The sequence below is a fragment of the Cupressus sempervirens genome, chromosome 2 (genome assembly GCF_028749045.1).
Source record: "Cupressus sempervirens isolate cs-2001-9-10 chromosome 2, ASM2874904v1, whole genome shotgun sequence".
Lineage (NCBI taxonomy): Eukaryota > Viridiplantae > Streptophyta > Pinopsida > Cupressales > Cupressaceae > Cupressus > Cupressus sempervirens.
In genome coordinates this window covers 323,866,821-324,155,178 of record NC_143119.1, presented here as the reverse complement: position 1 = coordinate 324,155,178, position 288,358 = coordinate 323,866,821, and positions in this window count along the sequence as shown.

Sequence of the window (288,358 nt, the reverse complement as noted above, 5' to 3'; positions counted from 1 at the left end):
CTAGTTCTAAAAACCCAAAGGATAAGGAAGGTCATGAGATCCAATTGGTCAGTAATGAGGTCAAACAACCCAAGTTTAGGCCAATCCTAGAAGTCACCTATAAAAATGACCCTACTAGTGCACTCTCCATTAGTCCGCCCAAAGTTGTTATGGTACACGATGTGAGGAAATGTTAGAACTATAAGAGAGGTGTAGTTGGAGACCTTGAAATTTTTCAAGAATATGACAAACTATGTGATAACAAAATTTTGAAGGATGAATTTCAAATAATTGAGAAAAAGGGTTTAATCAATGCCCTAGTTTACCCCACAGGTTTAAAACTTAGTGGATCAGAATTGTTCTTAGCAAAATACACAATGGATGTTGGTGGCTGGAAGGAGGACCCATCAAAATAACAAAGAGGATAGTGCATAGAGTTATAGGCTTTCCAACCCTAGATCAGCTGAAGACTCTATGTACTGACTCAAAAGAAGTTATTGAAAGAAACACAGGGGCTAAATGGAACAAAAGGGGCATGACCATTGACACAATCATAGATCCCCTTCTAAATTTTGTAGTGAGAGTCATTTCTCACAAGTTTTATCAATCCAATAGACAAAATAGTGTACCATGTATTTCTGTGGATGTACCCTACAAGCTTGTCAAGAAAAGATCATACATATGATCTATCAGAATTGATGTTGTAGAAAATCATGGAGAATCTTGGAGAAATAAGAAGATCTAAAGGTGCCCAATGTAAGTTTGGTTCAATTCTTGTCTACATATTTTTCTATGTTTTGGAAGAATTCCCATCTTTTGGTAAAATTAACTAGAGATCAAACAAATCAGCCATTACTCAAATCAATGAGTATATTGAACAAATAGGATACAATTTTGACTCTCTTATGAAAATTTATTTTGAGGATTTTAAGAAATCCATGAAACAAAGATTGAGAATACCTATTTCCCTAGTGGAACAACATGTCAATGACATCTACTTTTTAGTTGATATTGATTACACCTACATCCAATCCATAGTTCCAAGAGTTAGATGGCTATGGCCATTAGGTTATGAAATAAACATTAATGAAGCTTCAACAATAATCACAACATTTCTTACAAAAGAAATTGATAAGGAGGCACCTCACTTTGGAACATATGATGTTGTGAATTCCAAGGTAGATTTGGAATTAAAAACAACCTCCACCTTAAAGAAGAAGGATAAACTAGTGAAGAAGATAAAGAAGAAATTTGGTGCAAAAATTGAAGGGGCAACATGTGCATAAATTGAAGATGAAGAAGAAGGTGAGAGTGAAGAAGAAGAACAAGGGCAAAACCCAATGGAATTAACTCAAGGCTTAGGTGAAGATAAGGAGGAAGGTGTAGACGAAGAAGAAGTTGAGGAAGCACCAACACAAGCCAAGTCTAAGAAAATAAAGGCTAAAATTCAACCTCTAGCCCAACCTAAAGAAAAGAAGGCTACAGAAACTACTCAAGCCAAGACAACACCAATAACAAGAGCTACCATAAGGACCTCTACTCAAAAGACCAAGGCGAAAGTGAAAGAGAAGAAAAAGGCTTTTGAGGAGATTGGTCTAGTGTAGAAGAAGCAAAGGAGAAAGTATGTAGCACAACTAGATTCTGATGATGAAGAAAGGACAAAATCAGAAAACATCAGCCAATTTAGAGTGGTAAGCAATGTTCCTAGGTCTAACATTGATAAAATATGTGATAATGTTAGGAAGAATGCATATTTTTTTGGTTCAAAAAATATTGATTTTAATAAATTGAGCAAAGAGGATCAGAATAAAGTAGAGGAGTTAGTGTATGCCATGATGGCAGAATTTAAGAATACACCTCTTGAGTTAGACAATACTATGCCTAGGAAGTTATATGAGATTATTGAATGTAAATGGCATTATTTTTTGAAAATGGAGAAGGAAATAAGAGAATCAACACTGGCACAAGTGATGCCTAATATGACTAGAGGTCAAATAACTAAGGCTAACAAGAAACATGGTGGCAAATTTGCACCAAAGTATAGAGCCTTTAACATCCTACAAAATAAAATTGAAGAAATTGTCTAGAAATCAATAAGATTATGGAAATCAATATATAAATTGACTAATGACAAGGATGAAAAAGGAGAAGAGAAGGATTTAGAAGCAAATAAGGCTAAGGCTAGTGAGAAGGAGAAGGAAAAGAAACAAAAAGAGGAAAAGGAAATAGAAAAGAAGTAGAAAGAAAAGGGAGAAGAAGAAAAGAAAGAAAAAAAGAAGCAAGATGAAGAGGAGAAAGAAAAAGGTGAGGAGGAGAAGAAAAAAAAAAAAGATCAAATGGTGATAGCTGAGCAAGAGCAACAACAAGACTAGAGTGTGCAAGACACATAATTGCCACCCCCTAACCCTCTTCATGTAACCATCACACTTGAAGACACTATTAATATAAAGGATGTTACTAAAAAATCATGTCAAAACATCAATCCACTAACTATAGAGGATCTCAAGAAGATCCTTCACCAATCAACTTTATAGGCACAATTATGCACAAATCCTATATTGGTGAGTGTAGATGAGCTACAGAAGGTAGTAGCAAAACCAATAAGAGAAAAGGTGAAACCACAAGAAGCACCTTCAACCTCTACAAATACCAGCACTAAACTCATAATTCTTCCACCACCATCAAAAATTACAATAGTTGATACCACAATGCAAAAGCCAAGTGGAGAGGCAGAGAAAGACATAGAGAAAATAGGATAGATTGCTACATCTAATCCTATAGTATAGATAATAGGTACATCCCCACTAATCATTTTCATTGATCAAGGTAAATATAAAGAATAAAAGGAGGACACATCAAAAGAAGAGGAGTAGGCCATAATACAAACACTGGTAGAGCTACCAAAAATAGGCACTTGTACAAAAAATCTTTAGAAGTTGAGCACTAATGCAATACCTTTGAAAATCTCTACACTAGGGTTGAGCTCAACCAAAGTGACTAGGGTACTTCAATATGGAGACCTTGATTTAGATGAAGACATTGTCATACCTACCTATGACTCCAAGACAATCAGCATTGAGCAGATCATAGAGATGCAAGATGCATTGAATAGGAGAAAAAGGTAGGAAATACTCAGGAAGGAGTATAAAAATAAGCAAGGATTTCATGAGATTAAGAACATCTTTATGGATGCCTTCAACTTGCAGTCACCAAATGAGACAAAGCCCATAATGGAACAATTATCAGATATTGTTAACTAGGTGACAAGTGAAGACTAGGAAACAAATGTGAAACTCATGGAATGGTCTAAAAGGAAGTTTCAAGGAAAAGTAAATGAGAAAATATCTAGTACCATAGCACTTCAACAAGTTGAATTGGCCAAGAACATTGAAAAGGTCAAAATTGTACTTGAGAATATCTTCTCATTGTACAACAAGCTATGTGATTTTTCCAATTTCACACAAGAGACAAGTCAAAGAATACTGAGCTTGGAGAGAAATCTAAAGATTTCTAGCATGCAGCTACCAAAAGATCTTGCTTAGAGTGAAAAGAATTTTTCCCAATCACTTCACACCCAAAAGGAGTTAGCTTCACTTACAAGTGAAGAGGCCAATATAAAGGCCAAATTAATGCAAATTCAATCTTCCATAACCCCACATTTGGAAGTACTCCATAAAGAGCAAGTCTATGCTAAAACTATTTTAAAGAAAGATCTTAATCTTTTTACATTAGATGGATTTGTACATCTTGCTGTAGAGACTACCATCTAGCATAAGTCAGTAGAAATTGCTTTGGAGAATTGGGATGCAGCTCTAAAAATGATTATGGAGGTAAATAGTACATTTTTGACAAAATATGGTATTACTCCTTAGCACCATTTGACATAAGTGTCAAAAAGGGGGAGAAATAAAATAAAGAGGGAGATATAACAAAGGGGGAGAATACTTGTATTTCATTCATTCTTTCAAAGAATAAAAGGGAAAGATTGTAGATAGACAAGAAGGGGAGCTAAGAGATGAGACATAAAGTGGGGGAGATACAATGTTTTTGGAATTATATGGAAGGAAACATAGGTACAAAGTATATAAATAGGGAAAAAGCAAAGAGTATTAGATACACCAGCACAAGAATTTTGGTTATAGGAATGAAATGGCATAATCAAATCAAGGGGAGTTATAAGAATTTTAAGGTAAATTGTTCCTTACAAAATTTTGAACAAGTTTTTTGAAACTTTGTATATATGCTAAACATATTGGATAATGTACTCCAAAGGTTAGATAAATAATGCTTAGTTAAGTGTTTTTGACACTCATGTCAAAGGGGGAGATTGTTGGTCTTGGATTGGTTTTGACAATTGAGTGTCAATACACTTAACCAATCTTCATATAGAATCCAAGTACACTACATATGTTGAGCTATAGTATATGTCAAACAAGAATTTCAATAGGTGCTAGGTGATCTTAATGTGCCGAGGAATCTTCAAGTGTCGAGTGAAGATCAATTACTGAGTGACTTTAGGTACTGAGTGAACCATATGAGTAGAGTGATATATAAGTGCCAAGTCATAGTTGATGCTAAGCAAGCTAGAGTGCTATAGGCACCAAGAAAAGTATAATGATACATGTTCTAAGCATCAGTAATCCAGTATGTATCGAGTAACATAGAATCAACATATGAGTTTGTGCCTTCACAAACTCAGATGTAAACCATTTTTTTGAGTCAACATAGAAGGATCTCAAAGGATAATAAGAATAAGAAAAAATATTTTCTATTTCCTATGCATTCAACATGTAGCTAATAAGAAAAATGGAGAAGACATGAAACCAATGAGAAAAGTGCAAGGAATGAGCAGGAATTAAAGATTCAATATGGATCATAGATCCATACCTAACTTTAAGTCTTCAAAATCTTTAAAAGAATGACAAGAACCCATTGTATGTGTGGATGAGAAAAATGTATGGGTAAACTATAGAAAAATTCAGTGGGAAGTGTGAAATATTTAGAGGAATAGAGTAGCAATTGCATATCTAGTTGATCAGAACAAAGCAAGGGACACGAACAGATATCAGATCTCAGAGGATCAAGATCAGAGTAAGTAGAACTAGTGCCTAAAATTAGTAATTTTAGATTGTAAGTAATCAAGTTTATGAATCTAATACTCTCTAGCAATTGTATTAGAAAAGGAAAATCCTATGTTGATAGGTTAGCTTAATAGCTAGGTTGTAGATCCTTTGAAGAGGTGATAAAATCCTTTAATAGGGTGACACTTCATGTAAAGTGTTTGTAAATCCTTTAACCAGGTCACTATTGGCATAGTGTAAAGTCTTTAACAGGGCAGGCCTTTCATAGGGTAGACCATCAGAAGTGGTCAAACATTATTGCTATAGTGATTTTGTGGGTATTATCCCCACCCTACTTTTATCTTCCCATTTTGGAGGGTTTCTGGGTTACCAAAATTTGATGCTATGTGTTGTTGATGCATGTGTTTACTTCATGTTTATTTAATATGTTCACATACATGTATTTTACTTTTAGTTAAAAGTTTTAATGGATAAAATGTATTACTTTTGATTCATCCCCCCTCTTAGAAGTATTCTTCCCATTTGATTATTCCAACACAACTATCTCTTGACCCATGTTCATCACCTTGTTTCATGGCTTCACAACTTATTTCCTTCATTAGTTGTTTGATCTTGTGAAATTGTGAATTGCTTCATTTTATGTTTATCACTACTTTGTAGCATACCTTCATTGTGTTACCTTAATGGTTGTGTCCCTGTAAGCAATGTGTAATTAGCTTTTTGCATTGTCACCATAGTTTAGACTTAACAATCTTCTAACCACGTGATGGTGTGAAGACATTTATGTATTACTTGTCACCCCTTCATAATCTATTTCCTTAGTGCCATCAAATGCTTGAGACCCTACGACTGATGTTATCTTCATTGCATGTGATACCTTTTGTACGATTGCAACTTAAACATGAACTATAGCCTAGATACTTGTGACTCTATTAGACTATCATTTAACCATAATCACACCATCATGACTTGAATTGTTAACATCAATGCTAACTCAACAATGATGTGATAAAGGTGTTTCACTACTTCATAGCTCTATCTCTAGTTAACCCATAACTCCTTGAAACTTTGTGACCCATAACCATTCACAACATCATGGCCTAAACTATCAACCCATCTCTTAACTCCATAAACATGCAATCAAAGAAATCACAACATCATGGCCCAAACTATGGTTTAGGCTCTTAACTATGTGATGAGGCAACCAAAGGTCTTTTCCACTTCAAAGTCTGAACTATGGTTATCTATTAACCCTTTGAGACTACACAATCGATAACCCATTCACACTATCACCACCTGAATTGTTAACATAGATGTCAACCATGTGAATGAGTGATAAAGGGAATCGCTACATCACAACCCAAACCATGGGTTAGGCTTAACCACCTTCAACCATGCGATGACTACCATTATAAACTATTGAAGTTAGAGATCATGGCATCAGACCATGAAAATGAAAGCTAGCCTTTTAACTTATGGAGCTAAGCTAAAGGTTTGAGCTAACTATGTCTAGCCTTTTGCAACTTGATTAACAATTACTCCATAACTACCCATGACCATGTGAAGAGAAAATAATTGCATCATTATAGCTTAGAACTGCTCATTTGATATAAGCCTTCTAAGGTTCAAGAATATAATAAAAGCCAATGACTTTTTTCATATTCCCATTGGCCTACATGGCCGAATGAATAGTCCAATGAATGTGAACATGGGTACTACCTTGAAAACTAGATCTTGGAAGAAGCAGAAAAAATGGTGAATATTTCTAGTGATTCAATTAGATGCTTGCCTAATAAGAATGAAATTAGTGGCCTTAAGCAATCCATTGGATTGGAGTCACCAAAATGGACCTTACATTCTAAAACCACAACTATTCCTCTTCTCTACAACTACAAAACTTCAAAACTTTTTTGTCTCTAGAAAGACAACTCGTGCTCATGCACTTTTTGCAAAATATGAAAAAAACTAAAAAAAACCTATCCTAGTCTCTATAGAAATTTACAAAGTAAATAAGTCAAACAAAGTCATTGATTGGCTTGTTGAAGTAAGTTCCCTTTTCTTTTACTTTGGAATGTTTGACATGGTCAAGAATCATCCTCTTATCATCACATAGTCCATTGCAATACCACACTCCACAAGGACCTAATATAAGAGGCACTCGCCCTTTTGATCACATATTTTACTATGATGGATTAAATCATCATTTATATCCTTGAATACAAAACTATAATCCTCAAATCCTTGAGCGAACCATATTTCCTCCAATTGCTCTATCTATTCTTGCTACTTAAAGAATTTAGCTAGTGTTGCCTCAAATAAGACCTCCTTATTTTCAGTTGTAAGGGTGGGGAGCTCATTGAAAAGATCATTTTCCATCTCATACTTTTCATGCACTAACAATATGTTATACCCCTATTTCTCCTTCATTCCTTGGATCAGATTTGGCATGACAATATCTTGTTCATGGATATCATAGACCCTTAGTTCAGCTTCATCCATCTGCTTGAATGGATCCAAATGGTCTTCCTCCCCATCAAAGAGAGTACAATTCATGTCTACAGGGTCAACCATCTAAGGCTCAATATGATTATTATTGAATGCCTCTTCCATGATGAAGGTCTTTGTGTCATTTCTAGTTCTGAAGAACATCTAAGACCAATTAGTAGCAATATACCCACCACTAATCCTAGCAGTGAAATCTTTGGATAAGAAAATGGCATAATGTGTAGGAATATCTATAATAGTTATATCATGCAACATAGTGTAAGAAAGACATGCATGTAAGGTTACTTCTAAATCTTTGAATACTTCTACTATTCTACAAGAATTGTCATCTAATTGAGTGACCCCCTATGTCATAGGCTCATACTTTATGCCTAGATGATCAGCAATCCTCTTAGGCATGACTGAGGTACTAGTACTAGAGTCTATCATACAATTATGAATGATTTTATCTCCTATTATTAAAGAGATATAAAAGGGAGGAGGCTTCATTTTCTTACTTTGATTATCTATCTTGTGGGGTTGTGGATGGATGGCTGAATTTGAAGATTCACCCTTTGTTGATCTAGGAGCAACCTTAGACTCTTCTTCCTTCTTGAAACTCTATCCTTTAGTCTGATTTTGAACTAGTGTAGCTACCTTATTTTCTATTCCTAGGTCCATGGCATGCATATCTACAACTTTATTTTTCTTCTAACCTCTACCACCAAAATCCTCCCTACCAAAAATGGCACAAGAAGCACCTCCTTGTGTTTGAGCTTGATATCCAACATTGGAGTAATTTATATCATACTATTGTCCTAATGTTGTTGGTTACTCTTGTATAGTCAAGGCTTGAGAAAATGTACCTTGATCATTGAATTTATAATCACAAGTATATCCTTGTTGCTCTTGAGCAAGGTTATTCTGATGAACAATTTCCCATGACTAGTTTTATGCTACATATGACACACCATTGAAACATTTATTTTGGGTCCATGTAGCCTGCCCTTTATGTGTTGGTTTATTGGATTGCATATTTTTATTACAAGGCTGGGAGGACCTAACAATTTTGGATTATTGTCCTTTAAGGGTTGTCACCTCATTACCAAGGGTCTAGATTAAAAATTATTGTTGACCAATAGCCTATTTAATAGTTTGTGTTTCTAATCTTTGATCTTGGAACTCATTATCCATACTAAAACTCTAGTCTTGCAACCTTGTGTATATCTTTTGCATCATGTTTTTCAACTCTCCCAACTCATTGGAGGAAGTAGAATCTATTGGAGCTATAATAGGCAGTTGGAATATAGACGTAGTAGGAATAAGGACCATTGTAGGCTTGTGATTGGGCATATAAGGAAATAAAATCATGGGGGGCCTTGGAGATAACCTTACCCATTGAATCAAGATATTCTCTACTTTTATGAAAATTTCATAGGCACCTAGCAAGGTGTCTCCTCCCAAAGTTTGCAAATTGATAGAAATATCACTATAAAAGGCTTTGAGGTAATGCAAGAAGGCATTACTAGGGGTAGGCTTCATTGTAATAGGTATTCTATCAAATGTCTTTTGTAATATATAGTTAAAGTCTACCATACATTCATGGGGTTCTCTCTTAATGGTAGTTAGCTGCTCTAAAAGTGATTAATGATCAATTTTATCTTCAAATTGTTTACAATGCCTTGCTTCTAACTCATCCTAGCTAGTGATCAAATTTTTTGGCAATCCCCTATACAATTGTAAAGCTTTTCCTTTTAGTGATGTATCTAGAAGTCTAATTTCAACATCACCCTCTATAATACCATGTATATTATAGATATTTGACACTTCCTAAATGTGTTCTAAGGGGGAAATAGAAGTTTCACTAGTAAAATTTGGTATACTCTTAAGAGTAGATACTAGGATATCATGTCTTTGGGATAGAATGAGGGGACTCCCACCATTGAGGTTGAAAAAGCATTCACTCTAGGTTGGGCCATGTGAAACAATGATCTATTCAAATAGACAGAAGGTACCCTAGGTTGTGATCTATCAATAGGAGTAGAGAGAGATCTTGCAAGTGTATGCCCTACTACTAAACTCCTAACTAGTGATAGAGAGAGCCTACTTCTTATTCTTCTAGGATTTAAATATGGAAGTTTAGTATACTAAAAATACCTCTCAAAGATGCCCTTGTTTGAGCTTTGGACATGAATCACATCAACTTTGGTCTGGAAACCAATATGTAGAAATCAAGTTGCTAAGTCCTTGAATGTGAGCCTCTTGAAGTGCTAGAATGCTAAGAGTAGTATTATCCTCTCAACATGAATTTGAATCTCTTTTCTTTGACACCAATGAAACAAAAATTATGGACACAAAAGTTTTCACCCTTGCCTAAAGTTTTTACCTAAATGCAACCTTGTGTAACATGGAAACAATCTCAAAAGTGTGGGACTTTGCAATTAAAGATTGAGTCTCCAAAGAAGGCCAACTTCCTTAGTATCACACATAAAATATTGTAACTCAGTAACTAAAAATGCTTGGCAAATACTTAACATGAAAATCTTAAGATGTCATCTATGATTATTATTACTTTAACATAGTCACAAACACATAAAAGAAATAGCATGAACACATCTGACACCAAGATTTAACATGGAAACCCAATTTGGGAAAAGCCACCAATTACAACTAGTCACTAATTTTCACTCTTCTGAAGTGAGCCTTGGTAGGAGCCAAACCTATTAAAGGTTACAAAACACATTGTTAGGTGTGACCATGTTAGAGGATTTAATCACCCTATTAGTAGTGCCCTTGTTAGTGGTCTTTAGACACTTCGATAGAAATGTCACCTTGTTAGAGGATTTAAAAATAGCTATTAAGCCAACTCTATTAAGGGATTTAGATAATTTCTACAATGGTTAGAGAATAACAATGACATGACCTAATTTCAGATGCAACTGAATTGCTGATTACATATCTCAATTCTTGTTTGTATTCTTGATCCTCCTCGACCAAATATGGCCTTTCTGCTCCTTTAGGATATTCTTCTCATCCTTTTGATTTGCTTCCTCTTAGCATCATCAAATCTTCAATTATCTTCCATGCATTCACTTACTCTCTAAGTCTCAACTTGACCTTACATTATATCTTTCTTATAGTCAAGTTGGCTAGAATACAACTTAGAATAATTAATATTCATCTTCTAAGTTAGCTAGAACCAACACACATATCAATTGAACTTAATATGTTAAAATGAAAAAATCCTTTGTTAGCTAAACCCTACTTAGTAGACACTAAGTTAGAAATTATTTTCCCTTGTTAACCAAGTGAGCTCAGTCAACACTGCATACTTGTAAAGTTCCTTTGGTATCTAAGTGAGCTTGATTCACACTGGTTTCATTTGACATTTTCTTCATTAACCAAGTGAGCTCAGTTAACACTTATGTTTTTCAAAATTTTCTTTCACACTCGAGTGAGCTCGGTTGACACTATATTTGAACTAGGCAAGCTTTGGAGCATTCAATAGACATATAAGATTGTCTTCAATGCCCAAGTGAGCATGGCATACACTAATTGATAATGATATGAAATTTTATGTAACATAAAAAACATTATATAATTAATCAATTGTTTCAACAATCTGCCTCTTTGACATTGATGGCAACACAACATGTCATAATACAATGAAATTTTGGAGCAAGAATAAAGTAAGGAACATATCCCTAGTTTCATTTTGATTCTTATCAATGAGAACTCCTTCTATTAGTGTGAACTCTTTTTACCTTTAATTTCTCCCTCTATCAGAAAGCTTCTACCTAATACAACTTCTTCTGATAGAAAAAATTTGCCTTTGGTATATGACTAAGTTCAATCTCTCTCTTTGACATCTCTTCTCTTTACAAAATTTCTATGAGATATGAGAAAAAACTTCTCCCTCTTTGACATCTCATGCCAAAGAAAAAGTTTAGGGATTATCAATGTACCTTAAGTAAAGATTCATTTCCAATATGCCCTTGTCAATATTGCATCAACTAATTGATCTTCAACATGCTTTGGTTGATGAATCATTAAACATAATTTAGTGAGCTTTAGATGGGGGAATTACCCCTAGCTTACCTCTTGGATACATAAATACATTCTTAGGTAATGTCTCAATGAATATATCTACAACTTGCTCCTTTGTATTTACATATTCCAACTTGACTTCTTTATCGTGAACCAATTCTCTCAAGAAATGGTATTTCATAGAAATGTGTTTTGTTTTGGTATGCATCACTAGATTCTTTGATATATTTATTGCACTAGTGTTATCACAATATATGACTACTAGGTCCTTGATCTTTGTCTTCATACCTTCCAATAGTTGTTTGAACCAAACAATGTTAGAACAATTGACTATTGCTACCACATACTTTGCTTCTACTATGGACTAAGAGATATAATTATATTTCTTCCTTGTCCAAGACACTAGTCTTTTACCAAGAAAGAATGCTCCACCATTGGTGCTTTTTTTGTCATCAATACCTCCTACCCAATCAGCATCAGTGAATACTTTTAAATCCAAATTGCCTCTTATTTGGTACCATGAACCATATTCTTTAGTACCTTTCAGATATCTCATGATTCTTTTGATTGCTATCATGTGATTTTCTTTGGGATTTGCTAAGAATCTTGCCACCATACCGACTGCTAATGCAATATCAGGCCTTGTATGCACCACATACTGTAATTCTCCAATCATTGATCTGTATGTGGCTTGATCCACCTCTTTTGAATCATCATTCTTAGAAAGTTTATGTTTAGTAGACATAGGGGTTCCAACTAATCTTGAGTCTTCCATTCTAAATTCCTTTAGTATCTCCTTAAATATATTTGGATTGAGTAATGTAGATGCCATCTTTCTTCTATTGAATCTGTAATCTAACAAAGAATTTTATCTCACTAAACATAGACATCTCAAATTAGTCATTTCTTCTAAAAATGCCTTGCAAAAGTATTGTCAACAAATATTTCTACCAACCTAATCTTTTTGTCTAGTCCTTCTCTGATATATAGACTACTATTATCATTAGTTCTTTGATAACTAATTTGTATCAAGTAGTTATGGAGTCTTTCATTCCAAGCTCGAGGAGCTTTCTTGAGACCATATAATACCTTGTGTAATTTGCAACCCATGTCCTTTTTGCTAGGATCTACAAAACCTTTAGGTTGTTTAATGTAGACTTCCTCATCAAGAATTCCATTTAAGAATGTAGATTTTACATCCACTTGATAAACTTTAAATCCTATGTGAGTTTCATATACTAGTAAAGTTCTAACACCTTCTAATCTTGTAGAAGGAGCAAAAGTTTCACCACAATCAATACCTTCTTCCTGAGAATAGCCTTTACATACTAACCTTTCTTTGTTTCTAGAAACTTTTCCATCTTCATTTTTTTTTATTTCTGAATACACACTTTGTGCCAATTACATTTTTATCATTGGGTCTAGGAACAAGAGTCCAAATTTTTTTTTTCAATATTTGTTCAATTTCTTTATTCATTTCTTCAATCCAACTTTTTATTATCCAATGCATGTTTAACATTTCTAGGTTCAAATTTAGCAAGTAAACATCTACCTTTTAATTTGTTTCTTGTCATTGTTCCATTTGATTTCTCTCCAATGATCCTATTAGGTGCATGTTGCCTTCTAACACATCTTGCTAACACAACTTTTTTGGATTTGGAATGAGTTTCATTGATTTCATCATGAACTTTAGTATCAAGCTCGAGCCCCACTATTTGTGACTCGGATCCATTAAACTCAGTTTGTACTAGCTCGGTAGCCTTTGACTATGACTCAAGTCCTTTAGACTGTGACTCAGGTTGCACTGTCTACAACTTGGTAGCTATTGGAGATTTTGGGGACTTGGGAGTTGAAGCCTTCTGTCTACTAGATAGATTTGGCAAGGTATCGGGTTCATAGTAAACAAATCTTATGTAATCCTCAAGTTGTTTGTTGCTTTCTTCTTCACTCTTTTCTACAAACTCTTCAATTGCCACATGTGCACTTACTATAATTTTATGAGTAGACAAATTCAAACACTAGTATGTTTTACTTCTATAGGAGTATCTGAGAATATTCCTTCATCACCTTTGAGATCAACTTTACCTTTCCTAGATTCTTTTCAGATATAACATTATTTGCCAAATATTTTCAGGTAACTTACATTAGGAGTTTTATTTGAGTCTTTTTAAAGCTATACTCTATTCAAGGTATGAACTACAATGTTGATTGCTTCCTTCCAGTATTTGATTGCAAGATTCTTTTCTATCATCAAGGTTCTTGCACAATCCATGATGGATCTATTCCTTCTTTTAGCTATACCATTCTCCTGACTGTACTAGGGGATGATACTTATCTTTTAATTCCTTTCTCAATGAAGAACTCATTTAATTCATTGGAGATGAATTCACCACCTCTATCTAATCTTAAACATTTCAACTTCTTTCCAATTTCTTTTTTGACTCTTTCCAGATACCATTTGAATTTTTTGAAAGGTTTCTAGTTTTTCTTTTAGATACATTACAGTCATCATTCTAAAATAGTGATTAACAAAAAGAATGAAATTTTTTTCTCCATTTTAACTTTGCATTTCAATAGCTCCACATAAGTCTATATGCAAAAGCTCTAAGACTTCTTCAAAATAATAGTTCTTGCTTTTGAAACTAGTCTTTCCCATCTTACCTATTTGAAAATTTTTGCATAGACCCATATTATGTTTTCTCCAGCTAGGAATACCTCCGACACTTTTTTTCTTGCTTATCTTAACCAAATTATCAAACTTTACATGAGATAATGTTTTGTGCCATAACTAGCTTTCTTCTACTTGAGCAATAAAACATGAACTTTCATTGAGATCTAGATAGAATAGGTTACCTTTTGTTTATCTATTAAATCTGCCAAATTTCCTTTTCCATCCAATAGTTTGGCCTTTCCATCCATAAATTCTACATTGAATCCAATGATATTCAATGGTGCCATACTCAGTAGATTATGCTTTATTCCTTCAACCCAATAATCATTATCATATATAAGTTCTTTGGTCAAACAAATACATCCTTTTCCTTTTATGCAACAAGGTTTATTGTTTGCAACTCCCACACTCCCACCATCATAATATTGCATGTTCTCAAAAAATTTTTTGTCTCTAGTCATATGATGTGAGCAACCACTTTCAATAATCCATGTATCATTTTTTATAACATGAGAGATAAGTACAATCTTTCCTCCTTCATCATCAAATTCATCTTTTACAACAATATATACCATTTCATATTCATTTCTATCAGAATATTTAGCCATAAAAAAAGATTTCTTACTATTGTCCTTGTATTCCTTGTAGTTTTTGATTTTCTTCTTACCTTTGTGCTTATTACTTTTCTTTTCATCCTTGTTTTCTTTGTTTGGGCATCTTGCAGCAATATGACTAACTTCTTCACAAGAAAAGTAGATTAGAGTAATTTTACCTTTGTATATTCCTCTTCCTTTGAAATATTTCCTTTTAATTAGGGCTTCAACAACTTCAAGATCACTTTCAAAACTTTCTTCTTCTTCTTCACTTCATGATTGATTGGCCTTTGATTTATTACTCTTTTTATTGAGCAAGAGTTTGGCTTCAAATACACAATGAATACCTTTGGAACTAGGAACATAGTTATCATAGCTATCCAACTCAAAAGCTATCAATCTTCCAACTAGAGCATCCAAAGTTATATTGGTATTTGGATCACATCTCTCTCTTGAATAGCAAACACTCTAATTTCATAGATAGGAAGAAGGGTTATGCATACCTTGCTTACAACTATTTTGTCATCAATGTCTCCTCTAGATGCTTTGATTGTGCTCATACTTGCTTTGATTCTTTCCACATATTTTGTAATGTTTTCATCTTCTCTCATTTTTATCTAATCCAATTGACCTCTAAGACTTTCTACTTTAGCTCTTCTTACATTGTCATCTCCTCCATAAATGTCTTTTATTTTGATCCACATTACATGAGCTGTAGTGCAGTCTTTTACTTCATCAAATTTAGCATAACTAAGAGTAGATGTAATATCAATCATCATGATCTTATGATTTTTCTTTTCAAAAATGTCTTCAATTGATAATTTTCCAATGGAAATATTGTATTTAGCATCAAGATACTTATAACCTAAAAAAAATTTAGTTGCTAGATGTGATCTCATAACTCCTTGCCATGCTGCAAAGTTGTCTCGGTTCAACCTAGGAATCTCTCTTATGTAAGACATCCTAATCTTTAACTTAGGTCCTTAAAACCTTCTCTACAAGCACCAAAAGCTCTAATAATAATTGTTGGAAATATAACAAAAGTAACTAAGAGGGAAGGGGTGAATCAATTACTAGAAAAATAAATCCCAAAACCCTTAGATGTCTGATTAGAATAAACTCTAAAAACTAAACTTTGTTGATGCTTAGCAAACACATAGAAAAATGTTGTAACTTGGTAAACATTGAAAATGCTCTGCAAATACTTAGTATGAAAATCTTAAGATGTTATCTATGATTACGATTACTTTAATTTAGTTGCAAACACATAAGATAAATAGCATGAACACATATGGAACCAAGATTTAATGTGGAAACCCAATTTGGGAAAAATTACCAATTGCAACTAGTTCTTGATTTTCACTCTTCTAAAGTGAGCCCTATTAGGAGCCAACCGGCCTATTCAAGGTTACAAAAAAAACTCTTAGGTGTGACCCTATTAGAGGATTTAATCACCCTATTAGGAGTGGCCTTGTTAGAGGTATTTAGACACTTCAATAGAAATACGACTTTGTTAGAGGATTTACAAATAGTTTTTAAGCCAACTCTATTAAGGGATTTAGATCACTCCTACAATGGTTAGAGAGTAACAATGAAATGACAAGATATCAGATGCAACTAAATTGATGATTACAGATCTCAATTCTAGCTTGTATACTTGATCCTTCTCAATTGAATATGTCCTTTTAGCTCCTTTAGGATATTATGATTATCCTCCTAATTTTCTTCTTCTTAGCATCATCAAATTCTCAATTATCTTCGATGCATTTCACATACTCTATAAGTCTCAACTTGACCTTATGTTATATCTTTCCTATAGCCAATTCAACTAGAATAAAACTTAGAATAATTAATAATCATCTTCTCAATTAGCTAGAACCAACACATAGCTCAATTAAACTTAATATGTCAAAAAAAAAAATCCTTTGTTATCCAACCCTGCTCAATACACACTAACCCAGAAATGCTTTTCCCTTTTTAACTGAGTGAGCTCGGTCAACACTACGTACTCAAAAAGTTCCTTTTCTAACTGTGTGATCTTAGTTAACACTAGTTCCATCTAACATTTCCTTCATTAACTGAGTGAGCTTGGTTAATACTCATCTTTTACATACTTTTCTTTGGCGCCCGAGTGAGTTTAGTTGACACTATCTTTTGAACTAAGTAAGCTCTGGAATGCTTGATAGACACAAAAATTATCTTCAATGCCCAAGTGACCTTAGTATACATTGACTGATAATGATATTACATTTTTTGTAACATCAAAGACAATACACATTTAATCAATTGTTTCAACACATATAATTGAAGAATGAAAGCAATACATCAATATAAGGAAAAAGATGTTGCACAATATATTAATGGAAGAAAGAGATAAAATTGAGAATTATAATAATTCATAGGAAAAAAGGGGGAATATAGTAAGAGAGAATATAATACTCTACTAATATAGTATCGAAGAAAAGACTGACCCTTGGAGGGTTTATCAAACTTTCTTTTATAGTTCAAGCATAATTGAGAAAACTTCTACTAGAAGCCAAAGCCAACTACTACTATTAAATTTGCAGAGAATAATCACCACTAAGCCAAGGAAGATTTGATTGAGTGTGTGCTCATATAAATAAAATGATGTATTCATACTTGTTCTGACCTTGAAGAGATGAATTGAGAATTGTCCTATCTGGGAGAGGTGAGATCAATGGCAGTAGAAGGTCTAGCTTATCTACTTTCTCAGATGATAGGGAAGGCTCATGGCTATAACATATTATTCCTAAAATCATCTCTCCTAAACAAGGGGGATTTGTTCCTAGTAGGGACACTATTGATGAGGTGGTTCTACTCAAGCTTTGTATCACTTTAGTGGAAATGCAACATAAACTTTTTTTTTATTTCTTATTCTTGCACTAGTCTTCTATGGGATTTAACATATCTAGCCTCATTTCTAGTGGAAATTTTTATTTCAATTGGGCCTCATCTTTGACTTGTTATAGATCTTAATTCATCAATGAAGTTTGATATGGCCTAACTCATTTGTAGTGACAAATTTTATTTTAGTTGACCCATGTCTCTGACTTATTATAGATCTTTATTCATCAATTAAGTAAGATATGACGTAGGGTTTTCTACGATACACCTAGGTTTCAAAGGTCATAATTGAATAGTTAGCTAAGAAAGATAATGTAGAGAGGCAATGAGATGTCCTTTGTATCAAATAGTCATGGGGATCATCAAAAATTAGTTGCAAATGATCAAGGAATTAGTTCTCCATTAAAGAGATACCTTTGAGAGTGTTTTTGATGCATAAGATCAGATATGTCATGAATTTAGTCATCAAACTTGCCACATAGCACAATAATAATAAATAATTTTTCTACCTTGTTTAGACATTCAACTATTTGTTGACTCATGTTCATCACCTTGGTTTGCAGCTTTATAACTTATTTCATTAATTAATTGTTTGACCTTGCAAAACTATGAATTGCTTCATTTTATGTTTATTGTTGCTTTGTAGCTTACCTTCACTATATTCCCTTAACTTTTGTGACCCTATGAGCAATATGTAATTATCTCTTTGTGTTCTCATCACATTTTAGACTTAACATTCTTCTAACCATGCGATGGTGTGAAGACAATTATGTCTTACTTATCACCCCTTCATAGTATATTTCTTGGCTGACATCAAATGTGTGTGAACTTGTGACTCATGTTATCTTCATTGAATGTGCTTCCTTTCACATAGTCATGACTTAAACATGAACCAAAGCCTAGATACCTATAACTTTGCGAAGACTTCCATTTAACCATAATCACACTATCATGACTTGAATTTATAACTTCGATGCTAATACAATGATGATGTAATAAACACATTTCACTACTTCATAGCTCTAACTCTAGTTAACCGCTGACTCCTTCCAACTATGATACCCATAACCATTTTTAGAATCATGGCCTAGATTTTCAACCCATCTCTTAACTTTGTTAACATGTGATCAAGATAATCACAACATCGCAACTCAAATTTGGTTTTAGCCTTTTAACTGTGTGATGAGGCAACCATAGGTTTTTGCCACTTTGTAGTGTAAACCATGGTTATCTATTAATCTTTTATAATTGTGCAATCCATAACCCATTTTTAGCATCACCACTTGAAATGTTAACCCAAATGTCAACCATGTGAATGAGTGATAAAGGGAATCATTGCATTGCAACCCTCACCATGGGTTAGGCTTAATTACCTGCAATCATGTGATGACTACCATCATGAACTAGTGGAGTTGGAGATTGTGAGATCACTCATGAAAATGAAAGTTATCCTTTTAAACTATGAAGTTATGTTGATGGTTTGAGTTGACTATTTCATGCCTTCATGACTTGATTGACAATTACTCATTAACTCCCTATGACTATGTGAAGCAGAAATGATCACATCATCATAGCTCAGAAATTATCATTTGATATAAACTTTCTAAGGCTCGAGAATAAAAGAAAATTCAAAGAATTTTATCATATTCCCATTGGCTTGCATGGTAGGATGAAAAGTTCAACAAATGTGAACATAGCTACCACCTTAAAAACTGGATTTTGGAAGGAGGCACAAAAATGCTAAACAATACTCTATAAAGATCTCTATACTACTTGCAAAAAAAAATTATGTAAATATTTTTCAAGGATTTTCAGCTTTATTCAACAGATCTAGAAGTTTTGTAGGAAGATCTTGGAAAGAAAAGAGAAGTTATCAGTTCTTGATTCATAAGTTTAAGTGTTGTATGCATTTTCTATTTTAAGAAATTGAATGTTGAAAAGAAAATCATAGTAGTGATTTCTTTTTCCTCTTAAAGGAGGTGGTGGCTCGACATGGTTTTTATTGATGGTGTAAACAAGTTGATGTTTACACCTATGTCAAATCAACAGATCAAGTTTCAGTATCAACACTTGAAGGTATTTTACTTCTCAAGATTTCCCCTTTCATGAAATTTAAGTGATAAGAATGGTTTCCTCAATTCAATATTTTCATCACTAAGGAAAGAGGTAGTTATAAATTTCATTTCAAGATGGACTAAGATTTTAAATCTAATGGTTGTTTACCAAGTTATAAAATTGTGATTGGAAACATTGCTATGTTGAAAAGGGAACTCTGTAGTTAGCTTATTATTTTCATAAGAAATGCAATAGGAAGTATACAAGGTCAAACTTATATTAAAGTTTATATGAAGATCAAATCAACACTCATGGAGCTATGTTTTTCTTTAAGACCTTGGGAGTCTTCATGGCCTATTATTTTCCTAGATAGTTTTATGCCTGATTCAATTGATTGGCCAACACATTTAAGGGTGGAAAAGGTCATGCATGTTGAAGATCTTCTCAAGAATTTTGAGAGTGATTTGAGTAACAATGAATTCTATAATGATTCCTTTGATAATAAAGTGAATGTGTTGAAGATAATAGTGAATGTGATGAATCCATAGATGATGATAATGTGTCTTGTGATTATGAAGTGATGGATTCTACATCTAGTGAATTGGATGATTTTAGATAGAAAGATAAAGGTGGATATAACACTAAAAATGAATCATATGATAGTATTTATGAGAGTGAGGAAATTTCTAACAGGAGTATGGATAACTATTCTTTTGATGCAAATGAGAATGATTACATTGATGTATCTAGTTTTGAGGTATTATACAAAAAAGAGGAAATATTTGTAACAAGGATTATAATTTTTTAGATTGTCTTACTAATGATACTACTGGTATAAGTTTTTCAAATCATCTGGATTATGATCATAGCCAAAGAGAATAGACTAGTGATGAAGTCTTGTTGAATGTTGATGAAATTTCACTATTGTCTTGTGATCTTAAAAGGTATGTAAATGTTTTTAAGAATGATATGGTTTTCCCTTGTTATTTTTCTTCTCAAGATGAATAAATTTCCCTAAGGTTTGATGCTGAAAGTGGTACAAAATCATAACATTCCTTTCCAAATTTTGGAGGCATATATGGTAGTAGTTCAACTGCCAATACACATGATGACTTGTCTTATGTGAAGAATACTATTAAGGAGAAATTTTATACTATTTCAGATTATTTTCATGATGATGATACTGAAATTGGCTTTGATTGTTCATATGACAAAGAGAAAAGGGCAAGAAGTTATGATTCTAGGTCTAAGGTTTCCTTATATGTTGATGAATCTTGTGACATTGAACTTATCAGATGATAAGTTTGATGAGTTCAAATTTCACTCTAACTAGTTGTTTGATGAAGACTATGATTATGATCAGCATATTATATGTGAGCACTTTCATGATAGTTTTTCAAACTTGGTAATTAATCCATTATTTGAGTGTGAAGATATATTAGCATATGACAAATCTGATTGGATGAGTAACAAGACTACAAGAGAGGTGAATCAAATTTTATGTATCCGTCACACCTAGTTACACAAGATGAGTTACAAGCTCTTGATACATGCAACTTTTTTAATAATGTAGACTATGAAACCTTTGTGTTTCCCATTGATAACATGAACCATTCATATGTTCATGAAGGTTATTAGTTTGATATTAGTTTCTATGAGCATTTTGATTAACCTTTTCATAGTGAGTATGATGTTGAAGTCAATTTTGATTGTTATGTGCATATGAGAGTGAAGACATCAATTTTTTTTTGCCAAGTGAGCTAATGGAGAATGTTGATTTTTTTGGTGAAATTGATGAGAATAAGTTTTCCATCTTTCCTCATGAAATTGAAAATGAAAAATAGGTATATGATAGATGTAAGAAGTTGTGTTGAAGTTTGGTGGCTCAAGGCCATCGTTTGTATTGCTTGGAGTAGTTTTTCTTATTTTCAATAAAGTTGTTCAAGAGAAAATTTTTGAGTGGTCACCTTCTTCTAGATATTTAAATCCTTTTCATTCCCACAAGAGACATGCATAACCTAATATAGCTACTAATGGGACTCAAAATTGAAGCCTTGATTTTGAGTATCATTCTAAATTTTGAGTCAAATTGAGCCCCTATAAGAGCTTTTTGTGCATGTGTACCCGACCATCGCTTTGAGGCTTTTGAAGTATTTCATGTTTTTAACACTTGTATTCATCATATGAATCTATCCTATGATGATTAATTGTCATTCCAAATCATTTTGTGAAATGTCATTTTGAGCATTTCTTAAATCTACATTTTTGCTATGTCAAAAAAATGATAGGAAGCCAAGTTTGTGATTGAATATCTTGCACCTGAATATGTTTCATGGCTTGCCATTTTGGGAGTGTTTAGTATGCATATGAGAGAACTTATTTTTTATATTTCAATTCATTTATATATGTTTTTACTAAGTTTTGAATCCCTCAAATTTGGTTTTTTACTATTGTCATGCTGATGCATATTGCTGAGAATTCTAGGAAGCCTTGTTTGACAAGTTATAAAAATGATCCAATTGAACTAATTGAGAAAATTACTTTTGAATTGTATTATAGGGCTCATATATATGATAAGTTCTAGATTTGAGCATATTATGAATCCATTTGACTAGTTTCCAAATGCGATTCGAAATGCAATTTATGAACTTATACAGGTGTCTAAAAATGTAGATTGATTGATAGCCCTATTTAGAATGTCATAACTTTGAATCCATGATAGATGAGACCAAATAAATTGTACCACTATTTTCTACTCTAAAAATAAATTACATGTGCCAATTTTCAAGTCTTGACAAATACATCTACACACTTTCCCAAGTCCATTCTGTTTGTGAAAATCACTTTTTTGCTAATGTTTCCAGTTCTGTAATTCTAAGTTCCTAACTTTGAACACTTTCAAAGTGTGCCTAGTTATTTTTCATGAGATAAAATCATGGATTTATACTCTCCTCATAACAATAAACTAATGTCCCAGTTTTCATGCCTCCAAGTGATCGTTTGTCCTATTTTCAAAGCCAAAAGTGAATGCACTTTTATGTTTATAATGCATTTACTTGTAGGATAGTTTAGAGAAGGAAACATAAACTTTTAATAACTTTTGACCTATTTGTCTTCTTGAGGCATAAATTTTTAGGATGATATTGTGAAAGACAAAGAATAGATATGTCAAACTTTAGAACCTAGTTGTTTGTTTTGGTCTATTTTTAAGCCAATTTAGCAACCTCTTGGCACTAAATTGAACAATGTTCAAAAGCAATGAAAATGAGTTTTAAAGTTGCTACTCAATGAATATTTTTGAAACTTAATTATGGGATAATGTCAATAGATACCATGGAAATTAAGATTCTCATAAGGGTTATGATTATTTTGATCATTATACTACGATGAAGTATGGACATTTATAAGGTGATGCCATTGGATGAAATAAAGAGGATATGTGATAGTAATCGACCAAATGGAAATTTTCAATGTTATTTCAGTATATTGCCAACACAACTCTATTAAATTTTCCTTATTTACATTAGGTAGCTACAATAGTTTGATATGCTTATGTTGGAATTTCATGCCTCTACACACTCCTTATGATAACAAAGACTTGTACATAATAGTCAAAGAAGTGTCTTATTGGATTTCTCTTATTGAACTTCCAATTCGACGGTTGTTACCCTTTTAACCACAAACTCCATGGATGTACTCAAGGAGAAAGTGCTCAAAGAATTTTAAGAACAAGGTCATTCTCTCTCCTATTGATTTTCATGCATTAATGGAGAGGGTTAAATCCTCAAGGAAAGATATTTTATCACAATTTAGCTTCAAAGAAGTTTTAGGTTAGAAGAAATAATGAGCAAAGTAAGAATCTTATCACAAAAGGGGAAAAATGGATTGTTTTGAGTGTTCTTCCCTTTATCCTTGTGTAAAATTTGATATTTTTGTTTTAAGAGGTCCATTAGTCAAAGGATCAAATGAATTGTCTCAATTTTATCCCACTTTCATCACTTTAGCAATTGCAGGGGAGTGTAGAATGTCTTAGTAGAAGATGCAAGTATAAATGCCTAGTAAATGGTGTTTTTAATGAAATATGGAGTATCTTGTCAAGTTAATACATAACACAAGAGATTTAATTGGTTGTTTTCATGTTTCTCCAACATAATGATCACTAATTTTTCTTACAGGTATTCAAAGTTTGGAGACAAAGTTTTCTGATCGCCCCATCATTATATTTAGTGCCTAGCCTAGTCTTTAAGTTGTTTATGTGATTGGAGGTTGATCCAAATTTGAAAAAGTTATCAATATTTTTTCAAAAGCTTGATATTTTGATGCAGAGGAGTATCCTCTTATGTTCAAGTAGATCATATTCATCTGGATTACGTGTGAAGGAGTGCATTTTTTGTCTTTGGTGTGGCATATTGAAGATCAAGATTATTATCAATCAATCCTTGATCCTGAGAGAATCTTGAAGTTCCATGAATTTTGATGACTTCATGAGGATGGCCTTGATCAATGTATTCATGGTTCCTCTATTCCATCATCTGGAAGTGTAGACATTGAAGCAACTGGGTAAAAGGTTATCTAATAGACTTTGTGAGATGCTTCTAATGACACAATTTACATGTTAGGCTTTCCAATCTAAGATTCAAAATTCATAGTTTGTTACTTTCCATGCTAGATTATGCCTTCCTTAGCATGCTAAATAACCTTGTATGCCATTTTGGATGGAGCTCTAGTGCTGAAATGTGAGGAGAGTAGGTCATTGGAATGAGACAACTATGGGAGCAATGTTTATTTATTTTCACATTGATATTTTGAACCTCCCACTTGTATTCCATCATCTAGCACCAAATGTTTGATCCCCAAAATGTTTTAAATCCTTTTTTCCCAAATCCACTCATTAGCATGAATATAAAAACATCATAATTTATAATTATTGAGCCCACAATAGATGATGGCCTTGACACGATACTCAAAGATTTTGCATAGCTTGAGGATACTCCTACCCCTAATTCTCTTTAAAATACCCTATTCAACACAAGATCCTCCTCAATCTTCATTTCTAGTTTTCCACATGGCTCCTAGTGCATCTATATGGTTTTTAGAGAGATACTAATCTTCCCATTCAATATGAAAAACTATGGAGGAAGTAGTAGGCAATCAATGAGGGCTAGTCGAGGGATAAAGCATGAGTGGGAAGAAGCATTTTTTTAATGTGACATTGTCAAGGGCATTGTCTCTTTTTTTGTTTATATGCCCAAACACTTACTACATAAATGTCTTGATCACTCAATGCTTATGGAAAAAGAAACAAGCTTGTGTGGGACCTAGCTAGTTAGCTGGTGATGATCCAAGACATAATTTTGAACCTAAATGTAGATATGGAAGATTGTGACATGGTAGCCTAGCAAAAAACCTAAAGTTTAAAAATGGTATGATATTCAAGGTAATAGAAACATCCTGGGTCAAAAATATGATTAAGAGATTATAGTTACAAAGTGGAGAAAGGATTTAGTGCAAAATTATGACATTTAGTAGGTAGTTAAGCCTTATCATAGAGAAGTGGAGAAAGTGATAATTTAATCACATCGTGACATCTTTGGTTAGAGTGAGCAGTTAAGCCTAACCATAGAGAAGTGGAGAAATGTTGAGTTAACTACCAAACATGACTTCACAACTATTAATGCATAGTCATGGTTAACTATAGAGATGAAGAGATAAAGGGTTTTCACATGATCATAGTAGTTAAGCTCATAGTTAGAGTTAAGTTGGAGATGTGGAGATGGTAGTTATCTCCACATCTTGATGATAATGTTAAGGTGAAGGCTAAGGTGGATATGTGGAGAAATGATGACATGTTGTAGGGATGCTAGCAATGTGATGAGGTGGTAGATCTAACCCATTCGATAACAACAAGTGGCATCTAGTCATTGGTCAACTGGAGGTTTCACTAAGGTAGAGTTGAAGGTAAATGCAAAGTTAAAAAGATTTAAAAATATTAAAAATTTCTTCAAAATTGAGCATACATTTTTGAGATGTTGAAAATTAAAAATTCTTAAAAAGATTATGATTATTTCAAAAAGGTTAAGACTATATAGTATTCTCAATATTTTTGACATTAAATTGCTCTATTCATGGTAGAGGGCTAGAATTTTTAAATGCACACCAAAGGCCTTTTTTTTTCCAAAGTATGAAGTATCAACAAAAAGGGGAGAAGATGAACTTTTTGATTTTTGTAGTCAAATTATCTACAGGTTCAACTAGACATAACTTATAGGCATATTTTTGAAAATAGGGGAATTCTGAGCAGAACTGGTGTTTTTCATGGTGGAGTTTTAGATTCAATTGGAAAGAAAACAAAGAAATTTATTGGCTCCAAATTTGAGGTAAATATTCCTAAGAGTATTATTTTGCCTCTAAAGTCATTTAGAATTTGTTTTGGCATGAGCTTTAGTGACATTTGTGTCTTCTTGAAAATTAGTTATATGATTCCATCATTTTGAAGATATTCTCAAGCATATTTTTCAAACCAAATGAGGAGATCTAATTTTCAATTGAAGGAAGAGAGAAGAGAGAGGTTCTACATTAGTAGATGGAAGTCCTTCAAGTAGACAAATGGTAGCATCATAGCAGATTTGGAATTGATTTCATTCTATCTGTTCCCTTTTATTCTCTTTCTCTAGTTGTTGTTGATGGTTGGCTATTTTCTAGACTATTGAGCAAAGATCTATTTATGCCTAGCATTTCTCACTTGTATGAATAGAAATGATAATTATAGAGATAATTCTATTCTATTTAGTTGTTTCATAAGTACTTTCATCCATCCTTTTTATATAATTTTTTCAAGGAAATAAATAAATTGCAACAATGAGTCTAACTTTAGTCAAATTCTTGTCTCATGTGTATGTTGTAATATTCTATGGTTTGTGAAGAAAGAGAATAAATCTAGTTGCAACCTATTTTAGGTTGTATATCTTGGTATATTTTTCTTGTGATTCAAGGAGTCATGTAAATGCTTTATTTATCATCATACAGTTTCAAATTTCATGAAGGGATTAGTCAAGTCTGAGATTTAGTCTTGATGCAGATGTCTAATTCACAAAGTGATAGGATAGATCTGGAGTCTTGAACAAGGTATTTTTTAGTGGCTAATATTTGTAAAGTAGCTAATTTTAGATTTTTTTGGCTAATAATTTACTATTTGATACAATATAAATTGCCATAGTTATATAAAATTTAGTTCTAGAATATTTAAAATCGCTTAATAATTTATTTTATTGAGAAATTTAAACTGAAATATTCACCACAATATTGTTACATGATTAGATTTGAGTCACCTAAATATAATATATTATTGGAGAAGTTAAATTGAACTAACCAATAATTATCATAATTATTAGTTACTTTATGGATATGTCACCAATATTTAGTTTTCACTATTGATTTAAAGTATATTTAACAATCCTCATAATATTCCACAAGATAAAAAAGGGTCAATTTTGATTTGTAACATTCTATGGTGATTAATGAACTTGCTATTATTATTGAGATTCCTCAATATTTGATACCAAAAAAATTATGAGCCAAAAATAATCACCAATATTAATAATATTTAAAATAAAAAATTGAGAGATTCACCAATATTTTATATCTTTTTTTGCAGGTGGCTTTCTTAAAGTTTACGCTAGTCTTGAATTATGAGATATATCACTAATATGCAAGGATTTATGTTTGTTGTTTGTGGAATTTCCCAATAGATAAGGCACTAATTAGCTACAGGATCTATATGTTTTGTTGCTCATATCTTGGTTATGCTAAATTCAATATATTAATCAATTATCCTTTTCCCTTTCAATTTAGGAGCTGAAAGGATTTTCCCTGACTTAGCAAGTTCATAGGTCATGTTCTTGGCTATTTCATGTCTATGTTATTTTCATAATCATAGAAGATTCAGTATTTTTCATCTACTAAATATAGATTCATATTTATGGTTTTAGCAACTAGTCACATAATGGAATCTATAGGTTTACCTACCTAGGTCTTGCAGAGCTTGAAGAATAAGGAGTATAACCTTGTAGTTGGTTCATATGTCTAAATAGGTATGTTGAACATGGAACTAACTACCCCTAGATGTATCTGTTCCTATCATTGGGTTATTGAAAAGTTGTTAATTTAGGAGCCAATACTACAAGTATAGAGTTTTCGGTCTAGTCCTTTCATTTATGTGTAATCCCAGAAAAATGCTTTTGGTTTTACTATAGAATCTTAATTTTACTTTTTAAAATTTCATAATTAAGACTCTTACTGATACTGAGCTCCTATCTTGTGCTAAATTCAAATCTAGTGAATTTATCAGCCATAGCTAACTCAATGAAGTTAGAAGACTTAATTTTATGAGGTAACAAGGTATGAAGGTAATTGGTGGCTATAGGAAAATTAGGTGTATCTTTAGGAGGGAGAATTCTCTGTAATGAAAAATTTTGGTCAATACACAAAGCATAATTTTTACTATATTATTTAAACAAGATGGTTGTGAGGATATCATCATCAATCTGAGGAACCATAAAGGCATTTCTTTCAATCATCATGAGTTAACTTAATGGCTTTATGTCAGGTTCATCATCTCCTGAATTAGGCCACACAACTTGATCATCTTCCAAGAGTGGTTTAGCAGGAGAATATAAGGCCAACTTCTTAATAGTGGATCCATTATATATGGTCATTTTTTCTTGATTGGAAAGAAATAAAAGCATCTTTTAGGGCCAACCAAGGTCATCCTAGGATAATTAGATAGCCTCCTAAAGTTTCTTTAGGTGATAAAATGACAAAATCCACTAGATACTGCCAAGAATCCAAAGTAACTATGACATCATCTATCATGCTATTGGGTTTAACTATAGAACTATAAGAAAACTAAAGTATGATAGGACTTTCTCTAATACTAATGATATTAAGGTGGAGAATTACCTCCCTAGTCATAATATTAATAGATGCACCTAAGTCTCTCAAAGACATTTTTACCTATAGTCCATTGAAATGTACTATGAAAATTGGACTTCTCGATCAAAATATTTTGAGACTATTGATTTACTCAACATAAGGTTAGATAATTGACCCATAACATGGAAAATTTGGGGGTCCTTACACTTTATACTAGGTTTTTTTATACAAGCTTATTTAATAGATTTAGTATATGCTGAAATTTCCATTAGGGCATCTGGAAATGATATTTTGGATATCATTTGTTTTAATTGAGTGAGAAATTTTTCAACAATAGGATTTTCAGGAGGAATTAATGATTAAGCAAGTCTTTGTGGAAATGGTGATGACTTAGCTACATGAGTTTGTGATGGAATAGGAAGGAATTATTCATTTGAGATGTCCTCATAAGTAACCTTAGTTATTACTAGTCTTTTAGGATTTGGAAGAGTGGTTTGAGTCCTAAACTATATATCATTGATCAAGAATAAGTTTATTTATGATTATCATTGAAAGAATATACTTTCTTATAAGAAGGCATGTTATTCAAATTTGGTGATAGCTAAGCAAGCAATTAATTTTTTTTGCATGGATAGATATTTTTTACAAGAAGAGGTGGCATTAAAGCTTGTTGATGAGGTTGTTGTTGTCATGCCCAAATTTACAAGGCAAAACACAACCAACAATTTTTTTTGAAAGGTGAACTAAAGGATAGCATGAAATGACCTATACTTCATTATGAAGGTTCTATCAAACTACAGGGTGACAAAAATATAAAAATTCATGTATACTTGAGAACATTATAAAGTTTCTCATTCAATCATTGAGTTTCGAAATGATTAATTTGGTTGGTGTGAAGGAATTTGTTTTCATTCAAAATTATGTACTTACAAGTTTGCATAGGAGGCCAATTTGTTTCCTAACATTAATTGAAAATCTAATTATGACATAGTAGCTAGGTGATGCTATCATATTAGATTTCACATCCTATCCTTGAAATGAGACATTATGTAAGTATATGAGAAGTACAATTTTTGCATCGATGTTGTTATAATGGTTCAATAGTTGTGATTGTGAAGATCTTTTATAATTTCCCTAGGTAAATAACTTTAACTCATTATTTTTTATGTCCAAAACTATTCTAGTTTATTATGACATGGTAGGATTACTTTAATGAGTTCTTACATTTTATCCTTCAATAACCTTGATCATATTGATGGCTTACTAGTTAAGTATTGCTAACTAGACTATTAGATTCATCATCAATTATTTTTTTGTTTACAATAAATTTTTTGTTCATTTATTTATTATTATTATTATTTTTATAGGCTCCTTTTATACTTAGAATTTAAATCAAATATACCTGACGTGGTGCAATACTAATCTAACATAGCTATTTTATGTACCAATTAATTTCATATTATGCATGTACAAAAGTACATACACACAAATGTATACATATAAAAAATCTATTAATGAGTTTGTTAAATAATAAATTTTCTAAAATTTCCTTTCATCAAACAATATATATAATCTAGGTGATCCTAAGCTTACACATATCTCATATCCTTTACCCATTATTCAATTAAAATCCTAGTCATTATATACCTTCTATCTCTTTAACACCCTGCCCCTCATAACATATCTACATCTAATTATTTAATAATTAAAATAAAGAAAGATAAATAAAATGAAATTAACACATATGTCTAACCCCAACACATTAATAATTTCTCATATAACAACTTAACATTAACTAAGCACTCCATTATTATGTGGAATGATTCCTACATCTACCTAATATCTTCCTACTCCCTATCTTTCCTCTTAACAAGATATTTTTCCTAAACCCCATGCCCACCTACTAACTACACCTCTTAACATACTTTACAACTATCCTATTTAACAACCATTCTTACTCCCTTAACTCTATCTTTTAACTTCCTAACTTTCCAAAGATTAAAATGAAATGATGAAATAAGAACATCATCATTTCCTACATAACCTTCTAAGCACTAGCCTACTCTACTTGTCACCCTAACACAAGTCTAAACCAAATCACATTAATAATTTTTCATATAATAATCTAACATTAAACTATGCACAATGATTCCTACTAGCCTAACCTACCCTTTTCCAACCTAAGACTATTCTATATACTTAATTTGTATTTACACACACACACACACACACACACACACACACACACACACACACATATGAAAGTACATAAACATCTATTAATAAATTTATCAAATAAAAAATTATTAAAATTAACACATTTCTGTACTAACTATCTAACCAACTTAATTATCCCCTAACTACAAAAATAATACTCTACTCTACTAAATTTTACTAACTACCCATCATCCAAAAAACTAAAAGAAATTTAACCCTAAGTACTATACTAACTACCTTATCTTTCTAACATCTTCCATTACCCTACTAACTTTTTAACCTTACCAAAATGTGGCCTTCCTAGGCTCATGTGACAAGCATGAGGGGCATCTTCATTTTACATTTAGCCCCCTTTTTGAGCACTTTCACCTAGGTACTTAGTGTAATGAACAAGTTTGAAAGACAAGACTTTTATCTTTATTCCCTTAAAACACCTTTTTAAAAAGCTTAGTAAACACCTTGTTTCACCTAGGTGGTTGGTCCTCTCACATGTGAGTTGGAAACAAGATTTGGGGAGACATCCAAGGTGGTCAGCCTTGGGTAGTCTCCCAAGGTTCTTTTTTCTCTCTCTTTTTTAAAACCATGTGTGATGTGAGGTGTTGGATTATATTTTATTTATAACAAAGGGAATGTTCTTCTTTAAAAAAAAAAAAATTAGTGGAATATGTGCTTTAGGTTAGGTTATTATATTTTTAGATGATTGGATGTATGCATTTAAGATTCCTATATATAGTCTCATAGGTTTTATTATGTATATACTTTTGTTGTGGAATGTGACATACAATCACATGTCTGACAGTTTCCTTACTACAAAGTTTTTATGTTCTACAACCTTATTTGGTGGATCCCTTTAGTTGATAGGACATGGTACTTATTTTGAGCTTATGATTGTTTTATTTTTTGTAATTAGGGAGAGGAATTTTTTTTCCTTCTCCCATACAACTTCTAGAGTGTTAAAATACACCTACGACATACTCTACCATATGAATTTTTTTAAATCTATGACATGTGAGGAGTTATTTTCTTCTATGACATCAAGATAGTCTATTTGGTGATAAATCAATGTGATTTCTTGTATCTATGTAGCCTAGAGATTCATTAGTTTAAAATACTCAAAATGTACACATTATCTATATTCCATTAATTAGCTATAAGTTTTCTAAAAGAAGAATACATTCACAAATGAGATTTTTTTTTAAAGCATGAGGAATCAATATCTATGCATACATATGAACTATTTAGGACTTAATCTTTCCATTGCAACAAAATGAATAACAAAGAACCATAAAATTAAATTACCCAAGTCTACATTCATTCATTACAATTACAACCCTTAGATAAAGATTCCATAAGGTTTAGTTATGGATTGAATACAAGAACCTAAGGAAGGACAAAGAGATAAATTACATAGCTTCAATAGGTAATCTTTTACATGAGTTGGTTCTTTCCTTCCTACACAACTATGATAGTGCTACCTTAATTCTCTTGCAAAACCAACTATGTAGAAACTTTTTTCAAATTCTACTTTATACTTTTGCAACAATATGCAATAGGAAGGCAATCCCCTTTTCACATTTCAACAGCTCAACAATGGAAACTTAACATCACAATACATTATGAGATGACATGGAGAAGATCTATCTCTTCATAAACACTTTGGTTCTTAAACATAGCCAAAGGGTGAAACCCTAATCTCTTCAAGGAATCCATCTTCACAAAACTTGCAACACAACACAAAAGTTGGAACCATGGAGGCTCACAACCAATCCTAGGCTTCTATGAAACCACCCACCAAGTAGGGGAAACAAGATTCAAACTAGGTTTCATTCCAATCTTACAAATGCATAAACATCACAATTACAACATTTGAACAATCCCACCCCAAGAGTATTTCACAATGGTTCACCAATTGAACCTTGAACATAGGGTGAAGGTGTGCTTTCAAAATAGAAACTTTCCATATCACACCATATCTGCAATAAAAAAATTTCATGCCCTTTCAAGGCTATCATAAATCAACAAAAAATTACATTCCCTTTGGGGGCTTTCAAAAATCAACAAACTCCATGCCCTTTTGGGGCTTTCACAAATACCCTCCAAACATACCACCATCAACTATAGCACCCTTGAAAACCCATACTCCATCAACTTCCTTACAACACCATCATTTCCCTTATCACCCCCAAAGCAAGATTTGAATGAATATGGCATACAATGGAGCACATCCTCCAAGGTTCTCAACTATATTTTATGCCTAACTAAGCCCTTCACCCTAGACTTCTCTTCCCTTCCCAAAGGGTGAGTGGATCCCTCACACCCATAACAACACTTGACATTCAAATCAAAACAAAGATATCAAGAAAGAAAATCAAGAAATTACATGAAACACAATGCACAATCACACCACCACAACACAATACAAAGATTCACAATAACAATACATGTTCCCATAACAATAGTCCATGCTTGCAGATTCATTACGCAATGCTAAAAGAAAAATGGTCATGGTTTAAACACCAACCTTGGTCCAAGCTAATGACAATTCTAGTTGATGAAGAGCTTCCTTAGCCTCCCTCCAAAGCCCTAATTGTCTCTAAACTTAGAGAGTGGGTGAACACCTCACTAGTTTGTCCAAGACTCTATAAAAAGACCTTCCACTAACTATTTTGGCAAAAACACCCAGCCACTCCCTCTTACAAACTTGCCTCCCCCTAAATTTTCTATTTTTGGCTTAGTGGAAACATGGGAAAGAGATCATGTGACAACTCCATTTTCGAATTCATGGAAGAAGGCATTGGTAAGGGGTTCCCCTAGGCTGTCTAGTTACTATCATGATCAAAATTAGGTCCCTAAAATGTTATACTATCATATGGGTAGCTTATTTTCACATAATAGACACTTTGTAACCATCTAATGACCCTTCAAAACCCTAGTCAAGTCTAAATTCTAATTTCCTTTTGATAATTACCCATCCTAACCCTTGTCAAGTGGATTTACTTAATCATTAACAAGGTAATTAGTTTTAGGGTAAAATGCCACCATGACCAAAACCCTAAATGATATGTCATTAACACACAAAATTCACAAGTGTCAAGTGACACATAAAAGAACATTTCACATCATCATGGCATGTCCCTAATGCATCTTTATGATAGAAAATTTCAAACACAAGCAAGCTCACATTTATGAAATAAAATACATCGCAATGAGGCTTTTGAATCTTCCAAAGATTTTCCTTGGCTAAACTATGTTCACATAGGTTTGGACCTTGTTCCCCCCAAAAAAAATTCATGGATCCACTTCTTGAACACTAAACTCGAGTATTAGTAGTCCAAAAAGGTCATATAAAATACATATCATAAATACATATAAATTCAATTGTTACGTAATACATATTAATATAATTCAATTAAATTTATTTTCCTAATTATTTCAAATAACTCCTTCAAAATGTTAAAATATCAAAATCTACATGTCACATTAAATCATAATCATCATAATCAAATTAACATGTTGCATCACATCATAATCTAATTCCTATCCTATCATGTGTAAAGTTGCATCCATGTTTGTTCAATCATCCCATTCACAATATTAGGTTCTAAAATATATCCTTTAACACTAACATTATAATTTAATATTTCAAGCATTTCTAAAAATTTAGTTTATATTAAAGAAATTGAAATAATTTAGAACGTGAAATGGAATCATTAATCATATCAATTAAGTCCTAATGTATAGATCATCAAAATGTAGATATTAAAATGACATAACCTTATAGTCTCAAAAGTGTATAATGTTGAATTAAAAGTATCATAATGCAAATATGTCATCTATACTGTGATGGTCCAACTAAGGCCTCACAATTGTAGGGCATTATAATGTTTATTAGGTCACCATTGAGATGATTTTTGCCAATTTTTTTGGGGTTATCCATTGATTGGATTGCAACTGCCAATTTGATTAGGCTACTACCAAGTTTTTTTATTGTGGAGGGCTTTCCAATTTGGTTATTTTCATTGGTCAAGTGGAGGCTATTGCAAAGATTGGTTATTCCACATAGGTTGAGATGATGAGGCCAAGAAGGATTCCAATGTTTTTGGTTTTGAAAAATTGGGATTTTTCCATTGAGTATTAAAATTCCCAAAAATTTTGAGAGGGTCTTATGGCATACCTTGTCTTTGAGCCCATTGTCTCCTTTGAGAAATGCATACTATATCTGCATTTTCATAAATTTCTTTGTACTCCATTAGGATCTATTGTGCTTGATTCTCTAAATAATCAATGATCTTACACTTACAATTCCTCTTTTTCTCTCAATAGTGAGAGTAGAACTCAACTAACATAGCATCAACTTCTTCATGTTTCCTTCTAGCTTGCATTATATCCAACTAGGTTGCAACATTATTAATAATTTATTTCTTGAAATCAAATAAAAAAATTGAATGATCCATTTTAGATACACCAGGTCCACCAGTCTTCCAATAATTAGAATAAATTCCTCTTCCTTTCTTTATATTAGCCCTTGAGTAATTCTTGTAGTATCTTTTGATACCCTCCCATGTGCTTTGTGTAATATCATCTCCAACCATGAGGTCAAGGGGTTCTCCATAAGTTTCCTCCACACCCCTTAAGAAAATATGTTGCAAGAGAATCCTAGGTGTAAGGGCAATCTTGCATCACTCGAAAAAACATTTTATTTTTAGTCTTTTCTATTTTAATAAGGACTAGTAGACAAGGTGGTTACTATTTATGGAAACTTGCTATTTTTAGTATTTTTTTCATATGAGCTTGGAATGTTCTCATTTTCTATAGGAAGGTTCATTTTAGAGATATAAGCCTGCCATAAAAATCTCATTGGTCCAAATTGAGTATCAAAGAATTTATTGTAGGTTTTTGGTGGATAATTTTGTAGAAAAAACTCCAGGCTCATTGTTGGAGACCTTAGAGTGCTAGATGAGGTTTGAAAACTTGATGAAATGGCACTAGCATAGTTCCAAGCCTATATCAAGAGTTGGCATTTTTAAAAAGTGGTTACAATAGCCAATTAGAGCAATAGTTCATGAGTTATGGCCTTCCAAAGTTGGGCTACCTAAAATTTCTAAAATAATTGTCAAAAAAGTATTTGGCCGAATCTATATGTTTTGTTAGAGTCTTTCAGCCCTAGGTGTTAAGTTTGAGCATCTAGAACCTTCTTGGGTGGAAAACTATTAAGAAAGGCCTGAACATTATCTAAGAAATCTTTGGGTGATATTTCGCAGCTTGTCTTGCAAATTATTGTATTGAAGGCACCCATATGGGTTAGCATATTGTACTTATGAATTTTGTGATTCCGCATTTGTGGCACAAATAAGAAGTACATATTGTGTTCTTGCATTTGTTGTTGTTTCTTTGTTTCTATTGTGAGTTTATGGTATTAATGGGAGCACTCTACATCAAGTGGTATCAAAGCTAGAGTTCTTGAATGTGTGTATAGATTATTGACTATAAGGTAGTTCACACCAAGATTGTGGTTTGGGCTAAGCATGTAGATAGATTGCTGACTATGAGGTAGTTTACACTAAGGTTTTATCAAAATTGCAAAAAATGCCTCCATGAAGAGAGTATGGTGGAAGAGTTGTAGGTGTTACAACTAGGGGTTCAAGAGCCCTCCAAAGATAGGTGCAAGCATTGGAAGAAAAAATGTACATAGGAATAAATATTCCTATAAGAGATGAAAGTGAGGATGAGGAAAAAGTAGAAGAAAATGTTGGAGAAAAGGTAGTTCTAAACCCAGAGGAAGTCAAGCTTTTTAGGGCTATCTCCATGATTGGAAAAAGACCTAAGTTTGAAGTTTCCACATTTTCTAGAAATCTTAATCTAGAGGAGTTGATTGGTTGGATCAATGAACTAAAGGAGTGCTTTGAATATGAAGATATTGAGGATCCTGATAGGGTCAAGTTTGTGAAGGAAAAACTAAAGGGACATGGAAAGATTTGGTGGCTGGAGGTTTAGTTGGAGTGAAATAGAAAGGGAAAGGACAAAATCACCAGATGGTAACTAAACTAAAGGGACAATTCATTCCTATGGATTATGAGCTTGATCTATTGAAGAAAATGCTAGGGTTGAAGAAAGTAGGAAATTTTTTTCAAGAGTATACCAAAGAGTTCTACCAAGCTATCATTAGAAACAACCATGCAGAAGCTAATAAGTAGAAAGTCACCCATTTAGGATGAGCTGAGTCTAGTTTGAATGAGCACTATTGAGGAGGCATACCAATTTGCCATAAGAGTTGAGGAGAAACTAAGTAAAAAGTTTGACAATAAGATCAGTGGAAGAGGTTGCAGTGGAAGATTTGGTGGATGATCTTATGGTGAGCATAATGATGATCAAAAGAACAAGGATGAGGCTATAAGTAGCAATCAGAACTAGAGGGGAAAAAATTCCAATCATTTCCATGATCATAACAATAGAGATTAGAGAGGAAGACATAGAACATAAGGATTTGGAAGAGGAGGCTTCCATGGGAATTTTTTTCACTATAGAGAAGAAGGGCATAGATAATTTGGATGTACCCAGTGCCAAGGAGGGACATATTGATGAAGATTCCAGATTTTCACATTCTAAAGATGCTAAAAGAGGAGAAGTCCTAGTTAATCAAAGTGTCCTGCTGAGTGGTGAGGATGAACTTGAGGAATGAAGGAGCTTGTTTTGCACAAGGTGCAGATGTGAGCATAAGTGTTGTGATGTGATCATTGATGGTGGAAGCACTGAAAATTTGGTGTCAGAAATTATGGCCACCAAGTTGAAGCTGAAGAGGCAAAAGCACCCCATCCATACTATATTGCTTTGATGCAAGATGATTATTACCATGAATGTTGATGCTATGGGTGAGCATTGTAGAAAATTGATATGATGTATTTATAAATGTGTTTGTCATTAATGACAACATAGTAATCAGTTTGTAAAAGATTAATAGAGCAATATATTATGATTTCTATATTGAGAACATTATATTAATTATATGATGATGCGTAGTTACCAACACATACTACATTATGTATTTGTTACAAGGGTAAGTGCGCAGAACCTAAATCAATAGTGTATAGAAAATATAGTTGATCTACAAATAACCATATGGAAATAGAGTATTAGGAAAGTAGTTCCTATTGCATGATTGTTGTAGTTCATTTCAATTGTAGTGCAATGAACTAGAGATAGTTTACTAGCTGTTGAGGACATTAGAGAGTGTGAAAGTATGGAAGTCACACGTCTGAAAGATTGTGTATAAATATGAGCTGACAACATTAATTAAATGTGTATTTCATTTAGTTAACATGTGGAAAGTTCACTCAAGGATTTATTATTAAGCATGGTATAAGGGGAAGATGTTTTCCTTGTTTTACATAATAGATGGGTAGAGAAGACTTGCAAATTACTAAGCAGCAAAATGATACAAAAGTAGAGTGATCTACCTATGCATGTAAGTGACCTTAAGGGTTAGCATCAATAAGTTCAAAGTTCCATAGCTGATCTAAAGGTGAAGGAGTCTAACATACTGGACAAAGGAAGAAGTGGAAGCTTGTTATACATCTATTGTTCTAAAAGGAATAGTACTAAGGCCAATTGGATAGTGGGTTCATTGATCTAATCTTGAAGCTATTTGGACAGTGGGTTCAACTACCTTCCACAAGTCCTAACAGGGTTGGCACAACTCCTAGCAGTGTTGAAATCTCCTAACAGGGACTCTTTGTACTAAATGTTGTAATAGACTCCTAATAGAGTCCATCCTCTAACAAGGAATATTCATATTAGTACATCATTTTGTGGGCATCATTCCTATCAAAGTTTTCCCCCTAATCAATAGTTTCCCTAGTCAACATATCTGGTGTTATTGTGTATGAGCATCTCTTCATGGTTGTTGTTTACTTTGGTTGAATGATCAAGATTGTTTAAGAGGATAAATTTTTTAAACTATTATATAAATAATTCACCCCAACCCCCCACTCTTAGTTATATTGGTGGACTATTGTTTCTAACAATAGATATCAGACCTTTAGGTCCTTGAAGAAAAAGTTTAACAACTTTGAGAGATCCATGGTAAACATGTTTAGAAAGGAAAGTTTGAGATTTGATGCCACAAATTATAATAGCTAGAAGGATAAAATGAAGACTAATCTTTTGTTCATGGGTCCAAGATGTGGGCTTGTAACCAAGGCATCTATAAACATTGCAGAAGAAGACAATCTTGAAAGCTAAAATTGTTAGCTCTACTTGTTAGTGAGTATAGCCAAGTAAAACAACTCAAAACATCTCATGAAATTTGGAAAACCTCAGAAGCTAATTATGAGGGTGATACACATGCAAAAAGAGTTAGATTGCAAAATATATATTTTGCATTCCAAGATGCTAAAATGAATGAAGATGAATTTGTAAGAAGCTATATTGGTAGAATATCTAAGATTGTTGGGGGAATCACATCTCTTGGTGGAAAGAAATCTGATGATGAAGTAATATGGAAGATCTTGAAAAGTTTAACACCATCTTTCAAGACATTAACATAGATGATTTGGGTGATGATACTCTATACTACTAATTTCACCAAAGAAACATTGCTCGATAGATTAGAAACTAAAGAATTCGATCTGAAACAATCTAGAGGATTAGAAAAAGTTGAGAAAACATTTAGTGCATTTAATATTAAACCTAGTCTAGCAAGGAATAGAAAAGCACAAGGAGACATTGCTAGTAGTAGCAAGTCTATTGAGGAAAAGATCCAGGAAGGAGTGGCTTTTCTTGTGGAAAGAGAAAAAGATGGTAAGAATATATTTAAATGTTGGAAATATAATGAATATGGTAATTATGCATCTAACTATCATAAAAGAGAAAGAAAGCATAAGGGAAGATTCAAATCTAGAAGACCTAGAAATTGTTTATATGCTAATGAAGAAGAAGAAGAATCTGATCAAAACAAAAGTGACGATTAATTAGGATTCATAGCTATAAAGGAGGATGATCTTTATAGAGAAATTAGAGAAGAAAGTTTGCTAATCTCACAAGTTGAAAGGAAAGATTAGATCATTGATAGTGGATGTTCACATCACATGGCTAGTGATATGAGCAACTTTGCCAAATTCAAAAGCCATGATGGAGGAATTTTTAGAGTAGGGTGCTGGAAATATTCAAGACTATGCTAAGTTACTAAGAGGGGAGGGGTGAATTAGTAACTTCTAAAAATTGTACCAATTCAATTCTTAATCCAATAAACCAATTAGTATTTAATTCATCACATCTGATCTAATTGCATGCATGAGAAACTAAAAATATAAAAGCATCCACAACACTTGAACACAAAGATTTGGTGACCCAAAAACCTTCCAAATAGAAAGTAAAATTGGGGTGGGGATGATACCCATAAACTTTAGTATTGAAACATAAAGTTGGCATGTTAAGGCTTACATTGATCACTTCTAATGATCTACCCTATTAGGATACTAGGTCCACCTTGTGAGACGATTTACAAACATACAATGAAGTATGCACTTGGTAAAGAGATTTAGAAAAGACTATTAGGTCTACCTTGTTAGAGGATTTTGATTGGTTCACCTATTAGGATGAAGTAGTAGATCTCTGGTATATAACTGTGTTTATTGATAATCTCTAATGTACTGATCACCTTGCTGTGATAGAGTTGTCATTGCTACTCCTTGTATTGATATGGCCTTTACAATTATTTATTGTTGCATTCACAATACATATGCTTTCACATTCACATTCTTGCTCTTACATTACACATTCATTACATGTCACATATTACTCATTGGATATGTTAGAATATAGCACATATATATACCAATCCAATTTACAAAATTACAAAGTCAGCCTTGACACAAGTTAACACAAATATTACAAAGTCAGCCCACATGAAGATAGTCAGGTTCTAAAGACTAACTCAGTGAGGTTTTGATACTTGGCATCCATTGTCATTGCTTGGCATCATCATGCTCTTAGTAGATGTAGAAGCTTGGTTAATATTGATCACTTTCAAGTAGTCTTGAACTTGGTCTACACTAGTGAATTAGTAGATATTTTGTAACTTGGAAAACACTGAATCAATTGGTTATCATGAATTACCCCTATTAATAGTGACTTTGCATCACCTGAACTATGAACTCTATAGATACTATGATGCTTAGTAAGCATAGGCTTCACATTACATAAACTATGAACTTGGTAACTACTGATAAACTTAGCATACACTAAACTACTTGGTTTGAACTGCTAAACTTCACACTAATTGAATCTACTCGATAGCCATTGGAATTAGTCCAAAGGACTTGGTAGCAACTGTAGAAGCTCAGTGGCTACTGAATTACATGGAAAATATTGTAAACTTCTTAAAGAGATTGGTAGCTAAACAGAATCTAAATAAGTGTGTGTCACTAATAACAAACTTGACTGATATTTCAATAATCTCCCCCATTGGCATTAGTGACAAAAACACTTATTAGCCCAAAATTGAATACCTTGTATTCATTACCATGTGATACTAGCTTGGTCTATTTTTGAGATTTTTTCAAAGTTGATCTTTGTAAGATATATATACAGAGTATATCTATACCATAGCATATATCTCCCCCATACTATGTGATCTACTATGTACATGTAACTTTTTCTTATATATACATATCTCTTCTCTCATCTTTATATCTCATCTCCCCCTTTTTGATAGTAATGCCAAAGATATATTATCATATTTAAAAGGAGACACCAAAATGAGATAAGAATTTAGAGTGTACCTTGAGAGTAATTGCCAAAGTTTTATCCCAATTATCTTGCAATACCTTACATGTATGAATGGAAATTTGTACTTCTATAGATAATTCAATCATGTGGTCAGTAATAGAGAAGTTGTTATCATGGATTAGTGTCTTTGAATATACAATGTGTTTCTACAAAGAATCCATGATAGGAAGGATCATATTTTGTATATCAACTAATGTTGAGTGGATCCTTGCTTCTTCTCTCAATAATTCTGCTTACAAGTCTACCAAAAATTTGATCTTCTTGAAATGTGTAGAACTTGAACTAGGATCAAGTTGCAACTACTGAGCACTTGCCTTAAGGTCAATATCAGTTTTGGACAATTTTTCCTTAAGTTCCTTGGTGTAATCGGTGACATCACATAGCTTTGCAAAACGTGATCACACATTGGAATAGGATGCCTCAAAATTGACCAAAATTGTTGATAATTCAACTTGATTAATAGTAATTTGCTGAGCAATGTGCTCTGACACTTTATTATTGAACTTAGTTTCAACCTTTTCAACCAATTTCTCTTGTCCTTTAGTGTCCTCATTAAACTTCTAGACTACCTCATCAAGCTAAAAAAAAATAGGTTGAGAAGAATCAACCTCAATTCCAATAGCCTTAGTCAAAATGTTCTTGGCATCATCCAATATTTTGTACTCTCTATCTCTTTCTTCTCTCAATCTTTGCTACTTGGCCTTTTTATAAAGAAGTTCACCAAATGTGTGCAGTTGATCTATAGAAAGATTGTAGATATCCCATTTGGGAATTTCCATTTCCTCATCTAAGTTTATATCTTCTTCTATCTCCTTTCCTTTCAAAATTTTTGTACTCAGTTGAGCCATAGGCTCAAATTTCTTTGCACCTATTGCTTTAGTACCCAAAATGGAAACAATAGTAGACATACTTGAGCTTATAGTAAAAATTGATATAGCACTGACTAGTGGAAAACTGACGAAAATTCTTGAAGAATCCAAAATTGATGATGACAAAACTGTAGTATCCAAAATTGAAGTAGACAACATTGGAGTGCTTACCATGGATAAGCTCAAAACTGAATAAGTTAAAATTGGAGAGGAGATGACTGAAGAACTTAACTCAGTAGATGAAGAATGAATACATAGCTTGATTGATGAAGTGGAACTCACTTCTATCAGTGATATGCAGAGCTATATTAGAGCAAAGAGTGATTGGACATTTGATGTATCTAATGTCATCACAACCAAACTTGTTGAAGTTGCCTCCATACTTGATGTAGTCAAAGGTTTGCTCAAGGAGTGAGGAAGTGAGGATAGCTACTATCTTTACTAGATCAGTCTCCTCATCATCTTGCTTTCCTTCATCAATAGCTTCTTCATCTTTATCTCCTTCATCTTCCTCCTTGTCAAAATGAGTTACTTCTTCAACATTTTCTTCCTCATCTTTCTCCTAATCCTATTCTTCATCAACATCCTTTACTTCAATTAGATATCCACTTGGTTTATGAAGATGATAAACATTTTTCCAAGTGTTTGTAGAATTCTTAACTACATGCTCTATATCCTTAATCAAAATCAAACAAGTATTAAATCTTAGAGTAATTTTCTCTTCATTTTTCTTTAAAGACTCTTTTACCTTAGCATCTATTATTCTCGATAGTAACTACCTTAGGGTTTGTGCATATATGTCTTTTATTGTTTTCATTACAAAATGCCATCTTGGCTTTATTTTCTCTAATAATTCATTAGAGATTTGAGAGGCAATCTGGTCTAGTGAGTACTTCCATTTACCCATTTGGTCAGCACTAGTTCTTCAACTTGTTTCTACTTTACCTCTATCCTTGTCTCATACTTCAAAGATTTGAAATTTGTAATTCTAGTTCCTTCTTCAATTTTCTTCAATTTCTCTTCGAAGGTGGGTGGAGGTCTGCTAAGAACAATGTCACTTCCTTTCTTTTGGGACCTCCTTGTGAAGACTATAGTGGATGCCTTTGTCACTTCCTTTCTTCATCCTTTTCCTACTCTTCATCTTCACCTTTACCCTCAGTTAACATGAGAGGTGCATTAGATTTTAGTTTAGCTATCCTCCTCTTTCCTTTGTTAACTGATTGAGGGAGCTTTATTTCTAGCTCTATTATTGTCTTAGCCTCTTCATAAGTACCAAAATAAGGGGCCTTGGGATACATAGGTCCATCAACAAGGGCTTCAATGATATCCTTTGTCTCATCAATGTTTATCTCATAACCAAGAGGCTTGACCCACACAATTCTAGGCTTGACTGCTTGGATGTACACCTTGTCAGAATCAACCATGAAACACACATCATCCTTGTATTCATCAACTAAATTCTTAGGTATCCTAAACCTATTGTTCATTTTTTCTTTAAACACATCGAAGTAGTTGTCCATGATGCTACCATAGTTTTCTCCCATTTTTGCAATGTATTCATTTATTTGGTACAAAATAGGTTCATCCTTTCTCTAGACTATTGTGCCTTTGGAAGGGAAAAACTTTTGCACATAAAAGAATAAATATGTCAACAAAGAACCGAAATTGAATGGGTTATTTTTGGAGGTTCTAATGCTTTCCATATTATTATTGAATTGCCTTAATAATAACTTGATGAGGTCATAGGATAAGTTATTCTTCACTACTTTATATGCCAAGTCTACAACTTCACAAGATACATTGTTAAGACAACTTGAAATATATATCTTATGGGCTATAACATGAATACCAAACTTGATTTTTGCATCTATAACACTGCTTATCTTCATGACTCTGCTATCCCACTCAGCTAGGGTTTTCTTTTCTAATTTAGCTTAACCTAGGGTTTTGGTGGTTTTGGCTTTGGCAAGCATGGGAAGGCCAGTGATTCGATGAATCATCTTTCTCATTATCACTATTGGCTACTCCAACCATAGTTATCCATTGTGCAACCAGCTAAGGATATACCTAATCCATTTTATTTGAAACTGTTGGGGCATATGGGGAATGTGAGATAAACCTTTTGTTTCAAAATTTTGATGCTCAAGTTTCAATGTTTCATCAACACACAACTAAGCTATGGCATCATCCATCTCAAGAGTACTAATTTCTTGAATTGTGCATTTAAAATGAGTTCAAATGTCATTAACAAGAAGTACCTTGGGAGGGATTTGAGATTGAGCTTTATTGGGGTCTAGGGTTTCTGCAATTGCAGGCATGAGCTTGAAGTCTAGTGGCTTCCATTCAACACCTCAAACCACCATGTCTATACCTTTCTTGACCTTGTTGCTATTGGATGCCATTTTTCTTGGTAGCTTGAGAGAACTTCAAAAACAATTACAAGAAATTTTCTCAAGTCACTTGATTACATAGAAAATAGATTCTTTGCAATAGCACTTTCTAAATTCATGGTAAAAAATGAATTCACTTCCATGCCTTTTGTCAAAAAATTTCCATTAATTCCTGGTACGGTGCTAGATGAGTTACCATAATGCTTGATAGACTATCATCCACTACTCTATATTGATCACTTGGTGAAGTCTCTGTGACTCAGCAAGCATAAGTGCCTTCTTTACTCTTTACCTTTCTTAGTAGAGGCTATGACCTAATCTCACTTAGTAGAGAAGGTAACTCGGTAATGACTAACACAGATCTTTCTCAGTGATCCCTTTGTATCTTACATATGAATTTGGATCTTTGTTGCCTTTCAACTGGAATTGATTCTGATGTCTTCTTTGATAGCCTAGTTTTAGTTCTTCCTTAGGAACTTAATTAGAAGTGGTAGAGTCACCCAATTCTTGAGTGACTTGACCATTGTTACTCAAACTAGTATCCTTAGTAGACTTAGGAATCCATTGTTGTCTCATTTGCTTTCAAATGTTATCAGCTTTTTCCTTCTTCTCATCTTTAATTTTACTAGTATTCATACAATTCTTGGTAAGATGACCAAGTTTTGTACAAATGAAACATCTTATGGTGGTATTTTTTTTCTCATATGATGTTTAACACAATTCATACCAATGTGTCCATATTCTCCATAGTAATGAAATCTACACCAAGTGTTGTAATCCCATCCAAATATTTTTTTCACAATTTACTCTTCAAGATTCAATGTTTTTGTTTTACATTATGATGCCCTATGTCCATGTTTCTTGCATTTATGATAGTTGCCTTCAAATTTTGGTTTCTCTTTGCATTCATTTTCCTTGTAACCATGCTAATTGCAATTATAGTATTTTCCATTGAATTTTTCTTTCCCATTACTCCAACATTTGTTTGATGTATGACCTATCTCACCATAGTGATTTCAAGTAGGTCTTCGATTTCTTTGAGAACCTTGTTTGGAGGATTCACCTTCTTCTTGGTATCCAATTCTTGCTTTTCCTTTTAGTATATCAAGATTTTTCTCATTCAGTTGATTCATGTCTACTTGAGATTTCATCATTCTTTCAATGATTTTCTTCTCAATGTTTAGGTCATTTCTCAATCTTTCACTGATTTTCTTTTTAGATCTTAGCTCATTTCTTGTTCCTTCATTGATTAGTATTTCAAAATTTAGATCATTCCTTAGTCTTTCATTGATCTATCTTTGACTCATGATTTTCTTATTTGCATTAGAGATTTGATCCATAATATTTGCATGCTAAAGGGATTGGTTCTAGATCTCATTGTTCCTTCCATCCATTTCTTCTTTTACCTTGTTTCTCTATTCCAAAACTTCACATAAGCTTACTGACTAAATTTCTTGTTTTCTTTTTAGCTTTATTACTTCTTCTTGCAAGGAACCATTCTTCTCTAGAATTTCTTTGATTGCATCATTTCCTTCATCTGAACTACTTGAAGGGTGAAAGTCTTCAATTCTTTATTCAATGTAGATATGATCATTCATTTGATTTGCAAGTTCTTTTCTTCTTTTTAGGGATTGGGAAAGTTTCTACTTAGCTTTCTTGAGTTGTGCAATGGCCATTTCCAGATCCAACTTTTCATTGTCAATAGCTTTGTCAAGTCTGAGTATCTCCATATCTTTGATCTTTGCTCAAGTTGTTAAACTTTCTCCTGAGAATCACAAAGCTTTGATACCAATTGTTAAAAATATTCAAGACTATGTTAAGTTATTGATAGGGGAGGGGTGAATCAGTAACTTATAAAACTTCTACCAATTCAATTCTTAATCCAATAAACCAATTTGTATTTAATTCATCACACCATATCTAATGCATGAGAAACTAAAAATATAAAAGTATCCACAACACTTGAACCCAAAGATTTGGTGACCTAGAAACCTTCCAAATAGAAAGTAAAATTGGGGTGGGGATGATACCCACAAACTTTAGTACTACAACATAATGTTGGCCTATTAAGGCTTACATTGATCACTTTTGATGATTTGCCCCATTAGGAGCAATTAGGACTACTAGGTCCACCTTGTGAGAGGATTTACAAACATACAATAAATTATGCACTCAGTAAAGAGATTTAGAAAAGACTGTTAGGTATATCTTGTTAGAGATTTTGACTAGTTCACCTATTAGGATGAAATAGTAGATCTTTGGTATGCAAATAAGTTTGCTGATAGAGAATCCTTGATGTACTGATCACCTTGTTGTGATAGATTTGTCATTGTTCCTCCCTGTACTCATATGGCCTTTACAATTTTTTATCTGTTGCATGCACAATACATATGCTTTCACATTCACATTCCTGCTCTTACATTACACATTCATTACATGTCACATATTATTCATTGGATATGATACAATACATCACATATATATACCAATCCAATTTACAAAATTACAAAGTCAGCCATGACACAAGGTAACACAAATATTACAAAGTTAGCCCACATGAAGATACTCGAGTTTTGAAGACTGACTCTATGAGGTTTTGATACACAGTATCCACTATCATTGCTTGGCATCATCATGCTCTTGGTAGACATAGAAGCTCGGTTTATACTAATCACTTTCAAGTACTCTTGAACTTGGTCTACACCGGTGACTTCATATATATTATGTACTTGGCAAACAGTTACTTACTTAGTTATCATGAAGTAACTTGGTTAACATAGACTTTGCATCACCTAAATTGTGAACTTAGTAGATACTGTGATGCTTGATAAGCATAGGCTTCACATCACATGAACTATGAACTCGATAACCATTGATAAACTTGGTATACATTGAACTACTTGGTTTGAATTGTTGAACTTCACACTAACTGAATCTACTTGGTAGCCACTAGAATTAGTCCAAAGGTCTCAATAGCAATTGTAGAAGCTTGGTGGCTATTGAATTACATCCAAAAAATACCATAAACTACTTAAAGAGCTTAGTATCTTAACAGAATCTAAATAAGTGTGTGTTACTAATAAGAAACTTGATTGATATGTCAACATAGGGAACAATGTAGCCTGTCACATTACAAGAATTTGATATATCACACTTGATGGTAAAATAATTACTAATGATGTTTATTTTGTTGATGGAATAAAACATAACTTTTTAAGTGTTAGACAACTTATGGACAAAGGTTACTAATTACAGTTTGGTAATGACACATGCATCGTCAAGAACAAGGAATGAAAACTACTTGGTACTTGGCACAAGAACTAGAGGTAATGTATTTCTAGTTAAACACCACTAGAATTACATGTTTAGTAGAAAAAGTTGACAATAGTTGGCTATGTCATAGAAGATTTTATCACATAAACTTTGATAACATTGTGAAAGCTAGTAATACACTTGTTGTAAGAGATTTTCCTAAGATCACTAAGCCAACTAACATTATTTGTAAGGAATGTATCTTGGCTAAGTAGAAGAAAGTTTCATTTCCTAGCAAGTAGTTTGGTACTACACACAAGCTAGAATTGGTTCATAAATATTTGAGTGGTCCTACAAGAATAAGAGGATTCTATGGAGAAAGGTATTTTATGATTTTTACTAATGATTTCACAAGAATGATGTGGGTATCTTTTCTTAAGGAAAAATTAGAGGCATTTGAGAAATTTAGGATATTCAAGAACAAAGTAGAGAATGAATCTAGAGTTCAAATCAAAATTTTAAGATCTGATAGAGGAGGAGAATTCAATATCTACTGTAAAGAGTGTGGAATCAGAAGATAGCTATATTCACCCCATACACTTGAGTAGAATGGGATTGCTAAAAGAAGAAATAGATCAATTATTGAAGCAACAAGAGCTATATTATTCAAAAATAATGTACTAAAGACTTTCTAGAGATAAATAGTCAATACATTAGCATACACTCTGAATAGAGTACATATCAAAAAAGGTATGGAGAAAACACCTTATGAGTTATGGTTTGGATACTCACCATCAATCAAATATTTTAGAATATTTGGAAGCAGATGCTACATCAAAAGAGATGATGATATCGGTAAATTTGATCCAAGGAGCAATGAAGGTATGATTCTTGGCTATTCATTAAAAAGTAAACCTTATAGATGTTTCAACTATAGAACAAAAACTATAATAGACTACAAAAATGTGAGAATAGATAAAAAATTTAGCACCAAAGAAAAAGTGGTGGATTATAACTCTAATGGAGATGATTATTCTAGGATGACCAAAAAATGTAATGAATTATTTCTCAAGACTAATAATGACTTGTACAATAATGTATAAATTGAAGAAATAAGAGAAAAATAGAGTGCAGTACTTGAAACAAGAGTTGAAGTAGCAACTCCTACCCAAAATAAGAATGTGATAAGAAATCATCATGCTGACCAGATAATAGGAAGTAAAGAAAAAGGAGTAATGACATGAAGTAGAATCAATGAAGAACTATGCCTAATATCTCAAGTAGAACCAAAAAGTGCAGATGAAGCAATCAAGCGATAGAAGAAGAACTTCAACAAATAATAAAGAATGACACATGGAAACTAGTCCCTAGACCTAAGGACAAAAATGTGATTGGCACAAAATGGGTATTCAAAAAAAAATGAATGAACAAGGAGAAGTAATAAGAAATAAAGCAAGATTGGTATGTAAAGGCTATTCTCAACAAGAAGGAATTGACTATGACAAAAAATATGCACCTATAGCAAGAATGGAAATAGTTAGAATGTTCTTAGCATATGTAACAAATAAAAACTTGAAGGTATATAAGATGGATGTTGAGTCAACATTCTTAAATGGAGAACTTGAAGAAGAAGTTTATACTGAGCAACCAAAAGGTTTTCCTTTGATAGAAGAAAAAAATAAGTTTTGCAGATTAAAAAAAGCCTTGTATGGATTAAAACAAGCACCTAGAACCTAGTATGCAAGGTTAGATAAATACTTAGCAAAGCTTGGATTTTCTAAAGGAACAACAGATAGCAACTTGTACTTGAAAGAAATAGAAAATAATTTGTTGATAATCATTGTATTTATTGATGATATCATTTTTGGAGGAAATGATGAAGCAAATAACAAATTCTTAGAAGATATGGAGAAAGAATTTGAGATGAGCATGATAGGAGAAATGAATTTTTTCTTAGGATTGCAAATTGTTCAAATAAAAGAAGAAATCTTTATTTCTTAGACCAAGTATTTGAAAGAATTACTGAAAATATTTGAACTAGAAAATTAAAAATATGTCGGAACTCCTATGGTAACTGGTCAAAAGTTATCAAACTAGGATGAGACACCTACTATTGAACAAAAGAAGTATAGATCTATGATTGGAGGATTGCAGTATCTAACTCATAGTAGACTTGATATAGCAAATGTGATTAGAATTGTGGCAAGATTTTAAGTTGATCCTAAAGAATATCACTATGGAGTAGTAAAAAGGATACTTCGATATCTAAAAGGGCCATCTAATTATGGCATTGGTATGACATAAGTAATTATTTTACCCTTTGCACTTATACTAATGTTGATTGGGATAGAGATATAGATGATAGAAAAAGCACCAATGGAGAAGCATTATTTCTTGGTGGAAGATTGGTTTCTTAGCTAAGCAAGAAACAAGATTGCACTTCACAAAGTACCACCGAGGAAAAATATGTTGCAGTAGCAAACAACTATAATCAAGTTATATGGATGAAGCAGATGATGAAGGATATTGGAATTACATTCAAAGAACTTGTTATCATTTATTATGATAATATAAGCATAGTTAATATGTCTAAGAATAAGCACATCTCTATAAAGTATCATGTGTTGAAAGAGAAAGTTGCAAAGAAAGAAATCAGACTAGAGTACATTAACACTAAGGAATAGATTGCATACATTTTCAAAAAGGCCTTACCAAAGGATATGTTTGAGTACCTAAGAGGTATACCTAGGGTTATGCCCTTGCCTATTTTAGAATAAAAGATGCAAAAGTACATCAGTCTAGGGAATAGAGTACCATTGATAGCCCTAGCTGAATGTTGATGCTTCCTCAATAGGGGAGTATCTATGATGAATAGAGTCCAAAAAGGACTCTTGGTAATTGGTAATTGGTATATAACAATGTCTTTAGACACTTGAGTTGTTTATGGATTTATATACAAAGTTGCAAAGAAACATATCAGCTTGTGGTCATGTTGATAAATTATTGGATGTTTAAGAAAATTATACCATTTGTGTACTATCTTTGACATTGATATCAATGGGGGAGAAGTATGGCATGAAAAACATGGTACTATGAGGGAGAAATATTGCAATAAAGGATTTGCATGAAGCAAGCTTTGTTTGATGAAGAGGATTTGAAATGACTAGTTGGTATTCTTGGAATTAGATGTTTTTCATCTATGTTGTCATCAATTCCAAAGGGGGAGATTGTTAGCATGAATGTTGATGCTATGGGGAGCATTGTAGAACATTTATATGATGTCTTTATAAATTTTTTTGTTATTGATGATAACATAGTAATAATTTTGTAAAAGACTAACAAAACTGCATACTATGATTTTTATATTGAGAGCATTATATTACTTATCTAATGAAGCACAGTTACCAGTGCATACTACATTATGTATTTGTTACAAGGGTAAGTGTATGGAACTTGAATTGACAATGCACAAAAGATATAGTTGATCTACAAAGAACTATATGGAAACATAGTATTAGGAAAGCAGTTCCTATTGCATGATTGCTACAGTTCATTACAATTGTAGTGAAGGGTTGCACAACTAGAGATAGTTTATTTACCATTGATGACGTTAGAGAGTGCACATGTACGAAAGTTTCAAGTGGGAAATTTTGTGTATAACTATGAGTTGACAACATTAATTAAATGTGTATTTCATTTAATTAACATGTGGAAAGCTGAATCAAGGATTTATCATTAAGCATGCTATAAAGGGAAGATGTTTTCCTTGTTTTATATAATAGATGAGTAGAGAAAACATGTGAATTACTAAGCAACAAAGAAATACAAAAGAAAAGTGATCTACCTATGTGTGTAAGTGACCCTAAGAGTTATTGTTACTAAGTTTAGAGTTCCAGATCTAAATGTGAAGGAGTCTAACATACTGGATAAAGGAAGAAGTGGAAGCTTGTTACACATATATTATTTTGAAAAGAATAGTATTGAGGTCAATTAGATAGTGGGTTCATTGATCTAATCCTAAAGCTATTTGGATAGTGGGTTTAGGTGCCTTCCACAACTCCTAACAGGGTTGGAATCTCCTAATAGGGATTCAAAGTCTCCTAACAAGGACTCTTTCTACTAAATATTGTAATAGATTCCTAACAAGGTCCACCCTCTAACAAGGAATATTCATATTAGTACATCATTTTTTGGGCATCATTCCCACTGGGGTTTTCACTTTGATCAAGGGTTTCCCTAGTCAACATATCTAGTGTTATTGTGTATGAGCATCTCTTCATGGTTGTTGTTTACTTTGGTTGAATGGTCAAGATTGTTTAAGAAGATAAATGTTTTAAACCATCATATAGCCGATTTACCTCCCTCCCTCTCTTATTTATATTGGTGGACTATTGTCTCTAACAATGACTACAAGGTCATGGCCAATGAGTAGTGCTCAGTAAAGTTCAAGATTAGAAGTTACTAGGATGAGGTATTGTGTGATATCATATTGATGGACATATGTCATATGTTGTTGGGTAGGCCATTGCAGTTTGGCAGGCATGATGTAGACAATGGGTGAACAAATACCTACACTCTAAGGATAGAGTAAAACATAAGTTGAAGTTGTTGAAGGATAAAGAAGAAAAGGTATGTAGTGCCGCCAAAATATGGTTTGTTGATAGAAAATAGTTTCTTAAAAGTATGAAGCATGAGCATATATGTTTTGCTATAATTTCTTAAGATAGAAAATAAGTAATAAAGGAGGTACTTACAGAAGTCTCATATATGTTAGGAGAGTTTTCCAATATTGTATCAGATAATGTACCTAATGGATTTCCCCCAATGAGGAAGATTAGTCACTAGATGGATTTGGTTCCAGGAGCCAATTTTCCAAACAAGGAAGTGCATAGAATGACACCAATAGAAAGTGAAGAGTTGAATAAGCAAGTTCATGAGTTATTGCCAAGGGGGTTGATTTCAAAGAGTTTGAGTCCATGTGTTGTACCAATAGTATTAGCACCAAAATAGAATGGAGAATGGAAGATTTGCATAGATTCTCATGCTATCAATAAGGTCACAATAAAGTATAGATTTTCATTTCCAAGGATGGATGATATTATCGACTATTTGAGTGGAGCTGAGTATTTTAAAAAGATAGATCTGAAGAGTGGGTACCATTAGATTCATATCAAAGAGGATGATTAGTGGAAGAGTACTTTCAAGACAAGGGAAGGACTGTATGACTAGTTAGTCATTCCTTTTGGGCTAACTAATGCAATGGGCATTTTTATGAGACTCATTAATGAGGTACTAAAAGAGTTTCTAGGAAAGTTTTTTATTGTTTACCTAGATGATATACTAATCTTTAGTAAGACATTGGAGGAGAATTTGATTCATATTTACAAGGTGTTTGATAAGTTGAGGGAAGAAAATTTGTTGATAAACCTGAAGAAGTGCAATTTTGTAAAGAAGGAGTTGGTGTATTTGGGACTTGTAGGCTTAGCAGAAGGTCTACAAATGGACCCAGAGAAAGTGTAGGCTATCCTCGAATGACCTACTCCAAGGAGTGTGATAGAGGTAAGATCTTTTCATGGACTAGCTACATTTTATAGAAAGTTCATAAGACATTTTAGTAGTATTTTTGGACCCTTGACTGAAGCAATGAGAGGAGATAGGAAAGATTTTAAGTGGCTTGTAGGAGCAGATAAGAGTTTTAATCTATTGAAATAAAAAATTATTTAGTAGCCTATTTAGCACTTCCTAATTTTCACATGGTATTTCAAGGAGGTTGTGATGCTAGTGGTATTGCAATAGGAGTTCTTTTGAGAGAAGAAGGTAGACTTGTTGCTTATTTTAGTGAGAAGTTGAACGATGCAAAAAGAAAATATTATGTTTATGATCAATAATTTTATGCTATAGTTCAAGCATTAAAGAAGTGGAGACACTATCTTCTTCATAAGGATTTTGTTTTGTATACTGATCATCAAGATTTTCAATATTTGAATAGTCAAGGAAAATTGAACCAAAGGCATTTAAAGTGGGTTGAGTTTTTGTAGAGTTATACATTTATTTTGAAACACAGGAGTGAAAATTATAACAAAGTTGTAGATTCTCTTAGTAGAAGACAACTTTTACTAACAAAAATATAGATAGAGGTGGTTGGGTTCAAGGAATTCAGTACTTTGTATCTAGATGATCCTAATTTTAGTGAAGCACGGAAGGCTTGTATAGAACCTATTATACTTGATAGGACAAAGTGGTTGGATTTTATGATCCAAGATAGTATGTTCTTCAAAGGAAGCTAGTTGTGCATTTCAAAAAGTTCAATGAGAAAGAATCTCATTAAGGAGAAGCAGAGTGGAGGACTGGCTAGACATTTTGGAAAAGATAAAACCATAGCTTTGGTTGCTGAAAATTATTATTGGCAATAATTGTAGCAAGATGTAACAAAGTTTGTACAAAGTTGCAGAGTATGTTAGCTAGTGAAAGGGGTGAAGTAGAATATAGGGTTGTATCAACTATTACCTATACCAAAGAAGTCATGGGAGGATGTTAGCATGGATTTTATTCTTTGATTATTGAGGATACAATGTAGAAATGATTCTAATTTTGTGGTGGTTGATAGGTTTTCAAATATATCACATTCTATTCATTACAAGAAGACTAGTGATGCTATTCAGGTAGTAGAGCTTTTTTTTAGAGAAGTTGTGAGATTACACAGTCTGCCAAAGAGTATAGTTTTAGATAGAGATACACAATTTTTTGGGTATTTTTGGTGTATATTGTGGAAGAAGTTAAAGAAAAAATTGAATTTTAGTTCATCACATCATCCACAAACTGATGGATAGATAGAAGATATTAATTGCAGTTTGGAAAACTTGTTGAGATGCTTGGTTGGAGATGAACCAAAATGATGGGCTATGATTTTATCATAGTCAAAATTTTCACATAATAATTCTATCAATAGGAGTATTGGTAAATCACCATTCCATATTGTATATGGAAGTAGTCCTAGAAATGCTTCTAAATTGAGGTAGTTGGATAAAGGCAAGATAAGTAGTGTTGAAGAAAAAAAATTTGTTGAACATTTGAAGAACATCCATGAGGAGGTGAGGAAGCAATCATAAAGATAAATACCCATTATTAGTCTAAGGAAGATGTGAAAAGGAGATATAAGGAATTTCATATTGGAGATGAAGTCATGGTTCATTTGAGAAAGAAATGTTTTCCAATGGGTACATATGATAATCTGAAGATTAAGAAGTTTGGACCATGTAAGATAGTGAAAAGGCATGATTCTAGAAATGTGTATGAAGTGGAGTTGCCTGCTGAATTAAATATTTCACTAGTATTTATTAATTTAGATTTGACAAAGTATTATGAAGGAGGACATGGAGATGAAATTGGAGAAGCATAGTGGAGCATTCCAGTAGTTAGTTTAGCTACAAAGGAGATTGAGGAGATGTTGGATAGTCATGTTGGCAAAAGTACCAGAAATAGAACTTATGAGAAATATCTGGTCAAATGGAAATGGAGGCCAATTAAGGATTCATCATGGCTAGCAAAAGAGGTTAACCATCTTGGTTTTCCTTTGAACACCTGAGATGTGATAGGGTCACTTCTCAAATTCCCCTAGGTGTGTGATGCAAAAGCATCCTAGGTATAAGGGCAATCTTGCATCACTCAAAAAAAAAAATTATTTTCAATCTTTTCTATTTTAATAAGGACTAGTAGATAGGGTGGTCATTATTTATGGGAACTTGCTATTTTTAGTAAGTTTTTCATTTGAGTTTGGAATGTTCTCATTTTCTATAGAAAGGTTCATTTTAGACATATAAGCCTACCATAAAAATCTCATTGCTCCAACTTAAGTATCAGAGAAGTTATTGCAGATTTTTGGTGGAAAATTTTGTAGAAAAATCTTTAGGCTCATCGTTGGAGGCTTAGAGTTCCTAAATAAGGTCCAAAAATTCAATAGAAGGGCACTAGCACAATTTCAAGCCTATAGATCACGAGCTGGCATTTTTGATAAGTGATTATAATAGACAATCAGAGAAATGGTTCTAGAGTTATGGCCTTCTGAAGTTGAGCTACCTAAAATTTCTAAAATAATTGTCAAAGATGTATTTGGCCACCTCTATATGTTTTGTTAGGGTCTGTCAGCACTAGGTATTAATTTTGAGCATCTAGAATCTTCCGAAGTGGCATAAAACTACCTATTTAAGAAAGGCCTAAATATTATCTAGGATAGCTCTGGGTGATAGTTTGCAGCTTGTCTTGCAAATTATTGTACTGAAGCATCCCATGTGGGTTAGCATATTGTACTTATGAATTCTATAATTCCACGTTTGTGATGCAAATAAGAAGTCCAAAGTCCATATTTTGAAATCACATTTACTATTTTTTGTTTTTTTTTTTTGTTATGAGTTTATTTTATTAAGGGGAAAACCCTACATCAAAGTATTCTTTTGAGATGACTTATTCAGCTGATGTTAAATATTCCTTTGTAAATTATAAAAGAATCTTGAAACATAATCTTCAAGAGTCTCATATTCCTTCTACTGCATCTTGAATATAGCATCTCCTCCCATACTCCCTCTGCAATAATATTTATATTTGGTAAGAAAAAAATGCTCCATTCTGTTTCACTCTACTACACCATTAGCTCCTAAACCTATGAACCATCTTAGAGCTACTTTTTTCAGAGTATAGGGAAATAATTTCAGCCTATAAGTATTAGTTGTATAGTCATACCCTTTATAGAGAATGTCAAATTCAAATAGAAAGGTTTATGGGTCTTCGATAATTAAGCCATAGAACTTGGGAAGTGCATATGTAGGAATATTTTTTATATTATTGTTATCTTGGAAGTTGTGCATGTTGGAAAGCACAATTGGAACAATTATTGTATTGTCATTGATGTCAAATCTACTAATAAGACATGTTGCTATCTAATCTAAGTGTCATATTTATTTGATTAATGAAGATGATTTGAAAAGTTTCTTATAACAAAAGCTCCTAGAGGAAAGGTTGAGTTATGAATAGGAAGCTACAATTGACATTTAATTAGATAGACTTTGATAAGACAGTTTGATTATTTATATCATGAGAAAGTTCAAATCTTTACAGTAAAAGTCAAGATATATCACTTATGTAAAGATTGACTGGGCAATAGAGTAAAAGCTCAAGGAACTTTGAAGTTCATACTGAGTGATGCTAGTGTCAACCAAGCCATAGTAAGTGCTAAGAAAATTCAGTGTTGATCAAGCATCAGTATCAACCGAGAAAACAAGTTGATGTTAAGCCAAAAGTTCTATAATGACCGAGCAATTTAGTGATGATCAAGTGTTAGAACTTGGTAATAACCAAGCAACAATGTTTTGAATGTGTACGAGAAATCATGTTTTTCAGCTAACACGATTGATTTCTTGTGATTTGGAAAATATGTTGAAGATAAATTTGATTGTTCAAATAAATTAATTCAAGGAGAGAATTGGGTAAGATACCTAATGAATGAATTTAATGAGAAGTTTCTAGAAAAGAAGGAACATGAATAGATACAATGAACCTAATGAATTGAATCAAGAACCCTAAGATCTATGATGATTGTGAAAATGGGAAAGGACTAGAATTAACTATTTAAGGGGGTATGGAGATGAACTAAGAGATGAAATATGAGAGAAATAATGAGATATGCAAAGAAGAGAATGGAGAAAGAGAATTTGTGCTTGTTGCTAGTAAGAGGGAACAAAGCTACTAAGTTTGATAAGATAATCTAAGAAGAAGGCTTAAGTTATTTGTGAAGAGAACGGTGAATGCTTCAAGGATTACTAAAAAGATCAAGCACAAAGGTGACAAGGAAGGCTTATCAAAGAATGAACACATGAACTAAACAAAGCTTTGAAACTACAAAAGTGAGTAGTAATCATGTAGATCAAATCCTATTATTTTCTTTCTAATCATTATAAATAGTTTGTATTGAGATCCTTTTAATCAAATATTGACCTAATAGTCATTGAACGAATTAAAATTCTATGTAAATATTTTAACAAGGTGACATTCTAAATGGAATGATCAAAGTCTTCTGATAAGGCCACTCCTAACAAGATGATTAAATAATCTAACCAGGTCAAAATTAATAGTGTATATTGTAACCTTTAACAAGGTTGGCTCCTAATAGAGCTCACTTCAAAAGAGTGAAAAAGTGGTGATATGTTGTTGGTGAACTTTCCAAAATTGGGTTTCCATGTTAAATCCTAGTGCCAAACTTGTTTTGGATGTTTTATGGTGCTTTATATTTACATGGTTACATTTAATAAAGTTTTTTATCTTAAGACAGTAGACTACTAGTTAATTTTTTTACTAAGTTTATAGTAGAGACATAGTAAGAATAGGATAAGTAGAACAAATATTGTTTAATTGTTTGATTGTTCAATTATCCTTGAGGTTGGGTATGGGAAATGGAAATGTAGGCTAAGCCCCTCTAGATGGTGGTAGTGGGTGTCATTGCTAATAAATGATAATGGCTAAAGGTTTATCCTAATATATAGAGGCAAAAAAAATGTTACTGAAGCCTAATGATTTGTTAGATGATGATGAAGGGAGGTTTACATGATAGTCTACAAAAGGTTTTCCAAATGGTGGCTCTTCTATAGTAGCTTTTTCTTCTTCAAGAAATTGGTCTTCTATAGGGTGTTGGTCTTCTTGCTTAGGGTACATAATTTCTTCTATCTAGAATGGGTCATTTTGGGGAAGAAATCTGCTAAGATGGTCTCTTTGCCTATGGTTGTAGATAAAGTAAATAGACACCATCCCCAAAAATGATGCAAAAAATGCTTGGTAAAATGATTGAACTAGAAACTAAGGTTTATGCATATGGATTATACATCCAAGATAGAATCTAAAACTATTCATTAGAAACATTTAATTAATTGACCAGGGACATAAACTTGAAATGATATCTACAAAGTATATTCTTTAAACCTCTTTAACTATCATTTCTATCCTATAGAATTAAGAACATAAAAACTTAATATATATGCACATGTAAGAAACTTTTAACTAAATGGGAAAAATAGAAATGCAAATAGGATTCTACATTGTTTACCTTTGTTGTAGGAATAACTATTAGTTATGTTACCAATGACTACAAGAATAACAAAGTTCTTAGGCAATTCCACCAACTAGGTTTACTCAATAAGTGGGCCCCCTTGGATGCGTGAATAACTACATATGAAAACTTCAAATACTAGAACAAAATAGTAAAAAATCTTATTGATATCAACTTGAATAGAATAGTAAAAACTAGAAATGATAGTCTATATATGAAAGATGTTATTGCAAATCCAAAATTTGTTGAACTATATCTAGGTCTTAATTCAATAGCTTTATTTAAATCGACTACAAAATCTAACTTTCCTATGATCTAGCTTCAACAATCATAACTTAGAAATGAAATTACAATATCATGGCACACATCTTGATGGAATGAGTCTTTCAGAAAATACAAGAGACAATGAGTTCTAAATTTGTGCAGAAGTTGCTACTCAAGATGACTCGATCTTTAACAGTTCTTTAATATCAGGTGGATCCATAAAATTTCTATTAATTCTTTTGTATGCACTCCTTCCTTTGACTTATTCCTATAACAGATTAGTATACATGCAATATTTTATAACACATATTCATTCCATAAATTCATGATCAACATTTAATGCACACACACACACACACACACACACACACACACACACATATATTTGGTGATGTCCACTTTTCACATCAATCTTTGTAAAATACATTTTTCCACTCAAACTATATATTATGTCATCATCATCTATCCTAGGAAAAGGGAATCTATATTTTACTATTATCTTGTTTATAGCTCAAGAATCAATGCACATTCTCCATTCTCTATTCTTTTTAGGTGCTAATATGGTAGGTATTGTTGGAAATGTAGATACAATAACTAGGGGGGGGGGGGGGGGGGGTGTTATACCACAAAAACAAATCCATAGATCCCTTAGATGTTTTAAATAACTAGTTACTACTATCACTTGGTAAACATTCATAAAAATGTTGTAACTCAATAGATTAACTTGTTATTGATCTTTAAGCATTCATAATTATTAACATGGATGCAAAAGTAAATAACATGAACACAAGAGACACCATATTTAATGTGGAAACCCAATATGAGAAAAACCACCAAGTAACTAGCTACCAATTTTCACTCTTCTAAAGTGAGCCCTATAAGGAGCCAACCCTATTAAAGGTTTACAAAACACACTATTAGGTGTGATCCTATTAGAGGATTTATTCAACCTATTAGGAGTGGCTTTATTAGAGGTATTTAGAACAATTCAACTGAACTATCACCTTGTTAGAGGATTTGCAAAATGGTTGTTAAACCATCTCTGTTAAGAGATTTTGGAATCATTGCTACAATGGTTAGAAAGTAACAATAAAATGACCTGAATAATATGCAACTAAATTTACTAATTACAAATCTCTATTAAGAACCATTAGATCCTCCTTGATCAAACATAGCTTTGCTACACCTTAATGATCTTTGATCATCCTTCAAAATTTACTCTCACAATAATCAATCCACCTTCGCATTTATATCACATCAAATTCATCACACTTAAAATTTGCAACTTGACTTCTCATATATACCATTTAGATTATCAAGTCAGCTAAATTACAAGTTGCAATCACCTATAACCATTACCATAGTCGGCTGGAAATAATACTTAAAACAATTAAGCATTAAATCATAAATTAACAAATTCCTTTATTGGTTGACCCTGATCGGTAAACACTGCTTTAGAAATAATTTCTTGAGTTAACCATCTCAACTTTTTTACACTACAAATTCTACAAAGTCCTTTGGCTGCCGAGTGAACTCAATAAGAACTAAATTTCCTTTGCTGACCATGAGAGCTCAATAAGAACTGTTTTCTACCACATTTTCCTTTGATGACTGAGTAAGCTTGATAGACACTAAAAATCTTCTTGTAGACCAACTAAGCTCGATAAGTGCTAAAAAATGAGTTGTATGACATTTGTGTAACATCAAAGACAACACACAATTGGATAATTGTATCCAACAATCTCCCTCTTTAGAATTGATGGCAACACAACATGTCATAGCATAATGAAATTTGAGAACAAAACTCTCTCTAGTAGAAGGTTTTCTCCCTCTAGAATTTTGTACCTCAAACTTTAGTTATCTGTGGGAAAACTCTCCCTCTTTCATAGTAATCTCTCCCTCTTTCATAAACTCTTTTTTTTTTAAATTTCAAAAAGGTAAGATAGTAAACTCTCCCTCTTTGAAAAAACATGCCAAAGACAACACAACTCAAATAAATTTCAATGTACCTTAAGTATTGATTCATATGCAATGTCTCCATTACTTTGCTACATCAATTGATAGATCTTCAATTCTATTTCTATTGATACATCACTAAAACTATTTTTTCAGTGAGCTTCAAATAGGGGAATGACCCCTAACTTACCTCTTAGATACAAGAATGCATCCTTAGGTAAAGACTTTGTGAATATTTCAGCAATTTGTTCCTTTGTATGGACATATTCCAATCTGATTTCCTTATCCTACACCAATTCTCTAACAAAGTGATACTTTATAGCAATATGCTTAGTTTTGGAATGCATCACTAGATTCTTTGAAATGTTAATTGCACTTATATTATCACAAAACATAACAACAAGTTCTTTGATTTCTTCCTTCATACCTTCCAATAATTATTTGAACCAAACAATGTTAGAATAGTCTACTACTATTGTAACATATTCTACCTCTACTATGGATTGGGATGTACAATTTTTCTTTTTACTTGTCCAAGAAACCAACCTCTTTCCAAGAAAGAAATCTCCTCCACTTGTACTCTTTCTATCATCAATGTTTCCTACCCAATTTGCATTAGTAAACACTTTTAAATCTATATTTCCTCCAAGTTTATACGATAATCCATAATCTTCAGTGCCTTTCAAATATCTCATGATCCTTTTGATTGCCATCATGTGATTTCTCTTGGTTTTGCTGAAAATCTTGCTACAATACCAACTACAAGGGCAATATCAGGTCTTGTATGCACTAAATACTGCAACTTTTCAATCATAGATCTATATTATGTCTGATCCCCTTCTTTTGATTCATCATCCTTGGTAAGTTTCAATCTAGTACACATAGGAGTTCGAACTAGTTTGCAATCTTCCATACCAAACTTTTTCAGTGTCTCTTTGATGTATTTTGATTGAGTGATGTAGATGTCATTCTTACTCTACTGAATTTGAAGTCCAACAAAGAATTTTATCTCACCAAACATTGATATTTAAAATTCTTTGTTCATTTTCTTTGAGAATTCTTTGCATTGATCATTATTTCCTATAAACAAAGTATCATCCAAAAATATTTTTTCCAAAAAAATTGTCTTATCTAGTCCTTCCTTGATATACAAGCTACTGTTATTATTAGTTCGTTGAAAACTAGTCTGAATAAGATAGTTATGTAGTCTTTCATACCATGCTCTAGGGGCTTGCTTTAGACCATACAATGCTTTATGTAATTTGTAGACCATGTCCTTGTTGTTTGGATCAACAAAACCTTCAGGCTATTTAGTGTAATCCTCTTCATCTAGTATACCATTGAGAAATGTTAACTTGACATCCATCTAATAAACCTTGAATCCTTTGTATGTAGCCTATGGAAGTAGGGTTCTAACACCTTCCAATCTTGCAATAGGAGCAAAATTTTCTCCATAGTCTATTCCTTCTTCTTGAGAATGTTCTTTGCATACTAGTCTAGCTTTGTTCTTTGACACTTTGCCATCTTCATTCAACTTATTTCTAAATACCCACTTAGTTCCAATCACATTTTTGTCTTTAGGCCTAGGTACAAGAGTCCATGTTTTTTTTTTCTCTATCTTCTCTATCTCTTCATTCATAGCCTCTATCCAACTTTCATTTTCTAATGCATCGTTGACACTTCTAGGTTCAAAATTAGAAAGTAAACAATTACCTTTCAACTTACTTCTTGTCATAGTTCCTTCAAATTTATCTCCAATGATCTAATCTAGTGCATGATGCCTCTTGATGTACTTAGCTAATATAGGTTCCTTGCCTTTTGAAAGTGTTCCATTTTCATCCTCTTGCACTTCAACTTCAGGTTCTAACTATTCTATCTGCTACTCGAGTCCTTCAAACTTGGTAGGCATTAGCTCGGTAGCATCAGAATGTGACTCAAGTTCCTATAGCTTGGTTTGAAATTCCTATAGCTTAGTTACTGAAGATTCAAGAGTAGAAGATTCTTGATTGATAGGTGTATCTGGCACTGTATTCGGTTCAAAAAAAACAAATCTCCTATAGTCTTCTAGTTCCCTTTTGCTTTCATCTTTAGTTCTTTCTGCAAACTCATCAACTTTCACATGTGCACTTTCTATGACTTTGTGAGTAAACAAATTCAAACATCTATATGCTTTACTTTTATAATAATATCCCAAAAATATTCTTTCATCACCATTCACATCAAACTTACCTTTTCTAGATTCTTTCAAAATGTAACATTTGCCTCCAAATACTTTAAAGTAGCTTACATTAGGTTTATAGAAATACCATAACTCATAGGGGCTTTTGAAGGAGTCCTTCTTTAGTTGTACTCAGTTCAAGGTATGAAATTTAGTGCTAATAGCTTCCTTCCAATATTTGATAGCAATGTTCTTTTCAATCATTAGGGTTCTCACATAGTCCATGATAGATGTGTTTCTTCTTTTAGCTATTCCATTTTTCTTGGTAGTTCCAGGTGCTAAAACTTGTCTTTTGATTCCCCTTTCAATGCAAAAGTTATTGAACTCATGTGAAATGAATTCACCACCTCTTTTTGATTTCAAGCATTTTAGTATTTTGTCTATTCCCTTCTCTACTCTAGCCAAATACAATTTGAACTTCTCAAATGCTTTTGATTTATCTCTTAGGTACATGATAGTCATCATTCTTGAGTAATCATCAACAAAAAAAATGAAGAATTTTTCACCAATATAGCTTTCAATTCCAATAGGTCTACATAAATCAGTATGCACAATTTCCAAAAATTCTTCAAACTGATAGTTCTTACTTTTAAAGCTAGTGTTTCCCATCTTGCCAATTTGACAATTCTTGCATAGACCAACCTCAGGTTTCTTTATGTTAGGAATGCCTAGTACTTTCTTGAATTTACTTATTTTCACCAAGTTATCAAAGTTCACATGACACAACCTCCTATGCCATAACCAACTTTCTTCAACTTGAGTAATAAAGCGTGAACATTCACCAAGTTCAAGATAAAACAAGCTACCTTTTGTTTGAGTGCCTAATCCAATCAGCTTTCCTTTTCCATCTAGTAATCTTTCTTTTCCATGCATGAATTCCACTTTGAATCCACTATTGAGTAGTTGTGCCACACTTAGTAGATTGTGTTTTAGTCCTTCTACCCAATATGCTTTATCGCATACAAGTTCTTTGGTTAGTGAGATTCTTCCTCTTCCTTTTATGCAACAAGGTTCATTATTACCAAACTTCACACTGCCATCACCATAGTCTTCAAAATGTTCAAACTTAATTTTATCACCAATCATGTGATGAGAACAACTACTATCTATAATCCATGTATCATTTTTACTTACATGAGAAATAAGTGTCATTTCTTCATCATTATCAGACTCATCCTTTATAGTAATGTAAACAATTTCATCTTCTTCTTCATCATCAGAATCATTAGAATTCTTAGCCATGAAACATGTTTTCTTACCATTGCATTTGTGACCTTTCTTCTCATCTTTGTTCTACTTATTTGGGCACCTAGTAGCAATATGTCCAATTTCTTCACAAGAAAAATAGATTAGAGGAACCTACATTTCCCTTTACCCTTTGAATATTTCCTTGCTAGCAGAGCTTCAACCACCTCAAGATCACTATCTAAACTCTATTCTGATTCTTCTTCACTATCTGACTAAGAATCCTTTATCTTCTTGCTTTTATCCTTGAGTGAAAGCTTGGCTTCAAATGTTGATTCAATGTTCTTGGTAGAAGAAACATAATTATCATAGTTATCTAGCTCAAATGTAGTCAATCTTCCAACTATGGCCTCTAAATTTATCTTATGATTTTCTTCACATCTTCTTTCTTGAATTGTAGAAACTCTAATTACTAAGATGGGAAGTAATATTCTAAGAACTTTACTTATAACTATTTCCTCCTTGATATCTCCTCCAGAAGCTTTGATTGCACTAACATTTGCTTTAACTCTTTCAACATATTTTGCAATATTTTCATCTTCTCTAATCCTCATTTGATCAAATTGACCTCTCAAACTTTCTACTTTGGCTCTTCTCACATTATCATGACCTCCATAGATATTTTTCAGCTTGTTCCACATTCCAAAAGGAGTTTTGCAATCCTTGATATCATTAAATTCTTCATAGCTTAGGAAAGATGCAATGTCTATCATCATGATGTTATGAGTCTTCTTTTCAGCAATATCATTGATAGATAATGTGCCAGTAGGTTCTACATATTTTGCATCAAGGTACTTCAGCCCTATATCACCAATAGAAGCTAGATGAAATCTCATCAGTCCCTACCATGCTGAGAAGTTGTCCCTGTTAAGTTTTGAAATTTCCCTCTTGTGAGACATCCTTATCTTTAGCTTAGATCCTTGAAATCTTTTCTTGCAAGCACCAAAAGCTCTTATACTAATTGTTGGTAATGTAGATGGAGTAACTAAGAGGGGGGGTGAATTAGTTACCAAAAAAAATCACAGATCCCTTTGATGTCTTAAATAACTAGTTACTATTGTCACTTGGTAAACATTCACAAAAATGTTCTAACTTGGTAGATTAACTTGTTACTGATCTTTAAGTATTCATAATTATTAACATGCATGCAAAAGTAAATAACATGAACACAAGAGACATCAGATTTAACATGGAAACCCAATATGGGAAAAATCACCAAGTAACTAGCTACCAATTTTCATTCTTCTAAAGTGAGCCCTATTAGGAGCCAACCCTATTAAAGGTTTACAAAACACACTATTAGGTGTGACCTTGTTAGAGGATTTATTCACCCTATTACAAGTGGCCTTGTTAGAGGATTTGCAAAATGGCTATTAAACCAACTATGTTAAGAGATCCCCTTGGTAACCCAGGATAACCCCAAAAAAAGAAAATTGGAACAAACCTCTACCCATGATCATCTCAGCGATAACGTTGATTTGCCCCCCAGCCCCACAGCACCCACCTCCCCCCTGGAGATCCCCATTTTGCCCCCAGAAGAGATGATAGATATTATGGTTGAGAAGGGAGGGGAGGCCATTCGAAAAAATAAGATAAGAGCCTGGCGAAACTTCAATATGGATAGTGTTAGTATGGGCATTGTTAGAGAACCTGCTAAAATCTAGGTGTTGGCAGATCTCGACAGTAGCACCCACTATGACAAACTCCTTGACCCGACCCTTTTGGTTCTCTCTGACAATGCCCGTGAAATAGGTTTCAACTTCCTTAACAATGCAAAGAATAGCTTGATTGACAATTTTTGCTCCATCAAGTGGGTTTTTCAGGAAATTGAGACTCTAAAGGACAGGTCCAACCAGACCAACAACAGGAGGGAAGTCAAGGATCATGAGGCCAAAGGAAGTAAAGACCAGGTGGGCAGCCAGGAAAAAGATAGAAACAAGGACCCTAGTGACAATCAGGAGGATAGAATCACCTGGCTTGAGCAGAAGGTCTAAAGGCTGGACTCTATCCACTAGGTTGTGACTAAACAGATTGTGGATACCCTCCACACATTGAATGAAAATATTGTCAATCTGGGGGACTATCTGACCAATACCGGTCTCCCAGGGAACGTGGAGCAGAGCACAAAGAATGAAACAATCCAGGAGGATCCTCAGAAAGAGTTTGGATTCCAGGAAAGCCAGGGGGATCAGTTGCATTTCCCCTCCGTGACCTAGGAGGAGGAGGCCATCCAAAAGGAAAGTGATGCTGCAGAAATCCTGCAGGCAATGGAGAAGAAGGGACACTAGGCTACCCGCCAGGCTCATTTCCTGGCCTTTGTTTCCCTGGCTTCGGGTCTTTTTGATCCTGGCCTTCTGTGGCTATTTTTTTTTTTCTGACTTTTTATGCTTTAAATGTATTTAATGTTGTAAAACTTTGGGTTTTAGGATCCCTATAAAACTTATTTTCCAAATCAAAAACTATGTTAAGAGATTTTGGAATCATTGCTACATTGTTAGAAAGTAACAATGAAATGACTTGAATAAGATTCAACTGAATTTGTTGATTACAGATCTCTATTCTGCACCATTAGATCCTCCTTGATCAAACATAGCTTTGCTACTCCTTAATGATCTTTGATCATCCTTCAAAATTCACTCTCATAATAATCAGTCCACCTTCACATTTATATCACATCAAATTTATCACACTTAAAATTTGAAACTTAACCTCTCATATATACCATTCAGATTATCAAGTCAGCTTAATTACAAGTTACGATCACCTATAACCATTACCATAGTTGGCTAGAAATAATACTTAAACAATTAAGCACCAAATCATAAATTAAAAAATTCCTTTACTGGTTGACCCTACTCAGTAAACACTACTTCAAAAACAATTTCCTAAGTTAACCATCTCAACTTGATTAACACTACAAATTCTATGAAATGCTTTTGTTGCCGAGTGAACTTGGTAAGAACTGAATTTCCTTCACTAACCATGAGAGCTTGGTAAGAACTATTTTCTGCCACATTTTCCTTTGATGACCAAGTAATCTTGATAGACATTGAAAATCTTCTTGCAGACCAATTGAGCTCAATAAGTGCTAACAGATGACTTGTATGACATTTGTGTAACATCAAAAATAACACACAATTGGATAATTGTATCCAACAGGTATTACATAAGGACTCAAAATTTCTCTAATTAGACCCTTCTCAAGAAACTCTTGCACTTGTCCATTCAATTCATCCTTTTCTTTAGGTGTGAATCTATGTGGTGCTTTATTAGGAAAACTAGCTCCAGGTATCAATTTCATGTAATGACTTATGCTTCTTACAAGAGGAAAACCATCAAGTACATTATCAGAAATAATTTCTTGCAACTTTTCTAACAAGGATTCAATTTTAGGTGCATGTTCTAACTCATCTTGTTTCTTAGTCTTTCTAGGAATAAAAGAAAAATAAATATTATGTTCTTTCACAAATCCTTAACAAATTGATTACCTTCAATAAAATATACTTTGACTATGGTACAATGTTTCTCATTGAATTTTTGAACAAAGGAAATAATATTTGTTTATTTTTATCAACCAGAATAGTATATTGATTCAATGTACCATAATGCAAAGCTTGTCTATCATACTACCAAGGTCTTGCCAAAAGAATATGATAATGATTTTAGGCATGATATCACATAAGACTTCATCATGATAATTACAATTTTGAATTTAACAAGGCATTGCTCGCATACAATTAAGTTATTCTCTTTTAGGATCCAAGAAACATGATAAGGCTTAGAATGTCTCAACCATTGTAACTGCAATTTTTTAACCAACTCCTCAGATGCCAAATCATTAGAGCTTCCAATATCAATGATTATCATGCAACATTTTCCAGCAATCTTCCATTTGGTTTTAAACAAACTTATTCTCAAAATAGGGTCTCCCTCAACTTCTTCATTCCACAAGATCCTTCTCAACATCAGGTTCTCACCCTTTTTAGACTCATTAGGTTTTTTAGCAACTTCTTCATAATCCAAAGTGCTTATGCTATTAATTCCAATCTTCTTTCTAGAGTCAGTACATTCAAAAACTATATGTTCTTATTCTCCACATGAATAACAAGTATCTTGAAACCAAGATCTTTCTTTTATGTTTTCCACCATTACTATTCCTATAGTAACAAATTAGCTACCTCTAGTGTAGTTATCTCTTCTACTAGAAGGTCATTCCTTCCATTGAGATTTTTCTTTATCTTACACTACACTGTCAAAACTATTACCTTGTCCATGTGTTCTAGATTTTCTTCTTTGAAATTTTCCACCTCTTGCTCTCTATCTTTGATCATGTCTCTTTGACAATCTTTCTTCATCCTTCAGATCATACTGATATGCTTCTTCCACATTATCCATCTTAACATAGTTGATCTCATATTGAATTTATATCCTCAAACTATTCAGACATCTAGCCACTTTCTCAACTTCATCATCCACATGTCTAGATCTAATATCTAATTTATACAATTCTGTAGTATATTTTTTTAACACTCATGTACTTTTTCCTCAAATTTTACATTTTCCTCAATAAATTCACCTAGTAATTAGTAGGGATAAATTTTAATTTCTAGTGATTGATTAGGGAAGTACTATACATATTCCATTATTCCTCAGCAAGGTTCAGGATTGGGTCGGGCCCGAAGTGGAGGTTTAGGGATAATAACCCCCAATACAACTAGTGTCCTTAGGCCATGGCTAATGGGGATTTAGGGGTGGAGCCCCAAGAATCTTTTTTCTTGGGGCTATTTTATTGACATTTTTATGGCTAACATGTTGTAAATACTTTTAACTCTAAAGCAGAAAGAATACTTGTATAAAAGGGCTTAGGGTTAGGGACTGGTTCATAAGGTGGAATGCAAAAATTGCTTCTTGTGGCGGTATTGAATAGTAAGGGATTATAGATTTTAATCAAGTTGTAATCACTAGATCATAATAAAATTATACTTTTTGTTTGGTGGATGTAGCCCAGGGATTGGGTTAACCACATTAAATCTTGGTGTCTTGTGTTCTATTCTATGTGATCATTATTTCTATTATTGGTTATATTTTCATGTAATTATTATTTCTATCTATGATTTTATCCTAATAAGTGGTATTAGAGTCAAGTTTTTTTTTCAGTTATCCTCTACACAAAAGTTTCACAATTGAGTGGGAGAGATGGAAGACAAGGGTAAGCTAAGGATTGACAAGTTTAATGGGGCAGAACTTTTAGTTATGGAATATGAAAATGGAGGACTATCTTTATCATAAGTATTTATGGAAGCTATTGGAAGGAAAAACTAAGAACTAGGGAACTATGACAAATGAGGACTAGAAGATTTTAGATGCAAAGGCACTTGGAAGCATTTGATTATGCCTAGCACCATCGATGATAATTAACATTACAAAAGTGAAGACGATGCATGGATTCACTAGTAAACTCATAGGAATAACTTACGTGGATCTACACTAGGAAGTGCTTTGAACATACAAACCAAAGGCAAAATGACTAAGAGAGGAAATAATTTTAGAAATCATCAGAAATCAAGAAGAAAGTTAAAGGGGAAAAGGTCTCAATCGAGAGGACCAAATGACTATTGGTATTATGGGAAACCAAGACATAAGAAGAAATATTTTTTGACTTGAAAGAAAAATGAAGAAGATAAACTAGAAGGGAACAAAGAGGGAAATGTGGTTAGTAAAAAATCTGAAGGGGATGCTTTGCTTATGTCTTTAGAAAGTGTCGATGATTCATGGGTTTTAGATTCTGGTGCTCCATTTCATGCTACACCTCATAGAGGTTATTTCATTGATTATGTCCAAGGGGATTTTAGGCTTATTTATTTGGGGGATAATGAACCCTGTCAGATTTTTGGAAAAGGAAAAGTTAAGATTAAGTTACAGAATGGGAATCATCGGTTACTACATGAGGTAATACATGTTATAAGGTTGAGTAAAAATTCAATTTTAGTAGGGCAATTCAGTGATGAGGGTTGTGTAGTTACTTTTAATGATAAAAATTGGAAGGTTTCAAAAGGTTCTCTTGTAGTAGAAAAAGGTGTGAAATTAGGCACCTTATATCTTTGTATAGGTCATATTGTTTCTTTTATTTTGGTTATTTTAGATAAAAATGAATGTTTAGGAACTATTGCTATAGTTGAGCATGGAGAACAAATAAGGTGTCAATTCTGATGCAATGCTATGGCACAAAAAACTTCAGCACATGAGTGAGAAAGGTATGAAAGTACTTCATTCAAAGAAAGTTTTACTAGGTCTAACATGTGTTAATATGTATTTTTGTGAAAGTTGTGTTTATGGAAAACAAAAGAGAATGAGTTTTGTGAAGACTGTGAAGGAAAATAAAAGTGAGAAATTAGAGCTTGTGCATACATATGTATGGGGACTAGCTTAGATATCTTCCCTTGGTGGCTCTCATTATTATGCTACATTTATTGATGATGCAACTAGAAAAGTATGGATATATTTCCTTAGATAGAAATTAATGTATTTCAAAATTTTAAGAAATGAAAATGCTTTGTTGAAAATGAGGCTAGTAAGAAATTAAAATGTCTTAGGTCTAATAATGATGGTGAGTATTGTAGTCATGAATTTGAATATTATTGCTCCACTAATGGTATTCATAGACACAAAAATATTATAAGGACTCCACAAGAGAATAGAGTGGTTGAACACATGAACATGAGAATCATGGAGTGTGCAAGGAGCATGAGGTTTAATGTAGCATTTTGTAAACATGTGGGTGGAGGCTATCAATACTATTGTATATTTGATTAACAAAGGTCCCTCTACTCTTTTGGGTTGTGGTATTCGAGAGGAAGCACAGACTGGTAAGAAGGTGAGTTATTCTTTTCTCAAAACCCTTGGTTGTGAAGAATTTTCGCATATAGATTCTAAAAATAGAACCAATCTAGAAGCTAAGTCAAATAAATGTTTATTTGTTGGATATGGTATTGATGAATTTGGTTATAGGCTTTGGGATTTTGAAAATCATATAATTGTAAGAAGTATGGATGTCATATTCAATGAGAATGTGTTGTACAAAGATCTACTGCAGCAACTTGAGAAGAAAGAAGATGATTATGTAGTGTTGAATGATACTCCAAAAGATGATGTTCCAACAATTCCTCATGATGTGCAACAACTACAACAACAAATACCACAAAAAAAAGTGAATGTTAGACAATCAACAAGGCTAAGTAGACCTCTAGAAATATTTTCTCCTTTTATGTACTCTATTTTACTAATAGATGTTGGTGAACCTAAATGTTATGATGAAGTTGTGGAGGTAGATACTAAGATTCAGTGGAGTCTATAATGAAAGACAAAATGGACTCTTTGCTGAAAATTAAGACTTGAGATTTATGCAAGTTTCCTGTAGGTAAATGAGCTTGAGAAAATAAATGGGTTTATAGGTTGAAAGAAGAGGATGGAGGTAAGAAAATGTTTAAGTTAGGTTCATTTTAAAAGTATTTGCATAGAAAAAGGGCATTGATTTTGATGAGATATTCTCTCATGTTGTTAAAATGACTTCTATCTATACTATTTTAAGTAATGTAGCTACTAAAGATTTGCATTTGTAGTAGCTTGATGTTAAAACAACCTTCATCTATGGTACTTTGTGTGAAGAGATAAATAGGGCTCATCCACAAGGATTTGAGGTCAAAGGTAAGGAGAACTTAGTGCAAAAATTGAAGAAAAGTTTATATGGCTTGAAGAAAGCACCTCAACAATGGTATTTGAAATTTGACAATTTTTAGCATGAGCATGGATATAGTAGGTGTCATTTAAATCATTGTGTTTATTTTAAGAGGTTGGATGATGAAGAATACATTATTTTATGTTTATATGTTGATGATATGCTTGTAGTTGTGTCTAACATGGATCATATTAAGGGGCTGAAAACCCGGTCAGCACATGCATTTGCTATGAAGGATTTGGGGGTAAAAAATAAAATCATTGGTATGAAGATTTGTAGAGATAAAAAAAATAAGAAATTGACATTTTCTTAGGCTAATTATATTGCAAAGGTGTTACAATGTTTCTCTATGGAGAATGCTAAAGTTGTCAGCACACCTTTACCTAGTCATTTAAAGTTGACTAAGGAGATGTGTCCAAAGACACAAGAAGAGGAGGATAAGATGTCCAGGGTACCTTATGCTTAAACTATAGGAATCTTGATATATGTTGTGTAATGTACAAGGCTAGATATTGTACATGGTGTGGGATTCGTTAATAGGTATGTGAGTCATCTAAAAATTGAGCATTAGAATGTAGTAAAATAGATTCTCATATATTTGAGAAGCACATTCAGTAGGTGTTTACACGTTGGGGGCTATACTACTGATTTACAAGGCTATGTTGACTTAGATTTGGTAGGGGATATTGGAAACAGGCAAAGTACTACATGCTATGTATTTACTATTGGTGGGGCAATGACGAGGTGAGTTTAGAGGTTACAAAAAGTTAATTCTTTATCTACTACAGAGGTAGAGTATGTTGATGTTATAGAGGCAACCAAGGTGATGATATGGCTTCAGTTCTTCTTGGAAGAATTGGGACACCCACAAAGGGATAACTATTTTTTTACAAATAGCTAGAGTGCCATTCATCTTGCAAAGAATTTAGCTCCATATTCAAAGACAAAACACATTCAGTTGCGATACCATTTCATTCTGTCAATTTTGGATGATGGATAGTAAAAGCTAGACAAGATACATATTGATGATAATCCAATAGATATGTTTACAAAGGTAGTGACAAGGGAGAAGTTGAGCTCCTCTTCAACTTCAATTGGTCTTTTAGACTAAATAGAATAAAAGAACAATAGAGTCTAGGGTGGTTTTATCCAATAGGAGCCTCATGGAGTAGCAACATAGCTACAAGATCAATCTCAAAGTGGGAGATTATTGTTTAGTGTGTAGCCAAGTTAGTCCCCAAGTGGGAGATTATTAGTTTATGGTGATTGATCAAGGAAGTACTGAGAAATATTTTTTTGGGCCTATTTCATCAACATTTTATTGCTGACATATTATAACTAATTTTAACCCTAAAGTGGAAAAAATACTTTTATAAAAGGGCTTAGGGTTAGGGATTGTTTCATAAGGTTTGACACAAAAATTGTTTCTTATGGTGGTATTGAGTTGTAAGGGATTACAAATTGTAATTAGGTTGTAATCACTGGAGTGTAATAATATTGGAATTCTTTTTTGGTGGACATAGCCCAGGGATTGGGTAAACCACGTTAAATCTTAGTGTCTTGTGTTCTCTTCTATTTGATCTATTATTTCTTGTTATTGGATATATTTGCATGTAATTGTTATTTTTGTCCATGATTTTACCCTAACAATAAATTTCTTCTTCATCTTTCTAATCATCTTTTCCCATGTCTTAATCTATTCATTTCCACTCTTTCGTCTCTCTCTATTGGTAAATTGCCCCACCAAAGTGAAGCATAACCCTTTAGCTTTGTGACTACTATCATAACCTTCTTATTATCAGGAGTACCTTCATAATCAAAGTATTTATCCATCTTAGTGATTGAATCTAATATTACATTAGTCTCAAGTCTTCTATCATAGCAAGAAACTTCAAAAATACTTCTAGCATTCACCCTAGACAAAAATCTCGAGATCCTTTCCTCATCTTTCTCAACCTTAGGTTCAGGATTAGGATTTGGTGCTACCTCTTCACCATCACTAACATCCTCCAGATGTATACCTCTACCATGCATTGTCTCAATAGCTTCAAGTTCCAATGTAATCAGCCTCAACATGTCCATAATAAAATTTTCAGTATTTCCTCCACCTTGAACTATTTTGACAATAGTTCCTACAATTTTAGAACCTTCTACAGGTTATAGGTCAAACTTCAAATCTACCATCCCATAATCAATTCAACAAGCTTCTCCATGATCTAAGCCACAAGAAATAACTTGTCTCTAATGCCACCTGACACAAGGACAAGATATGTGGAGGACTAAGAGAGGAAAAACTCAACTTAAACCTACCAAAATTTACTCATTCAGAGTTACCCATGGAAGCTATAAATAAGATGAAATAAACCATAAATATCACAAGGCCAAATGCAACATATTCATAGGTGTAATTATTTAAATTTTCATAGAAAAAAGAAACATGTTAGCCTACAAGGCCTTCCAAGTTGTGGCCTTACATATAATTAATAATTATAATTTGGATTCCAAGCCCACATCTTCTATCTTTTATCCTCTAAGAATGTAACTTTCCTATATCTACCTAAGATTCTTTTATAGCTAGCTAAGCCATAAGTTAGCTAGTAAAATGTTTAATTACAATATAGGTCTAGTCTTGGAAGAGTAAACCAAAATCCAAGGAAAGGACAACATTTAGTCACCTGCACATAGAGATAGATCCACATGTGTGTTAGAAGTTGGCTCCCAATTATGCAAGATTTTATATAAGCATAGGAAACTACACCAATTAAAACAACACCTCATTGGATGAAAATATAAAGAAAATAAGACCGCAAAGAACAACACAGAACTTGAGAAATATGAAACATAAGAATTTGTGCACTTAGGAAAAGGATCTGGGATAGGTCCTTGACATGATATTGTAAGAATTTTCCTTAGGGAAAAATTCACCCAAGATCAAGGAACTCAAGCACAAGCACAACAGTAGACCAAAAGAGTATGATCATAATATCGATATGTAATTATCCTCTGCTAAGCACACGAGTAAGTGCGATGGTGAGAGGATAAGCCTAGAAAGGTGTAGCATGCAAAATTATGTTTTAGATACCATGTGCTAAAATAGGAGTGAAAATAATTGTGTTTTCTATATGACAACTCAGTTAATTATGCAAACTCTAGTGTTGTAGACACCATGTGTTGAATTAGAGTTGCTTACTTCATTGTTGTCAACATAACAACTCATAAAAATACACAAACTCCTAAGTCTCTCAGTTAAGAAATAACAAAATAATACACTGACCTAAGTAAAATTAAGTAAAGTGTAATTATAAATACTTATTTAAACCAATACCCCCCTTAAGTGCAACTTAGGGGAATGCACTTAAGCTTACAAAAGCTAGGATGAAATGCAAGATGGGTCCTAGCTACAAGGCCATGTTAGGTACCCATGTACATAATGCAATGCAATCTCTCATAAAGTGGAGAAAGAGGGAAAACCTCATCGAAAAAACCCTCCCCCAGAAAGAGAGATAAAAAAATAAGATGCATGGATGGATGAAGTAATTAAGTCCCCCCCATTATGACATACATCAAGCATATACAAAAGAGAGGTATGAGAAGAATAAAACCCCATAAGAGGAAAAAGTCCCCCCCATAAGAGAGAAGAAGAAGAGAGACAAGGAAGCCCCCCCTCCCCAAATGTAGAGTGTCAATCAATGATATCTACTCCAAGGAAGAAGCTAGTCCATGCGTGTTGAATAATGTCCCTCCCCTCTAGAAGAAACAATGGAAAAGGTACAAGTGAGATGCCTCCCCTATGTGTAGAAATAATTTCAATGATGAATGGTGTCTCTAAAACCTACTCAACTATCCCTATGTCAATGCTGATGATTGGCCCTTCCAAGACTGCTAAAAAGAATGAGTGTAGATATGGAAAGGATGTATGTAGAACCCATCCCAAAGAACCTACTATCTCCTCAAATGATAAAGAGACCTCTTGCAACTATTGTACTAAGGATCCACAATCATATCAACCTGTAAAGATTGATCAGGTAGAGAATGGATAAGAGGGTCAAAGTGACCCCTTGCAACAACTAAAGAAGGATCAACATCATCAAAGAGAAGATGTATATCATCAATAATGTCTCCCAAATTTGCTATATATGACTCCACAAACAAGCTTGAAATATCTCCTATGTAGTCATCCCCTGATGTTGGAGCTAGAAGACAAGATGTACCCTATTGTGCTAGACCTATCACTATGGTGATGTACACATGTGGAAATTGTATATGCTATGACAATAGAATACATCTTTGAATAAGATCCCACATATCTAAATATGTTGAATCACTATCACTAGTGTCACTATCATTTTCCACAATGTATGAAGTGCAAAGAGGATTAGAGGATAAGTTGGGTGAGCTTTCCTCAAAGTCAACATTCCTCTTTATGAAAATCTCATGAGTCTCAATATCCATAATTTTGTATGCCTTAACACTCTCTTCATATCTAATGAAAATACATGGCCTAGGTGGTGGTGCCTTGCATTCCCTGGAATATATGTTTTCCCATGCTAGACAACCAAAGATTTTGAAGTGTTTCACAACTAGTTTTCTACTGCACCATGCCTCGAAAGGAGTCTTCCCATCTAAGGCATTATGAGGAGACATGTTTATTATGTGATTGGTATTGCTAATATCTTTGACTCCAAGTGTTGGATCAAGAGACTTGGCCTGTATCATGCAACTTGCCATTGAATTAAGAGTTTGTATCCTCAGTGCTACAACATTAGTATTATGCAGACTAAATGTTGCTGGATTCTAAAGATCAATACCCTCAAGTTTGGAAAAGTCTTTAAGTCTTGTGGTCACATATCTACTTTCATTTTCCATCCATAGAACCTTGATGGCTTTCCTTGATTTTTGTTCTATATGACTCTTGAAGGCTTGAAGCTTGTCAATGACTTCACTCTTGTGATGAAGAAAGTAGACCCATGTGTAGCATGAAAAGTCATAAATGAAAGTAAGGATGTAGTGGCCTTGGCTAACTAATGTCACTACAAAAGGACCTACTAGAACCATGTGAACCAACTAAACAACAATTGGTTCTCTTGAAGACTTCCCTTTATCAAACTTCTACCCTAGATGCATATCCAGTAAACATGTTGAACATTCACCCTTAGAAAAGTTGATTGTAGGTAGACCTTTGACCATGTTTTTTGAGAAAAGTTGCTAAAGATAGTGGAAGGCAAGATGACCATACCACTCATGCCACAATTTGGTTTCTGAATGAGATTGAGTTAAGAAGGCATGTGAAGGATACTTATGCACAAAGTGGGAAAAGGAATAAAGTCTCTTTTCATGATTGACTTTCCCCACTACAACCAATGAATCATCTTTAAGATTGCACACTATTGCTAAATCTAGAAGGAACTCAACTCTGTTGCCATCTCCAAGGTGAGTGATATGGTAAATTGAGAGGAGATTAGAGATAAGGTTTGGAACATAGAGAACATCTTTGAATTCCCCATTTTCCATCTCCATGTGTCCTTCAACTTCAATTTTTGTGTCATCTCCTACAAAGATGTGTGGTACCTATGACTACTTCAATGAAGAAAAGTCTCCTTTTGAAGAACCCATATGATATGAGGCACTTGAGTCAAGAATCCATTTTGATGAAGAGCTCGAACAACCATAAGTGCTTGCCCTTTTCCCTTTGAAGTAGTGGGAGTTGAATCCTTGGAAACATTTGGCACATTGATTTTGTTCTTCTTGAGTAGGTTTTCCAACTCATCAATTCTCTTAGTCTAGCAATGATGCTCATCATGATTTGGTTTCTTGCAATATGCAAAAAAAAATTTGTCCTTCTTTTCATTATTTCCCTTCATGTTGGAAGAAGAATTTCCTTGTTGTGAGGAGGAAGATTGCTGTGTCTTAGATTGTGATTTCTGCTTCCACTACTTTTTTTTGCTATTGTTAGAACTTTTTCCACTTTGACTTGATTGGTTCTCATGATGTGAGAAGTTTCATATCTATCAACATGGATTGTTAAAAAATCAACATTTCTACAAAAGCATCAAATGTAGGCTTTTGGAAATCACTTCCCATGGTCAACCTATGAGTGTTATAACTCAAAAAAAATGAAGCATACTATGAAGGTAGCCTCTTTAGGATGTGATGAATCAACCTATCATCCTTCATGGGATTACCAAAATCTTTAAGTAGTGCTCTAAACTCATTGGCTTTGTTGATATAATCTTGAATTGTGTCAAAATTCTTTGGATTCAATAGAAGTAGATCATCCTCAATCTAGAATCCTTTTTCCTCATCCACCTTACCATATAATGCTTCAAGTTTGTCCCAAGTAGGTTTGGCTTCCTTGAAACTAGAAATGTGGAAGAAGAGATCTCTATGTACACAACTCCTAATAATACCTAAAGCCTATTGGTCTTTAATTTTCCAATCAAAGAGTATTGTAGCATCAGTGGGTTTGGGGATTGTACCATCAACATAAAGATTTAGACCTTTTTCCTTTAATCTACTTCATACAATATCTTTCCATGTAGAATAATTGTGAACCTTTAGGTGAACCCATGATGTAAAAAAATAAAAGAGCATGAAAGAGAGACACAAAAATACAATACACACCCCCCCATTCACTTAATCAGAGAACCCCCCCAAAAAATATTCTTTTGGCACTTTATATGTAGTGCGTGTACAATAGGCCACTTGTAAAAATGTACAAAGTGGACTTTTGATTTTATTGTTTACAAATACCTTTTGAGGCTCAAATCTATCACTAAGCATTGTAGCTCAATTGTACAACAATTTTGAAAAGTAATCAAAGCAATACAATGCAGAAAAGGCCCTAAGTCTTTAAGTGATATTTTTGTCCACACAACCCTATAATCTGATTGCAGATCTAGAAAGTAGATGAAAAATTAAGCACTTTCAAAGAAAATGGAACCTATTTTCAAGTCTAGATGATCTCATATGGAGTGTTTCAAGTTGAAAAATATAGGATTGGATAGGTACAGTCACCAAAAAATGTAATTTCTGACAAATCCATGTACCAAAACTAGAAAAGAAAAGCACCACTAAAAAGTTTAGGAAATTCTACCCAAAATCAAAAAGAAATTTCTCCTAATTTGGAGCCTAGATGACTAAGTTATGGCCTCCCAAAGTCAAACTATAAAATTAAAACTACATATAGAGAGGGTTTTGTGCATCAAACTACATTATTAAATTTGATAGTAAAATGGCAAGCATAGTAGTTCAAAAGTTCCTAGGAATGATGGTCAAATGATTGTCAAATTTAAGACAATGTCTGCCTAACTTTAGCGAAAAAGGGCCCCTAGGTGATGTGGTAGTACATATGGCTTACATTTCATATAGATTTGAAATGTGGTAGTCATACATCATATGGATCTAAGATGGAAATTGCTAATGTGTCGTGGGTCAAGTCCACTTAGCTTGCAGGTGATGTGTACTAACACATGGCCTCCAACTCTATAGTTGAGCTATGCACAAGTTTTTAGGGGGGTACATTACTAGATCTAAAAGCTCCACATGGATGTGGACTCAATTACACCACATGGAAAATATGCAGGGTCCACGTATCATCACCCATGAATAGGCTAGAGAGAACAGGAGATGCCAGAGCTGAGGGGTCAGATGCCCTATTGTGGTCAGAACTTTTCACATCGGTGAGAAGTCTTTTGTGGCTATCAAAAACTATATATGACTGGAAAGTTTTCTGTGAGGTTTAATCCCACATCAGAGGGAATAAAACAATTTCATTGTGTAATATGAACCCCAAACGGTGTTAAAAAAGTGGAAGCGAGAGGGTGAAGGCCAAGCTGCCAGGTTGTATAGTCCAAAATGTTTGGTAATACCCATCGAAATATTTGTCAAAATTGCATGTAAACCTGTTGATTGGAATGAAATGCCACTAATAAGTGGAATATTCTCTATAGGTCAAAATGGAATATTTTGCATAGGCCTAGGGTGTCACTACCTTGTGCCTGTACAAAACAATTTCTCTACAAGCCTGAACGGCAAAATAATTTCCAAAAATTTCCATGAAAAAGTAGATAAAAAATGTAGAGAAAAATAAATTCAATATAAAAATAAAATTACAAATGTAAATAACAATCATATTGAACTTGCAAATTAGACCTTTGGGTGTCAATTTGCAAAAAAACATTGTCTCTAAATTGACTTTGGCCTAGCATAGGTGAATTTATAGTCAATTTTCATTAAATTGACATTTTAGACATAATAGTGAGGTCTATGCTAGCTCTAGATGCTCCCAATGACTGCAATACTCTAGATCTAGGTTGAGGTGCTAAAGCAAAAAAATGGTCTCAAATTTCTATGTGAAGAGAAATTCCCTCAGCTTTGATACTATGTAAGAATTTTCCTTAAGGAAAAATTCACCCAAGATCAAGGAACTCAAGCACAAGCACAATAGTAGACCAAAAGAGTATGATCAAAATATTGATATGTATTCAATTCAATATGTAAGTACACTAGGAGTGCATGTATATAAAGGCCTCTGGAATACTTCTAGAATGCCTAGGAATCAGCAACATGATAAGTCATACAACTAGGCATGTGTCCACTAGGTGTGGATTATCCTTCATTAAGCACAAAAGTAAGTATGATGATGAGGGGATAAGCCTACAAAGGTGTAGCACACAAAATTATGTTGTAGACACCATGTGCTAAAATGGAAGTGTGAATAACTATGTTGTCTACATGAAAACTCAATTAATTATGCAAACTCTAGTGTTGTAGACACCATGTGCTAAATTAGAGTTGCTTACTTCTGTGTTGTCAACATGACAACTCATAAAAGTACAAAAACTCTTAAGTGTCTCACCTAAGAAATAATAAAATAATGCATTGACCTAAGTAAACTTAAGTAAAGTGTAATAAGTAAATACTTATTTACACCAAAAGATGTTAACTACACACACCCTAAAACCAAAAGAATCAATGGCTACTTCACAAATAATAGATTGGTATAGAAAATAAAAAATATCTTTGGTTGATGCAAGATTGCTTAAAGACCCAAAATGTTCTTGCAGCACTCTTTTACACTCATCAGTACATTTGCATGGTTAGATATCATTAGGGTCTCCTTTATTGATCTCTTCTTTTATGATATTAATTACAAAAAGTCCAACCTATGGCATTCTTGGTAGTTGAAGTTGTAGACTCGTGGGCTCCTTTGATCATGATTCATTTTTTCTCCCTAGGACTCATGATGACACTCACATCTTTACTAATGGTCTAAATCCTATAATGGAGAATAAGTCTTCTAATTCATCCCATGATGAATATGATCCTTTAAGAGTTCTTCCTTTGCAAGTTGATAATATTTCTAGTGAACATGATAAATTGGAAACTTGACTTGCTCAAGAAAATAATAATCTTGGCAGCATTGTTATTTTTGAAGTCTTAACAAGCTTGTTAATAAAGATGACAATAATATTTCTAATTTTGTGTGGTAATTCTCACCTTATTTATACTCATGCTCATTTTTTGATAAAATGTTCTCAAGAGATAGGATATCCTCCTCCTTCAACAACCATTCAACCTTCCATCCTAATTTCTATCACTCTTTCTAGCATACCTATGTTGTTAGAAAGTAAAGTTCACCAATATAACTAAGTGGAGGGGTGAATCAATTATCCAACTATTAAAACACTTATCAACCTTATTGATCATTAACCATAAGATGATATACATACACAATAACACCATATGTGTTTACTAGGTACACTAGTACATTTGAGACCATTTTTCGACCATTATTGGTTGAAATTTTGACCCAATTTTTGACCAAATTCGACCAACCCATTGGTCAGAAATTTTTTGGTCAAAATTTCAACCAACCTTATGGTTGGTAAAAATTTTTACCAATATGTTGGTCAAAAAACTTCCATAGCCATGGTGCAAGTTCTGTGAGGAATTGGTCAAAATTTTGACCAATGAAGGTAGAAAATTTTGACCAATAAAGGTAGAAATTTTGACCAATGAAGGTCAAAAAAATTGACCAATAAAGGTAGAAATTTTGACCAATGAAGGTAGAAATTTTGACCAATAAAGGTAAAAAAAATTGACCAATAAAGGTAGAAATTTTGACCAATGAAGGTAGAAATTTTGACCAATGAAGGTCAAAAATTTTGACCAATAAAGGTAGAAATTTTGACCAATGAAGGTAGAAATTTCTACCAATGCCTGGGTGTAATTTTTTTTAAGGCATTCTATAAAACAATTCACATGCCTTGCATATGATATGACATTTTACATGCATCCTGCACTCTCTCATCTGACTGATGATGGATTACAGAGAGTGATCTGAAATGATGATGCTAAAAACCACACACAATCAAATCCAAAATGAACTTTCATTACAAATGGATTGTGGAAATCTGATACTGTTAATTTTGTATGCATGTTATATGTTTAAGTTGTGATTTTCCTGGTAGACATGCATGCAAAATCAACAATATTAGATTTCCACAATCCATTTGTAATGCAAGTTCATTTTGGATTTGATTGTGTGTGTTTTAGTGTCATCATTTCAAATCACTCTCTATAATCCATCATCAGCCAAATGAGAGAGTGCAGGATGCATGCAAAATCTCATATCATACGCAAGGCATGTGAACTATTTTATAGAATGCCTGAAAAATATTGACAGTAACTAATCAAACTATCATAAACACCGATAGTAACTAATATGCTTCTTCATCAATATGCCTAATACAATAAGAAAACTTGGCAACTATGCACAACAAGTTATACGCTAAAATGAAATCATTTAGGAGATACAAAATTTGAACAACCATATGTTAAGATTCTACAATTTGTATCACTTGCATGAGTTTGACAGTTGAGAGTAAGTTTGTCAACCTCCCTACAGTATGTTCCAATGGCCTGCACATCCACAAAAGTTCCAGCGTCTCGAATTTATAGAATATGAATTTTTTGGTAGTGAATGGACATGATTGACAATAAATCATCATATAAAAAGACTCCCACGTGAAGCATGAATAGAAAAGGAAATGAATATGGGTGATAGGGAAGAAAATTCAATAATAGAGGCTCTTAACTTTAGTTACAGTCATGATATGGGTGATGCACAATTGCCTCCTAGATTCATGTTCCATCCCACTGATGAAGAGCTCATAACACATTATCTCATTAGAAAGGTTTTTGATAGTAATTTCACAAGAAGGGCCATTGCTGAAGTGGACCTCAACAAGTGTGAGCCCTAGGGAGGGTTCAATTCCCTCCTTTATTATTCACTATGCATATAATCCCACACATCCATTTGATCTTGAATGATGATATGTATTGAATGCTGAATGTTTTTTCTGAGTGCTCGAAACCCATCCATTTCATGCCTTCATCTATACACAATGTCTTTCTAGTTTCTACCTACTTGCACGCCCATTTCATTTCATATGATCATCTAAAAATTGTATCACTCTAAGCTCTCAATTGTTTCCTCTTAATTGATCATCTGATAACTATTGAATGAGAGCTTTGGAATATGCTATAGGCACTCATCAAAGCATAAAGGATTATGTTAGATAGTGTACATGAAGTAGTAGCATTTTCCTTGGGAGACATGCTTGCACAATGGAAGCATAGATAAGTCATGTGAACTATTTGACATGATGCCTAAATGTAATGTGGTCATTAAAATCCATGGTTGTTGGATATGCACAAAATAGATATATGGAGAGAATATATTTTTTTAAGTTGCAACTTCCCTGGTAGACATGCATGCAAAATGTGGAGTCCTAGAAAAATAGTTCAATTGTCATGCTACTATTTAATTGAGATCACTCCTATCTTGTTTAATCCTGCATGTGCCTGGTTAGTAACTTATAATACATGCATTCAATTCTAATCATTCCATGAATATTGAGCCCCCATACTCATGGAATGATTTCCATCATTCTTAAATTCTATTGTAGAAAGTAAATCGTTAAAAGAAGTCACTGGTTCTACAACTAGTGTGGCAGCAAGTTTAACACAATGTGGAAAACATCAATTAGAAATGTGGATGGTTAATAACTCCCATCAATGCATTAATAAAGCAAACCCACTTGATTAAATCTTTAGTCTCTCATCTTCTCTTGACCTATTTGGTTAATCAAGGAGAAAGTTTGCACAACAATAGATGAAATGTTAGGACATCGAGATGTAGTTATAAAGAATCTACGTATTTCTTTCTTTTCAAAACATAAGGAAGATTCTTGCACGCTTTTCCTCATCTTATTGTTTGCTTAAACTATTTTTGTAGGTCAGACTTCCACAACATACAAATATAAGATTGTGAACACTTTTTTGTTCTTTGTAATGCAGATAATATTAAGCAGTCACTGCGAAGAGAGAGGCACTAAAATATTTTGGTACTGCTAAGAGTGTGTGATATGATTTTGGCCAATTCAAATTGACTACTATAAGCTAATACTATGTATAATTCTCACAAAAATCTAGCAATTGCTATCCTTCTAGGATTTATCAAATATAAGGGAGAGATTGATCTTACATGTTTGTCCCATTATATACTGGAGGGAAGAAGCTATCATGGACAGATATTGCATCATTTTCTATATATGCACACTACAAATATATCACCTTTCTTTGTTTTCTATTCCCTAAGCTCAAATTTAAAATAAAAAAAAATTGTCCCTGTTACTCTAGTTGACCATCTTTTGCACTTAAATTCATCTTGGCTAGAAGAAAGGAATGTACCTCATAAAATGAGACAGCCAATGATTTTTATTTGCAATTTGAATCTCAATCAATATTTATCACTCCTTAGGGTCTTGTGTTGTAATGTAAATGATAGTTGTAAAATTGACAAACACCAAACAAAAAAATCATAGTTTCAATCATCTAGTGGTGGACTAGATTAGTTTTCCACAGGAAGAAACCTGAAACAGTAGTTGATATCTCATCTATCAAAGGACCATGAATAGTAATGGACAAAATTATGAATAGAATTAGGGAAAAGGGAAAATTAGAGTCTACAAGACTTTAGATGAGATTTGGAGAACAAAAGCAAAGATTCAGAAGACTAATTGGATGATATCAATATACTATGCCTCCACAAGCAATGGCATTAGTAGTTCAAATAGGTTATAGAAATCAATTAAAACACACATATGAGATGATGGTCTAGACCATTTAGTGCAAATGCACAATACATAACAATAATACATAATGCATATCTTAAATCTGCGAGAATGAATATAGAGATTCACATGAAATAGAGGATAACATTGTGTAGTAATTCTAATTGGGGAATAGAATAGTGATAGGAAATGTTCATAGACATACCTAGTGTATATGAGCAATGTTAGTATGCTAATAGAAACCAAATTTAAATAAAGCTTCTACAAACTAAACAAAATTCATAAACTTCAAGATAGGCTAAGATGAACTCTCAATTGAGAATATGAGCCATTAATGGACTCTCTCAATGAGAAGTTCTCTTGTTGAGTGGCTTTATCTAAATGGATAGGATGTATGCTCAATATGCTTCCAAAGGCTTCAATGGATGATTGTGAATTTTTGGTGTGGATAGATGGCTTTAGTATGGATTTGGCTCTCAAAATAGCATTATAACTTTACTTCATGGATTGTGTTATTTTTCAAAGGGGAAGGATCCAATTTATAGGCAAGAGGCTTGAGGGATTGAGGGCTAAGATGCAAGGATGGGAAAAAGCTCATGGAGGGCTCAGATTGCATGAGAAGAGAGCACATGGATTGTGCTTCCTTATAGCCAATCAAGGAGTGACACATGTCACATGGTGAGAGGATGGAGGAAAGGGGAAGGATGAGTCAACAAAGGAGGCTCAAGGGATAAAATTTTCATAAAGACCCTCATAATGACTTGTAAGAGCAATAAAAGGGCTTGGAAGAGTCATTTATGGCCTAGTGGGCATCATAAAGTTTTATGGTTGAGATATTTTGAGGGTGATGAGAGCAATTTCGACTTGGACTTGATTAGGAGGGTTTTAAGCTTGCTTAGGCTTGTGCAAATGATTAGACAATGGATTAGGATGGTTTAGGATTAGCTTAGGGATAGGCAAGTGGATAGCATTTAATGAGGGTGGGTGAAGGAGGAGATATTTGTTAACTTTGGCTTGGGTTAGTAATTCTTAACCCATGTTTAGGGAATGTGACAAGGTTAGGAGGGGATTAGGATTAGGGTTAAAGACATCTTCTAGAAGAGTCTAGGCTTTGGATGAGGATAAAGACTTTCTAGAATAGTCTAGAATTTCCTAGGATGAGGATGAAGACTTTCTAGAAGAGTCTAGAACTTCTTAGGATGAGGATAAATTAGATTTTTAGGAAATAAATAAAGTTTTATTTATTTCAAGGGTTTGGGTTGAGGAGATATTTATTAAAACTTTTTTAATAAACATGAGGATTAATATTTAATCTTAATTAAATATTTTGAGTTGGGATTAGGGATAGGAAATGATGGGATTAGCCTTTAATCGAAATTAAAGAAGGATTAGAAGATTTTGGAAGAGGTTATTGGTCATAAGGAAATTGGCCAAGTTTTGGGCAAAAAATAAATTTTTTATTTATTTTAGAATTTTTGGTCAATTTATTAATTAAATAATTAATAAATAAGGAAATAATGTTTAAATAAGATTTAAACATTTTTGGGAGGGATTTCTTAATTAAATATTTTTAATTAAGATAAAGGGATTTAATGGCATAAAAATTAATTAATGATGATGTCATCAGGACTTTTTCAGAAAATAAAAATACTTTATTTTCTAAAGGTTTTTAGGTGTCTACACCTAGGATGGTATAACAAATGTGAATTCAGGTATCTTTAAGACACAAAGGTAAATGAAAACTGAACTCCAATTAGAAAATGTTGAACTGTAACAATCTGGCTATAAAATGCATGCCAAAATGTATCACTCTGCACTCTAACAATAGATGCTAAAATGTAGAAGCAACAATACAAGCAGTTCAAAAATGGCTGGAGAAATAACAATGAAGTAGATACTTTCATGGCTTTGAAGGGTTTAAGAGAAGTTGTAGCTTTCTGATGCAAGAAGTATAGACCAAGGGTGACTCCCTTGTTATTGTTATAGCCTTATGAGAAATTAGATTTAAGATTGGTGTTCAAGCAATGTGCCAACCCAAGATGTGCCAACCCTTGCATTTTGTTAAAGCCATTATAGGTATGGATGTGTGGATACAATTCCAAATGTGACTTTTCTTACACTACTGTGGTGAAATATAGATACCTACATCACCCCTATGTCCAAGAAAGATAAAAGGAAAGCTAAAATTTAACAAACATCATTATACAAATTGTAATTTGATTTATTCAAAACTAGAATTGCTATGTTTCATTCAACATCACATTCAAATTCTTAGTGGACGTCCTTAAAATAGGATATAATCCTTGCAACATTAGCTCTGTGATTAATGTCCATCCTGCGTGTTGCTCTACATAATATGACACATGAATAATTGAAAACAATATCAATCAGTTGATCATCTTAGGCATAAGAGATTCAATAAGATTTTATTCTACCAAAGATTCTATCATGGACACTTCAAAATAAAATTGAAAGAGGAATTACAAAGATACAACTAGAAGCTTGTTTGGACCAATATTTAATACAACTTCCATTACAAAAGTTGCAGACACCCATACAAAACTAGAGAATATACCTAATTAAATTAGATATATAGTTAAAGCTCTTAATAATATCCATTTATTGGTCTAGGCTCTTCAATATGACCTATCTATTAACATAATTTCAGATTTCTACTTAATCTAATTAATTAAAGAGTATGGCGTTTAACTTCTCCAATAATATCCATTTATTGGCATAAGCTCTTCAATAAGACCTATTTATTAATACAATTTCAGATAGTCCATAAAGAGTATGATGTTCATATAAACCATAATAGTTTCTTAATAGGACTTAGTGTGTTGTTCATATAAATCACAATAGTTAGTACTATTTTAGGTTTACTACCTAATCTATTTATGATGTTCATAAGAAATCACTAAACTTTTTAAATAAGATTCATCATTACTATGACTTCAAATGAATCACTTAAAACAAATAAAAATTTTTGAGTATACCTCATGAAACTTTAGAATCTACTACTTAAAATGGTCAATATGAAAAATTGTTTTAAGAATCTTTCTCGCAAATTCCAAAAAGGGTATGTACCTCATAGAGTGAAAGGCCATTCCCAAAGATAAAATCCACAGAGCCTTCAATATAAGTCTTTAAAATAGTGGCATCCAGTGTGATCATAAAGGGTGTCTTGAGCTCCAAGGAAGTTGCACCCAAAGAAAGGTGTTGTGTCCCTTGTTATTCTCAAAGCTACTGCTTGCCTCCCTATTGTCCCTAGTGGAGGAATAGGTTTTGTATTCTGTGTTTTCAAAAAAATATTCAACATCAACAAATGTTCTTTCATAGAATTTGAACTTTATTAATAAGAACAACACTACAATTTAGCCATCAAACCATACTAATATCAAACTGAACACCCACACATATATTCAAATACCTATTAAAATTATCACTTATGAATCAATTATACATTGTGATATTTCTCAAAATCATCCAAGATTCCAAGCACAAAAATTAGATACAAGCCAATTTTGAATAGAAAGCATTTGAAGTAAGAAATCCCAAATTTCACCTTAAAACTAATGTTCTTGGCAATGAAATAAGGAGAATTAACTACTAGAGTGGCACCATTGTATGTGCCCAATGGCTTTCCATCTAACCCTAAAGTTCCTGCCATCTCTCCCCATTATATGACTGTGGAGTTTGCACCTGCCCCTTCAAGGGTTACAAATGCTTTTGTCATCGGTATGTTCACCTTCTCCCTGTCCAAAACCAAATATTTTTACCTAACTCACAAGGTTGATCCAATCCAAATTTGTAAACTACAACCATAATAGATCAAAAGATAAAATTGTGCCATTTTATCCTTTTTGAAGTAAGCCAACTCTTCAATCTTCAAACTCAGCTAACTTTTCAATCTTTAAATTATATTTCATCATCTTATTAATATATCACTGAGCATAAGCATTGATGCAAAGAAACTCACACAATTATTTTTGAAACCACATTAATTTACACATACTTACTCATATACTCATGAATTGATTTTGATAACAACTCTAAAAATATTGAAGAGAGGCTGAGAATCAATGGCTTCCTGAGCAGAAGTGAAGTCCCCTACTCTATCTATAAGATACTCCTCATGTAGCACCTGTAGACACCTAAATTTGATTACGCTATTTTAGTAATCCTATTTAGTTATCTAAAAAGGCATTATTAATTAAATTTCTATTTAATTAATCCTTTGTCATCCCCTAGTTGATTAATTTAATTAATCATCTATAGTCCTAATTGATAAATCAAATAATCTATTATTTATCAATTAAATCATTTTCTCCTATCTAATTCCAAAAATCCCCATTTATTAAATAAATCTATTTGATAAATGAAATCCTCAAATTCAAAAACCCCTAACCTATCTCTAATCCTCCATTTAGCCTAATCCACCCCATCCACCCATACTAACCAAGCTTAGCCACTAACTCACCCACCCTCATTAATGCCATCCACTTGCACATCTCTAACATCCCTAAGCTAATCCTAAACCCAAGCCTAATCCACCCCCTAATGTTGTCACATTCCTTAAACAAGTTTAAGATTTTCCTAATCCAAACCAAAGTCTCCCCTCAAAAAACCCAACCACTAAGTCATGAGTGCTCTTACAAAACATAAAGACTCTTACAAGCCCACTCATGACTCTTACACCCATCTTCCACACTCTTCCCTCTTCCACACTCATTCCTCTTACATCCCTCTTACATACTCAACCCCACTCATCATGACCTTTAACCAACCCTTTACCCTACCCTCTCACACGCATCCTCCTTGTGACAAGTGTCACCTTCCTATTGGTGCTAAACAAGCACAATCCATGTGCTCCCCTTTGAGTGCATCTTATCCCTCCTTAAGCCTTCATCCATCCTTGCATCTAAGCCCTCCATCCCTCTACCCCTTAGCCTATAAATTGAATCCCATCCCAAGCCATTTCATCAACAATCTTTGAGCTAAAGTTACCATGCTATTTTGAGAACCAAAGCCATCAATATTACCCTTATAATGCCAAATTGAGAGCTCACAAAGCTACCAATTTGCCATTACCCATATCCATTGAAGCAACTTTTGAGCATCTTGAGCATACATCCACAGCAAAAGGACACATCTATAGAATCAAGAAAGCATGGATTGTTTTCTCTTGTGAGGTTTGCACTTCTTGTTTGCTTTCTTTGTCTAAGCATATATGTGAATTTATTTTTTGGTTTGTGAATGTTTACTTTATTTGTTAATGTTCTTTGCACACTGATTCTGGTTCTACAGCACCTACTTGCAACAGGGTGAACAGTGACACAACATTCCTAAATAGAATAAAAACCTTTGAGTACACATCTAGTAGATACTAAGTTATTCAGTGAATGCAATGAACAATAAAGATTTGTGCCTTTTACAAAAGCTAATAGATTCCATTCCCCCGCTTTCAAAGATGCAACAGTATTCCAGTGAAATCAAATTAGTTGTAAAGCTTGGAATTTTGTGGTTGCAAAAGGATTATATCACTAACAGTGTCAATCAGAATGACTTATCTCAAGAAGATTATGCAAAAAAAAATGGCTTCCATATAAAATGCTGAGATTTGTGTTGTTTACAAATAGATTGTCCCTTTGTCTACTCCAGAAGGATCACAAATTTCAGTTGCCTGGATCTCTCTACCAGTTCACAGTTTTATATAACTCAGAGAGTGAACTCAAGCTTGCAAAGCATAGGAAAACTGAAGGATCTATATTTTCCTTCCATGGAAGTTCTTTGTTGAATTGGTACTCCATTATAAGGTATATGCTATGTTTACTCCTATTTATGCTTTTCTATCTATTCTAAGAACTATCTTTAATGGTTTACTTCAACATGAGTTGCTACTTTTATATCATGTGCACTTATTCTCTCTTTTCTTGTAACCATGGATAGAAGAAACCTAGTTTTCATACAAAAGTTTGAAAGAAGAATACATAGTAGAAGATAATTGGCTAATAAAACATGCTTTATTGCTAGTGAGAAACATTAAAAACTAGTTCACTTTGCATTTGTAACCTTGGGTAGGGTCTTAGCAACATGCTCACATTGAACCTTTGATGTAAAGGAGAAGTACACAAGCTCACAACCCTCAGGAAGGCTTTCTTAGACAAGAAGTTTCTTAGTAGACACAAATCCTCACTAATAATGGTGCTACAATTTTCTTATTTAAATCCAAACAAAGTTGTATTATCTTGGGCAGAGGAGACTATTGTTGTTTGTGGTTAAGGATCCTTTAGGTCAATAGAATCACATGCAAACTAGATGTGACATTGTAGTAAGCAAACTATAATAAGAGCTAGGAGCTTGCCTAGTGATCAGGGCTTGAGACTAGACACTGCATGAAGCATTTGTAGGCATTTAAGTCTCAAGCATCACCAACTCAAAATCAAACTGAAAAGGAAACTTGGTGAATAAAACTAAATAAAAATAGTCTTCTTGAGTAAACATCAACATTGTATGAACAATACCATTACAATGCACTATACTTGGTACAAATATATTGTTGGCTGACTATAAAGAACATTGGTGGTGAATTCAAGTCCAAGCTATAAAAGGAAAGACATTTACATAAAAACTAAGCAACCCTGTCTGGCAAGAAAAGATATATAGAGATTTTCAACTGAAATTACAAATTGATGCTAAAAAACTTAAACCATAAGAATTGTTCTATAGAATAATAAAGAAGAAAGATGAAGAATCAAACACCTAAAGGATACAATGTTGATGCAGGTTCAGAAAGATCGTCCGAAGGACATCATATGCTTGCACTGAAGGAGCTTTGAGATTCATTACACACTCGAGAATGGGCTCATCTTCAATCTTCTAAAGATTTAAGATGAGACCATTCCTGAGTGTAGTAATGAATCTCATATAATGCAATCTCATCTATGAAGTGTATTAAAAGCTAATAGAGAATCTTCACTAGTTGATCTCCCCTACAAGCCATAGGAGAATGCCAAAGATAGTCATGATGCTAACAGGCACATCCCAACTATCTTCGACATTCTCCTATGGCTCTTGTGGTTCTACTCTTATAACATGAGGCTTCCTCTTCTTTTTTCAAGCATAAGGCTGATGTGGTCCTATAATAAGAAACAAATAGGTTGAATTTGGATTATGTACAACACAAAGAAAACCAAAATGTAATAGAAATTTTCAACAGAGAAATGAACTCTATAAACTTATAAAGCTCATAATAATAAAAGACCATAAACAAGAGCTAAATTCTAAGGAGACAAAGTTTGGACACATGAACCATACCTAATTGATCAAAATCAAATCACTGCCAAGCCTTTTAACCACTCCTTACTAGTAGTTTCTCTATCACCAAGTTTGTAGCAGGGTTTCTATTTATTTTTGGATCTAACGTTAATATGTCATCTCCATCCAAAAATTTCTTCAAAGCCCGAAATATTTATACATGAAGTGATCAAAAACTTAAAATCTGTCATGAGAAATAGAACTCCAACACTAATAGTTTATACATCTGCTAAAATCATAACAACCCTATTCAAGGAAAAGCATCCTTTAATTCAATATGGTTCATAAGAAAAGACTCAGTTTATACAATTAGGATGAAAAACATTAGTGAGGTGTTGGGTAAAACTGAGGTTCAATTGGAAGGCCTTTATATGGATATAGTTGAATCAAAAATTACCCCTAAAATGTCAATCCGAGAATTGTGGACTTGCAAGAGATATCACAGCTATTTGCTCAAGGGGTGAAGATAATAAACCAAGAGGTTTATGAATGCAATTACTACTTGTCGATAAATTGAACTATCTAAATTACCACACATCTAAAACTACTTTTGCAAATGGATTCTAATCTAAAGTTCAAACCTAGAAACAAAACACAATGTCTTTATGAATGCTATGAATATTATCAACTCACTTTAAACAATTAATCACAAATACTTTTAACACTTCTTTAATTAATTAATCCCAAATACTATTAACAATCAATTACAATCTTTTAAACAATTAATCTCAATGAATGCTTGTTGCGGAGTTTTTGTCTAATGTAATCTGTTGTGGCAGGAAGTTGATAAAGGGTGACAGGGATATTGTAATGGTGATAGAAAGTTGTGAGTATGATAAATATTATGGTTTAACAACTAAAAGGATATAGTAAGGGGAATACAGAGGATGACATTATGAGTACCAAGGCTGAATGGGAGCAGTAGGAAGAACAGAATGAATAGTATTATATAATAAATTTATGTATTAACATCAAACAATTCCTTTATAAGACTGTCGCAATCAATAATTCCATCAAACAATTGAATTCATGATTAATCAGCAAGCTCTGTGTGAATTTGATTAGCAAACATATATGGCAACCTTATTATAAATGCATGCAATCAAAACTAAGAGAAACACAAGCAATCAATAATACTGAAATACTTACAAAGTAATCTACTGGAATCTCACCAAGTTTCCCGAGAGGGGGCCCTCCTCTGGTTCGCGAGGTGAGAGATAAAACACCAACTACTACTTGAAAACTGTGCTTTTAAGAATTCAGAGGTAATCCAGAATAGAGTGTTTTTATAGATTATTGATGATATGTCTTTTAATTCGCATTCACTTATATAGCCTAAAATCTTTAACCATATTAAAAACTACCTAGAATGGTTGCTAGCCTATTTCCTAAACATGGATAATAGTTTGTTTTAGCTGCTGGCCATACATAACAATTTATAAAACTATCTAGCTAAAATAACATACAACCAAAAATTGTTTTGTTTTAAACAGTCAAACTATTTGCTAAAAATATCATAGAAAAACTATAGTTTTCAAACTATTCGTCCACTTAAAATGGTTGGCTCCACTCTTACGCATCCTTGTTTTACTTAGCTCCTTTAGCAGCATCAATCACAATATATCATTTTCATAAACTTAATAACCTTTTAGGAACTATTCTTCCCTCTTTAGAGAAGTACTTAAATATTCTAATTTCCTATCAATAGTTTAGAAAAAAGGGAATTTTATGCCAAAGAAGTGGGAAATGTATAATGCAAAAGATTAACAAAAATAGGGCACTATCAAGACTCATTATCTCCCCCCAACTGAAGGATTTACATGTCCTCATACAAACAAAGGATACAAACCAAGTGGAACATTGTTGTCAGGGTGCTCCATGGACTCTTTTGAAACTATAGCTAGACTATTAATGTTATCCTATTGTATGACCCTGGATCTGAATTGTTGAAGCTCCTACTGAAGTTGCATAAAAGTATGTAGAAATTCATTGGCAGTAACCATAGGAATGCCTAGTATTGCCATTGTCAATGGAATAGGATCAAGAAGAGGACTAAAGGCACCCAATAGATCCTTTGGAGGCATCTTAGGAACAATCAAAGACTGTGATGTTACCAGGTGACAAGAACTCTCTGTATTTCCTGTAGCACTTCCTGGAAGGGGTTCTTTTTGAGGCATTTCAGAATTGTCTTGCACATTTTTTTTTAAATGATCCTCACCCTGTACATAAGCCCTCTGGATGGTATTTTGCACTATATCATCTTGCCATACAACACCTAGTTCAGATTCACCTTCTACATCAAGTGTCTGTTGACTTATGTCTTGTTCAAGATAGTTCTTTGGAGATTTTGTAGCTTTATCAAGGTTCATTTGTTCTATGGGTTCACATTCAGGTTCCTTATTGGCTTGAATTTCAAGGATTTCTCCTTCCTTGTTTGTGTCAAGATTTTCCAATTCAGCTTGAGGGTCACACTGGTTTGTAGTAGTATCACCTTTGTGAGAATTATCTTCTTCATTAGCAAGATTTAACAAACTTTCTATGAATGGTGCATTCCTTTGTTTCTTCATGTGTCTGGTTTGATGGCGGTGTTCCCTACTCACTTTTTCTTTTCATTTCTTATTAGAGCTACTAATCAAAACCTCAACTTCAGCATTTGTAGCAGCTTGAGCAACATTGGCTAGGTTTTCTAAGCAGCTAGTAGAGCATGGTGGATTATGACATATTGGAGAGGGGCTAGGTGTTTTTGTACTAGAAGTAATGTGTAGGCCCTTTTTGGGTGTTTGCAAAGATTCAACAACAGGGTTTTTTTTTGGGTCATGGTCTGGAGAGGGTTGTTCTTCAATCATAGTCTCAGTTTCTTTTTGTTGGATTTGAAGGGCATTATATGCAGGGTCAATAAATACATCCCATGCTATGGGGGTTTCCTAGAGTTGAAGACCATGTATGACCAATAGCTTAATTAAGCCATGATGTGCTAGGGAATTTTCATGACCTTCTCTAAACTAAGTGCAAGCTCTCTTCAAGGAGTAATATAGATAATAAGGAAGATTAACCAGTTGCCCTATCCTCAAATAAAGCATGAGTCGTAAATGATGTGCATGAACAAAATTAAAGTAGCCTTCATAGGTAATATACTAACCTATAAATTAGGTTACCAAATCCCATGGCGAAGGAAGGGTTTTGCATCTAGCTCCTTGTCCCTTAACAACTTCCACAGACTCATTGCACTGTAGAAAATTGGTTCTGTCAGTCTTTAATTCTGTAACCCATGTACTGGCAGTGGGAAAATATAATTCACCAATTTGGGGAAGATCTGTTATAGTGGTCACTGTCTACACCATCACGGGAAAGGTGATGCCCTGTATTGTCACAGAGTCTTGATCAAAGGCATGGGAAAATTCTTCAGCAATGGTAAGGTCATAACCCTACAGTCGACAAAAAAATTGATGCCATCCTGCATGGCAAAAAATCTTGTAGGCCTCATTCTTTGCCAGTAGCTTTTCCATGGAGTCTGGTTCAAACCGCTTACATTTTCCACCCATGACAATAGAAAAATTTGAATTCAAAAGGGCAAACAGAGAGGAATGGAGGGCTAATCAGAATTCATCATTTTTAATGGAAAATGTAGAGGTAAAATAATGGTAATAGGGCTCTAACCTATGTGAATAAATTATAAGGAGAAAGTGGTAGGAATGGCAATAATTAAAGGGAATGCAGAGGTATGAAAGCCCCCCCCCCCAACTTTGGCAAGAAAATGTCCCATTTTTGCTAAAACTAGAAATAGAAAAATAGAAAACAAAGTACAACTAAAAAGAAGGGTAAGAAAACTCCTTGAAAAGTAGTGGAATGATGGATTGGCAATGTCATAATGATGATTGAGAAATATCCATGCCGCACAAGCCAAATATGGAGTAATTATGCCAAAAAATTGAAGGAGCATCGTGGAAATATGAAGGAAGCACGTGAAACCTGCAACAAAAAGATTTGAAAAGAACAATCATTAAGAGAGAAGATCACAAATAGAGACATGTGCAAGGAGAGTGGTGGCGGGTATTTGAAAAGGCCAAAGCAACAGGAGAGTCAGGAAAAGGGACACCACAAGGATGGTGATAGGATCTAAGAAACCTCCTATCACATCCAGCCAAGAAGGATGGGCATGAAAAGAAAAGGGCAACAGGAGCAAGGAAACCTCCTGTCGCAACCATCAAGGTTGTTTTTTTTTTTTTTTTGAATATATAAATATATATATATATATATATATATATATATATATACTATCAATGCTAAAGGAGATCAAAGGGAACCATGGTGAGTTACTTGGAAATCTCCAGAAAGAAAGTTCCCTTTGAGAGAGGCCTCCTATATAGCTTCAATCGATGACCATTAATAAGAAGCTTGTGATGTTCAGAATCCATAGTGCAGAGTTGAACCACACCATTTTCATATACATGTTCAATTTCATAAGGTCCAAGCCACCTTGTATGAAATTTACCTTTGAAATCTTGGAATCGGGAGTCGTATAAAAGCGCCCAATCGCCAGACTGAAAAGAACGCTGACAATGTGTTTGTCATGCCACAATGTTCATTGATTTTGAACAAGTTTGATATGAAGAAGTGCCTCTTGACATAACTCATCAAGGGAGTGGAGTTGGGTTAGTCATTCCTTTTGAGCATTAGAGAGACTCAATCCAAATTCAAGTGCAGTTCAAAGAGTCTTAATCTCAAACTCAATAGGAAGTACAACCTTCTTACCATAAACTAATTCATAAGGGGTCAGACCAGTGGTGGTCTTCCACATAGTACAATGGCCCACATAGCTTCAGGAAGTCATGTGGCCCAATCATGCTTATGAAGTGCAACAGTTTTAGTAAGGATATTCTCTAGTTCCCAATTAGTCACCTCAACTTTTCCATTCGCTTGAGGATGATAAGGTGATGATTTCCTGTGGTGAATCTCATATTCCTTGATTAATGAAAAAATGAGGTCTAAAGTGAACTGAGGTCCTTGATCAGTAGTGATTTCACGTGGAACACCAAAGTGAGTGAAGATTTTAGAATATAAGAATTCAACAACTTTGGTATCCCTGGCATGTTTTAGTGCAACTACTTCAACCCACTTTGTGACATAATCTATGCAAACAAGAATATATTCCTTGTTTTTGGAAGGTGGGTTAATAGGTCCAACAAAATCAAGGCCCCATTTTTCAAAAGGCTCAATAGAAAGCTGAGGGTGAAGTGGCATCTCATCTGATCATGTAGGACAACCCATGCATTGGCACTGGTCATAATGTTGAACATAACGTCTGCAATCCTTATGGAGTGTAGGCTAATAATAACCTATAGTAAAAATCTTGTGAGCAGTTCATCAAGCAACAAAGTGTCCTCCTCAAGGTTCAATATGACAAGCACAGAGAATGTCAAAGACATATTCCTTAGGAATGCAGTAGTGCATGATATAGGAGACCATTAATTCAAGCATATTGTCCACTGAGGCCCACCGTCTTACGATGCTCACAAGGGGAGAAGTGCGGTGGAAATTTGCCTGTAACCAAATAATTGGCAATATCAGCATACCACAAAATTTTGGTAGATATTGCAAAGAGGTTTTCATCAATGAACGAGTCATCAACAAGAACAACTTCATTATCTGACTGAGGTATCCGAGACAAGAAATCTGCAACCACATTTTCCTGACTAGGCTTATCAAGTATAGTGACATCAAATTCTTGTAATAAAAGCAACCATCTAATAACCCTACCAGTTACCATAGGTTTATTCATCAAAAATTGAATTGTTGAATGATCAGTATAAACAAACACTTTATAACTAGTAATGTAGTGCCAAAATTTATTAATAGCATAAACAACAGCTAAAAATTCTTTTTCAGTTATCGTATAGTTTACCTCAACACTAGTGAAATTCTTGCTAATGTAGTAGATTGAATAGAAGAGATTATCTTCTTTTTGTCCAAGTACTGCTCCCATTGAGAAGTCAGAAGCATCAGTGTGGATATGGAATGGTAATCCCCAGTTAGGACCTCTAAGAACAGGAGTAGTTACTAACTTGTTCTTAATGGTTTCAAAGGCCTCTTGACATTCGGGGGTCCAAGTGAAGACAACATCTTTAGCTAACAAGGAAAACAAAGGAGAAGCAATTTTACTAAAGTTTTGAATGAATCTCCTATAGTATCCAGCATGACCAAGGACACTCTAAACATCTTTTTGTGTTGAAGGTGTGGGGAGATCTTGAATTATTTGGATCTTTAGGGATCAACCTCTATACCTTTTGATGAGATTAAATGACCTAAGACAATTCCTTCTATCATCAACATATGACATTTCTCATGACTTAAAGACAAATTAGTATCAATACATTTCTTAAGCACTTTCTCTAAGTTATCTTTGGCTTCTTCAAAGGTATTTCCATGAATAGTAAAGTCATCCATATAGACTTCTACACAATCATTAACTAGATCAGCAAAGATGCTTAATACTACACGTTGAAATGTCACAGGAGCGTTACATAACCCAAAAGGAAGAACATTGTATGCAAAGGTTCCCCATGGACAAGTAAAAGTAGTTTTGTCCTGATCTTCTGGGGCAATGCGGATCTGGTTATAACCACTAAATCCATCCAAAAAGGAGAAGAATTGCTTCCCTACAAGAGTATCCAAGACTTGATCAATAAAAGGTAATGGAAAATGATCTTTCTTAGTAGCCTTATTTAAAGCTCGATAATCAACACAAATATGCCACTTACCATTTTTCTTTGGAATGACAACCAAGGGAGATACCCACCTGCTATCCAAAATTGGATAAATAAATCCAACATTCAAAATTTTTTGGAGTTCCTCTTTAATAATATCACGTAAGGTAGGATTGAGTTGGCACTGCGATTGTCAAACTGGGCGACTTCCCTCCTCAATATAAATGTGATGGGTACAAGTGTCAAGATGAATACCACACATGTCTTGATATTCCCATGAAAAAATATCTTTATGTTCTTTAAGCATACTTATGAGATCCTTAACCTGAGCTGGTGTCAATTGTGGATTAATATTAAGGGTACACCCAAGTAGGACCTCCATAGGTTTGGATAAGGTAGGTCTTGACGATGTTTCTAGTTTTTCTAAAGATAATAATGGACTATATAAACATTGATGTGGTAGAAATTGATGTAACATGAGGAAGTGTTGAATGGATTGAGGATTTCCAACTAAAGGAAAATTCCCAAAGGGATAGTCAACAATCGCGTGAGAAGGAAAAACCATAGTTTCCAAGATATCATTAGACTCATACCTATTCTGAAGAAAATTTACTAAAATGGCCTCATCAGTTGGATCTTCAAAATACTGTACTTGCCCAATGGTGAGGACTGGAACATAGTCATCTGAATCACTACCGACCCAGGTTGGATCCTTGGTATCTAATAATGGTTGAGCAGGAGGATATAAGGTTAACTCTTTTGTTTGCTCACCATTAGAAATAATCATGTTACCTGACCAAAAATTAATGTGGGCATTGGCTGCGGCTAGCCAAGGTCTTCCAAGAATGAGAGGATATCCCCCTAACTTAGCTTTAGGCTTAAGGATCATGAAATCAGTTGGATAATCCCAACTATCAATGGAAAGAATGGCATCTTCTATAACCCCTTCTGGTCTTACTAAGGAGTGATCAGCCATTTGAAGCACTGTAGGAGTAGGTTTAAGTCCCTCTAAGGATAATTTTATTTTTGTTTCATTTGTCATTACATTTATGGTAGCACCTAAATCCACAAGTCTATTAGGAATAACAATTGTACCGATACTTACCTGGATGACAGGACTGGCAGGATCTACATATTTTGGAATACTGATAGTCCTTAACATTAATTCTGCAAGTTGTTTAATAACTTGAACAAAATTTGGATCCTTCTTTTTTTGACGTCGAGTACATAGTTCTCATATTGTCTTGTTGTATACTAGTACATCCTTAAGAGCCTGCAAAAGAGGAATTTTGATGTTAACATTACCTAATTCATTTAAAATATCAAACTCATGATGTACTAGCTCTTTAGGCTCTAGCTTATGAATGAATTGATCAGGAAAGGGTGGTTCTTTTTTTGGCTCCTCTTCAGGTTCATCTAGGACCTCTGTGATAGTAGGTCCTTTAAGAGATTTCCTAGATTTAAGGTGTACACCATCCAACTCAATCGAGTTAACAAGATAGGTAGGCAAATTAGTCACTTCAATGTGATAGATTGATTGAGGAGGTTTATTATTGGGATTTGGATTTGGTTGAGTTGGCATGGATGTGGGTTTAGGTAGTTGTGGTGGATTTGAAGGTGGGTTCGAAGAAGATGGAGGTATGGGAGAAAGAAATTATTGAGGTTGTTGATAGGGGCTTACTAATGGTGGTGGAGGAAAGGATTGTTGTGGAAAATAAGATTGCATATAAGGTTGATATGATGATGGAGGAGTTGGATATGAAGGTTGCAGCCTCCATGTTTGATGCCATTGTTGTGTACTAGGCTGAAAGCTTTGGGGCCATTGCTAATAAGGTTGAGGTTGTTGATAACCTCCATACCATGGGCCTTGGTTAGAGAATTGCTCAGGTGGTCCGAAAAAATATTCATTGGGGAACCTAGGTAAAAGCTAGAGTCGTGGAGCCATATAATAAATTGGTTCTTCGATATATTCCATAGGAATCATCCCTTTAGGAAGAGGTCATAGCATTGAAGTCTTACTAACTTCCTCAAGTGATGCTACATGAGTCTGATTATAAGGGCAATCCTCCGATCCATGCTTCTTACAACAAGTTGGACAATATACTGCTAAGGCCTTTTCAGCTTCCTTGTGTTTCCTACGAGAATACAACATGTCAATTTTTTTTCCCATATGTTTAATAGTGAGTTTTAAGATCTTCCAATAAATTACCAATTTCACACTTGGAAATACCTGATGCATTACCCATAGTAGAAAACTTACTTGAATTCTCACGAATAGATCGATGAGACCGTGAATAATTCCTACATATATCATAAATATCTTTACAGGACATTTTAGAAATATCACCTTTTCCAATTAAATTTAAGGCATCCATGGTTTCATCGTGAATTTCTCTTAGGAAAAGCATCTTGATGGTTTCTGAATTTAAATCAGGATGTCATGAGTGTTGTAAGCTAAAGGCAAAATGTTCCAAGAAATCTTCAACTATCTCTTCCTCTCATTGAGTCATGTGAAAGATTTCATCCCATACTTCCTTGGTCTTACAATACTCCTGATACTTTGATAGAAAAGCATCTTTCATTTGGTTCCATGTCCTAATGTCCCTAAGACTCATAAACCATCGTAATGCAACATCTTTCAAAGTAGTTTGAAAGAGATTTAATTTTTGTCCATCACTTTGATAATCATAGCTATTACAAAGGACATAAAATTCGAACAGGAACATATCAGGATCCTCAGAGGTTGACCCTCGAAATATAGGAAGTGTTGGGTGAGGGATATTTTTCATAGGGGCATCATCAGTGGGAGGCTGAAAAGGAAATTCAAGGGTTGTATTATGTTGAACAATTTTATTCCTATTGTTTTCATCATTATTTCCCCCTACATTATTGTTTTTGACATTTTTAGCCATGACTTCTTCCAAAACTTTGGTTGCCCAAGGTGTAAAATATGTTTTAAAGGGTTGTTCCTGAGGCTCTGGAGGCTTACTACACCTAATTTTGTATGATTTTGCAAATCGTTTAGTAGTTTCAGAGGGTGTAGTAGGAGAGGTGAATGGCGGGATTTTAACTTTGCCACTTGGTTTGGTTTCAATGGTTGATGGATTTTTCTCTTTTTGTGATTTTTGATTTTTTGAGCTACCTACGGATTCCTTCTTAACAAATCTACCTTGACTATCTCTAGGCCTATTCATGCACCTGGATGATTTACTGCAGTGGAAACCAAAAGTACTATCTTAAGCAAGGTTGACAATTGCTCAAGATTTCTCAAGGGCTCACTGTTCCTATCTTGATTTATTATAGTTTCATGCCTTTGATATCTCTCCCAGGCAATGGCACCAAAAATGTTGGGTAAAACTGAGGTTCAATTGGAAGGCCTTTATATGGATATATTTGAATCAAAAATTACCCCTAAAATGTTAATCCGAGAATCGTGGACTTGCGAGAGATATCATGGCTATTTTCTCAAGGGGTGAAGATAATAAACCAAGAGGTTTATGAATGCAATTACTACTTGTCAATAAATTAAACTATCTAAATTACCACACATCTAAAATTGCTTTTGCAAATGGATTCTAATCTAAAGTTCACACCTGGAAACAAAACACAATGTCTTTATGAATGCTACAAATACTATCAACTCATTTTAAACAATTAATCACAAATACTTTTAACACTCCTTTAATTAATTAATCCCAAATACTATTAACAATCAATTACAATCTTTTAAACAATTAATCTCAATGAATGCTTGTTGCAGAGTTTTTGTCTAATGTAATCTACTTAGACTGCGACAGGAAGTTGCTTCCAACGGGCTAATTTCAAATACAAGATGCGGTAGGAAGTTGATAAAGGGTGATGAGGGATATTGTAATGGCGACAAAAAGTCATGAGTATGATAAATATTATGGTTTAACGACTGAAAGGATATAGTAAGGGGAATACAAAGGATGATATTATGAGTACCAAGGCTTATTATATAACAGTATTAATAGTATGAATAGTATTATATAACAGATTTATGTATTAACATCAAACAATTCCTTTATAAGACTGTCATAATCAATAATTCCATCAAACAATTGAATTCATGATTAATCAGCAAGCTCTATGTGAATTTGATTAGCAAACATATATGGCAACCTTATTATAAATGCATGCAATCAAAACTAAGAGAAACACAAGCAATCAATAATATTGAAATACTTACAAAGTAATCTACTGGAATCTCACCAAGTTTCTCGAGAGGGGCCCCTCCTCTGGTTCACAAGGTGAGAGATAAAACCCCAACTACTACTTGAAAACCATGCTTTTAAGAATTCAAAGGTAATCTAGAACAAAGTATTTTTATAGATTATCGATGATATGTCTTTTAATTCACATTCACTTATATAGCCTAAAATCTTTAACCATATTAACAACTACCTAGAATGGCTGCTGGCCTGTTTCCTAAACATGGATAATAGTTTGTTTTGGCCGTTGGCCATACATAACAATTTATAAAACTATCTGGCTAAAATAACATATAGCCAGAAACTGTTCTATTTTAAACAGTCAAACTATTTACTGAAAATATCATAGCAAAACTATAGTTTTCAAACTATTCGTCCACTTCAAACAGTTGGCTCCACTCTTACGCATCCTTGTTTTACTTAGCTCCTGTAGCAGCATCAATCACAATATATCATTTTCATAAACTTAATAACCTTTTAGGAAATATTCTTCCCTCTTTAGAGAAGTACTTAAATATTCTAATTTCCTATCAATAGTTTAGCAAAAAGGGAATTTTATGCCAAAGAAGTGGGAAATGTATGAGGCAAAAGATTAACAAAAATAGGGCACTATCAAGCCTCATCATGAGGGACATTTATTGCAAGCACAACAAATATATTGTTCACAGAAATGGTAGTGAAAATGACATTTGTATTTGTGCCAAGTACAATTAATTATGTTATGTATCACCACATGGGTACCAAATGCAAAAGAAACATTAAAAGCCATCATAAAATACTACCTTTGATCAGTCTCTAAAACATAACAATCTTAGATGATGGAACTTCAAAATCCCTAGAAAATAATTCACATAAGATGTTAGCCAACTCTAAACTTCAATTCAAGCAATTCCTAGACAACATTTAATATTTCTTGCAAAGCATTCAAAATTCAAAACTATTATACAAGCAAATCTCAATCAAAACTTTAGTATTACATGAAAACTAGTTGAGAAGGCTTTAGATAATAGCAAATCTCAATCAAAACTCTATGACCTCTAGCATCCCTCTTGTCCATCCGAATGTGGAAGTTTTCATCAACGCATGGGCATTCATCACCATCTCCAAGATTTTTCTCTAAGACCTATTTAATTCTCTGTCTTAAATGATGAAATATATAAGCATTTATATAGTAAGATTTTAAAGTTTTAAATACCAATAAACTTCAATAGAATACATATTTTATAAGCTTTATTTTTCAACATGTTTTATGGGAAACTAGAATTTGGCGGCTAGTGATGTAGAGTGAATGTTTAGCAACTAAAAATCTAAGACTCTTATCATTAAATAATTTTTATTTTTTTGTGGAAATTCTTTCCAAAGAGATGAGCCAAGTCTAAGCCCAAGGAATCACCAAATTTTAATGTCTAATGCTTACACCTTAGATCAAGCAGATTGAGCCTTAGAAACTTTTTCAGAGCTGAAATCATTTCCAAAAAGTTTTAGAGAAGTCATAATGAGTAGTCTCATTACAAAGTTTTAGAGAAGTCATAATTGGCAGTCTTATTACTACCAACAAAAGACATGAAAAGGTGGGGTAATAGCCATTAGCACTAGGTGAACAATACGGAGGGCCCTAAAATGACTAAGAGAATGGATTTGTAATCAAAAGGCCAAACTAGATTTTTCACCCAAGGTACCCACTCCTCTATTAATTATTTTTCAGTGGTTTCAAACATTTCCACACATATAGACTCAAATGTATACACTCTTTGCTGACTAGTATTGTATTGTTATAGAGTATACTACTAATTTGGGTACAAATAGTACAATAAAACCCCATGAAAATTAATTTTGAACCTCATAATAGGCATGTCTCCCCCATGTATTGACCAAGTTCAGCATGTTCATTAATGCTCCCCTATTCTCCTTGACTAATGCAACAAGAGAAATGAACAACTTTATTCATGTCATGAACTTTTTTATACATATTCTCCCTTATTATTTAAAGAGAGATATAAATAACCATAATGTCATAGGCTATATAAATTTCTTGAGTATGAAATTAAGAATCTAGTTTGTCAATGTAAACCACTTGATACTACTTCTATTAGGATTCAAGAATCCCAATACAATTATCTTAATGAAGATTAGCAAATGCCAGTTGTCAAAAGTGTTAAATAGTGATTCAAGTGCACAAAGACATAAATATGGTGAAGACCAGTTGGGTTAATTACGTTACCTGAGATATTTTAGAGAATGCAAAAGTGCATGGTGAAAATGATGGCTTTTGTGGAGTTCGTTGGTGAGAATGGTGAGGTCCAGCTAGAGATTTGTTGCCACAGTCCCCATTTTCACAAACTTTCCTAACATGGCAACTACTATTCTAGGCACAATCTGACCAACGTAAACCTTTTTAATTGATGGTCAAAATTTTTGGTCTAAAAATAAGGTCAAATGTAGTAGTGCATGACAATTTAGGAATGGATATCTGTAGAAAAAATACTCACTCTAAATACTCGCTCTATACCTCAATAGCATGAAATATTCAAATTCATTCGAAATAATAATTACTCCAGCACACACATTGCTTCTATTACTCTAGATTAGGATTATTCCCATCATCCACAATAGTCATCCACCACATTGGATGACATTCCATCAGTCATCAAATACTGATGTTGCAGTCCCCACTAGTCCAATCACATCTTCACAATCTAATCCAATGAAGAAAGAGGTGGTAGATCTACTTGGTCCTTAGTATTCTCCTATTTAGACTGATCCAAACTATCATAGTATTGGTTTGGTGATATTGCAAAGCCAATACCCTTCTTGTGAACATTCTAAGTCTTAGTTATGTGAATGATTGCCAAATTTTTCCTAGGCAACATATGATCCTTCAACAAGCTTTTATACTCCAATAATGAGACCTAGTTCTGATGGAGATATTAGTTTCTATACATTTCTTGGATCTGTTGCTGCTACCAAGTACAATGGGAATCTTACAATTTTATCTAGTTAGAACGAGTCATCATCACAAGAGTGTGGAAACTCTTTGGTACTCTCCAATGTAGGTCCCCAGCTTTAGCAACCCAAACAACTAGATTTGTGCAAATAACAATACCATTGGCATAGCAGACCATGCTTCTCTTTCATCAACTTGCTAGTATACATATTCAACACTATCCTCCTAGCTATATCCTATACCATCCATATATTCCATATGTGTATGTTCTATCCTTAAAATGTACAATTTAGGAGGTAATAGTGGTTTTACACAGCTTCCTACTAGGAGGTCATATCCACTAGTAGCTACTAGTGTGAAATTCTCTATGTCATCATAGTATAAGCCAGGTATGGCTATTGGGAACTCTCCCCATATTGGCATTCTTGCAAGTTATGGTAACTATACCACAACACCATTAGGATATAGTGCAAGTCTTACTACAACTATAGGAAATGTATCATTTTTTGATGATATTGGAGGATCCTATTATAAAGAAAATAATTTGTATATTGGTGGTCAATAGGCTGAAGAAACTAGACTATGGTTTCCTCAATAGCCTCGAGATCTTTTAGAGGTGCAAGAAAATTCATATTACAACATGCACAAAATTCCCCATAGTCAAGATGTATAGCTTTGACTAGCATGGTATCAATCACCAAATTGCTATAATGCAAAGTGAGCTAAGTTTTGTTGAGCAGTCATACTTTCTAGAAGTTTTATGTTAAAAGAAATATGTCTTTTAAAATTTTCAAAAAAAATGTATTTTGTTTGCTTTGTAATCAAACCCTTATAAGGCTAATGTGTTTGTCTGATATTTGGCTATCTGCCACTATTTTTTGAGCCACAGGTCTAGAGTATGTAGTGCATTCATAAGAAAGTAATATTTGATGACATTCACTAATTTTAATAGCTCTGCCCCATTATCTACTACTTTTCCTAGAGTAAGGAAAGTTGTTATTTTATAATGATATATGAAGAGCATTAATTTTGCAAAAACAAACTATAACCTGTATCTTCCATATTTTTTCAAACTCTATAATATAAGAAACAATGGAATGTTATGACAATTGTCACTAATGGAGTCTATTTGCAAGGACGAATTTTATAGAGATTAGGAGGAAGTGAGTTATAACCATTTAAGACAACAATAGGATTAAAGTATAAAAAATTTAAGATAAGATAACAATGGAAAGCAATAAGAAAAAATAGTATAAACAAACCTGTACATCCAATTCCTAAGTCTACAAGCTTCAATGAGCTCTTTATAGGTTGGTAGCATAGAGAAGTCTGCATCCTTCCAGTTACATATGAGAACGTCACTACAAGTGCAAAATGAAAAGCTCCAATTATTACACACTTTTCTCAAGAAAGTCCGAGATTGAATATAACTATTATCATGAAAAAAGTTTAACCAATTCTATATTTTCTAACTTTTAAATTGGGGAATTTTAAAATCTTTTTTTAATGGAGACATTTCTGCTTAGGTTATTAGGAATTAGCAACATAATTGCAATGGTTAATTGATAAGAAACTATTGGTAGTTATCTACAAGTTAAACAATTTTATTTTTTGGAGGACTGAATCTTGGTGGATGCCATTATCTCTTCTTACAATCATCTTCATCAAATGTGTTCAACCAAGTAAACTAAAACCCTTTGGTAAATTAGAAATTTTAAGTAAACTCATTTACAATTTCTTATGTTTATAGGAAAGAGACATTAATAATAGTTATAGCTAACATCACACACATATATCTCTTAAGTAATATTCAAATTAGACTATTTTTTGGGTATTATCTTTACATTGACTTCAGCTTTTGGGTATTAACAATGCACATTGTAGGAGTCTTTAGGTACACAGGTTAAGAAAAGGTCATTTCAAAGTGTCAAGCTATACATTGATCTCTACAGAGCCAATAACATTTCACCCAAAATCAAGTACTTGTGGACAAATGTCTCAATAATGGTGCACCAATATCCTAGTAGTAGTTCTCAAGTTTCCAAGAGTGGTGCACAAATGGATCAATCAAGAATAAAAAAGATAAAACCACACAAAAAAAAGATCAACTACTAGCACATATATGATCAAATATTGACACATAAAAGATTATCTAAGTGACTAGGAAGTGTATTTGACATTAAGTGAACCTTTATTGAACCAAGAGCCACCATTAATACCTTTCCTCAATTATTATTATTTGAACTTAATGATGTTCTCTTCCATCTATATCTGATAGATCATAAAATTCTATTTGAAATGTTACTAATAAGATCTATATAATCCAAAAAATATTGATTAATTTTTATTAATGTTTATGAAAATAAAAATAAGTAGAAATTGAATGACCACCTACACATAGTCCAATTATATGGAATCCTTGTAATATTGGCATGAAGAGCTTTCTACACATCTGTTCTATTGTACTATTTCTCAGCATAACTTTCAATGCAAGGATCATAACCTCTCATAAGCAACTGTTGAGTGAAATTGTAAAAAAATGTCATCTTTGTGCTTCTAAAATGTATAAAATTATCATGAATTGAGTGTTATCTAAAATATCTAGATTTAAAACCAATCATACAATCATGTTTGATTGTTTTTAAATAACTTTAGAAACAATTCAGATTCATAAAAAACAACTAAAAATTTATAAATGAAGTTTCATAAAAGATGAGACTACAAATGTAAATATAATAATTGTATACCCTTTTATTAAATCTTAAAGATGACCTTTTTCCATATCCAGTAGACTTGCCACAAGGAGGAGTATAAATACTGTATTGACCAATGTTTCCAAACTCCTGATTCATTGGATAGTTGATGAAAGAGTTACAAATAGCACCAATGTCTTCCAGTCTAAAATTGTAACTTTTGATAATGGATTGATAAGTTTGATCAGATGTCATGGCATGACTCCACCAATAATTTATAGTGCCCAAGTTGTCATAATAGTCATCTGTAACCGCATTGCCAACCTGCAATCATGTTATATTCATATTTTTGTTTCACATGATCTTTAGAATCTCTTATTCAACTAAGTAATGAGAATAAGGAAGCAGCAAAGAGTGTTTACCATGAATCCTTTGAGGTTTATGAAGGGCTTAATGAGTCTCTTGTTGTACTCATAGATTTTCTTTGCAAGCTATGGGATTTAATGTCCTACATCAATTGGAATTGAAATTGTATTTATCAATTGGTATGTAGTTTTTAGTGTTCATGTAGAATTATTTTTTCAATATGGTTTGGATCATATTCAATGATTCATTATGAAAAGGAAGAATGATTTCAACAATGAATCACTATGGATGATCTAATTGAAAAATGTATTTCAAAAAATCAATACAATAAAATATATTCTTGTATGTAAAAGACCAAGTAATCTAAATTGAATGATGGGCTAAGATAAATCTAAATGAAAAATTTTATCAACCAACATATGTAAACACTATAAATTTGTGTGCAATGGGCAATTGAATGATGGGTTAAGTAAAAGAGAACCTGCATAGCTCTCTCCTGTGCTGTAAAATTCTCTATGTTTGTATTGTGGGAACCTCGTAAACCACTTGATCAAGAAAATCAATGAATCCTATGCTATGAGGGAAGAAATATGGTAATGATAAGATTGCATAACTTACTAGTGTAAAATTCTATCCAGTACCACATGGGATGCAAAGAGATTGGACCTCATGTAATTAACCTTAAAACCTTAGCAAAAAGGAGAAAAGCCCAAGGCCACCAAGTCATAGAATGAGACAACAGTTGGGTGATAATCATTGTGCAAAGGCTAACTTGATCTTAAAACAACATGCTGCCTCAAACATAAGCCATTGCATTTTATTAAAGGGGGGGAATTATTAAGACATCAACTTATAAATTAAATTGTTAAGGCAAGCTACAACACTCCACTAAAAAGAAGCAACCTTAACTGATTGAAGTTAACAAATTGGCAGGTAGCATTTATGTTTGTAGTGGTAGGCTAGGACATTTTCAATTTAGTTAGTCAGCAAAAATTAGATTATTATCAAGGAAGGGAATAAACCAGTTAGCGTAGGGATCAACTCACAACCACTGTCAAATAGGATACTACTAGCTGCACAACCTTCTATATGATATCTGAAAAGGAAATACTATGGATTAAACCCTGAATAAGAGAGTCTCCTCTACCTGAGCAATGTTAGAGAAGGAGAATCCTGATCCACACTAGTTAACTAGCCAATGATGAATTAAGTTGTAATGAAGGAGCATCAATTAATCACTTACTGCAAAGATTCTAGAAGTGAGACACAACCTCTCACATTATGCTAGTCATCACAAGATCTTTCAAAGGTTTCAAATATTTTTTTTGTTATGTACTTCTCTATATCTGTAGTGCTTATTTACCTAATGCACACAAGGTTATAGCCTGTTCCATTGGAAGGTTAAAGGTGCATGCATAAAGGAGGAGATAATTGGAATTGCATCAAGGTTGTGTGATTCAAAGACTATATCAGGAAAACAACAGATATTCTGAATCATATCAGATTCAAAACCAAGTCAATCACGTGATCATAAAGATGGAATAGGAACAATGATCTTACTTGATAAAGATCTGAAAATTATACTTTGTAGATCACAAGAACTTAGATCCACTACATATTTAATATTATATTGAAGAAGAAGATTGTATATTTGCATTCCCAATTAAATCATGAATTAAGTTCTCTAAGATCATAGCATTGCATAGCAATCAATCCATTAGACCCTTCCATCAAAGCCCCCAAGTTCATAAGTATAATTCTTAGATTAAGAAGATAAAAGAAATATTAGAAGAGACATTACAATGGTACTAGAGCTAGTGAACTTGCTAGCTTTGGGTAATGTCAAAAAACTTGATTATGGCATCAAAAGACATCAAGCCATTGGCAAGATCACTATATCAAGCAAGCAAAAAGCTTAGCACTCAATTACAATCAAGAGGTGATACGTTGAACCCACTTAAATAGGTAGAAGAATGCCTGATACACATTGAGGGTACATCATTATCCTTTGAAGTGTTAGATATAGACCTAACTCCTATAGTAACCACCTTGACACAACAAAAAATTTTGAGGCATCATGATGAGGAGATAAAATTGTTGGTTACCTCTTGTTTAAGAAAGGTAATGAGAATCCGAGTACCTCTAGTCCCCTATGGCAATGACACAATGAAATATGAAATTTATTGTAGATAGTTTCAAAGAGCAAGGAGGGTTGCGGGCACCCATAATCTCAAAGAGCCTTTAGCTATTGGAAACTGTCATCCATCCTTGAGATGGTTGGGGGATGAATTAGCCATCCCTAGCCCTCCAAGGGATGGATAATAGTTTCTAGGAATGATGTTGACTATTTATCAATTTCTAGGATAGTTTTTGATTTTTCCACATGATCGGGGATGATTTGCAAAAATTTTCAATTGTTCCCCCATCCCTTAAATTGTTTCTCTTTCCAATACTTGTGCATTTAGGGTGGAAATGTATTTTTGGGCAATGTTGCATATACATTATTCCACAAAGTGTTCAAAGAATGTGTTAAAAAACTAAAACCTCATTTGAATATGGAAGAAAAAAAATTAATCTATAAAATGAATGGAAGGAACACGCTTAGTTGTACATGCAAAAAATAAGGGTAATAACATACAAGATACAAGGGGAGGCATTGGTTTTGACACTTCTAAAGAAATGGAAGCAATCATTTCTTCAAGTGCCTCTTCTATCAGAAAAGAATTGGCTACTTGGAATCATGAAGATTATGAGATAGTTACTATTGCAAAGTAAAAACACGAGGAACAAGCTTTAAAGGATAAAGGTTTTCACATCTGTTGTAGGTGGCAACTTCTTTCATTTCAACAAAAAAGCAAGTTTTCTGTACTACAAAATGGTCCTATGAAGGAAAAAGCATGTGAAATTCAAATTCCTTTACAACCTAAAATTACTCTTACTCCCTCTTAGGGATCATGGATTGAGAATGGAATTGAAGATATTTAAATCTATTAAAGATAAATTAGGTCAAGATTATCTTGTACACTTTGAGGACACAGTAACCTCCTATCAGTCAATTATTGTTGGTGAGAGGTGCATTCCCTCTGATGAAAGTAAGTCAAAATAGATGTTATATGATAGCTCAGATCACCTTGAGGCAAATAAAAAGGAATTTAGATAGTACAAGGTAGGAAAAGACAATTATGGGTCACAAAAGAGAGAATGAAAGAAGATAAGTAGACAAAAAAATAGAATTTTCAAAAGATGATAGAGACAAGCATATGAGAGAACTCTTTGAGGAATCTATGGCAAGAAAAGAACCACAAAAACTAATGGATAGTCTTGAAGATGAGGAAATGACTCCATGACTACATGAATGATGAAAAGAGAGCTAATTATGCTAAGACGATAGCTTCTCAAGCAAGAGAAAATTTGCAAAACATCAAGCAGATGCATAGGTACTTGGATGGACAAGAGAGGAGTTCTCAAAATATGTATTGTGATTCAAATATTGCATCAAGAGTTTCACACATGCACACACACTCATGTAGCCAAAAATTGCAACAAAGGATATTGAAGATCTTGGAGAATGTCACACCTAAGGAAGAGAGTGTGAAGAGTTTGATCATTGAAAGTCATAAGACGTTGGATTTATACAAACAAGAAAAGGAAAAATTGATAAATAATCATCAAGCATTACAAGTAGCAGAAAATTAGAATATAGTCACCAAACATTTCAGAAAGCCAAAAAACAAGGGAAGAACTAAAGAAATCACAAGACTAAGCTACACACATGACATGACCTTGAGGGGATACCCATTAATGGTAAAAATAAAATCTTTAGCTTACCAGTGCATTCATCACCCATATCTTGCATAACAAATGCGATGCCTTGAATGCCATGAATATAGTCAAAGGGCCCATCAAAAGGAATTATAGTTTAGCATAGAGTCACTGATCCTGTAGCACAAGAATGTGACAAGATTTTGCCCCAATCCCTGCAAACCGCTCTCATCTAACCTATAGGTAGACCAAGACACAACATGAGCTCCCTATGAACACCCACAACATCCTGAGCATCTGGCATGTGGAGTAACTGCATCACGGTATGCTATGAAGGAATTCAAGTGTAGAGATTCTAAATATTTTAGGAAAACTCAAGGAAACCCCTACACCATGCTCCAGGTCTAGCTCCTTCCCGTGCACTTCATGAACATTAATGAAATTGAAAATGATTTTTGATTTTGAAGTTAAACTTGTGTTGGTCAAAATTTCAACCAACATGGGCTTAGATTTAAGAAAAATAAAAATTTTCCTTCTATAATCCGACCAACATTTAACTTTTTAATCGATGGTTGAAAATTGAGGTCAAATGTAGTAGTGGCACATCTTGGAAATTCATTATTAAAGAATAGTGAAAAGTAAAAATCCATATCTTCTTGTTATGTTGACACTGTTGCTAGTCTAAAATTTATTAACCCTTAGTATGGGCTTTAAATGTACTACTTTGATCATGCAGGTCAACCAAGGTAATTCTTAGCTTTGACTTAGACTAAAGAGTAGAGTGTCGATTAAGGATACATGCAAAGAATGTAGTACAGATAATTAGAACTTCCATTTGTAGGCGATAAAATAGATGAGGAAAGGCAACAATGCAATAAAAATTCTAAATGAGCTTAATGATAACATGTATAAAGCTTTGAGAAATGATGACACCATGTGAGTAAAGCTTAAGAAGAGCAGCTATCCAAGACCAAGCATGAGGACAAAGAGTAGAGAGGGTGGGGAATAGAAATATCCAAAGATGTTGGGCATGAGGGTAGAACCAAAAGGAAACATTTAGTAGTCTTCTTTTTGGAGAAGAAGGAGCAGTTAAGAGTGGAAAAATAATGGACAATCAATCACCAATAGGGACTTTGGTATGCAGGATTTCTTAGACAATTTGATAGGCTTGAGCATTAGCTATAGACCTTCAAAGTAGAGAGCTTAACTTGTTACATTTGGTTTGATTGAAGGTTTGAACTTGCAATGACTTGAGGTTAAGATCCAAGAAGAGGAGGGAACTGATGAAAGGATTATATAATAGTTTTTACAAGGAATACTCTGAAGCTTTGTTTATTAAGCCACTTCTAACCCTTTAGGAAGTTATCATGAAATAGCGTGGAAAGTATTGTAGAAAGGTTAGGAGGAATAATATGTTGGATTGTCTAGAGAGAAATCTTATTTGCTGGGGAAAGACCAAATTGGGACATAAGTTGCCTTGATTTCTAGTTAAAAGTGGTAGGATCCCACAAGTTAGAAAATATTTGAATTCCATTTCCACAGAGGCATCTCTCTTTAAAACTTTAAAATGTGAAAGAGAAGACTTGTCATATTGGAGTTAACAGCTCCACCAAATCAAGGATGAGGAAAAACTCAAACCATGGCCCAAGATTTAATCATACCATAACAATTTCTTCAATGTAATCTGCCAAGAAATGAAAATGGAAATTGGAAGAAGCAAAGCCATGAGTTTTGAAGAAGGGGGAAAGAAGAAACTTATTCTTGTATTCAACCAATACCTAGTTTGCTAATATATCTTATATAAAATCTAAAAGAACTCATAAAATTTCATCGCTCTTAAACACTGGGAAGTTCAAACAGTGTATCAATAAGATAAAGGATAATTGACTTTCAAATACTAAAAGCTAATATATCTACTGATGAGGAGGATTGAGTACAATTACTTGAAGCATCATTGCTCCTTGATCTTCTATGGGCTCCATTTTGAGAGGAATCTGATTTGGTGTGATAAGGCATTAAGACCATTGAAAATATTCTTATTAATAGTAGGTTGGGGACCTAGGAAGATCATAAGGCTAAATTTGATATCCTTGTCACCCATAAGAAAACATATTCCATCCTTAAGAAAGTGGTAGGATCTTTCTTTCTACGTAAGCTAGTTTGCACTACATAAATTTATAAAGAGATCAAATGGAAAGATGGATCTGCTTTTATAGACACCAATACTAGAAAGATTTATAGCATGATTAAAGAGGACTCATCTATCTTGAAAGCATTGAATATAAATTGGTCTATAAAATGGCAGGAGTTCAATTGGTAGTTCATTCTTGTCTTTTAATGGCACCAAGCCACAAAGCCTAAGAAGGTTTTTTTTCATTGGATGCTCTTGTATTTATTGGTGAATGGGAATTATGTATGTAATCTTTAAAGTCTGTGGATGGCTCTTGATAGAAATAGTGAAGGTATATTTCTCTTGACTTTATAGAATGACAAGTTATAAATAGTATAATTTTAGACATACTCTATATACATAGGCATGTATTGCTTATGTTGATAATACAATAGCATAGCATTGATTATTTCTAAAAGCTTATAAGGTAACAACCACCAATATGCCAAAGATAAATTCATTGAAGTGTTTTCCATTCAAAACTCCCTACATTTAATCTTTCAACATTCGGTATCAGAGTGAGGATGCCCTAGTTGAGGGTATGCTAAATGAGATTGAGTAAGCCCTACACAAGGCTAACTTAATCACCAATACTCTTGAGCTCCCAACTTCTCAATAAAAAATCTTCCAGTCTTCTTCCACATACAACTTGCAAGAAACAAGAAGAAAGCTAACATTGATCTACTCTTAACTCTTCTACTTCCACATGTTGTGCACTCAATTAGAATATTTTTATCATGAGGTCAATATGTGATTCACAAATGGTTCTCTCTTCTTGTGATGCCATTCTTCCAATGTGATTAGCGATTCCAGTTTAGTAGCCAATTTGTGACACCTCCCACTGATAACTCCTTCAAATATGGTGCAATTTAACAAGGATTAATTGCAAATTCTAGATGTTAAGTTTTAACCTCCAACTAGTCAACATGAATGAGACTAAGCGTGCAAGATTCTTTAGTAAATGACAATGACATGTAGATAGGGGTCAACATGCAAGCAATATCTAGTTATTCAGAGAGGAATAGTAGACACTATTTTTTCTTAATTCAAGCATCCTTTTTAATTTATTCTTCGAGACAAAATATTTATCTATTTATTTCATCTCTTATGTATGGCCAGTTAAAGTCGCAAGCTGAGCCCAAACAAAAATGCATGAGAATTACAATGGAAAATTTCATTGCATTACGTAAAAACAAAAGAAGTTGTAAGTAAAACAAATGAATGCAACCATTTATTTTCAAAAACACTAGACTCTTAAAATATTGTATAGCTGCAAATTATAACACAATAAGTAGCATAAAAACTAGATTTATTCAAAATATCAAATAGCCATATGTCATAGATAGACTCCACATATTTTAAAATACACTACAAAATTCAAATGTAAGAGAGCTAGTGTTCCAAAAAAAAAAGTTTCAGAAAAAAAAAAATGAAATCCCAAATTTTGAGGAGTCAATAAATTATTAAAAAATCAATGAAATCTTCTAACCTTTGACATGGTTGGATATCTCCACACTATGATTTGTTTCTGAGAATAGTCGTGCATGCTAGCAAGTTCATTGACATTTTTAGACCAAACAAGATTGCAAACCTGCCAAAACAAGAATAGTTTACATTTTATATTCAATATAGATGCATGTTTGCATGACATACAATTACACACAAAAGCAACTTAAAGATCCTATAATTTTCTACATTTTCTGATTTATCCAACTCGTAAACCAAGATTAGATCATACCTGGCTGCCAGTGTCAATACTATTCAAGTGAGAATTTGTTGCTGTGTTCCAAAAGTGAATGCATCTATCAGCTATCCCACCTCCTGAAGCAAGGAGTCTGTGTTGATGAGGGTACCAAGCAATGGCCTTAACAGTAGTTGTATGCTCACTAAACCTTACCACAGATTGTGTTAACTATTGATTACATACCAAAAGCTATACAAAAACCCATAGACTTAGAATTCATATTTGTGAATCTAAATTCAAATGTTATGAACCCTTAATTATAATATATTATTGTTCAAGCTTTTTTATCACCCTTAATACTATTTTTTATCACATTTTTCATTTTGTTCATAAGTAGTGAAAGCTTTTAATTGGATGCTATCATGTTGATGAAGACGATTTGACCATATTGAATGAGGAAAAAGAATAATGATACAATGCCATCAACTTCACATTCTAGTCAAGGAATCTCAAAAAGGTTAATTCTATTTTCAAGTTTTGTTTTGTTGATAAATTCTATATTTATGTCCTATGTTTTTCTTTCTATGCACTATATATGGCATGTCAAAGAAATCACAATTTTTATCTGATTTCTTAAGAATACTTTGGCATTTTTTTATTTTAATACTTTTTATTTTTATCATATTTTTCTCCCACACTTTTCTCATAATCATAGACATAAAAGAGAAAATTGTAACAAATTCAAACAATAAATCAAATTAATGTTATTAATTTATTACATTCCTAAAACAACAAGCAAGCATTATAGGAAATTGGGAATGTGCCAACCTTTTTCTTTCTAAAACTCTAATTTGGTTGCTCTGATCCAATTTCCACCATCAGCTACCAAGTTCTTCACCTAAGACGATGGAGTTTCTCTTTTTTCTCACTTTTCACTGTTGACCACTGGCCAAACTTCTCCTTCATTTGTGTCAATAGCCTAGAAATTCTTTTCATCTTTAATCACTAACATAGGCTTTGAACTATCATCTGCCATGATCGAAAAGACCTTCAGATGAGCATTGTGATGAAAATTTTTTTTACATCTCTTATGCTAATATTTGCAATATACTTCAACTATATCCCAAAGATACAAACAAGTAATCCATGATGTATGAATCTTAGACACTTTGGTGAATAAGTGGATACAATCTCATTTTTTCCTATTATGTTTGTAAATGACCAGTTTCAACATTCCAATCTCACAAATTTCTCCAATAGTCAATTACAATGCCCAAATATAGGATTTTAATCAAAATGGCTATTCACCATTTTTCAAGTCACAATTACAATGTGACATATGCAAAGTTCATTGCATGGCCTAAATATTATCTCTTAACTATTTATCTAAGCAATGTTAAGTTCTTATTTGAAACTCTTGAACTGAATGTTCTCTATGCATTCTAACTTTGCACTAAAGTTCCACACTATATGGAATATAAATAAAATTTTAAAGAAAACTAGACTACAATGGAAAACTTTACTATTGAACTATACCAAATATACAATGCCACAATAGGTGAGAGCACTTAATTATCATAACTGATTTGCATTAATAGCCTGTGACCAAATTGTTGGTGATGTACTGATAAAAGGATGCATTTATATGAGAGCTACCCAAGTTCAAATAGGCTAGCCCCCTTAAGGTAGCCCATAACTCAAACAACCTGTGTCAAAAAAATTGAATACCTTACATATGGTAAAAATCTTGTCAACTTAAAAGGGGCAAATTTGGTAAGAGTAGAGACAACATTGAACCTAAAATCACAGTAGGAGAGAACAAAGCCTACCCCATACACCAAGCTGGTCTATCACAAGCTCAGTACAAATGCTTACACTTTAAACAGACTACAGCATCCAACATTTTCTCTAAATGATAATATCATTATTGAATATTAAACTGCTTTAAAAACCATGGCCCAGCAAATAATGAGCCATTATATCAGATGTTCTAGATTTGGGCTACCATGAGCATGAATATCACGTTGAAGGATGTTTTGATCCTTGCTTCCTAAAGATAATATGTTGGAACTCCAAAATAATGCCCCTACTCTGACACGGTGACCCTCCATGGTCTGAACCTTTTTTGCACCAAGCAGCATCCCAAATATAAATGGAAGGATCATTAAATGTTTACTACAAAATCTAGACAAATCTTATGATTATCTAGATAGAAACTTGTGAACTATTTCATAAGCAACATTCAATACAATATTCTGAAACTAGGAGATCCCACACTATTTTTCTGAAATTGCAAGCAAAACCCAAAATAGCTGATGCCTTCTTCCTAAAATTTGCAAACTCCCTACATGATAAAATTAGGACCTAGTTTTCACTTTTAATATTCAACACTGCTTTCATGAAGTTTGATCTTTTCTTCAAAGCTCTAATAGATTTTGTATGCTTTTCTAGTAGGTCGATGAGAAGGGGCACAACCCCTTTTGGAAAGTCATAAATTACTATGGACTCGATCCAACGGCCATGACTGCACAACTTTCCCCCAAGCCCCTGGAAAGCTTAGTAATTGACACATCAGTTTTATACGAAGATGAATTAGACTCAACTCCATAGAATTTTAAAAAATCCTACTCTAACTCCAACTCCAACCATGAGCAAGCTAGGGTAGAACCAGGGCATCAATTTTTTTTCTGGTGATGGCGCATCAACTTTCCAACTCTAGCAAAACCCAAATGATCCCATGCGCGTGAAAAACAACAAATAGGAATTTTTTTTTTTTTAACATCTAAGCCCCATGTTGGTCAAAATTTTGACCAACACATTTCGTGTAGTGCCTCTCATGTTTTCAGTCTATACCTTGTCTATTTTGATTCGAGAGATACTTGATACTCTTTTATATATTTTTTGAGATGACCTGAGGGTCAGATGTGATCTTGGATTCAGTACCATACATGCTATACTACTATGTTGTTCAATTTATCATATTTGCATGTTGATGCTATTTTGAGATGACAGTAGATCTATGATGATATATGGTTATACGATGTAGTGGACATATTTGTTGATTACGTTATGAGATGGATTCTATGCTATGGGTATTTACTCCATTTATGTTCTTTATGCTTTTTGTGAATATGAGTGATGTAAATGGATTCATTAGTTAATTAATGTTTAAATTTCTTCGGCTATTATATTATATGCAATTGCACTTGATCGTGTGTTTTAGTGTGCAGGAATTATATCCCTGGCAGTCGTACATGGAGTTAGTGATTCAGCTATTCATATTTTACCAATGTCATCCTTGTATGGTTGACATATCCTTATTTTAGTTGTTATAATTAAAACCTTTCGGTGATTAATAAATCCGAACTCATCTGCATTATGTGATTAGACCAGTGAGCATATCTGTGCATTTAGAAGTTTGCATTTGTCACGAAAGTGTTAAGTGTTTTTATGTGTTTTGGGTTTTTAGGTTTTAAATATTTTTGAAATTAATTTTTGGTAGCTTTACCTTAGGTGAAATTCCATTACGGATAATAACCTATTTTCATTTGGGTCAATTCAGAGTTTAACTACTCTAGTTAGCTACTTCCCAGAATCGACAATTCACTCAAAAAATGAATAAGTATTGAAAAAGTGAATTCATTATTCACTTCTCACATTTTGGAAATTGTATTTGGGGAGAAAATTTGGAAATCCTCTTATGAAGGATTATTTTTTTGTTCATTGTGGGAGCTATGAGCATGGGATCTCTGCGAGGTTGGTCTCATTAGATTCAACTCAAGGAGTTCTTTCTTTGCCGTTAGTTTCGGTGAATTATTTATTTTATTCTATAGGTTTCAGTTTCGGCCCCTTTTGCTATCAGGTAGGGCCTTCCCATTTTAATGTTTTTCCTTTGTTTCTACTTCCGTTTCTTGTAGCAATATGTTAGAAGGTTGAGAACTAGTGTTCCCCTCCGTTTCTATTTGCTAGTTCTACCCGGTTGGTCAGGTATGAATGTTTTCCTTGTTTTTGGAATGGGGGTTTAGGTTTTTCGGCCATTATGCTGGTTATTTTTGCATACAGTGGTCGATTCTTTTTATTTTTGGATTTTTGGGGTTTTTGAACCAAAAGGCCAAATGGGTTTTAATTTTGGAATTTTTCCAAAATTTGATTTTTTACCTCATTTTGCATGCCGCCCTGTTTTCTTGAGTTTTCTTGGCACAATGTGGGTCGTGGACTTGGATGATCTATTTAGATATCCGTCATACCACTTTTGCATCTTTTGTTGAATTGGGATGTGTGTAACATCCATCATCTCAATTCTATTTTCGGTTGATTGACTTTCTATTTGTGTTTCTCATCCAATCCTTGTGTTGATCTTTGTGATGGTGGTGCGCCACACACAAGTACATCTATTGGGTGACCTGTGGGGCCTGCTCTTCCATGAACTTGCCAAAAGTTGTGATCATTTGGGATGGGTTGGGAATTTTCATGCCTATGGGCACTCATCATTGGATGAGTATGGGTAGGGTAGGGTAGCATATGAAGGGGGCTTCTACCTCACAGCTTGGTGATCATTGTGCCCCGAGGGTTCGCAAAGGAAGCTTTAATTCAGTGATAATTAAATAAAATATTGGGTTGTAATAATCTTAAGATAATAAAATGTTTCGGGTGCCAAAGCCTTTCCATTGAGGGATGTTGAATCTACATAAGTAGCTTGGGCTTTTGATGCCAAGCAACTCTCCATGATGTTAGTCCCTACATAGTAGCCATTGAGATGTCTGACCAGGACCTGTAGTTTTGCATTGTCTATGTCTTGGGTTCAGTCATCATACTATTTGGCGTGTGTGTTAGCCATGGATGTTTTTTTTGCATGTAGTTGTAGTTGGATCATTATCTCCATCAGTATGGTGGGTGTGGACCTACGGGTGCCACGTGGTTGGGAGGCATAGCTACCTTCACCACTGCTAGGAACCGATGTACAAAGATGGTCTTGTATCCTAGTGCGAGTGTGGTTGGATGTGTCACTTGGTACTTCAGTCTACGAAGTATGGTTTCTTGTGACTTACGCTTTCATTGGGATGTTGCTTATCATATTTAGATTATCTTAGTTTTGATGCATTCCTTGTTATATTGATTAGCATGTGATATTTAATGCTATTTACTAGCATGTTAGATTGTCTTATGCCTATTGTGTAGCATGTTTAGTAAGTGGCATCCCTATTATGATAGCATCGATGATCTGATCGGTGGCTTGGGATGTTATGCATAGGGGGGATGGCTAGGGCTCACGATGGTCTTATGATGTTATTGACGATTGGGAGGAACCACATACCTAGTTTGGTTATTTGGTTTGTTTCTTTGATATTTATGCTTAAATGTAAATGGTTATTTTCATGTTCATTGCGATGTTACTTTAATTTATTGCAATGTTTCCTTTTATTCTTCCCTTGCTATTGATTTAGATGGTTAGATTTTTCTTCTAGTTTTCCATCTTTTAGCTTGGTTTCGAGTTTCCATGCCTCAAAAAGTGGATTTGGTACTCCCTGATGTGGAGGAACTTTGTTTCATAATTTCCTAGGCTTGTTTTTATGATTTTTGGGTGCATGCTGATGCAAATCTTCGCGGGAGAATGCATCTCTTTCACATGAGGATGAAAGTCTTCATGTGAGCCAGTAAAAGACTTCACATGAGCTGGAAAAAAACTTTGCGCAAGAAGAAAAACTAGTGCTCTATCTTCATGTGAAAAATAGGGGCTAGTTAGGCTTGTCGAAAAAGAGTTTGGAAGTTGGTTTTAGATACCCTTTTGGTTTTCTTACCTTCCTAGTTCTTAATAGATGTTCTAAGGGGTTTAAAATATTTAATTCCTTATACTTAAGATATATTTTAATATATGTGATGATTCATTTGAGATAGGTTCCAAACCTCTACAAGCTAAGATAAAGATTCTAGGATATTTCAAGGCTTCGGAATTTAGACTTAGCCAATTTTCAAGAGTCTATTTTGATCTTTTAGCGTGGTCGATCTCTTATGTTTTCTTGTTTGTGTTTTGGTTAGTGGTGATGTTTGAAAATCCATTGGGCGCCAGGATGGTCATTAAGTCTTTCATTGTGATCTATATGGTCCGTTTATGTTGTTGTCATGTGCACTTACACTTGTTAAAAAATAAAAAATAAAAAAATTGCTTGTATTTCATCCTTGTTTCCAAGGATCTCTAGGTGGGGCATTACATTTCGACCTACATATTTCGACCAACACGGGGCTTACCTATTAAAAAAAAAAAAAATTTGGCTTCTACATTCCGACCAACCTAAAAAAATTTAGTTGATGGTCAAAAATTTTGGTAGAAAAATGAGGTCAAATGTAGTAGTGGTAAACCCTTGATCAAAGGGAAAAGCTGAGTGGGGATGGTACCCACAAAATAATGTACTAATATAAATGTTCCTTGTAAGAGGATGGACTTTTTTGGAACCAATGAAATACATTAAATAAATATTAGTCCATGTTAGGAGACTTTGAATCCCTAATGGGAGATTCCAACACTATTAGGAGGTGTCACCCTTTTGTGAAGGAAAAGGCTAACAAAAGTACAACTATTCACTATCAACAATATAAAACTAGTATTATTATTTATAATTTCAAAATGAAGTAAACTAATGAAATGTGTAAAAATTGATCAAGTTTAGGATTATAATTTTTAATAATTATTTGGATTAAGAATTGATATATTTTTATAATTTTTATAGACAATTTTTTAGTTGCTGAAAAATGTCAAAAATTAGGGGTCTAGTTCCCACCATAAAACTATATGGAAATAAACTTATTTCCCTTTGGTTTTAGACTATGTTATATATAGCATATATATCTAGAACATTCAAAAATAAAAATTGTCTTTAGACTTATATTTTCACTTTTATAATCATTCAAAGTTCAACTCACCTAAAATTGATAGTTTTTATCTCCCACCACATTTTTCAAAACAAATCTATTCTAACTAGAATAAAAAATATACATTCTAAAAAAGGACTATCTCCTCTAGAACGTCATATAAGTTTTAAATTTTTATGATATGATTTACTATTTTTTTTCTTTATCAAAATTGACATCTTTTTTAGTGTTAAAATATGTGCTTGTAGAATTTTTTAATTATAATATACTATATCTAATCAAAACAATATAAACTCTATATGATAATATTCTTGACTTTGCGTTCTATAAAATGGTGTTTATAAGTTATTAAAAATATATGATAAAAAATTGTAAGAGTTATTGAAATGTTAGTTTTCTGAAATAATCATATTTCTTTAGTAATTCGATACAAACTAGTATAAAATATTAATTAAATAGACATTTCCATTTGGAAAAGTGTGATATCATACACAACTTAGCTAGAATGAATTTATCTAGATCATATCTTTGAATAAAATTGATTTTTAGATAGAAATACTCAAATTGAGTCATTCTAATTAGTCAGCCTAAAAGGTGACACAACTTTCTACTTTTACCTACCAACCCTATTAGAAGTTGTAGAAGGTAGATGGACCTATTCAAAACTTAAAATTTGAATAATTGTTGTTTTATTATTGATGTAAAATCTATTGATAACACATATTTCTAGCTAATCTAAATGTCATATATATTTGATTGATGAAGATGATTTGAGAAGTTGCTCTTAACAATAGCACCTAGAGGAAAGGTTGAGTTATGAAAAGGAAGTTACAATTGACATTCTATTAGATGGATTTTGATAAAGAAAAGTGATTATTTATGTCAAGAAAGCTAAGCCGAGTCAAGCAATAGAGTAAAATGCTAAGGAATTCCAACTAATGATAGTGTCAACTCATCTATAGCCAGTGCTAATAAAATCTAGTGTTGACCAAGCATTAGCATCGACTGAGTGAGACAATTGATACCACTCAAAAAATATTTACAAGGGTTGATTATGTTCAGTGATGATTGAGAACCAAAATTTAGAGATTGTCGAGTGATAGTATGAGAATGAATTCAAGGAAATCATGAGATCAAGATAACATAGCTAATTTATTGGGAGATGTAAACCACATCAAATTTAAGATTGATTAGCTAGATCACTAAATTCAAGGCAAGGATTAGGTAAAGACCTAATAGATAGATTCTAGAGAAGTTTGTAGAAGAATATCAAGAAGATGAACATATACAATGAATCAAATTGAACCTGATCATAAACCCTAAGATCTACATTGAATGTAGAAAATTGTAAAACATGAATTTCATATTTAAAGAGATACAAAGTCAAACAATTGATGTTGTGTGTGTATTTGTGTACAAAGTGCAAGCATATGTGAAAACAAGCATACATAGAAAGGTTTATTAGAAAAACACAAGTGTGAGTGAATGTTAAGCTAAAGGAAAAAGCTTGTAGAGATGATGCCAATGTTGATAAGTGAATTTGAACAAAAGGCTTAAGTGTTTTTTAGAAGAGTAGATAGATTGTTTGAAGGTTTTCTAAGAAAATCATGATTAGAGATGACAATGGAAGGCTTATTAACAAATTAGCATAAAGACTAAACTAAGATATGAACCTACAAAAGTGAGTTGTAATCACATAGATCAAAAGCTAATGTTTTCTTTCTAGTCATTGTAAATATTTTGTATTGAAATCCTTTTAATAGAGGTTGACCTAATAGTCATTTGGAAGACTTAAAAGTCTATGGAAATCTTTTAACTAGGTGACATTCTAAATGGAGTGATCAAATTCCTCTGACAAGGCCACTCCTAATAGGGCGATTAAAACCTTTAATAAGGTCACATTTAATATTTTGTTTTATAACCTTTAACATGGTTGGCCCCTAATAGAGCTCACTTCAAAAGAGTAAAAAAGAGTGACATGTTGCTAGTGGTTTTTCCCAAATTGGGTTTCCACATAAAAATCCTAGTGTCAAATATGTGACAAAAGCTTTATATGTTTTACATTTGACTTAAATTACTCGAGTAACTAATTCAAACCCCCCCCCCCACACTCTCCTTAGTTATTCTAAACATTTCTAACAAGTGGTATCAAATCTCAATACTTATAGAAAGAGGTTTTAAGGTACTTATAGCTAAAGGTCATGACTCATAAGGGAGATGTACCCAAGCTAAGTAATGAGAAATTTCTTGCATGATAGACCTTGATGAGGTTACCCATATCTAGTATTAGTGATGTTGTTGTCAATTTTTTGGAAATGGATATGTAAAGATAACAAGTACTCCTCTCACTATTGAACAACTAAAACAAAAGCTAGAACACAACCAAGCAATGTTGGAGATTGTCTCAGCCCTAAGCTATGCCAAGTTTGATGAGCTAAAAGAATGTGATAATACAAAGAAGATGTGGAAAAGCTAAAAATCATATATGGAGGTGATGACAATGTCCTAAGAGCCAAATTAGAAAGCCTGAGAGGTAAATTTGATGACATGAGAATTATGGAAAATGAGAAATATAATTCAATACTACACAAGAGTTAACGAGATTATTAATGTTATTTTTGTTGCAAATGGAGAAATCAAAGATGAAATAGTAATAGGTAAGGTATTGAGGAATTTACTCCCTATCTATGTCATTAGAGTCTATGCAATCCAAGAACTAAGATGTACACCAAGTAATACTTTGACCTTAGAAGGTTTAGTTGGTAGAATTATTTCTTTTGATATGTCTAACTTTGATAACTACAAACATGCCACTATTGAATCTTCTTTCAAGTCACAACTAGTTCTCAGCAAGAAGAAAGTTAAATGTGTGAAGAGTGATAGTGGTAGTTCTGATGTATTAGAAATATTCAAGGCTATGCTAAGTTATTGAGAGAGGGGGGGGGTGGTTGGGGGGGGTGTGGGGCATGTGATAAATTAGTAACTTATAATACTTCAACAATTTCAACTCTTAATCCCTTACATATAATCTAATCTAATTGCATGGATAAGAAACTAAAAACATGAAAGCATTCATAACACTATGACACAAAGATTTGGTTACTCAAAAACCTTTGAAATAAAAAGTAAAATTGGGGTGGGGATGATACCCACAAACTTTAGTATTTCAGTATAAAGTGAGCCTATTAAAGCTTACATTGATCACTATTGATGATCTACCTTGTTAGGAGCAATAAGGATTGCTAGGTCCACCTTGTGAAAGGATTTATGAACATACAATTGAGTATGTACTCGGTAAAGAGATTTACAAAAGACTGTTAGGTCTATCTTGTTAAAGGATTTGATTGATCCACTTGTTAGGATGAAATAGTAGATGATCTTTGATCTACAATTTGGTTTGCTAAATGATATTCCTTTATGTGCTAATCACCTTGCTATGATAGATATGACTTTGTTGCTCCTTATACTACTATAGCCTTTGTAATTCACTCTTTTTTCTTTTCTTTGATTACATTCACATGCCTTACTTACTTACACACTTGGATATGATATAGTTCATTACATATATACCAATCCAATTACACAAATTACAAAGTTAGCCATAATACAAGTTACCAAAAATATTACAAAGTCAGCCCGCATAAAGACATTTGGGTTCTAAAGACTGACTCGGTAAGGTTCTGATACTTGACATTCACTATCAATGCTTGGCATCATCATGCACTTGGTAGACATAGAAGCTCAGTCCATATTGATCACTTCAAATTAGTCTTGAACTTGGTCTACGCTAGTGACTCAGTAGATACAATGAAACTCATCATATAAACTGAGTCTCTTAATTTACATTATATGACTCAGTAAACATTATCACTTAGAGCTTGGTATAAAATGAGTCTCTTGGTTAACATTAAGTGGCTTAGTTAACACTGTATTCACATCACATACACTGCAAACTCAGTGAACACTGCATAACTCACCTTGTACCGGTAAACTTGGCATGAACTAAGATGCATAATTTACACTTTTGGTCTTCACTATAACTGTGACTACTCGGTAATCACTGAGATTTGTCCAAAGGACTCAGTAGAAACTGTAGAACTTGGTGACAACTAAAATATTTGGCAAACATTGATAGTTGTACAATAAGCTTGGTACCTATATATAATCTAAATAAGTGTGTGTCACTAATAACAAACTTGATTAATATGTCAACAATCTCCCCCTTTGGCATCAATGACAAAAACACTTATCAATCAAAACTGAATTCAAAAAGTTTCCTAAGTACCTTTTATCCATCACCTTGTGATACTTGCTTGGTAGAGTATATTGTTTTTGAGATTTTTCAAAATTGATTTTTTAAGGGATATATATGTGCATGGTAAGGTTCTTTCATATAGCATATTATACATCTTCTTGCTATATACAACATATCTCTTTGTTCATATCTTACTCCCCCATTGATTTTACATGTTCTCCCCTATAACATATGTCTTTCTCCATACATATATCTTTCTCCCCTTTTTTGACATTAATGCCAAATATGTATTCTATTTATTTACATAGTAACACCAAAATGAGATAATAAAAAATTGAATGTAGGTTGAGAATGATCACCAAGCTATTATCCCAATTTTCTTGTAGGACCTTGCATGTGTGAAGTGCAATTTGGACTTCTACTGACAATTTTATCAACTGATCCGTAATGGAGAACTTATTTTCATGGATGAGAGTTTTTGAATGTATAATATGTTTCTACAGTGCATCCATGATGGGAAGAATCATATTTTGTATATCGATCAATGTGGTTCTTATCCTTGCTTCTTCTCTAAGTAATTTTTCTTGTATAACTGACAAAAATCTTAACTTTTGAAAATGTGCAGAGTTTGAACTAGGGTCAAGTTGTAGCTGTTGAGCACTAGCCTTTAAATCTTCATCTATTTTGGACAATTTTTTCCTTTATTTCCTTAGTAAACTTAGAAACATCACAAAGCTTTCCAAAGAGTGATGACACATTTGTACAAGATGATTCTAAATTGCCCAAAATTGTAGAAAGTTCTACTTGATAAATGGCTATCTTCTGAGCAATGTACTCCAACACTTTATTATCAAACTTCTTGTCTATTTTTTGTACTAGCTTATCTTATCCCTTAGTATCTTCATTAAATTTTTGTACTACCTCTACTAGCTAATACAAAATTGGTTGAGAAGAGTCAACCTCAATACCTATGGCCTCCACCAAAATGTTCTTTGCATCTTCAATTATTTTAAATTCCTTATCTCTCCTCTCTTAGTCTTTTTTGTTTAGCCTTCTTCCAAAGGAGTTTGCCAAATGATTGCATTTGGTCTAGAGTAAGATTAGAAATGTCCCAATTTGAGATTACAATTTCCTCATCTAAATCAATTTCTTCCTCTAACTCTTTTCCTTTATTCAAAAATTTTGTACTTGGTTGAACCTTGGGCTCAACTATCCTTACACTTATTGCTTTTGTACCTAAAATAAAAATGATAGTAGACATGCTAAGACTGGTTCTAAAAACTGATACTATGCTTATTGAAGGAATATTTATAGAAATACTTGAAGAATCCAAAATTGATGTGCTCAAAACTGAGGTAGTCAACTCGATTGATGAAGGAAGAGTTTGTAGCTTGGTAGATGAAGTGGAGGTCACTTCTATTAGTGATGTGCTAAGCTAAGTATGAGCAAAGAGTGATTGGACATTTGGATTGGCATTGGTCGTCACAATTAAACTTGTTGGAGCTATCTCTATGCTTGATATTGTCACTAGTTTTCTTGGAGAGTGAGGAAGTAATCCAATGACTACTATAGCTATCTTAATTGGATCTGTCTCCTCATCATCTTGCTTTGCTTCCTTAGTAGCCTCTTTTCCTTGATCCTCTTCATCTTCTTCATTATCAAAATGAGTTGCTTCTTCAACATCCTATTCTTCATCTTTCTCCTTATCTTCATCATCATCATCATCTTTAACATCAACTAAAAAATCACTTGGTTTATGTAACAAATAAATATTCTTCCAAGTGTTTGTTGCATTCCTTACAACATGCTCAAAAGTCTTTAATCAAAACTATACAAGTATTAAACTTTAGAGTCATTTTTTCTTCATTTTTCTTCAATGACTCTTTTACCTCAACATCTAATATGCTCGATTTTAGCTACCTCAAGGTTTTCCCACATATGTCTTTGATAGTTTGCATGGAAAAATCCCATCTTGGCTTTATCTTTTCCAACAAAATATTAGGGAGCTGAGAAGTAAGCTGGTTTGGTGAGTATTTCCACTTAGCCATTTTGTTCATCACCAGGTCTTTGATCTACTTCTTTTCTTCCTCAGTCCTAGTCTCATATTTTAAATCTTTAAAGTTGGTTATGCCTACTCCTTCTTGAAGTTCTTTTAGTCTATCTTTTAGTCTTCCTTGAGGATCTCCTAGTGAAAACTATAGTGGATGGCTTTTGTGGCTTGGTAATAATCACCTTGTCTTTCTTCCTTAATGGATTTTCTTCCTCAAATTCTATCTCATCCTCTACTTCCTCATCTTCACATTTTCCCTTAATAAACAAAAGGGTAGAACTAGTTTTCAATTTTTCAATCCTCTTCTTTCCTTTGTTCACTATGTAAGGAGCTTTATTTCAAGTTCAATCCTAGCTTTTGCTTCATCATTTGTTCCAAAATATGTAGCCTTAGGATCAACTAGCTCATTTACAAGAGCTTCAATGATATCTTTAGTTTCATTAATAATAACCTCGTAACCAAGAGGTTTTATCCACACAATTCTAGGCTTAACTACCTATATGTACACTTTGTCACAATCCACCATGAAATATACATCATCCTTATAATCTTCAACTAGTTTCTTTGGGATTTGGAATGTATTGTTCATTTTCTCTTTGAATGCATCAAAATAATTATCCATTATACTATTATAATTTTCACCCATTTCAGCAATAAGCTCATTTATCTGATATAACACAAACACATCTTTTCTCCAAAAAATAGTGCCTTTTGAAGGGAAGAATTTTTTAACATAAAATAATAGACAATGAACCAAACTTACATGTTTTATTCTTTGAAGTCCTTATGCTTTCCATATTTTTCTTGAATTGTTTCAACAATAGCTTGGCAAGGTCGAATGATAAGTTATTCTTTACAACCTTAGATGCCAAGTCCATATCTTCATATGACACGTTTTTCAACCTACTAGAGATATATATCTTATGCTCAATGATGTGAATACCAAACTTCAATTTCATATCTGGAACACTGCTAATTTTCATTCCTCTGCCATCCCATTCTACTAGCGTTTTCTTTTCAAGTTTAGCCTGACCTAGGGTTTTTGTCATTTTGGCCTTGGCTAGTATTAGGAGGCTAGAAATTCGATGAATCATCTTCTTTGTGATCAACACTAGTTGTTCCAACCACAACTGACCATTATGCACCTATGCAAGATGCTTAAAGTAGATCAGTTAAAACACGAATACAATTAAATTTTTCCTAATGACAAGAAATATAGAAACTTTCAAATTTGTGAATTAAAAATTAAGAATAATAAAAGAATATATCAGAGTTTTTTAAATAAAAGTGATTATTATAGATGATTGCAACAAATGAATATATTATTTCCTCAATGGAAAGAAAAAGCAATTGTAGTGTATGGATTATGAATCAAGAATAAAAGACCATGGCTTAATTAAATGGGTAGTTAGAGTCAATATTATAAGTTCAAACATACAACTTTATAAAGTCCAATATATTTAAAATATAAACATTTTTAACAATTCAGACACAACAAATCAATTATATAAACACAATTTTAAACTAGTCTAGGATGCACTTTAACTCCTGTGGAGACAGAATAGACATAAATATGAAAATAATTAAATATTTCACAATATTTATGTTTATCAAATTTAAAATGCAATAATGACCCAGTTCACTTATTTGAATATTAAAATATTTATAGAAATTAATAAAAAAAATTTATAAAGGACACAACTTAATAATAACTTAAAACTTTAATGCAAATAAATGAAATAGAAATTTCTTACTGATCTAGAAATAAAATTGTATTGGAGATACTCTTTATGGATGATCCATCCAATATAGTTCGACTCCAAAATCACAAAAGAATTCATTTCATAATCCACCATACAAAAGCTTAGTTCAAAAAACTATTTCTTTGCAAATGAAAAATATAAAATATCATAAGTGCATGAGATATGTATAAATTTATAGGAATATGAATAAAAATTGTCTCTCTATTGTGTTTTTTACATCTCATATTTATAAGAGGGCAAGAGACGTCGATTGCTTTCCCAAACTTTGCACCTCTTAATAACAAAAAACTAACCACATAATTCCATCTATACATAACTTATTTGGGCCAACAATTCAAAACTATCCACTAAAACATTGATTACAAATATTAATAAACCCCAAAAAAATTGTTCTTGGATCAATCTGCATTTACCAAATTAGTGAAACCATTAACTTTGACTATGAATCCATCTAATCTTTCTTGAGATATAGGTGACACTATGGTCCATTATTTCAACTCCATATTTGATGGACTCTACTTTAAAAAATGTATGCTCCTCATCTGCATGTATTCACCATGCTCGAACTCTAGACATACACATATCTTCTCCAGACATTCAAAGACATTGGCAGTCCTTGAGTTCTGAAATAATCTTCAAACAAGATGCTCTCTGCTTGGTTCCAAAGTGATTTCCTCCACACAGGATGATCCCTTCATGAGGGTTAGTCATAAAATCTGAATTGAAAGGATTCCATAGGTAACACTCTTGTGCACTTCCTCTTCATTGCATACCTACAACACACAACATCATTAGAATCAGATTTTTCTAAGAAAGTCTTGGATTAACAATTGGAAATAGATAATGAAAAAACTCTTGTAGCCTTTTCTAGATGAAGAATAGACTTCAAGAATTTCTACTCTATACTGCACATTTGGTAATGCCACCAAACAATTAACTTCATTGTGAATGTACAAAGGTGTTTCAACTGTGTAAAATATATTATCTTAATGATCTCATTTATGTGTCATGGTGATTAAGCTGTGATTTTAGTTAGGCAATTATTTTTCCTCTTGCATGTGAAGAGCCTCACTTTAGATGGGAGTTTTAACGTCACTATATCATTCTATTTTGTCAGGCTTGCCCACATCTATGAAATAATTATATCTAAACTTATTAAAGCCACTTCCTGTTGATACAAATGATTTAAACTTGTTAGTTCTGCCACTTTGTAGCATGGCATACACTTGTAATTGTTGTTTGAAGTGAAGAGTTTATAACACATTTAGGTTCTATGGCCATGTTCTTCATATGTAGATTACTTTTGAATGCTTCTTTCTTTTCCTTATGCCACAGATTCCATATTTACTTCACAAATTTTAGTTACGTGGTTACATACAACAAATACAAATAATGCATGGTTTGACACCACATGCTTAATCAAATGGAACAAAAAGTCTAATGAATTTCCCATAAATATACTAGAAAATATTTTGATTACTTCCAAATTTCACATGCATCACCAAATTTCATTCTAGATATTTAAAACACAAAGTACCTTGACCCCAAGTAAAGTAGTCCTAATATCAATCTAGTAACAATTTGGGGGTCCTTTTACTATAAGTAGAAAGCTATGCTTGTTAGGTGATTCTCTTTAACAATTCATGTAATTTTTTCTTTAACATCCACATACAAGGATGATACTAGTAATGGTTGCAAAAAAATCTCTTTATGTTTGCTGAGTTGGTTTTGTCTGAAAAGTCTTTTCTTTACACTATATATACTTCATATACACCTCAAAAATAGACAAAAAAAATCATTTCTCCTCATTCTACTACTTCCTTCTAATAAAGTTGAGTATAATTGTATTGTATTAAATACCACCTACTAAACATTAACAAGAAATGAAAAAGCTCATATTGCAATCAAAGACTTTTGCTACTCTTGTTGGTAGATTCTTCAGTAGGTGTCATAATATTGCAACCAAATGACTCCCATCAATTATTTTATTTTCAACCTCAATCTTTAGGCCCTAGTTGTTTATTTGGCTACCAAAGCTACAATGATGAAATATAAGAGAAATAAGACCATTGCTATAGAAATAAGCCTGATCCAAAGGACACAAATGGAGACTAAAATTCTAAATTTTGGGCTCCATCATTGGCTCTAGTTGGGGACACATGCCCCTTGTGGGCATAGTGACATTCCAACTATCTCTGGAGAAGCAGGACGAGCACCCATGCTTAGCATGATGCAAGGTAATATTGGGTGGCCCTAGGCCCCCCACAAAAAATGAACATCACTTACTTCCTCTATCAAACACCTTATTTTGATCATTCAACACTTTGGATTTCCTGAATATGATATCATATCACTCATTACTAAAATTTGATTTGTTAATACATATAAAACAATTATCACATGATGTGTGCTTGCCTTATTCAAGATTAGAATTAACATTTGTCTTACCAATAGGATCATTTGAGAAGAAATAAATTTCATCTTCTTTAAATCCAAACATCTAATCTCTTACTTCATTGATTCGATCAATATACATGGAAGAAATTGTTTCAAAAGAAAGATGTTAAAAACTTAAAAATATTTCCCTAAGCATATTGTTAACAAATATTACCACGAGGTCTTCAAGGATACTTACCTCAATAGGTTTCTCATACTTCATACCTATAATAAATGCATCATCCTCATAGTAAATACTCACTATCTCTACTTTGTGAATGCAATCCTTGGCATCAGACTCTTGTTTAACCTCTGATAGATCTTTTTGTGCAATGTGTTCATCAGTATATAGAAAATCCCTTGGGTCAATCTTGTGATCAGTCATACAAGCATCTAGATTAGTTTTTTCTACACAACATGCTTAATCTCCATACACTAGATTTTGTTCCTCATAAAAAAAGGTCTTTGATGACTGCCCACAATCAGCAACTATTACTCCTCTTTTATCAAAAATCTGACCAAACATGACAGTTGGAGAGTTTTCAAAATCATTGTCATATGTTTATACTTGCTGATCATAAGATTAACCTATACATATTTCATCTTCTACTAGCATGTAATGAGATTTATCCACTTCAAAACTATTATCAAGCCTACTATCTTCATTATAATGCTGATATGTTGGAGTCCATAGGAAATAACTTTTAGAAAATGGATTTGGGAACATAGAAAACTCAGGTATACTTCCCAAAGAATTTTCATGTAACATTTTCTAATGTTGCTCTATTTCACTTTCACAAAATATTATGTCCAAATTCTCTATTGTTTCATTGCATAAAAGATCTGAAGTGATTTTGTAATCCTACACGGATGCACTTTCTTCTTCATGTATGCTCATATTGTCCTCAAGAAATATATAAGAGCTATATTCTTCATTACCTTCTACTAGTCCATCATATATGGGATCTGAACATTTTTTGAAATTTTATCCAAACATATCTCTTTTTATACTTAGACCAAGATGCACATATTTCACAAATATGTCCTCATGAGAACTGTAAACTTCTTCTAGCTCGCTGATTTCCTTCTCATGAAAATAATGTGGATTTGACGAGATGAATGATTGTTCTTATTCACTAAATCTCTCATAGGACACATCAATTTATTTCTCCTTGATCTGATTTTCTTTGTGCACTAGAAGAAAAATTTGACCACCCCTTTCAACATACCTTTGATACTCCATGTCTAACAAGGTTGAAATCTCATCCACACTATGAGAATCCTCCTCATCATTTCCATTTTCTCCACAATCTAATTCCTTATCAGTCTCATCATGATCAAATTCTTCTTCAATTTCTTCTACACTTGAATCTGAAATATCATTTATGTTCTTATATTACTTTGGTATCTTTTGCTTCATCTTAAATAGCTTGATCTCAACTTGATGATTTTTTTCAAAAATTTCTTGTAAGGAGGTTTAAAGTTTGAAGAAATCTCATGATAAATATTCATCATTCTCAAAAACAAATGTGTTGATGTCTTGCCTTCATATCTTTCTATATTGAAAAAGGCATCAAGTGAAAACAAGTCAGGATCCTCTTTCATGTTGCAATCCTAATCTTCATATTGTTCATAATGCATGTCATCTTTATAGCCTACATCATGAAATTCATAAAGGAACCATTGTTCAAACTCTTTCCAAGATGAGATACACTATGTGGGTAATGATTTGTATTCTTGTCTTGCATCATTCTTTAATGTTTTAGGAAACAAATTCATCACTTGATCTTCTAAAAAAATGTCATAATCTTCTATAAATGTGTAGAATGCATCCAAATATCGAATTATCGATTCATCCCATTCGCTGTGGAACTTTGGTACCAGTTGTGAAAGATTTGGAGACAACTTACTAGGTTCATAATCAAACTAGCTAAAATCCAATGCCCTAATGCCATCTAGAATAAAAGGTTTTCTCTAAAATGATCGATGAATTTGAAAAAATTGTATAGTTATTCCTTTTGATTCTTCTCCCTCAACAGAGTCACTAATGATTTAGACACTATTTTTGTTAAAGTACCAATCAAAATATAATAGAGTCACCACTTCCAAATGGAGGAAATGAATAATCTTCAAGAGTCTGAGTTCTTTCTTCTAGTAGAGTATACCTCACCAAAGATCGAATCTGCAAAAAAGGCTTAAAGAAAAATGTACAATGCTTCTACAATATCAAATCTTCACAAAGCAATTTAAGATTTATAAAATAATTCTAAGAGATTAAAATCTTTAAGGAAATTAAATGCACTATAAAAAACTTATGAATTTATAATTTCAAATATATCAAAATACTTTAACAAATTAAATAGAACCTAACTCTTACTAATCTACAATTAGAAACTCTTAAGGTTTGTTTTGCAACTCTTCCCTAGTAAATTTGGCAATCTATTGGTTCCCAAAACTATATATTGGAATTCATAGGCCTACTTGATGCTAGGATATCCAACTAGTTAAGGCCAACTTGATGGAGCTGAACAATATGGCCTAAGTTCCCTGCACTTCCAGCTCTGCAAAACTGAGGTGGGTGTACTTGATCCTAGACAACAACCTTATATCCAATATGCTTAAAGAAAATTAGTTAAAAAATAAATATAATGAAAGTTTTCCTAATGGAAAGAAATATAGAAAACTTAAAATATGTGAATTAAAAATTAAGAATAATAAAAGAATATATGATATTTTTTTAAATAGAAGTGATTATTATAAATAATTGCAACAAATGAATATATTATTTCCTCAATGGAAAGAAATGAAATAGTTGCCAGCATATTGATTATGAATCAAGAATAAAAGACTAGTGCTTAATCAAATGGGCAATCAGCGTCAATATTATAAGTTGAAATGTACAACTTTATAAAGTTCAATATATTTAAACTATAAACAATTTTAACAATTCAGACATAATGGATCAATTATATAAACACAATTTTAAACTAGTCTAGGATGCACTTTAACTCCTATAGAGGCAAACTGGACATAAATACAAAAATAATTAAATATTTCACAATATTTATGTTTATCAAATTTAAAATGCAATAATGACCCAGTCCACTTATCTGAATTTTTTTTTTATAGAAATTAATTTAAAAAAACATTTATGAAGGACACAACTTAATAATAACTTAAAACTCTAATGCAAATAAATTAAATAGATATTTCTTACTTATCTAGAAATAAAATTGTACTAGAGACACTCTTTATGGATTATCCATCCAATACAATTTAACTCCAAAATCGCACAAGAATTTATTTGGCAATCCACCATCCACAGGCTTAGTTCAAAAAACTATTTTTTTGTAAATTTAAAATATAAAATATCATAAGTGCATGAGATATGTATAAATTTATAGGAATATGAATAAAAATTGTCTCTCCATTATGTTTTTTACATCTCATATTTATAAGAGGGCAAGAGATGTCGGTTGCTTTCCCAAACTTTTCACCTCTTAATAACAAAAAAATAACCACATAATTCCTTTTGTACGTAACTTATTTGGGCCAACAATTAAAAACTACCCACTAAAACATGGATTACAAATACTAATAAACCACCAAGAAATGTTCTTGGATCAATCTGCATTCACCAAATTAGTGAAACCATTAACTTTGACTATAAATCCATCTAATTTTTCTTGAGATATAGATGATGTTGTAATCCATTATTTCAACTCCATATTTAAGGGCCTCTAGTTTTAAAAACTTATGCTCCTCATCTACATGTATTCTCCATGCTTAAACTCCACACATACACATATCCTCTATGGACATTCAAAGACATTGGTAGTCCTTGAGTTCTCATATAATCTTCAAACAAGGTGCTCTTTTCTTGGTTCCAAAGTGGTTTTCTCTACACAGGATAATCCCTTCATGAGGATTAGTCGTGAAATTTAAATTGAAAGGATTCCATAGGTAACACTCTTGTGTGCTTCCTCTTCATTACATACCTGCAACAAATACACAACATCATTAGACTCATATTTTTCTAAGCAAGCCTTGGATTAACAATTGGAAATAGATAATGCAAAAACTCTTATAGCCTCTTTCGGATGAACAATAGACTTCAACAATTTCTACTTAGTACCGTGCATTTGGTAACACCACCAAACAATTAAATTCATCGTGAATGTACAAAGGTGCTACAACTATGTAAAATCTATTATCTTGATGCTCTCATTTATGTTTCATGGTGATTAAGCTGTGATTTTAGTTAGGTGATTATTTTTCTTCTTGCCTATGAAGAGCCTCACTTTAGACTAGATTTTTAATGTCACTATATAATTCTATTTTGTCAAGCTTTCCCACATCTATGAAACGATTATATCTAAACTTATTAAAGCCACTTCCCATTGATACAAATGATTTAAAATTTTATTCTGCCACTTTGTAGCATGGCATACACCTATAATTGTTGTTTGAAGTGAAAATAGTATAACACCTTCAGGTTTTTGGGTCATGTTCTTCATATGCAGATTACTTTTGGATGCTTCTTTCTTTTCCTTGTGCCACAGATTCCATATTTTCTTCACAAATTTCAGTTACACAGTTACATACAACAAATACAAATAATGCATGGTTTGACACCACATGCTCAATCAAATGGAACAAAAAGTCTAATGACTTTCCCATAAATATACTAGAAAAAAATTTGTTTACTTCTAGATTTCACATGCATCACCAAAGTTCATTCTAGATATTTAAAACACAAAGTACCTTGCCTCCAATTGAAGTATCCCTAATGTCAATCCATTAACAATATGTGGGTCCTTTTAGTATAAGTAGAAAGCTATGCCTATTAGGTGATTCTCTTTAACAATTCATGTAATTTGTGCTTTAACATCCACATACAAGGATGATACTAGTAATGGTTGCAAAAAAATCTCTCTATGTTTGTTGAGTTGGTTTTATCTGAAAAGTCTTTCCTTTACATTATATATATTTCATATACACCTTAAAAATAGACAAAAAAATCATTTCTCCTCATTCTACTGCTTTCATCTAAACAAATTGAATAGAATTGTATTGTATGAAATACTGCTTGCTAAACATTAACAAGAAAGGAAAATTCTCATATTGCAATCAGAGACTTTTGCTACTCTTGTTGGTAGATTCTTTAGTAGGTGTCATAATATAGCAACCAAATGACTCTCATCAATTGTTTTATTTTTAGCCTAAATGACTCCAACGTACACAAATGGAGGCTAAAATTCTAAATTTTGGGCTCCATAATTACCAACAAGAGCTGATGTAGGAGATCTATTAACCAAATAGCAAGCAGTGGCCATAGCCTCAGCGCAAAATCATTGTTCAAGACTAGCTCCACTATGCATACTCATAGCCTTCTCCATCAGTATCTGATTCATTCTTTCTGCAAGTTCATTTTGTTGTGGGATATAAGGAGTTGTCTTATGCCTCTTAATACCTTGTTCTTTAAAAAGCTTTTCAAAATTTTCTGAGCAAAACACACCACCTTTTTTAGTTCTCTCACACTTAATCTTCTTACTAGTTTGATTCTCTACAAGGGCTTTAAATTCCTTGAACTAACTAAAGACTTATGTCTTACTTTTTAGGAAATAAATCCATGTCCTTCTACTGTAATCATCTATAAAAGATACAAAAAATTATAGACTTGGAGATTGAAGGAACTTTTATAGGAAAAAATACATCAGAATGAATAAGATCCAAAACAAGAGAAGATTTGTGAGAGCTAGAGTAAAATTGAAGACAATTTTGTTTACCATAGACACAATGTTTGCAGAAGTCAAACTCAAGATTACAATCATTTAATCCCTCAATGAGATTCTTGTTCTTCAGAGTTCTGAGACCCTTCTCACCAATGTGGCCAAATCTCATATGCCACAACATTGTCTTTTCTATAGGAAGCTTTCCTTCCAATTTTTTTGCACCCTTAGGTACATATGTTGCACTGCCACCAAAACCAATAACCACAGTGTTCTTTACTACTTGTTTAGATAGTGGGGATGAAGTGATAGCTACTCTCTTCTTTGAAATAGAAGAACTATTACATTGAGAAATGCATGCATCAAGCTAAAATAGAGTACCTCTCCTTGAACCTTTAGCAAGCACCATAGCTCCTCTCATCATCTTACATCCATCTTTAGAAAGAATAAATTGCACACTTACATCATTTAGCATACTTATAGATAATAGGTTTCATGCCAAACTAGGTATGTGCATTACCCTATTGATCCTCTTTACTCATCCATCAGGGAATCTAATAGTGACCCATCCTTGTGAAACTATCTTTAGGTGAGAATCATCACCCAAGTACACCTTTCCACCATCAAAAACTTCATACTTTCAGAACTAGCTTCGATGAGAGGTAATGTAGAAAGAAGCACCTGATTCTATTAACCACACATCATTAGATGCATGCATTGCCAAGGCTACAATGAAAGCATCACCATCTTCTTGAGATTTTTTTGAACCTGAATCTAAGGCCCTCTTCTTCTTCTTTGGCTCTTTACAGTCCTTATGGAAGTGCCTAGTCTTATCATAGTTCCAACATTTTTCTTTGGACTTTCCAGGAGTCATTGATTTTCCACGAGATTTGGATTTACCCTTTCTAGACTTCTTGTCATTTTGCTTGCCTCTATGGTTGGATCTACCATGAAAAGCAAGAGCTTCCTTAGCAAAATCTGATGACTTTCTCCTTGTAGTACCTCTCCCATTTGACTTTCATAAGTCATCTTGTTGGATGCAACCTTGTTGATCTTTTGTGGTGATGGATCATGATTGTGTCTATGAGCAGTCTACACCATTGAGGTGTTTGGATTTATGTTTATGTATCAACTGCTTTGATTATGCTTTGATTGATTTATGAGATTATGATGTGATTTATGGTTCACTAGGGTTTGTGCCAGTGGTTAGCAAGATCAATGCGAAATCATGAGGTTGTTCCATGATTACCTTGAGATATGTGTAGAGATTGCACTATGTACTATTACCATGCTACACTAGACTAGGTTCTTGTAGCAGTGGTTTGTCATGTTTATGACTGTGTTCGCTTAATTATTTTAAGTGTCTTTTATTGTTGTGTTAACAATGATTATTAAATGCTTTAGTAATTAGAAATGGATTTTCCATGTTGGATTATTTGGTTATGTGTTGCGAATATTTACCTTGTTATATTTCTGATTAGAGAGATATTTGTTACTCATGTTATGTTTACATTTGAGATGACCTGAGGGTCAGATGTTATACCTTGATTTCAGTATCATAGATATTAGACTACTATGTTTTTAAGTTAATCATATTGCATGATGATGTCTTTTTTAGATGACAATGTGTTTTATGATGATATCTAGTTATCTGGTATTTGGGCATATCATTGATTATGTTATGTGATGGATTTAATGCTATGGTTATTTACTCCATTCCTACATTGTTATGCTTTATGTGAACATGAGTGATGTAAATAGATTATTTTAATATAATTAAATAAATGGCTAAATTAGGTGATTTAATGCATTTATTTCTTTGTCTATGCTATTGCAATTGCACTTGATCATGTTGTTTAGTGTGCAAGATTTATTTCCCTAGCAGTGGCACATGTAATTAGTGATTCAGCTATTCATATTTTACCAATGTCATCATTGTATGGTTGATGTATCCTTATTTTAAATTTCTAAATTAAACCTTTTAATGATTATTAAATCCAAACTCATTTGCATTATGTGATTAGACCAGTGAGTGTGTCTGTGCATTTAGAGGTTCGCATTGTCGCAAAGGTTGTTAAGAAATTTTTTGTGTTTTTGGGTTTTTGGGCTTTTTAATTGATTTATATTAATTTTTGGCAGCTTTTCCATAGATGAATTCCTATTTATAGGAGTAGCCTATTTTTGTTTGGGTCATTTTAGAGTTTAACTAGGTTGGTTGGTTAAATGCCCTAATTGATTATTCACTCAAAAAGTGAATAAGTATCCAAATGGGAATTTAATTCCTCACTTCTCACTTTTGAATTAGAAACTTTGAGAGTAAAACCCAAAATCCTCTTCATGAGGATTTATTATTTTGTTCATTGTGGGAGCTACAGGCATGGGATCATTGCGAGGTTGAGCTTGTTGGATCTAGCTCGGGGAAACCTTGGATTGCCATGATTTTCAACTACTTCTACGAGATATTTATTTTATGGTTCAGATTCCCATTTTTCCCTTTTGGCTGTGAGGTAGGGCCTTCTTGTTTAATTGTTTCTACTCCATCTCTACTTCTATTTTTGGTAGCCATTTGTTTGGAGGCTAAGAACTAGTGTTCCCCTCCATTTCTGTATGCTAGTTCTACCCGATTGGGCAGGTACGAACATTTCCCTATTTTTTTGGATGAGGGTTTAGGGTTTTATGCCGTTATGCTGGCCATTTTTGCATACAGTGTTTTAACTTGATTTTTTTAGACTTTTGGGGTTTTTGTGCCCAAAGGAAATATTGGTTTTAATTTTGTAGTTTTCCAAATTTTTGGGTTTTTTACCTCATTTTGTGTGCTGCCCTATTTTCTCAAGTTTTCTTGGCACAATGTGGGTTGTGGGCCTTGATGATTTGTTTGAATATCAGTCAAACCACTATTGCACTTTTATGTTGCATTGGGTTACATGTCACATCCATACTCCTGACACTATGGTTGGTTGAGTGATTTTATACCTAGTTTTATGGTTTCTTTTGGACCTTTTCTTTTGTTTCATGGACACTAGGATTCATGTAGAATCCATACTCTTGGATTGAGGCTGATTGAGTGATTTCATGATGTTTGGTTTTATTGGCTTTAGGATTCATGTTGAATCTGTCCTTCCCATGTTGCTTTCAATTGGGTGTTATCTTTTGCATTATGTTCTCATCATGTCCTTGTGTTATGATCTTTGTGATGGTGATGTGCCACACATGAGTACATTCACATACATTTTTCAAGTGACTTGCAAGGCTCGATCTTCCATGGTTTTTTTGGAAGTTATGATCATTGGGGTTCGGTTGGGAGTATGCATGCCCACAGGAACTTGTCATAGGATGAGCATGGGTAGGGTAGGGTAGCATATGGAGGGGGATTCAATCTGACAACCCGATGATCATGATGCCACGAGTATGGCAAAGAGGAGTTTGATTAATTGATAACTAAAGAAAATGTGTGAATGGTAATAAAACTTAAGATAATAAAAATTTGTGTGATGGTTCGAAGGGAGTACCTCAAGAGGGAAGTACCTTGCGAGAGTTTCCACATGTGATTTGAGCTTGGGCTTGTCGATGCCAAGTGACTCTCCATGATGTCAGCCCCTACTTAGTAACCTATTGAGTATCTGACTAGGACCTATACTTCTTGCATTATCATAGGTTCTTGGTTCAGCCATCATACTGTCTAGCATGAGTGTTAGCCATAGATGTTGTGCCTTATGTGTGTTTTTGGTTGGATCATTATCTCTATCAGCACAGAGGATGTGAACCTAAAGGTGCCACATGGTTGGGAGGTGTAGCTACCTACACCACTGCTAGGGATTGGTGTATATAGATGGTCTTGTCCTAGTGTGACTGTTCTTGGATGTTTTCACTTGATGCTTCAGGTTTTGGAGTATGCTTTTTTGTGATTTATGCTTTCATTGGAATGCTTGGATATCATGTTTAGATGATGTTAGTTTATTTGACAAATTCCCATATTATGATGTTTAGCATATGCCTAGATGATTTGTATTGTTGTATTAGAGTATCTATTACTTATTGGTTTAGCATGTTAGATTTTCTTATTATGATGTTCAGCATGTAATAGGTGATGTTATCTACTTATAGGATTATCTAATGCTTTACTACTAGCATGTTAGATTTCCTTATGCTTATGTTGGTAGCATGTTTAGTACTGATTTTCCTATTATGACAGTATCAACAATCAAATCGATGGCTTGGGATGTTACATGTGAGGGATGGCTAGGATCCATGATGGTCTTATGATGCTATTGGTGGTTGGGAGGAACCGCATACTTAGTTTGGTTGTTTTGTCCAATTGTTCTAGTATTTTTGTACATTGCAATGTTGCTTTTGTTCACTGTGATATTTATTTTAGTATGTTCATTACTGCTATGGATTAGATGGATAGTTGTTCATCTTTCCTTGCTATTAATGCACTTGAGTGTTCATTCCTCAATTTACATGGATTTGGTACTCCCCGGTGTGGAGGTTTTCATTTTTCTATGTTTGTTGTTTGCATTTTTTTGTCGCAGTAATTTGTTTTCTCATGTGGAAATGCATGTCCTCGTGTGAGACCATGCAAGTACTCATGTAGTACACAGCGAGTCCTCATGTGAGAATGCAAGTCTTTGCGCGGTGTGCAGCAAGTCCTCATGCAAAACCATGCACTTTCTCATGCATAGTGTTGCAAGGTATCGTACAAAACTTGAGACCAATGTACTTTATTGCATGAGAAATAGGGGCTATCTAGGCTTGTTAGATGAAAGTTTGGAAGTTGGTTTTGGATACCTTTTGGATTTTACACCTTCCTAGTTCAAAAGTATAAGTTGATGTATATTTAATTCCTTATACTTAAGATATATTGTAATATATGCAATGAATCTTTTGAGATAGGTTTCAAACCTTTCAGAGATAAGATAAAGATTTTAGGAAATTTTAGGGCTTCAGGATTTTATACTTAGCCAAATTTCAGGCTTTTCTGCATTTATCTTCTTGCATGATGTTTTGTTGATGAGTGGTAGTTTCTAAGAGCCCTCATCTTGTGCATGGTTTTTGTGGACCTCCTTTTGAGTGTGTCAGTTGTTTTTAGCATTTGGAGATTCGTTGGTTACTAGGATTGCTAGTGTAGTCTTTCATTGTGATCTTTATGATCCCTATATGATGTTGTCATGTGCATTCATACTTGTAAAAAAAAAACATCTTGGCTTGTATTGAATCCTTGTTCCAAGGATCTACGGGTGGGGCACTACATCTAGTATCAGAGCCCATGTTCAAACACTAGGATCTCTGTGTTTATGTTGCCCATATGGTTGATGTTGTCTTGGTTGAGTGTGAGTGTCTTCATGAGAACTCATGATCTTTTTTGCTTCAGCATCTACTTGGGATGGATTTTCTTGTCCAGTAGATGTGACTAGAGCAGTGTGTGTAGAAGGAAGTGAGTCTTCTTGGTTTTGTAAGTGGAGTCAATGTGCCTTGTTTGGTTGGTTGCTTGTGTGACCCTTTTTGGATGGAACCACTAATTGGTGTTCATGTGTTGGCCTTGTGTGCCTCTTCTTGTTTCTCCTCATGGAGAAAGGTGCATTATTTCCCCTATTTTCTCCTAATTGCAAGTAAATAGATGAATCTTATTTGTGATTCTTTATTTTTTTGTTATAATAATAAAATGGTTCCTTTCATTGAAAATAAGTTTTTATTGTGAATCATTGCAAAGAAGTAGGTTAGCATTATATACTTGGGTTAATGACTTAAGTCTCCAATTTTTCTACTTCATAAGCTTGTGAAAAACTATATTAATGTGATGGATATCTAAATGTTGCATTGCATGGAAATTATTGTTGTCTTCTTATGCATGAGGTTAATGATGGTATACTACTTGATGTGTGTGAGTGTGTTCTCTAACGTTGCTAGGATGATGTATTCCTTAGCATTATGTGGTGATATATCCCTCTTGTGTGACTATTCTTAGTCTTCTTGTGTAATGTGATTTAATTGATGCTTTATTTTATTTGGCTAGAGGTACTTTCCTCATGTCATTGGGCTAGCATTGGTCTTCAATATTTTTTCTCTTTTGAAATAGTCATCAAAATTTATCTATTGCTCTCTTTGTGACAGTTGTCACATTTGACTTATTGTTGAAATGAGCTCTTTTTGGTACTTACTGTTGGAATCGGCAATTCTCCCATTTGGGCTTTTGATTATGTTTCATGATGACTATTCTAGATCCATTTTACTGCTACCCAGTTGTGTGTTGTGACTCTATCATGTTCATCTCAAACCTCTGGTAGTACGTACAAGGGATAATATCACAGAGAACATGCTAGTGTGCTTGTAGTAAATTTAAAGTTACTGTAATTGAATGGTTTAAATGGTGATTAAACTTAATGTTATTTTGAAAGAAATTGAAAGATATGTACTTGTTTTATGGTGACTCATGAACCCTTGCTTGAAAATCTTTCAAGTTCATTATGCATTAGTGCTTATGTTATGTTTAATTAATGAAATTATGAGAGATAAGAGATGATGGGTTTTAGTGTGTGAATTACCTTTCATTCCTTGTCTTATGTTGGTGTGGACATGTGTGTTCTTGAGTGATTTTGGACATTTTTTCTATCGCTTGCCTTGGTAACCAAGACTATTGTTTTTTTATCTTTGTGGTGTTTTCTTAAGTGGTGACTCAAGCTCTTTGATCCTAGGACTCTCAAAGCTCCATCATAGTCCTCTTTGATATCTTTCTAGTGCTTTTCAAATGGAGCCAATCTGAGTCCAAATGTGAAGCTACAACTTTTGGAGTTGCTGATCAATGTTCTGAGTACCTTTTTGAGTAGAGGCCAATTCAATCATGACATGTCATATTTATGGCCATTGGAGAAGTTTAACTCTTTATGTTATTCATAATGGAAGAGTTATCTTGTCTTCATAATCTACTAGGTACTTGTTGGAGTTCATGCTTAGGTTTGTGTGTTTCCTATAGCACAAAACCACCCTTGTGAGGGAAGTGTGGTTTGTGAGAATTCCTTGCTCAAGGTTGATGTTGCCTTGTCATTTGGGAGTGACTTAGTTCTTTGATAAGTCTAGATTCTCCTTTTTGGATGTTGTCTTTGGTGCATCTCCGTATTCTTTCTCCCTTCAGAGAGTAGGCTAGTGTGGTTATGCCACTAGCTCAGTTAGTGTTTTTAGATGAGTAGTTGGATGGTTGTGTAATTGTGAATATTCCCTAATGCATCTTGGGCTGATTTTGTGCAGAGGTTGAGAGTGACTCCCTCTCTATCCTATACTCTGTAGTTTATTTCTCCCTAAGATTTTATCTTTCATGGTTTTTCTTAGTCAAGTTGCTATTTGACCATTGACTTGAGGCTAGAGATTGAGTTTAGCGGTAGGTTGGGTGTGGTGTTCCCAACATGGTGTTGGAAGGACATGGTATTGTTGGACACATGTTACCATCTTATGAGTTGGTATGTAGACATTACATGATTGTGTCCACTGAAAAAGTCTTCAAACCTTGTGGAAAGGTGATATCTTGTCTAGATGGGGTATGTTATCCTAGTTTCCAGTGGTAGTTGAGCTTTTGTACCTTGGTGAGGTGTCATGCTCCTATGCTTGGTGCTAAGTAGTCTTTTGGAGTGTGTAACTTTTTTGGTAAACTTTCATCCTCTTTGTCCTAAGGGTGAGTTTACGTGGAGCCTAGAATGATCATGTGTGACATGATAGTGTTCTTGGGAAATGGGGATGGTTTTTCCCCATGATTCCAATGCTTTTTGGAAGTGAATTGTGTCTTGACCTAGTTTTTTGGTCATGTGGTAGGTGCATGTTTAGTTGGGCACCTGTTGACGAGGTAGAGTGGGTTTTTCCTTACCTTGTATTGTTGACTTTATCACTAGATGGATTTTTCCTAGCATAGAAGGCTTCTTGTTGGAGGACCTTGTGTTAGTGTGACACCTTTCTCTTATGGTTAACCTATTTGGGGGTTAATGAGATGGTTTGAGAATGTCAGAGTAATTTGGATGGACTTGTGAAGGAGTCAATGAGTCATCCCCATTGCTCAATTTTGTTTTTTCTTTTGGTATGTTTTGGTTTCTATTCTTGGATTGCTAGCTTCCAAGAGTAAGGCTAGTCTTTGGGGGGGGTGATGTAGTGCCTCTCCCATTTGACTTCCGTAAGTCATCCTATTGGATGCAACCTTGCTAATCTTTTGTGGTGATGGATCGTGATTGTGAACATGAGTGGTCTACACTATTGAGGTGTTTGGATTTATGTTTTTGTATCAGCTGCTTTGATTATGCTTTTGACTAATTTATGAGATTATGATGTGATTTATGGTGCACTAAGGTTTGTGATAGTGGTTACCAAAATTGATGTGGTATCATGAGGTTGTTCCATGATTACCTTGAGATGTGTCCAGAGATTGCACTATGTACTATTACCATGCTACACTAGACTAGGTTCCTGTAGTAGTGGTTTGTCATGTTTATGACTGTGTTTGCTTAATTGTTTTAAGTGTCTTTTCTTGTTGTGTTAACAATGATTATTAAATGATTTAGTAATTAGAAATGGATTTTCCATGTTGGATTATTTGGTTATGTGTTGTGAACATTTTCCTTGTTATATTTTTTATTAGAGAGATATTTGTTTCTCATGTTATGTTTACATTTGAGACGAGCTGAGGGTCAGATGTTATGTCTTGATTTCAGTATCATAGATATTAGACTACTATGCTATTCAGTTAATCATATTACATGATGATGCATTTTTGAGATGATAGTGTGTTTTATGATGATATCTAGTTATCTGGTATTTGGGCATATCACTGATTATGTTATGTGATGGATTTAATGCTATGGTTATTTACTCCATTCCTACGGTGTTATGCTTTATGTGAATGTGAGTGATGTAAATAGATTATTTTAGTATAATTAAATAAATGGCTAAATTAGGTGATTTAATGCATTTATTGCTTTTGCTATGTTATTATATTCAATTGCACTTGATAGTGTTGCTTAGTGTGTAGGATTTATATCCCTAGCAATGGCACATGGAGTTAGTGATTCGGCTATTCATATTTTACCAATGTTGTCATTGTATGGTCAACGTATCCTTATTTTAAATGTTTAAATTAAACCTTTCACTGATTATTAAATCAAAACTCATTTTCATTATGTGATTAGACCAATGAGCATGTCTGTGCATTTAGAGGTTTACATTGTCATGAAGGTTGTTAAGAAAAAATTTGTGTTTTTGGGTTTTCAGACTTTTTAATTGATTTATTTTAATTTCTAGTAGCTTTTCCATAGATGAATTCTTATTTATAGGAGTAGCCTATTTTTGTTTGGGTTGATTTAGAGTTTAACTAGGTTGGTTAGTTAAATGCCCTAATGGATTATTCACTCAAAAAGTGAATAAGTATCCAAAAGGGAATTTAATTCCTCACTTCTCACTTTTGAAATAGAAAGTTTGAGAGTAGAACCCAAAATCCTCTTCATGAGGATTTACTATTTTGTTCATTGTGGGAGCTATGGGCGTAGGATCATTGCGAGGTTGAGCTCATTAGATCCAGCTCAAGGAAACCTTGGATTGCTGCAATTTTTAGCTACTTCTACAGGATATTTATTTTATGGTTCAGATTCCCATTTTTCCCTTTTGGCTATGAGGTAGGGCTTTCTTGTTTTAGTTTTTCTACTCTTTTTATACTTCTATTTTTGGTAGCCATTTATTTGGAGGCTGAGAACTAGTGTTCCACTCCATTTTTGTATGCTAGTTCTACCCGGTTGGATGGGTACAAACACTTCCCTATTGTTTCAGATGAGGGTTTGGGGTTTTACATCATTATGCTGGCCATTTTTTCATATAGTGTTTGAACTTGATTATTTTTGGATTTTTGGGGTTTTTGTGCCCAAAGGCCCAATGGGTTTTAATTTTGTAGTTTTCCAAATTTTTGGGGTTTTTACCTCGTTTTGCATGTTGCCCTATTTTCTCAGGTTTTCTTTGCACAATGTGGGTCATGGACCTTGATGATCTGTTTGGATATTATTCAAACCACTATTTCACTCTTATGTTGCATTGGGGTGTGTGTCACATCCGTACTCCTAATACTATGGTTGGTTGAGTGGTTTTATACCTAGTTTTATGGTTTCTTTTGGACCTTTGCTTTTGTTTTGTGGACACTAGGATTCATGTAGAATCCATACTGCTGGATTGAGGCTAGTTGAGTGATTTCATGATGTTTGGTTTTATTGGCTTTGGGATTTGTGTTGAATCCATCCTTCCTGTGTTGCTTTCAGTTGGGTGTTATCTTTTCCATTGTGTTCTCATCCTATCCTTGTGTTATGATCTTCGTGATGGTGGTGTGCCACACACGAGTATGTTCATGTATATTGGTCAGGTGACTTGCAAGGCCCAATCTTCCATGGTTTTTTTGGAAGTTATGATCATTGGGGTTGGGAACATTGCGAGAGTTTCCACACATGATCCAAGCTTGGGCTTGTTGATGCCAAGAAACTCTCCATGATGTAAGCCCCTACTTAGTAGCCTATTGAGTGTCTGACCAAGACTTGTACTTCTTGCATTATAGTAGGTTCTTGGTTCAACCATCATACTATTTGGCATGAGTGTTAGCCATGGATGTTGTACTTTATGTGTGTTTGTGGTTGGATCATTATTTCCATCATCATGGAGGGTGTGGACCTATGGGTGCCACATGGTTGGGAGGTGTAGCTACCTACACCACTACTAGGGACTGATGTACAGAGATGATCTTGTCCTAGTGTGACCATTGTTGGATGTTTTCACTTGATGCTTTGAGTTTTGGAGTATGCTTTCTTGTGATTTATGCTTTCATTGGAATGCTTGGATATCATGTTTAGATTATGTTAGTTTATTTGACGCATTCCCATATTATGATGTTAAGCATATACTTAGATGATATGTATTTTTGTATTAGAGTATCTATTGCTTATTGGTTTAGCACGTTAGATTTCCTTATTATGATGTTCAACATGTAATAGGTGATGTTATCTACTTATAGGATTATCTGATGCTTATGTTGGTAGCATGTTTAGTAGTGACGCTCCTATTACGACAATACCAATGATTGGATCAGTGGCTTGGGATGTTATGCATGGGGGATGGCTAGGATCCATGATGGTCTTATGATGCTATTGATAGTTGGGAGGAACCACGTACTTAGTTTGGTTGTTTTGTCTATTTGTTCTGGTAATTCTATACATTGCAATGTTGCTTTTGTCCACTATGATGTTTTTTTCAGTATGTTCATCACTGCTATGGTTTAGATGGATAGATGCTCCTCTTTCCTTGTTGTTAATGCACTCAAGTTTTCAATCCTCAATTTACATGGATCCAGTACTCCCTAATGTGGAGGTTTTCATTCTTTTATGCTTTTTGTTTGTATTTTATTATCACGCTGATTGGTTTTCTCATGTGGAAATGCATGTCCTCATGCAATACCATGCAAGTCCTCACATGATAATGAAATTCCTCACATGATTCATAGCAATTCCTTACGCGAGAATGCAAGTCCTTGTGTGGTGCATAGTTTTTCACGCAAGAAGCAGGGGCTATCTAGGCTTATCAGATGAAAGTTTGGAAGTTGGTTTTGGACACCCTTTTGAATTTTACAACTTCCTAGTTCAAAAGTATAAGTTGATGTATATTTAATTCCTTATACTTATGATATATTTCAATACATGCAACGAATCTTTTGAGATAGGTTTCATACCTCTTAGAGATAAGATAAAGATTCTAGGAAATTTTAGGGCTTCAAGATTTCTGACTTAGCCAAATTTTAGGCTTCTACATTTATCTTCCTACATGGTGTTTTTTTGATGAGTGGTAGTTTCTAAGATATCTCATCCTATGCATGGTCATTTTGGACCTCCTTTTGAGTGTGTCAGTTGTTTGTAGCATTTGGAGATTCATTAGTTACCGAGATTGCTAGTGTAGTCTTCCGTTGTGATCTTTGTGATCCTTTTATGATGTTGTCATGTGAATTCATACTTTTAAAAGAAATATATGTATCTTTTCTTGTATTGAATCCTTGTTCTAGGGATCTCTAGGTGGGGCACTACACTCCTCATCTCCTTAGATAATAGTGAAGACACCACATCATCCATTCTAAAAGTTACTAAAGTACTTCCAAGAGCCATCACAAGATGGTTCCATGAATCCAACAAGGAACATAATAGGGTCATACATCAATCCTTCTCCTCTACCTTGACACTAGATGATGTCAACTATGCAATCAATAAATTAAAATCATTTAGATGATCTATAAAGGATCCTCCTTCCTCCATTCTTAGAGAATACAACTTCTTCCTTAAGAAAAACTTGTTCACCAAATATTTGGCCTGATACATAGACCCAAGCCATGTCCACGAACTATTTGCAGCCTTCTCATCAAAAATATTCAAGATAATTGAATTAGCTAGATAGAGTCTAATGAAATCCATAGCTTTCTGATCGTTGAGATCCCAATCTACTTGAGATATTGTTGCAGGTCTCACATCAAGTGAAGTCACCTCTCATAGATCACGATCTTCAAGAAAGTCTTCCATCTTGATTTTCCACAACTCAAAATTACTGCCATTAAATTTCTTCACCTCCAATTTTTTGTATGATGAACTATCCATCTCAATCTACATATAAGATTCAGAATGCTCTGAGAAAAACTCCCACTCAACTTGAGATTATCTCAAAAAACCCTACCCAACAACTAGGATCAAAATTTGATCAAGCTCTAATACCACTTGTAAGGAAACTTAGGTGTGGAAATAGCTTCCTACACTAATCTCTTAAAGGATAGTATTGTGCAAATTCTTTTAAAATCCTCACAATTACAAATTCAATATTATGTAAACAATAATATTGTAGTCAACCATGAATTTAGAAAATAGATAGAGAAATAATAAAACATAAACACAAAGATATGCCAGTGGGGAAAAATCTTCAGTAAAACAACCCCACCCCTCCAAAACCTGCACAATTCATTATCTTCAACTCAAAGGTTACAACACATTTACAGTGCAAGCTCTTTTAGGACATGGAAGACTTATTTAGTAGTAACCAACAATACACTACTCACACTCTCTACTATCTATAGCTCTCAAAGTGCTTATACAATGTGCTTTCCATTTTTAGGGCATCTTCCAAAGATAGCTCTTATGTGTTGTAGGAATTTTTCATAATGGTTTTAGTCATCATCTCCTTACACACAATTAAATATTCCAAATATAACTCTTAAACATCATATGAATCTATCATAATCAGTTCATTCATGATTTCCTTACACACAATTCAAGATACCGACACATGCAAGTGGAGTGACACATCAACATGCCAACTAGGCATGTACACTCACACTTAATTGCATTATTTGCAAAAAATGCATTTACAGAACAAATAATAAGAATAGGAATTATCTAAGGTTGAGAAACCTTATTCCTAACATAAATAAAAAAGAGTTTTCATTGTATTTATCAAGGTGTGTAGGTGGCATTTAAGAAGTTTGTGGAAAGTTCTTTAAATCATGCATTTAACATTTGTTGTGATCCAAAAAGACAATGTCATTTTCTAATTGGAGCACATATTGGCTCTTAGCTGTATTAGGGTGGAAATTTAATATTTTTTGTAAGGTAGTTTCATTTATCATTAATCCTACATTAGTTGTGTTTATAATATCCCTTATTGTAAGTTCTTATATAAGCAAGGCATATTAGCATTTGCAAGAAAATTTTTATACTAGAAGATCTTCAAGTATAAGATCTTAGGTTGGATGTTCTTCTTGGTGAATCCCTTTGGTTGTAAGCTCTTTGGTTTCACTCTATGGAGTAGGCCATTTGATAATTTCCTTCACTTTCTCAAGGTTCATCTTGAGACCTTTTGCTAAAACTAAAAATCTTAGGTACACCAACTCCTTTTAAAAACTACACTTCTTAGAATTTTGGAATACAATATGCAAACCACATGGGCACCTTCCTTACAATAATTTGCAAGATAGAGCTGAAAACTATCACCCAAAGCTAACCTAGACAATCTACAAGCCTTCCTTATATACGAACTATTACACTACCCAACAAGTTTCTAGACATCAAAGCTCAACCCTTGAGGCTAACCAACCTTAAAATTACATATAGATTTGGCTAAAAACAATTATGACATTTGTTTCTTAAATTTTGGTTGGCCCAAATTTGGAAGACCATAACTTGCAAACCATTGACCCAATTGGCTATTACAACCCCATTCTAGAATCCTCAACTTCTAATCTCTAGGCATAAAGCATGCAAGCTCCAATCAACTTCATTTTAGAGCCCATCTGAAACCTCTAAGGCCTTCAAAACTAAGTTTGAAGTTTTTGTACCAAAGTTACACACCAAAAATATACAATAATTTCACAAATACTTATGATATGGCACTAAGCCTCCACTAGAAAGTTGATATATCCAAGATAAACATCCACCTATGAAATTAGGACATTCTAAACTTGTATGACAAACTTAATAAGTAGAAAGCCTCCAAAAACAACAAGTCTACACTAAGACAACCATTATCCAAGAAGCATAAAGGAAATACTTTTGGGTGATCAAGATTTCTCTTACTCCTAGAATTCTCTTGCATCAATTACCAATTGATGATGGGTGCTCTCTTAATACCATAAACAACTAACAAAACAAAGAAATAACAACAATTTAAGAGAACAAAATATGGGCTTCTTATTGTCACCACAAATGTGAAATTACATAATTTTGAAATATAGTATGCAAACTCACATGGGTGCCTTCCTTATAATAATTTTCAAGACAAAGTTTTGAACTCTCACCCCGAGATGTCCTAAGCAATATATGAGGCTTCCTTATAAAGGCAATTTTACACCACCCAGGAAGTTTCTAGACATCAAACCCTAACCCTTGAGGCGAACCAACACTGATATTACATATAGAGTCAACTGAAAACAATTATGACATTTATTATAGAAATTTTAGTTGGCCCAACTTTGGAAGACCATAACTTATGACCCATTGACCCAATCAACTATCATAACCCCATTACCAAATCCTTAGCTTCTGATCTACATGGATGAAACATGCAAGCTTTAATCAACCTAAATTCAAAGCCCTTTCAGAGCCTCTAAGGCCTTCAAAACTAAGCCTTAATTATTTGTACCAAACTTGCACACCAAGAATCTAGAATAACTTCACAAATACTCATGATATGGCATAGAGCATCAACTATCAGGCTTATATATCCAAGATATTAAAAAATGTACCTCTAAAATTAGGACATTTTGAGTTCATATGACTAACTTACTAAGTAGAAATTGTTGGGATTTATAAGTGGGAAGTATACTTCTGAGAAGGGGGCTGAATTGGAAGTACTAAACTTTAACCAATAAAATTTTCAACTTTAAAACATTGCATGTATAAACATATGGAAATAAAATGTAAAAAAAATGCATCCACATAAACACTTGACACAAAATATGATTACCCAAAAACCCTCCAATGAGAAGGTAAAACTGGGGTGGGGATGACACCCACAACTCTTCACTACTGTAGCAATAAAGCTCACTTGTTAAGGTTACATATTTTGACCATTCTCATGATTTTCCCTGTGAAAGGCCTACCCTATTAAAAGCTTACAATTATTGTTAGATCCCACCTTGTTAAAGGATTTTAACACTCTATCAAAAGTTTACCTAGCTAAAGGATTTACAAAACATTCACTTAGAATGTCACCCTGTTAAGGCTTTATACAATGGTTGTTAAACCAACCTATCTCCATAGGATTTCATTCTACTAATACAATTGTTAGAAAGTATAGTAGAATGTTTGACCTAATTACTTGCAATATGCTATTGTTGATTTCAGATCATTTTTTTGTCCAATCTTATCCTCACTAATCTATTATGAAAATGATGTAACCTTGACCCTTTGTTCTAAAAATTGATTCTACAATTCTGTCCTTCTTCTAAGTCACCTTCAACTTGATCAATTAACCCCTTTCACTTCTTTGCTAGCATTATGTCCTCACATGCATTCTCTCTCACACACTTTGTAAAGTATGGGGCCTCATCTCCTTAAAAATATTTTGTGACTTAGGGTTAGGTATGAATCTACGATTGAGATTTGTCTAACTTTCCTACTCAAATATCTCCATTTTTCTGATTGGTTGCATGTTGATTACATAGGGAATCCAAATAGATTCAATCTTATCTCTAAGATTCAAGATCTATCCATATGTCAAATCAAAAAATGGTTTACATCTTAGTTTGTGAAGGCACAAACTCATATGTTGATTTTGTGTTACTTGGCACCTGTGGATTATTGATGCTCGGCATATACTAAATTCTATCTTGCTCGGCACTTTAACTTGCTCATCGTCTATTGTTCACTTGGCACTTGAAACTTTCTCGGCACTATCTATTTGTTCAGCATCTAAATGACTTGGCACTTGTTGAATTTCTTGCTCAGCACATATTGTAACTTGCCATCTATATTATAATTGACATCAACTTAGAAAATTTCTTAAGTGTTTTGACACTCAATTGTCAAAACCAATCTAAGATCAACAATCTCCCCTTTTGACATGAGTGTCAAAAACACTTATCTATACATGATGAAACTAATCTCCTTTCTTTTCTCTATTTATTTTATCACTCCCCCTTTCATTTTGGCTCCCCCTTTCACATGCCTCCCCTTGTAGATTAAGTATCCTTCTGGCTTTTCAATTTCTCCCCCTTTTTGACACTTATGTATATTTCTTTAGAAATATTTGGATCTTTCTTTATCACATTTTCTACGTAGGCTAGTTCTTTTTGTAAAATTTCCATGTGAGGGGTTAGGGCAGATTGAATCTGAACTAATTTGGCTCTTGTAATAGCCTCTTCTATTGTTAATTAGCTAGTTCTTTCTATGTGTGAAGTATTGTGTTAAGTGCTTCTCACTTTGAGCTAGATCTTTAGACAGTTGCATGCTTGATATCTTTAAGTTCCTTTCCAAGCTCATTATTCTCTAGTTGGTTTCCTATGTGAAAATGGATGGATCACACAACTTTGTGTACAATGAGAATATGTTCTCAAGTATTATTTTCACCTTTTCAATTTTCTTAGCTAGCTACACCTGTGAAAGTGCTATCTCACTAGATATTCTTTCATTCACATTTGCTTGAAACTTCTTTTCTAACCATTCAATTAGTTTTGCATTGGTATCATGGTCTTCACTTTGCACCTGGTACACTATGTCTAAAAGTTTCTCCATAATGGGCTTTGTTTCATCAGGTGCCTGCAACCTAAATGCATCTAGAAAGATGTCTTTTATTTAAATTAGTGCTTACCTATATTTATACTCATTTATGAGTATCTCCCAATTCTTCTTCCTCTTTAGTGCCTCTTTCACTTCATTGATCTGATCAATGTACATGGTTGCATAGTCATACTTAGGAATGACTATTTCTTCATTTAGTGTAGGGTCTCCATAGTGAAGTACCCTTGTAACTTTTGTAGAGCTTGAGCCTGGTGCTGAAATTTGAAGTGGTATTGCTTCAGTGCTCAACTTTTGAGGCAATTTTGTTGGAGTCCTAGTGGTTGGAAGATTAACCAAAGTTTGAATTGCTTCTTGCTCCTTTTCCTTTGGGGTCTCCTTCTTCTCCGCTGATCTTCCTTGGTCAATTACTATTATCTATGGTGGTGCACCTTGTACTTGTGCAATAAGAATAGAAGTATCCATTTGTCATGTTTGGTCTTTTGTTGGCTCCTTGATAGTTGTAGTGACTTTATCTATGGAATCAACCTTGGATGATGTATCTTGTGAAGCTTGCTCTTTTGGTTATCCACCTCTAGTTATAGGGATGATAGAAGATGTTTCTTGCGTTGCCATCTTATCCCTAGTCAAGTCAACTGCTACTTTTTGCAACTCATCTACATTGATCAAACTGGATTACTGCATAATTAAGCTTGTAGAGTTGATTGGCCAAGGATCTTCTTGAGATCCTCTATAGTCAATGGATTGATGTTCTAACCATATTTTTCAAGAACATCATTAACTTTTATTGATTTTGTAGGTTTAGAGGTGTCATGTGGAGGATTTGGAGGTATAAATTGTGTCTCTTGCACACTCTATTATGTTTGCTACTCTTCAGCAATTTCCATATCATTTCTCTTTTGTGTTTCCTCCTCCATAGTTTTATTTGCCTTTTCTTTTTCACCTTCACCTTCCTTATCATTTTCATCTTCTTCTCCATTTTTTCTTCCCTCAAAGGGATCTTCTTCTCCTTCTTTGATAGTTGTTAGACCATAGATCAATTTCCATATTTGAGTGGACTTCTTAACAATATCTTCAATCTTATTTTGAAGAATGCTAAAGGCTCTATATTTGGGTGCAAATTTTCTCCCATGCTTCTTATTGGCCCTAGTTATTTTCCCTTTTGTGAGCTCAAGAATTACTCAAGCCAATGTTGACTCTATTATTTCTTTCTCCATATTACTACAATAATGCCATTTATTTTCAACAATAGAATATAACTCTTGGGGTATTGAATTGTCAAGTTCAAGTGGGGTGTTCTTGAACTTTGCCATCATGGTGTAGACTGATTCTTCAACCATCTTTTGTTCTCCTCCACTTAACTTATTAAAATCAATGCTCTTGAAGCTAGTTAAGTTTGCATTATCTCTAATATTATCGCATATATTTTCTAAATTAGACTCGGTGGTGTGACTTACCACTCTAAATTGGCTTGTGTCTTCTAACTCTATTCTCTCTTCATCTGAGTTAGGTTGAGCAACATATTTTCTTCTTAACTTCTTCTATGCTAGACCTTGCTAATGGGTAGCCTTCTTCTTTTCTTACTCTTTAGCCTCTTTAGTTGTGGCTCTTGTACTTGCCCTTGTAGTAGGCTAAGTTGGCCTTGGCTTGGTAGTCTTTTTGCCCTTGGGTTGTGTTGGAGGTTGTTTCTAAGCTTTTCTCTTTTTGGGCTCTAGTTTGGTTGGTGCTTCCTCAGCTTGCTATTCATCCTTGGCACCTTCTTCCTCTTCAGCATCTTATGATCCCATGCCTTGTGTCAAGGAAAGTGGCTCTTGGCCCTATTCTTCTTCTTCTTCACCTTCTATTATCCCTTCTCCAAATTTAGCCATAATATTTTCTACCAATCTATCCTTTTTCTTTAGGGTTGAAGTAGTTTTCAACTCCATTTCTACTTTAGACTTTATAACATCAAAAGTGCCAAAAGGTTTTGCATATTTATCGATGTCTTCTACAAGAAATGTTGCAATTGCTATTGAGGCCTCATCTATGTTTATATCATATCCAAGTGGCCTTAGCCATCTCACCCTTGGTATTTCCTCTTGGATGTAAGTGTAGTCAATGTTAACTAAGAAACAAATATCATTGATATCATGATCCACTAGGGAAACTGGAATCCTTAGTCTTTGTTTCATGGACTTCTTAAAGTCCTCAAAATAGCTTGTCATTAAGGTTTCAAAATTAGCTCCCATATTCTCTATGTACTCATTTACTTGTACTACTATAGACCTATTTTTCTTCCAACTTATCTTATCAAAAGAGGGAAATTCGTTCTAAACATAGAAAAATATGCATATCAAAATCGATCCAAACTTACACTGAGCATTGTTGGATCTTCTTATTGCTCCCAAATTCTCTATAATATTATATAGTTGCAATTCTACTAGATCATATGTATGATCCTTCTTGACAAGTTTGTATCCCACATCAATTGCAATGCAAGGTACATTGTTCAATCGGCTTGACTAGTAGAATTTATGGATATGACCCTAACATCAAATTCTGCAGGTGGATCTCTGATTGTGTCAATATTCATGCCTCTTTTATTCCACTTTGCCCTAGTGTTCTTCTCTATGGCTTCTTTTGAATCACTCCTCAGGGTCTTTGGCCATTCTAGGGTTGGGTATCCTATTACCCTATGTATGATTCTCTTTGACAACTTAATAGTGTATCACCTAATCTGGTTCTGTAAAATGAATACTAACAATTAAATGAAAGCATGTACAAATCTAAATAGTTAATACTTAAGATAGGACCAAGGTTATCACCACAAAAGGAAGCAAACCAACAATGGTAGGCTCCTTATGGTATAACTTGTGATGAAGTAGATATGTCCATAATGGGAGGGGATGTATTCTCACATGCTCAAGCTTCCAAAGGGTGGGGCTTTTTACCAAGTGTGTGTATGGATGAGGCTTTCAACAATGGAGGTATGGAGGGATTTCAACATTATGATGGTATTTTGGTAGTTTTTAGGCTCGCAAAATAGCATTATAACTTTGCATGAAAGGTGGATGATGTTTGTGAAGGAAGAGGATTTCATTTATAAGCTAAGGGGTAGAGAGATGGATGGTCAAGATGCAAGGATGCAAGAATGGTGAGGGAGGGTTAAGATTCATTCAAAGGAGAACACATGGATTGTGCTTCTTTGGGGCCAATAGGAAAGTGACACTTGTCACAAGAAGGATGAGTGTGAGAGGATAGGAAAAGGGTTGGTCAAGGGTGTATTGAGGGAGGTTGAGTATGTAAGAGGGATTTAAGAGTCATAAATGTTGGAGGGTGAGGGTGAGGATGAGTTTGTTGACTTTAGCTTGGGTTAGCAAGTCTTGAACCCTTGCTTAAAGTTGTGCACATGTTTAGGAGGGGGATTAGGCTTAGTTTAGAAAGGGGATTAGGGGGCAAGTGGTGTAGCTTTCATGGGATAGGTTAGTTAGGTGGCTAAGTGAGGTTAGTATGGGTGAATGAGTTGGATTTGGGGTAAAGATTGGGTTTAGGGATGTTTTAGGGGTTTAGATATTTTATTAAATGATTTATTTAATAAAATGGGGATATGGGATTAAATTAAATAGATTTGAGCATTTATTTAATTTAATAGAGGAATAGGGATTTAATTGATAAATTGATTTTGGGTTATCATTTGATTTTATCAATTGGACTATAGTTAATTAAATTAATTAATTAACTAGAGGATGATGATTAATTATTTAATAATAAATATTTAATCAATAATGTCCTAGGAGATGACTAAATATGATTACCTATTGTGTAATCAAATTTTGGTGTCTACAAATAGGTCCACCCTCCAACCATAGGCATCCATCATGAATTCTGCTCAAAACTATTCTCATCCATTCTATGTTGAAAATTATAGGGAAATCTAGGGCATGGGTTAAGCCATTTCTTTCAACAATCTAAATTTCTTCCTTTAATACCCCATTCTCAAAAAAATTATCATAGGCCTGACGAATCTCCATGTCACCAATTGCTCCAATTTTACAATTATAACACTTTTTGACATCTTGCACCATTATGACTTTAGGTAGAATTATGGATAGTGCACCAACAAGGTCATTCTTGTACGTGACTTTAGGAATTGGTCTAAAATCTAGTTGTTTAACTTCATTTCTAACCAACTGAACCTCAAATGGTTCCTTGTTCTTGGGATTCCTAGAGCTAGATGCCATTTCTAAAAACTATGGTTTCAAGATGTAAAAAAATTGCATAATTGTGTAGCTCATCACTTGAGTAAATACCTTAAGTTGATGATATCACTCTGAATCACTCTTAGAATCTACTTGAATTCTTTATCCTTGCTTGAAATCTCTTTTATGCTCTTCTCGCTCTCGCTCTATGTTTGCAATGATGAAAAATGATCAAAAAATTGACCTTATACCCTTCATTACATAGCATTTAATGCTTAGTGCATATACAGCTATCCACTCAACTCCTTATGCAATTTGATTTTACTCAGCTTCCATTGATTTTCCAACACTTGGCATCCATTGGAGTTTCTCTTACTCAACTTCAATAAGAATTTCCTTTTACTCGAAAACCACTACTAACTCGGCTCTGACTGACTTTGGTAGACAACTTGACATACACTAGGATTTTACTCGGCATCTGAAAGCAACTTTCCTTACTTGGCAACAATGTGAAAACTTTGAAGATTTAACCTTGCATCTTTATTCATGCTAATATATCATTTTCAATACTATCTTATTCTAGGAATTGATGTATGATAAAGCATTTAAATATCAGTTCCACATACCTTTTTGCTTAGTTTTATGAACTATGACCACTTGACCCTTGAGGTGAAGTGATCCCTTCATTTGATATACTACATCCATCTTTCTTCTTCCATGTCTTATTCATCTCTCCTCTAATGTGCTCAACATATACCTTGTCTTTTCTCTTGTTTGAGTCTAAGTTAGGTGCCCTTGATCTTGTTGGGTAGTGCTTGCTAATATGACTATTCTTCAAACAACTAAAGCATGTAGTTTGGATTAACCATCTACTATAGCTTCCATTGAAATGTGTTCTTATGCAATTTTTAGGGATGTGTCCATACTCTTGATAGTAATGAAAGCTATGTCTTGTGTTGTAGTCCTAATCATAGTAATTTTCATGGCTTCTTCCCATGTTTGATGACTATGTGATCTTGAATCTGCATTCAAAGGCTTTGTGTCCAAACTTATGACAACTGTAGCAATGTCCTTCAAATCTTGGTGCATGCATGGTTTTGGTTTTGCATTCATGTGCCTAATGACCTTGTTTGTTGCACTTGTAACAATGTGTCATATGCTTTGACTTGGCATTCTAACTACCATTCTTGTTCTTGCAAACATTAGTTGTGTGTCCTTTCTTACCACAAAAATGACAAGTGAGTTTGGAGTTCTTACCTTTGTTATTCCTTTGTTCAACAGTCTTGGATGACTCACTTTCTACAGTGCTTGTGTAGCCTAAACCCAATGTGTCTTTACTAGATCTAGGGGATTTTTTTAGTTGCTCAAAGTACTTGATGGCTTCATTTGGCTTTTTGAAGATTTCTACAAATTCCTTCTCTATTTTTAGGTCATTTTGTAGTTTCTCATTCTGCAACTTCAATGTAGTTATCTCAATGTCCTTGACATTCAATTCATGATGGGCATTCATCATTTGGCTCAGGCTGCATGTTTGAGATCCTAGACAACTCTACTAATTTTTCTTCCAATCTATTGACAAGATTCTTTTGTCTTCTTCAATCATTGCCTTATCCTCTATAGATTTCTTCTTTTGTTCACTCACTTTGTATAACAATATTGCTTGTGATTCTTGCTCCAACTTGAGATTTATGATCTCTTTAGCTTGTGCTCTATTCTTGTCCATGAGATCTACAATTTTTGCATCAAACTCACATGAGTTACCATCTAAAAATAACCTTGTGGTGTCAATCTCCTTGTATTGGGTGTCATTCTCAGCTATGGAAATTTCTTTCCTTCTCTTTACCAAACTCCTCAAAGCATTTATGGATTCATCTAGTTGTTGTAGTAAGAGGTGTATCTCAATCTCTTAATTCTCAATGGTCTTTCCAAACTTGTAGACTTCCATCTCAAGATCTTTTCTCCAAGCTGTAAGGTTTCTCCTAATGAGAACTAGGCTCTGATACCAATTGTTGGGATTTATAAGTGGGAAGTATACTTCTAAGAGGGGGAGTGAATCAGAAGTACTAAACTTTAACCAATAAAACTTTTAACTTTAAAACATTGCATGCATAAACATATGGAAATAACATGTAAAGCAAATGCATCCACATAAACACTTGACACGAGATATGATTACCTAAAAACCCTCCAATGAGAAGGTAAAACTAGGGTGGGGATGACATCCACAACTCTTCACTACTATATTAATAAAGTTCACCTATTAAGGTTACATATTTTGACCATTCTCATGATATGCCTTGTGAAAGGTTGCCCTGTTAAAAGTTTACAATAATAGTTTACAAGGATTGTTAGATCCCACCCTTTTAAAGGATTTTAACACTCTATCAAAAGTGTACCTGGCTAAAGGATTTTTAAAAAATTCACTTGGAATTTCACCCTATTAAAGTCTTTATACAATGGCTCTTAAACCAACCTATCTCCATAGGATTTCATTCTTCTAATACTATTGTTAGAAAGTATAGTAGAATGTTTGACCTAATTTCTTGCAATCTACTATTGCTGATTTTAGATCCTTGTTCTATCCAATCTAATCCTCATTGATCTAGTATGAAAATGGTGTAACCTTGATCCTTTGTTCTAAAAATTGATTCTGCAATTTTGTCCCTCTTCTAAGTCACCTTCAACTTGATCAATTCACAACTTTCACTTCTTTACTAGCATTATCTCTTCGCATGCATTCTCTCTCACACACTCTGTAAAGTATGGGGCTTCATCTCCTTAAAAATATTTCATGACTCAGGGTTAGGTATGAATCTATGATTGAGATTCATCTAACTTTCATGCTCAAGTCTCTCCATTTTTCTGATTAGTTGCATGTTGATTGCATAGAGAATCCAAATAAATTCAATCTTATCTCTAAGCTTTGAGATTTGTCCATATGTCGACTCAAAAAATGGTTTACATCTTAGTTTATGAAGGCACAAACTCATATGTTGATTATGTGTTACTCGACACTTGTTAATTAGTAATGCTTGGCACATACTAAATTTTATCTTGCTTGACACTTGAAACTTGCTTAGCACTATCTATTTGCTCAGCATCTGAATGACTCAGCACTTGTTGAATTTCTTGCTTGGCACATATTGCAACTTGGCATCTATATTATAATCAGCATCAACTTAGAAAATTACTTAAGTGTGTTGATACTCAATTGTCAAAACCAATCTGAGATCAATAGAATTCCTTTGGAAACAAAAACTATATACTGAGACAACCCTTATTCAAGAAACATAAAGGAAAAATTTTAGGGTGATGCAAGAATTTTCTTACACTCTAGATACTCCTGCATTAAAAACTTATACTTGTATTAAGAAATATGGAAACTCTAAAAACAACTTGATTTATGCATGTTTGTATATACAACTTCACAGCCCAAACCATGAATGAATGGTAAGAGACATATTATCCTAAATTTCAAATAGATCATTACCTTAGCTAATATGTAAAATGTGACACTGCTAGAAACTAAGAAGTTGAATAGAAAAGTGTATGAGTTATTGTAGAAGGGGTTGATTCTAGAGATTCTGAGTCCATGTTTTGTACCAAAAGTATTAGCACCTAAAAATAATTGAGAATGGAGATTTTGTATATATTTTTGAGCTATCAACATATCACAATCATGTATAGATTTCCATTACCACTGACAAATAATATTATGAACTATTTGAGTGGAGCTATATATTTAAAAAAGATAGATATGAAGAATGGATACCATCATTTTTGCATGAAAGAAGGAGATTAGTGGAAGACTACTTTGAAGAAAAGAGAAGGATTGTAAGAGTGGTTAGTGATACCTTTTGGGCTAACTAATGCACCAAGGAGTTCCTAGGTAAGTATTTCATTATTTACCTAGATGATATTTTGATCTCTAGTAAGACATTGGAGGAGAATTTGATTCACATTCTTAAGGTGTTTTACAAGTTAATGGAAGAAAATTTGTTGATAAATTTGAAGAAGTGAAGTTTTGTGAAGAAGTTGGTGTACTTGAAATTTTTGGTATTAGTAGAAGGTCTAAAAATGGACCCTAAGAAAGTGAAGGCTATCCTTGAATGGCCTACTCCAAGGAGAGCAAAAAAGCTAAGATCTTTTCATGTACTACATAATTTTTATAAAAAAATTATTAGAGGTTTTAGAAGTATTTATAGACCTTTGATTGAAACAGTAAGGGAATATAAGAAAGAATTTAAGTGGACTATAGGAGCATATAAGAGTTTTAATCTATTGAAACATAAAGTTATAGAGTAGATTGTTTTAGCACTTCCAAATTTTAATAAGGTGTTTCAAGTGGACTATGATACTAGTGGTACTGCTATAGGATTTTTTTTTTTTAATCTTAGATTGGTCTTGACATATGAGTGGCAATATACTTAAGTCATTTACTTCGTTCATGCAAAATAAGTAATACATGTTGAGCATAAGTTGTCAAATAGTATATGTCGAGTGACAGATATTTAGTATATGTTGGGTAACTAGTAAGTGTTGAGTCATTCAAGTGTTGAGAAGATAGTATGTGAAAAGATATTCAAATTTTAGGTGATCAATGGATGGTGACTCATTGAATGGCTAAGTTATAGCATTCATGTTGTTTTTGATGATGAGCATCATGAACTTCTAGTGCCGAGTTATATAGTTTTGACATAGTTGTTTGTAATGGCACAAACTTGTATGTAAACCATTTTTGGGCTGACTTAAGGATTGCTTTATGATCTTACATGATAAGGGAAAATCTTGATTGTGAATCCCTATGCATAAATGCATCCAATGGGAAAAAGGAAAGGATTAAGTGGCAATATGGGTGAATCATTATTGTTGATTCATACCTAACCCTAAGTAACCTAGGTCTTCTTAATGAGGAAAAACCCTAAACTTTTTATGAATGTTCAAGGAAAAAGGAGAGAAGTTTACATGTACAAATAGAGCATTCATGGTGACTAAGGAGTTATAATTTGAGTTACATTGCAGAATCAGTTAGAGGAAAATAGTGGAAAGGAATCAAAAGATACCATAGATATATCTTATCATAAAGGATCAAGTACACATCAAGAAAGAAGTGATCTAACATCAAGCAACAAAGTGCTAACCGAAAGATCATTGTGAAGACATTCTAATAGGTGAATTAGAAAGGTTCTTGTAAATCCTTTAATAGGGTTCTTACTTCATTGTAAGTTAAAGTACTTTTACTAGACACACTTTTAATATGGTGTTGAAATAATTTAACAAGGTAAGATCTAACAATCTTGTAAACCTTTAATAGGGTAGACCTTTCATGGGGTAGATCATGTTTCATTATCAAAACATTGTAACCTTCATTAGATATACTTTATTACTATAGTAGTGAAGATTTGTGGGTGTCATCCACCCCAATCTTACCTTCTCCTTGAAGGGTTTATGGGTAACCAAATATCTTGTGTCATACATGTGTTAAATGTCTTACTTTCATGATATGGATTTATATGCTTAATTTGGTATTTCAATTTATATGCATAGATTGTGAGATGGATGTGTGGCGAATAGTTTTTGAGGTGAAAGTTTTAAGTGTTGATTCAATCCCCCCACCCCACGTAGAGTTTACTTCCCTAATTTATTTCTAACAATTGGTATCAAAGTCAAGTTCTCTGGAAAGTAAATCTTTGCATCTTTGAGGAAAGATCTTGGAGATGGAAGTCTAGAAATTGGGAAAGACTATTGAGAACTAGAAGATTGAAATACAACTTTCCCTATATCAACTAAATGAAGAAAGAAATGAGTTAAAGAAATCATTGAAAAGAAGGAAGTAAATAGTTATTGAAGAGAATGACACACATTATCAAGAGATTGACACTACTAAATTATTTCCAGATGGAAACACCAATGAATTTGATGCAATGGTTGTAGATCTAATGGAAAAGAATGGAACCCTAATTGAAGAGTTTAGAAATATCAAGAGAGAACAAGAAGCCCAATCAATATTACTATGTGAGGTGATCAAGAAGAAAAAAAAATTGAAGAAGACAAAGTCACGATTGAAGATGACAAAAGGATTTTGACCAATAGAGTGGAAGAGAAAACATCAGAGGTAAATAAGATTGCTAACATGCAATTGGAAACATTGAGTCAAATGATGATTACAAATCATGAATTGAAAGCAAAGGATATTGAGATCACCACACTAAACTTGTAGAATGAACAATAGAGAAATTATCTGAAAAGAGAAAAAGAGTTTGTTGAAAGTGTTGCACCAATTTTTCTCTTTTATGATAGTAACTTCTATAAATACTTTTATGTCTTAAGGATATTTTTTAGTACTCTCTAAACCAAATTATTGTTGCATCTTACACTATATAAATGAGTTTCCAAGGCTAGGGAAAAAGGAGGCCTGAACTATTGTATAACTTTTACTTTTGCTAGTTTTATTCAATCCATTTTTTCTTGATGTCAAAATTGTATGATGTATTTTATCTACAAATTTGAAGATACATTATCTTTAAAAGATTAAGTTGTATAGTCTTGAGTTATTTTGGGTTCTATTCCAATGTTACATAATTTTCAAAAAGAATTAATAAAAAGATGAATTGTCACCACATCTTTTTGTTGGAATTACAATAGGAAAGGTAAATTTCTGAAAGGGAGGGGGCAAGGGGGGTGAATTAGTCGTTTAAACTTTGACCCATAAAACTTTCACCATACATCCATCTCATACATTCAATAAGTAAACTGAAATACCATGTAAAGCATGTACATCTAAATCATGTAAACAAGTAAACATTCACACATATATGACACCAGATATGATTACCCCAAAAGCCTTCAATGAGAAGGTAAAACTAGGGTAGGGATGACACCCACAAATCTTCACTATTATAATAATAAAGTGTATCTAATGAAGGTTACAATGTTTGATAATGAAACATGATCTACTTTGTAAAAGGTTTTCCTTGTTAAAGGCTTACAAAGACTGTTAGGTCTCACCCTATTAAATAATTTCAACACCCTATTAGAAGTGTGCCTTGTTAAAGGACTTCAATTCACAATTAATTAAGCACCTTGTTAAAGCATTTCAATATAGCCTATTAGGACTACTTTTTTAAGAGATTTAACTAATTCACCTGTTAGAATGACTCAGCATTGATCCTGCGATTATTACTTTGTTGTTTGATGAAAGATCACCTCTAAATTGATGTATTCTTGATTCTGCTTGATCAGATGTCTCTCTACTATATATTATTTCCTTCCTCTATTCTCCTTTAACTAATTCTACAATGCAATTTTACTTTACAATTCCTTAGCCATCATGAATACTCTATTTGTGCATGCAAACTTCTCTCTTCACTCCTTCCACATGAATATAAAGTGTAGGGTTTATCTTCCTTAAGAAGACCTAGGTGACTTAGGGTTATGTATGAATCAATGGTTATGATTCATCCATTTTTCCACTTAAATCTTCCCTTTTCTTGATTGGATACATGTCCTTCATAGGGATTCCAACTTGAGATTCATTCTTATCATCAAACTATTGTAATTCAATCTACAAGTTAGCTCAAAAATTGTTTCCATAGTAGTTTGTACCATTACAAACAACTATGAGAAAACTGTGTTACTCAGCATCTAAAGTCTCTAATGCTCAACATATATTGATTTTCATACGGTGACTCGACATCTAAAAGACTCAACATGCACTATCTACTCAGCACTTGAGTGACTTGACAGTCACTGTGGACTCAACATGCTCTATTTTATACATGTTGTGCTTGGCATGTACTACTTTTTTGGCATGAACTAAGTAAATGGCTTAAGTGCATAGACACTCACTTGTCAAAACCAATTTGAGATCAACAATCTCCCCCTTTCACATGATCATCAAAAACACTTGGTCATGCATTGATATCCTTATTCTTATGAGCATAACATATCTCTTCTTCAGCTTATATACAAAATTTTAAAATACCAAAATTTTGCAACAATACTTGTACCTTAAATTTTGATAACTCCCCCTAAGTTGTTTGATCTATTCTATATTCAAAACACTCAAAATGTTACTCCTACTAAGTAGATGTGCTTCAATTGATACTCTTATACTTCATGTTGCCTATGTTGATCTTTCCTTGCTTCCCTATGCTCTTACTCTATTTTAGCTTAACTCTCTTTCTTTTTACTTTCTCCCCATTTTCTTAAGCTCATTTTTCTCCCCCTTTTTTGACATTGATTTTAATGTCCTATACACTAATAGTGTGCTTTTCCAAGAAAAATTTATGGACCTCAAGTATAATATTAAGAGCAAGTATAATATTAAGAGCTACATCCCAATTTTCACATGCTACATCCAAAGACTTAATTTGGATAGCCATCTCAGCAACAAGGTGAACTAGGCCATATAATGTAGAAAGATTTGGATCTTTCTTCATAAGAGTTTCTGCATAGCCTAAATCCTTGTGCAAAATCTTCATGTGAGGAGTCAATGTGTTTTGGATTCTATTTGGCCCTTATGTTGGTTTTGTTTGTAGATAATGCTACTAATTGACTCTGGGTTCGCAATAAAGTTCTAAAATGCTTCTCACTTTGAGTGGGATTCATAGGCAATTTTGCATTTGATGCATTAATTTGAGTTTCCAAACTCAAAATGTGACTCCTTGTCTCTTGTGTGAGGAGTTTGGGATTGTGTATTTTGTTGCACAATGAGAAAATGTTCTCAAGTACCTTCTTCACACTTTCTACCTTAGTTGCCAATACAACTTGTGTAAGTGCTATGTCACTTGATATTTTCTCATTCACTTTACTTTGAAATTTCTTTTCAGACCATTCTAATAATTTTGCATTGGTATCAAGGTCTGCATCACTTGCCTTTTCCATGATATGTTTCAATTATTCAATCAATGGATTGGTTTCATTTGGAGTAGGTAGACTAAATACATCTAGGAAGATGTCTTTAATATCAAGAAAAACTTACTTCTTCCTATGCTTCCTTCTGAGTAGTTCTTGATGTTTCTTTCTGGCCAGAGCTTCTTGTAATATACCCATCTACTCTATTGTCATTATGTCATAATCATATTTTGATAAAAAAATTCTTCATCAATGCTTACATCTCCATATTTTATTACCTCTTCTTCCTTTGATGATCTTCGACTCAACAATAAAAATTGCAAAGGTGTTACATCTATGCTTGGCCTCTAAAGAGTGTGACTGGAAGGAGTACCAAATTCTAGTAAAGTTGCCAGGGCTTGAATGGCTACTTGGTCCTTCAACTAGGGTGTCAACTCAATCTCTTTAGGATTGTCCTTTTTTCCACAATTCTTTGGATTGCACCTTGAACTTGTGTTGGAGGTGTAGATAAATCCATCTGACCTGTTTACTGTATGCTTTAGTAGTGGCTTGAGTTTCCACTGTGTCCTTTCCAATTGTATCAACCTTTTTTTATGTAAGTTATGGTATTTTATCTAAAGGTTGTATACTAGTGACTTGAGGGGTGATGGTAGGTGGTTCTTTTTTTTTCACCTCTTCCTCATAGTGTCAATCACTAATTTCTAAATTTCATCTACACTCACTAATACAGGGTTATCACACAATGTAGCCTAGAGTGTAGATTGATTGAGTATCTTTTTTAGATCTTCCTCTATTAGGGGGTTGATGTTCTAATAAGTGGGATCAAAAACATCCTTTACTATTATTGTTTCAATATTTACACTTGTTATTTGTTGATGGCTGACATTTGGAAATTGTGTATCTTCTACACTCTATTCTTCTTGCTACTCTACCTCAGTTGTTGCCTGGTCATCTATATTCATTTTTGTACCTCCCTCAATTATGCCTTCATTTTTTTCATCCTTCTCATCATCTTTAACCTCAATAGGCTCTTGTTCACCTGCTTTTATTGTAGCTAATCCATATGTGACTTTTCACATCTGTGTGGACTTCTTTACAACATCTTCAATATTGTTTTGCAATATGTTGAAGGCTCTATATTTGGGAATGAATCTAATAGCATATTTCTTCATCACTTTAGCAATTTTTTCCTTTCTAAGTTTAGTCATAACTTGAGAAAGTGATGTCTCCCTAATTTTTCTTTCTAAGTTTAAAAAATAATGCCATTTTTTCTCAACTCTTTCATATAAACTTTTAGGCATTGAGTTGGCAATCTCTAGTGGGGCTTTCTTAAAATTTTCCATCATGGCATATATTGCCTCCTCCACTTGATTCTTTTCAAATTTTCCAACATTATTAAAATCAATGTGAGAAAATCCTGATAAATCTGCACTATTTCTAACATTCTCACATAGGTTGTCTAAATTTGAAGATGGATTGTGACTCACCACTTGGAATTGGCTATTGTCACTAGATTCTATTCTTGCTTCATCAAATTCAGCTTGAGCAATGTATTTTCTCCTTGTTATTTCAATGCTCCTCCTTCCTACTCTATAGGTTTGGCTTTCTCTTTAGCCTTTTGTGTAGTGACATGTGTACTAGCCCTTATGGTAGGTGTTGTAGGTTTGGGTTGGCTTGGTTTGACAATCTTCTTGGATATTGTCACTATTTGTCCCTTATCCTTTCTCTTCTTCTTATCAGTAGGAGTAGGTGCTTCCTTGGCTTCTTCCTCCTTGGCACCTTCTACAATTGTTGTCTCTTCCTCTTGCTGATCTTCACCCAGTCCTTGTGTTAATACATGTACTTTTTGGATTTGAGTTTCTTCTTCCTCTTCATCCTCTTCCTACTCAATGCATCCACCAAATTTAGCTTTCAATTTCTTTACCAACTTCTCCTTCTTCTTTATGACAAAAGTAGTCTTTAGTTCCATGGTAATCTTAGATTTGTCCATAGCATAATTACCAAATGCTTTGGCATCTTTATCTATATATTTTGCAAGTAATGAAGTCATTGTTGTAGAGGCCTCATCTACATTAACTCCATAGCCTAATGGCCTTAGCCATCTTACCCTTGAAGTTATTGCTTGAACAAAAGTATAATCAACATTAACTAGGAAACAAACATTATCATAAAGTTTTTCCACTAATGATACTAGAATTTTCAATCTTTTCTTCATAGATTGCTTAAATTCCTCAAAGTAATTGGTCATTACTAACTCAAAATTTTCACCCAATTATTTAATGAACTCACCTATTTGAACTCCCATAGACTTGTTTGTCTTCCATGCCACAGTGCCAAATGTAGGAAATGTGTTCTAAACATAGAAGAAGATACATATCAAAATAGAACCAAATTTTCACTGAGCACACTTTGTTTTCCTTATTGCTCCTAGGTTCTCAATTAATTTTTATAGTTGTAGCTAGGCAAGATCATATGTATGATCCTTCTTCACAATCTTATAACCCACATCTACCGCAATACAAGGCAAACTATTCAAACTACTTGATTGGTAAAACTTATGTGCAATTATCCTTACTACAAAATCTATCAGTGGATTTGTGATGATATCTATTTTCATTCCCCTCTTATTCCACATATCTCCTATGTTCTCAATAACTTCTTTTGGATCACTCATTAAAGTCTTAGGCCGATCTAGCATTGGATATCTTGTTACCCTATGGATTATTCTTTTGGTGATTTTGATTGTCCCATTTTCTAACCAAAGTGAAATATCATGAATCCTACTCAATACAATCCTGATCCATTCAATTTTGAAAATATTCAAGAAATCTAGGGCACAAGTTAACCCTTTATTTTCTACAATTTTGAATTCTTCCCTTAAAACACTATTTTTACATAGTCTATCATATGCTTGTCTAATCTCCATTTCTCCAATACTCCCAATTACTGTTGTAACATTTTTTGATATCTTGAACCATTAAAACTTTTAGTTGTATCATGGATAATGCATCGGAGGGGTCTTGTTTGTATGAAATATCAAATATGGCCTTGAAAATTGGTTGTTTCACTTCATTGCTAACCAATTGAACATTCAAAAGACCTTTACCCCACTTCTTTTTCCTTTGAAGAACTAGATGCCATTAGGGTTTATAAAAATAGAAATAACATAGCTCGGCACATGATAAATACCTTGCAAAATTTGATGAAATGGTGTTGAATCGATGTTTAAATCTCTTGCAATTTCTTTGAATGAATTTCCTGATCACCTCTAGCTCTCCTTGCTCTTTTTCAATTTCAAAATGATGTAAAATGAGCTAAAAATTGATCAAATACCCCTTTGAAGTATTGTAATTAATGTTGAGTGCTTATACAACTATAAGCTCAATATGAACTAATTTTAGGCTCACTTCTCATCCACTAGCTTTTCCATTTGTTCGGAAACCATTATGAGCTCAACAACAACTATCCAGTCTATTAGCTTGGAATCCTCTAGCATTTCACTCGGTAATCATAAGAAACTTTTCATGCTCAATAATAACATGAAAAACTTAAAAAAATCTTTGATTCCTAATAACATCTTGCATCTTTGTTCATGCTTATGTAATCTTTTCAGTACTAAATCCTTTGGAATTGATGTATGATATAACTTTTGGATATCAATCCCACATACATCTTGATTGCTTAGTTTGATGAGGTGTGATCACTTGACACTTGATCCATTAGGTGAAGTGATCCCTTCTCCACTTGATGTGTTGCAATCCTCATTTTTCTTCCATGTCTTGTTCATTTCATTTCTCACATTTTCAATATCTACCTTGCCTTTTCCTTTATTGAACTCACAATTTGGTGCCTTTGACCTTGTTGGACAATATCGACTGATGTGACCAATATTTAAATAGAAAAAACATGTGGCTTGAAATAGCCACCTTTTGTAGTCACTTCTAAAATGTATTCTAATACAATTCTCAGGAATATGTCTATACTCTTGACAATAATGATAGTTTTATTTTGTATTATAATCCTAGTTGTAAAAGTTGTCATTGTTCTTTACCTTTGTTTTCGTATTTGATGACCACATGGGTTTGGATCTGCACTCAAAAGCTCTATGTCCATACTTCTAATAGTTATAACAGTATCCTTCAAATCTTTTAGTGTGCATGGTCTTAGTTCTTCATTCATGTGCCTGATGACCTTTTTTGTTGCACTTATGGTAGTGAACCATGCTCTTATGCTTGATAGTTTGATTTATAGCTATGCTTCTACATACATTAGTAGTACGTCCTTTGTTACCACAATTATGACAAGTAGGTTTGGAATTCTTACCTTTTTTGCTCCTTTCTTCAGCACTTTTAGATTATTCTCCTTCTTCAATACTTGTGTATCCCAGTCTAGATGTATCATTATTAGATCTAATAGATCTCAATAATTGCTCAAAGTATTTGATGGCTTCACTTGGTTTACTAAAAATTTTAGCAAATTTATTTTTCCTTTTTAGGTCATTATGTAATTGCTCATTCTACAACTTTAATGTTGTTATCTCAATGTCCTTGACATTCAATGCATAGTTGGAATTCATCATTTGACTTAGAGTATCCAATTGCATTATGGAAATCTTAGTTAGCCTTGATGATTTATCTTCCAATCTGCTAGTCAAAACTCTTTTATCATTTTCAATCATGGCTTTACATTTGATAGCTTTGTCTTTTATTTTTAGTCACCTCACATAGTAGTATGTCTTGTAATTCTTTCTCTAACTTGAGATTTCTAAATTCCTTAGCTTGGGCTCTATTCTTTTCCATTAGATCTACAACTATGACATCAAATTCATTAGAGTCTCCATTAGCTAATAGCTTGGTAGTTTCCATCTCTTTGTATTGTATGCCATTCTCATCAATAGAATTTTTCCTTCTTATCTTCAAATATTTCTTTAAGTCTTCTCTTGCTTCATTTAATTGATGTGGAATGAGTTGTATTTCAATTCCTTAATTCTCAATGATCTTTCTCATCTTGTAGACTTCCATTTTCAAGATCTTTCCTCAAAGCTGCAAAGCTTCTCTTTTAGAGAACAAGGTTCTGATACCAATTGTTGAAATTACATTAGGAAAGGTAAACTTTTGGAGGGGTGAATCAGTAGTTTAAAATTTGACCCATAAAACTTTCACCATACATCCATCTCATGCATTCAATAAGTAAATTAAATACCATGTAAAACATGTACATCTAAATCATGTAAATAAGTAAATATTCACACATATATGACACTAGATATGATTATCTAGAAGCCCTTCAAGAGAAGGTAAAACAAGGGTGGGGATGACACCCACAAATCTTCACTACTGTAGTAATAAAGTATGTCCAATAAAGGTTACAATGTTGGATCATGAAACATGATCTACCTTGTGAAAGATCCACCCTGTTAAAGCTTACAAATACTATTAGGTCTCACCCTGAAGTGTGCCTTATTAAAGGACTTCAACTCACAATTAAGTAAACATCTTGTTAGAAGATTTCAATATAGCCTATTAGGACTACTCTATTAAGAGATTTAACTTATTCACCTGTTAGAATGACTCAGCATTGATCTTGTGGTTAGCACTTTGTTGCTTGATGATAGATTACCTCTAAATTGATGTATTCTTGATCCTTCTTGATCAGATGTCTCTCTATTGTATATTATTTCTTTCCTTTATTCTCCTGATTTTACAATGCAATTTCTTTTTACAATTCTTTAGCCACCATGAATACTCTATTTGTGCATGCACACTTCTCTCTTCACTCCTTCCACATGCATATGAAGATGATGGTTTGTCTTCCTTAAGAAAACCTAGGTTACTTAGGGTTAGGTATGAATCAATGGTTGTGATTGATCCATTTTACTACTTAAATCTTCCCTTTTCCTGATTGGATGCATGTCCTTCATAGGGATTCCAATTTGATAGTTGTCCTTATCAGAAAAAATTCATAATTTAATCTACAAATTAGTTCAAAATGGTTTACATAGTAGTTTGTGCCATTACAAAAAATTATGACAAAATTATGTTACTTGGCATCTAAAGTCTATAGTGCTCAACATATACTGATTTCTATACTATGACTTGACATATAAATGACTCAGCATGCACTTCTTGCTCGGCTCCTAAATTACTCAACATGCACTGTCTACTCGACACTTGAGTGACTCGACACATGAGTCGCTCAACACTCACTATGGACTCATCATGCTCTATTTTATACATGTTAAGAATATACTACTTTTTTGGCATGAACTAAGTAAATGACTTAAGTATATAGACACTCACTTGTCAAAACCAATCTAAGATTGCACTTTTTTCTCTGAATCTTGTCTCCATTGTTATTGACTAGTTCTTTTGAGATTGTATGGGAAAAGCTTTTCCAATTTAATGCAACTAGAATAGGTTATATGTCAATTCACTATTGCTTTTGATAATGAATTGAGTAAATGCTTTAGTGATTAGATAGGATTTCTAGGAAATAATATGGATATGTATAAGAAAGAGTTTTAGGGAGAATTTATGATAATATTGATTGAAATGAAATTAATTAGGTCAAAATAGTTGGATAGACTCTAAATCCTAATGGATGAGGCACTGATCAATTAGTCCAATTTTCATATGAAGAAATCATGGATAGGCATCAAGCAAGATCTTAAAATCAAAATCAATTTTACTTTAAATATGTGAAGAGTATCATATTTGGTCTATACTTGTTTACATTTAATCTTTGAGTTTTAGTTTGTTGTTGTTACTCATAATTACTTGTAAATCTAAGAAGAATTATGAGCAATCTATTATAAGGGCTAAGTATTGTAATAGAATATCATTGAATGAAGTGTGAAGATAATATCAAGTTATGAATCTGTATCCCTCAAGTGCACCCACCTTGGTTTTGCAGAGCCAAAAGAGTAGAAAATATTTATGATTTTGTGAAGTTGGGTCCAGATCTGAAGACCATTTTTCTGAGTATAGGAAGTAGCTAATCCTTTGGTTATTTTGATCTTCACTATCTTATTATCAGATACTTGGTAGGGTAAAAACACCAATAGAAGGTTTCAACAAACCTAGTGAAGCCATCAAGTACTTTGAGAATTTGCTTAGATCCCTTAGATCCAATAGTGATACTTCTGGATTAGGTTAAACTAGTACTAAAGAAGGAGAATCATCCAAAAGTGATGAAAAAATAAGTGACAAAGGTAAGAACTCAAAACCTACTTGTCATAATTGTGGTAAGATAGGTCATACTGCCAATGTTTGTAGGAGAAATATTGCAAATTAGAATCCTAAGAAAAAGTTGATGGGTCATTGCCATAAATGCAACAAACAAGGACATTAGGCACATGAATGTAGAACCAAGACCATAAGCACACAAATATTTAAAGGATATTTCTATAACTATTAGAAGTATGGACATAGAGCATATGAGTGTAGATACAAGCCTAAATGGTCATCAAACAAGAAGATAAAGGTAAAGCACAATGGAAACTCTTATAATTGGGATTATAATGCTAGGTATAGTTGTCACTATTTTAGAGAGTATGGGCATGTTGCTGAAAATTTCATAAGAACACATTTCAAAAGTGACTACAAAAGATGGTTGAGTCAAACTACATGTTTTAGTTATTTAAAAATTAGTCACATAAGCAAGAATTATCCAACAAGGTCAAAGACACCAAGAAGTGAGTTCAACAAAGGCAAAGGAAAGGTAGATGTTGAAAATGTCAGAGATGAGATTAATAGTACATAATAAAGGAAGATTCTAGCACATCAAGTTTAGATGGGATCACTTCACCGAATGGGTTAGGTGATCACACCCCCTCCAATTAAGTAATTAAGAGTTATGTATGGGACTGATATTTAAAAGACATACTATACACTAGTTCCATGGATTTAGTTCTAAAAATATTATATATGCATGAAGAAAGATACAAGTTGTTGATTATAACCTAGAAGAAATCTTTAAGTTTTGTCATTTTTCATGTTACTATCGAGCATGAAAAGTTTCACTATGGTTGTTGAGTGAAATGTTAGTTGATGTCAAGCTATCAAAAGTGATAGTGTTGACCGAGCACATAGTGGTTTTTGAGAAAAAAGGAAACTTCATGGAATTCGAGTGGGTTGAAATTTCTATTGAAGTCAAGCTTAAAATTGTGTAAGAATTAAGCATTAATGTGAGGTTTTGAGGTCTATTTGATTTATTTCTACTCATTTGACATTATTCAAATTTGAAGAGAAGTACAAAGAGAGAAAGGCAAATTCAAGAGATCATTCCAAGTGTTTACAAATAATATTCAATAGTTACTTAACATCATCTTAGTAGATTACAAAGGTATTTATCATGTGCCATGTTATGTAGTTTGAATTTTTGGAAACCCTAGTTTTTCTAAAATGGGTTCTAGTTCTTCAATTCCTAAGGTTAAAGAGGGTAAAGAAGTTTTGAATGTATAGCTAATAACCAATGAGATTTGATAATCAATCTTAAGAGACATTCCTAATATTACTTATAAGAAAGATCCATCTAGTGTGTTATCGATGATACCACCTCAAGTTTTAATGATTCAAGACATAAGGTGTTGCTACACATGCAAGGTGGGTAACATAGGTGATGTGGATATAAGGGAAACCTATGGTAAATTATGTGAAAATGGAGTGGTGAAAGAAGAATTCAAAATTGTAGAGAGGAAAGGGTTAGCCCATGCCCCAGATTTCCCCAATGTCTTCAAAACTGAATAAATAAAGATATTTTTGAGTATAATTCATGATAATTCTATGTGGTTGGATAATGGACCCGTAAATATCACAAAGAAAATTGTGCATAGAGTAATAAGGTATCCAACCCTAGACTAACCTAAAACCATGAGGAGTGAATCCAAAGAAGTTATTGAGAAGAATATAGGGGTAGTGTGGAACAAATAAGGAATGACAATTGAAATAATCTCAAATCCCCTAATTTATTTTGTAGTGAGGATAATAGAGCATAAATTCTATCAATCTAGTAGGCTCAATAGTGTAGCATGTACTGTTGTTGATATGGGTTATAAAATAGTTAAGAAGGATTGTACATATGACCTTGCTAAGTTGTAGATGTAATAATTGTAAGAAAATTTGGGAGCAAAAACAAAGCCCAAGAGTGCACAATCTAAATTTGGTTCAATTCTTGTATGTATAGAATAGATTTCCTACTTTTGGTAAATTTGTATGGAAAAAAAAAAATCTATTGCAATGCAAATAGGTGAATTTATTAAGCAACTAGGAAATAATTTTGAGTCGAGAATGACTAGCTACTTTGAAGATTTCAAGTAGTCAATGAAGAAGAGACTAAGGATACTAGTTTCACTAGTTGAGAAACATATCAATGATTTTTTATTTCTAGTTGACACTAATTTTACATATGTTAAAGCTATCATTCCAAGGGTAAGGTGGCTAAAGCCAATAGGCTATGAGATCAATGTGGATGAAGCCTCTACAACAATCATAGCATTCCTTGTAGAAGATGTAGATGCTAAGGCTACTACATTTAGGAATTATGATGTGGAAAAATCTAAGATAATAGTGGATTTGAAGACTTCCTTGGTCATTAGAAGCAAAAACAAGATTATCAAGACATTTAAAGAGAAATTTGGTGAAGGAGTAGAAGAAGATGAAGAAAAAGAAGATATACCTACTCAAGAACTACTAGCCTTATCTCAAGGTCAAGGAGAAGATCAAGTAGAAGAGGTCAAAATTGAAGAAGGTGTCAAGGAAGAAGAAGCTAGTGAAGCACTTGAGAAAAAGAAGAGGAAATATAAAGCCCTAGTATTTAGCAAACCAAGGAAGGTTGTAAATCCTAAGCTTGCAAAACAAGCAACTCAAACAAGCACAAGGGCTACTACCAAAAAGGCTCAAAAGATAGGAAAGCCAAAAAAGAAGAGAGAAAGATCAACTAGTAAAGAAGAGGAGCCTAAGAAGATACCAAAGAGAAAGTATATTGCTCTAGCTGAATCTAATGAAGAAAGGACTAAATCTAATGACAACAGCCAATTTAAAGTGATAAGTCACTGTTCTTCCTTATATTTAGGCAATATATGTGAGAACATAAGAAATAATGTTGATTTATCTAGGCTCACACATATTGAGTTTGAAAAACTTGGAAAAGTTGAAATGAACCAAGTAGAGTAGTCAATATATGCCATGATGTAAACATTTAAACAAACTCCAATTGAGAATTCCAACTCATTACCAAAAGATCTATGTGAAAGAGTTGAGAAAAAGTGGCAATATAGTCTAAATATAGAAATACAAATCAAAGAGACTACACTTACACAAGTGGTGCTAGAATTTGATAGGGAAACAATGGCTAAGACAATAAAGAAAAATGTAGGGAAATTTGCACCTAAATATAGAGCATTTAGCATAATGAAAAATAATATTGAGGATATTGTACAGAAGACCACTCAAATTTGGAAATCACTATATGGCTTGCTATAGCTAAGGAAAAAGTGCAGACACCTATTGAGGTAGGTAAGGACATAGATGAACAACAAGTAGTTGTGGTTACCATAGTTGACACTAAGATAGTTTCACATGAGGAAGGCACTAAGACACATGAAGACACACAGGCACCAACTGAGGATAAGTACTAGACAGAACAAAGTGTACAAGATACAATAGTGTTGAGTGTTAGTCCTCAACATGAGTTGAATATAGATAGTGATACTATAAAGATAAAGGATGTTTTTGATACTATCACTTAGAATATCAATCCCTTTACAGAGGAAGATTTGAAGGAGATACTGGTAGAATCCACTACTAAGGCCAAACTATGTGAAAATCCTGTATTGGAAAGTGTTGATGAGATTGAGAAGGTAGACAAGACATCTGTAGGGGAGAAAGTTCAAACACAAGAGACATCTATAACCCCTCCTTAATTCCCCTTGATACCTAATACATTGCCTATTGTAGTATATAAAAGGAATGAGCCAACAACTTCTACTATTAGTACATTGGTACAAAATTCTCCAGTCTCTTGAAATGAAAAAGATAAATAAAATGACAAGGGTGAGACACATGGAGAACAAAAAGATGAAATAGAAGAGAATAAATAAACACAAGTGAAAACTAGTTAGGATGCTACTCCTACACCTACAACACAAGATCAAGGTGCATCTGTAAATGGAGAGCAAGCAAAGGATAAGACTAAAGAGCTAGTATGACTACAAAACCTAAGGAGCAACTTGTGATACAAACATTGGTGACTTTTCCAGAATGTACTACTCCTCCAATTAAAGTTCTTCATAGGCCAAGTATAGAAGCTATATCCCTACAATCATCTAGGCCAAGTCCAAGAACATGTAAGATAGTTGAAGTTACATCATTTGGTGGTGTGAACTTGGAAAAAATGATTGAGTTACCAAAGTTTAATCTTGAAACCATAACTATTGAATAGATGGGAATACTATAGGATGCTCTTACAAAGAAAAAGGAACAATAATTTCTTAGAAGAGAGCATAGGTAGAAAAAAAGCTTTGTTAGATATCAAGGAAATTTTTCTTGATGCATTTGACCTACCAGCACATCAGGAAACCAAGCCTATCATAGAACAACTAACTAGCTTAGTTGAGAAGGTCAATGATGTAGACCTAAATTCAAATGAGAAATTACTTGCATGGTTTGAAAGAAAGTTCCAAAGTAAGGTCAATGAAAAGATATCAAGTGCTATTACACTATCACGGGTTAATTAGCAACCAAAATTGATAATCTGAAGAAGGTACTAGAGAACATTTTCTCTTTTTACACCAAATTATTCAATCCAACACTCTTCACAAAGGAAATTAGGAGCCACATACTAAATTTGGAGAGTCATATGCAGTCATTTGGTATAACTCTGCCAAGGCATCAAGCCCATTAAGGCTAAATTGATTAGCATCTAGTCTATCATGTCTCCACATATGGAGATATTGCACAAGGAACTAGCCTTTGCTAAAACACTGATGAAGAAAGATTGACATCTTTCTACTCATGAAGGCTTAGTTCACCTTGGTACTAATTTGGCCATCCAAATCAAATTATTGGAGGTAGCTTGTGGCAATTGGGATGTTTCTTTGAAAATTATACTTGAGGCCCATAAAAGAATTTTGGACAAACACACTATAAGTGTATAAACCTTTAACATAATTGTCAAAAAGGGGGAGAAATAAGTATGGGGGAGATATTGGAGGAGAAAATATTTTTGGGGGAGCTACTATTTTTTGAGGAAAAGAGGAGTCAATGATAGAAACAAAGTACACAGTGTTGGCCTAGTTGTTTCACATTTTAATAAATTTGTTGTATTTCACAATAAAAATCCAATGGATTCAGGAATTTAGGGGTAGTGTGTGTTAAAATCCCTAGATAAAAAAATTAAGTTTCATTAAACCCTTATTGTTTATGCCCTAGTTTTCAAAAAATAGGAGAGTATTGGTTTGCTTTGAAAATATGCGAGAATCTTTTCGCTTTAGAAATTATTTTTATTTTCTTTATGTTTATTTTTTAAATACTTTTTTGAAGATCATTTTTCTATTAACCTTTTTGTTAAACCATGATTTTAATGTCTTTTTGACTCACTAGTGTTCTTTGAAAGTGTTTTAGCCGTGGTATGGTCTATTTTTACAAACTATTGGTCAAAGAAAGATCAACAACGAGTGCTTTGCCTCAATATGCAAGTTTTTGAGTTTTAGTAAATGTGGGGAAGCACCTTGATGACATGTAGCTCCTAATGATGTTAGTTCCTTAATGAGCCACAAAAGTTGGACTTATCAAAATAATTCAGGGTTGTCAAACTACGATCAAGACACACTAGAAAGCTTGACCCATTTCATTGGATGAACTAGGTGACTAGGGCTATTTTAAACAATGTAACATTGTACCATAGATCATCTAAGGATCTTGGAACTTTACCACAACTTTAAGATGCGCAAAATTTATGAAATTCAAGGAAGCACCTACATGACACATGTATTTGATGAAGTCATTTTTGTTATGGGTTGCCAGGTTGGAAAAGTGTCAAAACAGTTGAAAAAATGTCAGAACACATAGCAGGTTAACTCAATTTCATTGGATGTTGTTGATGACTAGGTTCAACAAAGTCAATCTTGTGGAATCATCAATTGTTTAAATATCAATGATGAGTGCTTTCCCACAATATGAAAGTGTTCAAGTTTTAAAGAAAGTGGGGAAGCCCCTTGACAACACATGGCCAGGTGGGGTCAGTCATTCCAAAAATTGCCTAGTAATGCTGAGTTGAGACACATGCCAAATGTCTTATGTTGATTTCTTGAGAAGTCTATGTATTTAATGAGTTGGAGGGTGACTGTGTAAGTGGGCCCAAAATATTAAAGGCAAGTGTAGTAACTCCAAAGGTTTTTTGTGATCATTAATTTGTGAAGATCAACGATCAGTGCTTTCCTGCAATTTGAAATTGCTAGAACTTTAGCAATACAAGAAAATGCCTTGTTGATGCATGTCCAATTTCACAAAAGGGTAACACAATCATTTTATTTAAAATCTAAGTCATCTAATTTGTGAAGATCAACAGTTGAATTTTAAATTCTAGGGTGACGTAAAATATGATTATTGGGGCATTAATTTTGATCAATGTTGTTTCGTGTGAGATCAATTTTGCAATAAGGTTTCTAAATTTTCATTATTGAACACTAAGATTGTAGAATTCTCACAAAGAGAAGATCTTCAGACCTAAAGCCATACTTTTCTAAGGGTTTGGAGTTTCTATTCCTGATTTTCAAGGAGAAAAACTAGAAAATCAGGTGAGCATTTTGGATTTTTTGAAAATTGAGAAAGTATATTCATAGTAAGATAATTATTAAACATGTTTCCATGAGGGGATTTCTTAGGGAAAGTGGATTACTTAAAAAGAATTGTGCATGATGATTTTTTAGAGAAAATCTCACAATCCATGAATGAACTTTCTAGGGAAAAAGAATTCATACCAAAGAACCCTAGGTTATTGGTCAGTGAGGGTTTTTATGACAAAGAAAGCTAGTTGAGAGATGTTAAAGTATCTATTAGGGGTGTAGAGATTTTATGTAAATGGTTTGTAGAAAGAAGACTTGATACTCCTCTAAATAATGTAAGGGAGTTTGACATTGGCAAATTAATTATCCTAGGAGTTTTCTTTGATGATGATTTTCTTGCAATAAAGTCAAAGAAATATGATCTAATGACCAGGATAGTAAAGAATCATGTTAGTGATAATCTTTTTAGGGTTTCACTAGAATTGATTTATAGAAGTTTTCAAATTAAACCCTAACCATGTAGTTCATGAGGAGATAGATATAGAAGACCTCCAGACTACATATGATACATAAAGGATATATTTAAGGGGAGGACTACTACAAGAGCACTTTGTCAAGATAGGACCATTACCCCTAGTTATGCCAAATACTCTAGAACCATTGTTGAAAAAATATTTCAACCCAAGAGCACAAGTGTTGTATTTCTCTCTCTACAAGATTTTTGGCATAGATGAAAAAGACCACATCCCAGGTTCTATTGTCTTCATCATTTCTCAAACCCTTTAGTATGGTATGAGTTCTATTTTTGATTTTGCTACTCTCTTGGTAGAAGAGATTCATACTAGGTTAATGGGTAAAGTTGATAAGCCTTTTTACTGGTACCCCATGTTAATGTACATATGTTTGTATAAGGGAGTTACCTTTTTCTCTAAAGAAATGAAATTGGAATTGGAAAGAGATGGAGAAAAACTCCTTGTCTAATTATGAAGTGTATATATGACATGGGAGGTGACTAATGCAAGTTTGTCAAATTTGATAGGTACTTTGCCTCCAAGCTTAGAATTTTGTTAGTAGGAAATAGCCCTAGGATATCTCAATCTCTATTAGAATTGATCAGACTAAAAGATCATGTCAAAGAGTTGATGGTAAGTCACAATTGGGGAGACATCATCCCATATGCAGTGTCTACTATATTCAGAGTTTGTGGTTTTCTTGGAAAAAAAAATGTCCTACCCTATCAAGTGCCTTTGAAAGTAGGAATTGCTAAGCTCTTGTGGAAAATAGGATAGTAGAAGAAAGGGAATTATTGGGAAAATCCAAAGGTACTTTCTTTTCCTAGGTTACTATTGTGCACAATTTTTTTTTTGTCAAAAAGGGATGAAGACACTTGGAGAATTTCTTAGATAAATATCAAATTTCTCAATCCCATGCTGACTTTATAGACCCAGAGATATTTTATGAATTATTTAGAGAAAGAACTAAAGCCAAAGCTCATAAACACATGATGTACTTTCTAGAAGATATAGTTAGGGACAAGTTCTCATTACAAGAGTAGGAAGATAGGAAAGAGAAATAGAAAGTATATAGCAAGGTTTTGGATTTCATAAATACTTTTGAGCTAGACTATGATCCCCTTGCTGATAGAAAATACTAGGGTGTGAAAATATATACATTAATAGATAACTTTGCTAGGTTTATGAAAACTTTGAATGAGAAAAAGGAAATTCTGACCCAAGCACACCCTAATAAGGCCATTGAGGTGGAGAAGAGATTGGCAAGTAAGATGATTTTGAACCTAGGGCAGTACACATTGCAAAAGAAAGCCAGGTATATAGTGGCCAAGTGTGTACAGCTTGTTCCTCAATACAAAAGACCATGCTTTTAAAGCCCACTTACTACACCTACACCTAAGAAATAGAAATTGGAGTAGGGATCATCTTCTAAGGTTGAAGAATACTCCCCTACCTAGACCCCACTCCAGATAGAGGATGAAGTATCCTTGAGAGAGAAATTGAGACAAATTGGGAGGGGAGAGGGATATTGTAGTCACAACAATAGATATAGAAGGAGTGCCTAAGGAACCTCCTATGCCAACATTAGCTCTCATTATGGAAGATTATAGAGGTAAGAAAATAGATCTTGTAATAGGAAAGGCATGTACAAAAATTATTGATGATGAGAGTTTTGTCAAGTCAAGAGCATTTGCTCAATTTTTGTGGAGAAGAAATATTGACAATTTTGAGGCCAAATGTAAAATGATTAAAGTAGAGCAACTTGGCAAAAAGGACTATGAAATTGAAGAAGAAGTTAAAGCTAGTTTCATGGAGGAGTTTTCATAGGTAATCCCTGAAGGGGGAAGATAATTGTTAAAGGATTTAGGAATATTGATATTGCTTGAATGAGATATTGCAAACACCATGGTTTTTTACACTGTGAGAAAAGCGAAAAATGCTCATTCCAAAATTGAAGAAGAAGTCTTGCAGGTCCATAAGGGATTGAAGTATAGTAATGATCATCAAGCCTTGGTGATATGGTGTATTTAGAAAAGGGATAATACTAGGATGTAAGAAGCCTTAGACGTTGAACATATAGGTAGTCTCATGGTTTAAAAGGCAAAGGAGGCAAATAGTGAAAAGGTATCCCAAATGACCAAAGAAATGGTGGATTTTGGAGTTGTTATTACTAAAAAGGACAAGAACAAGTTATTGGAACATAATGCTAGATTTTACGAGGTGCTAAAGGCTTATGAGGAAAGAGGAAATATAATACATCAATTAGAGGCTTAGATTGCTCAAGTTGACAAGCAATTGGGAAAGAGAAAAGTAGGAGAATCTAGCCAGCCTAGGATTACTTATCCTCATCCTCTAGTTGAACCTTTCAAGTCAATTCCCTTTGTATAAATACTAGATACACCAAAAAACCTCAATTCTATATAGCCAAGGGTTTTGAAGAGGAGAACAGAAAATTATGGGCACTACATGTGGAATTGGATGTCCAATATGAGGACAAGATAAAAAATACAATTATGTATCTTGTAGAGAAGATTGTTTGGTCCAAATTTTATGAATAATTATCCAAGTTAATGGATATATGGAATGAGCTGAAAAATAATGAGGTAGCTTTGAATCCAATTGTGAATAAGTAGAATAATAGGGATAGGAATGTCACAGTTCTATGTTTCTTAGTTATTAGTTTGTCTTATGAGCAAATAGAGAAAGCATTTGACATAACTAGTGACCTCTCTAATTTTGATGACAAGAGAGTCAATCTACAAAAAAGGATCATAAATTATTTCTCTAGATATCTAGATGAAGACTTTGAACTATTTCCTCATGCACTTAGGGCTATGGATGAATTGAAGAATAAAGAAGAGTGGGCCCAAGAATTAGATGATTTTTTATGCCTTGAGTTAAATAAAGTGATAAATGAAAGGGGGCATGCATGGTTGGCCAAAAAAACTAAGGAATTTGTTAAATTTCAAATTTTTTTGATTCTTTAAGAAGGGAATTTGTTGAAATAAATAAACTCTAGGAGAATATGTTCTAAAAAAGAAATAAGATATTTTGATTTTTAATTAGCTAAATGACACAATTTTCAACAACTGTATGGCAAATCTTGTACATTCAAAACAATTAGTATTCGATGAAACTAATGAAGATGAGGTGGACCAAGATGAACTATAAATTATTGATGCATTAGTAAAAGTAGAAGACAAAAAATATAAACAATCAGCTCCAGTAATAAGTATAAAAGTTCAACCTGATGACTTGGCAACAAAAGAATCAAGTGTGGTTTGTTAGTACATAATGACTTGGATGGAGAACTAAGAGTTAAACTCAACTTTCAAATATTAGAACCCGGTCCATCATAGGTAAATTCAATGGTCACGCAATCTGAGGAATGACAATTACATCAAGGCAAATCATCAATTAAAGCTCCTCAATAAAAAAAGGTTATAGAAGATGTAATGCCTCACCCAGAGATCCTTGGAAACAAGGATAAATATAAGCCAAGATAATTTTTTTTTTTTTTAAATTATGGATTCATACGGCATATGTTATATGAGGATCACAAAGATCACAACAAAAGACTAACCAAACATCTTGACACCAATAGATCTCCAAATTCCATTACTGACTAAAATGACTGTTGATGAAAGACATGAAACCAAATTCGAATCAAAGTATTCCAAATTTAAAATGCTACACCAAAGGATTAAAGAGAACCTAAGAGAGTAGCCAAAACACTTCTTAAAAAATTTGGGTCAAACCAAAAAGTGCCCACTATTTGCCCAAATAGGTTTTTGCAAATACTAGGCAATACTTTAAAATAGCCCTATGCGATACTTTCCATTATCGTACAACTTTTCTTAAGGAGGGTGACAATCCTCAAAAGGGTGTGTGATACTTTACCAGTATCATATGACACTACTGCAAAGGAGGTGTGATACTTTCTAGTATCACATGACATTTCCTCCTAAGAGGTGTGATACTTTCCAATATCACTTGACAAAACTCCTTTGGACATGTGACACTTTATAGTATCACCTCATGCTAACACATGGTCGCCTAGGAAATACATAAAATGCTCCAAGGAAAAACTAACGAGTAAAAATAGAGTTCATAACCTCCACATTAGGGAGTACCAAATCCACAATTCAAGGTGTAAACACGAGAACACCATACTAAAAGGTGAAAACACAATCTAACCACCTAACAAATAGAGAAGGGAAATAGAGAAGGAAACATCATAGTGTACATAAAACAACATCACAATAACTAAAGTAACATCACAATGAATAGTACAACCAAACTAAGTACACAGTTTCTCCCAACCATAATAGCATCATAAGACCATCATGAGCTCTAGCCATCCCCCACATATAACATCCCAAGCTATTGATCAGATTATCAGTACTATCATATAAGGATGTCACTACTACAACATGCTACAACATAAGCATAAGGAAATCTAACATGCAAGAAGTAAAGCATAAGATACTCCTACAAAATAGATAACATCATCTATCATATTTTAATCATCATAATAAGAAAATACATCAATAACTAGCATCATCTAAACATGATATACAAACATTCTAATGAAAGCATAAATCACAAGAAAGCATAATCTGAAACCTGAAGTACCAAGTGAAATCATCCAGCAATTGTCACATTGGGATAGTAGACCATCTTTGTACACCAGTTCTCAATAGTGGTGAAGGTAGTTATACCTCCTAACCACATGGAACCTGTAGGTCCATTCCCACCGTGCTAATGGAGATAATGATCCAACCACAAGCACATATAAAGTAGACATCCATGTCTAACACTCATGCCAAACAGTATGATGATTGAAACCAAGAACATAGATAATGCATAAACTATAGGTCCTAGTCAAACATGTAATGCGTTACTAAATAGGGGCTGACATCATGGAGAATCACTTGGTATCAACAAGACCAAGCTTAGATCATGTAGATTCAACTCCCTCAATGGAAGGCTCAAGCACAAAACATTTTTCATTATCTTAAGTTTTATTACCACCTAGTATTTTCTTTAGTTATCACTTAATTAAAGCTCCCTCTACCAACCTATGGTGCCATAATCACTAGGTTGCAAGATAGAAGCCCCCTCCACATGCTACCCTACCCTACCCATGCTCATCCAATGATGAGTACCTATAGGCATGAAAATTTTCAACCCAACCCCAATGATCATAACTTTTGGAAGTACCACAGAATATCAGGCTTCATAAGTCACCTAAAAAATGTGTGTGCACATACTTGTGTGTGGTGCACCACCATCACAAAGATCATGACACAAGGACTAGATGAGAACACAAAGCAAAAAGTCACTCAACCGAAAGCAGACTTGGGACCTGAAAAATGTGGCATGCATCCCAATGCAACATAAAAGTGAAATAAAAGTCCAACTAACATCCAAATAGATAATTCAAGTCCATGACCAAAATCATGCCAAGAAAATTTTAGAAAATAGGTTGGCACACAAAATGAGGTAAAAAACCCAAAAATTGGAAAACTTCAAAATTTAAACCCATTTGGCCTTTTGACACAAAAACTCTAAAAATTTAATTATATTTGGATTTAGACACCATATGAAAACTTGGCTAGCATAACGATGCAAAACCCCAAACCCCCATCCCAAAAATAGGGAAAATGTTCATACCCAACTAACTAGGTAGAGCTAACAAATAGAAATAGAGGGGAACACTAGTTCTCATCCTCCTAATAAACTGCTACCCTAAATAGAAGTAGAAACAAAGAAGAAACAAGAACATTGGAAAGCCCTACCTAACAACAAAAGGGGAAGAAATTGAAAATAGCTCAATAAAATAAATTGCTTGCTAAATCTGCCAAAAATCATGGAAAAGAAAGGTCTACCCGAGTCAGATCCAATAAGACTGATCTTGCAAAAATCCCATGCTCATAGCTCTCAAAATGAACATAAATCCAATCATTCATAAAGGATTTTAGAAAAGCTCTCCAATTTTCAAATTGTAAAATTGAAAAGTGAGAAAAAAATCCCTTTTTCAATACTTATTCACTTTTTGAGTGAGTAGTCAATTAGGAAAAATAGCTAGTTAGACTAGCTAGACTTCGAATTGACCCAAATGAAAATAGATTATTCCTTGTAATGGGAATTCACCTAAGGAAAAGCTGCCAAAAATTACATCCAATAAGATTTAAAGCTCAAAATCCCAAAACCACAAAAAATCACTTAACAACTTTCATTATAATGTGAACCTCTAAATGCACAAACATGCTTACTAGTCTAATCACATAATGCAGATGAGTTTGGATTTAATAATCACCAAAAGGTTTAATTAAACAATTAAAATAAGGATACATCAACCATATGGAGATGATATTGGTAAAATTTGAATAGTTGAATCACTAACTCCATGTGCCACTACCAAGCATATAAATCCTACACAGTAAAACACACAATCAAGTACAATTGCATATAATATCATAGCCAAAGAAAAATGCATTAAATACCTAATTTATCCATTTACATCACTCAAATTTTCATAAAGCATAAATAGACAAGAATGAAGTAAATAACCATAGCATAACATCCATCACATAACATAATCAAAAAATATATGGAAATACCAAATAATCAGATATCATCATAGATCTATTGTCATCTCAAAATGGCATCAACATGCAAATATGATAAACTAAACATCATAGCAGTATAGCATCTATGATAATAAATCAAGGTATAACATTCGACCCTTAGGTCATCTCAAAGTACATAAATAAGAGTATCAAGTATCTCTCAAATCAAAAATAGACAAGGGTGCAGATTGTAAACACAAGAGGGACTACAACAAAAGTGGTCCCATAAAAGGAATATTCATGATGTAAACATTCTGTTGTACCAAATTTTTTCTTTTATGATAGTAACCTTTTTGTAATATCTTTTTGTCTGAAGGACAACTATCATTCTTCTCTAAGCCCGAAGCTTGTTGCATCTCATGCTATATAAATGAGATCCCAAGGCTAGAGAAAGGGTCTAAAATCTTATGTAATTTTTAATTTTTGCTAGGCTTACATTTGGTCCAGTATTCTTGATCTTAATTTTGTGGTCTATTTTTCTTTGCAAAATCTAAGAGTACATTAACATTGAAGGATCATGATGTCTTATCCTAATTTTTTCTGAGTTTTACATTAGTATTGTGTGATTTTCAAAGAAAATTAATGCAAAGGAGAGTTACCACCATATCTATTTTCTCTTAATTGTGTCTCCATTGTTATTAAACTAGTCATCTCTCGGTTGTGTGAGTAAAGCTTATTTAATTTAGTGCAATTAGGATAGGTTGTATATCATTTTTCTATTTCTTTTAATTCAATGAATTAAATAAATAATTTAGTGAGGTGATAGGATTTTCAGTCAATAAGAAGGATATGTATAAGAATGAGTTTTAGGGTAAATTGTTGATAATATTGATTGTAATGCAATTGATTAGATCAAAAAAAATTGTTGGGTAGACTCTGATCCCCAATGGATGAGTCACTGATCATTTTGGTTAGTTTGCATGAGAAAGAATCATAGAATTGCATGAAGCATAGATTATAAATTCAAAAACCCAAATTTGCATTTCATGTATGAAGAATTTAATTGTTGGCCAACACTTGGTTGCATTTAATTTCTTTGTTATGGTTAGTTGTTGTTACTCAAAATTATCTATAAATCTAAGAAGATTTGTGCCCAAATATAAGTTATAGGGGATAAGTTTTCTAAAATAATATTAGTAAATGAATGACATGAAGATAATATCTAGTTGTGTATCCTTTTGTCCCCCAGCTACACCCACCTTGGTTTTGCAGAACCTAAAGAGTAGAAAATCCTTGTGGTTTTGTTGAAGTTGGGTCCAGATCCAAGGATTTCTTAGTTGAACATAGGAAATAGCTAACCCTTAGACTAAGTTCTTCACCATCTTGGTATAAATTATTTTATTGCTTGGTAGTTTGAAACACCAACACACATCATTTTCTTGAAAATCTACTGAGTAGGAGGAATGATTTTGGTTCAAATATAGAACAACACAATTAACTCAGGGGGAGCTATTGAATTTTGAGGTATGACTAATGAGTCATAATTTTTTTGGCAAATTTTGAAATTTTGAAATTTTGTATGTAAATGGGTATTATCTGAGTTATGCTTGAAAGGATAGAGTTATTCATGCATGACCAAGTATTTTTCCCACTCATGTCAAAGGAGGAGACTGTTAATCTCAGATTGGTCTTGACATATGAGTGACAATATACTAAGTCATTTACTTAGTTCATGCCAAACAAGTAATACATGTTGAGCATATGTTGTCAAGTAGTATATGTCGAGCAATAGATATTTAGTATATATCGAGTAACTAGTAAGTTTTGAGTCACTCGAGTGCTGAGAAAATAGTATGTGTCGAGCTATTTAGATGTTGAGTGATCAATGGATGTTGAATCATTAAAAGACTAAGTTATAGCATTGAAGTTGTAGTTGATGTTGAGCATTAGGGACTTCAAGTGCCGAGTTGTATAGTTTTGACATAGTTGGTTGTAATGGCAAAAACTTGTATGTAAACCATTTTTGGGTCGACTTAAGGATTACTTTATGATCTTAGATGGTAAGGATGAATCTTAATTGTGAATCCCTATGAATTACATGTATCCAATAAAAAAAAGGGAAGGATTAAGCAACAATATGGGTGAATCACTATTGTTGATTCATAACTAACCCGAAGTCACCTAGGTCATCTTAAGGAGGACAAACCCTAAAATTTTTATGAATGTGTAAGCAAAAAGGAGAGAAATTTGCATGCACATACAAAGAATTTATGGTGACTAAGGAGTTATAATTTGAGTTACATTACAAAATCACTTAGAGGAAAACAAAGGAAAGGAATCAAAAGATAGGAGAGATACATCAAATTAGATAGGATCAAGTACACATTAGGAAAGAGTTGATCTAACATCAAGCAACAAAGTGCTAACTGAAGGATCATTTTTGAGATATTCTAATAGGTGAATCAGTTAAATCTCTTAACAAAGTAGTTTTCATAGGCTATTGTAAATCTTTTAACGGGTTGCTTACTTCATTGTATGTTAAAGTCCTTTTACTAGGCACACTTTTAATAGGGTTTTAAAATCTTTTAACAAGGTAAGATATAACAATCTTGTTAGCCTTTAACAAGGTAGATCATGTTTCATGATCAAAACATTGTAACCTTAATTGGATACACTTTATTACTATAGTAGTGAATATTTTTGGGTGTCATCCCCAACCCAGTTTTACCTTCTCCTTGGAGGGTTTCTAGGTAACCAAATGTCTTGTGTCATATATGTGTTAAATGTTTTACTTTCATAAAATGGATGTATATGCTTAATTTGGTATTTTAGTTTATATGCATAGATTGTGAGATGGGTGTGTGGTGAATGGCTTTTCAGGTTGAAATTTGTAAGTATTGATTCAATCCCCCCCACCCCGCTCTCTCAAAGTTTACTTCCCTATTGTATTTCCAACATTTTTGAGTCAAGATGGTGGACATGTTTATTTTAGTGAGAAATTGAATTTTCCAAAAAGAAAGTATTATGTTTATGATTAGGAATTTTATGCTATAGTTTAGGAATTGAAACTGTGGAGAAATTATCTTCTTCCTAAGGAGTTTGTTTTGTATACTGATCATCAAGCTTTGGAATATTTAAATAGTTAAGGAAAATTGAACTAAAGGCATTTGAAATGGGTTGAGGATTTGTAAAGTTATACATTTGTTTTAAAACACAAGAATAGAAAGTCTAATAGATTTGCAAATGTTCTTAGTAGAAGATAAGTTTTAGTGACAAAAATGCAAATTGAGGAGGTTGGGTTCAAGGAACTCAAGTATTTGTACCTAGAGGATCCTAATTTTGGTGAGGCTTGGAAAGCTTGTATACAACATGTTACACTTTACATCACAAAGTGGTTGGATTTCATAATCCAAGATGGTATGTTGTTCAAGGATGTGAAAAAAAATTGTAGTGTTGTATAGTATGTCAGATGGTGAAAGGAGTGAACAAAAATATAGGGTTGTATCACCCATTAACTATACCTAAGAAACTATAGGAAGATGTTAGAATGATTTTGTTCTTGATTTAGTAAGGACACAACATTAAAATGATCTGATATTTGTGGTCGCTAATAGATTTTCAAATATTGCATATTTCATTCCCTAGAAGAAGACTAGTAATGTTGTTCATGTAGAAAAGTTATTTTTCAAAGAAGTGGTAAGACTACATGGTCTTCCAAAGAGTATAGTTGACAATTGAGGTACCAAGTTTGTTGGGTATTTCTATCATACATTATAGAAGAAATTGAAGACAAATTTGAAGTTTAGTTTATCAAATCATCCACAGACTGATGGACAAATAGATTTGTGAACCAGACTTTGGGGAGTTTTTTGAGGTGTTTGGTTGGAGATAAACCAAAAGGTTGGGATCTAATTTTACCATAGGTAGAATTTTCATACAATAATTATGTCAATAGGAGTACTAGTAAATCACCATTCTAGATTGTATATGGGAGAAGTCCCAAAAATGCTTATGAATTAAGGTAGTTAGATAAAAGAGGTATAAGTAGTGTTGAAGCAGAAGATTTTGCTAAACATTTGAAGAACATCCATGAGGAAGTGAGAAAGAACATTACAAATATGAATACACACTATAAGGCTAAGGTTGATTTTAAAATAAGGTATAAGGAATTTCATATTGGAGATGAAGTGATAGTTCATTTGAGGAAGGAGATATTTCTAATGGGTACATATAATAAGCTGAAAATGAAGAAGTTTAGACCGTGCAAGATAGTGAAAAAGCATGATTATAGAAATGCTTATGAAATAGAGTTGCCTATTGAGCTAAATATTTTACCAATTTTTAACATTTCAAAATTGACAAAATATTATGAGGTAGTGATGGAGATGAAGTTTTAGAAGCATAGTGGATTATTCTAGCATCTATTTTAGCTACACAAGAGATTGAAGAGATATTGGATAGTCATGTAGGAAGAAGCACAAGGAATAGAACATATGAGGAGTATTTGGTCAATGGAAAGGTAGGTTAGTGGAGGATTCATCATGGCTAGCACACAAGGAGGTTGACCATATTGGTTTTCCTCTCACTACATGAGATGTGACAAGTTCACTTCTCAATTTATCTCAGGTATCTGATGCAAGAGCATTTTGGGTTTAAGAGCAATCTTACATCACCCAAAAATATTTTTATTCTAGTTTTCCAATTTTCTAGTTTTTAATAAGGGTTATTCCCATATATAGTTTCTATTTGATGGAACTTGCTAATTTTAGTAAGTTAGTATTATGTAAGGAAGACGCCCATGTGGGTTTTCATATTGTAAATTTGTAAATTCTACAATTTTGATCATAATAAGAATTCCATATTTTTTCTCTCAATTTGTGTTGTTCTATGTTTTTTTTGTTGTTGTGGTATTAACGAGAGAACCCTTTATCACTGTACTAACATAGAAAACATCACAATTGTATCATTGAAAGTAGCATAAGAAATATGAGCTTGTGACAATCCTATGTGGGTATACTATGAAGTTAGTAAATAATACATCTCAGAGTACATTTGCAAGGACAAGAATGTAATTATGGGATAGTAAAGTCCAATTCCTAAGCTCATATGTTTTTCATCTGGGTATTGCACTAATAAATTGCATTTCAATCATGTTTAGGTTCTTGGCATTGGTGCATGGATATTGACAAGGTTTTGGTAAAATATAATGAATTTGAGGAATAAAAGAATTAACATGTTTCAAATTTAAATTTATTCAACACAAGTGAAGGAAAATTTTTTGACAAAATGTGTATGGAATTTTTAGCAGTAAGTTGAAATTTAGAAGGGACATTATAGTGTGGTTCCTCATTCTCACTCACATCTAGAAAAAAAAGTTAGATGAAATGCATAATGTAAGACAGTTCCATTAGTCTCAATCTAAATAGGTGACATTAATACTTATGATATGAAAGTTCCTATAGTATATCCTCTAGTCCTTTCTCTTTTTGTGCCTTCTTCACCCACTAGGCATTGATATGAAGATGTTCAATACTTTTGCTCACTATATATTCTATAGATGGTATTGTTTGAGTAAATAAAATGCCTTAATTTTATCTTCCTTTTCCTCACTTGTAAACTAAAAGAAAGTAACAAGTAAGACTTACTTTCAGCACTCTATTTTCAAATGTATCTAGGAAAAAATAATAATAATACCAAGAAGACCATGTCAATAAGAAAGATAACTGCCCACATCCCAATCTATAATAAAACAAGTTAAATACATCCATAAAAAAATTTCAAGCACCATATAAATATTTAAAAATGAATTCAAGATGATCATAATTTCCCTTTCAATTGATTTAAAAGGATAAATAAAAACATGATGAAGAATGTTTTAATCATCATTTAAGAAAATAACATTGAAATAGCTAGAGGTTCATTTCCAATGTCCTAAATAGAAAATATTTTTTTATGGCATAGAAACTGAAATGCACTTCTTAATTTGCAAAATTTCAAATATAGCATATCCAACAAGTTGAATGATTGTCCATCCTCAAAATCCACATCACACAAGAAAAACGTTATAAATTAGAAATGTTTTAAATAAAAAAGGAGAAAATATGGCAAAAGATGTGAAAAGATCTTATCAGTGCTAGTTTATTAGATCCTACTCAACACACACAAAATTAATAAAATTAAAATTAAAAAACATTGCAACTCAAACTCAAGGTATTGCAAATGTGTTGAGATGTGGAAAGAAATTCACAAGTTCTCATTCTCATTTTGTCACCTATAAATCTTGTATTCTCCCAAGGAAACCAATTCTATCTTTCTTTCTATCACTTTAATTGAGAACTTTACATAGACTTAACATGAAAAGCATAAACTTTTTATAGAGTACTTTCCATTAGGAAAACTATTAGAGCTAACAAAAGAAACAAACATAAACTCATTGGCTATAACCAAATCAAAAAAATATCTCTAACTTCAAACTAGTAACTATGAATTTTGTAATAGCCACTGGATATACCTTCTTCTTTTTCCAAGAGTCCATCAGGTCATTCATATATGCTCCAAAATCTTCTAAGTGTACAACCCATAAATCTTCAATCCTTGCATTTCTGCAAGAATACCTTTTGATATATGAAACAAGGTACTTCTAAATAGAGGAGATAATCAAAGTTTTAGAAGGCAATTTAAAATCACAAAGAATTTAGAAAAAGAGATATATTAGAAAACTAAAAGAAGAACTAAAACCAAAATAGCTTTGCACTAATATTAGAAAATCAAAAAAATGAGTGAATGACTAGAAGTGAAGAGTGGTTTTCTAAAAAACAATAGTTACATTCACTTGCACTCTTACATGACGATTATAATTTCATTTCATTAAATCTTCTCTACTTGTTTTTTCTAAGTATTTGTATTTCTAATGAATATTTTACACTTTATCCCTTTGATTATATCCCCTTGCATTACTAGTACCTTGTAAAATAATAAAAAATAATAAAATATTCCTATCAATTTAACTATAATGTGCCAAGAATATAAGTGCAATACTTTCAAATGGCTCAAAAAAATAGTTTTCTATTTGACTAGATACCATATCAATTGTTACCTATAGGAAAACAAACAGAAATAGGCAAGCCAAGATGTGAAGCCTGTAACTCAGGTAGCAATATTGTCCCTCTCTATCCTACTAAGAACTAGATGATGTTAGTAGGAAAAAAATAAGAAACAATAAGTTAAATTATCAATCGAAAGAAAGAAATATAATATCTAATGCACTACATTAACTTTTATGACCAAAGACAACTAATACACTCAATTAATCAAATTTAGGAGTAAATATATATTATGCAGTAATCTCGGAATAATAGTGTCCTTCCCAACCTAATTTTTAGGTAACCACAATTTCTAGATGTCATTTACAACGTTAAGCATACAATTTACTAGATAATACCAATTTGATCTTTTCATACTTCAAAATAAATCTCAAACACATACAAAATAAATAATTAGCTTCTTTTTTAAATTTTCACTACATGTCATATGCCCCAATTCTATTCTAACTATCATTTATCTACATTACTCTATTCCTTGAAGACATTAAAAATATAAATATGTAGATTTTTCAAACTCAAATACTTATCAACCAATAGTTGGTGGATGAAATGTTTAATGGAAAAAGATTGATTTTTAAATCTAAATTTATGGAGGATTCTATGGTCTACAAATTGTAATTGAATCGATCTATGGCTGAATATAGAATACCCAATCACCCAAAAAGGATGGAGATGAAAGAGGGAAAAAACTAGATTGAAGATCACCTTTTGATTCTTGGAATAGACTAGAAAATAAAAGCCAAATTTGTCTAATAGTAAACTAAGAATATTAGTTTGATGTCATTTCAAGTATATTTGTTGTTTAATGTACCAAATTTCCATTGAGGACTAGTTATTTACCTAATCACATATTTTTGCAATACCTTAAAGAAATGTGTCTCATGAACTACACTGTTAACAATTGTTCCAAAAAACCAAGTCAATGTCACCAATGTGCTTTATACCCTTGCAAATTTGTGATTTAAGAAAAAAGTTGAATGTAAATCACAAAACCCAAATTAGTAATTTGAAGGAAAAAATGGGCACAACTTGTAGATACAACATTACATAACCCTAATAATAGTGCAAAAAGTGACAAACACTCATCCCTAAACAAAGCTATTAAAAGGGAAAGAACAAGAAAGAGCAATGGATGAAAAAGAAAATCCACCTCAATTTGATAAAAAACTAATGTTTCTGTTAGTGTCAATAATATACTCAAATTGATCAATGGAAATTTGTAGTCAAAAATCCTTAAGAAGAAGATTTTATTCTGAATAAATTAGCAATTTCAAGATGGTATTTGTCCTCTACAACACAATACTAAGGGTTATCATCCTTGAAAGCTTTGAAGAGAAATTTAGTTTGAAATTGATAATTGAAATTGAGATTTGGTTTGAAATAATAATTTGAAAGCCCCTACATGTCCATACCCACACTTTATGCTGACTAAAGCATACAATATGGTGATAGTCAAGTCTTTGGGAGGTACTACAAGCTTAATCATCAATATTGTTCATTCACCATGACTTAAAAAGGTGTTTTCTAAAGTAGAATTTTTTTTATCATAATGTTCACTCAACAACATGTACATATACATGAATAATAAAAGGGAATCAATATTGGAATTAGAAAATAAAATTGACATATGTAGTTAATTCAAACTCACAAGATAAAGAGAAGAGCAACATTATGCTAAAATACTTTGATGCATAAACTTGGTAATTAATTATTTACTTTATGAAGGAAACTATAATAGGATAAAAAGAGAAATGTAGTCGTTCTCTTAAAAGTTCCACAAAGATATGAGGAATCTTAAAGTTCAAAGATAATATGACCATTTTAACAAAAATAGTCAACATTGACAATGACTTTTCTCTCCATGAAGGGATGGCCATGACACTTTCCCTTAAATATTTACAAGGTGCATTGGTGATGCGCAAGGAACTATTAGGAGGAGCATTACTACAATAAACAATTAAGTATTTTATTAGGATTGACAATCTCATGATTATAAAATGTTCCGTGGATTTAATGAGAATGCAATCATTCTTTGAATCTAATAGCTAAATTTAAAAGGGAAACATGATCTCATATATAGACTTGAACATTAATATTTTTTTATAATTCACATGCTTGAATCTAAAATCTTTTTTTTTCATACACAAGCTGATACAATTCTTTGTTTATACATATATCTAAATGTAACTTATGTATTTGGTATCCAAATATTAATTCTCATATATGCATGGTGCTTTCCCAATTTGGCTAAGTAAGGAACATGCCTCAAATTAAATTTCTAAAATATTTATGAATATAATATTCATCAAATTCAAAGACATTTAAAAGATGAGAATAATACTTGTATAGTTCAAAATTGAGCATGTTTTAAAGCAATAAATTTATGCTAGGAAATTTTTTTGGATTTGATTCCAAAATTTATTGTTGGAATTATATTTACAAATTAAACTTTTCACATCTTAGTGAACCCATATCCATAAAATATTTTCATCACGCATGCATCCATTAGATTATGCAATCACTTAAAGTTGTTGGTTATTTTCAAATCAATTTATAGAAATGTGAACATGAAACATAAAAAATACAATAACACATTTGACATAATGATTTAATGTGGAAACCCAAATTGGGAAAAACCACCAGTAGCATGCTACTTATTATCACTCTTCTGAAGTGATGCCCTATGAAAGGTCAACCCTATTAAAGGCTACAATGCACAGTATTAAATGTGACCCAGTTAAAGGATTTCAATCATCCTGTTAGGAGTGAGCCTTGTTAGAAGACTTTAGATCATTCACTTGGAATGTCACTCGATTAAAGGATTTACAAATGACTTCTAGGTCAACCTTAATTCAAAGGATTTACTCTATACTAATACAATGATTAGAGAGTAACAGTAAGGCTTGATCTAATAACAACTTACAACATACCTATAGATTATAATATTTGTTTTAGTCTTCCATTCTACTTGGCTTTCACACTCTTTAGCTCTAATAGCTTTTTCACCCTTCAAGCATCCATACCCTTAAGCCTTCTTTCTTTTCTTTCCAATATACTCTCTTTACTTAGGTCATTGAATGAAGCAATACCATAGAATCCTTGTCTTTCTTAGGTTCTCACACATGACAACCCTTGCTTCTAACTAGCCATCTCTATAAATAGAGAATCAAGATATTTTTTCTTTCAACCTCTATCATCCATTTGAGGGTTAGGTTGGATTAGGTAGGATTCAATGAATCTACCAATCATTTCATTGCATTCCCTTCTAGAAACTTCTCCTTCAATCCTCTTTGAATTCACCTCAAAATGGTTCACCATGAATTCTATTCCACTAGCTCATCAAGCTTATCTTCCACACAATTCACACAATCCAAGAAATCAAACTTGTTCTCTTAGATTTATCAAATTCTCAATCTTTCTCATAATACTAACACTCGACACTAACTTGCTTCTGATGCTTAGCCTGTGTTGCTTGAAATCCTCTATTAAATCACTCGGCATGAACTAAAGTTTACAAGTTCTTGGCATCAACTAAACTTTACTCAGCTTACACTAAAATTGACTTTTCTCGGCTCCAATTGATGTTCTACTTAGCTTGCACTAACCTTTTTCAGTACACACTATGTAGAATGTTAAGCTTGGTAGACAAATTTTGTTTAACTTGTTCTTTTGAACTTAATCTATGTAACCAACCTTTGCAACCTTAAGTAGATTATCAATGCACTATAATATCATTATCTTGACTATTATTATACTACTTTTCATATCATAACTCAATCTTTCCTCTATGTGCTACTGTTACCTCATTTGATCCAAACCTCTTCATCAATTAAATAAATGATAGTACTTAAATCATATAAGTAATTGTCTTACCAGCAACTAGTAGGTTTGACATCACTGACAAAAAAATGATTGAAACAAATTTATCTTTCCTTGGATGTATTTAATTGGGATATTCCAAGGATCCCTAAATGTAGTTTGTCCTATTGTACACATGTAGAGGACATGTCATTTACTTATCCTCTAGTCCACGTGTGAGGACAACTCATTTTATAATTTCTTTCATTAAGGAATTTAGTTTATCCTCCTTAAGAGAATTTTGAAACTTTGCACACACTTATTATGAATGTGGCATTCATAAAAATTGGAGTTACACACGCAAACACATGCAACTCCTTTCTCATATCTTTATAAGATATGCTTCATTCTCTTTCTTCTACACACATCACCTTGATGTTATTGTATTGACCTATTTTGCTCCAACACTTTCTCTCTCTCTTCTCTAGGCACTTTCCTTGATTCATAATATTCACAAGGGATTTTCTTTGCTTTCCCCTTTTCAAATCCTTATCTCCAATGTTTATCTACATTGGTGTATGCTCCTAGATCTTGTTTATCTCATGGTAACATTATTTCTCGCTTAACTCAATTGGATTATTTTCTTTTCCTTGCTCTAGTTTATCATTACTTTCATGGTATCAGAGCTTGGTAACTAATCCTTGTTTGAGTTTTTGTGTTGAAGGTTTCCATTCATTGGAGTACACCATATTTGGAGATGTTATTGAGAGAAGAAAATTTGTGTTGTGGTCTTTAGCTCATCCTAACATCTTGTGTGTGTGGGCTTCTTATTATTTAAATTATTTTTAATAAAAAAATTTATAACCCTCTTTGGAAGACTTTCCACCAAAGGGTTTCACTCTTATATTAAAAAAAATAAAATTGCTCTTGTTTTAACAAGTAGCAGTTATATATCCTTATTTCAACAACATTTATAGCATGAATTCTTTTAAAATATTTCCCTAACATTTCCCTTGCAGGAAACTCCTCATTAATTTAAAATATCTTTTTTTCAAATATCATCTTTCACACATTAGTTGGTTCAAATATATTTTTGCTTGTCTAGTGAAAGCATGGTTACACATCTCTTTTGTGTTGTTCGGCCTACTCTCATGGTCCTCTCCCTTCTCCCTACTCAGATTTCTTCTCATATGAACTGAACCCTAGTTTTGCTTTCTTCACTTGTCTAGATTGCATATTGCATTTTAAGAAATTGTGTATTTCCTTGTTTTGGCCCCTTCATGTTGGTTTAGTGGCTTGTGTGCCTAACCTCCTTCTCTCCTACCCACTCTATGACTCTACATGTTTCCCTTCGCGTTGCCTTCCTGCTCATGGGTCTTTCATTCTCCCATCACATGGACCTCCTTCTCCCCTTGCTCTTACTAGAATATCCTACCCTTGTCCTAGTCCTTTCCCTTCTTGTGTACTTTCTTATCCCCTCCCTCTATCTTCTCTCTTCCCTCATGGACCCTCTACCTCCCTTATTGGCATACCCTACCCTTGTTGTCTCCCAGCCTCCCTTGCAGTTGCCTGCTGCCTACTATTCAATTCCACTTTGCATTGACCCTTTCTTCTTGCTCTCCATCATGTCATCTGTCTCAATCCATTTCTTGTTTTGATGGTATGACTGCCATTTATTAGCTCATCTTCTACCATTAGAGTGTTCATTCTTTCTCTTTAGTTCCCATTTTTTCTTGAACAGTATTAGGTAACGTCCTTATGGGCAGAGGCAACTAACATGTGCATCATTTGGTATTCTATCAAGTTTTTTAAATTTTTTACTACAGAATATTATTGCTATTGTATTGTAATGTCTCATTTGCAATTTTCTTAAATTAGGTTCATTATCTTGTCCATTATGTGCATCACTTTAATAACTTCATTATTTTATCAAGTCTAATTTTAGTTCTTCACTCCTTTATTTTTTACTCTCCTTTTAACTTTAGCCCACGTGGTTTGTTCTTTTTGTCTAATCATTTATGAGATTCTATTTTTTTCAAACTACTTGAATTTTTTCTCCACCATTTCAATCAATTATAAAAAAAAATTAAAATTGCACTCATAAAAATTTGCATTGAAATATATTAAAAAAAATTCAATCATATTTCATTTTTTCCCTATCACATGTCTTTTAAAATTTTATTCACTATTATTCATAAATTTTTTAGTGAAGCCTAAAATTCAAACTTGAGTTTTTTTTGAAATTAAAGTAAATCACATGATTTTCTAGGAAGGAAGTTTTAAAAGAAAAAAAGAAATACTTTGAAAATATATATTCTAGTTAGTTTTTAAGAAAATAGAATTTGGAATTAATTTAATTTTTAAAAAAATAAATTTAAATTATTAAAATAATTTTTATTCTTTTAAAAAAGGGGTTGTTCATAACTTCTTATTAGGTTTAGTTTATTTTTAAAAAAATTATATATATTAAAAGGAGGATATTTTATTTTATTATTTCTTCTTCATAGTTTAATTTCCAAATTGATTTCATCTACGATTTTTTCCTTTGATCTATTTATCTTGTTACCATGTCTACTTTGATTCTAGAAATTAAGTTAAATAACTCAAACTATCAATGCTTGGAAAACTCATATTTCATTCATTTTTCTTTTAAGTACATGTTGGATATTGCCACTAATGCTTCTATTGAACCTAGTTTATCTGTCACCCAAGATGAAAAATATATGTTGAAAATTCAAAATGAAGAAGCTTTAGGTTTAATTGGTATTCCAATCATTCCCAATTTATATGTATTAATTGCAAAGTGTTCCAAAGCTCATGAAGCTTGGACAATTCTGCAAACCACTTATGAGAGTGCAGATGAATCCTGTAAAATATAGTTGCAGGATCAACTTGAAGACCTCAAGTATATAGATTTCAAAACCATGGGTGAATTTTTGTTAAAATTTGATGCTATTTAAAGTCATTTACTTGGTTTAGGTGTTCAGTTAGTTGACATTTGTTTGATTCATATTATTCTTAAAAGGTGTCTTCTTAGATAGTTTCAGTTGTTTATAATTAATATGCATGGTCAATGTGCAGTTCCTACTTTAACTGCTCAATTGACTTATGTTGTTTTTCAAAATGTATTACAACAAGAAGAAGCTAAGCTAATTCAATTTGGCACTTTTAAATCAAATGAACATGCATTTATGTCTAGGAATTCAAATAATAATTAATTTCATTCAAATAATAATAATCATCATCATAATAATCATAATCATAATAATAACAACTCTAATCAATCAAATAATAAATCTAATGTCAAACATAACAATAATAACTATTGTAATAATTCCAACTATAATAATAATAATAATCAAAGGAATCATTCAAATTCCAAACCTCATTGTTCTTATTGTGGCAAAGATGGTCATGTTGTTAATAATTGTTTTAAAAAAGAAAAAAGATAAGAAGCCTATCAATAACAATAATCAAAACTCTCATCCATCTCGTCATTCTTTTACTGCTAGTTACAATGTTCCTAAAAATGTAAAATGGATTATTGATATTGGTGCATCTCAACATGTTACTTATAATAAAGAAATGTTTGGTTCTTTAAAATGCAATCCTTCTAATATTCCAATTCAATTAGCTAATAATCATAGTTGTGAAGTTGAAGGATTTGGTAATGTTAGTATTCCAAATGGAAAATTACATGATGTCCTTTATGTTCCTAAGTTGAAATACAATCTTCTCTTTGTTCTTAAATTATGTGAAGATTACAAAGTTGAATTTCATAGGGACATGTGCTCTATTATTGATCCTAACACTAATAAAATTGTTACTAATGCTATGTTAGGCCATGATAACTAATTTAAATTTAATGGGTTTACTTCTTTAAGATACTCTTTGCATGAAAATACTACTTTAATATGGAGCATGAAAGGTTTTCTCATTTGAATATTGATCATATCTCATCTAATATGGTTGAAAATAATTTACCTCCTATTGCTCCATCTAAGACTCATCATATTCCTAACAAAGTGCACATAGCACAAGATGTTTGTCTTGTAGAAAATGATGTGCATGATCCTTCTAATGCTCAAAATGAACAACTTATTGGAAGAAAAATTGTGTTAGTGGAGGACCAACCTCCTTCTCTAAACCCTACTCCTCATATATCTACCTTTATTCCTCCTATTATTTCTTAAAGTGGTAATGGTATGATGCAATTATAGATAATGGTAATAATGTTAATGTTCATACAAATGGTACATTCATACATCATGACTCTTCCTCTAGTGATAAATCTATTGAGAGAAAAACTAAATGGTTTCAAAAATTACTTAGTAAAATAGATCAATTTCTAGAATTGGTGGACTTCAACCTAGGAGGATTAATTATTGAAAATATGGTTTGAAATTTTATCTTGTGAATTATAATGATCCTCATTTATCATCTTTGGTATTTCTCTTTAGTATGTTGTATAATTTTTTTGAGTTCTTTCTTATTCCTTGGAATTATGAGTTATTTTACACTTTTTCCTTCATCATTTATTTTGTTCTACTAATTGGCACATAAGTGCAGTTTATGCTTTTCTAGCATCATTCTATTTCCATATTGGCACTTTATGGTTTATACCATTTATTCTTGGAGTTTCCCTCCAATTTCAATTAATCTGACCCATCTTGAAGGCATATTACTCTTATTTGAAGGTAATCTATTGTTAATACTCATACTCCTTCCCTTTGGTATCTTTGAGAATATGTCATATAATGTTATGTATACTTCATTTCTTAAATCGTGAGCCATGCAAGTTATGGATTGATCACCCATTAAGTTGCAGTGAACTGACTTATTAGTGGACTGTCTATATCCCCATGATTGATGCATTTTTCATGTTGGGTTTATTTGTTAACCTTGTCTATGGTCATTTGTGCCTTGTATATTCCTTCCCTGAGAGCTTTGATAACATATTTTTTCTTTGAAGAGTTTGTTCTTTGTTATTTGTTCTTTGAAGAATATTTGATAGCATTTATATTTATCACTCTATTCCAATTTACTCCATGAGAGTATACTTATACTTAAAAATTGTGAGGCCTCGCCTTGATCCATCATACTATAGCTGATACATTATTATTTTGATACTTCATGACTCGATATGTCAAGGCATTTTCGAATACACTAGACATTATTATGTTATTTTATGTAGTGTGATGTTTTACTTTGAAATGTTTAATTATGTTATTTAATGATGATATAGTATAGAAAGTGAATGTAGGATTAGGATTATAATTAACACTTTGATTATGCAATTTTTAACGGTCAAGTATATGAGTAGAAATGAGATAAACAGTTAATTACTTGAAAGATTTATGTTTTAATTTATGTCACTCTCCATATGAGTTTATATATATGCATGTGATTTTTCTTGAGCTACTGATGTGTGAAATGTGTGTGCAGAATTATTAGCCAAAAAATCTAATGGAGAATTGGAACTAAACCCTATGTATCATTTGTGGAAACAAAGGTTGAGTCTAATAAATATGTAGACCACGTTGTTCATGTTTTATTTTTAATGTGAATTGAATGAATGTATCATTCTGTAATCAACAAGTGTTAATTTATTGTAACAATGATTTTATAGTGTCACTTGACACTCGTGATTCATATATGCCTTTCACCATGATAGTTAGGGTTAACCAAGTAACCTAAAGATCTTAGTTAGACTAAGTTAGTGACCTAATGCTAATTAGTGGGTAATCAGGATTAATTACCCTAATTAAGGTTTAGTGATAAATTTTCCATTTTAAGGGTTTTTAGGAAGTCCAAATTTTTCAAGCATTTTTTTTAGGTCATTAAATAGCCCTAGAGGCCAAAAATTATGAAAATAAAGTACCCAGGGCATATATGTATGGGTTGGAGGCATTTCCACCCCTCTAGCCCCTTTCATTGACTTTGGTGACCACTCAAATATCCTATTTTTGCTTTATTGCGAAAATTAAAGTTTCACCATGAGTTTAAAAAGTTAAACTCCACCTTGAGGTTAGCCTTAATGATAGGATTGAGTTAGAAAACTCTAGAAGCCTTTACTCAAGTGGGGGAGTTATTGCATTTTTGTAGGTGGTAGATTTGGGATCTTATTTAGTGGCAGATTTGAGAGTGAAAGAGTGTTCACCCAACCTCTAGTTTTAGAGATAAAAGTCAAGATTGAAGGAGAAGGAAGGAAAGCTCTTCTCAAATTTTAGTTGCCATAACCTTATTATGAAGGTAGGAATCCTTCAAGTGCATATTTTCATGTTCTATTTCATTCTTAAGTAGTTTCATTTGCATATGTATGTTCATGTGTTTGATGAACATGTTTGGGAGGGATTATAATTAGTTTTCTTTAAATGTTTTTCCTTCATACTTTACATTTTATTTTGAGGGGTTTGTAAGGGTTGTATTGGCATTACTATGTTGGATACAATTGTTCAATTTTGTGTTGTCTTTGATGTTACAAAATATCATATCAGTTATCAGTCAAAGTTTACCGAGCTCAATTGGTCAACAAGGCAAAAGATAGATTCTACCAAACTTAGAAGGTTTGCAAGAAGGTTTATAGTGTCTACCGAGTGTTCTCAAACTTTACCTTGTGTAGACAATTGTTACCGAGCTTTTAAGATTAGCAAAAAAAAAATAGTATCTACCGAGCTTACTCGGTCATCAAAGGAATATATGGTAGAAAATAGTTCTCACTGAGCTCTCACGATCAGCAAAAGAAATTTAGTTATTACCAAGTTCACTCGACAGCCAAAGGATTTCATAGAATTTGTAGTGTTAACCGAGTTGAGATGATTAACTCTAGAAATTATTTTTGGAATAGTGTTTACTGAGCAAGGTCGGCCAATGAAGGATTTCATTATTTTGAGAAATAAATTTTATTTTTTTAATGTAATATGTGTAGCCAACTGATGTATGGTTTATTGGTAAATGTAACTTGTAATTGAGCTGAGTTGACAATTTGTAATGTATAAATAAAAGGTCAAGTTGTGGATTCTAATTGTAAGTAACGAGTATGCAATGAGTTGATTGTGTGAAGAGGCAGTGCAAGTGAATTTTGAAGAAGAATCAGATATCCTTGAGGAGAAGAAAAGTTGCATTTGATTAGTGGGGATCTATTGGAGCAAAGTAGAGATCTATATCAAAAAAGTTTAGTTGCATCTCATTCAGGTCACTTATTGTTATTTTCTCACCATTGTAAAAATATTTCCTAAATCTCTTAACATATTTGGTTTAACAACCATTTTGTAAATCCTCTAACAAGGTGGACAGTTCAGTTGAATTTTTGTAAAGACCTCTAGCAAGACCACCCCTAGCAGGGTGATTAAATCCTCTAACAGGGTCACACCTAATAGTGTGTTTTGTAACCTTTAATAAGGTTGGCTCCTAACAAGGCTCACTTTAGAAAAGAGAAAATTGGTAGCTATTTACTTGGTGCTTTTTCCCATATTGGATTTCCACCTTAAATCTAGTGTCTCTTGTGTTAATGTTATTTACTTTTGCATGCATGTTAATAATTGTGAATGCATAAAGATTAGTAACAAGTTAATCTACCAAGTTACAACATTTTTTTGAATGTTTACCAAGTGACAACAGTAAGTAACGTGTTTGACATCTAAGGGATATGTGGATTTCTTTTTGTGATAAATGATTCACCACACCCCCCCCCCTTAGTTACTCCATCTATAATTTTAACAATTGGTATCAAAGCTTTTGGTGCTTGCAGGAAAAGATTTCAAGGATCTAAGCTAAAGATTACGATGTCTTACAAGAGGAAAATTCCAAGACTTAACAGGGACAACTTCTTAGCATGGTAAGGATTGGTGAGACTTCATCTAGCTTCCATTGGAGATACAGGACTAAAATATATAGATGAAACATATGTAGAGCCTACTAGCACATTATCTATCAATGATATTGCTAAAAATAAGACTCACGACAACATGATGATAGATATTGCATCTGCCCTAAGTTATGAAGAATTTGATGATATCAAGGATTGCAAAATTGCTTTTGCAATGTGGGACAAGTTAAAGGAAATCTGTGGAGGAGGTGATAATGTGACAAGAGCCAATGTAGAAATTTTAAGAGGTCAATTTGATCAAATGAGGATGAGAGAAGATGAAAACATTGCAAAATATGTTGAAAGAGTTAAAGAAAATGTTAGTGCAATCAAAGCTTCTGGAGAAGATATCAAGGAGGAAATAGTTATAAGTAAAGTTCTTAGAACACTACATTCCATTTATGTAATCAGAGTTTTTTCAATTCAAGAAAGAAGATGTGAAGCAAATCATAATATAAATTTAGAGGCCATAGTTGGAAGATTGACTGCATTCCAACTAGATAACAATGATAATTATGTTCTAGCTACCAAGAACATTGAATCAGCATTTGAAGCCAAGCTTTCACTCAAGGAGAAAGGCAAGAAGATAAAGGATTCTTAGTCAGATAGTGAAGAAGAATTAGAACAAAGTTTAGATAGTGATCTTGAGGTAGTTGAAGCTCTGCTAGCAAAGAAACATTCAAGAGGCAAAGGGAAATACAAAGGTAAGGTTCCTCTAATCTATTTTTCTTGTGAAGAAATTGGACATATTGTTGTTAGTTTCCCAAATAAGCATAACAAGGATGAGAAGAAAGGTCACAAGTGCAATGGCAAGAAAGACTTCAAATCATTCAAGGACAAAGGTAAGAAAAAATGTTTCATGGCTAAGGATTCTAATGATTCCGATGATACATGAAATTGTTTAATTGTTGTAAAGGATGAATTTGATAATGATGAGGAAATGGCACTTATTTCTCATGTGACCAAAAATGATTCATGGATTATAGATAGTGATTGTTCCCATCAGATGACTGGTGATAAAAAAAAGTTTGAACATTTTGAAGACTATGATGGTGGCAGTGTGAGGTTTGGTAATAATGAACCTTTCTGCATAAAAGGAAAAGGAAGAATCTCACTAACCAAAAAAAAATGTATGTGATAATGCATATTGGGTAGAGGGACTAAAACACAATCTATTAAGTGTGGCATAGCTACTCAATAATGGATTCAAAGTGGAATTCATGCATGGAAAAGGAAGACTGTTGGATGGCAAAAGAAAGTTGATTAGATTAGAAACTCAGACAAAAAGTAACTTATTTTATATTGAACTTGGTGAATGTTCATGTTTTATTGCTCAAGTTGAAGAAAGTTGGTTATGGCATAGGAGGTTGTGTCATGTGAACTTTGATAGCTTGGTGAAAATAAGTAAATTCAAGAAAGTAAGAGACATTCCTAACATAAAGAAACTTGAGGTTGGTCTATGAAAGAATTGTCAAATTGGCAAGATGGGAAAGACTAGCTTTAAAGTAAGAACTATTAGTCTGAAGAAGTTTTAGAAATTATGCATACTGATTTGTGTGGACCTATTGGAATTGAAAGCTATACTGGTGAAAAATTATTCATTCTTTTTTTTTATGATTACTTAAGAATGATGATTGCCACGTACCTAAGATAGAAATCAAAAGCATTTGAAAAGTTCAAATGGTATTTGGAAAAAGTAGAGAAGGAAATAGGAAAAAGACTAAAATGCTTGAGGTCAGATAGAGGTGGTGAATTCATTTCACATGAGTTCAATAACTTTTGCATTGAAAGGGGAATCAAAAGGCAAGTTTTAGCACCTGGAACTCCTAAACAAAATGGAATAACTGAAAGAAGGAACAGATCTATCATGGACTATGCAAGAACCTTAATGATTGAAAAGAGCATTGCTATCAAATACTGGAAGGAAGCTAGCAACACTATAGTTCATACCTTCAACTGAGTACAACTAAAGAAGGACTCATTCAAAACTCCCTATGAGTTATGGTATGGCTAAAAACCCAATGTAAGTTACCTAAAGGTATTTGGAAGCAAATGTTACATTTTGAAAGAATCTAGAAAAGGTAAATTTGATGTGAAGGGTGATGAAGGAATATTTTTGGGATATTCTTACAAGAGTAAAGCATATAGATGTTTGAATTTGTCTACTCACAAATTCATAGAAAGTGCACATGTGAAAGTTGATGAGTTTGCAGAAAGAACTAAAGAAGAAAGCAAAAGGGAACCAGAAACCTATAGGAGATTTGTTTTCATTGAACGTAATACAATGTCAAGTACACCTGTCAATTAGAAATCTTCTACTCCAGAGTCTTCTATAACCAAGTTGCATGAAGTTCAAACTGAGTTGCAAGAAGTTCAAACCAAGCTAATGCCTATCAAGTTGCAAGGACCCAATTTACAAAAAAAAGTTACTGAATCAATAGCTATCAAGCCCAAGCAACCAAAACTAGAAGTTGAAACACAAAAAGATAACAGTGCAAGTCATTCAAAAGACAAGGAGCCTGTGCTAGCCAAGTATGTCAGGAGGCATCATGCACCAGATTAGATCATTCGAGATAAATTTGAAGGAACTATGACAAGAAGTAAGTTGAAAGGTACTTGTTTACTTACTAAATTTGAACCTAGAAGTGTCAAAGATGCATTAGAAAATGAAAGATGGATTGAGGCTATGAATGAAGAGATAGAGCAGATAGAGAAAAACAAAACATAGACTTTTGTACCTAGGCCCAAAGACAAAATTGTGATTGGAACTAAGTGGGTATTCAGAAACAAGTTAAATGAATATGGTAAGGTATCAAGAAACAAAGCTAGACTAGTATGCAAAGGATACTCTCAAGAAAAAGGTATGGATTATGGAGAAAATTTTGCTCTTGTTGCAAGATTGGAAGGTGTCAGGACCTTACTGCATATGCTTCATACAAAGGATTCAAATTTTATCAGATGGATGTCAAATTAGCATTTCTCAATGGTATACTATACGAAGAGATTTACATTGAACAGCCTAAAGGTTTTGTTGATCCAAACAAGAAGGACATGGTTTGCAAATTACATAAAGCATTGTATGGTCTGAAACAAGCCCCTAGAGCATCATATGAGAGATTACATAACTATCTTATTCAAATTGGTTTTTAAAGTACTAATGATAATAGTAGCTTGTATATCAAGGAAGGACCAGATAATAAGATTGTTTTGGTAGAAATATTTGTAGATGATACTTTTTTCATAGGAAATGATGATCTTTGCAAATAATTTCTAGAACAAATGAATAAGGAATTTGAAATGTCAATGTTTGGTGAGATCAAATTCTTTGTTGATCTTCAAATTTAGTAGAATAATAATGGCATCTACATCACTCAATCTAAATACATCAAGGAGATACTAAAAAAGTTTGGTATGGAAGACTACAAACTAGTTGGGACTCCTATGTGTACTGGATTGAAACTTACCAAAGATGATGAATTAAAGGAAGTGGATCAGACATTGTATAGATCTATGATTGGAAAGTTACAATATGTAGTGCATACAAGACCTGAGATTTCCTTTGTAGTTGGTATTGTAGCAAGATTTTCAGCAAAACCAAAAGAAAATCACATGATGGCAATCAAAAGGATCATGAGATATTTGAAAGGTACTGAAGAATATGGATTATGGTATAAACTTGGAGGAAATCTAGATTTGAAAGTGTTTAGTGATGCAGATTGGGTAGGAAATATTGATGATAGAAAGACTACAAGTGGAGGAGCTTTCTTTCTTGGAAAGAGGTTGGTTTCTCGAACAAGTAAAAAGCAAAATTGTACATCTTAGTCCACAGCAGAGGCAGAATATGTTGCAACAGTAGTAAACTGTTCAAACATTGTTTGGCTTAAGTAATTATTGGAAGGCATGAAGTTAGAGATTAAAGAACCAGTTGTCATGTTTTGTGATGATACAAGTGCAATCATTATATCTAAAAATCCAGTGATGCATTCAAAAAGAAAGCATATTGCTATAAAGTATCACTTTGTCAAAGAATTGGTTCAGGATAAGGAGATCAGATTGGAATATGTCCATACAAAGGAACAAATTTTTGATATATTCAGAAATCCTTTACCTAAGGATGCATTATTGTATCTAAGAGGTATGTTAGGGGTCATTCCCCTATCTAAAGCTCACTAAAATATAGTTTTAGTGATGCATCAACAAGAACATGATTGAAGATCTATCAATTGATGCAGTAAAGTAATGAAGACATTGCATATGAATCAGTACTTAAGGTACATTGGAATTCATTTAAGTTGTGTTTTATTTGGCATGTGTTGTCAAAGAGTGAGAGTTGACTAACATATCTTTCTTAAATTTGCAAGAAAAAGAGAGTTTATGCAAGAGGGAGAGATTACTATGAAAGAGGGAGATTACTATATTTGAGGAGTTTTGTGGAATGAAATGTAAAAGGGAGAAGCATTATATCAAGAAAAGACTTGATTTCAAATTTAATTCTGCTATAACATGTTGTGTTGCCATCAATGCCAAAGAGGGAGATTGTTGGATACAATTGTTCAATTGTGTGTTGTCTTTGATGTTACACAAATATCATATCAATTATCAGTTAGAGTTTATTGAGCTCAGTTGACCAGTAAGGAAAAAGACAGAGTCTACCGAGCTCAGAAGGTTTGCAAGAAGGTTTACAATGTCTACCAAGAATTCTTAGACTTTACCTTGTGCAGACAGTTGTTATGGAGCTTTTAAGGTTAGCAAAAGAAATTCAGTATCTACTGAGCTTACTTGGTCATCAAAGGAATATATGGCAAAAAAAAATTCTCACCAAGCTCTTACAATCAACAAAGGAAATTCAGTTATTATCGAGTTCACTCAGTAGCTAAAGGATTTCACAAAATTTGCAGTGTTAACTAAGTTGAGATGGTTAACTCTAAAAAATGTTTCTGGAATAGTGTTTACCAAGCAGGGTCAGCCAATGAAGGATTTCATTGTTTTGGGAAATAAAGTTTATTTCTTTAATTTAATATTTGTAGCCGACTGATATATGGTTTATTGGTAAATGTAACTTGTAATTGAGCTAACTTGACAATTTGTAATTATAAATAAAAGGTCAAGTTGTGAATTCTAATTGTAAGTAACAAATATGCAATGAGCTAATTGTATGAAGAGGCAGTGCAAGCGAATTTTGAAGAAGGATCAGATATCCTTGAGGAGAAGTAGAGTTGTATTTGATCAATGAAGATCTATTGGAGCAAAGCAGAGATCTGTATCAGAAAAGTTCAGTTGCATCTCATTTAAGTCAATTATTGTTACTTTCTCACCATTGTAACAATATTTCCTAAATCTCTTAACAGAGTTGGTTTAACAGCCATTTTCTAAATCCTCTAACAAGGTGGACAGTTTAGTTGAATTTTTCTAAAGACCTCTAGCAAAGCCACTCTGAGCAGGGTGATTAAATCCTCTAACAAGGTCACACCTAATAGTGTGTTTTGTATCCTTTAACAGGGTTGGCTCCTAATAGGGCTCACTTCAGAAGGGTGAAAATTGGTAGCTAGTTACTTAGTAGTTTTTCCCATATTGAGTTTGCATGTTAAATCTAGTGTCTCTTGTGTTCATGTTATTTACTTTTGCATGTATGTTAATAATTGTGAATTCTTAAAGATCAGTAACAAATTAATCTATCGAGTTACAGCATTTTTGTGAATGTTTACCAAGTGACAATAGTAAGTAACTTGTTTGACATCTAAGGGATTTGTGGATTTTTTTTTTTGTGGTAACTGATTCATCCCCCCCCCCCCCCCCCTTCTTAGTTACTCCATCTATAGCAGAAGTGGCCATGTACATGAGGGCTTTAGTTGGACTCTGGCAGTGTAGAGTCTGTCCTCATGATGAGGAGAGGGAGAGAGTAGGGTGTTATGGGCCCCTACTCATAAGTATAAACCATGTTTTTTGTTTTGGAAATTGATAAATGGAAGAATGAAAGTTCTTGTGATTATAGCCCTAAAAGGGCATCTGTTATGGTGTTGTGACTGATGTCTCCTATCTAGAAAAATCCACCTTTTCCCTAGTCTAGTTCATTGATGAACCTATTGTGCAAACTTGGATGGGAATAAATGATTAATTGTGTCTTCATGTTAAAAAAAATTATCTACTAGTCAATTTCATCCTCTCCATGATTACCTTGATGTGTTGCAGATTTCGTATTGGCTACCTTATTATGGAGCCAAACAAGAAATTTAGACTTGTTATTCAAAATGTGTTGGGAGATTTCTCCTCGGGATATGATCCTGTTGTAAAAATGTTATTTTTAAACTTATTGTTGAAATTATTATGATCTCAATTTTTCTTCCCTGGTTCTTTCCTGAGGGAGCCCTTGAATCAGATGATTGAATAAAATGGAGCATGTTCCTTTCATATGATATTTCTTGTAATTTGATTTATATGCATATGTTATTGGAAAATAAATGCAATGATGTTCTACCCTTTTCATGACATTCTTAAAGTTCAAAATTGTATTTATGGATTAAATCGTAATTAGATGAATTGATGATATATTAAGTTACACAAATTTGATACCAAACTATGCTAAGGAAATTTGATTACTTGATTGATAGTCTATCTTGCATTTTTGTAATTATCAGGAAGCATTATAATCCTTTCCAAATACTCAAACAAAACATTTAAAATTGATGTTATAAGCAACTTAGACAAAAAAAAGTCCCCTTTGGTTAACCAAGTAGATCTAATAATTCAATACTTAGAAAAATAAGGCAAAAGAAATAGTAATTTTTCCCTTGCCAAGAAAATATATTTTGCATCCAAAATTCAACACTTAGAAAATTGGGTCTTGAAAAAGAAAATCTATCTTCTTTTTTTAGCAAAAACTCTACCTTTTGTATGAGGATAATTTTAATTCATTTGGAACGGAGTATATTCCACAAGATTCTTTTTTTTTAAATCCCTCTCAATATTCAAATAATTAGTTGGAAATTATGAATTGAAAAAAAAAATTCAAAATAAAATAAGAACTTATTGGGCTTTGAAAAGAAAATCCTATCTACCCTTAAACCCACCTAATAAACTTTATGTCATTACCCTCAAAAAAAGAAACAACCTTTTTCATCAAAGGTGATGCCACTATCCCCAAGGTTTGCACCTCACACTTGCCCCCATGTCAATTGACATCTCCTTACCAATGTCAAAGGACCAAGCATGAATGGGAGGAAGAGGCGATTTGACAATGTGGAAAGGGGGGGTTGGCATATTAATGGAAGGGGAGGGTAGCATTTTATGATTGGTGGAATTCCACCCCCAACAGCTTCCCATTTACTCCCTAGGTGCATAAGCCTCATGTAATGCCTTGGGCAGCATGGGAGGGAATCACACCCACGTGGAAGAGAGAAGAGTGAGGCAAGGGCGGCTGGGTTTAGGAAGTAAGGTTGGGTAGGTAGGATGGTTAAGTTAAGTTTAAAGGGTAAGGGTTAGGGTAGTTAGAGTTAGAGGTTAGTTTAAAGTTAGAATTAGTTATTATTAAAATTAGTTGTTAGAATATATTTGTTATTTTAATTTATTAAGATAATGTTAGTAATTAGAATTTAGGATTATAATTAATTTTAATTATTATTAATATAGTAAGATTAGTAATTATTATTTAGTATTAGTTAGATTAAAAGATGTCTTTTAATGTTAGTTTAAATAAAGTTTAGTTATTTGTATGTGAGATGTTATATTAGTTAGTGAGTTCTTTTTATTTCAATATTATTCAAATAATTTAATTATATTGTTAATTAATATTTTTCAAAATTACTATTATAGTGGTAAATGTTAACACTATTTTAATTATTTGTAATTTATTTTTTCCTTGTAGATTTAGTAGATTGTGGGATTACATATGGGATATTGAAAAGTAGACAAAAACTATTATATATTTGTTTTAAAATTAATGTAATTAAAATAGATATATTATTTATCATGTAATATTTAATTAGTATTAGAAATGTTTCAAAGGTGATTGAGTACATTAATTTTATTGATATTAATTAGTGAAATTTAAGATTGACTTTAAAGGATGAGTTAGTATGTTAATTAGTATACGACTTTAAAAAAAAGAATTAATGTTTAGATATTTTAATTAATTGTATTGGGTTGTTTATTTCAAATAATCAATTTAATAACAAAAGTTTAATTTTAATGATTTACACCTCCACATTGATTATAAATTGAAATGAAGTGTTAAGGTGTTATTAGAGGAACATGTATTTGTCCTTCAATATACCTATGGCTTAACTTTTGAGACAAACATATCTAATCATATCAAAACCCTATGTGACATGTAAGTTGTAGTCGACTGATATCAACATAGTGGTTTTATTTAACTTTTAAAAAAAAATTACGTGTGTTTTTACCCTATATTTTGGGCATGACAGAAATTTTCTAACTTGAATTGAAGATAAAAATTTCCTCATGGATAATTGCCTTGTTTCTTGTTTCAATGTTTCAGGTAATACCTCATGGCACATACAAGACCTCTTGAAGATGTATCACACTTGAAGGACTATCCACTTCTCTTGGCTCTCTAGTGATGTACCCATGCTAATACGAGGCCTCTTGCGTGATTAAAGATATTCCAAAAAAATCAAGTTGTGCTATTGTAAATTGGGTTTAACTCCCATTGATGTAAGCTCTCCAAGTAAAGATTAAGTGGAGGTGTTATAAATATTAATCTTTCCTTGGATGTATTTAATTTGGGATATTCCAAGGATAAATAAATGTAGTTTTTCCTATTGTACACATGTAGAGGACATGTCATTTACTTGTCCTCTAGTCCACATGTGAGGACAACTCATTTTATAATTTCTTTTATTAAGGAATTTATTTTATCCTCCTCAAGAGGATTTTGACACTGCACACACTTATTATAAATGTGGCATTCATAGAAATAGGAGCTACACGTGCAAACACATGCAACTCCTTTCTCATCTCTTTATAAGAGATGCTTCATTCTCTTTCTTCTACAACATCACCTTGATATTATTGTATTGAGTTATTTTGCTCCAACACACTCTCTCTCTTCTCTAGGCATTTGCCCTAATTCATAATACTCACAAGGGGTTTTCTTTGCTTTCCCCTTTCAAATACTTGTCTCCATTGTTGATCTACTTTGGTGTATGCTCTTGGATCTTGTTTATTTCATAGTAACAGTATTTATCACTTACCTCACTTGGATTATTTTTTTTCCCTTGTTCTAGTTTATCGTTTCCAACATGGTATCAGAGCTTGGTAACTACTCCTTGTTTTGATTTTTTGTGTTGAAGGTTTCCATTCATTGGAGTACACCTTATTTGGAGATGTTATTGAGAGAAGAAAATTTGTGTCGTGGTTTTTAATTCATCCTAACATCTTGTGTGTGTAGGCTTCTTATTATTTAAATTATTTTTAATAATTTCTTTTCTGACCCTCTTTGGAAGGCTTGCCGCCAAAGGGCTTCATGCTTATATATTTAAATATAAAAAAATGTTGCTCTTGTTTTAACAAGTAGAAGATATCTATCCTTATTTCAACAACATTTATAGCGTGTAGACTTACCATTCAAAAATGAAAACTTAACATCCATTTGATAAACTTTAAAACCTTTGTATGTAGAGTAAGAAAGAAAAGTTCTTACTCCTTCTAGTCTTGTGAAAGGGGAAAATGTCTCTCCATAGTCCATCCTTTATAGACTAATCTTGCCTTCTTCCTTGTGACTTCACCATTTTCATCTAACTTTTTTTTGTATACCCAGTAGGTACCAATCACATTTTTGTCTTCTAGTCTAGGAACTAGAGTACATGTCTTATTTTTCTCAATTTGTCCAATCTCTTCTTTCATGGCTTTATTCCAATCCATAGCTTCTAAGACATCTTTCACTATTTTGGGTTCTTTCATGCTTAGCAAGCATATATCATTTCTCAACTTGTTCCTTGCCATTGGTCAAGTGTTTTTATCTCCAATGTTTTGTACAGTAGGATGATGTCTCTTGACATACTTAGACAATCTTGGTTCAACTATGGCTTCTACATTTGGTCTTTCAACTTCTGAATCACTATGTACCTCTCTGTTAGGTAGCTCATCATCTCCTCAACAAGCATGTATCATTTTTCAACTTGTTCCTTGACATTGGTCTAGTGTCTTTATCTCCAACAATTTGTGCAGTGGGATGATGTCTCTTGACATACTTAGGCAATCTTGGTTCAACTCTAGCTTCCACATTTGGTCTTTCAACTTTTGAATCACCATGTACCTCTCTGTCAGGTAGTTTAGCATCTCTTTCATGTACACTAATCTTAGAATTAGAATGTGCCTCAACTTCATTCTATAACTTGGCACCTCAATGTAGCTTGGTTCCTAAATGCAACTCAAAATTCATAGTATATGACTCGCTAGTCACTAAAACTTGTTGGTTTGGAACTTGATTTATAGCATCTTCATCAGCAAGCATACCTTCATAAAAGTATACAAATGATTTGTATTATTTTGGTTCCTTCATAAGTTTAGCCTCATATACTTTTGTATGTTCATCAAATTTCACATTTGTGCTTTCCACAACTTTATTATTATTAGTATTTAAACACTTATAAGTTTTACTTCTTGTGGAATAACCAAGAAATATACCTTCTTCACTTTTTGCATCTAGTTTACCATTCTTGAAATCTTTAAGAATATATCATTTGCTTCCAAATACTTTAAAATATTTTACATTGGGTGAGTTTCCATACTATAGTTCAAAAGGTGTTGAATGAGTACCTTTCTTGACTTGTACACAGTTCAACGTATAAACATGTGTACTCATGGCCTCTCTCCATTATTTCAAAGAAGCATTTTTCTCCATCATGAATGTCCTAGCACAATCCATTATAGATCTATTCCTCCTTTCAAAAATTCTATTTTGTGGAGGGGTTCTAGGAGTAGATGTCTAACTTTTGATTCCTCTATCATTACAAAACATCTCAAACTCACTTGATGTAAATTCTCCTCCTCTGTGACATCTCAAATATTTTAGAATTTTACCTATTTCTTCTCAACTCTTGCTAAGTACTACTTAAACATTTGGAAAGCATCATATTTCTATTTCATAAATATAACATTCATCATTCTAGAATAATCATCAACAAGAAGCATAATGTACTTATCTCCTTTGTATCTTTGCACTTCAATTGATCCATAAAAGTTAGTATGAACAATTTCTAATATTCCTTTAGAGGTATGAGTCTTACTCTTAAAACTTGACTTTGTTATTTTGCCTAACTGACATTGTTTGCAAATTATATTGTTAGGCTTCTTCAACTTAAACAAACCTCTTACTCTTTTCATGTTACTGATACTAACCAAGTTATCAAACTTAATATGACATAACCTCTTGTGTTATAGCCACACATCATCAAATTCTACAACTAAACAAGTAGCATCCTCTATATCAAGGTAGAATAGACTACCTCTAATTTGATCACCTTTTCCAATCAGTTTTCTATTAGTATCATATATCTTAGCAATTTTTCTCTCAAACTCAACCTTACATCCCAAATTATTTAGGTGTGACACACTCAACAAATTATAGTTAAGTCCTTCAATATAGTAAGCATTGTCACATAAAATCTTTTCTGTAAGTTTTTTATAATCTTTTCCTTTTATTAGATATGGTGCATCATTACCAAACTTTACACTATTTTCATCATAATAATTAAAGGTAATTAACTTACTTTTATATCCAATCATGTGATGTGAACACCCACTATCAATGATGCATCTATCATACGTGTTCACACAAGACACTAGTGTAGTTGTCTCATCTCATCAAATTCATCCTTTATTACAAAATGCACCACTTCATCATCATGATTGTCAAATCCATCTTTTGTTTCCTCTTCAACAATGTAGTTGTGAGGCCTCGCCCTGACCCATCATAGCATAGTTGATACTTTATTATTTTGATACTTATGACTTGATATGTCAAGACACTACCAGATACACTAAACATATTATGTTATTTCATGTTGTGTGATGTTTTACTTTCATATATTTGATTTCATCATTTAATGTTTTATGAACATGTAAATTGATGAAGTAGTGTAGAAAGTGAATGCAGAATTAACATTTTGACTATGCAATTTTAATGATTTAGTATATGAGTAGAACGAGATTAATAATTGATTTATTTGAAAATGGAGGTTTTAACTTACATGATTTTTTTGAAACATTATATACATATATGCATGTGACCTTCTTGAGCTACTCATGTGTGCAATGAGTGTGCAAGATATTTTAGCTGAGAAATCTAACAGAGAAATGAAACTGAACCCTATGTGCCATTGTGAAAACCCCATTGTTTGTATTTTAATCATATCGTGAGATGTATGAATGTATCATTCTATAATCAGTAAATGTTAATGTTTCGTAATAGTGTTTTTATAGTGTTGCTTGACACTTGTGAATTGTATGTGCATTCCAACTCGATAATTAGGGTTAATCGAGTAACCTAAAAATCTAAGTCAGACTAATTTAGTGACCTTATTATTAATCAATTTTTTTAATCGAGATTAATTACCCCTAATTTGGATTAGTGTTTAGTCTGCTTTTGAAGGTTGTTAGACAATCCTAAAATTCTTAGCATTTGTTAGGTCCCTAATTAATTCCTTAGGCCTAAATTCATGAAATCTAAGTACCCAAGGGGTATGAGTATGGGTTGGGGGCATTTTCCACCCCCCTAGACCCTTTTGTTGACTTTTATGGTCACTCAAAAACCAACTTTTTCTTTGTTGCCAAAATTGATTGATTTCATCATGAGTTGAATGACCTAAACTCCACCTTGAGGTTAGCCTTAGGTCTAGTTGTGTTAGAAGCCTCTACAACTTTTGGGCAAGTGGGGGAGTTATTATTTTTAGAGGTGGTTGAGTTTAGGATCTTATTTAGAGGCAATTTTGAGGAGGTTTGGGTTGTTCACCCAACCTCTAGTTTTAGAGAGATTTTCAAAATTGAAGGCAAAGGAGAGGAAAGCAAGCTCATCTCAAACTTGTTCATTTGCCATAACCTAATTTTTGAAGGTAGGAATACTTCACCTCTTTTCGGTTTCATGTTGTGCTTCATGTTTTGGTTTTATTGTTTATGTATGTTTGTATGTGTGTTGAGTATTTTGGGAGGGATTGGAAACAAGTTTTCTCAAATGTCTTTCCTTTGTGTTTTGTTTTAACTTTCAAAGTTTTCTTTTTATGGGTGTTTTGGCATTACTCATCCTCAAATAGGGTAGAAGTGGCCATTTTCAAAGAAAGGTCTTCAGTTGGACTCCAACAGTATAGAGTCTCTTCTTAGGATGAGAAGAGGGAGAGAGTGTAGGGTGTTATGGGCCCCTACCTGTCAGCGCAAACCACGTATGAGTTTTGGAATGTAAGAATGGAAGAATGAAAGTTCTTGAGTTATAGCCCCGATATGGCACTTGTTTTGGTGTTGTGTCTGACATCTCCTATTGGAAGAATCCACCTTTCCCTAGTTTGGCTCAATGTTGAATCTGTTGTGAAAACCCCGTATGGGAGTGAATTTTCTATTTTGTCCTCATATTGTGATTGGTTGTATCCTGGTCAGTTTTTGTTCTCTCCACGATTGCCATGATGTATTGCAAAAAATGAAATGGATCCCTTGTTAAGGGCCACGAAGGAAATTTAAATTGATTGTTGAAATTCAATTATGTTTAGGATTGAAATCTTGTGTAAAGTGTTTTTAAACTTTTTGTTGTAATGGCAATGATGTCAGGTTTTCTTCCTGGTTCTTTCCTGGCGGAGCGTTTGAATCAGGTGGTCAATAAAATAATGATTGCATAATATTCTTGTTCATGAGATTTTCATATTTTTAGTTATATGATCATGTGTATTGAAAAGTAGATAAAATGGTAACGTGCAATTTTATGCAATTTTGAGTTCAATTATATGTATGTGTGTGTGTGTTTGTGTGTGTGTGTGTGTGTGTGTGTGTGTGTGTGTGTGTGTGTGGTTGAATCATCAATTCGATTTTGAGTTTAATAGGAAATAAAAATTGATCTTGCATTATTGTGGAAACAAACTAATGAACTCCAAGTTATAAAACCCATTTTTTAAAAAATACCCCCTTGTAAAAAAAAAAAATTGAATAAATAAATAAATAAAATCAATGCATATGCTATCATTACCTAAATATCCTAGTTCCTACCTAATTAACTTTTTGCATTAATGGTGGAAGTGGGCGGCATGGTTTGAATTGTTTCAAGTTTCAAACTTTTGAAAGCAAAATTCCTTGCTTTTAATAAAGTCACCCACCTCACCCACTCCTTGGCATGTGGGAAGGCACTTTATAAAGTGCAAGTTAATGTGGGGGGGGGATGTATTTAACTTTCGAAATTTAAAAAAAAAGGAAACTTTGCTTTTAAGTAAGTGATGTGTGGGGGAGTATTAAAGGGCTTTAGGCATGAAGGGGGGGAAAATATTTAAGGTAGTTAGTATATTATTTTAGTTATAATATTATTATTAATATTAGTTAGTTTTAAATAGTTTCCTTTATATAATTTAATTTAGTTTAAAGTTTAATTAATATTAGTATTATGTTAATTATTTAGTTAATAGAAGTTAGTAATGATTTTTATCTTTTTTAGTTATAAATTATTTGTAATTAGTAATATGTATTTTCGAAATTAGTTTTAATTGAATTGTAGTTAGTATGACTAGTAATAAAGTTTATTTTTATTAATATGTAATTAAATGTTAGTTTGATAGCATCAATTAGTAAGTTAATGATTAGGTTAGTTTACATTTTAAATTAAAGTTTTAATATTTAGATATTATTGTTAGGCAGTTTAATTTAAATGTTTTTAAAATATTGATAATTTATTGTTGTAAATTATTTTATAAGTTAGGAGTGTTAATATTCTAATTATTATTTTAATTTCTATTAATTTTAGTATTGTTATTATCTTTAGAATATTTTTACTTCTAATAGATTTATAGATTTAAACAAAATTGAGATTTGAATAAATTTTAATTAAAGTTTAATGGCAGATGTAATGTTATTTTAATTAGAAGTTCTCTTCAATTCAAATGTTTTAAAATAATTAGTTCGATAATTATTTAAATGGCTATTCAAATTTTTTAAATATTTTTAAAGTAATTAAAGGTGTTAATGAGTTAAACCTTTTAACTTACTAAATTTAGATTGTTTAATTAATTAATCTATTTAATTATTATTGAATTTTAAAATTAAAAAAAATATGTGTTTTGCCCCATATTTTGGGCATGACAGTAGCAAGACTTCTTGCCTTTGTCTTTGTAGTCATTGTTGTCGTCATCTCTTCTACTTTTGTACTTGTCATCACCTCTGTAATTCTTCTTCTTTAGACATCTAGAAACAATATACCAACCTCATTGCAATTGAAACACATGATAGGTAACTTAACTTTAAACTTTCCTTTACCTCTGTGAAATATCCTTGCTAATAGTGCTTCAAGTTTATCTGTATCTTCCTCATTTGTATCTCTATCACTGGACACATATATTCCCTTTTTCTTCTTCTTCTTCTGATCAGGTTCCTTTAATGATAGCTTAGCTTTGAAAGTAGATTCAATATCTTTAGGTCTATATTTATCAAAGTTAGATATGTTAGAAGTAGTGAGCCTACCTACTAGACCTTCAAGAATTCGATCAATCCCTGGCATAAATCTCAGTTCATGTATTGTAGAAAATCTAATACAATAAATAGTGAGTAGTGTTCTCAAAACCTTACTTAGTATAGTGTCATCATCTATTTTACTAGTAGCTCTTTTTATTGCATTAACAACATCTTTTATCCTAGAGTAATATTGAGCAATATTCTCACCTTCTTGCATTCTCATATCATCGAACTTACCTCTAAGACTTTAAACTTTGGCTCTTAAAACATTCTTGTCACCTCCATAAATAGTGTGTAGAGCATCGCACATTTTCTTTGCACTATAATAACCTTTGATTTCATCAAATTTGGCATACCTTAGGGCAAAGCCAATCTCCAACATTGCCTGTGTTGGTGTTTTAAAAAGTACTAAAACTACTAAGCGACAAAAAAGCTTAATACCAGAATGACAGTACATACACAATCTAAAGACTAGCCTATTCTTATTAACAATTGCATATGTAAGGTATTTGGACACAACTTCAACAAAACCACAGATGGTTTTCTACTCTTTTGGCTCTGCAAAACCAGGGTGGGTGTACCCAGGGATGGTTCAAAATTGGAACAACTGTATGAGGATTATTCTTTGTTTCATTCTGGTTCTCATTTCAAGATCCTCAAAAATATACGTAATTCTTACTAACTTGGTAAACACATCCCATAAAAAAATATGGACAAGAATTCTTCTATAGATCTGCAGATGTTTTCGACAACAATGGCTAACTGAAGCTAAAACATTCCATGCAGACAAGTGCTGGCCAACTTTAAAGATCTACAAGAAATAAAAGTAAAATTTGATTTGATGATGCACTTGAATAACCATTTATAATATACTTCTCCTTCAGCTGAAATAACTTGATCAGTGCCTAATCCATTGGGGTTCAGAGTCTATAGCAAAATCTTAGATCTAATTTGTTGCTCTACAACAAATTCTATTAGCAATTCTTATCAGAATTTATCATTCAAAATCCTTTTCAATACTTATGAAATCTCATCACATTCATTAAAGCCTTTATTTAATCCATTGAATTAACAGCAATGATAAATGGATATCCAACCTAACTAGATTCCATTCAATTGCACAAGCTTTTACTCATACAACATCAAGGTAGCTAAGTATTTAAAAGGAGACAAAATTCATAAAGAACTGATATGGGGACAGTTCATAATTTGTATTCATTTCCTTTGAAAATGGTATATCCTTTACAGTAGACTTAGAATGGCCTTCAAAAAGAAACATAGCTCATTCTATATTCATGTATTCTCAGAGAATTTGACAGAAAAAATACATTACAAACTTGCTTTCCAAATTTGGACCAAAAACCAGACTAAGCACAATACTTAGAAGAAATAGAATTCGGACCATTCTTTAGCCTTGGAATCTCACTTAAATAGTGTGAGATGCAACAAGCTTTGAGCTAAAGAAAGTGACAAGTGTCTTCTAAAGGATACTGACAAATGTCTGTCATAAAAGACAAAAACAAATAACAGAAAAGATAATACATCGAACAATCCTTGGTGGGTCCCTTTCTGTTATGCTTCTTAGTTGTTGAAACGAGAAGATAAGATCTGATTCTTCAATTATTCTTCATCTTCAGAGTAAATAGCCATGAGGTTTGAAAGTGATGTATCATCTTCAGTTACCTGTAAATTTATTTTGACCTGGGGATTTTCCATGTCCTCATTATTAACTACGAGGGTGACTTTTAGTTTTACATTTTCCTCCTCATCATCTCCTGACATTTGTTCTAGAAACTGATTTTTCTATTTATTAAAAGCATCATCATCAAGCCAATCAAAACTTAGAGCTTCTCTTTGTATCATTATTAAAGAATTTGCACTTTCTTCTAAATCATCAAATTCTTTTCTCATAGCAGTATAAAATAACTGTATTTTTACTAGCTATTCATTTGTCTTTGCCCAAAACCAGTGGCTAGTTTCAGTCATGATGTTTATTATTCTTTCATTGAATAACTCATCCATCTCCCTTTTCCACTTTTCCTTTTCCTTTATTGTATAACAGATTCTAAAGCACAAGGAAATAGGGTGAATTTTTCAGCAATATATTGAGAAAAACAAAGTGTTAATCTTCTATGTAAAGAATCTCTTTCATCATCAAAATTCTCTAGCTTATTTAATAAATCAAAAATCTTCTCAACTTGATGATAAGGCATTTGGACTGCAGATATACATATGATTGTAATATCATTATTTCTCTCCCTCCATTTCTGTGCAAGAAGATTCAGTTTATCCTAATCTCTGTTCAACTCATCCATGAGGGTTGCAATTCTTGTCAACTGATCAAAAAAGGTTGACCATTGTATTTTATAACTCAAATATATCACACCCTATTTTAATTTCTCTTCATATTGATTTCTCAATTCTATCTGCAACTCATGCAATTTTGTTTTTTCCTCTTCAAAGTCCTCTATAGTATAGAATTGGGGCCTTTTAGGGGTGTCAGGTATTTCAATAATAGGGGTTGATCCAGATCCAACCAATGGCTATGAAGGGTATGCAATTGTAGGTGCACTAGATTCTCCCATTTTTCCTTTCCCAAGTATCCTCTCCATTTGAGACATTTTGTTTTCCAGTGATTGTATCTATATACCCCTTTCCTCATATGCTTTCAAAACTTCTTCAAACCTAGCATTGAGTTGGGAAAACTTATCTTCTTCTTGTCGAGATACAACACCACCCAATTTTAGCATTTCTGAAGCCATTCCCATTACTTGTTTACTACTTACCTCACCAGCTCTATATACTGTCAATGTACCAGTATGTTCTACAGTGGGAAATTCATGCATCCTAGTACTTTCTCTCTTATCTATGGACCATAAAACAAGGGCTTGGTGGTCATCACTAAATTTGACCCCTTTATGAGCTTGTAGTACTTCTTCAGTGGTTGTTAGTTGAACATCCTTCTGCTTTCTTACTGAATCAAAGACAATAGCATTTGCTATATCCCATTCTGGTAGAAGGAGGACTCCTGATTGTTTAACTATTTTCCTTCTAGCTTCAGGAGTGAACTGGGAAAAATTACTCAAAAACTTTGATTTTACCTCTTCCTTGATAACCGGGTCAGATTTATTTGGTTGCTCGGCCTTGATCTTCTCACAGGCTTTCTCAAAATTCTTTATATTTAATCTCCATAAAAACTGAGCAAAAGCCTTAGATCTTACAAAATTTTCATCATTAATAAATCTTTCAGAAGCCTGGGCAACAATTGGGTCAATTTCCTTACCTTGGTAATCAGCAATGGTCAGGTCCAAGGAAGGTGTAGGAGGTTCTTGTGGCTCTCCAATATCCATGTTTGTAGAGGTGACAATTACATCCCCTTCTCCTCCCATTTGTCTAAGTTGTTCCTTTAGAGATGCTTCATCATCTATCTGGATTGGAGACTGGCTTGGGGAGTATTGTTCTTTTTGAGAAGAAGAAGGCCCCAGCTCTAATTTTTGTCTTTTTGGAGAGCTGGTTGCAGATGGACTTCTTGACCTTGGCTCCTTATGAGGGGGTACCTGTTGCACACTTTGAACCATGACATAACCTGCCCTTTTCTACAATGTATATTGGCCAGGAGTTACCACATTTCTACCACTCATTCTTCTTTGTATTATTGCTGCCTTGTTTGGGTGTGTCTTAATAAATATATCTTTCTTTTCATTCATAGTTTGAATTATTATAGAAAAATTATTCATTAATGCCTGTATTTTATATCCCCAATATTTCTTATCTTTCAATGGGTCGTACTGGGGGTCAAAAGCATTAATGAATTCCAGGTTTTTACTGAAAACTATCCATTTCTCTTTCCTTAATTCTTGCTCCTGCAATGTGAAAATATTTCTGATTATATCTTCTGGATAGTAAACCCAATGTACCATATGGGAAGCTCTCACCCTTTCTCTCAATAGATCATAGAATCCTTCAGGGTCAATGAATCTAGCGTGAGATTCTGCCATGTTATATTTATTCAAAAAAAAATTTTAATGCTTCTACCCCTTTTTAACAAAAACAAAATCATGCACTACAGTAACCATTGGAAAGAAAGTGCCCTTCTTAACCAATTCCCTCTCATATATAGTACCTATCTACCATAAGAGCTCGGCTATCCCTATCTTCAAAGGTACATGAAAAGGTAACACATGAGGTTTTCCTAAGAAACCATAAACTCTTATTACTGTCAAAACATTGTAGGGAATTATATCCCCCCAGTTGTGATTGACAAGTAGCCCTTTAGCATGGTCCTTGGGTCTGACCAATTCTAATAATGCTTTTGGGATTCTAGGGCTATCTCCTCTTAAAAGAAGTCTAAGCTTTAATGCAAAATACTTGTCAAATCTTACATAACTAGCATCAGTGGCCTCTGAAGTCATATCCACACTCCATAACTACACTGGATTCCTTTTTCCATCCTTTGTGGTTTCTAACTCCATACCCTTGGAGAAGAAAGTATATCCTTTGTATAAACATACATGCATCATCAATGAATACCAACAGAATGGTTTGTTTACTTTCCCCTTTTCTATTCCAACCATACCATTGTGAATCTCTTTTGCTAGGAAAGTGGCAAAATCCAGAATAGTACTCATTCCAAATTGAAGGGTTTGAGCAATTATAAGGACCACAGAACCTAGAATTTGATCACCCTCATCTATCCCCAAGATCTTGCAAAGAGAAAAATATAGTGCTTGAGCTCTTAGATTGAAATGTCTTCTTAACAATGGCTTTGGAGTACTAGCTGTGATCATAGGCAAATTACCAACCCTAGCAGCATGCTCCTATAGTGGCCCTGTTCTCAAGTACACTCATTTTGCATCATATCTAGCTTGAAAATCATCCAGATCAATGATTTCATGCACAGCGTGGTTAGGGTTTAGGTTGAAAACCTCACTGAACAGCTCAGGGAAAACCCTAAAAAGGTTGACCCCTGAATGATTTTTTACCCACCCTGTGATAGGATCATACCTCTTTGCCAGGTCCATCAATAAATCACTATCAAAGAAGACACTGGGGACTACTAATTTTCCAATGTCAAATTCCCATACATTGCTCATAGGAGTGTCCAATTTTCACTCTGAAAACCATTTCTTAAACAACTCCAAACCTCCCATGGAAATCTAGGCATCCCTTATCCAATTAGCTTTGTCATAAAATCCTTCTGCCACAACCAATCTAGGTTTTTTTGGAATGAGTCCCCTTCCCTTAGTTATTTCATGTACTGATAAGGGGAATTGTTCATGAAAATCATCATGCACTGAATGTTTTAGATAATCTTTTTGTCTAGTAAACTCTTTTCGGGGCGGCATTTTTAATGAAACTTTGGAAAATTCACAACAGTAGATGCTTCAAATTTTACTCAGAAAGTCACAGAGCACTTACCCGCCAAAAATCGCACTTTTACACTATATGATGTCTTCTACAATTTTATTGGAGTACTAACTGAGAAATTATGTGCCTTAGCTCTAAAATCTTGAATGCCCTTTTCTTTCTGTGCTTTGGTGATTCATTAATGGTGAAATCATGGGTTCTCTTTATGAATTAAAACTGCACGTACCAGGTCTGGATCACATTTACTCTCAGTAATCGTTGCCTGCAATTTGGACTCAAATTTGAATCCCATTCGTAGATTTTATTAGATTGTACGGTCCTAATTTAAAAATAACAAGCTTTACAGTCTTTTTTAGAAAAATGACATGTGTCACCATTTCGCTTCCCTGTATTACTTAAAAACCTACATCTTAATAATGCGGGGATGCGCCAACTGTCGATCACGACAAGATTGATGATCAAAATAATCCATTTTGTATTAACGGCCAACTAGTTGCACTGACCAATAGGAAACTGCCATACTGGCTCATACTGTCTGAAAACACTTCATGCCAGCGGATACCGTATCTTCTTCTGAGCAAGAAAGTGTTTGACATCATCATGGACACACATCACAAATGCACTTCCCCACATTACTTAAAAACCTGCATCTTTATTATATGGAGATGCGCCAACCATTGATCAAGATAGGATCAATGGTGATAAGACTTTCACCTTCATTAAGCAACCAAAAACCCTTCTGTGCATACCTAGCATTACACGTCATCAGTCATTTGCAGTGTAGCATATTGAAATACAAATATCTGACCCCACTTTGCCATGCGTCACCACTGCACTTCCCCGCATTACTTAAAAACCTGCATCTTTATTATGCGAGGATGCACCAACCATCGATCAAGACAAGATCAACGGTGATACTGCTTGGTAAGTAGTCTTCATAGCTCTGCCAATGAATCCACCAATGATATGACAAAAAAAAAAAATGTGTGCAAAAGTACTGACAAAGCTGACATACAAGAGCTTTTGCGGCGTACTGGATCTCATAAAACATCAGGGGCTATGTGTCGCAAATGCGCTTCCCCGCATTGCTTAAAAACCTACAACTCTATAATGCAGGGATGCACTAACCCTTGATCTCTAATAGATCAATAGTGATTGAAAAACACTTCAACTTGGCATCATTCCAAACAAAAAATTACAATTAAAGGTACATCAAAGGTTTACCAAAGGCATTTTGACTTCAATAAAACATTAGGATAAGAAGCCCCGCCAAAATTCTTGAAGAAAAAACCTTTTTCAAAAATTTGAAAACGAGGGCACCACAAAACAAAGGCATAACTGATTTTTCACCCAAATATCAAAAATTTTCTATATTATGAAAAATCACACCAACAGTGGCTCTGTCTAGGGATGATAGACTACCTAAGTCTATGCAAAAATTCAAAAACTCTGGGAGAGCAAACTACATATTTGGTAAGATGACAACTTCTTCAGAGAGCACAAAGAAACACACAAAAACAAGGAACCAGACTGCACAAGGATATTTACAGAAAAAACAAAATGACAGGAAACCGTAAAACTACTGTTCTTGGAAGAAAACAAGTATTTTTCAGGAAAAATGCCTCTTCAAGAACTGTCCATGAACTGGTGATTCAAGAATATTGTCAAATATATCTTTGAGTATATAAGAATCTTCACCCCAAGTATTTTCAATGAGATATGGGCCTAACCAAATAGGATCAAATTTGCCATGTTTTCCTTTATCCTCAATTCTGGCATTCCACATCAGGACTAAATCTCCATTTTCAAATTTTTTGCTTACAGTTCTTTTGTCATAGAGTGTCTTGACTTGCAATTGCAACTTTTGGTTCCTTAAAGATGCTTCTCTTCTAGTTTCGATCAGTCCTACCAATTCATCCATTCTTTCTTGCATTTCATCTGAAGTATCTTCATCATATAACTGGATGTAATTGTATAGTCCCATCAAGTTGTTCTGAGGCATTCTGGCTTGAATCCCATACACTAAATCAAATGGAGCTACACCAATTGCTTTCTTTACAGTTACTCTATCAGCCCATATTGCCAACTGTAACTTGGAATCCGATGCCTTTTTATTATCATCCAAGGTTCTCTTAATGACCTTCAATAGGCTCTTATTTGTGGACTCGGCTTGTCCATTCCCTTGTGGATGATATGGAGCAGATGATGACCTTGTCATTCCATATTTATCACAAAAATTGATGAACTCCTCAGATCTGAAGCACATAGCATTATCTGTGACAATTCTCTGTGGACATCCAAATCTAGAAATAATATTATTCAATAGGAAATTATTTACCACTTTACTTGTCGCATTTCTTGTGGGGATAGCCTCTACCCATTTTGTAAAGTAGTCAATAGCAACCAGAATCCAAGAATAGCTAGTGCTAGACTTGGGGAAAATCTCTCCTATGAAGTCCAGACCCCATTGTTGAAAAGGTGTTTGAATCTCAACTAGCTTCAATGGAGTATTTCTTGAGAATTTCAGCTTTCCAGCAAACCTCTGACAAGGATCACATTTCCTAACCATAACTTGAGCATCCTTGAATAGAGAAGGCCACCAGAATCTAGCCCTCATTATCTTATGTGCAGTAGTTTTGGCCATGTAGTATCCTCCACATACTCCAGTATGCATTTCTTTCAAAACCTCTTTTGCCTTTTCTTTATCAACACATTTCAACAGAACTCCCTCAAAGTTTCTCCACCATAGGTTATTTTGGACAATTATATACCTGATGGCTTGCAATTTAGTATTCCTATTTTCATTGTCAGGTAGATGGGGAGGAACTTCCATATGTTGCAAGTAATATATGACATTGGTGTACCAGTCACATTGGTCCATGTCACATAAGTCAGCTCTGAGATCATCATTTACCAGATTTATCTGATTAGCTTCTAGATTAGTTTCGGCCATGAGTTTGGCCAAACCTTGACCTCTGACTAACTTTGTTATTTGTATATCAATGTTAAATTCCTGGATTCTATTGATCCATCTACACCTCCTGCCTGATACTTCCTGTTGAGAGAATATATCCTTGACTGCAGCACTAGGTACAAAAGTGATAACAGTTGCACCTACCAAGTAACTTTTGAAAGCTTTTATAGCCTTTACCAAAGCATATTCTTGCTTTTCATTTATTTCATACTTCAGTTCAGCAGGTTGTAGTGACTTGCTGAAAAAGGAAATAGGTTGCTCATATCCTTCTTGATTCTTCTGTAATAAAATTGCGGCTACAGTATGGAATGATGCAAAAGAGAAAATATGCATGGGTTTTGCATAATCTGGGGTCCTCAACACTGGAGCATTCTTTATTGCAATTTTTATATCTTGGAATGCTTTTGAAGGTTCACCATTCCAATCTATAATGGCTCCCTTCTTGAGCATCTTTGAGATGGGTCTACTAATTTCAGCAAAATTGGTAACAAATCTCCTCAAAAAATTTACTTGGCCAAAAAAGGATTGAATTCCTTTCACATTTTTGGGTTTGGGGACTTTGTCAATAGCTACTACCTTTTCAGGATCTATTTTTACCCCATCCTTAAACACTATGTGTCCTAATAATTTTCCTTCTGTGATCCCGAATGCGCATTTCTTTGGGTTCAAAGATACTCCATATTCCAGGGCTTTTATAAAGATTTTTCCAAATGCTTGCAGTGATCTTCAGCCTTATTAGAATACGTTGTAAGATCATCTTGGTACACAACCATAAATTTGTCAATATACTCATGAAATTCTACATCCATGGCTCTTTGGAAGGTAGCTCCAACATTTATCAAGCCAAAAGGCATCCTCACATACACATACGTTCCCCATGGGGTTGTGAAGGCTGTCTTGAACTGTTCACTTTATTTTACTAGAACTTGATTATATCCATAGAAACCATCCATCATTGACATCAATTCAGAGCCAATCACTTGCTATAACATGGCTTCCATATTAGGTAAGCCATAATTGTCTTTCAGAGATGCAATTTTTAAATTTCTAAAATCAACACAAAGCCTAATGTCTCCATTTTTCTTCCTGACAGGAACCAAGTTTGAAACCCAGGTGGAATGCCTGATCGGTTTGATTATCCCACCATCTCTTAGTTTTGTCAGTTCTTCTTGCATTTTTGGGGCAAGGGTAGGATTGATTGGTCTCTATTTTTGCCTAAAAGGTCTTACATTTTCCTTCAATGGTATGACATGCTGGAAAAGATCCTCCCTGTAAGCCTTAAGGTCATCATATGACCAAGCAAAAACATGTCTGTATTTTCTAAGTAAGTCAATCAATGTTTTCATGATTTCAACAGGTAGATTTTGGCCAATATAAACCCTTTTAGGAACTTCATCAGTACCCAATTTTATTTCTTCTAACTCCTAAGGTTTGGGGTCATTTACTCCTAATTTTACTCTGTCTTGGTTATCAAAAATATTTTCCAAGACTACTAACCCCTTCGGCATCTTATTTGTTTTCAATTGCATTATCTCTTGACCAAAAATGGTTTCCTTCTCATTTATGGTTTCAATTGTTCCACTGCAATCCATCTCCTGACCGTGGTACTTGTCTTCATTTAACAAAAAATTTGTAATATCTTTGTCATCTTCAAAAACCTGCCAATTTTCAATGTTGTCAGGTATGGAAGGTCTATTTTGTACCTCAATCTGGGAGATTCCTGCAAATGATATTTCTTTTGGCTTGATTGCTACATTTGCCAACAGATCAGCCATCTTGTTTTCGGTCCTATCTCTCCATGAGATCCCAAAAGCATCAAAGAATTCTATCTAATCCCAGACTGCATTTCTCTATTGTTTCAATCTCCTATTCTTGGATGAGTAGGTTCCTTTGATTTGAGAGATAATTAGTTCAGAATCCCCTATGACACATAATTTCTTAATTTTATGATGTATGGCAACTTTGAGTCCTAGCAGCAATGCTTCATATTCTGCAATATTATTAGTGCAGGCAAACTTCAAGGTGAATGAATACCTAAAAGTGTTATTTTTAGGGGACACAAAGACTACACCTACCCCTGCACCCTCTTTAGAACTAGCCCCATCAAAGAACATTGTCCATAATTTTGGTGAATTCATGCAACATTCAACTTCATTTTCGATGATAGCATGTAAATTTTCAACTTCCTGAATAATTAATTCAGCCCTGAAAGCATTAATCCCAGTATCTAGGAAACAAGTGGTATCTTTGTCAATTTCTTCACCTAAGATGTGGTTAACCCTTGGTTCCCTATTTAACCTAACAGCTTTGTCCCCTCTATGAAAAGTGGCATAAGTAAGATCACATTGTAGGCTTCCCCCCCATGGCAGCACTCAATTTTCTAGAGAGTAACATTCTGTAGTGTGGAGGTAATATCTACCACAAGGACAGACATGGTTAATTCTACTTCAGGATATGCAGCCAGTTTGAATGGTAAGGCATTTATAGTACCTATGACTGGGACTTCCCTAGCATCCATACCTCTGCATCTACCCTGCTTGGTATCCACCTTCAATCCTAAGGCTTCCATTACTTTGAAAGGCATTATAGTGTTGGAAGCTCCTGAGTCTATCATACAATTTTTTAAGGTCTTCCCCTTTATGATTAGACTAAGGAAAAAAGGATCAATATCTTCTATGAATGCCACTGAGGAATCATCTAGAAACATTTGAGGAATCTGGGATATGATACCACTATCCTCTATTACTAATGGGGTCTGTTGGGACATAGTTTGATCTACAATAACATTGTTATTTGCTATTCCACCCAACCATGACAAAGCCTTATTCTTATGCTCTTCAATTCTAAAAAGTTCAGACAAGGGCACTTTTATAGTAATTTGAGATAACATGGATATCATATCAACAGGTTCAACCACAGTAGGTTTTACAATAGTACCTAGAATCAGAGTCCTTTGAGTAGTAGGCACCACATTTTGCTTGATAACATCCGATTCTGACTTCTTTGGTTGCACAACTAGTTTTGTTGCTTCACTTATCTGAAATTGAACCTTCTTCTTTGGTTCCAATTTCTTACCCTTGTTCTCCTTGATCTTAGGCACATCTACATTGACTTTCTTGTTTTGATCATTCATCTTATGAGTGATGTCTTTGATGAACACACTAGATGGCCTTCCTGCATCATTATTTATCTCTCTATTTCTCAAATTATAATTACTATGGACTTGTGAAATCATTTCAGCTGTAATTCTGTCAATTTTCTCCTTGGAGGGCATTCTTAAACTTGTGAGACCTACATTAGAAAATGTACTGCATACCTTATCCGTACCATACCCTTCATCATCTGAAAGCACTTGCTGATGATATAGCTAGTAAGCAACTCTCTGGCTAGTAATATCATTTTCAAGCTCTTCTGAATCAGAATCTATCAAATCATCACACATACTCACCATGTTGCAGCTTATATCGTCATGGTTTTTCTCTTCAGTTTCTTCTTCAGCTTGCACTCCTTGGGCTTGGGAAAATTATTGAGCAATAGCACAATAATCAACAGAATGAGGTGATTGGCATATAATGCACCATGGTACATTATCATTCATATTTACAGTGTTCCTTTGCAGGGGGTCTAGAGTACCCTTATCCTTCACATTTTGGGTCTGGTTGGGAATTGGTTTACCATCTTTCCACTGAGTGGTGTAAGGGTAATTTTGCATCCTAGGCTACCTATTGAAATTGTTGTTATTCATAGGGGGTCTTTCAGCAACATTTGGCTTATTGAAACTAGTGGGATTCATCTTCTTGAGCATTTCTAAAACCTAGCCTATAGTAGGTTCCTCGGGTTTCTTTCCTATAGGAATTTTGTCACCCTCCCTTTTATTATTGTTTTTAGGATTAAAAAGCTTAGGATCATCCCTCCTACCTAGTTTTCCAGATGCCTTTCTATTATTCTCTATATTCACTACAACTCTATAGGCATCTCTTAAAGTTTTAGGATCCTTATCCCTCAATTAATAAGCCATTTTGCTATCAAAAGCATTGAAATAGGTTGTGAGATAGACGTCTTCATTTAACCTCATAAATTGAAAAAGTTTGTACATACCTTTTTGGAATCTCACATTGTAATCAAATGTGGACTCATTTGGATTCTTTTTGATATTGTTGAACTCGTTCAACATGAATCCTGCATTAGTATTGTCCCCATATTGCTCTTTGAACAACTTCTCCAAATCACTCCATGAGGTAATACTATCATAAGGCAACCTCCTGAACCAATCCCTTGCATCCTCTGTTAGTGAATGCACAAAAAATTTCATTACCATGTCTTCGTGTTCAACTTCATAACCATTCAACATGTCAATGAAAATCCTCAAATGTTCTTCACCAGTAACAGCATTATTTCCAGAAAACTTAACCACTTTATCCCTTAAATCAAATGATATTGGATGGGGGGCACCAGGAATACCAGCAAATGATATTTGTCTATATTTTTCCAGATATATAGGTTTCTTCTAGAAACTAGGAACATTTGAAGTACTACCTATATTAGCTTGATTCAGGGGAGCAGCTTGGGACTATTGTGGTGGGACAAATGGAACTTGGGTGCCAATAGTGGAAAATGAGGTGGGAGCAGATTGGGGTACTCCTTGAGTTGAAATTGTGGGACCACTAACTGGTGCAGGATTTGTAGGTGGGATAGACAAATTGGACCATGAAGCCAATGTAGAATTGGACTTTATGAATTGGATTTTCCTTATAGTTTCTGCAGCTTGAGCTTCATTCTCAACCTTCTCAAGTTCTTTTGCAAGATCTTCCCTCTCTTTTCGACCCTTCTCAAGATCTAGATCTAATTTAGACATGGAGGGTTGTATAGGTTTGCTTGGTATAGCTTGAGGATCATTTATTTGGATTCCTACAGCCTTGCCTTTCCCTTTATCTGGAGCTTTTGCAGTGGGCTCTACAGGATCAACTTGAACAAGTTTATAGGCTTGAACTTGAGCAATAACTGGTTCTTGCCTTTGATTTAGGCATTTCTCCTCTTCTTGAACTTTAGCTCTCAGATTATCAACATCTCCAAAAACATCCTTATGGAGAGTTGTGGTATTCTCTTCTAATTTTTTATTTTGCTCTTTCAAAGCAGCCATCCTGCTTAGCAGAGCATCTCTTTCTATTATGGCATCCAAGGTGGCTCGCTCCTTCTCCTTTTCAAGATGAATGCGTTTAGCTTCTTCCTCAGCAATCCATTTCTTCAAGAATTCTATTTCAGGGTGCACTTCTTTAGGGTCTACAGAAGTTGCCTCAAAATCAGCAGGGTCATCCAGATCTATAAGGTTTGGTTCTACATATGGGGCTACTCTGGGATTAAAAGGATTATCAGATGAACTCCTAAATCCTAGCCTATAATTCATATCTGCTATAGGATCTGGTCTTAATGAAGCAATTCCCATAGTAGATACCTCCTTGTCTTGAAAAACTCTCTCATCTGGTAATGGGGTACTAAAAATACCTCCTAAGAGTCTTGTAGTTTCAAATTCAGAGCTAAGCGAAGAAGACTCTCTTCCTATTACTGGTTGATAATGGGAATTGATAGATGCATTACCTCTGGGTTTCCAAGTGGGATTTGGATCTATCTTTTTCTTATTTTGGTTCTTCCTACCACCTTGGGCTAGATCAGTATACATTGATACATCAGGATTGGCTCTCATGTAAGCTCTTGTGTTTTTCCTCTTGTCAGCCATATTCACCTTTTGTTACAATCAGCACTAGCTTCAAAACCTTGACTGAGTTGCCACCCTATTTTGGGAAGATACACAATGACACTTTTGCTGACTGAAGGAAAACAATACACAAGTAGAGACAAAAATATACGGCACAGACAGACTAATCACTGATGTCATAAGACTGCAACTCTTGCTTGTTAGATAAGACACTTGGATAAGCTGGGTACGTCAATGTGTAGCAATGGTACTTGGGCTCTATCTTCTTTAAAATTCTCAAGGTTTGGTACTGAAAGATTCCCTTATAACCATGGGCAAAAATTAGATCATAAGACACACATGTACACAGCAGGACCAAAGAAAATTGTAGACTTTTTATAGCTGTGTTGGACAAGTCCCCAGCAAAGTTGCCATTTTGTTGGTGTTTTAAAAAGTAATAAACTACTAAGCGACAAACAAGCTTAATACCAAAATGACAGTACATACACAATCTAAAGACTAGCCTATTCTTATTAACAATTGCATATGTAAGGTATTTGGACACAACTTCAACAAAACCACAGATGGTTTTCTACTCTTTTGGCTCTGCAAAACTAAGGTGGGTGTACCCAGGGATGGTTCAAAACTAGAACAACTATATGAGGATTATTCTTTGTTTCATTCTAATTCTAATTTCAAGATCCTCAAACATATACGTAATTCTTACTAACTTGGTAAATACATCCCATAAATAGATATGGCCAAGAATTCTTCTATAGATCTGTAGATGTTTTCGACAACAATGGCTAACTGAAGCTAAAACATTCCATGTAGACAAGTGGTGGCCAACTTTGAAGATCTACAGGAAATAAAAGTAAAATTTGATTTGATGATGCACTTGAATAACCATTTATAATATACTTCTCCTTTAGCTGAAATAACTTGATCAGTGCCTAATCCATTGGGGTTCAGAGTCTATAGCAAAATCTTAGATCTAATTTGTTGCTTTACAACAAATTCTATCATCAATTCTTATAAGAATTTATCATTCAAAATCCTTTTCAATACTTAAGAAATCTCATCACATTCATCAAAGCCTTTATTTAATCCATTGAATTAATAGCAATGATAAATGGATATACAACCTAACTAGATTGCATTCAATTGCACAAGCTTTTACTCATACAACATCAAGGTAGCTAAGTATTTAAAAGGAGACAAAATTCAAAAAGAATTGATATGGGGACAGTTCATAATTTGTATTCATTTCCTTTGAAAATGGTATATCCTTTACAGTAGACTCAGAATGGCCTTCAGAAAGAAACACAGCTCATTCTATATTCAAGTATTCTCAGAGAATTTGACAAAAAAATATATTACAAACTTGCTTTCCAAATTTGGACCAAAAACCAGACTAAGCACAATACTTAGAAGAAATAGAATTCGAACCATTCTTTAGCCTTGGAATCTCACTTAAATAGTGTGAGATGCAAAAAACTTTGAGCTAAAGAAAGTGACAAGTGTCTTCTAAAGGATACTGACAAATGTCTGTCATAAAAGACAAAAACAAATAACAGAAAAGCTAATACATTGAACAATCCTTGGTGGGTCCCTTTCTGTTATGCTGCACAGTTGTTGAAACAAGAAGATAAGATCTAATTCTTCAATTATTCATCATCTTTAGAGTAGATAGCCATGAGGTTTGAAAGTGTTGTATCATCTTCAGTTACTTGTAAATTTATTTCAACTTGGGGATTTTCCATGTCCTCATTATTAACTATGAGGGTGACTTTTAGTTTTACATTTTCCTCCTCATCATCTCCTGACATTTGTTCTAGAAACTAATTTTTCCATTTATTAAAAGCATCATCATCTGGCCAATCAAAACTTAGAGCTTCTCTTTGTATCATTATTAAAGAATTTGCACTTTCTTCTAAATCATCAAATTCTTTTCTCATAGCAGTATAAAATAACTGTATTTTTACTAGCTCTTCATTTGTCTTTGCCCAGAACCAGTGGCTAGTTTCACTCATGATGTTTATTATTTTTTCATTGAATAACTCATCCATCTCCCTTTTCCACTTTTCCTTTTCCTTTATTGTATCAACAGATTCTAAAGCACAAGGAAACAGAGTGAATTTTTTTAGAAATATATTGGGAAAAACAGAGTGTTAATCTTCTCCATAAAGAATCTCTTTCATCATCAAAATTCTCTAGCTTATTTAATAAATCAAAAATCTTCTCAACTTGATGATAAGGCATTTGGACTGTAGATATACATATGATTGTAATATCATTATTTCTCTCCCTCCATTTCTGTGCAAGAAGATTCAGTTTATCCTTATCTCTGTTCAACTCATCCATGAGGGTTGCAATTCTTGTCAACTGATCAAAAAAGGTTGACCATTGTATTTTATAACTCAAATATATCACACCCTATTTTAATTTCTCTTCATATTGATTTCTCAATTCTATCTGCAACTCAGGCAATTTTTTTTTTCCCTCTTCAAATTCCTCTATAGTATAGAATTGGGGCCTTTCAGGGGTGTCAGGTATTTCAATAATAGGGGTTGATCCAGATCCAACCAATGGCTATGAAGGGTATGCAATTGTAGGTGCACTAGATTCTCCCATTTTTCCTTTCCCAAGTATCCTCTCCATTTGAGACATTTTGTTTTCAAGTGATTGTATCTATATACCCCTTTCCTCATATGCTTTCAAAACTTCTTCAAACCTAGCATTGAGTTGGGAAAACTTATCTTCTTCTTGTCGAGATACAACACCACCCAATTTTAGCATTTTTGAAGCCATTCCCATTACTTGTTTACTACTTACCTCACCAGCTCTATATACTATCAATGTACCAGTATGTTCTATAGTGGGAAATTCATGCATCCTGGTACTTTCTCTCTTATCTATGGACCATAAAACAAGGGCTTGGTGGTCATCACTAAATTTGACCCCTCTATGAGCCTGTAGTACTTCTTTAGTGGTTGCTTGTTGAACATCCTTCTACTTTCTTACTGAATCAAAGACAATAGCATTTGCTATATCCCATTCTAGTAGAAGGAGGACTCCTGATTGTTTAACTATTTGCCTTCCAGCTTCAGGAGTGAACCGGGAAAAATAACTGAAAAACTTTGATTTAACCTCTTCCTTGATAACCAGGTCAGATTTATTTGGTTGCTTAGCCTTGATCTTCTCACAGGCTTTCTCAAAATTCTTTATATTTAATCTCCATAAAAACTGAGCAAAAATCCTAGATCTTACAAAATTTTCATCATTAATAAATATTTCAGAAGCCTGGGCAACAATTGGGTCAATTTCCTTACCTTGGTAATCAGCAATGGTCAGGTCCAAGGAAGGTGTAGGAGGTTCTTGTGGCTCTCCAATATCCATGTTTGTAGAGGTGACAATCACATCCCCTTCTCCTCCCATTTGTCTAAGTTGTTCCTTTAGAGATGCTTCATCATCTATCTGGATTGGAGACTGGCTTGCGGAGTATTGTTCTTTTTGAGAAGAAGAAGGCCCCTACTCTAATTTTCATCTTTTTGGAGAGTTGGCTACAGATGGACTTCTTGACCTTGGCTCCTTATGAGGGGGTACCTGTTGCACACTTTGAACCATGACATAACCTGCCCTTTTCTGCAATGTATATTGGCCAGGAGTTACCACATTTCTACCACTCATTCTTCTTTGTATTTCTACTGCCTTGTCTAGGTGTGTCTTAGTAAATATATCTTTCTTTTCATTCATAGTTTGAATTATTATAGCAAAATTATTCATTAATGCCTATATTTTATCTCCCTAGTATTTCTTATCTTTCAATGGGTCATACTGGGGGTCAAAAGCATTAATGAATTCCAGGTTTTTACTGAAAACTATCCATTTCTCTTTCCTTAATTCTTGCTCCTACAATGTGAAAATATTTTTGATTATATCTTCCAGATAGTAAACCCGATGTACCATATGGGAAGCTCTCACCCTTTCTCCTAATAGATCATAGAATCCTTCAGGGTCAATGAATCTGGCGTGAGATTCTGCCTTGTTATATTTATTCAAAAACAAATTTAAATGCTTCCACCCTTTTTGAACAAAAACAAAATCATGCACTACAGAAACCATTGGAAAGAAAGTGCCCTTCTTGACCAATTCCCTCTCATGTATAGTACCTATCTGTCATAAGAGCTCGGCTATCCCTATTTTCAAAGGTACATGAAAAGGTAACACATGAGGTTTTCCTAAGAAACCATAAACTCTTATTACTGTCGAAACATTGTAGGGAATTATATCCCCCCAGTTGTGACTGACAAGTAGCCCTTTAGCATGGTCCTTCGGTCTGACCTATTCTAATAATGCTTGTGGGATTCTAAGGCTATCTCCTCTTAAAAGTAGTCTAAGCTTTGATGCAAAATACCTATCAAATCTTGCATAACTAGAATCAGTGGCCTCTGAAGTCATATCCACACTCCATAACTGCACTGGATTCCTTTCTCCATCCTTTGTGGTTTCTAACTCCATACCCTTGGAGAAGAAAGTATATCCTTTGTATAAACATACATGCATCATCAATGAATACCAACAGAATGGTTTGTTTACTTTTCCCTTTGCTATTCCAACCATACCGTTGTGAATCTCTTTTGCTAAGAAAGTGGCAAAATCTAGAATAGTACTCATTCCAAATTGAAGGGTTTGAGCAATTATAAGGACCACAAAACCTAGAATTTAATCACCCTCATCTATCCCCAAGATCTTGCAAAGAGAAAAATATAGTGCTTGAGCTCTCAGATTGAAATGTCTTCTTAACAATGGCTCTGGAGTACTGGCTGTGATCACAAGAAAATAACCAACCCTAGTAGCATGCTCGTGTAGTGGCCCTATTCTCAAGTACACTAATTGTGCATCATATCTGGCTTGCAAATCATCCAGATCAATGATTTCATACACAGCGTGGTTAGGGTTTAGGTTGAAAACCTCACTGAATAGCTCAGGGCAAACCCTAAAATGGTTGACCCCTGAATGATTTTTTACCCACCCTGTGATAGGATCATACCTCTTTGCCAGGTCCATCAATAAATCACTATCAAAGAAGACACTCGGGACTACTAATTTTCCAATGTCAAATTCTCATACATTGCTCATAGGAGTGTCCAATTTTCGCTCTGAAAACCATTTCTTAAACAACTCCAAACCTCCCATGGAAACCTAGTCATCCCTTATCCAATTAGCTTTTTCATAAAATCCTTCTACCACAACCAATCTAGGGTTTTTTGGAATGAGGCCCCTTCCCTTAGTTATTTCATGCACTGATAAGGGGAATTGTTCAAGAAAATCATCATGCACTGAACGTTTTAGATAATCTTTTTGTCCAGTAAACTCTTTTTGGGGCGGCATTTTTAATGAAACTTTGGAAAATTCACAATAGCAGATGCTTCAAATTTTACTCAGAAAGTCATAGAGCACTAAACCACCAGAAATCACACTTCTGCACTATATGATGTCTTCTGCAATTTTATTGGAGTACTAACCGAGAAATTATGTGCCTTAGCTCTGAAATCTTCAATGCCCTTTTCTTTCTGTGCTTTGGTGATTCATTAATGGTGAAATTGTGGGTTCTTTTTATTAATTAAAACCACATGTACCAGGTCTGGATCACATTTAATCTCAGTAATCGTTTCTCATAATTTGCACTCAAATTTGAATCCCATCCGTAGATTTTATCAAATCATACGGTCCTGATTTAAAAATAACAAGCTTTACAATCTTTTTTAGAAAAATGCCACGTGTCACCATTTCGCTTCCCCATATTACTTAAAAACCTACATCTTCATAATGCGGGGATGCGCCAACCATCAATCAGGACAAGATCGACGATTGTAATAATCCATTTTTTATTAACGGCCAACTAGCTCCACTAACCAATAGGAAATTGCCATACTGGCTCATACTGTCTGACAACACTTCACACCAGCAGATACTGTATCTTCTTCTAAGCAAGCAAGTGTTTGATGTCATCACGGACACATTTTACAAATGCACTTCCCCACATTACTTAAAAACTTGCATCTTTATTATGTGGGGATGCGTCAACCGTTGATCAAGATAGGATCAACGGTGATAAGACTTTCACCTTCATTAAGCAACCAAAAACCCTTCTATGCATACCTAGCATTACACGTCATCAATCGTTTGTAGTGTAGCATATTGAAATAAAAATATCTGACCCCACTTTTCCATGCGTCACCACTGCGCTTCCTTGCATTACTTAAAAACCTGCATCTTTATTATGCACGGACGCACCAACCGTCGATCAAGACAAGATCGATAGTGATACTACTTGGTAAGTAATCTTCATAGCTCTGCCAATGAATCCACCAATGATATCGCAGAAAAACAAAACATTTGCAAAAGTACTGACAAAGCTGACATACAAGAGCTTTTGTGACGTATTGGATCTCATAAAACATCAGGGGCTACGTGTCACAAATGCACTTCCCTGCATTGCTTAAAGACCTACAACTCTATAATGCGGGGATGCGCTGACCCTTGATCTCTGATAGATCAACTGTGATTGAAGAACACTTCAACTTGGCATCCTTTCAAATGGAAAATCGCAATTAAATGTACATGAAAGGTTTACCATGGGCATTTTGACTTCAATAAAACATTAGGATAGGAAGCCCCGCCAAAATTCTTGAAGAAAAAACCTTTTTCAAAAATTTGAAAATGAGGGTGCCACAAAACAAAGGCATAACTGATTTTTCACCCAAATATCAGAAATTTTCTATATTATGAAAAATCACACCAACAGGTTGATTGTGTTCTTTCTTCTTTTTCAAATCTTCAGTAATTAGGGCTCTAGCAGGGTCGGCATACTCAACAACAATGGTAGATTGTGCATGATCTCTAAGACCTCCTAGGTGTAGCTTCATTAGAATTTTCCATTCAAGAAAGTTATCTCTATTAAGCCTTGGTACTTCTCTTTTTGGCATCTTGATCTTTTTGCTTCTAGTACCATCAAACTAGTCCTTTTAAGGAATTGGCTCTGATACCAATTGTTGGAATTCTTTAGAATAATTGAGAGGGGGGTAAATAAGTTATCCAAGGTCTAGATGTACAAATAAAACTTTTCACAACTTAGTAAATCAATATCCATAAAATACTTTCATCATGCAATTACTTAAACTTGTAGGTTACTGTCAAATCAATTTGCAAAAATGTAAACATGAAACATAACATATTCAATAACACATTTGACACAATGATTTAATGTTGAAACTCAATTTGGGAAAAACCACTAGTAAAATGCTACTCATTCTCACTCTTCTAAAGTGATGCCCTATGAAAGGCCAATCTCGTTAAAGGTTATAATGCACATGGTTAAATGTTACCCAGTTAAAGGATTTCAATCACCCAATCAGGAGTGAGCCTTGTTAGAGGACTTTAGATCATTCACATGGAATATCACCCAATCAAAAGATTTAAAAATGACTATTAGGTCAACCTTAATCCAAAGGATTTACCCTAGACTAATACAATGATTAGAGAGTAATAGTAAGGCTTGATTTGATAACTTACAACACAGTTGCAGATTGTAGATCTTTGTTTTAGTCCTCCATTCAGCTTGGTTTTCACACTCTTTAGCTCTGATAGCTTGTTCAACCTTCAAGCATCCATACCCTTAAGCATTCTTACTTTTCTTTCCAATGTGGTCTCTTTACTTAGGTCACTAAATAAAGCAATACCCTAGACTCCTTGTCTTCCTTAGGTTCTCACACATGACAACCCTTGCTTCTGAGTAGCCATCTCTATAAATAGAGAATTAATATATTTTTTCATTCAACCTCTATTATCCATTTTAGGGTTAGGTTGGATTAGGTAGGATTCAATGAATCTACCCCTCATTTCATTTCATTACCTTCTATAAACTTCTCCTTCAATCCTCTTTGAATTCATGTCAAAATGATTCACCATGAATTCTATGCCACCAGCTCATCAACCTTATCTTCCACATGTTTTACACAATCAAAGAAATAAAACTTGTCATCTTAGATTCATCAAATTCTTGATCTTTCTTGTAATGCTGACACTTGGCATTAACTAGCTTCTGATGGTTTGCACATACTACATTTCTCAACATCCTCTATTAATTCACTTGGCATTAACTAAAGTTTATTAGAGCTTGGCATCAACTAAACTTTACTTGGCTTACATTGTTTCACTCAGATTACACTAAAATTGACATTTCTCAACTCTAACTAATTCTTTTCTTGGCTTGCACTAACTTTTCTTGGCACCCACTCTACAAAATGTTAAGCTTGGCAGATAAACTTTGTTTAACTTGTTCTTCTAAACTTAATCCGTGTAACCAACCTTTGCAACCTTAAGTAGATTATCAATAAACTATAATATCATTGTCTTAACTGATTCTTGTACTCCTTTTCATATCATAACTCAATCTTTCCTCTAGGTTCTATTGTTACCTCATTTGTGAAATACTCTTCATCAATCAAATAAATGATAGTACTTAAATCATATAAGAAAATGTCTTACCAACAACTAGTAGGTTTGGCATTAGTGACAAAATAATGATTGAAAAAAATTTATCATACTTGTATCAATCTATTTTCAACATGTATGTGGTATGGATTTTGGTACAAGTCTCCTATAGATAGGATTTTTCAAAGAATGAGCTTACTCAAGTTAAATGAGTGCATTTAAGAGGAGCTAAATGCACGCAAAAACAAACTCATTTACCTCGCTTTGATAAAAAAATACACAAACCAAATATATTAGTGAATTTTCATTCTTGTTTTGTATTATACATATGAAGTTGATCATTGAAGGTTCCATAAAGTTTTTTTTCTATTCCTACACATGAGAAAAAGCACATTCACTTCCACAATGATTGTCAATGAGGATTCTTTGATTGAAGGTAACTTTTCTTATTTGCTTCAGTTCTCCTTCTACAAATAAACTCTCATGTTTTGGTTTTCATACTCTATATTTAAATGAGTTAGGAGTTAGGATATATCATATTATATTTTTTTTGTAATGTGCATTGTATTCCAAGCATGTTTCCAAATAGAATACAATTGCAACTAGTTCTAACTCCGTGGGCCAAATTTTCTTCAAAATAGAATAAAATTTACCCATGTAGAAGTATGTTAAGCTAGTATAATGAGTTCTAGCTGGTGGGGATATGTTTTTATTTTTATGGGTATTATGCCAAAGATAGAACTTAATTTTATTGGGAAAGCCCATTTGTGCATTATTCTTGGCATGGACATCAAATCTCACCCAATTAAAAAGAATCCCTATGTTCTAACAAGGGTATAGAATATATTAGAAAGTAGGAACAATCAATTGAAGTAGGTGACCTTTAAATAGGCTATCATTGTGAAAAGAGAGGACCCTAATTAAGGAGGCCCCCTATTCTCCATTTCCTAATATTCTTGCAGTTGTGGTAGAAAGCCACCAATATTTGGCCACACATATGTTGGAATTCTTTAGAATAACTAAGAGGGGGAATGAATCAGTTATCCAAGGTCTAGATGTATAATTAAAAAAATTCACAACTTAGTGAACCCATATCCATAAAACATTTTCATCATGCATGTATCGAGTAGGTCATACAATCACTTAAACTTTCAGGTTATTGTCAAATCAACTTTGTGGAAATTTAAGCATGAAACATAATAGATTCAATAACACATTTGGCACAATGATTTAACATGGAAACTCAATTTGGAAAAAATCACCAATAACATGCTACTTGTTATCACTCTTCTAAAGTGATGCCCTGTGAAAGGCCAACTCTATTAAAGATTACAATGCACATTGTTAAATGTGACCTAGTTAAAGGATATCAATCACCCTATTAGGAGTGAGCCTTGTTAGAGGACATTAGATCATTCACTTGGAATGTCACCTGATCAAAGGATTTAAAAATGATTGTTAGGTCAACCTTAATCCAAAGGATTTACCCTAGACTGGTACAATTATTAGAAAGTAATAGTAAGGCCTGATCTGATAACAACTTACAACACATTTGTAGATTACAGAACTTTTTTTTCAATCCTCCATTCTACTTGACTTTCATACACTTCAACTCTGATAGCTTGTTCAACCTTCAAGTATCCATACCCTTAATCCTTCTTGATTTTCTTCCTAATGCAGTCTCTTCTCTTATTTCACTGAATAAAGCAATATCCTAGACCCTTTGTCTTCCTTCTATTCTCACACATGAAAACATTTTCTTCTGACCAACCATCTCTATAAATATAAAATTAAAATATTTTTCCATTCATCCTCCTTTGTCCATTTTAACGTTAGGTTAGATTAGGTAGGATTCAATGAATCTACCCATAATTTTATCTCATTCCCTTCTAGAAACTTCTCCTTCAATCTTCTTTGAATTTAGCTCAAAATGGTTTACCATGAATTCTATGCCACCAGCTCATCAAGCTTATCTTCCACATAGTTCACACAATCCAAGAAATAAAATTGTCAGCTCAAATTCATCAAATTCATGATCTTTCTCACAATGTTGATACTCAGCATTAACTTACTTCTGGTGCTCAGCACATATTGCATTGCTCAGTATCTACTATCAAATCACTTAGTATGAACTAAAGTTTACTGGTGCTTGACACCAACTAAACTTTACTCAGCTTGCACTAAAATTGACTTTTCTCAGCTCAAACTAATTTTTTATTTGGATTACACTAACTTTGCTAAGCACCTACTGTGTAGATTGTTAAGCTTGGTAGACATACTTCATTTAACTTATTTTTCTAAACTTAATCAATGTATCCATCCTTTACAACCTTAAGTAGATTATCAATGCACCATAATATCATTGTCTTAATTGATCCTTGTACTCCTTTTCCATATCATAACTTAACCTTTCCTCTAGGTGCTATTGTTACCTCATTTGATAAAATCCTCCTCATCAATCAAACAAATGATAGTACTCAAATCATCTAAGTAATTATCTTACGAGCAAGTAGCAAGTTTGACATTAGTGACAAAACAATGATTAAAACACATATTCATACATGTATCAATCCATTTTCAACAATATCCCTCTTTGGCATTTATGGAAAACCCAGCTAACTAAACTTAATTAGTATAACCAACAAAATACCAAAAAAAATAGTCCCTTGTATTGAAATCTCTCCCTCTATTAGCAACTTTCATCTTCTAAATAGGTTACAAAAAAAAAAATTCACCAATAGACAATCAATTAACTCATCCTTATGACTCCCTCTATATCACTTTTTAAATCTCCTTTGTCATTAACTCCCTCTTACTAGGTATTCATAACTCCCTCTTGGACAACAATATCTCCCTAAGCAAGATTTCTCCCTTAGCAAGATTTCTCCCTTTTTGACAACAATGCCAAAGACTTGTCATCTTAATATGTAGATATAAATATTTTTAGTTTCTTCCTTGGCCACCTAACTTGCCATTGATTTATAACTCTAACTCTTTGATTACTTTAGGAAGCTCCTAAAGTAATATCCATTGCATCAATGTGTAACATATGTCTACCATCTTGTTTGATGTAGGGCACTCTTATGCTTCTTAGATAGCCTTTGATAGGGGTATCACCCCTAGTTTACCTCTTAGATACTCTTGATAATCCTTAGGTAATTCTTTTGTGAAGATATCAGTTATTTTCTCTTTTTGTGTTAACACATTCCATCTTCACCTATTTATCTTGAACTAACTCTCTCAAGTAATGATACTTGATTGCAATGTGCTTAGTCTTTGTATGCACCACAAGATTCTTTGATATATTTATAGCACTTTGATTATCATAATAAAGTATCATAGGTTCATTGATTTCCTCCTTCATACCTTTGAGTAGTTTTTTGATCCATACAATATTTGTACAATTTACTATAGCAACAACATATTTAACTTCACCAATAGATTGAGAGATGTAGTTTTGTTTCTTGTTAGTCCATGTAACTAGCCTTTTACCTAAGAAAAAAGATCCTCCACTAGTGCTCTTTTTGTCATCAATATTTATAGCCCAATTAGCATCAGTGTAGGCTCTCAATTCAAATCTTTAATTTTTCTTATTGCATAGACCATAGTCTTTTATTCCTTTCATATATCTCATTATTCTTTTAATAGCCATCAAATGATTCTCCCTAGGATTAGTAGAGAATCTTGCAACTATCCTCATAGATAATGCAATATCATGTCTAGGTAGAAGCAAAGAGTTGGGTCACAATTTCATGGAAGTCTACAGATTGAGATCGTGCTCCTTTAGAAACGGGTCCCCATTTTAGACTCAGGCACCCGATCCTAAATTTAAAAAATGAGCACCCATTTTTTTAAAAATTGGGTACCCATTTTTTATTTTCAAAAAATGGGTAGCCATTTTTAAAAACATAAAAAATTGGATTTTTTAGAAATGGGTACCCATTTTTTTAAAGTCAAAAACGAGTATCCATTTTTTACTTTTAAAAAATGGGTACCTGTTTCTAAAAAAAAATTTTAAAAAATTTTGGGAGGATTTTGTATGTTGATTTGACATTTTTAAAATGGGTACCCATTTTTTGAATTTCAAATAACAGGTGCCCATTTCTTACAATATTAAGCTGGATTTTTTTTCTCCAGCTTAAAATTTTGGTTCGGGATAGGCTTGGTGAGACCAAGCCTATGCCTTGACCTCTCAAGATTTGGCTAAGGCATTGAACTGAAAAACTCATGCCTTGCCATAATTTTTAGAGGGTCTTCTCAATCAATTTTTTTTATGAAACAAAAACACATTAGAGCTCTCATTGTCTTGATTTCAGAAATATAAATTTTATGGTGTTATGATTTTATTTACTATTTTTACATTATTTTTTAATTAAAGGTGGTACCTAAATGTAAAATAGTGAAGTTCATTATAACTTTAATAACTTTTATTTTATAATTTTTCTTGAATTAATTTATATGCCATCAATCTACATACAATTCTTTCGAGGTTAAAAAAAGAATTTTTGAAAAAAAGTGAAATTTTGACCAAATTATGATGTTCGTACATGAGAAGTTTTAAAATTTACCTTTATAGTCATTTAATAATTAATAATAATAAAAATATTCAATAAAGAATTAAGAAAAAATATTTTCATCAATCTTAGTTGTATTAGGTAACTCCCTTTAAAGAATTTACAAAAATTTATTTATTTGTGTCAAATTATGGTGTCCATACAAGAATGTGGTATGGTCCTGAAACAGGCATTTTGAAAAAGTAGTTTTTAAAGATCCGTACCAAAAACAAAATCTATCATATGGGTACACAAATAAATTACATATTCAAAAACTAGATTCTAAACACTAAAATTTTCATTTTCTAAAGCTTTTTTATATTCAATATCTAAATGCTTCAAATTTTGACATTAATTGACAAAAAATTTCAAAAATAGGAAAAACACTTCCACTTTTTGCCCAAAAGTGAGACCCAACTTTTTGCACTTACCCATCTACTATGTACTACATATTGTAATTTTCCAATCATAGACTTGTATAATGTTTGATTCACATCAATTGAATCATCATTCTTTGATAATTTATGACCTGTCACCATAGGTGTGCTTATTGGCTTTGAATCCTCTAATCTTAAAAAAATTAGTATCTTCTTTGCATACATTGACTGAGTATTGTATATACCATATTTCATCCGATGTACTTGTAAACCCACAAATAACTTGATCTCTCCAAATACAGACATCTCAAATTCTTTCTTCATTTCATATGCAAAAGATTCTCATAAAGTATCTTGACCTCCAAATATGATATCATCAAAAAATATTTCAAATAATAAAATACCTCTTCCATTCTGTGTCTTCAAGTAAAAATTATTGTTATCATCATTCCTCTCAAATCCAATCTTCACAAGATATTTATGAATCCTTTTATACCATGCTCTTGGTGCTTGCTTCAAACCATATAAATCTTTGTGTAGTATACATACCGTGTTTTTATCGTTAGTATCAACAAATCCTTCTGGTTGTTCTATATAAATCTCTTCCTCCAATATATCATTCAGAAATGTAGACTTAACATGTATTTGGTAAACTTTGAAACCTTTGTATGGAGAGTAAGCAAGTCGAGTTCTTACTCCTTCCAATCTTGCAATAGGAGGAAAATTTAGTCCATAGTCTATCCCTTCTTCTTGTGCATATCCTTTACAAACTAATCTTGTCTTGTTCCTTGTGACTTCACCATTTTCATCTAACTTATTTTTGTAAACCCACTTGGCACCAATCACATTTTTATCTTCTAGTATAGGAACTAGAGTCCATGTCTTATTTTTCTCAATTTGTTCAATCTCTTCTTTCATGGTTTTACTGTAGTCCATATCTTCTAAGGCATCTTTCACTGTTTTAGGTTCTTTCATGCTAAGAAAACATGTATCATTTTTCAACTTATTCCTTTTCATTGGTCTAGCATCTTTATCTCTAATGATTTGTGGAGAAAGGTGATATCTCTTGACATACTTAGACAATCTTTGTTCTACTCTATTTTTCTTGTTTAGTTTCTCAACTTCTAAATCACTATGTACATCTTTGTCAGGTAGTACATTATCTCCTTCATGTACACTAATCTTAGAATCAAAATGTGCCTCAACTTCATTCTGTAACTCAACACCTGAATGTAGCTCATTTCCTAAATGCAACTCAACATTCCTAGTATGTAACTTGGTAATCAGTGAAACTTGCTATTGGTTTGCAACATGATTTACAACATCTTCATCAACAAGGATACCTTGATAAAAGTATACAAATGATTTGTATTCTTTTGGTTCCTTCATAGGTTCAGCCTCATGTACTTTTGTATATTCATGTCGAATTTCATATTTGAACTTTTCACAATTGTGTTAGTCTTAGTATTTGAACACTTATAAGTTTTACTTCTAGTGGAATAGCCAAGGAATATAGCTTCTTCACTACTCGCATCTAATTTACCATTTCTAAAATCTTTGAGAATATAACACTTGCTTCCAAATACCTTAAAATATTTTGCATTGGGTGAGTATCCATACCATAGTTTAAAAGGTGTTGAATGAGTTCCTTTCTTGACTTACACATAGTTCAATGTATAGACAAGTGAACTTAGAGCTTCTCTCCAATATTTCAAAGAAACATTCTTCTCCATCATGAGTATCATAGCATAGTCCATTACAAACCTATTCCTCCTTTTAGCAATTCCATTTTGTGGAGGAGTTCTAGGAGAAAATGTCTGTATTTTGATTCCTCTATCATCACAGAACATCACAAACTCATTTGATGTAAATTCTCCTCCTTTATCAAATCTCAAATATTTTAGACTTTTATCTCTTTCCTTGTAAACTCTTGCTAAGTACTACTTAAACATTTGGAAAGCATTAGATTTCTATTTTAGAAACATAACTGTCATCATTCTAGAATAATCACTAACAAATAGTATAATGTACTTATTTCCTTTGTAGGTTTGCACCTCAATTGGCCCACACAAGTCAAAATGGACAATCTCTAATATTCCTGAAGAGCTATGAGTCTTACTCTTAAAACTTGACTTTATCATTTTGCCTAATTGACACTATTTGAAAATTATGTTATCAAGCTTCTTCAATTTAAGAAAACCTCTGACTCTTCTCATGTTACTAATACTAACCAAGTTATCAAAATTAACATGACATAACCTCTTATGCCATAGCCACACATCATCAAATTCTACGAATAAACAACTAGCATCCTCTATACTTCAAGGTAGAATAGATTACCTCTAGTTTGATCACCTTTTCTAATTAGTTTCCCATCAATATCATATATCTTAGCAATCTTGTTCTCAAACTCATCCTTATAACTTGAATTATTCAATTGTGACACACTCAAAAAAATATAGTTAAGTCTTTCAACATAGTAAGCATTGTCAATTAAAATCTTTTTTGAGTTTGATAGAACCTATTTCTTTTATCAGACAGGGTTCATCAATACCAAACCTTACACTATTTCCATCATAATAATTCAAGGTAATGAACTTACTTTTATCTCTAGTCATGCGATGTGAACACCCACTATCAATGATCGATCTGTCATTCTTGTTCACACAAGACACTAGTGTAATTGCCTCATCCTCATTATATTCATCCTTCATTGCAATAGACACCACTTCATCATCATGATCATTAGATCCATCTTTTGTTTCCCCTTCAGCAATGTAGCAATACTTCTTGCCTTTTTCTTTTTAAGCTTTGTTGTCTTCATCTCCTCTACTTTTGTACTTGTCTCCACCTATATGATTCTTCTTTTGTGGACATCTAGAAGCAATATGACCAACCTCATTGCAATTGAAACACATGATAGGTAACTTACCTTTAAAATTTCCTTTACCTCAATGAAATCTCCTTGCTAGAAGTGCTTCAAGTTGTTCTACATCTTCCTTATCAATATAACTATCTTTAAACACATGTTTTACCTTTTTCTTCTTCTTTTCATTAGGTTCCTTCAATGACAACTTGGATTTTAAAGAAGATTCAACATTGTTAGGTTTGTAATTATCAAAATTAGATAGCTCAAAAGTAGTAAGCCTACCTGCCACACCTTCAAGAGTCATATTAAGACCTAGTATACATCTCAATTCTTGTATTACAAAAACTCTAATAGCATAAATGGGCAAAAATGTTCTCAAAACTTTTCTTAGTATAATCCCATCATCTATCTTGCCAGTAGCTCCTCTTATTGCATTAAAAACATATTTTACCCTAGAGCAATATTGAGCAATATTCTCACCTTCTTGCATTCTCATATCATTAAACTTACCTCTAATACTTTTAGATTTGGCTCTTAGAACATTTGTGTCTCCTCCATAGATAGTGTGAAGACCATCCCAAATTTTCTTTGCATTGTCATAACCCTTGATATCATCAAACTTGGCATAACTTAGGGCAAAGGCAATCTCCAACATTGCCTAGTTGTGTTCTTTCTTCTTTTTCAAATATTTAACAATTAGGGCTCCAACAAGTTCAACATGTTCTATAGTGATGGTAGATTGTCCATGATCTCTAAGACTTCCTAGGTGTAGCTTCATCAGACTTTTCCATGCAAGAAAGTTATCTCTATTAGGCTTGAGTACCTCTCTTGTTGACATCTTGATCTTTTTTCTTCTAGTACCTTCAAATTAGTCCTCTTAAGCAGATGGCTTTGCTACCAATTATTGGAATTCTTTAGAATTATTGAGGTGGGGGTGAATCAGTTATCCATGGTCTAGATGTACAATTAAAACTTTTCACAACTTAGTGAACCCATATCGATAAAACATTTTTAACATGCATGCATCCATTAGGTCATACAATCACTTAAACTTGTAGGTTGTTGTCAAATTAAGTTTGCAGAAATGTAAACATGAAACATAATAGATTCAATAAAACATTTGATATAATGATTTAACATAGAAACCCAATTTGGTAAAAACTACTAGTAACATGCTACTCATTCTCATTCTTCTAAAGTGATGCCCTGTCAAAGGTCAACCTTGCTAAAGGTTACAATGCACAATGTTAAAGGTAACTTGGTTAAAGGATTCCAATCACATTGTTAGGAGTCAGCTTTATTAGAAGACTTTAGATCATTCACTTGGAATGTTATCTAGTTAAAGGATTTATAAATGACTATTAGGTCAACCTTAATCTAAAGGATTCACCCTAAATTGATACAATGATTAGAAATTAATAGTAAGGCTTGATCTGATAATAGCTTACAACACACTTGTAGATTACAAATCTCTATTTTCAATTTTCCATTCTACTTGGCTTTCGAACACTTTAGCTCTAATAGCTTGTTCACCCTTCAAGCATCTATACCCTTAAGCCTTTTTTATTTTCTTTCCAATGCAATCTCTTCTCTTACGTCACTAAATGAAGCAATATCCTAGACTCCTTGCCTTCCTTAGGTTCTCGCACATGACAACCTTTGCTTCTAACCATCCATCTATATAAGTAGAAAATTAAGGTCTTTTGTTGTTCATCCTCCTTCATCCATTTTTGGGTTAGGTTAGATTAGGTAGGATCTAATGAATCTACCCATCATTTTATCTAATTCCCTTCTAGAAACTTCTCCTTCAATCTTCTATGAATTTGCCTCAAAATGGTTTACAATGAATTCTATACCACCAATTCATCAAGCTTATCTTCTACATAGTTCACACAATCTAAGAAATCAATCTTGTTGCTTTAGATTCATCAAATTCATGATCTTTCTCATAATGTTGATACTATACATTAACTTACTTCTAATGCTTAGCACATACTACATTGCTTGACATCCACTATCAAATCACTTAGTATGAACTAAAGGTTATTGGTGGTCAACATCAACTAAATTTTACTCAGCTTATACTATATCACCTGGCTTACATTAAAATTAACTTTTCTTGGCTCCAACTAATTTTCTTCTTGGCTTACACTAACTTTGTTTGACACCTATTGTGCAAAATGTTAAGCTTGGAAGACATACTTCATTTAACTTTTTCTTCTAAACTTAATCATTGTATCCATCCTTTGCAACCTTAAGTAGATTATTAATGCATCATAATATCATTATCTTAACTGATCCTTGTACTCCTTTTCCATTCCATAACTCAACCTTTCCTCTAGGTTCTATTGTTACCTCATTTGATCAAATATTCTTCATCAATCAAATAAATTATAGTACTCAAATCATCTAAGCAATTGTCTTACCAGCAAGTAGCAGGTTTGACATGAGTGATAAAACAATGATTGAAACACATATTCATACTTGTATCAATATGTTTTCAAAAACATAAAGAATATATTTCTATACATAAGAGAATGAATTGGTCATTAGAGAAGGAATTTCAAAAAGAATGTTGAGAAATTTCTTTGTAATACATTGCAAGGTATGTTTATTCAAATGGTTTTCCCTTCAACATTGTTTTATCACCATTTGGTGAGAAGTGATGAGGAACATTAGAATGTATCCAAAAAGATATGAGAGCTTAATTTTTTAGATTTGCAACACTTTATTGACAAAGGAGGTGAAAATTGTGGAAGAATCTAGAATCACTAAAATTTAAAACCTATTAGGAAATCATGGACATGTAGTCTTTGATGGATGGAAAGATGTCAAAACTTTTTCTCTTACTTTCTACCATTACTAGAGGAATGGATCACAGATTAAAAGGAAATAGTGTTTACCAATTATGTAAAGAAAACTATGTAAACCACTAATAATATTATTTTTAATCTTAATAGTATTCACCAACAAAAGAAAATAATAGAAATGAATGAGAAATTGGTACCTAGTTGGAAATTAACTTGACATTTTTTTGCTACTTCTTTTGAGAAATTGGCAACTTGGGATGTAGCCAGCAACCCTATAGTCGTAGAAGCAACATAATTTTTTTGATGGGTCCATGAAAATTAGGTAAAAAGTAAAGAAATAGTAGGCACCACTGATCAGTTTTAAATTCTACTATGTGCATTCACTTACCTCCAACCATTACTAGAAACATGCATTCTATTTGCATCTTCCTTCCTCATGCAAGTTTTTAAAAAATGAATACTTTTTCACTTTTTCTTTTACTATAACACAATTTCATCAAAATTTCAATGATAAACATAAGTGACATCAAATTTTCAACAAGATCAGGTTATTTATGATCCTTACTAGTAGATTTCAATGGAAATTAGTCATCATAGCCTTCAGTTAAGTTATATAAGATCAAGATAAAATACATTCAAGTAAGAAGGATGAGTGGATTAGAATAAGTTGTATAATCATTCTATGGACAGATGTATAAAGTAAGAGTAAATGTGAGCATTAGATTACTTTGATCAAACTAATTAGGGAGATTGATCACCAACCATCAAATAAGAATAACTGAACAGTTTCAAAGAGAGACAATGACCTTTGATTTTACTTGGAACAATAATGAGAAGTTGAAACAACAAATTCTAGACAACACTGCAAATTTCTTGGATTAATTAGGGTAGCCATTAACCCCAAAAAAAAGTGAAAATTGCATCAAAATTGATCACTTTTTTCTATTTTTGGTTAGTTTCTCATTAGTTTGGGTCTTGTTTGAGGTTCGTCATAGTCTTCTAACATCATAATACCTACATTTCTCCCTTTTTGTACATATATAATAGCTTCATCCTCATGATCCATGGAAACAAAGATGGCACCAAAGAAAATAGCTTTCAAATATCAAGGAGCACTGAAGAGATCCTCATTCCAAGATAAACACATGGAGATCTAAGAAACTGAGTTGAGACACATTGACTCGAACATATTTCTCACCCTATCCAGAAAATTGAAAGAGAGGTCATTTATGATGTCGACTCTAATCTAAAATGGGTTAGTGAACATGGCTTCTCACCCAACATCAGTTCAATCATCTAAATTGATCATGACCTTGGCTCATCACTATATACCAAAAGAGAAGATAGTCAAGAGTGTGACTAGGGAGATAGTCTTGGACCTCAGGCCTTGAAATATTGAAAAGGTCTTCCACCTTCCACAAGCTGATCAATACCTTCAAATCACCTATGAGGGCATAGACACATGGTATAGGGAGGATGAAATAAAGGCGAAGGAGTTCATATAGTCAAATTTGTTACAAGCTAGAGTTTTCATTGCACCAAAAGATCAACCTATCAATACCCAATACAACCACTAGACTTATAGAACATAGGAGGTGGTTAAGCCATATCACAAATCCCAAAGGGGAACATTAGTGGTTAGTCCAACAATCCCCCCCTTAGTTTTACCCAAGGAGATTCAAACCTATGACCAAGCTCTGATACCATTTGTTACAAGCCAGAGTTGTCATTGCAACAAAAGATTGACCTATCAATGCCTAATACAACCACTAGATTTATAGAACATAGGAGGTGGTTAAGCCATGTCATGAATCTTGAAGGGGAATGTTGGCAGTTATTCCAACAAAAGTACATAATTAACAAGACACCCTTGGGAAGAAGATATGGAAATATTGAAATGATACATGGATATATGATTGATGATATTGGCTACTTCATAGTTCTCCTGAGTAGATCCATGGGCCTTCCTATAGCTAGTCACCTAGAGATGTGGATGGTACACTTTATACAAACCATCAAAATGGGAAAATTTCCTATTGACTAGGCTATAATCCTAAGTGATAACTTGGATGAGTAGTTGATTTTAGTAAAGAATGAACCCCACTTCTACATGACCTCATATATGGTATAGTTGTTGGATGCAAGAACCATAGATAATCCAAGATTATATAGAAAAGAGAGCATATAAGATGAAAATTCTTGGCCTTATATCATGTACCCACAGTTGGTAAAATAGAATCTCCCACTATAAAGTTTGAAATTTAGGGTAGTCAATGATGGTGTAATATTTTTCATCATCAAGTTCATTGAAGGGGACTGTGTGAAGAGGAATTCACTAGAAGTTATAGCATAGGAAATAGAGGTTGGTGAATATTACATATAGTTCAAGACATTCACTATCTCTGGGTAGTTGGTACTCTCTTATGTCCAAAGAAGCTCCCATGATATCCATTGGATAGGTTGATATTGTTCAAGATAGCCAAGAAGCTCACTTTTGCATATGATAGAGTGAGGAAAAAACATTAGAAGACTTGGGTATGGCTAACCACCATCAAAGCCTTTGAGGTATAGAAAAAATAGGATATCTCTACATGATTCAAAATGGGATCAATATCCTCTTGACAGTTACCAAGAACCTCTCATATATTTTGATAACATTGGGAGGTTACATGACTTGGTGGGTACAAGAAGTTTGTACCTGAAGAGGCCCTTGAAGATCATCGGATGAGCACAGTAGATGACTAGGATTTCCACATTAGGGACTATTGTAGAATGATTATATATCTAGAAGAAAAGGTTTTGAACATGGAGATACCCCTCAAAGCAAGGGACAAGGATGTCCCTGAGATACTTGATCCCTTGTACAATATGGACAAGATTTATGAAAGGCCTATTATTAAGAAATTGGGCATGAGGAGAATGATGATATCAATCATTGGGGCCAACAAGTGGTTGATCTAAGAAGAGAATGGATTAGGAAGCCTTTCTAGATGAATTCGATTCCTCAAGCCTTACCTCTTCAAGAAACAACTCAACCTAAAAGAGGTAAAGGAAAAAAAGCCACCATACCAACTTACCTTGCCAAATCACCTGTGAGGTCAGAGATGGTACACCAACATGAGCAGGAGGTTGACTTTTTTAAGAAATAGAAGGGTAAGGGAAATAAGAGAAAGGAAGCCCCTAGAAGAAGAGAGAAAGAGGAAGAGGCTCAAGTAGAACTAGCTACTCAATAAGAACAAGCCCAACCTAAGAAAGAATAAGATAAATAAGTAGAGGAAGGAGTCCCACCACCACAACCTCTTAATACATAAGCCTCCCCATCAGTGTCCAAAAGAGCCAGAATAAAGATGATGGTTTTAGTTTTAGTAGTGGGCCAACATCCCTTGTAGGGTTTGCAACATGGCTTAAACACCTCATATGGTTCTATAAGACTATTGGTTGCATCAAGCATTAATAGGCTGACCTTTTGGTGTAATAGCTACACTGTCCTTTCTAACAATTGATATCAAAGCTTGGTCACAAGTTCAAATCATCCAAGCCATGGTGAGTGATGCTAGGAGGGGGATTTTTGGTAGTGGGCCAACATTCCTCATAGGGTTGGTGACATGGCTTAACCTCCTCCTATGGTTCTATAAGACTATTGTTTGTATCGAACATAATAGGTTGATCATTTGGTGCAATGGTAACTCTATCCTTTCTAATAGGTAAGTGTGAAGAGGAAGAGACTAAACAAGAAAAGTACTCCCTCACCAAAAGTGTTAGAGACCATCCCTAAGGTGGAAGATGGGGAGGAAGGGGAATAAATAGAGTTTTTTCCCTTTAAATAAGAGCACTCTCTTAGCCATTGTAGCTAAATAAGAGAGGAGAAGAATTTCAACTCAAATATCACCTTCTAGCCATAGGGAGCCTATCTAGGTTGAGACCTCTAAAGATGAGAAAAAAAATTAGATTGCATAAATGGGAGAGGGAGAAGATTTTTTTGAGCTCTCCAATTTTGACTTCATGCATGTGGGTGTTGAGATGGTGGGAGAGAGGATATGAGATACTCCTTAGAATGAGCCATTAGGGGAGAATTGGGATCAACTACCTCCTCTACCATAAGGATCTCTTGGTATTCCTCCTTTACCAGCATAGGATATGCCATAAATAATGGATCAAGGATCAATGATCATACCTCCTCTAATGGTTGAACCTCGGAGTCAAACTCTAGATGAAGGATAATATGTGCAATTACATGTCAATGAAGTATCGAAGGAAGGACATATTATGGAAGAAAGGAAACAAGCTCCTCCTAATATAGAGGCTAGGTCTCTAGCCCAACATGACACATAAGCTCTCTCTAAATTTCTTCTTTGACATGAGAAGACTCCAAAGAGGAGTGATAAGGGAAAGGGACCTACATCAAAAACTACCTCTTTAGTGTAATACATGTCACTGATGGGGATAACGCCAACATGGCTTAAGAAAGAGGTCATGTTTAGGAAGAAGGTATGGTAGAATTAATTAAGGTGATAAAGGATCCTAAGCCACCCAAGGGTGATGCAAAAGCATTAGCCTTCATAACAAACAATTAAGATGAAGAGCTTCTAGCACACATCTCCATTCCACCTCCTCATGCAAATACAAAGGAATTGACTCCTAAGGACTACCAAATAAAGGAGGTAGTATTAGGTAAATCCATGGTGGACACATCAAATCTTCTAATCACTATAGGTGTCAAACAAGTGTTCACACATTTAGGCAAGGACAAATTAGAGATTTTGATGTTGAGGAAACAAAATGAGTTTTTCAAAGGGTATTTGAATGAGGTAGTAGGACTTATAGACCTTGAAAATCTTTTGATCACTCTTGTAGCTACATAGGAAAGGAATAAAATAGGAGAACCAATTGATTTTTTTGATGATTGGCTGATATTGATATGTAATTGTTGTCATTTATAGAAAAACATGATGTACATGTTCATAGGAAACCTCTGAAATAAAGATACATAGTGTTTGGTAATCAGAATATTTTCTAAGTATATAATTTGGTTTATAGCAATGTATTGTTTTGTTTACAACTTATTGCTGACATCATATTATGACTAGAAAAGTTACATGGAGATATTATACATGTTGGTGATGATATGTATAATATTGAAAGTTTGTATGGACTATACAGAACAAAGATAATCATATTTTGATGAAGCAGGACAATGGAATCGAAGGAAAGAATTGTTTTGTTTACAAAACAATTACTTGTCTAATTAAGACCAACATCCTAGATATTTACTCTAACTTGAAAAAGTGAATTGTGGTCTTAGCTGAGCTAGTGGTAATTTATGTAAAGGCATGGTATTTATGCAAAGGACTTCTTATGATAAGAAGTGTATATTGTGGAATTGAAATGTAAGTTGTGTGAACGTTATGATATGCAAACTTACTATGAAAGTGACATATGCAAAGTTATATATGAGCTATTTTTTGTTTCAAGATTGAGATGAAGATCAGAGATTAGACAAGGAAGGAAAATAACATTAAATTACTTGTTTGAGTAGTGAGCTCTTCTTGTAGTTGATATTACATGTTTGGGTAGTGCACTCTTCTTGCATACATTACACCACAACTCCTAACAGGGTTGGCACAACTCCTAATAGGGTTGGAATCTCCTAACAAGGATTCAAAGTCTCATAATAGGGACTTCTTATACTGAATTTTCTCATTGACTCCTAACAAGGTTCATCCTCTACAAAGGATCTTATATATCAGTATATTATCTAGTGGGTATCATCCCCACCAAGGTTTTCCCTTGGCTAGGGTTTCCCTAGTTAAAAAAATATGGTGTTATGATTTATCTTTGTGAATTGTTATTGTTACTATTCAACATTACTTTATTGCTTTTTTATGCATGGTTTAAAGTAAGTAATAATATCTAGTTGGTGACTAAAATTTATAGATTACTGATTCACCCCCCACTCCCCCACCCCTTTGAGTAATCCCTATTTCTAACAATTGGTATCAGAGTGTAGTTATTTTCAAGAGGCTTAATAGCTTAATTAAGATCCCTATGGATATGGAACTATTGATGAAGAACCTTGAAGAAGCTATTGAACAAATTGATCTGCTTACTAAAGAAAGAGATAAGCTAAAGGATAGATATGAAGTCTCCAAAGTATACATTGGTCAATTGAAGGAAAAGATTGAACATCTAAAATCCAAGCCTAAATCTATTGAATCTAAAACCATTGATGATGACTATTCAAAGTTAAAGATAGAGTACAAGATCTTGAAGCATGAGTTGAACATTACAAATCTGAAGTTGACTTTGACAATTGATCATAGCAAAGTTGAATCTAATTTGAAGACTAAAAATGCAGATCTGAGAGCAAGTCTAGCAAAGAGAACATCTAAGTTTGAAACATTGAAAGAAGATCATGAAGAACTCTACAATACTATTATGAAAGGTGAATTGACAGAGTGCAAATAGTAGCTTGAGAAGCTTTATTTTGGTAGATAGAAGCTTGATGATTCTATGTATATCCAAAGAACTACTTATGATAAGACCGGTCTTGGTTATCTAATTAATATGTCTGTGAAGAAACTTGAGATTAAATCAGATTCGAAAGAAAAAGGCAAATCTGATGATAAGATTGAATCTAGTAAATCTTTTGAGAAACCTAAAGAAGTTGAGAAAAACAAGGAAGTTGAAGTCTTGGATGAACCAAAGCAAGTGGAGACTTTTAAAACAACCACGTATGAATTTAGTTGTAAGTGCTTTTTATGTAATGAAATAGGTCATATGAAAAGTGATTGTACTAATAAGTCATTTAATCATGTTAAGGAATTTTATTATCATAATTGTCATTGTATGGGTCATAATGCAATTGATTATAGGAAACCTACATATGATAATGATAGAAGAAATAGTAGAATATCTAGAACTACTAAACCTATAGATAGAAGAAGATCTAATGAAAGCACATCAAGAGAAGGAAGATCTTATGAAGATAGAAGACATATCATGTGTTATAAGTGTAACAACTTAGAACACATTGTTAATAATTTTCATGCACTTGATGATCAGTAGAATCCTAGAAGCAGAGCACCTGTATGTCAATTATGCAATAACTTTGGACACACAGTGAAGTACTATAGAATGGATAGAAACTTTAGAGATAGAAGGAACAACAAAAGAAACTTTAGGAATAGAAGGAATGATGAAAATGATAGAAGGAATCATGAAAGGAACTCTGGAACTAATAGAAATAATGAAAAACAAAGAAGTATTGTGAGTGAACTTCAAGAAGAACTTAATGAAGCATTAGTGAAAGGAATAGATATCTTAAAAGAAAATTTAGATGATGATGAGATAGGAAGATCGAAGTTAGTTGTTGAGTTTCATTCAATTAAGTTGAATTAAGCTTGTTCACAACATCATAATTATAGAACTTTAGGTAGAAGCTGAATTAGAGGTAGAAAAGTTGGGAAAAGGTGTGTCTAGTTATGTTTGGATGGTATTGAAGTTTTCTTGTAATTTGGAGCTCATCTAAACAAGTTATAAAGGAATTTAGAGTTACTAGTATTATAGTAAAGATTGATTCTGTAACAAAAGATGAAAAGTAAGTTTTTATAGAGAATTCCATGATGTGAAGTCTTGAGGATGTTTGTCATGATAGAAGGAGGTTATACTAAACCTTGGGTGACATTTGAAGATCGGATAGATGATTCTGAATAGTTATATGATTACAAAATGTAATTGACAACTTTTTCATACTTACAAAGTACGCAATTAATGCAAGTTCAAGTTGATGGATAAATGGAGTAAAAAATTGAATTTCACTTCATTATGAACACATCCAAAGAAAAGAGCATTCAAAAGTGACTTGTCAGAACAATTTTGAAGCAAACCCTATTTTTGAAAAGAGGTATTTTATCATTTTCTCTACAAATTTGTTCGATAAAAGATATTGTTTGATAAGAATCATGGATATGTTAGTAGTACACAATGTTGAAAATGAAGATAGACCCAAGTTTAAGATTGTTTCCATAAAACCTAATGAAGGAAACCCTAACTCAGCATTGTCTATCACTCCAAACAATGTAGTTTACCTTGAAGATTTAGAAAGTTATCTAAATTGCAAGTTTGAGTCGATTGGTAGTGAATACATGAACAAAGATATGGAACTAGTCTTTAACCACGACATGACTATGAAGCCTGGATTTGAACATCTAAGGGAATTAGATGTTTAAGTATCATTTCTACCATGAGTTTGACTTAGATGAATGGAATCAAATTATACTGAGTAGGATACATGATGGAAAATTGTGGATGCAAGATAGTGTAGTTGACATTTCTACTAACCTTATTCATGAGGTAGTTGGTCTTAGTAAACAAGGCAATGTACCTATAGGTGAGAAGATAGTTAAGAAGAAAGTTGAAAGTTACAATAAGGTAGTATATAATGGGTAAGGCTATGGTGATTAGCACCATCAAGAAAGAAGATGTGAGATTTTTGAGTAGAATTATTGCTTATTCAATTTGTGCAAGTTCTAAGATTGATGAACTTTTATTAGGATTCATATATGTAGCATATAAGATATGTATAGAGAGAGAGAGGGAGAGAGAGAGAGAGAGAGAGAGAGCAAATGAATCTAAGTGAAATACTAAGAATGCAACTCATGGAGAACCTAGAAAATATTAAGAGGACAAAGAATGGTGTGTCTAGATTCATGTCATTGATAAATCACATATTCTTTCATGTACTTAAGAGATTTCCTTACTTTTTAGTTATAGACATAATGAGTAGTGACAAATGCATAATGGAGAAGATTTCAGAGGTATGTGAAAGGCACCCTATAGATAAAATATTGGATAGTGGCAACCTAATAATGAGGATATTTTAGAGTGAGATGAAACAAAGATTTAGAATTGCACCTACAATTGTGGTTAGATTCAAGGAAGACATTTGTATATTAGTTGATATAGATCATACATATATTCAAGCAGTGGAACCTTAGGAGACATTTTTATATCCCTTGAGCTATGAATTGAATGATGATGTAGTAGTTGATTATATTGATTTGTTGTTGAATTCAAGGAGAGATAAAGAAAAGTATAGATTTGGCACGTATCATGAGATTAGTTAGCATGCTCATCAAGTAACCTTAGAGAAGGCATCACATAAGAAAGTTGAATCTATAATGAAGAAGGCACTATCAGGGGCTAGAATGACAGAGAGTGAATCTAAAACTATTAAATAGGCAATGAAGCAAGGTATTTTCAACATATAACCTTTTTTAGTATTAGTTGTTGAGATATCTTTTGGATAGAGCATACCATATGTAGTAGTGTCTAATGTTCAACCCAATGAATAGAAGAGAAAGTATGAGAGATTAGTGGAAGCAGTGTCTACAAAGACAAAGAGAGTCAAACAACTAGCCACAGGACCAAGAAAGAGATAGAAAATATTGTTGAAAATTGAGTTAAGTGATGAAGAAGATGAGGAATAGGAAAGCAAGCAAGCAAAAAAGGTGACTCCACCTAAGCAAGCAATAGGAAAAGCTCGGCAGTCTTGGAAGCCAAAGATTGAAAAGATCAACACAACAATTGCAAAAGAAGGTAACTTTGTTTAGATGAACAAGTTTTATGATTTATACAACAATTTTGAGAAAGATCAAATAGATATATCTACTGTGAGATATATTGTATCAAATAATCAAAAATTGAAGGACCTTGAGAGCATTATAAACCAGAAAGTCTATGAGAGACTCATTGAGAAGAAGGCTTCTACAAGGGAAGAAGACCTTGAACTTTGGAAGTCTATGCTAAGGACTATTTGTAAGACTAATAATGAAGATGAAATTAAGAGACTATTGAATAACCTCACTCCATACTTGAGGAATGAATTGAGGCCACTCCTATTTATGATTGGAGAGAAGGATAAGTTAAGAAGTGAGACTGTAATAGAAATCATGCAAATGATGATAGAGACAACATCTCCTCTAGCTCCTAGAATGTTGGAAGTGTTAGTAAGTGGTGACACTATGTAGATTGATCAAATCAATGTTACGATTAACATTGATGATACCAATCCATTTGGTGGTTCCAAACCAAATGAACTAGACACCCAAGATATTGAAGATAAGTTGAGGAAAATTAAGGAAGAAAAGAAGAAGATAGAGGAAACCAAGCAGAAACTACTTGAGGAAGATAAGAGAAGAAAGGGAGATGAAGAAAAGAGAAGAATGGTAGAAGAAGAGAAGAAAAAGAAAACTGAGGAAGAAGAGAAAAAGATATTGGAAGAGAAGAGAGAAAGAGAGGAAACAGAAAAGAAAAGCACAAGAAGTAGTAAAGAAAAAGAGGGAGGATGAGACTAAACCATCTGGTTCATCCACTCCACTCTCTCTTGCTAGTTTTCCTACTGATGATGATGATTAAATAGATCTGATCTTATCCTTATCCAAACTTATATAGAAGAATAAAATAGTGAAAATTTTGTAGAAAACTTTAATGGAAGTGACAGACAAACTGCACAGTACATTGGTAGCTTAGCATACAGAACTAGATCCCAAACAAAGAGCACAAGCAATGTTAAAGTCATTCAATGAAGAGTTCACAAACTTGTTGAATGTTGTAGAGGTAGAGGCTCAAATTTTCCATGATGCTAACTTTTTTAGCACCATCTGCCAGAATATCAAGAATGATTTAGTCAATCTTGATACATGTATAAAAGAACATCAAAAATTCCAATAGGAAGGAAAAACTTTGTATGTTAAGTGCACCTTATCATACAAACTAACTAAAGATATTGACAGTCAGATAAAGACTAAGATGAGTGAGCTAGAGGCTTTGTCTAGCCAGATCTAGCATCCATCTTGTAAGGTAGATGATTTTGAAGGTCAAGTTGCTATTATTCATAGTGACATCAGTAAATTGGAACTTTAGAAAGAATAGATTTTGAAGAGGACATCTAATTTTAGAGAATCCATTACTTTGGAGTTATCTTTTGTGGAGACATAGTTAGAAGAATGTGTCAAGGCTAAGGACACATATTCAAACATTTTGTATTTAGATATCAATACAGTTGAGATTGCATCAAATGCATTATGTGCAATTCTCACATTAGCTAAGTCTACCAAGGAAACATGGACCAAAGGTATGGATATTCTAAAGACTAATTTTGACAATTGTATAAAGATTATTTCAGCATAAGGAAAGATAGTAGCTTTGATAGTTTTGAATAATTTTTGGATAGAATCTTGACATTTTGACCTTTGTCATTGATGTCAAATGGGGAGTAATAGCAAAAGAAAATTGGAAAGCAAAAAATTTGGATAGTAAAGGGGATAGATACATGTGAAAATTGTATACATTTCAAAAAGGGAGATTTTTGGGAGAGATACAATGTGTATAAATTAGTAAACTATATTGTAAGGGGCATCATATGTAAAGTTGCAATAGATGTAATAGATGTAATGTTTATTTTGATAGTTAATTTTTTGTCAATTAGCTAATTTTCCCTATTTTGTTGCCATCAATGCCAAAGGGGAAGATTGTTGACAATTGGCTAACAGTGATATGTAATTATTTTCATTTATGGCAACACATGATGTACATGTTCACAGGAAACCTTGGAAATAAAGATACTTAGTGTTTGGTAATCAAAACATTGTCTAAGTATAAAATTTGGTTTACAATAGTGTATTGTTTTGTTTACAACTTGTTGTTGATTTCATATTATGACTAGTGAAGTTACATGGAGATAGTATACATGTTGGTGATGATGTCTATAACCTTGAAAGTTTGTACAGACTATATCGAATAGAGATAATCATGTTTTGATGAAGCAGGACAACGAAATTAAAGGAAAGAATTGTTTTTTTTTATAAAAAAATTACTTGTACAATTAGGGTCAACATCCTAGATGTTTACTCTAACTTGGAAAAGTGAATTTTGGTCTTAGTTGAGCCAGCAGTAATTTATGTAAAGACATGGTATTTATGCAAAGGACTTCTTGTGATAAGAAGTGTGCATTGTGGAATTCAAATGTAGGTTGTGTGAATGTTGTGATATGTGAACTTACTATGAAAGTGATATATGTGGAGTTTTATATGAGCTCTTTGGTGATTCAAGATTGAATTGAAGATAAGAGATCAAACAAGGAAGGAAAATAATAGTAAATTACTTTTTTGAGTAGTGAGCCCTTCTTGTAGTTGAAATTGCATGTTTGGGAAGTGGGTTCTCCTTGCATACATTATACCACAGCTCCTAATAGGGTTGGCACAACTCCTAACATGGTTGGAATCTCCTAATAGGGATTCAAAGTCTCCTAACAAGGACTACTTATACCAAATTTTCTCATTGACTCCTAATAGGGTCCATCCTCTAACAAGGAACTTATATATCAGTATATTATCTAGTGGGTATCATCCCCACCAGGTTTTTCCCTTGGCCAAGGTTTCCCTAGTTAACAAAATAGGGTGTTATGAGTTATCTTTGTGCATTGTTACTGTTACTATTTAGAATTAATTTTTTTTTGCTATGCATTATTTAAATTAAGTAATAATATCAAGTTGGTGACTAAAATTTTTAGATTATTGATTCACCCCCCCCCCCCCCCCAGTAATCCCTATTTCTAATAGATTCTTTTTTGGATGCTTGTCAAAATGGGATCATAGTTTTTAGGAAAGGGGAGTGAAAACAATATGAGGTAATTTGAACCTTTTGCACAACATCCAAACTAACACCAACATATTTGTTGTCATTATAAACAAATATTTTGGCTTATAGATGAAGTACATACCAAGGCTAGTGATTTGTAAGCACTAAAATCTATTAGTGAGAAGAGGTAATAGATGCTAATGGAGATATACTCGGTAGAGGAATTAGATAAGTTAGATGAATAGATAGAGAAGATATCTTCTAGTAATAAATTAATGGAAAGACTACACAAAGATATTCAACAGATAAAGAATAAGACTCAAGACTAATTTTTGGAAGTGGATAAATACTACTACATTGCTAGCCTTGCAGATTTTGAAGATGAGTCAAAAATTAAACTCTCCTCAGTACAAAAAGTAGTTCAAAAATTTAGGGATACATTTGAAATAGCTTCCTAAGAAGATGATATTAGAGAAGCATTCAAAATAAAAGAAGCATTGTTAGAACTCAATTCTAAGCTTGAGGATTTTATTTATACAACAATTGAACTAAGCAATTATTGGCAAGTAGTTGAAAATAAGAGGCTAAGGAAGTAACAGAGATAATAGAGAATTTCAAAAGAAAACACCCAAACATCATTTTGGTATAAAGGGGAAGAAAACCAAGATGTTGGAAATCAATTTTTGACACTTAAAAGAATTTTTGGATTTTTGGGTCCTGTCACCAAGGTGCACTTTTTAGAGATGCACTTTTTAAAGGTGTTCTTTTCCAAGGTGCACTTTTCTAGGGTGCACATTTCCAAGGTGAATTTTTTTCAAGGTGTGTTGATAGTTAACTGTCAGTTGCTATTTTAGAGCATTTCATGCATCGAAAATGCATTTTGATAGTAGTTCAACTCTTAAAGACACCAAGAGAAGATCAAGCTTCCACTTTAGAGCTCTCATTGACTCCTAGATCAACTTATGGCTTCTATCTTCTTATCTCCTTCTTTTATTGTTTTAAATCATTTAAAGGCTCATGCACCAATTAATTGATATAAACAAGGGTAGAGACCTACTTAGCACCATTTAGAGAGTCATTTTGTATGTAAACAGATTTATTTTATTAGTTTTTTAGTATGAGTTGCATTGGAAGAGCTCTCATTCATAACACAAAGGGAGGAGAGAATTTTTTTTAAATACATGGATGTAATATGTACTCTAGGCCATTATTTTGATGCAATATATTATGTTATTGGTACTCTCATTCTAATTGTAGTAAATCTTGTAGTAGTGTCTTATTTTTGTGAATGTATTCTCATGAATAATAATGAATCTAATGGTTTTATTTTTTTTATAATTGTTTGATATTTTACTAATGGTGTTTTCCTTGTGTTGATAAATTTCACTATTGCAATGAATTGGACAAAGGATTGTTATTGTTCTTGCATAGCATTTTATCTCATGTAAGCATACTTTTTGTGGCCTCATGATTTGATAAAATGTGAAACATCTTTTGGTTATTATTGAAGTCCTATTGATGATTGTATCAGTGGAGTTGAGGAAGTGCTACTCCTAATTTCATTGGTTTCCTACCAGATCCTTTTGATAATTTAATTTGTAGATATTTTATTACTTTGGCTTATGTCCATTAGGAATTTCTCTTTCAGTAATTTTATTTATTCTCTCATTATTATAGCTTTTTTATTTTATTTTTACAACATTTGGTTAAAATAGGAATTCATATAGTTGCACTGGTTAGAAATTGCATTCATCATAAAATAGAAATTACAAAAATATATCTTTCTTTCTGGTTACATTTAGCATAGTTGAGCAGATTGGTAGGTAATAGCAAAGGCCTCCCTATGAACATACACATTTATCATTAATCAAGTTACCCAACAAGTTGAAAAATAGTCATCCAGAATCTTGGAGTTGTTCATTGATCATCTTTTCAAGAGAGAGATTCGAAAGGATTTATGCCCTTAAGCATCGTGCAAAATGAGCACTCAACAATGATTATGATGATGATGAAATTGAGGTCATCCATGATATACCTCTACTTGAGAAGGAAAATATAGCCATTTAAGAAGGATCCTAATCAAATCTTCTCTCTGTTGTATTGTTGTTGGTGAATTTGAAGGTTATGAATGGTTTATCCAACATAACAATGTCATGTATGCTAAGGTTTTTCATATACGTCATTATAGTCTATAAAAGGTAAAACATTTACCAAAAGATTATTTATACTAATGACTTATATTTTTTGATGTATATTGATAAGTGATTTTTTGTTACCACCATTAAATTTTCTCCCTTTCTTATACCTAGAATTTTGTGCCACTATGAAACATATCAGAATGGAGTATCAAGAAATAGATGCTTATCCCAAAGATCATGTTATTTATCATAAAGAACATGAATATGCAACAAAATTCCCCCAATTCCATACAAGTAGATATTGAGATGATCAAGTGACAAAAAGGGTACCTCACAAAGTTCTTTGTTACATCTTCATTATTCCACATCTTAAATGATTATCTAGGTGCAATAGTTTGGCACAATTTATAGATTACCATACATCCAATAGAAGTCAAGATGATATTATTTGAATGCCTATGGATGGTTCAACATCTATGGACATAGAGGAAAAGTGGTCACACTTTAAAGAAGAACCTCAAAATCGCAGGCTTTCTCTAGCAGCTAAAAATGTCAATCCATTTGGAGAGATGAGATATCTTCACTCATTGTTTCCTATTTCCATTATCAACAATAATTTTCCTTCATAGATGTCAATAAAGAGGGAGAACATTATGTTTGCAATGATTGTTCCTAGTATTTTATTATTTTTTAGTTATCTACATGTGATTATAAGTCTTGGAGTGAAATGGCCACAATGATTATCTAATGTTCTTGTTCATTCAACTAGGTAAGTATCAAGTGAAAGATATGAACGTATATATTGTGCCTCTTATCAATGAGTTGCTAGTGTTATGGAATAGTTTCACTATGTATGATATCTCTAGACCAATCTAACAAAAAAAAAAATGCATAGAATGCTTGTATGGACAATTCATGATGCCCAAGGTTGACACATTTTGTTAGATACAATTGCCTAATTTTTTGTTGTCTTTGATGTCACACAAATGTCATATCAATTGTTAGTTAGTGCTTACCGATCTCACTTGTTCAACAAGACAGTTTTTCTTGTCTACCAAGTGTTCCTAAAGTTTACTTAGCAAACACAGTGTTTACCGAGCTCACTCGAGTGTTGAAGAAAATTATGGCAGAAAAATGTGTTATCCAAGTTCACATGGTTAACAAGGGAAAGTTGGATAAAGTTAGTGTTCATCGAGTTCACTTAGTTACCAAAGGATTTTTTCAAGTTTGTAGTGTTAACCGAGCTTCTATTTGTTAACACAAGAAATCATCTTAGAACTAGTGTTTACCAAACAGGGTCAGCTAATAAAGGATTTTTTTGTTTTGGCATTAGAAACTTAATTATTTTAAGTATTGGTTCTAGTTGACTATGGTAATGATTAGTGGTCATTCTAATTTGTATTGAGCCAACTTGACAATTTGGATGATATAAATATAAGGTCAAGTTGTGATTTTCAAGTGTGTGCAAGTGTGTTGATTGAATTGTAAAAGGAAAGAGAAGGAGAAAACTTGAAGGATAAGCAAGTGTCCTTGTAGAGTAGAAAAGTAATATTCGATCAGGAAGGATTGAGTTTAAGTAAAAAAGAGATTTGGATTTAGCAATTTAGTTGCATCACAATCAGGTCATTTCATTGTTACTCTCTAACCATTGTAGCAGTGATCTAAAATCTCTTAATAGAGTTGGATTAATAGTCAGTTGTAAATCCTCTAACAAGGTGGCAATTCCATTGAATTGTTTTAAGACCTCTTACAAGGCCACTCCTAGTAGAGTGATTAAATCCTCTAACAAGGTCACACCTAATAGTGTGTTTTGTAACCTTTAACATGGTTGGCTCCTAAGAGGGCTCACTTTAGAAGAGTGAAAAATAGTAACTAGTTAGATTGCTGATTTTTCCCAAATTGGGTTTCCACAGTAAATCTTGGTGTCTCATGTGTTCATGTTATTTCTCTTATGCTTGAAAATTAATTAATGATAATGTTTTAAGATCTACTAAAAGTAATTAACACTTTGTATTTATCGAGTTACAACATTTTTTGTGTGTTTATCGAGTAACAGTAGAATTCAACTTTCTCAGTCTAAATTTTATTGTTGACATCTAAGGGATCTAGGATTTATTTTAGTGGTAACTGATTCCCCCCCCCCTCTCAGTTACTCCTTCTATATTTCCAACAATTGGTATCAGAGCATTTGGTGCTTGTAGGAAATATTTCAAGGACCTAAGCTAAAGATCAAGATGTCTTACAAGAGAGAGATTCTAAAGCTAAATAGAGACAACTTTTTAGGATGGCAGGGACTCATGAGACTTCATCTAGCCACCATTAGTGATTCAAGCTACAAATACCTTGATGAAGAATACTAAACCCCTATTGGTACATTATCCATTGGAGATCTTGCTAAGCAAAAGAACCATAACATCATGATGATTGATACTACATCTCCTCTCAGCTATGATGAATTTGATGAGATCAAAGATTGTAAAACTACTTTTGATATGTGGAACAAGCTAAAGGACATCTATGGTGGTGACAACAATGTAAGCACATCCAAAGTAGAAAGCCTTAGAGGATAGTTTGATTAGATGAGAATGAGAGAAGATGAAAATGTTGCCAAATATGTGGAAAGAATCAAAGCTAGTGTCAGTGCAATCAAATCTTCTGGAGGAGAAATCAAGGAAGATTAAATTGTTGTAAGTAAAATTCTTAGAACATTACTTCTTATCTATGCAATTAGAGTATCTACTATTCAAGAAAAGAGGTGTGATCCAAATCAAAAGCTTGGATGCCTTGGTAGGAAGATTGATAGCTTTTGAGCTAGAGAACTTTGACAATTATGTTCCAACTTTCAAAAATATTGAATCTGCATTTGAGGCCAAACTCTCACTCAAAGAAAAAGGCAAGAAGATAAAGGAAAATTAGTTTGATAGTGAACCAAAAATCGAGGAAAGCTTAGATAGTGGTCTTGAAGTTGTTGAAGCTTTACTTGCAAAGATATATTCTAGAGGAAGAGGAAAGTACAAAGGTAAGGTTCCTTTAATCTACTTTTCATGTGAAGAGGTTGGTCATATTGCTGCCAGGTGCCCAAATAGAGAAAGAAAGGATGAGAAGAAGACCCACAAGTACAAAGGCAAGAAGGAATCCAAAAGTCACAAATCCTTCAAAGACAAAGGTAAGAAGGCTTCTTTAATGGCTAAAGATTATAATAATAGTGAAGATGAGATAGTATACATTGTTGTAAAAAATGAATCTGATGATGAAAGAGATAAGATGGCACTTATCTCTCATGTTAGTAAAAATGACACATGGATCATAGATAGTGGATGTTCACATCATATGACTGGAGACAAAACAAAATTTGAACACTTTGAACACTATGATGGAGGTAGTGTAAGGTTTGAAAATAATGAACCTATTGCATAAAAGGGAAAAGCCTCATATCATTAACCAATGAACTTGTATGTGATAATGCTTATTGGGTTGAAGGACTAGAAAATAACCTACTAAGCATAGCACAACTAATCAACATTGGATTCAAGGTAGAATTCATCCATGGCAAGGCAAAATTTTTGGGTGACAAAGGGAATCTGATTGGATCAGACAAACAAACAAAAGGTAACCTATTTTATCTTGATCTTGGTGATTGCTCATGTTTTATTGCTCAATTGGAAGAAAGTTGGTTATAGAACAAAAGACTATTTCATGTAAACTTTGATAATATGGTCAAGATAAGAAAACTCAGAAAAGTAAGCAGTATCCCTAGTTTGAAGAAACCAGATGTTGGATTATGCAAAAATTGTTAGATTAGCAAAATGGGAAAGACTAGTTTTAAGAGCAAAAACTATCAATCTAAAGATGTCTTGGAAATTGTGCATACTGACATATGTGGACCCATTGGAATAGAAAGTTATAGTGGAGAAAAATTCTTTAATCTTTTGTTGATGACTACTCTAGAATGATGACTGTTATGTATCTTAGAGAAAAGTCAGAAGTATTTGAGAAATTCAAATGGTATCTAGCAAGAGTAGAAAAAGAAATAGGAAAAAGATTGAAATGCTTAAGATCAGATAGAGGTGGTGAATTCATCTCCAATGAATTCAATAACTTCTCCATTGAAAGAGGAATCAAAAGGTAAGTATCAGCTCTTGGTACTCCTAAAAAGAATGGAATAGCTAAACGAAGAAATAGATCCATCATGGATTGTGTAAGGACTCTAGTGATTGAAAAGAATGTTTCTATCAAATACTAGAAGGAAGCCATCAGCACTAGAGTCCATACTTTGAACCAAGTTCATTTGAAGAAGGATTTAGACAAGACTCCTTATGAACTATGGTATGGCTACAAACCTAATGTAAGTTACCTAAAAGTATATGGAAGCAAACGTTATATCTTGAAAGATTCTAGAAAAGGCAAGTTTGATATGAAAGGTGATGAAGGTATATTCTTAGGATATTCTTACAAAATTAAGGCATATAAATGCTTGAATTTGTATACTCGTAAAATCATAGAAAGTGCACATGTGAGAATTGATGAGTTTGTAGAAAAGACTGAAGAAGAAAGCAAAAGGGAACCAGAAGATTATAAAAGATTTGTTTACTTCAAACCTGATACATTGCCAGGGACATCTAACAATAAGGAGACTTCACCTCTCGAGTCCTCCATAGCTACCAAGTTGCAAGAAGTACAAATTGAGTCATAGGGACCCAAGTCACATTTTTAAGCTACCAAGCCAATGCCTACCAAGTTTGAATGGCTTGATCCTAAAGTTGAAATTCAAAATGAAGACAGTACAATTCATTCAAAAGGAAAAGAACCTTTATTGGCCAAATATGTCAGAAGGCATCATGCACCTGATCAAATTATTAGAGATAAATTAGAAGGTACTATGACAAGAAGTAAGCTAAAAGGTACATGTTTGCTTGCTGATTTTGAACCAAGAAGTGTTAAGGATGCTATAGAAAATGAAAGTTGGATTGAGGCAATGAATGAAGAAATAGAATAGATAGAAAATAACAAAACTTGGACTCTTGTTCCTAGGCCTAAAGATAAAAATGTAATTGGAACAAAATGGGTATTCATGAGTAAGTTGAATGAAGATGGTAAAGTATCAATAAACAAAGCAAGACTAGTATGTAGAGGCTATTCTCAAGAAGAGGGCATTGATTATGGTGAAACTTTCACCCCTGTTGCAAGATTGGAAAGTGTTTGGACCTTACTTGCATATGCAGCACACAAAGGATTCAAAGTATATCAAATGGATGTTAAATATGCATTTCTCAATGGTATTCTTGATGAAGAAGTCTACATTGAACACTAGAAGGTTTTGTTGATCCAGAAAAAAGGGACATGGTCTGCAAATTGCACAAAGCACTAAAACAAACTCCTATAGCATGGTATGAAAGGTTACATAACTACCTTATACAGATTTTTTTCAAAGAACAAATGATAATAGTAGTCTATACATCAAGGAAGGACCAGATAACAAAATTGTGTTGGCAGAGATATTTGTGGATGATACTCTATTTATAGGAAATGATGATCTATACAAAGCATTTTTAGAACAAATGAACAAAGAGTCTAAAATGTCTATGTTTGGTGAGATAAAATTCTTTATTGGATTACAGATATAGCAGAACAAGAATGGTATCTATATTACTCGATCTAAGCATATCAAGGAGATACTAAAGAAGATTGGAATGGAAGATTCAAAACTAGTTGGAAACCCCATGTGTATTGAACTAAAGCTTATAAAAGATGATGACTCCAAAGAGGTAGATCAGACCTTATATAGATCAATGATTGGAAAATTACCGTATGTAGTCCATACAAGACCTGACATTGCCTAAGTAGTTGGAATAGTGGTAAGATTCTTAGAAAAACCTAGAGAAAATCACATGATGGATATCAAAAGAATCTTGAGATATTTGAAATGAAATGAAGACTATTGTTTATGGTACAAACTTGGAGTAAACTTAGACCTAAATGTATTCACTGATACTGATTGGGTAGGAAATCTTGATGATAGAAAAACAACAAGTGGTGGAGCATTATTTCTTGGTAAAAGGTTGGTATCTTGGACAAGCAAGAAGAAAAACTACACATCCTAATCTATAGAAAAAGCAGAGTATGTAGTAGCAGCAATGAATTGTTCTAACATTATTTGGTTTAAACAATTGCTAAAAGGAATGAAGGTTGAAATCAAAGAGCTAGTAATCATGTATTGTGATAACACCAATGCAATTAACATATCAAAGAACCCAGTGATGCATTCCAAAATAAAGCACATTGTTATAAAATATCACTTTGTTAGAGAACTAGTGTAAGACAAAGAAATTAGATTGGAATATGTCCACAGAAAAGAACAAATTATAGACATATTCACCAAGCCATTACCTAAGGATGCATTCTTGTAGCTAAGAGGTAAGCTAGGGGTCATTCCCCTATCTGAAGCTCACTAAATGAAGTTTTAGTGATGCATCAATAGGAACCAAGTTAAAGATCAATCAGTTGATGTAGCATAGTCAAGAGAATATTGCATATGAATCAGTACTCAAGGTACATTGATACTAATTTGGTATGTGTTGTCTTTGGCATGTGTTGTCAAAGAGGGAGAAGATTACTGTCATATCTTTCTAAAAATTTGTTTTTGTCATTTCAAGAGGGAGAAGTTATGTAATTCCTTCATGGAGGGAGATTACTACATGAAATAAGAAGTTCTTTTGTAAAATCAAAGAGGGAGAAATGTTTTGTCAAAAGAATTTTGTTCTCAAATTTCATTGTCCTATGACATGTTGTGTTGCCATCAATGCCAAAGAGTGAGATTGTTGGATACAATTGTCTAATTTTGTGGTGTCTTTAATGTCATAAAAATTTCATATCAGTTGTCAATTAGTGCTTACCGAGCTCACTTGGTCAGCAAGATAGTTTTTCTTGTCTATCAAGCGTTCCTGAAGTTTACTCAGCGAAGACAATGTCTATTGAGCTCACTCAGGCATTGAAGGAACTTATGGCAGAAAATAGTGTTAACCAAGTTGACATGGTTAACAAGGGAAAGTTGGATAGATTCAATGTTCACCAAGTTCATTTGGTTACCAAAGGATTTTTGCAAGTTCACTGTGTTGACCAAGCTTCTATTGGTTAACACAGGAAATCATCTCAGAACTAATGTTTATCAAACAGGGTCAGCTAATAAAGGATTTTGTTGTTTTGGCATGAGAAGCTTAATTATTTTAAGTATTGGTTCTAGCTAACTATGGTAATGATTAATGGTCATTCTAATTTTTATTGAGATGACTTGATAATCTAGATGATATAAATATAAGGTCAAGTTGTTGATTTCAAGTGTGTGCAAGTGTTTTGATTGAATTGTAAAAGGAAAGAGAGGGAGCAAACTTGAATGACAAGCAAGTATCCTTGTGGAGAAAAAAAGTAATATTCAATCAGGAAGGATCAAGTTTAAGTAGAAAAGAGATCTAGATTTAGCAATTTAGTTGCATCACAATCAGGTCATTTCATTGTTACTCTCTAACCATTGTAGTAATGCTCTAAAATCTCTTAACAAAGTTGGTTTAACAACTAGTTGTAAATCCTCTAACAAGGTGGCAATTCTATTGAATTATTTTAAGACCTCTTGCAAGACCACTCCTAGTAGGGTGATTAAATCCTCTAACAAGGTCACACCTAATAGTGTGTTTTGTAACCTTTAATAGGGTTGGCTCCTAACAGGGTGCACTTAAGAAGAGTGAAAAATAATAACTAGTTACATTGGTGGTTTTTCCCAAATTGGTTTTCCACATTAAATCCTAGTGTCTCATGTGCTCATCTTATTTCTCTTATGTTTGAAAATTAATTATTGTTAGTGTTTTAAGATCTACTGAAAGTAATTCACACTCTCCATTTACCGAGTTACAGCATTTTTTGTGTGTTTAACGAGTAACAATAGCAATCAACTTTCTCAGTCTAAATTTTATTGTTGACATCTAAGCGATCTAGGATTTAGTGGTAACTAATTCACCCCCCCCTGCCCCCCCCCCCCCCCCCCCCCAACCTTAGTTACTCCTTCTATATTTCCAACAACATTCATGTGATATGTTATGGTGAATTATAGTTGTACACAATAATTCTAATTCTAAAAATTAACATATTTAATATAATTGTATTATTATCTTGTAGGTCTTCAAACAATGGAAAAAATTTCATATCCAATGTGTGGTCCAAAGATGAAATCTTTTCATTCCAAAATTTTAAGAAAGAAAGTATTTGATGAGTATAGGCACTTTCTCCACAGAAATCATAAGTATCGAAGTGTCAAAAAATATCTTTTCAATGGCAAAGAAGAGACGACATCAAAGACATTAAGAATGACACCTCACCTATGGCAGTTGGAATATAATAGAATTCAAAGCAGTATCACTTCACCTAATGGTTTATGTTTAGAAATTATATATTTTGATTATGTTTTGTTGATTAATTATGTAATTGGTGATCATGAAGGTCATCAAGGCATCCTTGACCACCTCCCAAAGGGACTAAAATGTTATCCTAGAGAATTTAGTAGGCTACCCTACTACAAGAAGCTACAAATTGTACATTTGTTTGATACTATGAATATTGGAAAGAATGTAATAGAGACACTGTGGAAAATATTGGATGAAAGGCATGACAAAGAAAAACTTGCCAAAATTTGTAGTGACATTCATGATTCCAATCATGAAATTAAAAAAAGGATTGAATCAAATAATAATAGAGATCACATTAATGCAAGTGCCCTTCCTTGGTTATCAACAAAGTAGCAAATTAATGCCATAAAATAAATCATACAAAAAAATTGACTTCGTATAGGATTTTCTACAAATATAAGCAATCTCATATCAAAGAATAGTTAATTTGGGCCAGTGTCAAAAATGCATGATTGGCATACCTTCATCAAGGTAAGTCACGGTGTTTTTTATTTATAATATATTTGTGAAATTGCATTTAATATTCATTGAATTATATTAGAAAAGAATAAAATGATTAGTTGACAATTGTTGCAGTATGTGCTACCCCTATTACTCCTAGACAACTTTGACAATAATATCAAACAAGTGATATATGATCTTGGAAAATACATGAGGTAAGCAGTGATATTTGTTCAATATATCAAGCAAGTAATATATTGTAAAGTCTCATATTTATATATTTTTGTGTCTTGAATCCCTTCTAGGTGGTTTTCATCTAAGAAATCCATAAAGAAGGTATAAAATAGTGGAAGAAAAGAATTCCTCAACTAATGCGTGAAATGCAAAAGTTTTTACCTTTAACTTTTTTCAATGTGCAAGAACACTACCTCATACACCAAGTTGAGGAGATTGAATTGTGTGGGCATGTACATAGTAGGTCAATGTGGATGGTTGACAAGCACTTGAAATTTTTGAAAGATTTGATTTGACAAAAAGAACATCCTGATGGTTCTATGGTTGAGGTAAATATGGTATACCAAATTATGGTGTACATTACTCAATATTTTCCTAATCTTGTAGCAAAGACCCATAAAGATCACATTTGGGATCTCAACTCCATTAAAAATTTTGAAGGGGGGTACTTGGTGGGGAATAGTGGGTTAAGGAAAGTGAAAGGTAATAAGTTATGAGATTTTATTATAGTTAATTAATTCTTTATCTTCAAAATTAATCTTCCGTAGGTCATCTATTTACTTTTGTACACTTGCTAAAGAGTGGGATGCAATACATTTATTTGTTGCAAACAATCAAGATTGGATGATGGTATGGATAGAACGATGTCAACATTTTGGTCATAGATTAAAATGGAAATCTGTGTCTTCAATGGTTATACAAGCTCATTGTAATGGAGATCCCAATATTACACAAATGGAAATAGATTTAGCATATGGTTTAAGAGATCTCTAGGTACTTATAAATGTGTTAATCAATTGTATGTTTTTCAACTCATGATGCAATAATTTATACATATTTGATATTATTATAGGTGAAACACCAAAAGGCTATGTTATGCAATGGTTATAAATTTTGCATCAAAAATTTGGATGACACAAAGAGAACTTGTGATTTTAGAATAAGTGCAGTCTTCCAAGTGACCATTTTATTCATTTAGAAATGACTTACATCCTCAAGAGTCTCAAATTTGATACTATGGCTTTTTGGTTGATATACTTGAATGTGACTTTAATTCATTAAAATTAGTTCTCTTCATCGTAAAAAGGTATAGACTATGACTCAATCAAAATGATCTTGATAGAACTTTTATTGAGCATGAGAGTGGATTTCCAATGATTAATACAAGGTTGTTTGAGCTAGGTGGGGATGAACCTTATGTTATTCCAAGCCAATGTGAGAAGGTATTTTACTTAGAGGTTCCATATAAACCAGGTTGCTTATTTTTTGTTAGAAATGATCCAAGAGGAAGGTCAATAAAGTATAATGCAATGGAAGAAAAAGATATCAAGGAAGAGGAAGAAGTGGAAGATGATGTAGATGATGATCACGATCGAATGTTCCTCATGTAATTATTTTTTTTGAAGAAGAAGATGAAGAAGACAATGATGATGATGATTCTATTCATCATGATGTTGGTGGTGGTGGTGGTGATGATGATGATGATGATGATGATGATGATGACGACGATGACAATGATGTTAGAATCATGAATGATGATGATACTTCAATGGGGGAGTATTGTAGAAACATGTTTAGATCATTATCATGATGATATTATACATTCATGATCGTGTTTTTCATTGATGTCAATATAGCATTTTTTTTGTGGTATCTGACATAAGAACAGTGGTAAAGATCAAGTTGCTACAAAGAGATCATTGAGAAGTTTAAATAAGTGAGGTTAAAAAGAGAAACTAATAAGTGTCTAGTATATGCAGCTAACCTTCGAAGCATAAGATATTAAGTCAAGAAGAAGTTATGTAGCTTTTGGTGAAGACTATTCTGAGATAGAGTTTACAAAAGCATATTATGGTGAACTTTTTATAATTCTTAGTAGAGTTTCTATTCTGAGAAGTTAGGTTAAAGGCATGTAGAAGATATATTGGAGATGATTTTTTTAAGCTTTCTCATCATAATATTACACATACAAAAATTTATTCAAGCTACAAGGTGACAAATTAATGTTATCGCTATGTATAACATATTCTTAATGAGGTCGTATAATAATTAATTGAGAAGGTATAATAACCAACTCAAGGAATTTTTTTTATAGATTCAATATAAAGGAAGGACATTTTTCTTTGTTATGTATGAATAAATGAACAATTGGAAGAAGCATGAAGAGTGGAATAGAAGAGAAACAAGTTGATATGTGAAGATAAGAAGAACAAAGTGAAGTTAGAGAGAACTTCATTTTTGAGGATTGATATTTGGATCCAAGGTTTGTGACCTAGTCTACGAGGTCTAAGAGTGATTGGTTTGGTTGATAGGATAGAGGAAAGAGGTTAAAGCATAGTAGAAAAAAATTATTCTACAAGGAGTAGTTGGGATATCATTTGGACAATGAAGTTCAATGGTCTTGCCCCAAAAGCTATTTGGATAGTGAGTCCTTCTGCCTTCTACAGCTCCTAATTGGGTTGGCACAACTCTAATAGGGCTAGAATCTCCTAACAGGGATCCAAAGTCTCCTAATAGGGACTCTTATGTACAGAATGTATTCATAGACTCCTAACAGGGTCCATCCTCTAACAAGGAAGATATATATCAGTATATCTTTGTGGACATCATTCCCAATAGGGTTTTCCCTCTAATCAAGGGTTTCCCTAGTTAACAAATCTAGTGTAATTGTGTACATTGAGAGATCATTTGGATAATGAAGTTCAATGGTCTTGTCCTAGAATATATTTGGATAGTGAGTCCTTCTACCTTCTACAACTCTTAATTGGGTTGGCACAACTCTAACAGGGCTAGAATCTCCTAATAGGGATTCAAAATCTCCTATCAGGGACTTGTTGGGCCCATTTGCCATTGCACCAAAAGTCATGACTGTTAGTGAACATGGAACACTGCATAATTAACCACCTATGGGCAGGGGAGCACATCGCATCACCCAACAATCTCCCCCTCGATGCGCATACCAGGTGCTTACGTGGGTCAGGAAGGCACCAAGGAGATTTGAACCCATGACCAGGCCAAAACCAAGCTCTGATACCAATTGTAAGGCCCATTTTCTGTTGCACCAAAAGCCATGACTGTTAGTGAACATGGAACACTACATAATTAACCACCTGTGGGCAGGGGAGCGCATCGCATCACCCAAAAGGACTCTTATGTACAGAATGTATTTATAGACTCCTAATGGGGTCCATCCTCTAACAAGGAAGATATATATTAGAATATCTTTGTGGACATCATTCTCAACAAGGTTTTCCCTCTGATCAAGGGTTTCCCTAGTTAGCGAATCTAGTGTAATTGTGTACATGCATCTCTTTATGGTTTCTATTTGATTTGATTGGATGGTTAAGATTAATTAGGGTTGATAAATATTTTAATTGGATAATGATTCACCCCCCTCTTTTTTATCTTGGTGGACTATTATTTCTAACAATTGGTATCAGAGCATCAAGTCCTTGAAGATAAAGTTTAATAGATTTGGGAGATCAATGACGAGTTATTTTAGAAAGGATAGTCTTGAGTCTAATGGAGGAAATTTTGACACCCAAAAGATGGAGCTTCTTTGTGAGAAATTAGAATTGTGTAGAGAATTGAGCATTGAGCTTCTGGATAGAGGCACAAGTAAAGATAGATTTAGATCCAAAGAAGACATGGAGATCAAAGAAGGTATTGATTTGCTTATGAAAAGAGATAAAGAAGGTATGTAATTTTTTCTTGTTGGACATGTACTGAGTTTGGTCATTTTTCATCTGCATTCCCTAAGGGAGTAAGAAAGACTAGAAAAAGTTCTCTTTTTGATGAAGATAAAGAATTTAAAACAAGTATGGAAAGATTCTTGAATGCTTGTGATAAAGATAATGAGCTTGAATTAGTTAAGGAAAAGGAAGTAGTATTAGAGATAGCTTTCATAACTATTGTTGATCCAAAGGCTAACCATGAAAATGTGAAAGCATCATTAGCAATGATTTGCAAAATGGGAATCAGATTGAAGAGAAAAGATTCAATCCTAGAGCAGAAGAAAGAGTTGAGTTAAAGACTCCTAAATAGAATGGCATTACAAGGAGAAGAAATAAGTCAATAACAGAAGTAGCAAGAGCTATGTTAGCTAAGAATGGTGTATCCAAGATTTTTTGGAGAGAAGTTTTGAATACAGGAGTCCACACTATGAAAAGAGCACAAGAAAGAAAAGAAACAAACAAGATCCCTTATGAACTATGGTTTGTCACTCACCTATAGTTAAGTATTTCAAAATTTTTGGCAGCAAACATTATATCAAAAGACATGATGTTGTTGTTAAATTTGATGGTAGAAATGATGAAGGTATGTTTCTTGGTTGTTCACTAAAATGAAGAGCTTATAGATGTTATAATCTGAGAACTAAGACTATTGTTAAAAGTGCAAATGTAAGAGTTGATGAGAAATTCAAGATACAAGAAATAATAGTTGATGACAATTCTGATGATGAGAATGTTGTCATTACTAAACCAAGGAATGATGAAGTATTCTTTGAGGTTAATAATGATTTGCAGAATGAAGGAGAGCTAATGCAAGAATGAAGTTTGGAACCTAGAATAGAGCTAAGAGTTGAGATAACAACTCCTACTTCTAGTAAGAATATGACAAAGAATCATACACCAGAGCAGATCATTGGTAGCAGAGATAAAGGTGTGATGACAAGAAGTAGAATCAATGAAGAACCATGTTTGATATCTCAAGTTGACCCAAAGAATGCAAATGAGGCATGTAAAGATGACAGAAGGAGCACAAGAGGTGGAGCTTTCTTTCTTGGAGGAAGATTGTTTTTTGGTTAAAAAAGAAGAAAGATTGTACCTCACAGAGTACAGCAGAAGTAGAATATGTTGTAGTAGCAAACAATTGTAAT